The sequence below is a fragment of the Limanda limanda genome, chromosome 5, assembly GCF_963576545.1.
Source record: "Limanda limanda chromosome 5, fLimLim1.1, whole genome shotgun sequence".
NCBI lineage: Eukaryota > Metazoa > Chordata > Actinopteri > Pleuronectiformes > Pleuronectidae > Limanda > Limanda limanda.
In genome coordinates, this window is record NC_083640.1 from 5,109,982 (window position 1) to 5,398,339 (window position 288,358).

At 41.5% G+C, this 288,358-nt stretch overlaps 4 protein-coding genes across 4 annotated transcripts; 1 reads left to right on the forward strand and 3 right to left on the reverse strand.

The window, feature by feature from the left end:
- The first annotated feature begins 7,047 nt into the window (after nt 1-7,047).
- Nucleotides 7,048-15,756, forward strand: tbx1 (T-box transcription factor 1). Its single transcript, XM_061072184.1, has 8 exons — nt 7,048-7,234; nt 8,522-8,864; nt 10,958-11,059; nt 11,489-11,660; nt 12,569-12,724; nt 13,835-13,902; nt 14,518-14,618; nt 15,374-15,756. The coding sequence occupies exons 1-8, from the start codon at nt 7,048-7,050 to the stop codon at nt 15,754-15,756; spliced, it is 1,512 nt and encodes a 503-aa protein (XP_060928167.1).
- Nucleotides 15,757-22,274: 6,518 nt separating this feature from the next.
- gnb1l (guanine nucleotide binding protein (G protein), beta polypeptide 1-like) lies at nt 22,275-52,655 on the reverse strand. The gene is made up of 7 exons (XM_061071748.1): nt 52,600-52,655; nt 43,528-43,688; nt 42,080-42,205; nt 41,795-41,957; nt 38,991-39,083; nt 32,284-32,499; nt 22,275-23,765 (listed from the first exon to the last, which is right to left on the reverse strand). The coding sequence occupies exons 2-7, from the start codon at nt 43,635-43,637 to the stop codon at nt 23,487-23,489; spliced, it is 987 nt and encodes a 328-aa protein (XP_060927731.1). The 5' UTR covers nt 43,638-43,688; nt 52,600-52,655; the 3' UTR covers nt 22,275-23,486.
- Nucleotides 52,656-65,750: 13,095 nt separating this feature from the next.
- txnrd2.2 (thioredoxin reductase 2, tandem duplicate 2) lies at nt 65,751-89,037 on the reverse strand. Its single transcript, XM_061071247.1, has 17 exons — nt 88,962-89,037; nt 87,690-87,755; nt 87,523-87,579; nt 87,275-87,419; nt 86,208-86,282; nt 85,148-85,226; nt 84,729-84,791; nt 84,389-84,459; nt 80,201-80,220; nt 79,738-79,829; nt 79,470-79,644; nt 73,216-73,352; nt 70,826-70,921; nt 70,231-70,323; nt 68,655-68,726; nt 68,162-68,259; nt 65,751-67,527 (listed from the first exon to the last, which is right to left on the reverse strand). Exons 1-17 carry the CDS (start codon nt 89,035-89,037, stop codon nt 67,404-67,406), a joined length of 1,539 nt encoding a protein of 512 aa, XP_060927230.1. The 3' UTR covers nt 65,751-67,403.
- A 503-nt stretch (nt 89,038-89,540) lies between these two features.
- On the reverse strand, nt 89,541-199,637 carry arvcfb (ARVCF delta catenin family member b). Its single transcript, XM_061072229.1, has 16 exons — nt 199,498-199,637; nt 170,938-171,096; nt 163,163-163,803; nt 155,733-156,238; nt 144,412-144,595; nt 135,633-135,750; nt 135,295-135,466; nt 131,147-131,218; nt 108,453-108,580; nt 106,267-106,417; nt 105,772-105,964; nt 103,907-104,018; nt 102,613-102,700; nt 99,279-99,370; nt 97,675-97,787; nt 89,541-92,584 (listed from the first exon to the last, which is right to left on the reverse strand). The coding sequence occupies exons 1-15, from the start codon at nt 199,516-199,518 to the stop codon at nt 97,686-97,688; spliced, it is 2,739 nt and encodes a 912-aa protein (XP_060928212.1). The 5' UTR covers nt 199,519-199,637; the 3' UTR covers nt 89,541-92,584; nt 97,675-97,685.
- Between the last annotated feature and the right edge of the window lie 88,721 nt (nt 199,638-288,358).

Here is a 288,358-nt window from a genome sequence, read left to right on the forward strand (position 1 = left end):
TGGTATCGGCTCCACTCTGCACATTGTTTACCTTCTGTGCGACTTCCTGCTTCTTCATCTTGGAAGAGGAGCACAGGAAGGCCCAATATAAGATCTCCAAGTTTGCCCAAACAAAAAGCCGCATTGTAACTCATTTTCCTGTCTCCTCCGCTGTGTATTTCCAACCGGGGGGGGGTGTGGCGTTGGCATTCCTCAAGGTCAAATCTCTGCACGCCTCTGATCCCCTAATTTCACTGTCTAGAGTTAGTGTAATGTGGGTGGGGGGGGGTCTCTCCTAATGGACATGTTATCCACTTCCTGCTGCTGGTAAGAGGCCATCTTGATCCCGCTGTCACAGAACGAATTTCCACGTTAAAACGGTACTAAGCACCATCAGCGTTTCGAATCGGAGACGGACTAGGACTCATCGTCTTACCGACCCCTGGGGGTTCGGAGACTTCCAGCGTTCACTTACTGTCTGCAGTGACTCTAAAGGAAACACTCACTAAGCCGAGTTCTGGGGAAGGGAAAAGAAACCGAGTCTGATCACCCCACTGTGCCAAAACAGTTATGAATTTCACCCAGGGAGGGAGAGTAGTTAATGGGACGTGCACAGATGAACTCCAGCATGAACACTGGACCTGTTTGTAAGCTTTTAACTACAGGCCTGTGGTTGAAGAGGGACAGACAGGGGAGAACAAACTGGGGATAGAGGGATGGAAGAAGTTGGGGGTTTGAGGGGCTATGAGATGCTGCTGGTGGTGGTGGGACGGGGGTCTTGAGCCCCCTCTGCCAGAAACAACAAGCAGCCCCTCTCATATTCAAATAAATACCGAGCCAGTGGGGAGCAGGGAGGGGCGGCAGATAAGGAGGAGGCAAGGGGGCAAGAGCCAGACATGGAGCAGGATGGCTTCTCGGCTACACTGAGGCCTATTTAGGATCCCGGGCCGGGGCCGAGGGGAGCGGAGCAGGCAGTGACAGATTTATAACGAGCGTAGACTCTGCCCTTGCATTTAATACCGGGCTTAAGACGTATTAGAGAGACAAAGGCTGCGGATCCTGCCTGGTTAGAAGAAAGGCCTTAATTAATTTGGGGAGATCACGGAGGCCCCTGGCCCACATCATCGGTTCTTTGTGGCAGGAATGCCAGCTATTTAGCGGCGCTCCAATGGGGCGGCAGGGAGAGGCGAGGTGATGACGACTGGGGCGGCCGCGCAACAGATAGGAAAAGGATACTTTTCAAAAGCTAAAAGCTTCCCAGTTTTAAAACAAAGACGGGAGGGAAAGAGAAGAAGTGATTTTGAAAAGGGATCTGACTCCGAGTAACCCCCCCACACACACACTCACGCCCCCAAACGTCCTGTATGTCCTACACGAACATTCCAAACTGTTTTTTGCTCTCTTTCAGTCTCTCCGTGAGAAATCCAACTGATCACCACTCTGAGGATAAACGTGTATATTCAAACACATGAAAACAGGAGTGAAATGAACTTTTCTGCCACATGTTAGACTGGTTCTTACAGTATCTCCTGGTTGGACTCACTGACCGTTCGCCCTTTTCTCGCTCCCAGTGTTGCTTCAGGTGTGGGGGGGCTGCAGAGAGAGAGAGAGAGTCGAGGCCGGCCGACGTCCACCAGGCTGCTAAAGGGCACAGTGGGCAGCTGTCGGGCCTGTTGACTCCAGTGAGACATGCAGAGAAGAGGACCTTCCTATTCCCAAAATAAACAAACAGTGGTGGCACACATCTTCCCAGACAACTGCAAAGGAGGAGGGAGAAAGTGAAGATTGTGCTTTTTCTTCCTCTGTCTCGTTTTTACTCAGGCATGGCCACTCGACAAATCCAACGCCTCAGAATCCATAAAGACGCAGCAAGTGTCTCCACAAATCAGATGTTTTACTTTAACGGATAAGCCAACAAAAAGAGAAACAAAAATAAATAAATTTCCGATAAAACGTATCCGTCAAATCTTGATATAATGTGACTTAAAAACATGACATTACATTATAGGGATAAAGCAAGGTTGTTTCTGAAACATGAACCTGCATCCTGTTAGGGTTTTTATATGAATAATTATTTTAAGCCAAGCGTACGCGCTATTTTTTTCTGTGTTTTATGAATGTGGGAATATATGTTGGAATTTGCCTGAGACGGACACCAGGGAACCATGATTTTCACCTTTGCTCAGCCATTGTGTTCATGTCCATTGTGCTTTTATGCACATGTCCTTTTATGATGACCCCCAAAATACAAAGAGAACAGGGCTGAACAGGAAAAACAGCATTTATATGCCAACAAGGAAATGTGTTTGGACTCATTTCTGCCCTTTTTTTCTTTGAGAAAAGGAGGAATTCCCTGTAATAAAATAAAATTAGTTTAAACACCTTAAAGCTGCACACTGACACAGAAGTCAAATAATTTTACCTGTCATAAAAAAAATTATGTATAATCCTGTATTTGTTAACAGTGATATTTGTATTATTGGGCCACTGTATCTAGCGAAATTGACTGAGGGATTAGTGCACTGTGATCACCTTTACGCATGACTGGAGGCCTATTGAAGGACGACGTAGATCTGCAAACACCTGCAACACAATGTGAGCACAAACTCTCCTCGGTATTTACAACCTACGCTGCTTCAAACACGAACACACAGACTTAAACACACACTGTAATGAAATATTATACAAGTAATATTTGTATACATAATACAAAGTTTATACAACATCACCGCGGCATTTTAAATTGTTTTGATTCAAAGCAACCAATCAAGGCCACGGGCAATGACAGATGTTAGAAATGAAATGACAAATATCGAATAATAAATAATGAAAGACTTCGGATAAATATCCATCGCACGGTGGAAATGTTTTGAAGTTTTCAATGAAAAGGATCAATTCGTGTTTGCGCTGATGAGGACTTCTCATTCCGGGAAAATGTTTTTATTTTCTATTTTCTAGCTGGCTCAGTGCTACAGACGGAGTTTCAGTGTTCCTGAGAGACGGCACATTTTAGTTTTAACAGTCAGAAGATCTATAAACACAGTTGAATTCTCGTCTGACGATTAACTTGTTAAGAAATGGAATTCAGAACAATTTTAATACTATAGTATAATAATAATAATAATAATAATAATAATAATAATAATAATAATAATAATAATAATAATGATAATAATAATAATCTTATCTATTTATTTTTATTATTATTTATTATCTTTATTTCCATGTTCTATTGAATTCACAGCTGACCACAAGAGCTCCATGTTTGTTATAGACAAATTAGGCTCTAAGACTTTTTCATGTAGTCGTTAAAAACATAAATAAATAAATAATGTACAAATCATACCATTTAAATCGCTTAAAATGCGTTTTCTTTGTGTACAATCTGAATTAATTTGTAACTAAAGGACAGTGTTTTTTCCAGGCGCTTCAATTATCTAATAGTTATTTCTTTGGGGTTTTCTTTAATTTTCTCCTCCTGCATACCTTCATCTGTCCGTGCGTTTCCTATAAAGCCCCCCGGAGAGAGAGGGGACACCCCGGGGCAGGGCCCGTGCTGTCAGCGGTCAACTGCTCACTTCCTCTCCCTCATACACTCAGAGATTTAGACCAATATTTAGACAGGATAAGGTTTTATACTCGCTGTGCGCCTCCTCCTCCTCCTCCTCCTCCTCCTCTTCCTCCTCCTCTTCCTCCTCCTCCTCCTCCTCCTCACTGCAGCCTACGAGGTCCAACGCGGGATGTTAAAGATAATTGTTTTTTTTACTAGTTGCAATTTATTATCTGTTAAATGATGGTTATGTCATTCAGATATTTATGAAGCAGACAACCTCGTTAAATTAAAGACGCACCGCATGCGTAAAAACATCAAGGAAGGTCTATTTATTTTATTGTGTGTGGTTGTGTCTGTGTGTGATAAACCTATGATAATCACATCTCGATTTAATAAAAGCAAAATAACAGTTTAGTAGATCTGTGCGTGGATGCTGGTGTGTTATTTTTTTTTTGGAGGGGTAGGGGGTGTTCGGTGATTTGTCATCGTAACCACAACAAGACACCCGGGACCCGGCGGGTCTCTGCTGCGGTGCCCGAGGACCAGAGGCCTCCGATCCTCCTGTAAAAGACAACAGGAACACACAACCGACCACACCAGGGAGTGTTTGGTGTGCGTGTGTATGAGTGTATGCGTGTATTTGGGTTTGCGTGTGTCAAAAACATCAAAAAAATCCCTGTTACTGACACAGAACTATACATCCAGGCCGATGTGTCTGCTCTAGTCCTCAGCTTTCGTTGTCTTTTTATTATTGTCATCATTTTGTTCCTATTATTCCAGTGCGTAAAAGTGCGCGCCAAGGGGTGGCCAGGTTTGTGTTGACTCTTGTCACATGGGTGCAGCTACCTGTCACCACATGCACTGTCTCACTGTGCAGAGGCAAAAGATAAACAACAACACAACTGAAATTAAGCGATAAGAATTTCCTGCGCAAAATAAATAAAATGAAAAAGTTTTAAAATTATTAAAATCATTAATTAAGATATATGCACTTTATATCCTTCGGTAAATATGTTTCAATAAGCTGAGGGTGAAAGTTCCATCTTGTTTTTTTTAGATGTAATATTAAAAGTAAAGCATAGCCTGCTTTCAGCGCACTCCACAAAACACCGAAATATGATTTTGCGGATGCAGTTTTTGAACAAATAAATTAAATGAATCCACGTCCACAGGAAACGCAGTCATTGGTTCCTTAAAGATAATTCAAGTATCCTGTAAGTAACCTTTTTTTTTAAAAATTAAGGTTGTTCTCTTAACTTTTATCGATTTGCTGAATTTAACCAGAGTAACACTTGACAAACTAGCCCCGAATAGCTGTCTCATATGCACTTTTCCTCATTATTAAATAGCAGCGGCTGCAGATAGTCCACTCCTCTGTATCCCTCCGCTGCTTAGTGAGGCCTGCTCACACACTTCACTCACTTTGTCTGATTGTTGTCAGGCCCTGAACTCTTTAAGATAATGTTCTTTATTTCAAAGGAAGTCAACGTTGTGCGATGACAAATCCACAAAGAAAATGTTTTACCTCATTGAAAATTATCCTGTACCGCACATGGATGACACCGTGGTGTTAACTTCGCTATTCGGTTAAACTGTATACGTTCCAATGTCTTTTACACTTAAACAAGTGTACAATTATTCCATGTGAAGCTATATAATCAATACGCCTACACATTATTTTTATTTATTTCTAAGCTTTCGATTTAAATTAGGCTCTGAAATTGAAAAGTTGAGCAACACCCTTTTTTTTAATATAGTTTTATTTACCGTGAATCCTTTTCAAACGTCTTTTTCCTGCTGAAATTCCACCTGTACATGTCTCGTCTTTCTGTTCCTGAGAGCAGTGGTGAGAGCTCTGTCCGCTCCTGAGGCCTGTGAGTGAATTCCAACACACTCTCTTCCTATTTTCATCCTCTCCTGTATTTTGTCTGTTATCACCTGAGTATTTACAAAGGAGGCTTCCGACTTGGCAATGATGAAGTGATTCTGAATCGATGGCATCATATCAGATAAAAAAAAAGAGTGGAGGAACACATCATGAGGGCGACGGCTGGCTCTCACTGTGCCATGTATGATTAATTTACCTGTTTATCTACCTGCCTATCTATATCTAAATATTTGTCAGATACACAACACGTTGCAGAGGTTTATTTATGCGCCCTCCCTCCCCATGGAGGAACATCCAAAACAAACAGGACTAATCCTCTAAATGCTTTATCCCATTAGAACCCTGCTGCTGCCTTCACACGTACTTCCACGGACTCCGGTGTAAATTAAGTCTGGATCCGGCACAACAACACGCATCCATTCGGTTGTTGCACATTAAAAAGATGAACCTCGATAAGCTGCAGAGGCAACGAGGCGATGCTGGAGGCGAGAGGCGGGGAGGTCAAGTCCAGCTCCGGCCTCGGGTGCCACGTTTGTTTATTCGCCTTGGGGGACAGTGGACAGAGTAATTCCAGACAAGTCCACATCAGCAACTAGTCTGAGACAGTTTACAAAAGCAAAAACTACTAGTCCACAACAATTAGGTGCATTGCATGGTCGGTGCAGTGAATGCGTAAAACCACTCTTTCTCTTTTGGCACACATACATATGAGTCTAAAAACGAGACAGTGTCTTATAGATGAAGTGAAATATCTGCCACCCTTCAATTAAATCCATGTTTTTCTATCAAAATATTTTCACCTGGAACTGAGATACATATTCATATTTATGTGTGTACTTGGAAACCTGTTGCAACCTTGTGTAAGGAAACTATTTCCACACTGAGCTGGTGCGTAAAAGTCTCATTTTTGTCAATATATTTGCATTGCGTCCCCTTGATGTTCCAGACTGAGCTGCTCTATATGAGATTAATGGGCAGCTAAAATATGCACACGCATTTTGGCATATATGTATATATAGTTCCGCAATTTACTGGAAAAGTGAAGCACTCTTAAGTGACATTAAGACATTGCAGTGACGTTGGTGTTGAATTCAAATGCCTGACGAGGTCGTATAGAAATAAAACATCCAGTGCAGAGCGCAGACACGTTTTTCCTTGGTGGTGCATTGGGGGGGGGGGGGGGGGGGGGGAGGCGTGGATCTTGCTCACTTTGACATTCTCGTAGCAGCAGTAGCTTCTCCTCAAGGCAGGACTCAGATGACACCACCCCGCCAGCGACCGGCGGAGAAACAAGGGAAGGCTCATTCTCTCTCTCTCCCTCTCTCTCTCTCTCTCTGTGTCTTCTCGGCGGATGAACTCTGTTTTGACACCGGGACGTGTTCGGGGGCTTCATCAGAAGAGTTAGAGCACCGCGGGATCCTCCAGAGTGTTCACAGTAGCAGAGGGAATACTTTGAGAACCAGCCCGCCGCCTCAGACTCTGACACCCACCGAGCGCCGGTGGCGGAATGTGAAAAACCTCCTTTTTGGCGCATGTTCCTCTCCATAGTGCGCTGCCTTCTCCTGCTTTCTGGAAAGCGGAGGAGGAGGAGGAGGGACGTCTTTTCCCCCGACTCGATCCCTCGCCTATGGACGACGGCGGTCCCCTCTCTCCAAAGGCAAATGCTTTCAGTATTGCCTCTCTGATTTCGGCTGCAGAGCAAGCAGGAAATAACGCAGCGTTCGACAAACAGAGAACCGGCCTAGACAAGCCAGACCTGCATAACCACAGTTCCTTTAAAATGCACTACAGCACAGTGACCCGGGAAATGGAAGGTAAAAGCTGTTTGTTGATGCCCATAGAGCCGCTGTAGCATGTTTACATCACACCCGAAAAACGACACTGTACCTCCCTCCGTGCATGTGCTCGGTTAAGCGACATTTTCCCAAAAACGCGCTGCGGAGACCTAATGCGCAAAGCTGCATGTGGGTGCGTTGCTTTGAATGCATGAGTGAAATGAGCGTAAAACATCAATTCTGATATCATAGTTTGCATGATATCAAAAATAATGCAGATTCAGTGCATGGAATAACCATTTGGGAGAAGTGTGCATACAAAGACGCTATAGAGTGGGTGGTGGGGTGGGGGGGATCGCTATTCTGAAATCCCGAAGAGTTGCACGAAGAGTTAAGTTTAATTCGCGGACTGGATCACATACATTGACAAAGAAGCCAGGAGGAGCTGGCTGACACGGGCACCCTGCGCGTAATGGTACAAAACAGAACATTCACTCCTCAGGCCCCTGCAGCGTCCACTCGTCCAATAACGAGAAAGCAACAGTCACCTGCTGCCTGTTTGTTTGTTCATGCAAATCCGAGTGTGTTTACCTTTGTAAACCGTCGGTCACATCCCCTATTGTTTGTTAACGGGGCTGATGTGGGCGACACCCCTATCCACAGAGGTGAATGGGAGCCGGAGAGCCCATTAAAAAGGGGGCGCACGCACTCCTCTTGTCAATCAGTCGCGTCCCAAGGCGAGGAAAAGGCACATTACCTGCAGCTCCTTATCTAAATAGAAATAAGAACCAGTTTTATCGCAAAGGGGAGGCCCTCTGCGACAGATAAGAGCGGAGACGGGGTTGTGCTGTGTGACACACACACACACACACACAAGCGCGCACACGCACATGCACGCAAGCAGCAGCAGGAGCAGGAGCAACAGGAGCGCACAGCAGAGCGCATTCGATCCACGGGTAGAACTAGAATACTCGAGTTCTGCTGGTGCCATTAGTTGAGAGATTGTGTTCTGCGGGTTTTTGGAGACGTTTCGGACTCTTTGTGCGTCAGACCAGGCAGACTGTAGCATGCTGGCAGTGGATGCAACCTCAGGGATTAACGCGCAGCCGAGACGGAAACTTTTGAACCGAGCCGGGCTGCGTCTGCGCCTCGCATCCCCCCCACTCGGAGCTCGCTGACTCCTGCGTGTGTTTCTCTCTTCACTCTGTGTTCTACCCGAGGCACGTCCGTGAGGCATATTGAGTAAATCCAGTTCTTTTTTTGGGATGATTTCAGCCATATCCAGTCCGTGGCTGACGCAGCTGTCCCATTTTTGCGATGTTGCAGCCTTCACGACGAGCAGCCTGAGCAGCCTCAACACGCCGGGGGGCTACCACCTCTCCCCGTCCCCCGGGGACCCCTACATCCAGCATGAGGCCCACTTCGAGCCCTGCCCGGCCGCCCAGCACAACTACAACTACCCGGGCTCGAACCCGGGCCAGGCCCCGCCGAGCGACGGCGGCGGGACTCCCAACTGCTCGTCGTCCTCCTCCAGCTCCACACCGAACAGCAAGGCGATGGTGAAGAAGAACCCGAAGGTGGCCAACATTAACGTGCAGCTGGAGATGAAGGCTTTATGGGACGAGTTTAATTCGCTGGGCACGGAGATGATCGTCACCAAGGCCGGCAGGTGAGCTTTCATCCCATCGGATCATATACACACACACTCCACCTTTAGGGAAACACTGGCACAACAAAAACTGGAATTTTCACATTACTTTTACCAGTTTATTATATAAAGCTTTGCTGTTGAATCTAAAAAAAAATCTCACATGCGGTATAAAGGTGTGATCGTTTAAATGAATCAGTATTTTTAAGAATAAATATATGACTGTGAATATTATCAAATCAAATGAGGATAATTGAGTTTAATCAAGAAAATAACATATTTTGTTCCTCTCGGGTTTAGAATGACTCTGACTTTGTTTCACCAGTTAAGCGCATGTGGTTTTTGCTTTCTTCGTTTATGGCTCCAGACAGGATTTTAATAAGTTCGACATGATAGTAACATTTAATAGGAAAATCTTGTGCTTCCTGCACATAAAGGCCCAACATGTTTGTGTAGCTAAAAGCGAACTGATTAAATGTACCAACACTGGCATAAGCTTATTAAATATATTTTATGTAAAGTTGTGCAGGGGAGAAGTCGAGGCCTGCAAGCTGGAGGGGATTATAAAAACTCACGTAAAAGAGAAGGTCAAAGCATGGAGGCTTTTGTGTGTCTGTGTGCGTGTGTGTGCGTTTGTGTGTGTGTGTGTGTGTGCTTTTATAGATCCAATAAGGATGATGTTTATTCAGCCCTGTTACAATGCAACATTACAACATTACGGCCTCTAACCTGAGAGTCTTTACACGTGTGAGTGAAGATGAGCTTGTGTATAAGCTGTCGCACTATCTGCTTTAACTCGAGCCTCAGCACTTAATTCACTTTCCTTTATTTTCTATTTAAAGGAGTGAGACCCTCTCTCCTAAGTCAAACAAAAATACTTGTTTCAACACAGTCAAAACTGGATTTGATTTAGATATTTATAATTAAAACGAATACAGATTAGGGAAATAGAAAAATAGCTAATTGGACGATTTGTATTAATAATAATAATTTCTACTTTATCCTACATGCGTTCTGACCAAAGTTGACCTCTGACCCTTGTGAAGAGCCCACCAACCAACACTCAGCATATTTTTTTTTTCCCCACAAACTACACACTAAATATTGAAGTATATCTGAGTTTTCCCCTGTAATATAAAGAGACGTGAGATAATTGATTTAATTGCGAGGGTCCGGGCTGCGCCTCCTCCTCTGACAGGAGAAAGCAGATCTGCAGCAGAGCACTTTAAAAGCTCCTTCAGCCTCACCTAGCCACAACACTGACGTTAATTGAGCGTTGATTTTTAGGATCCCTTTCACTGACTCCGCGGATTACTCAACTTTCAGCTGATGTTGTTGGGGGGATATGGATCTGTAACCTAACCTAAACGAGCTGGAAGTGGAGGGTGGAGAGGGGAGAGAAACTAATGTTTGTGTGCGTGGGCCACTGGGTCCCAAGGATCTCTCAAAGCGACGAATACATGAAGGAAATATTATTAATTGTTTATACATTTCAAGAGGTCTAGACAATATCAGCACGCATGGGGAACAACCTCTTTATTTCATACTTAGAAGTTTCCCTCCTATCAAACCTGCTTTTAGTGCCTTTACGCATATACGCAAAATGTGCGCAAAAAGTCCATTCGTGCGTGTGTTCGGTCCACTTCATGTGTGTTGGCCTTCGTGGGTCTGGAATTCATCAGGGAAGCAGAGGAAGGAGAAGACGTTAAAGCGCTTTGCCAGAAGTTACAAGCCCGGAGTCACAAAAGACAACACTGCAAAAGCTCAATTCGGATCAGCGGGAGTTTTAGCCGGTTACGCACGGACTCAATCACGTCATTTCCAATAGTTTTTGAAGTGTGTGTCTTCTTGTAGCCGGAGCCCAATTGGTCTGGGAGCAGCTGTACAGTGCAAACACCCATGACCTAAAATAATAATAAAAATAACAATAGGAAATACTTTAGTAAAACCATTTGCTGGCTCCTCGGATGAATTCCAAATAATTGGAACACCAGCGTCCACGACTCCACGGTGCAGTGTTTTCTTTGTTAAATAGGACAAAATGTGCAGCAGCAGAAATCAAATTTTTTTAAAAACTGGAGTTAACAGTTGTGTTGTTTTTTTTACTTTGCCAGGAGAATGTTTCCAACTTTCCAAGTGAAAATATTTGGGATGGATCCGATGTCGGACTACATGCTCCTGATGGACTTCCTGCCTGTGGACGACAAACGTTACAGGTACTAGTTTGTGGACATCTCTCTGGACACATATGGGACACACACACGTGTCTCTACTGGACCGTAACACACTGCGCAAGTTCGTTGGTTTTTACTGTTGCGCGCAATCCACATTTTGAATGAGTATTCGCATTCAAGCAAAAAAGGGGATCACAAATGCACCAGTCGAATGAAAATATACAATTACACGTATACATGTTTGTCTGTACCTTAATTCAGACGAACATTTATAAATATTTCCGCAATGTACCATATTGTGCCAGAAGTGTGTTGGTGCCTCTGCTGAAATCTAACTTTTTTCTCTTATCAAGGAGATTATTGTCCTTTCTTTATATCCCCAGTCTCCCCACAAGTCTGAATTTTATTTTTTGTGACTATGTGTGGCACTTTTAAAACCTGAAGTCTTACTTACTTACTTCGCTCTTGCAGGTATGCTTTCCACAGCTCCTCCTGGTTAGTGGCGGGCAAAGCTGACCCCGCCACGCCGGGCAGGGTCCACTACCACCCGGACTCCCCGGCCAAAGGCGCACAGTGGATGAAGCAGATCGTCTCCTTCGACAAACTCAAGCTCACCAACAACCTGCTGGATGACAACGGACATGTGAGTAACCTGCTCCACCACAAAACGCGTATAGTTTGATGTGTATATCGACCCAAAGTTTATTTATACCGCATTGCAACAAGCATCGGCTTCAGGGATCACTATGTAAACTCATTAGTACAAATATGCTGCAGTGATTTAGCTGATAAGTCCCGATAAGAACATTATTCAGCGACAAAATTATTAAATATGATAAACTACTGGTAACAGTAAACTCACCAAGCACACGAAGGAAGATTATTATTAAGGAGAAGTCGTATTTTCTATTCGCCTCCTGCTGATTGATCCAAGTAATTAAACCTCAGTGTTTTTGATTTATAGGCAGATGGTGCCAAGAACAGATTTTCATAGAAATGACAGATACGCATCAGACTTTACTCCGCAAGGATGTGGCATATTTCACCGCTGGAATCCAGTTTCTCCCGCGTGTTTCCGTGCGTCATCTCATTAAATTGTGATTGAAATCAGCGAAAATAAGAGAGGCAGATATTTTAGAAAATAGTGACGGTAAAGGAGTGAGCTAGATACAGGACTACGGTATGGGATTGAGGACATATCATATTCATAAATGAGTTATCGAGCATGATTCCTGCTCCATGTTTAGACTTTTTAAATTAGAATTATTCTGATAAATATTCTCAGCCAGCCTTTATATAATCAAATGCGTGCACAGATTTAAATGGCTCAGTTAAATTAACAGGAGCGTCAGGTTATTTCTGCATTTAATGACTTTTATTAACATGAACGTTTATTTATTCCTGTTAAACGATATTTTTTTTGCTATATTCAACTTTATAAACCTGCCTCGATGCCACATCTAGAACCCTCTGACTTGCGGAGTTAACCTTTATTACTGTGTAATTGTGCATGAGTGCTGATCCCCCCCCCCCCCCCTTTGTCTTTCACAGATCATTCTGAACTCCATGCATCGCTACCAGCCCCGGTTCCATGTGGTCTACGTGGATCCCCGCAAGGACAGCGAGAAATACGCAGAGGAGAATTTCAAGACCTTTGTGTTCGAGGAAACGCGCTTCACGGCGGTCACAGCTTATCAGAACCACCGGGTAAGACGCTTCTCCCCCCCCTTAAACCTACATGAGACTGTGATGTGCAGGAATGTACATTTTTGTGACCAAATTCTCAAATGTAATTATTCAAGTAGGCATAAAGTGTATTGTTAAATTATTGAATATTATCGAAAAAAAAACAACCTAAAACGTTTCCATGGGTTAGTTTAGAGCCCAGTGCAAAGTCATTTTAACTAACTGTTGATAATCACACAGGGTTTGGAAAAAAATAAGCGGATATTTTTCATTATTATTTAATATTTGGTAGCATTAAAGCGTGTTTTCATGGCGCATTCTCTGTGCGTAAATTGTGCGTATATTTGCCCTTTACGCACAACAGTGGTCCCCCCTCTCTGCGTCCTCCCTGCTCTGGTTTCTATCAGTCTCCGCTGCGTCTGTTTAGATTCACACACCAGCGCATTCATGACTTCTTCATTGCGAAACGTGGCGAGTGAAACATAAGAATGAAGTTCAGCTCCTATCAGCAGTGTGCGAGTGATGGTGAAATGTGTGAGAGTCGGTGAACAGGCGATATATCGAATAAAAGAACTGGTCTGTTTCAGATTAAATGTCACAGAAAGGGTTCATTTTTTTTAACAATTACAGTTACAGTAATAGTAAATTATCGTTTTTATGATCTGAATGATACAGACGTTTCTCATCATCATTCTAACGTATTCAAGTTATAATTATAAGGGATATAAGTTAGGATGGGCCTGTGCTGTGTCTGATGTATGAATGAGAAGCTATTCAGCTGTTATCAGTTCCAACATCAACATAGTCAATAACAAGATACGTTCTGTAGTATTATTATTACCTCTGTATTGACAACTCTGCAGTCAGTTCCACAAATTAGCTTTGTTTTAAATAAAACTGAAGGGACATGATTCTGCAGCCCTGAACAACACGATGCTTATTTACATGTTTTATTAAAGACAGCAGTGCCATTCTTCTTCAATGACCAAGCTGATCTTTTACTGGAAATTCTAGGCCCTGTTCTTTCTTTCTAACAGAATTGCAATCAGTATTAGAAAATTAGAACAAATGTATTGTGTATAATACCATGTGTGCAGCACTGAGGTTTATTTGATGTGCTCTGGATTTCAGATCACACAGCTGAAGATAGCCAGCAACCCGTTTGCAAAGGGCTTCAGAGACTGTGACCCAGAGGACTGGTGAGTGTTTATAACAGAGAAGAACTAATCTATTTCCACATGAGGTAGAAATTTACATCAGAGCTGTCCAGGCTAGAGAGCATTTGTAAAACAGTTTTTCCTGTTTGCTTTATTCCACAAAGGTGACAGATGGGTGCAGTTTTCCACAAAAGGGAAGATAATGAGTGCCCTGATGTTTCATAATCACTGGATATTGTTTGAAAGTCAATCATCTGAGCTTTTCTGTCATTGACAAATGACCAAACGCTCTTTAATTGTCACAATGGAGTAAACTGCACCCACTAAAGGATAAACAGGAAGTTAAAGCAAACAAAAACACGTTTTTCAAATGCTCCTTGTCTAGCCCTTCAAATTTCTTTTTTATAGCATTAACTGATGCATTTTATAGGGATTGTTGATTGTTTTATATAAAACAGACTGATCTGATACTTGTAAAAATGTCTCTTCACATTTCAGTCACTGTAAAGTAGCTGCAAGTCAATGTGTAAATGCTCATTACATGCACCAGTGTAAACTCTTAAAATGTGCATTCATCATTTTAATATATAATTAAGAAAATGTGCCCTTGACATTCATTAAATGAGTATGAAACTGAATCCATTCTCCCCGCTGCAGGCCCAGGAATCACAGGCCAGGCTCTCTGCCAATAATGAGTGCCTTTGCCAGAACAAGAAACCCAATGTCATCTCCACCTCAGCAGAACGGCACAGAGAAAGGTCTGCAGCTCACTCCGTGTTTCATCAAAAATAAATATATAAAAACCTCATGTCTGCTATTGCACATTCAACACAGTTATATTTGCATATTAAGCTTTCAAAAGAACATTTTTTATTTCCGTTGCTGGCAAATTTAACTCATTCTCTAAGCACAGTGTATTCCCAGGATCAGGTCAATATTGGCTTTTTAATTAAACATCAAATATCCGCCAGTCAATGTCAGTCACTGCTGATAAAATACATGTCCCGTGATATTGTATAATTGGCCTCACTGTAAAGCATTGGAAACTGTCCTGACATTATGAGGATTTTATTTATCGGTTCAGTAAAAACAATTTGATCAGTTGATGTTAAACTGAGGGCTGTTAAAAGCTTCTAATCCTTCTGAAATAATTCTATAATGAGGATTTATATTTATTCCAATGGAACATTTTTCTGGTTCTAACAGATAGTAAGTATTTTAAGTTCAGCCTTCTACTGTATAGTGATCTAAACACAGCTTTTGAAATGTCAAAAATAATGAAATGAGGTTTTATTACATATCAGGACACAGTGTAAACTGTTCCTGGCTTCCACCCAAACACACGAGTGTCAGTACAAGTCTTCAAAACACTACATGTCAAAACACACTGCAGCTCAGGGTGTATCACTGAACACACTCACCCTGTAAGACAATATACACACCCTGCTGGTCCTGAGTATTCATATGTCACCTGTCTCCGGCTGTGTCTGACTGTCCTCACGTCTCTCCACAGAAGACAGTAGACGGGAATATGACCGAGACCCCAGCGGCACGCCCATACACGGTGACCCGGCTCACCAGCTGATGTCCCGGGTCCTGAGCCCAGCCCTGCCCGTCCCAGGAGGCCTCCACGCCGTCCCGCTCACCAGTGGCCGGCCCAGCCCTCCCCATGACCTTCGGTCAGACCCCCACTCCTTACCCCCGGACACCCTGCACCACCACCCTTACAAGTACCCCACCACCTATGAACACTACCTGGGCGCCAAGACCCGGCCGTCGCCCTACCCGTTACCCAGCATCAGAGGACACACATACCATCACCACATGAACCCAGCTACAGCTAATATGTACTCAGCCACAAGCGGCCCCTCTAACTACGACTACGGGCCCAGATAATGACTGCTGCCCACCGGGGCTGACAGCACGCAGCACTGCTGGGATGGAAAAGGCAGGAAACACAGTTCTGTCTATTAGTGGCTGACGCAACCTGTGGGTGCGTTTCCAGGCTGAAACTCCTCTCTGCTGGATAAAACCCTGCCGTATTTATTTAAAGGAAATGCATCTTTGGGGTAAACACGGGCACCTGCTCTGAGCCCTTCAAGGGGTCTGATTTGACCTTTGAACCCCAAAGACAACAGCTCCACACCAGGTGAGGTCTTACCCGAGCGGTGCGGACATGGAGCCAGCCGACCGAGGAGGCAGGAGGGACCTCTCCTTATCCCAGACAATACTTTTCATCACAGACTGGAACTGATTTTTTTCTTTGTGTTGGATGCACTTTTTTTGATTTGCCTTGTTTTTATTGCTTTCAAAAAAGCCATATGTTATATAGTCCATCAACCTTGTAGGTAGACGAGATGTTTGCATGTTGAGCTCATCAGAGACGGTGTCGAAACACATCAAATGTTTTTTGTTTGAGGAAAAAAAAAAATTGATTTAGAAACATCCTGAACCTTTTTGAGCCGCTCTGAGAAGCTTGCACCATGGCACTGACTTGCAGCAATACAAAGTAAATAAATGAAGCAGAATGACTGTTCTGTATCTGTAAAATAAACATTTAATTCTTGTAATTCATAAAGAGGTTTGTTCTTTGTGCCAGTCTTCCTGTCAAAGTCCCATCTGCTGCTGCAGCGCTACAGGGGAGAGAGATGCAAAGAAAAAGAAAGTTTACCTCACTGATCTTATTGTTCAGGTTTCTCCGTCCGGAACGGCCCTGTTGAATCAGGTTGAGGTGTCCGCTGCCCCTGCAGTCATTTGGAATCAGGAGCTGGAAGCTGTCAAAACATTACGCTGATCTGTAGTTCCAATGTGGAAATATGCATCTGAATTTATGATAGAAAAAGCACACACACACGCAAAGTGAGTCACTGACTACACTTCCTACTTCTACACACACCTCTTAGTTTTGATACACAATGTGGGCAGCTATACTGAGTCCTGTGGCATTACAGACTGTAGTTCAATGTTAAAGTCTAAACTGACTAAAGAAAATCATTTGTACTAAGGGGATGTTCAAAACTGTGTTATCGCAGTAAAGACTTCTGAGAGAATTGTCATGTAAAAACTTAAAAGTGATCATAATTTAAAATCATATAAAATAAAGTAAATATTCCTTATTTTGTACATTATAATATTCATCAAAAATCACACAGTTCCAATAATTTGTTTTAAAAAAAAGAATGTAAATTGAGAGATGTGGGGTTTTTTCCAGCACTGATTTCACAGACACATTTCATGACAGAGTGGAAAAGACACAGCACTTACATTTCCCCTCTCCCCCCCCCCCCCAAAAGGATATCATTGCTCATATTTAATGGGACAGTTGGCCGATATTTTAAGAATGCCACCCCCCTCCTATCTGTGCAGCCATTTCCATCTCCTATTTGAAGTCCTATATGAGGAATGCTTTGTTGTGAAGGTTAATCTAGTTTGGGGCTGGGGGTGTGTGTGTGGGGGGGGGGGGGGGGGGTCCTGCTTTGGGATTTGTGCCTGTCACGCTACAAAGGGAAACTTTACCTAATCATTCATTTCAATAATGTAGTATTTTTCTCCTTGAACCGGGTGAGCGGAGGGGGAAGAGGAAGCCTGAGGCCTCCTGACCTCTGACTGTTTAATGGCTTGTAAAGGTGTCAGAGGTTAAATAATGTTTCCACGCATTTAAACGCAGACTAATTGGTCGTGTAATTGTTTCTTTGTTTGTTTGCATGGTGACTAAAGCTCTGGTGGACACACTGTGTACCTGACAATGGGACTTTATCATGAAGCCAATGTCGTATGGACAATGTGATTTTATCCAAGGCTGAACGATCTTTCACCGCTCAGTTAGTTTGACAATCAAAATGTCTAATTCAATTAAGTTTGGCCAAATAATCAATAACCTTATGTCTAGATCAGATTAGATTAGATTCAACTTTATTGTCATTGCACAGAACAAGTACATATGCAACGAAATGCAGTTAAGCGTCTAACCAGAAGTGCAAAAAAAGGCAGTAAAGTGCAGAGTATTGTGCATATATTGAAGAGTATTGTGCATATTAATGCAGAGTATTGTGCATATTAAAGTGAAAATGTAATAAATAGGATCTGTACAGTAGAAATATATATGGAATATAACAGTATTAACAGGAATTGTAAGATATAGGACGATGAATACACTATGAGCAGGCTAAAAAATATAAATATATATAAATATGAATACACTATAGGCGGGATAATACAGTATAAAAAAACAAAGTAACAGTCAGTGCAATGTACGAATGTTCAAATGTTCAGTGGTTGGAGGAGGGGGGTGTGGCAGTCCAAGCCAGGGTGGAGGTGTCTAATAATAGGTTTAATAATTTATCCATAATTTAGATGGGGGCCTAGTTAAAAAAAAAATTATATCATTATCTCTATTAACTTTGATCAGTCATAATGAAGCCTAATATCAAAACTTACAGAAAGATATTCGCTCCCGTGTGTTGTGGACGGGAGGCGGAGGAGTGTGGACATTGCAGCCGCCCTGGAGTGAGCCGGCGGCGGCCTCAGGTGCTCGGGTCAGCCGCTGGGATCGGAGGAAGCACCGCTGTGCCTCATGCACGTAGAGGGAGTAACCAGGGGCAACCAGGTTCAAAAGGTGACTCGGACTAATTATAGGTTTCATTACGCACGAAACACGAACAGGTCGAATTTAATGGAGTCAGTCTGAATAAGGAGTGAGACGTTTATACGTGCACACAAGGGGACAGCAGTTATATCTCCAGGGGGGGTGGAGGTCATTTTATGACAAGGTTGTTTTTGTTAATAGTTTGACTTGTCATCGTTTCAACAAAGAGTCTCCCAGCCTGTTTTCAGGAGGTGAAAATGTGAACTAACCTGATGCTGAGGTCAAATAAGCCTCAATGAGTTCGAACACTTTATTAATGTGACTGCCAGGGTCCAGGAAGCTGAAAGTCCACTGTTGTTAAAGGTTTTTAATTGAGTGGTTCATCAACGGTTAGGATACAAAGCACAGGTGGAGAATGTAAAGGTTATAGAGTAGATGCAATGTCTTAAAAAAATAAAATAAAACACCCTTTAATTTAAAATAAATACAAAATTCTGATAAAAATCCTGCATTGAAAATATCCCTTAATATAACATTTTATATTTCCTTACTGTTTCTTACAATTTTGTTGGTGTTGCTGAAGGAAGAGCTTTTCACTCTTTCACAATAATTTATATTTTGTTATGACAATTCAATAATTTATTAGATTTTGAATGCTAAACTTTTACTTGTAAAGTATCAACTAATGTTGTCTCATGGAATCAGGTACAATATTTGCCTCCGAGTCATGTAAAGTAGCATTAAATGTAAATACTCAAGTTAAGTACAAGTATCTCAGAATGAATATTTCAGTAAATGATTTAGATAATACAAAGTTACTTTACATAAGTAAAGTGCTGGTCATACTCTGATAATCTATTAAGTTTGAGGAGACCTGACCTGCAGTCTGAAGGAGCCTGCAAAGTTTATAAAAAATTGGGAACACAGGAGATTATACTTTCCCTATTATTGGTCTGAAATACCATGGTGAGGTTTAATTGTACTTACCTGAGATCCTATTTGACAGACATTATAGATATCTTTGATCCTTGCAATACCAAATCAATTTGTTTTCATGCAGAGACAAATCAGAGAAATTGCGCCTACTGGAGGAATTATAATGCATTGCACCTCAATACCAATCAATCTCATCAGCATGGCGTCCTGTGCTGGAGAACATTCTCTGCATTAGATTTCTACACAAGCGCTTAAATGGGCTCTGAACTGCTTTCAACAGGTTCAGGCCAGTTTCAAGCCCAACACTCTGATGTATCGTTCAGTTTGCACGGAGGATAACAGCAACTTTCTCAGACCCGCTCACACTGCAGTGAGGTTTGTGTGCCCAGATCTCCGGCTCCAGGAGACTCTGTGCCAAGGACTCGCCACTGAGGCATGCAGAGGATGGATGATAATGGGACCTGAGGCATCATCTGACACTCGGCTGCATCTGGAACATCTCTTTATGACAGGCCGGTCTCGATGCGTCCCCTTCACCCTGTACGGTTCTGCTGAAAAGCCTGACTTGGACAGTTATTAAAAACAAGACAGGTAAAGCAACCAGACATCCACCTAAACAACAGAACACATGTTTCACATTTCCCCCACTCGGGCCCAGCAGCTAATACAAAAGGTGCTACGGTTTACGGTGCGCATGAGGCTGCTGACAGACATTTTATGCGGCCCATCAAAACACATCACCGTCACAAGGCAAGAGTCCTGATACGTTTGTATTAATTCACATTTGGGAAAATAAATAAAAGCAACTTGGTGATACTTTGACCGCGGCTTCAACGGAGGGGGAATTATTTTCGTATAATCACTCTTTTTCACCATTTTTTATTTCCTAAATAATCAGGCTCAGTGTGACGTCTTAGCAGGTAATTTTATCCGTGAATACACCCGAGAGGTCAGCCAGTGCCAATATTAAACACACACACACACACACACTGCCACACCAACACAAATCAACGGATTATGTCCCATCCCAAAGCCAGGCTGACCTCTGACCTTAAAGACCAAGGAAGACACCCATTTGCTGATAAGTGAAGCACAGGGCCCGTTGTGCTGACAGCTTCCCTGTCCATTTATTGACTTCCTTAATGATCCATTATGAAGTGATTTACGACGTCCACCAGCCACTTCTAAGGCCGGTGGGTGGCTGTCTGCTCCATTCAGCAGACATCTGCACCAATGGACGTAGCATTTGATTTATCAGAGAATGGACGGAAGCTGGCCCACACGCCACCTCTAGTGTTTGTTCAAAGCCAACAGGAGAGTTAGGAAGCTATTATGAAGGCGAGATGTCACCGTAGGGGTCAGACACAAAAGGTATAGACGAGGACACAAGGAAAACATGTCCTTAAAACCAGGCAGTTAAGGGAGGAAAAAAAGAGGTTTCAGTCCAAGTATTCTTTAAATGATAAAAGGTTTTCAACAAAATACAAAACATAAATGGTTTTAGAACTTTACACTGAACACAAGCAAGAAAACCCAGAGCTGCAGTTACACAGCGTTTCCCATGACAGTTGCTTGTGGAGCAGATGACCTTGTCTTTCCTCTGTCCGCTGATGATTCGTGGCCATTATGTCGGGCCCGGCTCTTTGATTTCTCAGGCCTTTCCTGTACAGCATGATGAGCTTATCAATTTTGGGGTTATCCCAGGAGAAAAAAAGCCTTTATGAAGCAGAACGCTGGACGTTTGAGGCCCCGGCCCCCCTCCCCCCTCGGCACCATGTTGTAACACATGAGCTCCCGTGCTGCTCATCCACTCACAGAGTTATTATCAGAGACAGTGGACAGAAGGACATCACTTCTATATTTCTCTGGGACTTTCACAACAGGACCCCTGGCCTCTTCCTTGACAAACGTCCATTTCTTAAAAAGACATCTGTTTTTGGCATAACATGTATATTAAATGCATCATTATCCAGCATGTTGATAGTCTGACCAGTCTACAATAAAATATGTTAAAATTCACATTCTTCTACATGTTACTTGTGTCAAGTTAGGAGTACATTGTTCTCTGTTTTTCAATTTTTTTAAAAAGATTTATAAAGTAAATAAAAAAAAAAAAATCAGCTCCTAAACAGATAACACCAACTGCAGATGAGCACCTTTCCTAAAACAACATCCCTCTATTCTCTACCCCTGCTGTGATTAACCTTGTTAAACAAATACAGCTCAGGTCAGGCTGCAGCGCCTGTGTGTTAAACTAAGACCTGCTAGAATAACAACACGGGATTACATAGCCGCTCAGGTGCGTTTGTACACCTCGAATCCAAGTCCACTGGAGCGAATCTCCCATCAGATAAGTCAACACAATCACTTTAGCTGCACAGGGCATCGCATCAGCCTTGAGAAAACAGTTGGCTGAACAACTTAGCAGGAGCCTAATTAACTATTTGAAACGATCGCAGCCGTTTCAACAGGATTAACAGCAAAATAATGGATGTGCAGCTCTAAAATGCAAAATTTTTATGTAAAATACTGGATTATGACATGATACAGCCTCGATATAAAATGCAGTCATTTTTACAACTTCATGTTTACTCTATCTTTCAAAGACAGTTACAAGTTTATATGATCTCTATAAACAGATTCTGCTTATATGAACAAACTATAAGTGGTTTATGGTCCAAAAGCTTTCTGGTTTCTGTGTTTAGTTTTAACAATCACATTTGAGCAGCATTCCGTTGCCCACAGGTAAAAGAGGCGAAGCACATCGACTGAAATGAATCAGCTTTTAAATTTATCAGCATTCATATGTAGGTAGCTGTTTTTTTGTTGTTTTTTTAATATATTTTTATTACACTTTTTTTTAGACAACACAAAACAAACAGAACTGCTCAGACACGACAAAAAAAAAGGGAAACAACAGAATGTGGGCATGTGGATACAGTAAAATAGAAAATAATTGAGATATTAATTAAGAAAATAAGAATTAATGACAGTGGGCACAATTTCCATCAAGACAAGGCAGAGTCAGATAGGAGTCAATACAGAGCATACCGACATAGCGAGGCCACAAAATGAACGTTACCCCTTAAGACAAAGTTACGAGGACAGGCTAGGCTGAGCTGGGAAATCCACGAGGCAAGGAAGATGACAGTGTGGACCCGATATGCTGCAAGTAAGGGTCCCAGACCTTATAGAAGGCGTCTGTTTTGGAGTGAAGCATGCACGTGATGTATTCACTAGGAATGAAGTCCATAACAATGTTGTGCCATGACTTTTTTGTGGTAACAAAATTCTTGTTCCAAAAGAGTCAAATGTTCTTTCTAGCAGCAAATGTTAGTATATTGAAAAGTCTCCTGTGTTTACTGTCAGTAATCCGACCCTCCGGGAGACCAAGTATCAGGCACATAGGGTCCATCCGTATTGGGACATCAAAGATAGCAGTCACTTCAATCACTATACTAGACCAGTAGCTTTGTAATTTCCCACATGACCAGAAGCAGTGGACATAATTACCAGTCTCAGAGTTGCATTTCCAGCAGAGCGGTGAGATATTAGCATCCATTTTGTTCTTGACAACAGGTGTTATGTGGTGATATGTGGGTAGCTGTTAATTGACATTTGCCAAAAGGTTGTCTGGATTTAAAACATCTACAAAAAGTTATTTGTTTTGGGTTTGGTGTGGAGAAACGTTCAACTCCTGTGGACTCATCAGACCAGATATAACATGTTGTCCGTTGCTCCCAGAGGTTGATACTCAGTTGATCAGATGCCCTTGAAAAAATCAAACCCAGTATAATATAGATCTGCTTTAAATCCTAACGTCATGAAGGGTTTAATGCTCAGATTGAATTTTAGAAAGCAGTATTGAAGAAACTTGGTGCTGTTGCATTGAACTGCACTCCTTTTACATCAATGAGGGTGAGTAACAGAAAAGACCTCTTTGTGGTGCAAGTTGGGAAACAGGTTTTTTACCATGAAGCAGAAAGAGCTTTGACTACAAGAATGTCAGAAATATGAAGCACCCGTTGCCTCACATTGCATCAGGGCAGATTCCAGATAAGAAAGTTTGAGAGAAAGTCTGTGTGTCCTCCAAGGAGTCAGAGGTTCAGCTGTTGTCAGCTCCTTCGTTGTATATCGACCACAGGCTGATCCTCTGGTCCTTGGATCCGGCAGCCAGCAGTCTCTGTCTGGGGTCCTGGTGGTTTGAGAAGGCCACGCTCAACACCACGTCCGTGTGGTATTGAAGCACTGCCAGCGGCCGCAGCTTCTTCCAGCCAAAGACCCGAACTCTGTGGTCCCAGCCCGCCGAGGCCAGAAGCTTGCTGTCGTCCCTGATGCACAGGTGGGAAACCCCGGGGTTGACCAGCGTCACGCAGTCCTGGAGCTGTAAATGGTTATGGAGAAGAAGATACATGCCAGTTTATCATTTTATTAAAAGGAAATAAGAAAAACTACTTTGTAAACCCAGTACACAGAACAGCCAAAAATATACAAACACACAAGTATTGGGATGTGCAAAATCTTCGTAGAAATTAAATAGTCATCCATAAATACAAATTTAAAAGCAGAAGTACACAAGTTAGCAATCTTCTTCAATAAAGCAAAGATTTAGAAGCAGAAAAACCTGCATGGGCATCATCTCGCAGTTTCTTTATCTTTCTTTTTTCTGCCCCTGACTCCTGTTTTCTTTTTGAAGCCATTTTCGAAAAGTTGACCTAGCCTACTGTCAAAGTTCGTCAGGCCACTGAGATAGGAAAGGGCACGCACCATCGTAACTTTTTTTGAGCGATTAAATATATCTCTTGTTCTGCCTGTTTTGTGATATACATGCCTAAAAGGTGCCTTATATTTCTATACTGAGATAATATCGGCATTATAATTGTAAGCTATTTTATTTAATGACGTTATTGTTGAGGGTTGATTTGTATTTCCTGTTCTAAGCGGGTTGTTGGTAGTGACTCTTATTTTGAAAGAGGGTTTTAAAGGAAGTGGATTCTGTGATGAGTGAAGTTGTAAAATGAACGGAGAATAAACGGGTGTGCTGTCCCGAGCGCAGGACCTGCTCTCGTGTTCTTTGTCGGCTGAGGTCGGACCTATGATACCACCAAACGCTCGGCTACATAATTATTATAACTATGATGATTTTTCAGCTTTTACTCTGCAAAGTCCAAGGATGGTGGGTAGTAGATCTTTATTGGTAATTGTTGGAGAAATTTAAAAAACGAAAGAGAAATGATCAGACATACTAAATAGGTCAGCAAGTCGATTAATCACTGCCACCTAAGAAACTGAGGCCAACAAAAACACGGACTGGGGGAGACTATCAGCTGATCTGATGACGGAGGTCCAAGTGTGGGGCTGGAAGTGTGTTGAACCTGGCCGGGGACTAGTGGGACTCAATCATCGGCCGTAAAACATTACGGCACGAGGGCCACAAGCAGATCTCTCTGCGTCCCTCTATTTGGATTGGAGTTAGGGAGGCCTGATGTGGAAGCACGACGGGCCTTTGAGTTCCCTTTGTCACAGTTTTGCGAGAAAAGAGAGATAGAGCATCTCGCCGAAACACTTGTTTGCAGAGGCCTTGTTGCTTTAAGCACCTCTGATGAATTACATTGGCACTGAAAGGTCCGGTCAGCGGGAGAAAAGACCCGATAAATACACCGTTGTAACATCTGCCTGCTAAAGATTAGCCACGGCCTGCTCTCTCCCGTGATCTACAGTGTCCCCAGGACTGTATCAATCTCTCTAAAGGGGCAACTTTTCAGACATGTTATAATGAATGGCGGCTCAGATCACCATCTGAAGGGCCTGCTGCGGTGGGCATTCCATGCCGAGCGAACGTGCTCTTCCCGCAGCGCAGGGATCCCTGCTGGACAGCTCGCTGGGACACAAACATCTGGATATGGGAGCCAAAATCAAACTGGACAGCGTAAAATTGACTTCATAAGTCGTGTCTAGAGAGACGAATGGCCTTGGATGGGAGGAGACGGAGGGGAATTTATCTGCGTGCTCCTGTTCCGGGCAGGAACCATCCACGGGCTGCATGTGGAAAATATAAGCCAGGTACCTCATAGCCCAAGTGGGAGAGAGGGAAAGAGAGAGAGAGAGAGAGAGAGAGAGAGAGCAGGGAGGAATGTCATTGATCAAAACAGAGCAACAAAGTCCACAAAAAGCAACGATGGGATTTCTTTCTCTCTTTCTTTTTTTTAAAACCAAGATCCCTACAGAACCACTGGTATGAAACAGTGACTGGTCATACCAAACAAACCAGATACACTGATACAAAGAAACCCGGGGGGTGGGGGGGGTGACAGATTGTTTGGAGCTTTGTTATTACCTCAAGAATCTGGTATGCCCCTACCTCGCCACATCTGGTTTGCATTAGAGGCCTGATAATGATGGGTTTAAGTGTCTGTTTTTGTTTGTTTTGCTTCCCATAGTTTGTGTCAGGAAAAGGCATTTGTTTCATTAAAGGGTCAAACGTAAGCAGTAACTGGCTAATGATGTAGTAATGCTCATTCAGCAGGACGACCCGGCACAATTGTTTTTACTTTCCACAGTCTGAGAAAGCAGAAGGGAAAAGTGGTGAGAAAAAAGGGGTCGTTCTGTCCTGTGATTTAAAATGAATGATGCCGGGGGTGAAGCTCCGCTGGGTCCTGAGCTGCCGACGATCTGTGGTGGACGTGAGACTTCATGTGGCTGTGGTGCTCCAGAAGAACAGTGCTTACACAAGTTCATTGTTTAATAACTTGATCATAGATAATCAGAAATTGGGAAATAAAATCATTGTTTTTGATGAAGCCTTTTGTAATGTCCCTTGAACAAAACCGCAGCAAAATATTACTATCGCACCATCAGAATATATACATATATATATATTAGTGCTGTCAAACGAGTAAAATATTTAATCGCGATTAATCGCATTTATGTCATAGTTAACTCGCGATTAATTGCAATTAATCGCAATTAATTTTTATCTATTCTAAATGTCCCTTCATTTATTTTTTTTCCATAATTTTACTTTCATTTTAATGCTCTTATCAACATGGAAAGTGGATTGGCTTGCTTTATGCAAATGTTTAATTTTATTGAAAAACAACATTGCCAAACAGGGTGGTACAAAATAAAATTATGAAGTGCACATTTCAGGTAAACAAGGACTCAGCCTATAGTGCAGTTAAACCATGGCTTAATATTTAATTTTTTTCAAGTTTGCTGTGAACATAGCAGTCAGGCCTCTTATTTCAGAAACAATGAACCATAACAGTTAGGTTACCAATAAAAGGTAAGCCTACTACTTCTTTGCTTTAAGCTAGCTACTCAAACAGACAAGCAACAAATAACAAACAAACAAAATACACAGGCAAGTGTCGGCCTACTTTGAAATAAATTAAACACAGAACTTTGTAGGGCTATTAGAGTCCTCCCCATATTTGTGGAAAATGTATGAAATAAGAGGTACCCTATTTTGAAATAAATAAAAACATAGCTGCTGCCTAATAGTGTAACGGACTGGGTTTATGTTTATGATTTAATGTTAAACTGACAGCCCTAATATATATATATTAGGGCTGTCAATTTAACGCGTTATTAACGGCGTTAATGCAAACCCATTTTAACGCAGTCAATTTTTTTATATATATATATCCTATCTTCATATTAATGTACAGAGCTGATCATTGACACTTGCGGAGTCAGGAGCGCCTCAATCCTATTCTCTTAGTTCAAGAAATCTGTAGGAGTCTTTAAGTTTTGGTCAGCTTTGGATATATTGCAATAACGGAGTTGGAATTATCAGACAAATCAATTAGTTGATTAAAAATGTTTTGGACAATTTGGACAAAGGTATTTTCTGTTTACCAGTCTTGATGCTAAGCTCCTTCATAGACCGATGAAAGAGGGGAGAGAAGGTCAACAGAGCAAAGCACAAGCAGACATGTACAAATATATTGGTTCCAGGTTTCCAAATGGGAATACTTGTTTTTTTAAGTGTTCTGTGTAGTAATAGTAATTCAGAAAAGAATCACAAGATGAATGGATAGTAATAAAAATTGGTTGTAGTGTATTATTAATTGTCTTCTTTAAAAGGGGACAATTCTTATATTAACCAGGTCTGGTTCTGAACAGAGAGAGTCTATATTTCTTGTTATTGCTTCTTTACTATCTCATCGGAGACAGGCTCCCTCTCAGGGCTTCATCATTCATGTTTTTGTTGTCTGAACACTCCTCTCTGGCCTGTGTTACCGCACGCTGTTTAAACGCTGGTTCTCTCAGCTGTCAGGAGGCTACCAGCTCTGCTCAGCAGCTGGGTCCACAAGACTCGCTGTGGGTCTGTGATGGATCCAACACAAACTCACACTTCAGGATCCTCTTTTGTAGCATGTCACCGACAGAGGAGACGTTCAAACGGAGCGGCCCCACTTGGCAGACCTCACTCAAGCCCCGCTCCACTTTTTCCTCCCTCGTCTTTCGCGCCAGTCTTGGCAGAGATCTCGGCCTTCACGCTGATCTACTGAAACGTCCCATCATCGCTCACTCACTGGAGCCGAGCGGCTGGGAGGCTTTTCGCAGGTATTTTCTGACACGCCCTGTCCCAGAATCACACTCGGCAGCAGGGAGATTACAGCCTTTTGTCACCTTGCCTGTCAGAGCCTGGTTCTGGCTGACAGGAGACGGACGTGTCAAACAGGTGAGCTGTCCCATTCAGAAAAGAGCGGCTTGGGATCACTCAGTAGAAAGAGACTTTTTGTAAAATTGAGAAGCTTTCTTCCTAACTACATATGTTAACTTCTCCAGAGCCAAACTCGACGTTAAGTTTTTTAACCAGTGGCCTAGAGAGGGGCAACGAACATTCAATCAATTTTACAGTATCTGGGAGATGTTTTTGGACTTTGTTAAGAATGGTGAAATTGAAGAGGCATTGGAATTGTGACTAATCTGGTGTGAGGAATGTGTGCTGTGCTCTGTTGCTTGTTAGTGACTGTATTCTAGTTTACATATTCAATTTTGTTTAAATTTTGTTTAAACTAAATTAGGGCTGGGCAAGTTAACTCGTTTAATCGAGTTAACTCAAGTGATAAGTTAACTCGATTAATTATTTTATCTCGCATTAACTCAGGTTTGATTATTTATTGTTTTATTGTGAAAGTCAGGCTTTTATTTTGTGAAAGTCTGTTGCTGACTGCTGCAGAACAGGAAAAAAGAAAATAATTGGCGGATAAACAATCGAGTTAACTCATCACTTGAGTTAACTCGATTAAAACGAGTTAACTTGCCCAGCCCTAAACTAAATTAGTAGTTTCATTGTAATTTTTTGTACTTTAATTTATGTTGTAATCATATCTTAGCAATTTCTGTGACTTTTGTACTATTTATTTCCATTCATGCTGCCATATGTTCAGGTTGGGGAAGGGTCTTGTATTTATGTAAATTGATGTAAATGTATAAAACTATATAAAACCAATACCAATTTTTACGACAGCCAGCTTGGACATACATCAGTCCAATAGCAGGACTGAGTCTGGGCCTGATGTGACCTGACGCATAAGTCGGGTCACATGGGATCTGGTCGACAGAAGACAGTGTGGATTTTTTTTACATTGTGGTGAACATGAAGATCAGGAGTTTCACCTGCAGTAAACTGTCATCAGTCTCAGAAATAGCTCGCTGTCAGCTATGCTTGATTTGCACTGCTCATCTTCCTGTGTCTTTACTTGTTTTCTCTTCTTCCAGCCCGTGACCTCTCGTCTTTTTTCTTTCTCCCGGAGCAGTCTGTCACTGCACATGTCAATACATTTGAGTGGCCGCCTAAATACATGTCCATCTGGCTTAACAGCTTGTAAACCCCAACACCCGCGCCCTCATAGTCGCACTCTGACACGTTTCCAAAGGCAAGTGGAAGAAAGAAAGGTCTGTGGAGGATGCCTTGCTTGCTCTGAAACGATATCAGGCCAGCCGGGTCAAACAGCAGATAAAAGGCCTCTGGGAGCCATGTGTATTACATTAACCTCCATTCCTGAGGCTATCTGTCTTTATCTGGCCTTGATAAGCTCACTTCACAGCCCTTCTGCTTCACTAAATCATAACTGCACTGTGTTGTGTCACATTCAGTTTCCCCTCCATTTCTCAAAGAGCATCTATCTGCCTTGCCAGCCAGTTGCACTGCACTGGACTGTATCGCGGTGGTAATTTGTGGGAAGTGGGATGCTGTGGCACTTATAGCCTCCTCAGCCTTTATTGCAGCCTCCCACTGTGAACTACTGTTCCCTTTACTGCAGATGTGTTTTTTGTTTGGTTAAGGGGCCTCCGAGGTTTTGATATTTTTATTACCTCTCACGGGTCATCCGTCAGGACCCAGGGCCTGGGTCTGCCACCCGGCTCTCTCCCCAGCCCCCCCCCCCCCCCTTACTGCTGCCACACAAAAATACTTTTGTGGGAAGAACTGAGGATAGCTGTCTGGACGTCACACTGAGCTGCACTTCGGGATAATTTAAAAGCCCCTGTTGGATCCTTTCCCTCTCCTTGTGCTTTTTTCCTGTCGTCCTCATCCTGGATTACATGCTGAATCAATATTTTGTTGCTCGAGCAAAATAAACCAAATAACCACCTTCCTTCTGCTTTTGGTATTTTGAATCAAATCCTTCGCCGTGTTTTTCTAGACGCTTTTTCAGGGTGGAAAAAAATGGCTTTGCAAATATTTCTAATTCAAGCATTCATTTGTAAAAAGCCCTGGAAAGAATAATACAGGTTTGTCCTATATCAGCTTTAGGTTCTCCTCGGCTCTGATTCATGAGGGTTGGCTGAAAAATAGGAGCATTCCCCTTTGCTCATGAAATCAAGAGAAAATATAGGCTGAAATGAGGCGTTGAGTCTCTGAAGCATTGGCTGTTATGTCAAATGAATTATGGTTCAAAGCTGATAGAAGACTGTTTAGACCACTTCGGAGAACTTTTGTGTGTGAGAGAACATGTTGTGCATTTCATCAGTGTCAAGAGGAAAGTTGCATAAGTTGCTTTTTTAAAACTGCTAAATGAGATACAAATCCTATTTATTACCATGCAATAATAAGCTTAATTTTTTTTAATCCAGAGCTACAGATATCACCCTGACCTAATGTGTGACTGAGTGTCTATTCGAACATGGGTGGCGAGACTCTGGAGTGACAGGCCCTGCCCAGCCCTTGGCCCCTGGCCCTGCCAACACTGTGTAACCAGCAGCTGATTTATGGCCCCTGGAGCCCCGCTGAGCCTCTTCCTCTTTGGCCCCTGATGTTTTCCAAAAGAGCCCAGAGAAAGGCAACACTCCTCTCCCTCCATCTCCTCCATTACCTTTTTTAAAAGTAAAATTTTATGGAATTTCGCAGAATTTGGGGTTTAGGCCTTTAACCAGAGACACTTCCGTCGGCCGTATTAACATCAACTTAGCCAGTAGCCCAACCAGAGCACTTGTTATCCCCCCAGGGTACTTTTGCAACCATCCAGCTGTACAAATATTAATCAAATTACCCTGTCATCATAGCTATTATGATTTGATCAAAACAATACAAATCAGTTAAAACAGATAGATTAGGAATAAAACATATTGCGGAAAGTAAATAGTAAGCCTGATCAAAGTAAAAAATAGAGATGTTCCAATACTGATATGAGTAACAGAAATGCCTCAGATTTTGCCGAAATGTAATGAAAGGCATCAAACAGTACACAATTCTATGTAACAATCCAATACAGCTTTTAGTTATATTAGTTTGACCCGGATAAATGTGTAATCTTCATTTCCCAGAAGTTTTTTTGTTTTTGGAGTACCAAAAAGCGGTTGTGCTATTCTGCCACTAGTAAGAACGTGAAAGTGTTTTCAGGTAGTGTAACATTAGCCATTGCCATTTATTAATTAAATGTCAGCAATTTGCTAATACTTCATGCTGTACTGTAGTCAAGACTTCAGTTTTGAGGGGTGGCACTAGTGTTACCAATTACAACACTAACAGTCTCGTAAAGCATTTGAAGAACCATCATAGGAAAGAGCTCATGGAGATCTTGGAGGTTAAGCGGAAAAAAGGAGGAACTGCAGCAGCAAAGTTTGAAAACCGCATCAAAAACGTCACAATACGTTTGCCAAAGGCAGCCCTACAGCAGGATATCTGATATCTAGTTCATTGTTGTGTCATCCTGGATTTATTTATTTTCTTTTTCAGTAATGACTGTGAAACTAGATATTAAAAGAAGTTCTATGATATTCTTTCTCTGTGTGCATTGTTTTTTTTCAAATTGGTAAACTGAGTCAGGGCCATACAACAATGTAAGCAATCATCACTTCTATGCAGGGCTTGTAGCATACATCTATAAGTACGTTATTTATGTTTTTTTAAAAGCACTGGTATCAGATCGGTACTCAGTATCAGCTGATACACAAAGTCCAGTTATCGGAATCAGTATCAGGGAGGGAAAAATGGTATCGGAACATCTCTAGAAATAACTAATTGAAATTCAGATAAAACTGTTCAAATCTTATCTTGGAGTAATACTTTAAATAAATTATAGTAATGGACAAATGGTGGAAAAAGAAACTCAAAGTAATCTATAAATGGTTATAATTTCCAACTCAGTCACTTTAAACAATCTAAACACTGACATTTCTATTATTTAATTATTATTGTAACATTATCTACTATTATTGTGCATCCATCTAAATTCTCACTCCTGTGTTTTAATGACTGTCATATTTATGTTTTGTTTGAGTTAAGCAACACCAAATTTAATGTGAATTAAAATAAAAGTGTTTGGAAGGTGATGGGTGGTGCAGATAAAGAGGTACTTCAGTTCTTCTGACAGTGGTGTAGGGGTTCATCAGACAAAAAGGTAGGGGACCACTACACACTACGTCCCTCTATAAGCTCGTCCTCTGACCTGCAGGTTGGTCTGGGTGTCCAGCATCCAGGAAGTGAGCTTCTTCTCAGAGGAGCCTGATATGCCTCTCAGACGCTTGGTGTCAAAGGTCAGGCACATGACGGGTTCAGGGTGGGCTTTGGCTTGGCTCAGCTTAGACCTCTGGGTTACGTCCCACAGCAACAGGGAGCCGTCCTCGTATCCAGCCAACAGGAGAGGTCCGGGACCCGAGTCTGGCTGCAGGGAAAAAGGAGAATGATAAGGGAGAGGAGGAGGAGGGACCACAGAAGGGGAAGCAAGGGCAAAAAGAGCAGAGTGAGTTAAGACGTGAGATGAGATCGGTGTAGTCAAAACCACAGAAACCGCTGTGTGATGCTGGAAGCTGAGCAGAGCAGAGGTTATCGTCCTGGAAGCTCCCGCTGACACTCGGAGAGACTCTGTGGGCTCCATTCGTCAGCCTGCTGCTCTGTCTTTCCAGCACTCCATTACACCACTCCTCACTTTACTCCTCATCTGTATTACTGAGCCACAGAGATCGCTGCCGGCAACGATAAATAAAGTGAATTGAAATACTGCAAAACACTGTTTCTACTCAACTTGAGTTTTGATTCAGATTTCTTTTCCATGCTTTATATATTCGTTGTTTTAACCCATTGTTCTTTAACATTTCAATGTTCTACCTCTATTATTTTACAGACCTTAATTTCTGAAAAGGCAAATTATCTTTTGATTTAATCTTAAAACAAAATAAAATCACAAAGAATGTTTTGAAATATATCCTCTCCCATTTACTGACATTATGAGGGCTACAGCAACATAACCAGTTTATCTTCATCAATGATTCTAGTATTTTGTATTTATATTATTTCTGATTATTACATAAGATTATTCAATTCTTAATAGAGTCATAATAGTGTCCATAATAATGAGTTATTCTTAGATTAATAATTTCTCCCCAACGAGAACAATTGATTGACAATCACATAAAACAGAGTAAAGCAGATGATCCTCACACTGTAGAAGGCTTGAAACACAACTGAAACAATTGATAAATAAACCAATTGTTTCAGCTCTACACACTTTAAAAATGCTCAGACACTCACAAACTATCATACAAAAACAGACTAAAGTCCTGATTCATCTACATTTAACCCCAGAACACTGAAGGTCAAATGTTTATTATAGGTGAGTCCATTCGAGTAAATAACCAGAAATTAAAGCAGGTGCACAGTAGGGCATCAGACACAAAATCTTTACCATATGACCTCTGTTACCTTGACAAAAAACTTGTACAACGGTATGTAGAAGCAGTGGTGTATAAAGTACTTGAAAGCCATACTTGAGTAAAAGTACAGATATCTTACCTGAAAGTGACTTCGGTAAAAGTAGAAGTCACCCGTCAGAAAATGACTTGAGTAAAAGTCTTAAAGTAGCTCATATTAAAAGTACTTAAGTATCAAAAGTATCTGGTGTTGAAATATACTTAAGTATCAAAAGTAAAAGTACAAGTACCAAAATTAAAAATGCAAAGTGCTTTTTATAGTAGGCCTATACAGACACAAAACAAAACAAAATGTTTCTCCTCAAGATTTAAGAAAAAATTTAACAACAATATGAATATAATGTATATAACCCTAGATGAGAGAGAGAGAGAGACAACCTCCGCTGCTCAAGTAACGAGCCAGTTTGAGAATGTAAGAAGTAGTAAGTACACATATTTTTGTTCAAATGTAACGAGTAAAAGTAAAAAGTCGTCAGGAAAAGGAATACTCAAGTAAAGTACAGATATGTGAAAAATCTACTTAAGTACAGAAACAAAGTATTTCTGCCTCGTTACTTCCCACCACTGTGTAGATGTAGATATATGAATATAGAAAAGAATGAACAAGCCGCACCTCACTGTTCAAAGATCACCTCTCAGTGTCTGTCAGCTTCCTCTACATGAGTGTGTGTAATCAGACTGTGTGGAGATCTCTTCAGCGAACAAGAACACAATTGAAGTGATAAAAAATGGAGGCCTCATATATCTTTACACAGCTGGAGGAAAGAAAGGAGAGAGATAAGTAGGTAAGGCAGAGGGAGAGAAGGACAACTCGTTGATGTACAATTCATCCATTCCTCTGCGTACCTGCCTTTTGCTTTGAAGGACCTATGAGTTCAGAGCAAAGCAACACGGTGCACTTTGTGCCGATCCGTGCTTTTGCTGTAAAGCACGGTGCCATGCAGACGCAAGGAGTCAGAGAAATGTTTTCCATATGTGCGCAGGGGCCACGTCTGACAGATTTTCATCCATCTTTAAGTCCTCTTCTCACTTAACGGTCCATACTTCTCTTCTCTCAGCTTTAAATAAATTATAGACAGAGTTGTGTATTCCTTCCAAACACATCAGTGAGGACGAACACTAAGGGATTATGAAAACAAATAAAAACAACTGAAAATCAGTGGCCCCTGCTTGCCGGCAGGGCCCGAGCAAAGCGTTCCAGGCTTGGGGCCCACCGTTTCACTTAAGTGAAGGACCTCCTTGATTGATGATGTCATGGGTCGGAGGTCAGGGAACCCTGGGTAGACACCTAATTCATTATATCCTCCACCGGCCTTTCTACAAGAGGGCTCTCTGCTGGAGCCCTGGGAGGAGATTCATCACCACACAACAGCTGGAAAGACAGATGGAGCTGGTTGTCGAGGCAGGAGCAGCCGAGAGAGCAGCCAAGCTAGGTCTTCTCTAGCATGGCTGTTAGCAGTCATGTGACCGCTGCCATTTTTCTTCAAAGTTGTGAAAAATTATAGGAAAAGTACTTTATCCTCTAAACATCAGTATCATAAACTGGAATGACACTCAGTAGAGCACATGCAGGCCAAGGAGCGACAGTCCTTCTAAATTCAAGATCCATGAATTCTTCTCTGAGAAATCATTGAAATAGTCAAAACAAATGTTACAATGTTAAAGAAATTGAAAAGCCCCTGATCCTGATCCGGATCCAGATCCAAAACCAAAATGTATTGGGTTCTTTCCTGATCCATACCAAATCCTTACTCCAAATTGAAAATATAACCTCTTTGGCAGAGGTAATAAATAAATCCTTTCAAGCTTGTGGTGTTTTTTTTTTTGAGGAGTCAAGACTCTTCTATATAGTCTATATTGTCTCTTGTTAAATCCTTTTCTTCTACAACAACCACATTGAGTTGGGATGCTCGGCATCTCCCGGCTTTTGCTGTGGTAAAAAACATGCAAAGAGATAGCCTACCTCACACCACGTTGTAAACACGTATCTAGAGCACAGCCACTGTCACTACAATTGTTACTAACAACTATTGTCAATTATTTTATTAATTGTTTGGTCTTTAAAATGTCAGATCAAGTTGTTTTCTTCTAATTGCTTTCTCTGCCTGTACAATAGTTTAAATCCTTAAGATGTTCAGTATCATACAAGACAAATAACATTCAGAAGATAGAACTAGCATTTTTTAAATTTCCCTTTAATTAATAAATCATATTATTACAAATTAATAATAATTTACTTACATTTTTAATCAAAGCTGGGGTTGTTATCCTGGAGAAGCAAGCAAGAGCAGGCTATACTTTGAAAAAAATGCAACTGATGTATCCTAGAAAACTTAATTCTTTGATGGATATCAGGACGTGAAGAAGATTTCAACAAATAAGATGTTTTAGAAACAACTTACCAGCCTTACCTTTAACACTAATCCATGTTTTTTTACTATTTCCAAACCCATGAACTTATCAGCCCCTAAGTATAATAATTTTCTAACTTTGAGACTGACTTGATACATATAAAGTGGGTATTTTCCAACTTAACCAACCCCAGTCTTATTACTGTCTTTCTGATGACATGCACCTTGACTCTGGGTTAGGGGGTTATTAAGAAATTAAATGTGTAACTATGATTTTATCATGAGCAACCTCTAAACAAGTTGAGGAAAGCAACTAAAAGTGAAGTCCGGTGAAAAGTTATTTGTCATGTTCTGTATGACAACGATTTTTTTTGTATGGCTCCAATCCTTTTATTATTATAAAGAGTTCCATTTTTGTTATAGCAGCCCTGTATTTATTTAAAGCAGTTAAATAAATAAATTAAATGCTCAAAAATGCCACAAAACTAGTCACAGTTAAGTCAAGTACTAGTCATCACAACTGACTGCTGTGACATTATATATAGGTGTATTGTTCTATTATATTGTAGATGTTAATCTAAAAAAATGTAATTTATTCTATTCTAGGATGCATTTTAAGATCAGCAGCTGAATACTTGGCTTCAGTGTGATTCTGACTGACTTACAGTTTTTTTTCCTCCATTTGATCGATAAGCACTGTGCAGGTCCAATAAACTATCACAAAGAAGAGTAAATACATAAATACAAATAATCGAAAGATAATTACAGAGAAATGTTCTCTGCCGATGTGGCCGCCAAAGGCCCCAGGCCGGCACTGCCTCAACATAAGGAACCAATCCTTCCTTTCGTTTTTTGTCCCGGCCCGCCATGATGTCATGGCCACGAGGCAGCAAGGTGATGAGCTGAGAGTGATGGATATCTGTATAGGAACATTTCCTTTTCCCCGCCAGCCTCTGTTCACATTAAAAGCCTTGCACATCATACATCACTACTGTCCCCCTCCATCCATACACGAGTCAAACCCACATGTGGAGCTACTCTCTGCCTCCACGTCTGCTGTGTTGTACCCTGCTTCCATCCAGAGAAATCAGACAGTCACCTTTTAGACAGAGCAAGAGCTCAGCATTAGAACTAAAGGCTGTGAAGGATTTTCCCTGAAGGGAAGTGGCACTGAGAAGAAAGTGAAGTTAAACACTGCGTTTAATCCTCTCCATAAAATCCATCAGAGAGGGCTTACAGGCCGACAATAAATCTGTTGGTGAGTCCGTCTTGGAAAATAATCTCCTCTCGTCTCAAAGGTGGGAAGAAAAGAGGGAGGGATGGTGAGAAGAAAGACAGCGAGAGGAGTTAACTGTCAAAAGCTTCTTCCTGGAGTGTGTGTCGGCTGTTGCCTCCTGCTGTGTTTGGTGAGGGAAACAGTAGGTAGCATGTGGGCATTTCATGAAAGACTGACATGAGGTGTTCCCGAACTGCACTAACAGTATATATAGCTACTTTCAGACATGCACTGAACTCTGGATACAGTTCTGTAATTATCCGAAGGGGCTGTGTGTGAGAACATAACGTCCGAATCAGAGGCTTCATAGTTTTTTTCTGCAGGAAAAAAAAATCGACATATTGTCCAAATGAGGGTAGAGCGGTGAAATGCCCAGAGGATTCACCTCAGTGAGACGGTGTTTGGAGGCAAAACTTAAAAATACAAAAACAATACAAATATCTCAGTACGAAAAAGAAGACGCAGACGTCAACTTAGAAACATGGATGTGCTCTAATCAAAAAGACGTGAGCTCCCCAGTTTGGTTGTGTCCTGCCTCGTGCAACCATCCCCAGCATTAATGCTCCGGAGATTTCTGCATTGTTGAGAATATGATTGACCAAGAAAACTCTCCTGCTGTGTTCTTCATACGCGAAAACTCTAGAGTAAGTCCAGCTTTTGTGTATTTACGTTTGTGTGCACGTGCATGTGTACGTGCATATGTACATGTGGGGGGGGGGTTTGAGTCTAACCCCTGCTCGGTTGTCTCTCAAGCAGCTCAGTGAGTGTAACAGATGAACAAGCCTCAGCCCTGAAAGGAATCAGCCTGAAATGATTTAGAATCACCTGGGCCCTTCGGCTTTGAAGTCAGACAGCTGCCTGTGCTGTATTACATTGATATTATATAATTTATAAGGATATAATTGATCATTATGTTTCCTGGCACTCAACACTGAAGTAGCATTGGTTCATAAATCAGATGATGAAAGGTGGTTGTAACAGTGAAATCAAAGGGAAAGGAAGAAAAACACAAACAGCGTGTCAGCAGGCAGGAGGGAGACTCTCGAGCTTGTCTACATGTCTCTATAGTAATATCACAAACACTATCATCTTTATGGCCCTTTGACTTATTAAAGTAACTCTAATTGGTAGAACAGGGATACAGGACTGAATGTGTCCAGGCCAGTAACTTGCCTCACTCTGGTTTTCAAATGAGAAGATGTGTTTTGATTTCCGTTGCCTGTAAACTGCACAGCCCATAAAATGTTGCTGAACCATCCACAGTCTTGCATAAGTCTAAAAACCCTCATCTGCCTCTCCCCTCCGAAACCCCAAAACCCAAAGAGTTAATAATTAGCCAGGCAAAATAATTACAGGCCCTCGTTAATGGCTGGAAAATAAAACTTTCGACAGCGTTTACAAACAGAACGCAAACTGGGAAATTTTACTGGGATCAGATTGGATGTACAGCTGCAGGCTGATATATGGCTGTGAACCCCCGGCCCTTCCAAATGCTCTAATTACAGTGTTGGGACTTGCTGCCAGCTAAGAAGAAACGTTTGGAAAGATGGATCTGGACAAGTTGTTGGGCTGTAAATCATGTGCCACGTCTCAAATGTGCATTGTTGTGGATTTTTTTCCTTTATTACGTCTTGTTATGGGCGGCTTGACAAACAGTCAAGAAAAGATTGGGAAGCTACTGGTTTTGACAATGACTGCCAGAGTAAAATCATTGAACTTGACATGTAGTTACATACAGATGCAAGGCTGCTGTTCAGGGTTCAAAATAACAGCGCAACAGTGTCTTTTAAAATGACAGGTGAGGGTGTCTGGTGCTTACCTGCCACAGTTTGATACACATGACCATCCCCAGCTTAGCGTCTGGGACCAGGGTGCAGACTGGAGTCTTACTGGGCAGCTCAATAATCTTGATCTGCAGAGAACACATGACAATTCAAACTCTGAAAACAGAGCCTGCTCTTTCTCTCTACAGCTAGCTGATCTGTGTAACAAGGCGCAGCAGTGCTTTGAACCAGCTGAACGCGAGTTTGCTAACATGCTCACAATGACGATGCTAACATGTTAATAATAAACAGGTACAATGTTCACCTTGATCAATAGTTTGGTGTTTCAGCATGTTAATATATTAGCAGGATCATGTGCTTTTTAAAAAAAAATACAAAATACTTTTCACTGATATCGCAGGAAACAACACACGGATCTTCATGAGAATTCAAAAGGACTGTTGGGTCAAGGCAAACGTATGTGCTCTCCTGAGAGTCAGTCTTACCCAAGCAGTTTTTATTTCTTCTTCTTTTTTATTTCACAAAATGAACAATGGCTTCACAAGCTACAGATTACTGTATTAAATTGCATGGCAGTCTATCTAGGTCATTGAGTTTGTGTAACTTATCATGGTTCCTTGTGTAAGACGTGTTTGATTGATCCTATGCCCACCCAACTCTCTCACCTTGAGTGGTCTACCTAGACATAAACTGGCACGCTGTTATTAAGAACATTTTTCCACTTTAACCCGTTATATATCAGATCATTTCTGTTCCAATAATGTATGTTTTCATTATTGAGACCAAGTTACAACCACACACGTATTGCAGTTGTCCGTATAAACAGTCTGTCTTCAAACTTATCCTTCACTTGTCCTCTGAATATTCAGGACCTCTGCAGATTGCAGCGCCTCCAACCCACAGCGCAGAACAATCCATTAGTGCCGTGCAGCCGCCACACTGTCTATAATAAATCCTGCTAAAGTCTGACCCAGCGACATGAATGGTGTTTTCCTGTACACACTGGCACTGATTCTGATAAAATACACAGCCTAATGAAGCCAGAGAAGAGTGTGTGTGTGTGTATGTCTGTGTGTACCCACATCACTACCAAAACTCATTCCTTTGACTTCCTCTGCGCTGATGAACCACATATTCATCCTCATTAGACTTCAGATTAAACAGGCCTTTAAGGGAGTGATCTGTATTTTAGCACGAGGCCACATCTGTCCTGCATGTTTACCTCTGCGTGCCTGACAAAGAGGGCCTTTGAGAACTTCCCCGTGCCTCAGGTGATCGCTGTTCTTGTGTGGCATCAAACTGCCCATAGATAAAACACCCACACTAATAATTAATGTTGCAGCCATGCCAGCAGTCTGCTGGCAGGAATCTGACTATGAGCAGTAAACAGCAAAACCACCTGAAATGGCTCAGAAGGAAACTGTTGTCTGTTTTCTTCATTACATGTCTAAATATTGACCCACCTGCTCACTGCTTGTACCGTTGTGGGGGTTTTGTGGCAAGTGCCTATGTATTGTATGGGGGAATTCAATTATGTGGGCGTTTGATTTGCAGACACATGATAAGCATCTGTCTTGGCCAGTTATGCCTGTGGAATGGGGTGGGGAGACAAAATGACAAAATCGGCTGTGGCCTGTTTTGGTCTACCTTTTATGGGTGTGTGTGTGTGTGTGTGTGTGTGTGTGTGTGTGTGTGTGTGTGTTTCTGTCTGCCTGTGTCTGTTGGGACAATGGCATTATTGAGGTGCTGGGAGTCACAGGCGCCCTGATGCCTGGCTTGCTGGTCTGGGGTTAGCAAAGGCACGTTTGGCTGGATCAGGTGACAGCTCTGTCCCTTTCAAGTGTGGCTCCTCCGCGGTGGAACAAGTAACATGAATCTTGAGGCAATAAAAGATGGCTGAATCGCTGGCTGCCCTCTCCCCATCCTGCTGCACCGTTCACACACTGGCTCCACACAAAGCTATAGAGACTTTGTGGGTGTTGAACATTAACCACGAGACGGACCGAACGTGATGTCATTCCAGGGCATAATCTGATCAAGCCTGGGAATTCTCTCTCTAGATCTACAGTTAAAGTGGTTACAAGTCACTCAAAGTATTTTATTAGTGAAGAGTTTTCAAAGCAGGAACATCCTCGTTAATGACTCTCTAAAATGCACTATTACGCTTGCTCTCTCAAGCTGTCCCAGCACTGATTTAGACAAAAGCATTCAGTGAATGGTATGTTACTAGCCACAGTCAAAATGAAGCAACACTTAAAATCCGATCCTTGCAATGAGCACGCTAGTTTGTTAATGATGCTGCTTAGATTGCTGTTTGACAGCTTCTGGCTGCAAGCTGAATACTCACGTCACATTGACTCATGACACATTCACTAATGATTGGCCAAAGATATCATCTTCAACCCATTCAAACTATATCACATTTATGGATCAAATTTCATGCAAAAGGTCACAGCATTGAGACAATGGGAAAAGATGACATGGCAATAGATAACAACTCTTTCTGTTGGACGAACTAATTAACTAAACTAAAATGGCACTCAGAGCATGTACCTCCATCAAGGATGAACAATACTGAACATGAAATATAAAAGATCCTGGATATGACCCTTGATTTGCATCCGCACCAAAATTGAATGTGTTCTTCTAGAGCCCAGGCATCTTCCTTCCACAGAGTTTGGTGGAAATTGACAGTAATTTTTGTGTAATCCTCCTGACAAATAAACCAACAAACTAAAGAACAAGCAAACTGGCAGACACAGGGAATGCATTTATCATTCCACAGACACTCACTCACATTCATACTCTATAGACAGATTTCAGTGCCCCCATGTCTAACCTCTTCTGTCTGTTTTCCAGCAAACGCCAGCAAGTAGCTTCCAGGGCTCGACTCCAGCAGGGAGCACTGACAGAATCCAACGCTCTCGGTCCACACCGAGTCCACCACCTCACTGCGACCTTCTCCAAGGTCCCACAAACACACCTGCATGTCCCGTCCCTGACTGGCAACAGAAACAAAGGAACAGGAACTTTATATAGCAAAAAAGTACATGTGCTTGCTGAGAATCTATATTAAGTTAGGAACTTGAACAGAATCTACAACCAAGGCATTGTTTATCCTGACCTGATGAGGGCATCTTTCGACTGCAGAGAGTTCACCCAAATGACCGAGCTACCAGAATGACCTTCTACAATCTTCTCAGCCCTCCTGCTGTTCAGGTTCCAGATATGGATGGCACCAGTCCCTGACCTGCAGAACCCAACAGGATGCTTTATGTAGACTCTTTATATCACTTACACACCATATGCAACACGTCATTATATTACTCACACACTATATACAACATATTATATTATTCACACAGTGTATACAAGATAGTAATATGTTATTCACACAGTATATACAGTATAGTATTATATTATTCACACAGTATAAATGATATATCTGATCTCACAGATACAAAGAGAATACCAAAGAGGTCAGATTCCCTCTTGTCCAAACCATAGATTGTAAATAAAGATGGACAACATGACAACTCCCTAAAAGTAAAGCCAAAAGTGTTTTGATCGCTACCTGGTGGCTAGCTGCAGGTCATAAACCCTGTCTCCTCCGTGTTAGTGGAGCAGACATGGAACAATTTTAAAAGTCCAAGTACAGATTAAATAAGTTTGCCTCAAAGATGGTTTCTGTCATCTAAGCTACTTTTTTTCACACTGATGTGACAAAGTGTTCATTTTCTGTAAAGTTTTGTTTTAGTTCGTTTTTTGGATGTTTTAAAAATTGAGCGAGACCTTCGCTCCATCTCCTGATCACTACTGTGCAGAATTTGGCCCCAAACGATGTCATCGATGTTAAATGGCCGCCTTTGTAGACATTATATTTACGCTACATTTCTGAATAGTGGGAGGAAGTGGATACATGTCATTCATCTTTATATACAGTATAAGATCCAAACAAATACCATTGCTTGGACTGCCACACGCCCTCCTCCAACCACTGAACATTTGAACATTCGTACATTGCACTGACTGTTACTTTGTTTTTTATTACTGTATTACCCCGCCTATAGTGTATTCATATTTATATATATTTATTTTTATCCTGCTCATAGTGTATTCATCGTCCGTATATCTTACAATTCCTGTTAATACTGTAATATTCCATATATATTTCTACTGTACAGATCTTATTTATTACATTTTTCACTTTAATATGCACGATACTCTGTTCTTTTATTGCCTTTTTTTTGCACTTCTGGTTAGACGCTAAACTGCATTTCGTTGCATATGTACTTGTACTGTGCAAATGACAATAAAGTTGAATCTAATCTAATAATAATAATATAATATAATTACATCAAGACCTTGGATGTGTGGATCTTTAAAACATGTCACTGGGCTTCATCCACACCCTGCATCTCCTCATCACTCGTAATTAAACAAGCCCCTCGACGTGTATATGTTTCTTATAATGGACTTTATGAAGCACAGAATTAGTAACATTTAAGTCATTCTTTAGTGTTTGAGGAAGATGAAGAGTCAAATGATCAGATATTTAGAAACATGACTCACCCAGAAAATAGAAGAGGAGTGTCCCCTCCAAGGCAGCTAAAGTGCAGGGTGTTGAGTGGCCCACCAGCCCCCCTCAGGGTGTAGATGGGGGACGGAGCGGGACGAGACATCCCTGGTTCATGTGATCAATGTGTGGACCGTGGGAGACTCCAACCTTACAACTACAGGAAAAAGACAAGGAAATTCAAGTTAATTTGGTGACTGATTCCAATAGTTGGAAATACGGGTAACAATGATTGAGGCCAACTCAGACTCATCCCAACAAAAACCTGCCTGCATTACAATTGGGTTAATTTGGCTTCTTCAGAAGAATAGAACAAAGTAGAATAAGTATAAATCTGACAATATCTGCAAAAAAAGTCTTGATTTGTTTTCACACAAACATTGAGGACATTCAGAGAGAGTCTTCATTTAGCCTTGAAGCCTTTCTCCAAACAGCAGACAGTTGTGTTTAATGCACTGTCTGTTTTCTCTATTGTTAGTAGCTGAAAACCCTCTGGCTCTCCGCCTCTCTCTCTCTCTCAGTCTGTCCGTCCTCCTCTTTCCAGTCTACATGATAACACCTCTCTTACTCAATACATCATAAATCACAAACGCTGACAGCCTAATTACAGTAAACAGACGGAGATTCAAACTTCTCACTCCTCTTGCGATCAACAGCCGTTGTCCCAAAGGCAGAGTTTAGAGCTCAGGCCTTTTATGTCCTTGGTAGGTCGGGGAGATGAGGAAACTCAAGCGACCGCAGGTGTGTTCCAAGGAAATAATACATCACTATTAAATTGCAGTTTAATTTAATTCAGGTGTATGGCTCGAGATAACTCATATCCATCTGTTGATCCACTTTCTAAACTTCTTATACTGCTCAACACCACAAGAGGTTTGATAAATACGAATAAAGCTTAAGTTGGAACATATAAATATGGAAAACGAGAAATGGAGTCATCAGGATAACGCAGCCCACCTACTAACAGCGTTATCAGAAACATCAATACTTTGAAAAAAACAACCCATTCACACAAAAGTGAGTAATTAAGATTAACATTCAAATAAAAAGGCTTGTGGATTTTACTGACGGTCTGACGCCCTTGAGGCTCGTGACTAAGTTCCTCTCTTGGCACACTGAAAACATTTCTTTACCCAGTTATCTGCAATGACATGTTCACCATACCAACACAGAAACAAATCCTACACAGCACGTCACCCCAGCCACAATTCTCAAGAACTTACGTGGAACACAAGACTGAGGTTACGAAGCCAGCTTTTCCTTAAATGTCTCTGACTATTCGTAGAAATATGGAGCAAAGTATTTAAAGACGTCATTGTCTGTTGATCTACCGCATTGGTCCCAACTGAAATATCTTACATCTTTTACTATAGTGATCCTCTGAGTATAGAGGCATGCAGAGGCAAGAATATAAACTATCAAAAACCTGCTTTTTAAATGTGATTTTCAGGCCTTCAAGATCAACAGTGAATTCTAGGGGAGAAAACTCTGACTTTAAACAAGAAAATTCAATCATAAACACTATCATAGGATCGATCTATTTGCAGCCGATACTCAGCACATCTTCACCCCTGACCCCCCACCCCACCCATTCAACTCTACTTTTACTTATCATAACCTCTGCTCCCTGCAATCAGCAGAAACTGAAACTGGAGCCTGAGGCATTCAGGGGCAGCGCATTTCAGGAGGTTAGTGGTTAAATTGTCCGTGTGAACCTGTGGAGCGGAGAGACCGACCACTGACCAGCCTGCCTCATTAAGGACACCTCATCGGAGTCTATGGGACTCAGCTAACCCATCAGCTTCACTATGGGGGGGGACACATTATGTGTTTGCAGGAGACAAATTAAGCTTTTTCATGCTCACCATAAAAAGATTGTATTAACAATCATATAAATATGACCAAAACCTCCAGACTCAAAAACAGTTTCTTCCCTCTCGCCGTCTCACTTCTGAACAGCCAACCCACTGTGACACTGTGCAATAACCCTGGATCTTTATAATAACCACTGTGCAGTTACTCCCGAAATTATATTATATATAATATATATTATAATTATATTTAATTATGTTTATTTTATTTCACCCTCACTGTATAACCGTAATACACATACCGTATTCTGTGTATGCACACTGAGAGCCACTTTACCGAGTCAAATTCCCTGTTTGTGCAAACTTACTTGGCCAATAAACCTGATTCTGATTCTGACATAATACATAAAATGACAAAAAAAAAATTTAAAATTGGTACAATGGAATAAGATGTTGACCAACACAGATCCCACAGATCTCTCAACCAAACCAACAGGAAGCCCTTCGGCCAACAACTGAGCAAACTTGTTTATCTGTGGTATGAAGAAAATGGCACCAAACCATCAACAGAGTTTTTGTGAGGGTCCATCAGTTAAGCTTGTCCTCCTGTGACTGGGAGGGTATGGCTGCATTCCTGAGCCACAGTCCTGCGCCTGTGTGAGTGTGTGACAGGAGGAAGCTCACCCTGATAACAGGTGGATTAAGCGTTCCTTATTGTCCTCGAGCAGCAGGCCCTGCGTGACGCTGTGAGTCACGGACACAACAGCCTGAGACTGGCTGCTTTCACTGCCTCAAGAACAGGGGCGGTGAAACTTTCCACTGCTAATCACAGCTCGCTGTCAATCAAAGACAACTCCTGGGGACAGTGACGGAGATGTCTCTTCACAAGACTCGGGGACTTCCAAAACCAAACCTGCATCTGAAAGATGAGAATAAGGGCCGCTCTCCCTTGGCCATCGCTTCCTCAGCAAACCGCTCCTTCTGTTTTCTCTGCGTCAGAATTTCCAGGCGCTGAACTGCCCCCGACAATGGCTCTGTTGTGGTGGCTACAAGTGAGTCACCCACAAACCCAAATACAAACACGCAGGCAGCTCAGGAAGGGAGAGACAGATACTGTAAACAAACAACACGGTGGCAGGATGTCACTCAAACCAGTTTGCAAAGGGCCCTCAAATTGTTCCCTGCTAACGGAGAGGCGGCCGAACAAACAATCAAGCCTGTCACATGTCAAGCTTGTATGTTTGACATAATAACACATCTCTAGCCAGATGGAGAAGCCACAGCAGGAAGCTGGATACATGGAAGCTGGTGATCCTCCGGTTAAACTTCCCCCTTTATTGATCTCAGCAACCTACGTTTCAATGAAGTATTCATAAGTAGGGTTGCAAAGGGGCGGAAAGTTTTCGTAAAAGTTTCAATGGGAAGTTTAGCTCGGGAATTTTGGGAATTTTGAAAAAAAGAAAAACTACGCAAATTAAATGCTGAGCATTCTTTCATCACATGCACAGATAACTCCCAGCATCCTGCACACTACAGAACTATTGAGGCCTGCTGTAGTGAGCAGGACTAGTCAGGTAAGTTTCCATGATATTACTGGGGAAAATATATTAGCATGCTGATTGAGGATTGTTCATCTGTTCATCTAGCCTATTTCCATTCATTTATCCATCAATTGTAAAATATCTTTACAGACGATTCCAATTGTTTGGCTAACTATTTATATCTCTGGCATTGCATTAGTGTTTTTTTACAAACTTTTTTCTCATCTTATTCTACAGAACAATGCCACGTGCACTCTCTCATGTGTGGAGACATTTCACCCCATCCAATGTAGAAGGAAAGGCTGTGTACATTTGCAAATACTGTGCAAAGACCTATGTTAAGAATGACACAACGATGCAGAAGCATATAGTCAAGTGCCCAAAGTTTCCTCAGGCCTCAAATCAGCCTATGACAAAACAAAATGTTTATATTTGTGTCTGTTTATGACCAGGTAAATACAGTTAGTATAAATTACCCAAAACATTTCCAGTTTATTCCCGTTAATTCCCGTATATTCCCGTTAATTCCCGTATATTCCCATTAATTCTCGTTAATTCCCATGGAAAGTTTCCAACTTTGAATATTCCCGGAATGTTGCAACCCTATTCATAAGCCATTTTCAGACATGAACTGTTGAGAACTCTTGAGGTGGTCCGCACAATTGGGTCTGGACTTTCTCCGGAGTTTGCCTTCCACACATGAACAACACAGCAGGAGATTCTCTGCTCAGACGTGTTCACAACAACCCAGAATCTGTGTGTCCTACAAACGTCATCAACACACCCACTCCCTCACTGTGAATCTAGCACGTGACAGAGCAATAGATAGCAAATAACCCTATAGGTCAGCCAACTTTCTCATTAATCACATTTACAGGAGAAATCTCAGATATGACACCATGATGGTAACAAGCTAGGCCCTAATTAAACCCGTGAGTCGCGGTCAGGGTATAATAAATCACTCTGACTGATTAATATACCTGAGCTGGACATGGGAGCCAGTGGGAAGAGGCAGGAGAGGAGGATGGAGGCTCCTGCTGGCCTTGCAACAGATAAGACAGCTCTGGGTAATCTGACTCTAAGTCCGTGGATAAAGGCAGTTTGTCTCTTCTTGGGCCGTCTGTCCACACCTACTGGGTAATTAGGCCTAATTATGAGAGAAAGGTCCGCTTCCCCTTCATGTTATTAAATAAGAGCCAGCCTCGTCCGCCAAGGATCTCTCAACACCAGCAAGGGGCTGGCGACCTTCAGATCAAACGCAGCCACTATCTGTGCCCCCCCCCCGCCCAGGCCTCTTCCACTGCAGCACCCGTTCCCCTCCTCGGCATCGCTGCACATATGAGGGCTCGAGGAGGGAGGGGGCAGATAGGGTATTCGTTATGATATGGGGCATCAAAGTTTTTTTTCCACCCGAGTTGTGAGTGTGTGAGAGGGAGTCCTGCCCACATTCCTCTCTCAGCTCTTTGGTATCATGTGATCGGCAGCTACCCACCTGAGCTGTCCCCTTGTCAAATTCTGCCATTCATAAATAAGAGCAGGCAGGGAGGGAGGGAGGGATATACAGATCACAGGGGTTTATTATAGAAGCTTTATAAAGCCCCAGCTTCACAGGAGCCATTATGGAGGCATGGGATCCCAAGATCCCCCTGCTGATACCAGCCTCGTCAAATATGAGATCGGAGCTGCATGATGAAAACTGAAAGTAGATTACACATAGCTCGAAAGCTGCATTCTAGATAGCTCCCAAACTGAAAAGCCAACTTTATTACCTTTTGGGCCAATAGAAGTTTTTTTTCTCTAACGTCTTTTACAGCAGACTTTTACTATGAGTGTTTCAGAGAAAGATGCTAAATCCGTCCATTTCTTTTCTGTCCACACGTAATACTTCAGCTGTTAGTCATTCTGCTGTTTATCTCAGGCTGTGGTCTTATCTGCTGTTTCCCTGCTTTTCACAGTCTCGCCAAGGAGGCAACTTCCAACGTGCTGGCTGGTCGGAGGGGTGGGTGGGTGGTGAGCTGGCCCTGCAACCATTACTCAGCCCTTCTGCCCAAACCTCCGATCCCTCCTGAGGAGGAAGCCAACGTGCCAAATAGAGAGCGCGCTCCATTATTAAAGTCCAGTTAGACAAACAACATAGGAAGTGGCTAGGAAGACACACACCCTTTATTGTGTCTTGGAAGGGGGGTATCTGGACTGCATAAACAGTTCAGTGTCAGATAGAGGCTGAAGTCAGACACAAGTGCACCAACACCCACTGTCAGTCACAGATCCAGTGAGCGGGAAGAGGTGGCATTGTTCGCGTGAATGGCGTGAATGCTAAGCAGGGGCCACTGCAGATAAGAGCTCAATGCCTTGTGGCTGTCATTGAGGCAGGCACTGATGGAGCACTGTGTCAGAGGGTCCTGATTTAGGAAGGTCCTGACTGTGGTCAACAGGTACCAGGAGCCTTATCTGTTTGCATTATCAGCCATTTCCTCTGTGAGGTCATTTGCCTGGACACTAGAGGATAAAGGAACACAAGAGGGTCGACAGCTCGAGTGTCATCATGCATCTCCACACATTTTGGCTGTGGTGGGTTTTTGGACCTGTCCATACAGCAAAATCATGAAAACAAGTTTCTGTGATCCTAAAAGGACATCATGCATAGGGGTGGGAATTGGCAAAAATCTACCAATTCAATAGTATTGCGATATTTGGGCCACGATTCAATAGTATTGCGATTCTGTGATATATTATATTGCGATACTGCAAGTATTGCGATTCGATTCTGCGATATATTGCGATTCGTGTCCCCCATATTATTCAAAGGCATTACAAAAAATGAGGAAAATAAGACTGCTCAAATTTTCTGAATAGGAGACCTCTCACATGAACGCTGAGCTCCCAGCACATAACTTACAATTATTTAAATACGATACAGTAACATCAAGCAGACATAATAGAGTAACATAAACCTGAGAATAATCATATAAATAAGAGTAACCTAGACCTTCAATCAAATTGAGAAAAATAAACAAATGTGTACTACTAGAGTCCAGTCCAGTTGGCTGCAAGGTCATGACCCAAAATGTTAAATTCATTTGGGAATATTGGCATTTTTGTTCAGAAAAAGGAGTTGGTGAACATGCTCGGATGTTAAAGTGCTCCTCTGGGCTGTTACATCTATAATTGTAAATAAAGTATTAAAAAAAACAACAACTACAGTATCGATATAATCGCGGGCGCAAAATATCACGATACTGAACAGAATCGATTTTTTCCCCCACCACTAATCATGCAACAGGGGATATAGAACAAGGAAAACAATAAGAGGTTACACTTTGTCAAAACAACACAGGCCCCAGTGTTAAAGCTGTCAGCCTTCTGCAGGGGTGTGATGAGCGACAGCACAAATACTGATCCATAAACAATACAAAAGTTGATAACTATTTCTACATGGTGAACAGCTTCCAGAGATGTCAAACTGAACAAAACCAAACCAAAATCCAAGTTGTGCATTTGTGCAATATTGGTTAAGGCGCAGTGAGCTGGATACAGGAAGTCAATGTAATTTTGGTGTGTGTGCAGAAAGTTAAGACATGTTTAAGATGAATCTTTCTTCATTTAATGTAGGTGAATTAATTCAATTGTTGTGTATATGCTGTCATTTCTTCCACACAACATTTTATGAGCTCATCCTTGAACAGTCACACCTGACTTCATTCAAAAACTGTGCAGTTTGTTTGTAAGGGGACTGTTGTTGTGCATAGGGTTGCAAAATTCCGGGAATATTCAAAGTTGGAAACTTTCCATGGGGAATTAACGGGAATTAACGGGAATAAACTGGAAATGTTGTGGGTAATTTATACTAACTGTATTTACCTTGTCATATACATACATAAATATAAACATTTTGTGTTGTCATAGGCTGATTTGAGCTCTCAGGAAACGTTTGGGCACTCTGAACTTCATTTTCTCATTGGGCTTTATTTTCCTGCATTAAGAATTGACATAAGATGCTAATGATGAATTATCTTAGTCCTCCTACCTTGTGGTAATCTTTTTTATTTATGTAAAGCACTTTAAATTGCCTTGTTGAAATGTTCTACACAAATAAACTATTACAATGGGATAATCTAAGGTAAAGATTGAGGATCTGAACATGTACACCAGTTTCCTGACTGACTGTGATGTCCTGCAGCAGAAAGCAAAACGGATGCATTCATCACATCCATCATAAACTGCTCCAAGAAACACTGAAGCCTAAATTCTGGTTACAGCACCTGCCAAAAGTGCTGTTTTATACAAAATATTATTAATCCCTAAAATAAAATGTTACAGTGAATTAACATTTGAAGGCTTCTTTATGTCTTTTGGCTGCAGGTACTACTTCCTTCTTTGCACTTCCAAAATCAACAATGTATTTGCACAAGGATGTCCACACCTCTGTGCCCAGCTGTACATCATGTACTGTATCTTCTATTACAAAGTACAGAAAACAACAGATGTATTATGAACTTTGGTGTGACACAGATATTTGTTCTCGATCTACAAAATAATAAAAATAGTTTAAGATGTAATTAGATATATTATTTTCAGACATTCTACGAACACTTTGTTTACTTGTCAGAAGTTTCTCTTGGTGGTGGAGTCACTGTAAGAATTCTAATACCTTCAAGAACTGTACTGCAACTACCTGTAGCACAAGTTTATTTTACAGGAAAAACTCAATCACGAAAAACTAATAATTAATTAATTTGATCCATTTGAAGTTTTAAGCTTTTGTGAATTACCTTCTTTCAAGAGTATGAGACGACAATTCATACAACTATTGTGACATCACTTCTTAATTTTGGTTGTAGTAATGGTTTAATTATGCAATTATTTTACTTTTTTCTTGTGAGTGGGTGGGGAAGGGTCAAGGGTTAATTGTGGTTCATAAGTGTTGTTATCATCATACATCGTGTAGGACACCCTACCGCTATTTTTTACCTCTAAGAATTTTTGTATACACTTTATGTGTGAATTATTGCTGTATGTGAACGAAAAAACTAATAAAAAGATGTGTTAAACAAACTGGACATGGAACAGGAGTCAGAAAGTACATGATCGCAGAAGCGTGACTGCGAAGGACCAGGACAGTGGAAAGTTAAATAACACTGAATTTGAATGGGGTTGGGTTTGCTCGCCCCTCCATGACACTGGATGCTATCAGGGAGAGATAGTGTTTAATTAAAACGTTGGGCTGAACAGTAACAATAACCCTTTATACCTGCTACTTGGTATACCTGACATGTCCATCACTGACAAATTTAAAAGAAGACTTTATCAGACACTTGCTTTTTGTGCTAGAAAGTGTATTCTTTTGAATTGGATCACAGATAAAGCTCCATCTAAGGCTCAGTGGCAAAGGGTTGTATTTGAATATGTTGTGTTGGACCATTTAATCGATTTACTTGTATTTCTGAATACTTTTATTTCACTTATCTGTTTTAAATTTTTTCTTACTTGTATAGGACGTGACCCCTGAATCTTCTGCCTGTATGGATTTGAATATGTGTGTGAGCCAAATGTTTGTCTTGTTTTTGTTTTGTTTTGTGTTGAATTACCTGTTGGAAAACTAATAAACATATATGAGAAAAGAAAAAAAAAGGAGAAAGGACATGAAGCTCAAACTGTCAGCTTCATGCTTGTTATTTACAAGAAGAGGGTTAGCAACCTGCTAGCAGCTACCTACAGTAGAACCACACCGAGCGGCCTCTGGAGCATTACACGGTCAGGCTGTTTCCCGCAGAGTCAAATAAAGTTACTAAAGACACGTTGGCTGGAACAAGACTTGACAAAATACCAGTTCAGTGAAACACGGAGAGATGACAGTGTCCGGAAGAGGAGCAGCTCAGCAGAGGAGGAGACCAGGCGTGCGCCGCCGGGCTGCAAGGACCTCTGTTTACCACTGATGAGCTGCCCGACAACGTGCCTGTACAGAAATCTCTCTCTCTCTCTCTCTCTCTCTCTCTCTCTCTCTCTCTCTCTCTCTCTCTCTCTCTCTCTCTCTCTCTCTCTCTCTCTCTCTCTCTCTCTCTCTCTCTCTCTCTCTCTCTCTCTCTGTCTCTCTCTCTCTCTCTCTCTCTCTCTCTGTGTGTGTGTGTGTGTGTGTGTGTGTGTGTGTGTGTGTGTGTGTGTCATATGCATCTGTATACTATATTGTAAAGTTGGTCCACGTTGATTGTAGAATTATGAATTTTGATAGTGGTACTGGTACAAAATAATTAACATAAAGTTTTATTTTATTTCATTTTAGCTTCATATTCAGTGCTCAACCAGAGAACTTACCTAACTTGTAAAATATTTAATTCTTACACAAAAAAATTCAGTAGTTTAAAAGGTTTTAGAATCAAGTTTTGATGTAATTCTTGATTGATGATTCGTTTTTTAGAATTGAAACTTTCACATATTCTTTAGACAGAGTGAGTAGAATTTGACATCTCTTAAAGTTCAAGAAGATTATTATAGGTCTGGCCGGTTACAGCAGTTTGTTATTATCGTCCGAAGACATCTTTTTTCCAGAGATCTCACAGGCTCAAGTTGTCCTTGTGTATCTGAGCAGGAGTGAATGGAGAGACTTCAGAAAGGACGAGGAGTGACAGGATTGCCCGTCACTACACATAAGACAGCATGATTCTGACATGTTTCCTTGTCCAACGAGTATTTTAAATGTTTAGATGTCACTGAAATTCAGAACAACAGAATTTTACTGGTTTACGTACAGGTTTCTTATTTTATTGAGTGATGTACATTTAGGAGGAAGGCCTTCTCTGTCTCACCCTCACCTGTCGAACACTAACCACATGTCCGGTCTTCCTTCAGTTGCCATGACCTTTTTGTTTCATTTTTCCTCACCTTCTCCATTTGTGTGACTACCAGCCTGTGTGTATGTATTTATTATTATATTTCTATGGTGTTTCTTTGCAAAGAAAAAAAGTGAAACAACAAAAACATTGAAATAGATAAATAAAGACTTGGTGTGGATGGGAGTGAACAGAATTGTACAGCCCTCTAATATACAATTGTAAAATAATTAACATGACTGTAGATTTTCACTTAAAATGTCTGTTTTCTATTTAATACAAAAGAAGAGAATTCCTATACGTCTACAAACCGTTCTAACTTCATAAAAAAACATCACCAGTCCAAAACCTGCAAAGCCTTGTGATATGGCATGAACAGAAGTGTCTTTATTTTTCCAGCCTTTTCAGTCTAATTGAGAAAAAGAGACAGAGAAAACACAGGGTCCTAATCCACAGAGCACACAGAGCCCTTTCATGCCAGTGCTGGGAGAAACCTTTATTTGTCCATTCCTATCATGGAGAAAGCGGGTTTCAAGCTCGGCTGGGTCTGAGCTGAGAGATTAGATGAAACCAGAGTGTTTTAAACCTCTTCTGTGACCGTGGATTAGATTCAGACAGTCCCCCTTGCACTGTGAAATGAAACAATAAGGCGTACAGGTGGATCAACGGGAGAGAGTGCAGAGCATGTAGAGCACAGTGGGTTTGAAACCTAAATTATGGATTTGTCCAAGCAAGAAAGCCCCAAAGTTAGAAAACAACATTCACATCACTTTAAAAAAATAGGGAGGAAAAACATCTGTATGCATTACTTGTTTTATTTTTGAGCAACTCCATAAAAATATTTTGGGGGACAGCCAGTCATTTATGTGAAACCTCTCAAAAACAGTCTCACCTTCCAGGCATATGGTACACAATTATAATAAATGACACACAATATTTTGGAATGAGTGGCAGAGGATTACCGGTGTATTTCTTCCACTAATGAGATATATCAAATATATAAGCACTTAATGACATGCATAAAAAGGGTAAGTCAGCAGTGGGTTCAAACCAATTAGTGCAAATGGAGATGGCACGACGCTACCCTCAGCGGGAGGTGGGTGAGAGTGTGTGCAGATATCATGGCCAGATACCATGGCCTACATTGTCATCAATTATTCCCGGCATCTCAGTTTACCCAGGGGCACAGTGGGTGTGGGGGACAAAGCCCGGGGTGCACTTGAGAGCTATAGTACCTTGGTCTCACCATGGGTCCCAGGAGGAACGGGTGGAGGTGTGTGACATGGCTGGGGTGTGTATACTGTAACGTCCGTCCAACCCGAGAGACCGCCGGGTAAGGAAATCCCTGGAATCCCACTCTCACTGCGGCCGGCCGGCTGCGGGGGCAGGCAGGTCACTTTACAGCTCATCACCAAATTAGAAAGGCTGCGGGTCAGTGCAGCAGCAGCCAGACCACAGAGAGATGGAAATAGACGGGAGCACTACGACTCAGTCTGCTGGCACTTATTCACCGAGCTGCTCTCCCATCTTGGAGAGGCAGAGGAATGTATTGAACACAGTGGAGGCAAAACTCCAGGGAGGAACTACAGACTGCTTTAAGTCCCCACCGACAAGTATTACATACATAATGTGGACACAGATAGTAGAGTTAGGGTTAGTACCAAGAGACTTATGAGCGGGAGGAGGAATCAAGTGCAAACACATAGCAAATTTGTTCTAGGTAATAAAAATGTTCTACTAATAACTTTAAATATATAAACTTTAATATAAACTTTAATACAGGCTCAGGGCCCACAGAGAAAAACAACAACAATACATACAATCAATACATTACATAAAAATATTCAGGGAAAGAAAGGCCAAAAAAGATCTTGGATGTGTATTTGACAGAGCTTGCCAGGGTCTGTCATAAGATCAATAATAAAATTTGTAGAGCGGTCCAGCCGACTCATAAACTTAAACGCTAGGTTCCTCAGCAAGGCCATGAAGGTGGTTAGACCCATATTACAAAACAACTCACTGGCTCTAGTACTCCTGGGTTTCTTCAGGAGTATCCTAAGACAGTCATTATAGGCTACTTTCAACCTACACAAGCTCTCCTTCTTGTAATTCACCCAGAGTGGAGCTGTATAGAGAGGGGTGCAGTAGGCTCTTAACAAATTAATCTTACTGAGTATTAATTAATTAGATATGTACATAAAAAAACATGTAAAAACGACAACACTGTGACGTTTCTAGGACACCGTCAGAGACAAAGTATCAGAAAATGTTATCTTGTGAGACTCCCTGTAGACGGAGCCATCTTGGCTGAAGTTCATGTTGACTGGACAGACATGAGAGAGGAAACAGTCGTAGCAGCTCACGCTCAACAACAAAGATAATTGTAGCAATACAGGCTAACTACAATAACATTTAAAGAAAGCAAACGGTCTAGACTAATGCTCATAAGTCCATGAAACAGTGAATCTTTTCTGCAGGTTCTGTGAGGGTGTCATTATTATGGAAAATTATAAAATCTTAAGGGGATGACTGCGCCATCAAAGGATTTGCTCCTTGTGTTTCTAAATCACCTCATGAGGATCTACAAAAATTGTTGAAGCACGTTCACAAGTGATATTACGTCTCTTTTACATCTGATGTTTCTGTAATTTTTTATTCAATCATTTTATGATTATAATTCAGGGAGATAGTGTTGTCATGGAAACTGCATGACCTCACAGCAAGTTTCTGTTAATGACAAACTGTTTTTAAGTTTTATTCATCGACTCACTACAGGCATCAAAAGTTCATATAATGAAATGTAGGATGGCTGAATTCAAATGATCTGCTTTGGTTTCAGGGGACTGTTGTTGTTCTTGATGGCTCACTATCACCAGCTAGCATCATTTAGACGGTATGCCCTGGCACCCAAGTTGGGAATACTGGTCATGCCAGGCTCCTCTTACTAATTCTGAGTCGAAGGTTTTAGAATTCTTACAGCGACTCCACCACCAAGAGGAACTTCTGACAAGTCAACAAAGTGTTCGTAGAATGTCTCAAAATAATATATCTAATTACATCTTTAATTATTTTGTAGATCGAGAACAAATATCTGAAAGTTACCGCTTCTAATACAGTGAAAACTTGTCTTAAACAAGTCACCTTAGAAACCTTTTAGATTAGAGGCAATCCTACATGTTTTTTTTTCAAGTTATCAGCAGGAATAAGAAAATACACCAGCAATAAGCGAAATTGGATTAACTACCCTTTGCGTGGGTGTGTGTGTGTGTGTGCTCCACATGTCAGGGTGTGATGAGTCTGCATTAAGTTATCAGAACAGAGGGAGAAGATACAGCACATGGGAGTGGGTGCTGGACGTGCAGGTATCATAATGCGCTGGCGAGGCCTCCCTGCCTCATGTTTTCGTTGGGCATCAGACCAGGTGTGAATGGAGAGATCTCAGGGAGGGCGAGGAGTGACTGGACTGCCTGTCACTTTGAGGAATAGAACAAAACACAGCTTTAATGAACCAGTATGTAGCAGGAAGGAGAGAGCTGATGCACGGGCACTATCTGCACCGCTGAGCCATCCTCCCTTGGAATGGTGGAGAAGAACGGGAGGAACCCGCTCTCTAAATTCAATATTCTTATCAGTTCTTTTTGAAACTCCTCTTTCATGATGGAGCTGTTTCTCAAGGTCACATCCAGAGCAGCATGTAAGGCAAAGTGTGATTTCTGACCCTAAATGTTGCAGGACAATGGATCCTAATGTTGGTCCTCCTTTAACACACTGTGCTTTATTCTAAAGCTTACAGCTGCTTATCCATTGGATAGAGCCATATGCACCTGTATACTCTATTGTAAAGTTGAATTTTGATAGTGGTACTGAGCTATGGTTAAAGGAAGTCTAAAGACGATTGAATGTCACAAAATAATGAACATAAAGTTTTATTTTATTTCATTTTAGCTTCATATTCAGTGCGCAACCAGAGAACTTACCTATTTTGCAAAATATTGAATTCTTACACAAAAAAATTCAGTAGTTTAAAAGGTTTTACAAACAAGTTTTGATGTAATTCTTGATTGATGATTCGTTTTTTAGATTTGAAACTTTCACATATTCTTTAGACGGAGTGAGTCGAATTTGACATCTCCTGAAGTTCTAGAAGATTATTATAGTTCTGGCCTGTTACAGCAGTTTGTTATTATCGTCCGAAGACATCTTTTTTCCATTGGGAAGCAAAAAGAACAAAGATAACGATGGTCTTAAAATGCCTCTGGGTGGACAGAACCCAGATCAGTGAGCCGAGCCGAGACGCATGCCATGTCTCCTCCTCCAGGAGACGCCTCAACACAGTAATGACCACTCTTCATGTTGCTGCTGCTGCTACTTCATTTGTCATACAGGATGACATTAAGGCTAAAGGTTACTCTGCGAGGGCTAATTACTGAGCAGGTTATATATACACCGGGCTCGTGGTGCGTGTGTGTGCGTACCATAGTTTGGCTGTGACAGTGACACTCCTGTTATAGAAGCGTCTGAAAATGTTGATCTTGTTTTGGGAACACAGAGCAGAGGTACACTGTAGCTCTCCACAGCTTTATATTTAGAGGACGTTCACGTGTACTGAATGCAGGCTCTTACAGTAGACCCACATCATGCCGTGCACGCAGTTAAGTGTGGACGCACAAATACAGGTCACACACAAGAGAGATCACGTTACTGACACACCCACACGTCCAAATTTCCCCCCTTACCCCCGACATCACAGACACACACACACACACACACAAAACATACCAAGCAAGCCTTCTCTCATCAGATCACTGACCAACAAATAAACACACACAGGCATAACCGTGAGCTCCAGAGGGGAAGCTAACAGATACCCACTACATGCAGAATGTGGGTGAATGTGTGAACTTGTGGCTATACGTTGGAAGGACCAGTTTGGTTTTCAGACCAGTGGACATTTTTGGAAAGTTGGAAAGTTAGAAAGTTGGACGTCAATTTCTGGCCCACCTTCAAAAGGCTTGTTAAGGTTGGGGTTAGATTTAGGTTGAGGTTACGTTGAGGTTCAGGTTAAATTTAGTTTCAGGAAAGTGTTAGGTTGAGGTTGGATTTAGGTTATATTTAGGTTTATGTTAGTGTTAGGTTTAGGTTAAATTTAGGGTTAGAGCTCTGGAAGAACAGGTTAGGTGCAGTGTCCTCCCCAGGACGTGTCCTTCTTCCTTCTCCCAGGCTCCACGCTGATGGGGACAGCCACGTCTCCAGGGTAAGGGACGGAGTTTATTCTATTTATTTGTGTGTTTTTAATACGTCTGGTTTTGCCTTTATTATTTATCAATGGCACTATAAAAATGAAAAACAGTCAAAGTTAAAGAAAAACAGATTAAAATACAATGAGTAAGTCAAACATACAGAAAAGACAAACTTTATATTCTGTTTGAAAAGGGAAGACCAACTGGGGTGGGGGGTGGGATAATGTTTTGTATGTTTTCTACTTGTTCGTTTGTTTGTTTGTATGTTTGTTTATTTGGCAAAAAAAAAAAAACAAAAAAAAAAAACATGCATCTATTTGTAAAGGTCATGTAAGATGATGTGATGTGTTTCAATAAAAAGATTTTTAAAAATAAAAAAAAAAGACAAACTTTCGCTGTGAGTCTAAACAGAGCTGGTTTTGCCTATTTGCTGGTCAGAGCAGATGTAAAACACTGAACCCCCTAAAGTAGGTTAAAGTAAGGTACTGATTGAGTGCTATGAGTGGCACAAGGGGACCATAAGTGTTAAAAACATTATTGTCTGGATAAAAAGGTTTAGGTTTGGGGCAGTTAGGGTTAGAGTAAGGGGCTAGGGAATGCATTGGGTTTAGTGTTCAATGAGTGTCCTCACAAAGGTAGAAGTACAATCATGTGTGTATGATTCATTCACAAGCAGCTCATCCCACCACACATAACTTTCATTGGCTAAACAGGAAAGACAGAATCAATCACAGAGGCACTGACAGCAGCCGGAGGGTGAAGCCTCTGCATCAGGGAACAAGCATCCCTGCAGCTCGGACTCTGTGTGTCACATGTTTGTGGACATCAGCAGCAGGAATAATGATCGGTGTCTGATTCGGTATATTCTCTGGCTCAAGAGCTTCCTCAGATCTCCAGCCAGACGTGCAGGCTGCAGAGCGGGAAAGCCGTCATGGCCCTGAAAGGAACTTAGAGTAATGTGATGTGACTCAGACTGATAGAGGCCCAGAGCAGATTCAGAGAGGAAGCTGTCAGGTTGGGTTTTGATACCGAGGCTCTGTCTGGTCCTGCAACTGTTTAAATAGAATGTCTCAGCTTCTTATATTCTGTGCAGAGGGAAGTTGATTTTGAGAGAAAGTTGATTATCGCCATGGATACCGGTGTTTGATCAAAGCAGGATTTGACAGTTTATTTTTTCACTTCTACTGAAGGTTTCATCATAAATGCTTTTATTCTGCAGGACCAAACAGAATCTGACTCGTCTCAATTTGACACACTGTTGTCTATGCACTCTATTTCTGTCATTAGCAAATGCAATCAACATTTAATGACAATTATATATTTCAAAATTAACCACTAAATACTGAAATTAATTCACAGTGAAGTGAAATTTGTATCTTCACTCAAGATTTTTCCTGCGTCCAATCAGCATGTGATCATCCATACTGAGCATGGGGAGTTTTGAAGTACTGCAGCTAGGGTTGCAAAATTCCGGGAATATTCAATGTTGGAAACTTTCCATGGGAATTAACAGGAATTAACAGGAATTAACGGGAATATACGGGAATTAACGGGAATAAACGGGAATATAGGGGAATTAACGGGAATAAACTGGAAATGTTGTGGGTAATTTATACTAACTGTATTTACCTTGTCATATACAGACATAAATATAAACATTTTGTTTTGTCATAGGCTGATTTGAGCCCTGAGGAAACTTTGGGCACTTGACTATATGCTTCTGCATCGTTGTGTCATTCTTAACATAGGTGCTTGCACAGTATTTGCAAATGTACACAGCCTTTCCTTCTACATTGGATGGGCTGAAATGTCTCCACACATGAGATAGTGCACGTGGCATTGTTCTGTAGAATAAGATGAGAAAAAAGTTTGTAAAAAAACGCTAATGCAATGCCAGAGATATAAATAGTTAGCCAAACAATTGGAATAGTCTGTAAACATATTTTACAATTGATGGATAAATGAATGGAAATAGTCTAGATGAACAGATGAACAATCCTCAATCAGCATGCTAATATATTTTCCCCAGTAATATCATCGAAACTTACCTGACTAGTCCTGTGTGCAGGATGCTGGGAATTATCTGTGCATGTGATGGAAGAATGCACAGTGGAGGGTTGAAATTCAATGTGCAGCGTGTGCTGCATTCCATACATCTTTAAAATAGCGTTTTGAATGATGTTTTTATTGCTCAGCGTTTACTTTGCATATTTATTTATTTTTTAAAAATTCCCAAAATTCCCGAGCTAAACTTCCCATGGAAATTTTCCGGAAATTTACCAGAAATTTCCGCCCCTTTGCAACCCTAACTGCAGCCAAGCAGCTCTGCCAGGTCGGACTCTTGAAGAGTGGGGCAACATAATAAGCTCTGACAGCATGTTCACAATGCTCAGATGCTGATGGTAGCATGTTTACTATCTGTGTGTCAGCATTTGCAAAGGTTTTACTAAACATAGAATAAAGACACAGCTCAGTATGATCAAGATGCCATTTAGTATTTAAATGAGTTGTCTAATATTGGACAAATTAAAATGTATTTAATGATAAAAATTGCTTTTCAGCAACATGAATGACATGTATGAACTTCATGATATTCCAACACATTTCACCAAGGACCACAGATCTCAACTTTCCGGTGGTGCCATAAAAAGAGAGAATGAACTGCTTCTGTGGATAATGGATACCTGTACAAATTTGACAATGTCCTCACTGCAGCCCTGCTGTTAGAATGGCTTAAACTGCATAGAGGAGTCTACAAGTTTATTACACGTCCACTCATACTCCGGTATGAGTCAAAAGGAATTTGTTCCAAGTGTGTAGCAACATATCTGTGAAGATTCCCAGTCATCCAGGTATCTTCGGTAGTTGTAACTAAAAGTTGTAACTGAAGCAGTTAGAACTGAAGAAGCCTCTTGGATGAGAAGTGAAATGTCGTCAAGAATCACGAGCAAGTCCAGGTGCCTCTGCACATTTGTACAACTCCTGAAGAGGACTCAGAGTCTTTACACATAGGTGGAGGATAAAAAAAAAACAATCTAAAGACATTAAACCGTTTTCACACCTTATAGAAGCTGTTACAGCTCTTTTACAAACCAAACAACAAAAATCATACAGAATTACAATTCCTCATTTTCATGCTATAAAATGTGATGACCCATCTCAGGCATAAGGCTTTATGAAACCCCTTGACACTGCTATTTCAAGACACGATTTTCACAAAGCTCTGCTGCAATCTTGCTCCATCTCACTGTGCCTATTTACAACTACAAAGCAGTGCAATAATTAACTATTTTGAAATTAATGGAGCAATTAAATCACTGTCATCGGTTTAGAATCTAGAAAGTGTCTGAGAACTTGTTGGAGCTGCAACAACATCCTCAGAATCCCTTCAAGTTGGACCAGAGTGCCAGACATGTCTTGTTTGCTTCCAAACACGAGTTGTGTTGCTCAATGCATGCAGACTGCTTTTGTCCTAAGCGACGTGGTTTTGGCGTGTACACACACACACAAACAATGTTCCTTTGTTGTGCTCCGTCATCAAACAGCAGCTCAGTAAATCTCAGCTCCCTGAGGTAATGAGACGACTTCCTTTGTGGCAACAGACCTGACTAAATGATTTAAGAGTTGAGGCTGCACACGGTAATTGCTCTCTTAGTGATGTCTAGTGATCCGAACCACAAACTGACACTGAAGCACCCGTTTTTCTTTCTTTTTTTTTTTTTTAACTGTTGCCCACAGGCACTAGTGTTCTGCGTGAGGCTGTGGTCTGCTGGATCGGCCTGAGATAGGACAAACCCGACCGCAGTGCAACATCTAGCTCCTTTTCAAACAGCCACATCCTGTCAGATAAAGGCGGCTGAGGCAGCCATGTGTATTGAGTTTAGAGCGTTCCTGGGGGTATCCTGCTCTTATCAGGGGGTCAGATAAGCTCATTTCACAGGCCCTCACCTCTGCTGGGCTACCAACAGGACCCCAGTCTGACAAGAGCTGACCCCATCTACTCTTTTTCTCAGTGTCTCCGGTTGAATGAGAAGTCAAGGACAGAGGCGACTCCACAGACTCTCTCTCCACAAGTTACAGTTGTTGCAAAATCAGACACGCAGCCTTTAGATGTGTGAAACAAACCCGACCTTGACATTGCTGATGGGGGAGTGCTCCGACTGAGCTCGCTCGCAATCCTGAGTGAACGTCTTTGTTCTGATGAGACCCTGCAGAGGGAAGCAGCGTCTGAGCTGCTGTAAGTCGGACAGCGGATGACGGTGAAAGCACACAGCCTTCGTCTCAACACCTTAGAGCTCCTGAGCCCGCTAAGAGGTTCGGTGCATGGCTTTCGGTGGGCGCTTTGACCTTATTGTCTTGAACTTGGGAGGCCAGATGAGGGAGAAAGCACCAAAATCTCCAAAACCAGTTTAGAGAACTCACCTTGGCTTATCAGTCTGAGGGCCCCTACTACATCCAGCCTCCAGAGGATCTCCTCCCCAGCCACCGCGCCCCAGCCAGACCCTGCAGGCATCTCAGGCTGACAGTTTTGAGCCAGATACTGGCAGTACAACAGAGCAGTCATAATTGGCCCCATTCATTTCTCAGGGATAATCCTCACCGAGGCTGAGCCTTTTCTATTCCTAGTGTCATTTTTTTTCACCAATGTTTACACAAGGTATGTATCGGTTTCTCCTCCTCCTAAAGCAGAGGGGCTGTGTACCCAGCATATGTGTTTTAACGTGTGTCTGGAGGTTCTGCTCTTCCTTTTCTCCACGGCTGCTAGAGCTCAAGACCTGAAGTGACAAAGGCCCCGTGAATGTCTGACTCACAGACAACTGTCAGCGTTCAATAGGGCTGGATTAAGACTGAACATAGAACCGAGCGCACCCTGACATGTTGACATGTTCTACTAAGTGCATTTCAAGGTGGATTATGCCTGTTTGCTCCATTGTGGAGGGACAGAAGAAACACAATTGCTAAATGGGGCTAGGTATTCTTGAGGCGGGCGGGTGAACTTTACTCCCACTGTCTGGGTTGGGACTGACACCAGCTTCACTCTCCTCTCAGGGTGAGTGAGGCTGCTGTGGATCCCGAGGAGGTTCAGGGGTTTCAGAGAGCTCTGTCCTTAACCAAACAAACACGGTGGAATTTTTGCCATTGTTGGTGCAGAGGGTTGAGTGACAGGGCTGCATAGCAGAGCTGCCTGTCAGCAGAGACGACTCAGGGTCAACATGTGACCACCCCGTGGGACACTGCTTGATATTAAGACAGAGCCTTATAGTTAACGTTTAGGATAGCGGCGTACAATTCCACACAGGAACATACATCAGGGTGAATACACATTTTGACCAATGGATTTCCATGACTTTTCAATAACTTTAAACCAAATTTCCATGACCGAACATTTCTTGAAATCTCGGTGTATACACGAAAAAGTGACAAAATGTAGTATTCAAACTAACAAGGAGAATTCCAAGGCATACAGTATACCTTAAATGACACAAACCCAAGTATGCCTGCTTATATTTTGAGCGTATTTCTTCAAAAGCATATGAATGATTTAAAACTCAGCGTAAATGAACTAGGGATGGGCATTCGATTAAATTGTCTTAATCGATCGTCTATTAATTATGCCCATCCCTAAAATGAACGACATGAAAATGTGAATATAACAAATTTCCATGACTTTTCCAAAACTTTTGGGAGATTATTTTTTTCCATGACTTTTCCAGGCCTGGAAAAACACATTTTAAAATTCCACGACTTTTCCAGGTTTTCCATGACCGTACGAACCCTGATACATACATGTTCTCCATCAGGGGTTCTCTGGATTTTTCTTTTGGACCACATGTATTGACTGAACCTTCTGCACATAACCAAAGTCTAGCCGTTTCCTTCTGTTCCTGGTCTTTGTGTTACACTAACTGGCTGTGGGCTGTAACTTCATATTTAGGGAATAGACATGAGCGTGATATCAATCTTCCCTTTCAAACTCAGCAAGAACGAAAAGATGCCGTATTTCCAAAATAATCTGTGAACAGCTTTTTCTTTACTCTGTTACAAAGCTCTTTGTTTCATCCCAGTGAAAAATAACTCATTATATACACACATGCACCCTATTACAATGTATACACAACACGTGCACATTCATGCACATTAATCCACAACACAGAGGAGTAATATAGAACACTGAACAGTCAATCAATGGGCATCATTACTTTAATGGTGACACTTTGCATTCCAATGACTTATTAATTTACAGATAAATTATGTATTACAAAGCTTTAATGGAAAATTACACTTCTCTATTTACATCTACTAAAGTTGTCAGCCAGGGGACATCAGGCCTGCACTCCCCAGCTCTGGGTTTTAGTGCAGGTCATCATTATCTGGCCGACCTGAAAGGTGACCCGGCTCAGCAGGACTCAGGTGAGGTGAACTGGTGTGGAGGTTTGGGCCCGGAGTAAAACCATCAGCAACAAATAAAGAATTCATTTGTGTTTTAAAGTAAAAAAAAATGAAAAAAATACAATTTTCTTTAAATGCTGGTGAGGAGTTGTACTGTGTATAAAGTAACAGAGCAGATGAGACAAAGCAGAGGGGAAGTGGAGGGTGAAAAGCAAACAGACATTACAGTTCCACCGACGGCCTCGATGACTTCCCTCACGCAGCCTCGGGCCCAACCGGGGGTCTCTGAAGTGGCTCGATAAGCTCAGGGAACATAGACTCAATTACCCTGGGCAAACACGCCGGCCACCGCTCGGTGTTGTGTGGGTTGGCCGGTGGGTTTGTTCCGTCCGTCCCCCCCCCCCCCAGGTCCCTGCTGCGTGGCACCGCAGTATGTGAGCCCTCTGTGCTCCGAGTGATAGAGTCAAGCTGTTCCTGCTGAGCGGAGGTCAGGGTCCTTCAGTCAGCACCTCGGCCCTGAATAGAGCACACAGGAATCCCCCTTCCCTCCCTTTACCCAGGGCTGGAACTCAGCTCTCTCTCCTCCAGCCCCGGTCCAAATAAACCTGGTAGCGCTCTCTCTCTTTTTTCCTCTCTCCATCTCCTGGCACGCTGTCGCTCCCCTCATCGAAATCATTAATCAGACGGGGCAGATTAGACTTCAAATAAAAATAAACTACAACCACCCAAACTACTCTTCGCTGCAGCAGACATCCTTATTGACAGTTCTCCTCCTCCTCCTCCTCGGCTTAATAGAGCCAAGATGTCCAGTGCAGGCAGCTGCAGGAACATTTAAACACTTTACTGGCAAACTCTGGGGGTCTATCACTGCTCTATTGACATAAACAGCTCCCCTTATCTTTGATAGTGAGGACTCTTGAGGCCTAACCTGTCACCCATGTAAATACACAACAGATAACCCTTATCAGTTTGGCACCAATAAAGCCAACCTGCTTCCCGGCTTCACCCAAAACACACATCTTTTTAAGGGATTAAGGGGATTAAATGTGCAACTTGAATGTATTCAGACTTATTTTTTATCCACCGACTACTTTATCCCTCCTTCCTCTTTTGGCTCAGAAATATAGGGGAGAACTGGAGGGCAATAGTGCCACCTTTGGGTGGGGCCGGGTAGTGCAGCTGTAATAGAGCTCTCACAGTTCTGTTATCGATAGATAGGGTTGCACTGGGCCCGGGCTGTGGCATCCACACGGCTTTCGACAGCACATGCTTGTGGTTCATCTACATTCCTGCATGACTCGGGAGGAAGGAGGGCATGGGAGGAAGAGAAAGAGTCCTGGGGTCTGCTGTTGGACTCTGCTGGGCCCTAAACAAGCCGGGGCTCCCTGGGCCAGGCGCTCTGCTGGCTGACGGACAGGCGGCCTGCCAACTGTTTGTGTGTGTCCATGGGAAATGGGGCGGTGTCGCTGCAGCGACGGCTCTGGGGCCATCCATCAGTGTCACGGGGGATGAGGAGGGGGCGGGGGGTGTGCGGTATGTGTCACCTCTAAGACTAATGGACAGGAAGTACAGCCAGAGAAACAACAATATTTGCAGAATATATATTCAGAAAAAGCGTTAGGGCTCTGTCCACGTTTTCTCGTGCGGTTTCGACACAACCCCGAGCACGGGCCGTAATCCTGATTGATGAGCCTGTTTATTTAAAAGAAGCTCACTCTGTGGCCTCGATAACCTGATCTATAGCCAATGCATTTCTACAGCATACATATAACATGCATGTATATGGGATAAGCATAGTCTTGGTTATGGCAGGACATGTCAATGACACTAACCTGTGCAGCCAGGGATTACATCCATGCCTGTACTAAGATGAGATCCCACTGCACAGGAGGGACGTCATAAATCTGACAAAGCACTGGGAACATTGGGGCCATTTTGGGGCCATATTAGAGCGAGAGAGGGACAAAGAGAGAGAGAGCGCGATAAACCCAGGCTAAGTTCTTTCTACTGTCACTGAGGGACCCTGTGTGCTCACCGGTGGTCAGAGACCGAGGGGCTTAACCTCAGCAGCCGGTGACCATGGGGTCCAGGCCGGAGCGCTTGGTGATGTTGACCTTGACCACCTCCTCAGCACAGGTCGGGTGGATCCCTACTGTCTGCAACAGGTGGGAATATGTTGCCCCGCACCTGAGACACACACAAACACACACACACACACACACAGAGTTAATTCAAGCTGCTGTTACTCACACTGTATCATGACTGACAACTGTGTAAGTGATCTACGCTTTAATGACTCCTGTAATTTGGTGCCATCAGTCATTTTGTAAGAGCGGGTTTGTCCTCCACATGGTGTGTAACTTAATTTGAAGCAAAGCTCGTGTCTGCTGAAGAGCTCGGAGAGGAGCCGGCTTTAAACTGGATCAGTGATGTGTTGTAGAGGTTTACTGAGGCAGTCTGTTTTTTGTACCTCTTTAAAGTAAATGATCCACCAAACACTTACTTTACCTTCCTTTTGTAGCAGTAGTAAAATGTACAATTTCAAATAAAAACCCTTTTCACTTCTGTATATTCAGAAAAATCTATAACATATATACAGTACATAAAAGTTGTAGTCTGACATGTATCACTACCTAGATTCAAGAGTTGTGACTGTGGAAAAATGTGCAGCCACATCAATTCATATTCCGTCCTGATCATCAACTTGACTCTAAATCTACAACACATAAACTCAACACCATAACTGATCTGATAGCTGATCCATCGGAAACAAAAAGCAGCAAAAAACACTGAATGTATCATAAATGTAATCCAGACTTACTGGAAGCCGAGAGCAAAGCCCTGAGTAACTTCTCCTGCATTGGGACCAGTAAAGTGCAGACCCAGGATCTTCTGGTCTCCACCTCGCTCACACACCACCTGAGGAGGTTTAAACACAAAGTTTAGGCAAGTGGGTGAAGCCACAAGGTGTTAGTGGTTGTTGTCCTCCTGTCTAACTAACCATATTTGCACGTTGCACATTATCTTCATATTTGTAGTAGGTGGACCAGGAAAAGTGGATCCTAAATCCGATTCACTAGGCCACAGATGTACTCAGAGGTTTGTATAGATCCTTCGTACAATGTGAGCAGTCTGAATCCCACTACCCTGCTGCAGGAGGCAACACTTTGTACTGCTCCTGTCCTCCAACAAATGCATTCACACTGGATATAGCAAATGAACTAAAAACATTGTATACAAAATAAAAAAATAAAAAAATCTACTTCAAAATATCGCACAGAACAACTTATGACATATCTGCAGGTCAACCTTACCTTGATGTAACACTGGCTGGCGTCACGCTCGGCGACAGTGAATTCCAGAGGCTTGTAGAAAGCATGGTAGACCTACACAGACAAACAGAGAGGACAAGTAATATAAACAGAAATTAAATGAGATAGCATGTATTATTGTTATACTTTGTGTTCTGCCTTCAGCTAATCAGTATTTACAGTGATTAAAATAACCTCTTGCAGACTTTTATTTAAACCGGCAAAGCTCCCTAGCTAAAACAAAAACACTGAGGGAGTCTTGTGTATTTTGTACAGTGACAGAGTAAAATAAGAGTAAATACATACGGTTACTTAGATAACTGAATTGTGAAAAAGGAGGCACTTGAGTTAATTATACTGTGATGCATTACAAGTCATTTAATATCTCACTACTATTTGAAAGTTCTATTTTACAATAGAATCAGAAAAAAGTATTCATTGAATTTAATATCAGGTCATGAATTCATTCCTTACATCCTGTATTTTATGTCTCATCACTACTGATTAAGACGACTGTGATAAAAATGCAGCTGATCCTTGTACACACTGATTCTTTCACCCTGAAACAATCTGTGCAAACGCTAAATCTGTGCAAAACGCTATATCAAAATCTCGATGCTCGCTCACGAGGCCGAGAGATTTCAAAAGTCCCGACTATGACGTACGTCGAGTGCGTTTTATTCTACCGGGCAAAACGTGCCGACACAGGTTGTGCGGTCCGTGCAGCTGTCGGGGGCCTGGTGCTGCAGCTCCTCCTCAGATCTCAGCGCGCCTGTCATCACCCCATACACACCTCAATCAGGCCTCCTGCTCGCCTGTCAGTCACAGCCGGGAGCCCCACCTCGCCCGCTAAACCGTTTATCTACAGCCTCCTGCAGGTGTTAGCTAGTATCTGGCACAGCATGTGCACACACAAGCAGGTAAAACACAGAGCTGCTTATTTTTGCATTGTATGTGTGTGTGTGTGTGTGTCTGGGTTTATGGCTGGCTTATGGTACAGCATGACCTGTTGAAGCATGACTTTGTACATTTTGTGTATGTGTAGCATGTGGCCGCTCATTTATTGGTAAAAATACAAATCTCATAATGCAACAAAGTTAAAGTTACAATGGTGTTGTAATAAAAAGCAATTTCTGCATCAGAACCACAAATTGAATTGTAAAAGTATTTTGAAATTCCATTTTCACATCTTCAGCAAAGCACTGCTGTTCACATTATTAACATACAAATATATGTATACAATAAATGATAAATGATAATATTTTATATTAATTGGCATTTCAATGCATTGTGGCCACTTGTACTGTTACATTAAATACTGCTAGTGAAGGATTCAGGTCACACCTCCTCTAATCCGCATGTGCAATTAAGTCATGCACATAAATATTTTAGTATATATAGTGGTAAAATGTTTTTTTCAAATTTGAATAAGTCATTATGAAAAACTGATTTTTTTTATTGTAATTTAAGTTGAAATGTGGACATATAGAGGGTTTTATTTAAAATGAAATACATTCTGGAATAATGTACAGTTGTAAATTCACTGCTCATAAAAGTATTATAAAAATATCTATGTTACCTCAATGCCGTCTTTCCCATGTCTGTTCTCTGCCTCCTCCTCAGACAGACCTACACAGCCGTACTCGAGGGGGGTGAACACTGTGGTGGGCACCTGTCCCACAAAACACACAGAAATATTAACTCCAGTTGTCCTCTCAGGAATACTTTCACTTTTATGAATACTAACATATCCAAAATACTGACATATTTTAACTTATTTATTTTAATCCGAAACTACATCAAACTGATCATCAGTATATCAGTCTTAGAAATTCCCATTAGTTGTAGGTAGGGAAACTCAACACTATATTCAAACATCCATTAAGACTTGGTGAATGATGAATTTCTGTGTATATAAGATGATGAAGAATGATGATATATTGAAAAATGTTGTATGTTTATTCTGAACTTATCCTGGAGAAAAGTTGGGGGTTTGGTCAGATGGGGGTTGGGGTGCATATGATACTCAAACTAAAAAGTTCCAGAACGTATTATATTGTTATTTACGTCTAATGCAACATAAAACAAGGAGCTCAAAAGGCCACAAAGACACAAACCTGGGAGAAATTGGAGGAAAAGTGTGTGCGGCGTGTGTGTGTGTGTGTGTGTCTTACATTGTCGTAGTTCATGAGCTCCGTGCTCTGACCAAACAGTCTGTGGGAAAGAAGTTTTCCTGCTTTAATTGCTGTCGGTGTCAATTCTGGACGACCCTAAAACAGGAGAAATGCTCATTTATTCATTTGTAAACATGTACACACAAATTATTTGAAATTAAATATTCCTTTTTATTTCGAAAAATATCTGACTTAGCTTTTTCCTATTAAGAGCATACAGTCCAGAAGTAGTGTAAATACAAACACTTGGTGAAGCGGGAGTCACTGACTGACACAAGTGGTGAGAGTTAAAACATTTAAACTATCTAACACAAATCTCTGCTTCTATGATTTTGACTTCATTGTCCTGGATGTCTGCCAAAACACACACACAGACACACACACACACACACACACACACACACACACACACACACACACACACACACACACTGAATGGTACAGGAAACAGTAGGGCTGCGGGGCAATTCTAAAGCCATGACTAAAACCTGTTAAATTACCATCGCACATCCTGTTGTCCAAAACACCTCCTGCACCTCTGCATGGATGTGGACGTGCGCTCTGGTATTCCAGTAACTGTTTACACACCAGACAGCATTCGTCATTATTATAATGCATTTGTTGGCACTCTTTCCCGAGATCAAGAATAACAGCGATGGACAAATCGAGAGATACATAAACCATCTCGGTTTTAAAAAAAAGAAGAAAATAAATCCTCCCCGCTGCCGCGAAAAGTTGACAGACAGATTGGGGTGAATCACGACTCCTCAAAGCCAGCTGTCAATCAGAAAGACGCTCAGCGATTCTGTGTGTGTGTGTGTGTGTGTGTGTGTGTGTGTCTGTGTGTGTGTGTGTGTGTGTGTGTGTGTGTGTGTGTGTGTGTGTCTCATGAGGCCTGGGAGGCAGGAAGGAAGCGCACAGCTGGTGGTGATGAAAACACAACACTGACGTTACATTGAGCAGGTAGAACTAGTATTAACATGGCTGGAGCCGCTCTGAACACACAGTGCCACTGGCTTCACTTTGTATTCAGTCTTCTGCCAAGTGCCCACTGCTGGAAAATATTTATTTTATATATGTGAACAAATTAATGTTCTACCTATGAGGCAATGATCATGAATTTTGAATTTTTTTCTCATCACAATGTTACTCTGATTTATTTTGTTATTGATTTGACCTCTTATCTAGAGGTTATCCATTTTTATATCAGACATCCTAGAAACCCTATTAATTTATAGTATGGACAAATACATGTGTATGTATGTAAATTCACACACACACATCTATATAAATGAAATAAAATAAAGTTAAAAAATAAAAGGTATTTTTACAGGTCTTGGTGGAAATGAGTAGTGGAAACCAAATGAGGGATTTTAACTTTGGGAAAATAAAATACAAGTCAGAGTTGCCCTGAACCATCCTGCACAATCTTTGTCAAATAGCTGGAGGTTGTGTGTGTAATAAGAGGAGGATCATATGCATGTTAAGTAAAGTTGGACTGAAACTGCCAAAAATATAAAATGAGAGAGCAATAGAATAAACACAGGCCCTAAAAGCTATATGATTTTTAATGAATAATTTAAAATGGATGGGCCTGCAACTGGCTAGAAAATAAAGTTGGTCTAAAGTGTTGATGAATACACTTGATAAAAATCGGACCCTGCCCAACTAATTCTGGTGAAGACTCAGTTATTACTGAGTTATTAAAGATGAGGCTTGATTAAAATTATCTACATCTGAGTTTGAGCTCATTTTAAAATAACATTCAAATTAATCTGCATCTTAAGACCTAATACTGCAGCAGTTCCTGTTCATGTTGTACAAACAACTTTGGACAAGAACAAAAATTCTAAAGTTTGAATCTGATAATTACAGGCCAAGATCTGATGTTTTAATTAATAAGATTTGTCTTGATTTATCAACACTCGTGGACATTGGAGATTGTGTCATAGTCTAACATGTAACATGTATTCTTTCATTTGACTCATGCCTGACTCAGTGTGAACAAGCAGTAGGATGTTTCAGGTAAAGCAACAAAAAATGTGGATGTGTTCAGAGTGGACTTTCCGTTCATATTTTAATAATGTAACAGTATTACTTTACAACCAGTATTAATTAGGTATTGATGTGAAAATGACTTAGAGTGATGATTCTGTATTTACTGACATTTTCCAGAGCTGTTATCTGGAGGTGATTGATTCCACATTTCGCTCCCAGTGATGACAGACTTTTGGAAGAGCCATAACTGACGTGGGTGTGGACTTCCAGTAACTTTGAACAGTCCAACACTCCAAATTAACACTGCAGACTTGCGTTTCTGTGTTTTACTATTGCAGAATGTTATTGCCGTGGTTTCTCCCGTCAGTGTGGCAAGTGCTGACAAAACCTACCTCACCAATGTCACCGAAAGCATAGATGTTTGGCACCGAGGTCGACTCGTCAGCGCCCAAAACTATTTTCCCCGTCTCCTTGTTGAGTCGCACCCCGAGCTTGTCGAGGCCCAGGGCCTTGGTTTCAGGGACTCTACCTGAGGAAACAACACAAGAACAGTATATTACATTAGAATTATAAAGGGAGGGGAAAAGAAAGAGGAGACAGGCGCTCTATAGTGATCATAACTTTCCATGTTCAGGTTTTCAGGAATGTCCTTAAGTTCCATCCTACACAGAAAATTGAGAATATTACTAATCAGAAACCTAAACATAGCTTATACAGAGGGAGGCTATCTGAAGCTAAAACGCTAATAAGAGAGGGCTTCTAAAACTATAAGGTTGTGTAAAACAAATAGGATTGGGGTTTTCCTCTGATTCACCTTCAGGGGGCAATGATGTGCAATGTTGTATATGAAGCTCTACCTTTAGAAATTAGTTATATGATGTCTTCTAATGAAATAATTTCTGAAATAAATAGTTAATCATAATCATTCACTATCAACTTTTTACTAATTCAAATAGTAGCTCATTTATAAACCAACAAGACTAAGAGTCTACAACCATGCTAGCATCTCTACAAACTCTATTTTGGCACAACGTTGCTTTGAGATAAAGGCTGAACTTCAGTACGTTAACATAGCCTCTATGAAAATGCAGATGCTGAACATTCATAACACACATATGTTTACCATCATCATTATCTTAGTTTGACCTGTTAGTATTCTACAATTTTCCTATTAGCACTCAGCACAAATCTGAGAGCAGACTGATAGAAGTACTGAGCAAGTTCAACAATAAATGATTTGATGAAAGGACTAAATGAAAAGTCGTGGGATCACCAAAGCTATTAGACAACATCATCTGAAAACCAGAACTATACATACAAAGTGCCTATCCATATAGGAAAGTTCAAGCTATTCAAACTTTGAACTGAACGTGCAGGAAATGACAGAAGATGAAACTCATTAGGGTTCATCCTACGAAAAGAGACATTTGTGGCCGACTGTCACAACCCTAGAGCCATTGCGGCTGACTGGTACAAAGTGTGATTTCCTGCATTTTCTCAGTTTTGTATCATTGCAAATTGAGTATCTCTGGGTTTTGGACAAGTAGTTGGACAAAACATGCAATTAACTAAAACATCTGGATAGCTAAAAGCTCAAGAGTAGGAGAAAAGATGAGCAGCTGGGAATCGCTTATCCCATCGATCCCATGGGACACAGAGGTGCGATTTCTGACACTTCCTGGGAGAAGGTTGACTGATGCTGTCGACACTGAGTCTCCATGGTGATGGAGCATGAACCACTGCCTCCTCGGCCTTCTCCATAGCTCCTCATAACCTGCCTGGGTAGCATAATAAACACCCGGCCCCGAGGTACCCATGTAGATTCTATCGGACGGCAAAAACAACAAACCTCCGAGACCCTTTTTCCTGACTGGAGCCGGAGAACAACGTGCTCCCCCTCTTCTCAGACCAGTGGGCTACAGGGACCTGTCTAGTGCTCCGCAGCATGGGTGGTGGAATGGAATAGAGAGCACAGACGAGGAGGACGGACAGGAAGTTAGCCAGTCATGACCATTTCCCAAAAGCAGCACTTGTAAATATTTTCTTGTCGTCTATTGCCACAACACTGGAATAGTCCATGTTATTCTCTAGTTGGTGTAAAGTTTAGTATCATACGTATAGCTTTATAAGGAAAGTATGTTCTCACAATCAAATCAGATTTTTCTTATTTCCATTTTTATGTTTCTGGCAAAAAGGCTCAATACTCATACCAAGCATTTTCATTTAGGAGGAGTATAAAAATATTGAAAAATGTATAATTTATTTACAACAGTTTCAGTTTTTTATAAACAAGCTCCATCATTCCAACCTTCCATCCATCAGTATTTGTCATCAATTGTAACTTAAAAACACATCTTTAACTGGTGTATAAACAATGTAAATCAGTGAATGATTGATGACATAACGTCTGTGGCCATATAGCATATTATTTGTTGACATATTAATACTTTCTTCACTTTCCTCATCAACTATTCAAACTATCTGTTGAAGGCTATGAGAAACAGCTGAAAACAGAAACTTAGTAAGTAGATCTTGAGTTTTTGGGAGTTTTAGATCGAAATTATAGATGCATGGTCAACAGTACTCCAGCAATTAATATTTATATAATTACTGTGGACAGCTACTTTACATTTATTTAAAAATCTGGAACCCTGATATAAGTCACAACATATAACTGCTGACAGACTGGTTAGGAAGTTCAGGTGTGGTACACTCAACAGCAGAGATGAGGAGCAGGCTACAGAGATCTGGTCAGCGCACTTCTATCAACTCACAACTCCAATGTTGACTGAAGTGACATAATTTGGTGCAGTTTATCGAACTACATGCAACTACCCTCTAGTGCCCCTAGTGTGACCGTCGGTGAGGTTTCCCTTCAAACTCTAGATTAACATGTCAACATAAACTATTTTAAACCTATTCGTAAATGATTTGTAAATGTATATAAACACACAAATTAATGCTTTATATGACACAAAAGATTTGGTAATCATATATCATTATATTTGGTTACTGTGTTTGATTACATTGAGTCACAAATCATTTGTTACCTGTTTCTACATCAGTTACAGTTCCTTCATAGAAGAATATATGATTGAATATTTGCTCTTCTGTCTGCCGTTACCAACATTAGAGTGTGATTAGATCTTAATGTATGTATTTTTTATATAACCTATAAATGCTCAAATGGTGTGGGGGGATTTGTGTCCATTATGGTTTACATCCTGTGGAGGGCTTACCTCCCTGACAGCTGCTGCAGCTGAAATACTTAAAACTTGAGAATTTTCTGCTTTGAAAATATTACATTCCAGCTTCAGTTACAGTGAGATTATCAGTATGGGCCTACAAAGATCTGTATCAGTAGAATCTCACTGTTGTGTTCAGACTTTCTCTGTCCATACGAGGCGTTCCCGTCTGTAATTCCACTCGGTGCTGAACTGTGGCACTGACCACGTCTCCATTGTACGGCGACAACACAACAACAACAGTGAGGTAGCTGATAAGGGACTTGGTATGAGCTGGGACACACACAGACTGTGGTCAGACACATGGGCTGATCTGAGCAAAGCCTGTTTGGACATAAAGAGGAAGCCTGCAGACCGCTACGCTAATTAGCCACAACAAAGCTGAAATGAGAGCTGGACGCTTATCTGATCAATCAAATGAACAAAGACAAAAGGGAGAGCAAAGAGAAGGGGAGGTGTTGTTCTTGGGAGAAGAGTTTGCCGGGGCCGCCCCAAAATCCATTTAAGACCAAAATAGTTTTATTTCATAATGCAAATAGATTTAGATCTAACTGGCAGAAGAAATGGTTGTTGTCTGTGGATAATAATAAAATCAAGAGAAAGGAAAATGAAACAAAAAAACCCGTTGGCTGAGTGTTAATTACCAGTGTCCAGAAACGAGATGTGTGATTCCATACTTTGTTCTGTGAATCACAGTGATCACACTCTTGCCCAAAAACCATCATGTATCATGTAATATGATTGAGTAATGAATAATATACACAGTTCCCTCTAGGTCTGATTCATTTGTATGATTATCTATATTTTTGATAATACAGAAAGATGTTGACAGAGGAGCAACATTAGATCAGGAACTTGATCTTCATGAGGCAAATGTGCTTTAAAAGCTGTGACATCCTCGAGTCCTGTAGAGCAAAGTGAGGAGGAAGACTAACGTGTCCACTATCTGCAACCAGACAGGAAGAATGGAAATGTTCTGTTTCCTGATGTGTTTCTGTGGGCACACCTGGACAGGGGAGCGGCCATGAGGCCAGGAAGGAGCAGGGGAAAGGTGGAGGCAGCCAGGGCCGTGGAGAAGGATGTAGCAGACGCTGGTGATACTGTCCCCCCTCTCCCCTCTGGCCTTTAATAACTCCACAGAGGCCTGGGACACTGCCCGGCCCCTAGTGTAAGGTCAGCGTAAAGGGAAGTGGCCTTGTACTCATAACTCCTGCTTGCACACATCAAAGAGCGGAGACCAGGCTGTTACTGGTTCTCACTGAACTGTATGGGAACTAAAGCCCTCATGGATATACAGTGAATGTAGTAAAGGTTTAAAACAGAGGAAACTGCTCCTGGTATTTTCACAATTTCTGGACATACTTTTTATGAGTAGAAAGGTTTGATTTAATATGATGGAAATTGAAGTTGTGGTGATTAAGACTTAGCAGCAGACGATAAAAAATACGATGGGGAATAGGCTACAAATAAAACTATAAGGCTTGAAGAGTTTTGAGCTCGGTGAATTAGGACAAAAATATATATTTTCGGGGGATTTCAAAATGTCAAGTTCTTGGCAGAGTTTTGGTATTTCACGCATGATATGACAAACACCGACTCAACAAGCAATCACTGCATATAGCATTCTCACCAGCAGCCTCATGGCGAGACCATGTGGGAATTCCGCCACGGGCGAGAAGAACGAACGTCATTTCAGCCTCGGGGTCACGCACATCCTTGTCACTGTCACACGCATGGAGCAAAAGGACGTTTCCCTCACACACACACACACACACACACGCTCAAAAAGCAAGAAACCTGGAAGTCAGATTTTCGGAAGCACGGCGTCGTCTTTGAAAGCGCTCAACACAAATAAACTGACGGCTGCGGCTCTGACGGAAGTCCCCTCCATTGTTACCCACACTGCTTGTGGAATGGCCCAAGTGAAATGATGGAACGGAGAATGTATGGACGAGAGAGGGGAGGCATGGAGCTGGTGGTAATGGCCGGCGGAGGGCCGTGGGCAGGGATGGCAGTGACAGATGCAGGGTTGGTTTCCGCAGGGCTGGCACGGGCAGGAAGGCGCAGAGAGGGAGAACAAAGAGGGGAATGTGGTGACCCTGTGCCTGGGTGCATCCTGCCCCGTCCTGCCCCTCTCCTACCCGAGAGCCAGCTTTGGGTGATTAACACTTCCCCTGGCCATTCCCATCGCTCAGGCTTTATTACTTTGTTTTCAGCCTTGATTCTTCTTCTATCTGCTGACACTGCACTCTATTGAGGATGACAATGAAATTGATGGTGGCGGGGGAACTCAGTCATAGCCTGGTTTTTATGTCAGGGATCTATTATTACATCGCAGGGAAACAATACAGGTGTAGATTAACATGCCGTCCCTAGAGAAGTTTTGAAAATAGGGGATAGGGGGTTAATCGCTGTACTATGAAATTATTTAACTCATTTCAAAGCAGCAGTGTTTTAATATCTGATCAGGTTGTTGAAAGTTGACTTCATAATCAAATCGAGTTTCGAGATCATCTAAATCATGTTTCTCAACCCCATATCAATTAGATTAGTCAATCCAAGTCTGATATAAGCACCAGTTAGCACCTCAAAGGAAAGGCTTTTGTTCACTTAGTCAAGTCCTGCACAAGTCGAAAGTCAAGGGCAAATCAAGTGGAGTCAATCATAACAAATTTCAAGTCAAGTCACAAGTCTTTATTATAGCAAGTGAGTTTTCCTTTAACACAGCATCAATGTATTATATTCAAGGTGTGAAGCTGTGCTAGACATGACCAACACTGTCAGGCAAAAACATGTTATTGAAACATTTTTTGCAATCAAGTCTTGTATCTATACACAAGCTGTCATGTCCTGTGTAGTCATTTTTGTGACATTAGTCTCAAGCCTACAGCTTTGATGTTTCTACAACCAACACAATGAGCAACAGACACTTCAGGGATGGTGTCTGTATTTGAACGACTCATCTGATCTTCATGTGGAGGAAGAGAGGGTTCATCAAGCATATTGCACTTATGTTACCTCCCTCATTAGGTACCTCTGGTGGTAATGTTTTCATCTGTGCTTGTTAGCAAGCAGGAAAATCGCGAAAATACTGGATGAATGCTACAAAACATGGTGGAGGGATGTGATATGGGCGATGATGGGGTGTATTTTGTAATTTTCGTTTCTCCAAAATCCATGGGTCTTGATGAAGAAAAAAAACAGGCACATCAATCCTGATATTTATGAGTGTGTGGAATTTGGTGTGGTTCCCATTATCTGTATTTAGTGAATCTATGGACTCTTTGGTTTCATAGGGGACTGTTAGGCCTCTACTGAGAGCCATTCTAGTTTTTGATTTTGATGAGCTGTCGTTAAGAAATGACACACACACGCACAATCAAGATGACACACAGACTCACCCACTGCCCACAACACGGAGTCGTAGGTGTCCTTGTGCTCACTGCCTGTCTGGGTGTCGGTCCAGGTTACCTGCAGGGCTCCTGAGGACAGTTTGTCCACTCTCTTTGGGACACACTTCCATGCAAACTTGGTCCCATACGTCTCCATATAGTCTGTCACTAGACCTGCTATTTGCTGCATAAGAAAGAGAGAACACACACATTCACACACGATGAAATCAACATCATTATAATCAGATAATGCACGCTGTAGGGCAGAGAGCAATACCTGATCAAACCCCCGGAGGGCGATGCTGCGAACCATCACTGTGGTGTCCAAGCCGATGCCTGTGAGGAACCCAGCGCACTCCAGGGCCACATCTGAGCAACACCAGGTTAAGGATTCAAGTGCTTGATTTACATTTACAGAGAGCACCATTATGAGTGAAGCTTTAAAAGTCACAGTCATACAGCATCTTAACAATGTTCAGTTAACTGTTTTTAAAGAAATTACGTGATGTTTATTTTAATCATGCTTTACTAAATGAAGTGTAAATACAGTAATGCAAAAACTTTTTTTGACCAGTCATAAGGTATTAATGGAAAATACTAAGAGTTAGTAATAGAATTTCAAACTGATCTGACACTGAAGTTACATTTTATCGAATCAATAACTTCACACTCTCTCAACTGATCACCAGGGGATTTCTCCGCTGGCTCCATTCACCAGCTCTCTGGCAGACAAAGGATACAACTGGCTCCAACCACAAGTCTGCAAAAAAAAAACAAATAAAGAGAAGCTCTCAGCTAAACTAATAATACAATAAAAATACATTTCATCAATTGTTCAGCACACTTTTGGCCAAATAAAACAAAGCAGGTCCGGAGTTGAAAAGGTTTACTTTAAATCCTGGAATTAGAGAGGCGATGAATTACAGAACCTTACCACCTGAGCGGGAAGTCAAGAGGTGTGAAGAAAATGTACGAGAAGGGGACAGAAAAGCAATGAGTGTGTGTGTGTCTGTGATGGGGTGCGTGTGTGTGGTCCGGGTGAATCACAAGTCTAATCCAGCACTGACATCTGTCGGCTGAGGAGGGCTAATTTCTAGCATTTAGGCTAATCCCTGCGGATGGGGTGTGCCATGTTCATGGCTCAAGTCCGCACATCAGTCCGCTGAGTGAAGCCAGTCACCCGCATGGATGAGGCCTCTCTCCCCCTTGTTTTAACCCACTTCGGCTCAGACCTGCTTCCCTTTAGGTCTGCTCCACCTGACAGCTCCTGGTGCCTGCAGCACTTCCTGCCCTCGTCCATGCTCACACTAACCACTAAAAGCCCCAGTGCCCATTTCCCCCACGTCTGTGAAACGCACCGCTGCGCTTAGCACGTATTGTGAGGTGGCTTAGAGAAGATTAGGCAAAGAGCTTTAGCTTGATTCTACACTTTCATCACTGAGAAACTGGGTCCTTTCCCCTCACCCTGCTTCTCACCTGCTGCGTCTGGTTGTATTTTAATATTGGTCTGTACAGATGTGATACAGATTAGAATCTTTACAACCATTTTCTACAATGGGGTCATTTGGGAAATGGACTCAGTGAATGCTCAATGTCCCAAATTTTATTTCTATAGCCCATATTCACAAATAACAATTTGCCTGATTAGGCTTAACAAAAGCCCTTTGAACATGGGAGAACCCCCCAGAAACCTCAAGGAGAGTTACAAGTGAGGTTTTATCTGAATACAAAGAAACTTAAACTCAGGGTTCATACACATTTTGACCAATGGATTTCCATGACTTTTCCATGACTTTTCAATAACTTTAAACCAAATTTCCATGACCGAACATTTTGGTAAATCTCGGTGTATACACAAAAAGTGACAAAATGTAGTATTCAAACTAACAATGAGAATTCCAAGGCATACAGTATACCTTAAATGACACAAACCCAAGTATGCCTGCTTATATTTTGAGCATATTTCTTTAAAAGCATATGAATTATTTAAAACTCAGCGTAAATGAACTAGGGATGGGCATTCGATTAAATTGTCTAAATCGATCGTCTATTAATTATGCCCATCCCTAAAATGAACGACATGAAAATATGAATATAACAAATTTCCATGACTTTTCCAAAACTTTTAGAAGATTATTTTTTCCATGACTTTTCCAGGCCTGGAAAAACACATTTTAAATTTCATGACTTTTCCAGGTTTTCCATGACCGTACGAACCCTGTAAACTGCTTTCAGACAATTTTCTTGATGGGCTGCATGTGAGAACGAAAAATGTCTGAGTCAGTTGTTCTGGACATTTTCCAGAACTTTTCCTGCAAGTCCCACTAGTAAAATGGCAAATAGATTATTAGTAGTTATTTGTTTCCTTCCAAAACTGGAAGGAAACAAACAACCCGGGATAAAAAAGAGGTGCCATTCACGTAGCGGACTCTGACAGAGATGTGTGTACTTGGAAAGACAAAGAGATTCAAGAGCAGGTAGAAACATAGTGTCTTTGTATTTTTTAATGAATTGACTAAATGAGTATTTAAAAAATATTTCCATCTAATGAACCACAAATGTATAGGGTATGAATGCATTGACTCTTGGCTGTGGATTATGGGAAATTTAATCTCTGACAGTCCCTAACAGTTTCATTTGAAAGTTTTACAGTGAAAGTGTGGCCAGCTGCACAAAAGTTTAGTAACATGAATCTGTTTCCTGCTTCCCCACTGAGATTGTTATCGATGTTTGAGACAAAACCGCCATGTTAGGTTACTGAAAACATCACAGTCAAAACATTTACTATGTTTAATATAAGGAAATGCTGCCAAAGTGAGAAAGGGCGAGGCCGTCTCGTCCACACATGGTTCATTTCTCCTTTTACACTGGACTTTCGCCTGAGGTAACAAACTGGACAAGGAGCCACCCAACAAACTATATAAAAATACTGAGGCTTGGCTCTGTTGCAGCACTGGTGTCAAACCAAGGCTTCAACTGAACCAATGAATCTTGAGAAAGGAGGTTTTCTCCTGCTCGTGTGTCTGTTTGTTAATCTTAGACAGTTCCTCGGCAGTGATAATGGAAACATAGATTTGGATAATCCTCTGAGTGTCTGTGTCTTGCTCCAAACGAAGACATTTTCATTCACTGTTACTTTCATATCCTGAAAGCATTTCTCATTTTGTCTGGATTGATAAACTGTGGAGAAAATCTGAACCTTTAAGAAAATTTGAATAGGTTCCATTTTTGTTGGAAACGTGAAATGAGGCAATTTTGCTGATTTTTAAAAGAACTTTTCATGGGCAAACATAACTTTTCATTGATAATCACTTAAACATTTTGCAATTTGCAAAATATAATATTAGCTATCTGATGCAAATAACTTAACTGTTCAGTTCATAGTTGTTGTCCTTTCTGATTCATTGTAAGTCTATGTAACATCCTGTGTGGTTTTAGCATAGGGATGGATATGATCAGGTGCACTGAAACACTGGTGTTATATTTTCCGGCTTTTATTCCCCTACTCTTCCTCAAGTCTAGACAAAGTATTTTTATGAGAATAAATATGTTGCATTGTAAAATGAAATAGCATCAACCCCAACACAACTCCACACACGACTCCCTCTCATTCATGTACTGGTCCATCTCGACTGGTCCAGTATCAGAGTCCTGTTGGCACGTGCTTAGCGCTGATGGCAGCCGGCTCTGGGATTCGGCCCTGGGGCCAAATCTGTCATTTAGCTGTGTGTGTGCTCCAAGGCCCATTAGACACCAATCACTCGCTTGGACCCCCCCACTCCTACACCAGCCCTACCAGCAGAAACAGCCACTTGGACCTCACCTGCACAGCTGACAGCTCTGCAGCACAACATCTCCAGCTCATGGAGCTAATGCTAACCCACATCTCCCCCCTTGAAGCCTGCAGGGACGTAGAGGACCGCACTAACTGTCACACACCTACATGAAAGGACTTCCTGAACTCAAGTGTTCTCACCGAGAGGATAATTCTGCTTCCTATACAAAGATGTTTTGTTGAATGGGTGAATGCTACAGTGGTAATTGTTAAAGGACAGTTCACACTGATTTGTTGACTGTAAATGATTTTGTGTTGCCACCAAGTGGTTAAAAAGCAGAATAGCACCCTTTTTTGGTACGTCTCACGTTTGAGAATAAAATCATACAGGAACTGATGAGCCTGAACAATAGAAAAAGGGAATAAAATGGAGCATTTCAACTACAAAAAATGTACGAGCCTTACTCATCAGACAAACCAAAGATAATCTAGTTGACATTTTTTTTAATAAAAAACAATTAAATCTCCAGGCCCCAGATGAACAGCCAGGCAGACATGAAGCTGGTACATCGGAAATTAGAATTTCTGCTTATCCGTCTCCACGAGACAAACAATGAACATAACCGTTGTAATACCACAACCACAACCGCAACCACCAATCACCGTCTGCATGTGGTGCCAAGAGGAAACGTCAGGGAAGGACCAATTAACCAGGTGATGACAGGAGCTAAATGGTTGGATTAAAGGGCTTGTTCTGTAAAGGTCAGGATGCACGCCGCTAATCTGAATCATGAGGCGAGGACAGGCTGACAGGAAGGGAGAAAAACAAACTGCATGTCACCGATGAGTGATTACAGTGCGTGACAGTAGGACATGGTGTGTCAGCGAGCAATGCTTCGCCTGGGTAGAGCGAGACATTAACACGACAGAGGTAAGAGGCTGTTTCCCTGGTTCGTCTATGTATCAATAAAGATGCCAACAGGCTTTATATTAAATATTATAATGCTGCTGGAATAATGAAAAAGGTCTGATACTGCAATTTGACCACCATCACACAGCACCGACTTGTTAATATCTCCTCAGTACAGCAGTTTTAATACAAGCGTGTTGCCAGGTGGGAGTGGGTGGGTGTTTTGAGACAAAGCTTCCTCACGTTTTTCCGGGCGATCTTTTCAGCCAGAATATGTCATCACTGGTGATGCCATGCTCCATCGCTCCAGGGATCTGTAAGAAGAGTTAAAGCAGTGAACATAACCATCAACCTATCAGTCACCTATCAACATATCTATCAATAATAGATGGCTCCCAAAAACCTCCGATCTGGGGTGTGTTGAGACTTGTGCACTCTATGTGCCATCATGGAATGCTACCAAACCTCACTCCGGTTGTTTTGTCTGCTTCTCTCTCCCTCTCTGTCTCACTCGTTTACCTGGTATCCAACCAACCAACCAACAACGTACTGGCAGAGAAACCATAACACAGATGATGCTTACACTTGTGGGGTACTTAGGCCGGCCACCTGTGGCGATCACGACGTTCTTGGCAGTGAGGATGGTCTGTATGACAGAGGAGGGAAATGACATGAAAAGGTCTCTGTTCATATCCTTTAGAAAACAAGGAAATGTCCGATGACGGAAAGTGGTCTCCACAGTATTGAACATTCAGGTGATGATGGAAACACTCTGAAATCACTGAAACAAGCAGCACCGTCAGTCAGTATGAAGTTGTACATATATATAGAAAGTTAGGATCACAAAGTTGGTTTGGATTTAGATTTTGCACTTTTATTAAGAAGCTAAAAGAGCATTAAATTCATCTAAATGCAAATTTATAAGAAAAGGATCAAAATAAAAGTGGTGGCTAAACTGAAACTGTGTAAGGACATTTAAATAAAAGTGATTTAATAGCTGACCTCTTTTCCTGCTTTAGTCAATCCTTTAACAGTGTGTTGATCCACCAGACTCCCTTTCATGTTCAGATACTTCACCTTCCTGCAAAACAGAAAACAAACAGGTTTCTCACAGTGGTGGATTTATCTACAGCAATAAAGACCAGTAACTAACTGTTGCCAATTTACTCATAACTATCCCATTATCACTCCTAACTTATTTCCTACGTATTTCCACTTCTTCTTCTCTACAATAATCATTTACCAAGAACATTTTTACTTACAAAAGATATTAAAAACAAGATTCAGTTGTACAGAAAAGAGGCTTCACGGTGAAAGATAATTCCTTATTTGTTACGTGTTGTGTTTTGTTTGTGTTGCAAGATTTAGCCTCAGTTTTGTTTTTAGGTGAAAACCAAAAACAATATCACAGCAAATTTTCTAGTTTGCAGGAGTTGACAGTGAGCGAAAAGAGCCAGAAGAATTTCTAAACTTAGATTCTAATATTTTTTTATCTGTTTTTTTATCATAAATCAAGCTGTGCTGCTGCTATATGGACAAAGTAATTTGAAAACACTGAACTGTAATGTATAGTTGGAAGTTAAAGTCATATTGAATTTCAGTCCCCTTCCACATTTACTTTAAAATGACACTTTTGATTGTATTATTCACTCATATTTATGCGCTAGCTGTTAAAAACAACTCATATGTATATTTACAATCTGTATTTCAGGGGAATATAATAAATAAAAATATATATATGTATTCATATATGCAACATATATATACACATTTTGGGAACATCCATGTAGAGGTTAACACCTGTTTGCCTTCCAGGCAGTAACTCAATCAACATGTAGCTGCTGACTCAGTCATTCAGCTGTGCACACGCAATACATCATATCTGTTGTACGGCTGTGAGAAAAAAATGTAAACTATGAAGGGACACAAAAACTGGGAATTATTATTTATTAACCCCTGTTCATCCATTATCACCACATTTGAATGAATGAATCAATTTGATAATACATCATCACTGAAAGAACCAAATAAGACTACAGTGAGCACATGTGATCTCACTTACTTGTCCTGTAGCTGAACTCTGTGACCCCAGTTCAGAGACCTGACATGGTTTTGGATAGCCTCTGCCATGGTGGCCCTGAAAAAACATCACAGGTGATAAATACACTAGAAACATGCATTCATAGACAAACTAACAGTGCACACAAGTGTACATGTTATTATTATTATATTTACTATTATTATTATATATACTGTTGCTACCATTATTACTATATACTGCTATTATATTGGTATTATTACTATCATATATAAATATATATTATGTTATATTATATACTTTATATACTGTCTAACAATAACATTACCATCATATCATCAGTACTACTACCATCATCTTGCCACTGCACCTTATCTACCTATTTATCTTGTGTTTCTGTTTTTATTCTTTCTACCTCAATATTTTTTTATTTTATTCTATTGTATTGTATTTTTTTGTATTCAAATATACCGGCTGCTATGACGACTTAATTTCCTTTGGGGATGAATAAAGTTATCTATCTATCTATCTATGTATCTATCTATGTATCTATCTATGTATCTATCTATCTATCTATCTATCTATCTATCTATCTATCTATCTATCTATCTATCTATCTATCTATCTATCTATCTATCTATCTATCTATCTATCTATCTATCTATCTATCTATCTATCTATCTAAGAAGCTCTTTATATGCCTGCGTTTGTGTGTGTGTCCTCAGAGGAACATTTAATCAAGTTATTTTTAATTATGAGATTAACTAAAGCACTAAATCTTTAACACACTTCAAATGTTATTCTCAACTTTGGCTTATGTTATTTTTTTCAATTGATTTAAGACTGTGCAAGTATTTTCTTCTTAGAAAACAACATCCAATCCAATGTATGTTGTTTTCCAACATAATTTAAAAGACTGTGTGTACCTGCAGCATAATGTAATCTCAAACATGTTCTGCCCTGGACGCTGTCTGTCTGTAATGTGATCACTAGATGGTGCTGTTCAGCTATGAATATCAGAATGAGGAAGACTTCTCCCTTGAGCTGGAGAAACATTAAGATACATCACATTGAACTTGAGTTGGACTCACCAGTCATGGCACACTGGCCCTGTGATCTGCCAGCCGAACTTCTTGGCATCTTTTACTGCGGAGCCAAGTAGAGCGGCCTGGTGCATCAGCTTCTTAGGAATGCAGCCAACGTTAACACACGTACCACCAAGACCCCATTTGGTACCTATTTAAAAAAAAGTATTTCCAGAGGACTTAACGACCTGTGTAAATCTTCAAACAACAAACTTTAAATTTGTAATTAACTACAATAACAAATTCAATTTTACCTTTTGCAGATGGTTCCACATAATCTAAAACGGCAACTCTCTGTCCCAACTGTGCCGCTGTAAAAAGTGTATATGTTAAAATAAATTAGATAGAAATGACTGTTCATAGTGCGTCAGGATGCACAGATACCTGAACAATAATTAATAATGGGAATGGGAGATATCACCTTCTTTGGAGCAGGCCAGCCCTCCAGAACCTCCACCAATAACCACCAGGTCATAGTCAGACCTCTCTGTGCAGGAATAATGGATGATTATAGCAAAGTAGCAATTATGTTAATTAAAATATGAATTAACCAATTACTGCTGCATTTACGTTTTTATTTGGCATACCATTTTAAGTGCCCGACCAATTTATCAGTAGGTGAATAGAAACGACTGATATGATCCTTTCATAGACATATTGGTATCTGCATTCATGTTTGCCAAAAAATGAAATAGAGACAATAAGCATAGCAGAATGTGAGCTCATGTATATATTTTAGATTTAAAAAAATCTGTTTATTTTCTGAATTCAAGTTCTATATATTTGTTTTCTCTTTCTTTACAAAACATTTTATAGTTAAAATGTAAAATATTCGTTGTCAATAGGGTTTGATAACAACACCTTGGGAATGATGAACCAATTTCTTTAAATATATACATATATATATATATATGGATATATCAGAGATTATGTTACAATTGAATATTGGTTCCAGTGACCAAAAATCCATATTGGTTGGGCTCTTCATATAACACCATGCAAACATGTGGCAATTTTATATGATCTAACTACAGAGGGATATTACACAATACCCTAGCAACCCAACTCACCTCACGGACACTAACACTTGTCATATACAATAGATTCTCACATTATTGATCAAATGTAAGTATGACCTCTACACACACAGCAATTTATTAGGAACACTTAGTACCTGCTGATTGGTGCAGTTATCCAATCAGCCAATCATATAATACTGATGCAAGGTATCAAATCATATCAAGCAAGCAGCAGCATCAGTGATCTGAGGGTCATGATGGCTGGAGACAGACAGGCTGGTTACTGGTCTGAAACTGATGATCTCTGGGACTTTAACACACAGCAGTGTCACTCAATGAGCAGCAGGTGTAGAGACAAACACCAGGAAGCAGCATCCACATGTTGTTTAGTTTGAATGACTTTAGCAGAGGTTCCTGTCAGCTGATACTGACTCTGACAGAGCAGAACAGGACAGTTACACCACACAGTGCAGATAGATGTGTTTTCTAATGTGGACATTTATCACATCAGTGGTGTTTACATAAACGGACATGAAATAACAGACAGTTAGCAGGAGCTGTTTTGTTTTGAGTTAGCTTCATGCTAACAGCAACGCCTCCGCTCATTTAACCTGAGCCCGGTGTGTCCTCTGTATCTACAGATAATATCAGAACTACTCAGCCAGTTGCTTTACCTGTCAGCGTCCTTGTTAGGACATGAAACCACTTGGTCCTTTTCCACCGGTGTCTTCCTCTGCACAAGGCAGCCATGTTGTTATTGTGAAAGGACCCCAGCAGGCTGAGGTGGTGGTTACATATTTGCCTGAACAAAAATGGCTCACAAAGTCACACAGGGTCATGGGTAATCGTCTAAAAACTGAAAAAAAGTATAAGGTTGTTTGATACAATTTAAATTAATACCTTTGGAAAAAACATCTTAAACTAATATTTAATAGACATCTATTTGAATATAATATATATAGTAAAATATATAGTAAAATGTTATTATAATCCATTTATTTTTCCATTTAGTGCCTGGAAGTAAAATAAATATCCAATATGGACAATTTACTGGGAACATCACAAATAAACACATTTTCGCTTTTGTAATTTGGCAGGACTGACCCTCCTGTAGCGGCTTGTTATTAAAATTGTAGACTCTAAGGGGCGCTATAATGACCTTACACCTTGAGTCTCTATAGAAACTTCATCAAAAAAGACACAGGGGCAGGCAACAGTTTCTTTCCAGGCATGATTTATTGAAAACACACCAAACTTATACTCTACAAACCAGTATTTTTCCGTTATGTTTAACAAGCGTAATATTTGCCTCTGGGTATTAGTAAAATGAACATAATACATTCTGTCACTGTGGCATAGCTTCTGCTCGCTACCAAAGCATTAACAACTTCACTCCTCTAGGAAATCAAAACCATTTTTTTCTTTAATGACTCTATCTCTTTTAAAAGTTTATAATACAATGTCATACAAGGCAGAAACCCACCAACAGTCTAAACTACTCAGGTCTTGGGGAAGGGGGGGTGGGGTTGCAGGACAAACCATGAATGAGTGAGATGAGTGGAGGAAATAAGGGGAGGCCGGGTTTGACACAGGTGGAGAAAGGGGGAGAGGTGATGGAGAGATGACAGCCGAAAGGGAGGAAAAAAGTTATATAAAACACACTTATCTTTATATACCATGGAAAAGGTTAAGGCACATGATAGGTACAAACACATCTGCTACTGAGTAGTACAGTTACTTTGTTTTGATCGGTCTTGAATCAGTTATCTACACAGTTAGATTTCTTTGATTCCATGTGTGTCCATGTCCTGCTTTTATTTTACAGCACAGTGGCCTAGATTTTTTAAATTTTTGCAAATGTACAATGTGCTGCACATCCACAAAACCAATTTTTTTAAATTCTATTTTGAATGCATGCAAATACACCTCCGGATCCTTTGGTTGTGGCACCGCTTAGTGCAGTCAGGAATAGACAGTCATGTGGGTCTATAATGTTGTGAGGGTTCAGCATCGTCCAATGAGAGCACACACTTCTGAGGACACACGAAAGGGACGCTGGGTATCATAACTATTTGTACCCCCTGAAAGTAAAATTTATACAGTAAGATTTTTTTGTAGTTTATTGATATTTACCACAACGTACATCTTTGTAAACACTGTGTAAAATATGCAAGCTTTATAAAGTCACATACGTCACAAAGAAAAATCAGACTTCAATGCAGGCACATGCCGTTCGACTCGATGACGCGTGAGTGATACCAACTTGGATTGGACTCTCGTTTTCCTGTCTCCTGTTGGAGCTGGAGAGGACAGCGTACACGTTACCACTGGAGTTTGAATGCTGCTCGTCAAGCGAGAGAAAGAAATGGCAATAAGTTTCTGTATCTCTCTGCTTTTCTGCATCTCAACTGCTCACCCTATAGCGTTGTAAAAATATATACTATATGACCAAACTCAATGTTTTAATTTATACAGTGTGATGCAACTTTTTATTTTTTTTATTTTGCCTAGAATATCCAGATCCACTCGTCCGTCTGTACTCTCTTCCTGCACGCGAATGAATTAGTTAATATCCAAATGACACCACAAAAAAACTGGCACTTGGAAAGAACATAATATAAACATCTGTACAGATTTTCTTCATGCTCACGACTGAATATTTCTCTTTAAGATGCACGTGTGAAGAAGGATTGAGGGCCGGTGGTTACTTGGTCTGAATGCATCGGAAAGAAAAATGAAGGGACTTTTATTAACACTGTCACCTCTTGTCTTATTCCCCTTGACCCCTCAATAGCACTGTCTGCTTTGATATATGTATTCATTGCCTTAAGAAAGAACACTGCAGATAAACTTATTTTCTCTGTTACCTTTTTTTTGACAAATACAAAATATAAATAGGTGATCGTCAGCATAACTCGACAATATTTGACACACATTTAAGTTACGTGGTTATTTCTTGCTTACAAACATGGTGAGCCTTTATCAAATGAGATGTGCTTTCCAAACAATGTGATATTAACATACAACTAAGAAGTCCACCATTTTTTGTTTGTTTTTTTCCTTCATTTTTCCATTTTTTTTGTTTTGACCCTAATATACATTTACATAAAACCAACAAAGAAAAAAAAAGAATCTTTTAAATCTATCCTTTCAACAAGAGAACAATCCTCTGTCTCTCTTTTCAGAAACACAAATCATTTATAAACAAAAAATGCCTTATATCCTCTTTAATACACATCATGGACAAAGAGCAAGCGAGCAGGAAACTCGACGTACCACGTTGCTTCAGGACGTGAGCGGTTACACGTGTAACCGCAGCTCTGTGAGTGAAGGTCAACATGTCACTTGGCTCATACATGTTGACCACAATGAAACAGAAGGTCTCTCCATTTTAGCTCATGTTTGCAGTGTTAACAAAAACTGTTTCTCCGCACACACATTGTCACTTTCCTTTCTCCGAACACACAACTTCTCTTCAGACTCTTCATTGTATAAAACCAATCCCCTGTTAACCATGTTTGATTTCAAAGCATCTCAGTGCACTTTCTTTTTTTTTTTTCTCTTTTTAGTTTTTTGAAAAAACACAGTGAACCAAATGGATTGTAAATCTATGAGAGCAGGCTGCTGGGAGCACATGTTTATCCACTATGCTACATCTCTTCTCAGGCTCGCTCTCTCTCTTTTCTTTGACTTTCTCGTGTCCATCCCGCCGTTCTGAAAACAAACATTCAGGGACCTTCAAACAAACCAATCCAAACTTGTCTCACATCAAAATACCAATTCCTCGACGACAAACTTTGAAAATTCTTCAAAACCCACAAAATTCAGGACACAATCTTCTCAGATGTGAAACCTGAAATTTAAAAACATCCTTTTTCCTTCTCTTCTCTTATAGATTTCCATCCATCGCACATTCGTTTCACAATTCATTCTTTTCATTTCACTTCATCGACCTGCTACATTTCCATTCCTTCAGCACCGGCCTCTGTCTGTTTCTTGTCGCCAGTAGAGCTCAACAAGAGTCAACTCTGTTAAAATCACACGATATCCAGTGGGAATGTAGATATGAGAAAGTAGTAGGAGTAGTCACTTTTTCTTCTTTTAAAAATGTTCTCTGAAAAGCATGAGAATGCTGGCTGCTGCTGGGTAGTCGCTGTTGTGATCATTATTATTTTTTGTTTTCTAATCCTCTTTTCTGTACAAAGTCCAACTTCAAAGGTAAGCTCCATGTGAAATGGCAGTGGTGATATGAGAGATCCTCCTCGAGCTGGGGCGTCGCTCCCTTCTCATTTTAAGCCTGAAGCACACGGACAAGATAGAAACATATTAGAAGAAGCATCTCTTGAATTTACAATAACAATAACGGGAGAGTTTCAGCCCAAAATGTTAAATTCACTTAAAATGACATCCCATATTACAAATAATAACACAAACACTGTGTAGCAAGTTAGATGATTAAGAAAGACATTTGTTTTACAAATTCCATGAAAAGACCAACATCAGAAAAATAAACAACCGTCAAAATGTCCCTACCCTTACTGTGGCATTCATCCTTAGCCCAACTTATTTCCTCTCAATACATAAAGCCTTAAAGCCTAAACATTTTCACGTGAATAGTGGAGAAATAAAAGTGAATTTATTGTGAAAGCAGCGCCTGCATGAACAAACCCACAGATAATTAACAACCAACTGCTGCTCAGCTCGGCTCTAAGGAGCATTTAAGCACCTTTCAGCTTTTTGTTTTGGGTTTCTGTCAATCTTGTTTCCATGCACTGCTCAAAGCATTGTATGCTACTTAGAGCAGAGCACTTAGCAGCTAAAGAACGAGCTATTCTCCCATAACAGACCAAAGAGAAGAGTGAATGGTTTGGACATGTACCAGTTGGTCAGAAGAAGGACTTAAAATGACTGTCACTCTGTATATGGTGGATCTATTAATAGAAAACACTTTCTTTACAGGTTCTTTGTCATGTCAACTAAGTTCGTGTGTGTCTAAATGCTTCAGTGTTGCTGTAACAGCTTGTTGTGCTGCCCCCACGTGGCCTCAGGAGGTACAACACAGGCAGACAATATTATATTTCTTTCTCTTACATGCAAAACTTTACCTGTCTCCTGCAACATACACGTATTAATAAGAAATATTTTACTCCAGCAGTGGTCAGTAATGTATTTTTTGGACTCTATTTGAACTGCTCATCAACACAGAACTTTAGGTTAAGTTGTTTGTTGGTTACACAGAAAATACTTGTAAGTTTTGGTCTTTTCATGGGATTTGCTGACAAGAAGAAAAATGAGGTTTATCCCTTGAAATGTCATAAAAACTGTTGCTTTTCAGGCTTGGCATCACATTTTCCCTTCAGTGGATTCGGAATGAAACTCTCCAGTTTAATTCTGCTTATGTAACACAGCTAGACAATCACTCGACATTATCACAGCACTTGACAAATCTCGTCAGTGTCAACAAACACTTCAATCTTGACAGTACAGATGGCAAATGGAGGCAAGAGACGGTGAAACAGATGCAGCTGAGTGTGCTAGATGAAATCCTGCATGGGCTGAGTGAGAATTACTTACCTGATGCTTCATTCTCACTGTTTCCTGTACCTGGCTTTTTACTGAAGTGACAAAATCACAATGAATACCAAAAAGTCATCTAATCTCTCAAGAGTCATCCTATGATGAATTTCCTACGACACTGTAATAGATGGAGATGAAAGAATGGAACAGATGGCCCCTGACAAAGATGACTGAGAGAGGAAGATGACAGGAGGCCTCTGGCACAGGAGGAGAGGACAAGAGTGGTGAGGAGGAGGCAGAAGGAGAGAGAGAAATGCTGCTGATACAACAATGACAAATACTGAAGCTCACCCAGATCATTTGGCAACCCTGCACAAGTCATTTAGTTGGACAGTAAATAGTGGGTCAGGCTTGGGAATTCATTCAAGCACCAACAACAGTCAGTAATGCACTCTACATAAAATATGTGCAGGTATGAGGACATTATAATTTTAGATTATTTTAGATGAGTTTTAATTTCTTGTGACAGAATATGATAAATTGAAGAAAAGTATAGTTTTCAGACATGTACTCTGGAGAATGTTCACACAATTAGTTCCAGCCTTTCTCTGGAGTTTGCTTTTCACATGTGAACGTGGCAGGAGGTTCTCGGCTCAGTCGCAAAGACAAAAACACAGAAATGTCCGGAGGGTTCAGGTGAGGGGGGGTGCAGCAGGCACAATGTAACGTATTCATTCTACTGCAGTATTCAAATGTTTTGGATTACAGAGCAAATTGACAGAGGTGTCGACTCTTATCAACGAAAGTTCTCTTGACATCTATGCCCCTGTCTTCTACATGTACGGCACCGCTTTCTAATCCTGAGATATTTGAGCTTATTACATTTTTGCCTCTATCGAGTGATGGAGACGTCATCAACACTCCCACTCGCTCTCTGTGAATTCTCTGGAGGATCTCGTGCTGTGTTCTCACATGAACCTATTCTGACTTTATCCATAGTTTTCACTAGGGGGGCTGGAGACTCAGTAGAATGTCCATGAGTTTCTCCTGACGATATGTGTGTTCTCACATACAGCCCTTTCGGTGAATGTCAGGAGGTTATCTGGAGTTCAGTCTGAAAGCAGCTTATGAAATATTCATCTGGTCCTGGTGGTGGAGAGATTCTCTAACACTATGTTATCTTTACTGAAGAAAAACTCATTCGACAGAAAGTTTTTCATTATAGATTTGAGTCTTTTAATTTGAGCTCTATTCGCTGAAACTGATTCAAATCTTTCTGCAGAAATGCGCTTGATTCTCTCCAAAACTAAAAAAAGACACAGAGAAGATAGATTTCTCTCTTTCCATGACATAACTGGAGCATCTAAGTTACATAAGAATCCACTTGGTGATTTTACAGCATGAATTTAAATAGAACACATTTAAATTGACTGCTTCAGAAAAGCTAAATGTATGTAAATTGAATTCATGTCAGCTCAACCTCACATGAATTCACATAACAGTGTGTGAGTGGATAATGTGTGTGTGTGTGTGTGCTTCTGTTATAGAGTATACAGCAGCTACCACCATTTTATATGAATTATTAATCTGGATCATCTTGGTTTGACCTAGGAAATGAAGGACTGGTGTCTACTACAATGTAGAGCAGAATGTGTACATGCACCTACAGTGTGTGTGTGCATCATTTTCTGTCTCACTCCTGCTTTTCATTAGGGGAACAGAGTCTCTGCAGCATTAAGAGCAGAGGATTGATTCTCCTTCATCATTTGCCACCAGTTTCAGTAAAGGCTGTCAGGTTTGGCAGCGGGTGAATCTACGTGCACATTTTAATCAGACAGGTGGAGCTGAATTGTAAACACAGACCAAGGCCTGTCTGCTGGTTTCATGTATTACAGAGGAGAGAAGTCTCTTTGGGGTTTCGTTCTCCTACAACGGCTTGTTGATGAGTTTGGATGGTGCAGTGACAAAAGCTCGGAGCATAAACTCACTCTTCGCTAACCCCAGCCTCCCTTAGTTACTGTTGCTATGCCTTCATAGCTCACTGACTATAATAATAATAATTTGATTTAAGGCTTCACATTTTTAAGACAGCTACCACCCCTAAAATTAAATTGAGTTCTGCTTGTTTTGTTTGTTCAGCTGTAGCTAGCTAATTAAGCTACTGTTTGATTCCAGGTGTCATTTACAAATTATGGGGAGAACTTTTATTGTATTTGCAGCCGACTCGTTTTAATCATAAAAAGGGGTCAAAACGATAAAAAACTGGTTAAAGATGCATGTGCCAGGATATATTGCCAGGAAATAGTCAGAACCCTTGGGGATGATCCATGGCTAGACATAAATAAATAAAAATATCTCCTTGCAGTCTAGAGCTAGTAGGTTTTAGTATTATGAGGAAAAAAACAACAATCCTGATTAACTGCTATGGCTTGCTTACAAATCAAAAGTTTTCATGTGTAATGGAAATTTTTAGATCTAACTGTTTGACCTGAATATGCTTAGTGAGTTCAGTTAAAATGGCCTGAATCAGCATTAAGCTCTGCTAGGAATTTGTTTGCTTGGGTGCTATAACGGGGAAACGTCCCTATTTGGCCCGATAGTAACTTTGTTTGTGCTCAATATACTCTTTGTAATTTTGCTTCGATTAGTATTAAATACCTTGATTTCAATTATTTAGTGTTTATGTTTATTTCCTCAGCAGGGAACTAAATGCAAGTTCCCACCAAAACAAGCTTTTGGAGTGTGAGTGTTTGTGAAGAGATTAGATGATGTTGTGTTTGTCGTGATTTGGAAGAAGGGTTCATATGAGTGCCCCTCTCTTGTGGTATTCACAGAATTTTCCCAAAACTCATAGTTCATCAATATAAACTTCTCAATATAAATACGACTACTGTATATACATACCATAAGTTTATCTATCCAACATATGGATATTTATCCAGTTTTTACTATTTATTTGTTTAACTTATTTGTTCAGTTATTGTTGTCCACGTTCCTAGCTGTATATCAATATGTGTGAGTAGACGGAGAGCATCACTAGACCAGGGTCTAATTCCTCGTATTTGGAAAAAGGTTCGGCCAATGTAGTTGATACTGATTTTGAGTCTGAAATTGTAATTTTAGTCCCATAGAGAGTTTGTCTTTGTAATTTAAATGACATCTGATGAAGATATTGATATTCCCAACCGCCTGACATCTTGCCTTTGTGTTTCCTACATTACGTTATCTGCCTGCTAGCTTACTAAACTGTAAGCCTCTGCAGCCTCCATGCTGCCACTTGTTCATGACTTTGAATGTTGTAACCACAAGCTCACAAGTTGCAGATGAAGCTGCAACAATGGATGTGCACGTCATTTATCGCAGCTTAAGCTTGAGCAGGTACTCACGCTGTGAACACACGCTGTGAACGCCTGGTTACTGTTGCTAAGCTACGCCTGAAAGCCCTGTTTGAGGGAAAAGTTACGTAAACTGGCAATTAGATCTGAACAAATGTTTTAATTAAAAACCACCCTGGCATTCTGTTACACTGAGACAACATCAGGTTGTATGTACTCGTGCATTTCAGACCTTTTCTTTTCTGTGAACAATCCTGTTATTTAATTTGTTTGGAACATAACATTTCGTTCAATCTAGACATGCAAGTGTGTGAATATGAAATTCTACATGAGATCCCAATTGATTTTCTATTGCACTGTGTGCAAACTGACTGCTCTGGGTGCCGGGTGACAGCAGGTCTACGTGACACAGTGTGAGGATGAGAGGAGAACAGGAGGAAACCATGAACAAACAGGGATGATAAAGGGTGCTACGATCCAACTCAAAGGGTGAAGGGTGTTATTCTTTGGATGCGTTTTTATTTTTCAGACCTACCATGCATGCATTTAGACCCAGGAGTCAACAGGCTGGGGCTTAACATCACAAGCGTCCACCAGACTGACCGCAGGCCTGTTACTCCTGATATAGTGTTTCCTATTTGTGTCATTCTGGGGCCACAGGAGGACGGGTTACAAAAAACACAAAGCAAAACAAAAAGAGGTCAATACATTTCAGAAATACATTCACACACCCACGCACACACACACACATGCGTCCAGGATCAGAGAAGCCAGTGTTAGTTCCCTGCCTTGAGGTGAGCTGGGAAAGAAGTCAGAGTGATAACATACAGCATACCAACACATGCGAGTGAAAGAGAAGGAGAGCAGATTCACAGGCTGGTTGCATTCAAAGTGGGCAGAACACCTCTGGGAAGTACAGACGGCAGATTTAGAGGACAGCTCTGGAGACTGATAAAACAGATTGTTAAGGTCGAAGGTCGCCGGTAAATACTGACTCTGCTACTTTTCTAATGGTAACTGCTTTATTTTATCTTTAGTTTGTCTAAACTCTGGTGTAAAAACCTTTGGAACAGCTATATGTCATCATGTGAAACTGAAACTTTTAACAAAAACTTCACAAATCAAAATGTTTAAGTTGTGTCAATGAGGAGGTAACAGTGCAGTTTTTTTTGTTTTTTTTTTACAAATGAACCCCTATAGTAGAATCCTCTTGATTTCTCTAAGTTAGTCAATAAAATGTCTCCAATCCAGTTCCTTAAACCCCTACATTCTGTATAAATGTTATCATTAATGGATAAAAGGAGCAAATGGATTGATAATTCCATTGAACTTTCTTGCTAAACACACACAGCTATTATGTCAAAATGTCAAAATAGTAACAATGAAATAATTAATTGCAAAGTTATTTCCTCTATACATTTAAATCAACACTGTGAAACTACTTCTTTAATAAACCTAATCTATCAAATCAAACTAGATCAGAGTTTTAATAAAACAGGAATATCTGCCTACCAATGGCAAATTATTTTTACTGGTGTAAATTTGAACACTGCAGATCATTATATTATTCCCCAAATTTTGCCTTGGAAAATTTTTAAGTCAGTTTTAACCTGCAAGGAGAAATAGATACTGTTTATGAACATATACCTTGACATTCTAACTTCAGTGACTCTTTTTGTGGTTATTTTAAAATCCCATCATGTCCTCCTGTTGAGGGTGGATTTCCAATCAGCTCCACAATAAACAATCTTTGGCTGCCGTGTACTCGGAAGACAACCACCTGATAATGCAGCAGCCTGTCCATTGCCAAGGCAAAGGTCATCTCCACGAGGAGCCCTTGTTGGCGTTTCTATAATCAGTCTCAGATTAATTACTTTAGAGATGCCAAACGCTCACGCTCAATTAACTGGTGACCCGCGATCTGAGGCTGGTCACAGTGCTGAGCTGTGGCAGGCGACATTAGAGAATGTGAACTTCCTGCCTATTTAAATAACCTCAGGATTAGCAACCCTCTAATAAGGACCATCACAGGAACAGAGAGATAAAGTACATCAGTGTAGGATGTGATAATATTTCAAATAAGAAATCATTATTTCAGCCCCGGCTCCTCCCAGGAGACCAGGAGAGGTGTGAGTGTACCTTTAATGGCTCCTGTTCTGTCAGGTCCACTGAGCCATCAACTGCCTTGTACTTGCAGTCCTTGTCCCTCTGGTCAATGGTGGAGTAGCCATCTAATGAGGTTAGAGAACAATGGTCAGTTCATTCTTCTGCACCCTTGATAATTCATAGACTGCTCGGACCTGGTATTAACATCCTTCCTGAGTGATTCGGTCACAAGTGGTCAAGTTCGTCTATTCACATATCATTTCCGTTTGTAAAGACCAAATAATATATGGTTAGCTCAGTAGGTGGTGCTTCATATGTGGCCCAGGATGCTTTTGCGTTGATACAGCTAAAACAATATTGCCACATGCGTCCCAGACCGAGACTAGTCCCAGACCAGTTCTGAATGTGGCTTTTGTGATGGGATCTCTAAAGACGACGTTAATATCCGGGCTAAACAGAGTCTCAGAGGTGATGGGATGCATGTGGCCAGATTCTTTTAGCAGCGTGAACACAGTCCACAATGAAATACCACATCCTCAACTGACATCCACCAGCCACAACAATTCCATATTAACTGTTTCCCACCTGTATTGAATGGCAGAATGGTTTCCTGCACCTGATTAGTCACCACAGAGCCAGATAAGTTGTTGGGCACAGCAAAATAGACTAAAGATGCCCCCACATTCTTACTTATGCTCATTTTCTCTTTCTGGCACTCATATGTTATTTACCACTTCTCTGCAAGTGGAATTTGACCCTGCCCTCATAACTGTCTGAAAAAATGAGCTCTGCCATATCCTGGCTCAGGGCCACTATTCATCAAGCATTTCAGAGACGGAAATCTGTGGAAATCGAGGGATGTATAATGTATTTATGCGAGTTCAGCCGAGAACATTTCCTCTATCGCAGCCAATATTTACCAACGATCATGACTGGTGATTATCATAAATCACTTCTGCACCACTCAGCATAAAGTACATTCATACAAATCACAAGGTTATCTATTCATTCATTCATTCATTTATTCATTAAAACTGCTCATAGCGGAGCAATGCATATAAGCTGAAGTCAACAGTGCACTTAAACAATGTGATTGGATAGGAATGTCAAGTATACTGAGCGTCTTATCTTTATATAACTTTATATACATTTATTAAGCTGCACAATTGGCTTCCAGTATCTACTCTGCATCCATAGTTATATCATTTAAGAATTTTATTATATTATTTGTTCATACAAAACCTAGAAGAAGGCTTTTTCTGCATTTTTTAAATTTGATCACTAGCTGTCAGGAAACTGCCCTTCATCATCATAGTCTTTACTTTGTGTCACAATATCCTCGGAGTTATGCTTGTCCTTGTTAAAAGTAGATGTAAAAAACTTTCTAAAGTAGAATGGCAAAAACTTCCGTCAAGGACCAACATTCCCCTTAAACTCAATCACACTGCAACACATGTAACACTCATAGAAATCTGTTCTCTCAATATCAGTGTTGACTTCATGATCCTTGAATTGTTCTCTGGGAAAAACAGAGACAATGTTGACAAAAACTACAAATGTTAAATCCTGTAAATCGGCAGCAACATTTCAATATTCTTCACCAACCACATCTGTACTGTGTAAAACAGTTTGGTCTTGTTTGTGTTATCTTTCAAACAAACCAACCAACAAACAAGGAGAGGAATTAAAACAGGACCTTCTTGGCGGAGGTAAAATGTCTACATGTTTTTAGTTTTAGATAAATTCAGAGAGTGTTGGATGCTCTATTAATATCATAATGGATAAATAAAACATACCTCTAAATGGTTATTTCTGCATGGCAAAAATTCTTCTACAGTCTTATTCTATCTTTCCAAATTAGTCAAAAGAGGATTGAGTTTGTTCACATAAGAAAAGGCAGACCTTCAGAGTTGCGGAATAATTGAGGCTGAAGTGGGTACAGCAGAGGAAATCTGTCCGCTGACTAATTGAGAATGTATTCATTATGTATTAAGCGGATAACCACCCACATCTTTTGGTGTCAAGCTTCTAATGAAGGCCCAGATTTGTACAAACATCTTGTCGAGAGAGAGGTCGTGCACGCAGCATAAAAAAGCGACTTGTCTGAAGCTCAGTCCAAAACCATCATACCAAGATAAGAGAGTTCAGAGGTTTGAATTTTCACTTTTAGCGAAAGAAAAACATATTGGCCACGGTTGAAGGTCTAGTGGAAGAGATGTGGAATTTATGGGACACTGGAGACAGATTAGAGGAGAGCGAGCTCGTCGTTGGCTGAGGACAATCTTGCAGTCTGGCTCTTACTTGGACCCAGCTCATCCATAGGTATCATATCACCACTGCCACATTTCCTGGTGCCTGAAAAGCATTCATCTGCCATTTGTTTCAAAAGCGGCACACTCAAACACTGAGTCACTGAGCCAAAACTGCTGCTACTTTTCAGACTAATGGTTCTCAGCCAGTGATTGAATAATGCAAACTGAGAGCGGGCAGGCACGAGCGCAGCATGTGAGTGGATGCAAAAAAAAGAAAATACAAAAAAAGTCAGGACAGAAATGTGCTGCTATGCTACAGACTCCTCTGTCGAAGAGATGTTTGTTGTCGGGCCAATGTTCTGCACACGTCTCCCTCCCTCCCTCCCTCCCTCCCCCCTTCTCTCCCCCACACATACTGCTGCTATTCTAGAAACCTCTCTTTTCTTACCTTCTGTTTTTGATTGGATATGGCTATAGAGTCTTTCAGTGCATGCGGGAGGAGAAATTCTCATCATCCCTGACCTTATTACATCAATTTAAAACCCAAGATTAAAAAAAAAAAACATTTCTTTGTGCTTGTTAACTTTTCTGAGAGTGACAGGTTTTCAGTTTAACAGCAGCAATAATGACGCTCAAAACTCTATCTCCCATATAATGAGCTTTGTTTTTAACTCCTTTATTGTTAATAAATAAAAACAAAGAACAGATAATATTGATGTGAACATGAGGACTGTTCTTCAGTTTTAATTAGTTCCACGTAAACCACACTGCTTTTGAAAATACACCAATGTGTATTCATCCACTACTGAAAAAATTGTCCTGCCAAAACATTCAGTTTGAGTTACATTTGCAAAAATGTCTTTGAATGTTCATGATTCAGAAATGTGTTTGGTAGGAAACGCGTTGTTTTGGACTAATTGGTTCAAGTAGTAAAGTTTTCATGGGATTTGTTGACAATAACATAAATTACCAGCCTTATATTTTAAATCATTTCATTTTCAAATAGTCCATTTGTGCATTTAATTGTTTCTCATTCTGTTGAGGGTCTCAGTGGTTTTTGCTACCTCATCTAACCGATATGTCCTCGAGACAAACCCCAACACATTTAAACTGACCTTGGTTCTTCTCCATCAGGGGTAGAGTGGTGTCATCATATCCTGGTTTGCCGTTCTTGATTGCTTTAGGAGTGGTGGTAGCTGTGGGCTGAGAGAAGCAACAGAGCAAACTGCATGTAAACATCATGGAGCTGTATGTGTTTATCACCGTGTTCCATATTCATGCTGTATTAACAAATGTGTGTCAATGGAGACTGATCTAAAATGATCTTACCAAGTGACACAATTAGGGTTGCAAAACTCCGGGAATATTCAAAGTTGGAAACTTTCCATGGGAATTAATGGGAATTAACAGGAATTAACAGGAATATACGGGAATTAACGGTAATTAACGGGAATAAACTGGAAATGTTGTGGGTAATTTATACTAACTGTATTTCCCTTGTCATATACAGACATAAATATAAACATTTTGTTTTGTCATAGGCTGATTTGAGCCCTGAGGAAACTTTGGGCACTTGACTATACGCTTCTGCATCATTGTGTCATTCTTAACATAGGTCTTTGCACAGTATTTGCAAATGTACACAGCCTTTCCTTCTACATTGGATGGGGTGAAATGTCTCCAGCCATGAGATAGTGCACGTGGCATTGTTCTGTAGAATAAGATGAGAAAAAAGTTTGTAAAAAAACACTAATGCAATGCCAGAGATGGTTAGCCAAACAATTGGAATTGTCTGTAAAAATATTTGATAATTGATGGATAAATGAATAGAAATAGGCTAGATGAACAGATGAACAATCCTCAATCAGCATGCTAATATATTTTCCCAGTAATATCATCGAAACTTACATCGAGACTAGTCCTGCACACTACAGCAGGCCTCAATAGCCCTGCTGTAGAGTGAAGGATGCTGGGAATTATCTGTGCATGTGATGGCAGAATGCACAGTGGAGGGTTGAAACTCAACGTGCAGCGTGTGCGGCATTCCATACATCTTTAAAATAGAGTTTTGAATGATGTTTTTATTGCTCAGCGTTTAATTTGCGTAGTTTTGTTTTTTTTCAAAATTCCCAAAATTCCCGAGCTCAACTTCCCATGGAATGTTTCCGGAAAGTTTTCGGAAATTCACCCGAAACTTTCTGCCCCTTTGCAACCCTAGACACAATTAATCATTTTTGTCATATTATCTTATTGGGAACCTCCTCTACTGTAATAGAGAAGTGTCTCTTCTATTACAGAAAAAACACAAAAATACCAAAATAATATTTCAGGGGCCTGAAATCACAATAAGAATTCTCTAGATCAACATATATGTCAACAACATTCGTCCACGAGAGCACAGCTCTCTACCTGGAAGTGGCTCTTGTTCCAGCCGTCCTTAGTCAAAGCGTTTCTTAGCTCCTTGTAGCTCCACACCGTCTGCAGCACATGGGACGCCGCCTTTGTTTCACGAGCTGATTGGCTTCAAAAAAACACAAGACGTTAGAAATGAATGGAGGAATAACTAGAGCAATTCAAATCAGATGCCCCATCTAACCCCTGAACTCCGAGGGCTGAGTGAGCGATAGTAGCACGCCGCAGCTCCTGCTATCAATCTCTTTATTCAAAGCCTTTAAGTCCCCTGAGTGGCTCCAGGGTCTAGTTTTTAATTCATCGCTAGATGAGCGTGTATTTCCCTTCATTAGCTACCTCTGAGCCACCAGTATTAATTACATGGGGGGTGGGGGCTCACTTCAAAGTACGTTGATCTCATAGGGCTGAGAGAAATCACAGCTATTTGGACCGTGGATGAACTATGTATATTCATGCTAGTTAGACCCGACTCTGTGCGATTAATACTCCACCACAAAGTGACGAGCCTTTGAAAAGGGCTCTTAATCTTAAACGAATAGCTTGTTGTTGTTGTGCAACCTCACTTCATTTTGGGATGGCTAACATTATGATAATATAAGACACCTCACGAAACAGTGTCTGTTCGTTTTTCATTATCGAGTTGTTGAGGAGAACTTCGAGGAATGACTAGTCACTTACTTGCATAAGCAGCCGCTTCAGAGGCGCCCTGTATAACAATGCCCTCCAGTTCTGAAAGCCTGTTAATTAATGTGTGGTGGGTGGCGGTGTGTGTGGGCTCGGGCTTGTTAGAGTGTAGTATTGTGGTCGTCGAGCTCGGCCCATTAGAAGCACACTTCATTATCCTTCATGAATACTAATATGAAGGCTCATAATGCAAATTACTTTCAAGGTCACACTGTAATTATCTGTACTGTATGTGTATAATGTCTCCATCCTACACTTCTGCCACAGTGTACATGAATATGAACTCATTGTTTCTGTTTGGTTCACTGACATTAACACAGACTGTCTGACCTCCGCTAGGTGATATGAGCGACTACTGTGAAGACACACAAGGGAAGTGGCCTGGCTGGAAACCTGACCAATCAATAAGCTCAGGTTCATTCATCTTCACCCCACCAGACTGAGGGCACGGTCTCACATCTGCCAATGTGGAGCAAATATTTGTCAAATTTCCCCAAAGTAGAACTGCATGCGAAACCACGCTGAGGATTTGCTGCGCCACAAGAAGCAAATGTTTTATTCGCCCCCTCGCTCACACAGATTGGAAGTGAAATGAGGAAACGGTTTGTCACGGCTACATTCACGCATGTGTGGCCGGGGCCTGATTCTGAACCAGCCTGAAACTGCTGGATCCAATCACAACACTCCATCTAAAGTGGGGCAGGTTGGATATGATGACCAACATAGAAGCAGTTTCGTTAACAATATAACCAATATGTTTGCCGCTGATGTGGAGAGGTGTGTTGAATCTGCTATTTTGACAGTATTAAATGAACAGATAGCTGTATACTGCACTTACAGTGTTTGTAGATTTGATTTCATTGATCTGATCATCTATCCGATTGTCTATCTAGAGGAATTTTGGCATTGAAAATCTACATGAAATGACAGTGTCGAGATTCATGGGTGAAAAAGGGCAATCGACTACAGTTCACTTCACACAGTGAGTTTTGGGTAAAGCAGGCACTGCCAGTGTTGAGTTTAAATGTGTTAACTCATGTGTAAAAACCTGCAATTTAATCCCCCAAAAAATCAATTTACAACCTTATGTTAATTCAAAGACAATGTACCACTCTACAGAAATGGTTGTAAGCGACATTGATTGTACAATATGTAATCTACTGAAAACACAGTCCTACCTGGTCCTGTTGATGGCCACCAGCTTCTCTATGGCCTGGGCCTGGATGAGGGAGCGGGCGTTTTCCGAGCTGTCGGTGACGATCTCGTGGATGGTGTTGAGGATGGCCACCACGGTGTCCTCCTCCAGGTTCTTAGCTGGCCGCTGCTGACCGCTGGGCAGGTTGCTCACCAAGTCTCGCATGGCATAGCTTCCTGTAAGGTGAAGTTTTGTAAAGTAGGTGAGAGGGCTGAGAAAATATGGTTTTATAGGCTTAATTATTCAATCTGTGTAAATCTGTATATTGTACCATGCGAGTTTTGTTTAAGTCAGACTTGAAGAAGACTGAACCTTTGTGATTTAAGAAGCCATACCCTGGTTTACTCTTTACCTTCACTCTTGTTGGTAGTACAATGGCCAAATAAAAAAACAATAGTGATATTCACTCTATTTGTATTAGTTTGATTCAAAAACGATCTCTGATGTTTGTGTTGTATTAATGGCTGATGGTTCGTACCGATCAGGTCCTTGTTGCGGCGGTCGATGGACAGGTTGCGCAGGGCGATGGCCACAGCTCGGACCACCTTGTCCGAGTCCGAGCGCAGCAGCTCCACCAGGATGGGAAGACCCTTCTCCTTACGCACTGTGGCCCGGATGTAGTTGGACCACTGGAGGGCAGAAGGACTGTTATGTTGTGACTCTTTTTTTATAACGTCAACCTTAGTGAGCGCACGGCATCCTGTTTGACATTCATGTAGACGTACAGACTCCCACCTGGGAGCTGCCAGGTGGGAGGAGACAGGTCACCTCTGCAACAGTGCGGGCAATACATTACATTTTTTATTCCTTCACTTGGCAACTACACGATAGCTCAGCTCTGCTCCTTGGTCTTGACTAATTCACAACATTACACAGTGGGGCTCTGAATGGACATGTGACATCATTTGTCCTAATTTAAACATCAGTAGATTTTTACTACTCATTTTTTTGTAACATGAAACATTAAGTTTTACATAAAAGGCTCCCTCCTCGAAGTTCTGATGCCCCAGAGATGTAATTAAGCAGAGGACGGGCACAGCTGAACCACCAGGTGGCAGTGGTAAGCCTTGGAAAACAGTGAAATTCTATGATAAGAGCAAAAGCAAAGAATGAGGAGGATTAAAACAGGAAGCTCCACTATCCTCCCAAGCAGCAGGGACATGCTTTGTCCAGCCAGCACATGTGACAGAGTGATGATGGGTTTGTGGCTGTTCAGGTTCCTGAGCTGGGCCAAGAATTCTGATCAGCTTCAACATGGAAAAAAAAAAAAAATCCAGAAAAGAGGAAGAGAAGGATTTTTCCTCAAAATGCTCACCTTAGCTGGAAATCACTACTCTTGAATTATTCACAAGAGTAAATGTGAGACACGGGGCTGGATGGTAACTCATGAAACTTAAAAAAAAAATCTAAAGAGTTGGAGCTAGCGAGGCCTGGTGCTGCAGACGGATTCACACGGCTCAGGGATGTGTTTACAGTCTGACACATGGGTGTTAAGAGAAGCGTTACCGCGATAATGCTGCCGTGGGCTGAATATAGCCGGCCCACTGAAAAACATAAGTAACCGCTCTTGCCTGAGGTGCAGCGCGTCTGACAACTAACTTTCCCTGTTGATAATTCACAGTTGCCTGCGAGCCAGACAGCCTCTCAGCAGCTCCACAGCCTCTCTAATTGGAATAAATGTCTGTACCTGGCTGGAGAGGTTATCACATCATCTATCATCGGAGGCAAGAGAGGAGTTTGGTGTATATTAGTTATCAAGCTCTTATCTAGTTATGGAATCCCACACAGATGGAAGGTCCTAACCGAGAAATGTATTATAGATAAACAGACTGTATCTACTACACATCCATCTAGATATTCCTAATTCTCTTTCAAAGTACTCAATCTTTACATGGACATCAATATTCCAATACCAATGTTAACCCATTTAAGTCAATAGTCTGAATAAGACACCTCGGTGTAAACAGTATCATCAAATTAAAGCTTGGGTTGGTAATACTGGTAAAGCTAGCAAGAGCAGGTTACAGAATGCAGACGATACATCTCACCCCCTCCCAACTTGTCAAAGCTATGCCGACATTGAACTTTTACTGCTTGACAAATACTAGAAGCTGAGTTTTCCTTGACTACCTCAGGAACCTCTGGCTATCATCTCTGTATCAGCGGTGTATGTCTCTCCGGCTGAAGACTCCAGTCACACCTAAATCTAAATAATTTCTTTTTCAGAATAAGGTCAATAGTCAGAATATTGCTTTCCTTTGCTGGTATCTGGGTTATAATCTTTTAGTATTGGCAGAGCATATTTAATTTATCAGTCCCCAACCAGTAGATTTGTGATGGATTTTACTATGTGAGCCAGCTGCTGTCTGGTTCATCTGTGCCTCTGTCTTGAATTTACTTCTGCTTAAACAGTTGCTACATGGTTTGTGAGAACACAGTGGATTTACAGCTTGTGGCAATGACTCTAACAACCTCCGCAGGTAGTTCTTGTTGTTTTAATCCTACTTGAGTCCAGGTACGTTTGTTTAGAATTAATCCAAATTTCGGAATAATGAGGACAGAAGCAAACACAATGCAATATATTAATACAAAATTTAAAAAATCAAGTCTCGACAGTCCGACAGTGTCTACATGTTGCACCATCCCCAGCCCTGTAAGACTCACAGTCCACTGGCCAGCGCTGAGATTCTGCAGAGCCCCGGCAGCGGCCTCCAAGGTGTTGTAGTTCTGGCTCTCCGTCAGCAGAGACAGGTACAGCCTCACCACTTCCGGCTGATACAGCAGCTCAAAGCCTGCAGGGAAATACACAGAGACACACACACACACACACACGAAGCTACTGGTTAGACTCCCTGGCAAGACAGACAGGCCAATTAGGCTGTGTGAAGATTCGGACAGTACAGGGCTGAGGTTTCTCAGGCCGTGGGGGGAGTTCTTCTTGGGTCTGATAACCGCGGACGACCTTGACTCGTGCCACAAAATTTCTACCAGTTTCGGTGGAATTGCACACAATTTCCCTCTAGCTGGTTGTGTCCACTGGTTCCACAGTAGTCTGCAACACCTTTTAATAACAAACACTGACGCATTGATTAGTATGTTTCTGCATAATAATACTGACGCATTATGAACGAGGTGAACACAAGAGGGAGACGTGTTGGATCCAACAGATCTGACCAGACCCCAGAGTGTTTTATGAGGAGGTTTATCTCACGAGCACCAAGAACATTCCCCCACAGTCAATCAGTAGGCCTCCCTCTAATGGAAATGTAATTACATTATCAGCCATTAGACAGTGCAGACGCAGGGAGAGACGGAGGCGTCACATCTCATCAGATCATATTCATTCATTTGTATTTTGTACAGACAGGTGTGTCTCTAAGTGCTTTTTTTAAGGGACCAACAGGACTCACAAGCATTAAATTAAAAAGGTCAGAACATGGATATTTATCCTGTTAAGGTCATTTTCTGCTGGTCACATCTCTGGAGGGACTTGTAAATTCTTTATGGAGGGATGCATCACCCCACAGGAAGCAAGGACATGTCAGATTTCAGTGGCTACCTCACGACTGTGATGATCTACAAAAGGCACATTTTGATGGTGTTTTAATGTTCAGGTTCTCTTTTACATCAATGTTGAGAGGCACTGACTGAGTGAACATGCGTACTATGTTAAACTTATCCACCACTTTGGCTAATCTCTAGCTGTCAAAGCCACGAGTAAGAACCAAGACACAGTGGATGAAGATGCACGGGTCAGTGACACCGAATGGAGAGAAAATTACCGTAAGAATAGTGCATCCTATTTAGGGACGGGAATCGGCAGGGACCTCCCGATACGATACTATCACGATACTTAGGTGGCGATACGATATGTATTGCGATTTCTGTGGGTATTGCGATTCTGTAAGTATTGCGATTCGATATTACGATTTCCTGGGATTTCTTTTGGTTATTTTTTTTTAAATACAGGACCATGGAAAAATGTTGAATCATTCCTTCAAATACAACACAGTCAAATTCACTTAGAGCTTTACCAGTTTTATTTCAAATATTAACATTAACTTAATGACTGCCGGGCAGCCAATAGAGAAAATAAATAAAAATGTGCCCTATTATTGTATAGCCCCTGTCAACTGCACACAAACTGACAGATTAAGAAATGTATGCCACTTAGGCTACTTTTAAACAATAAATAAAAGGTAAATTAAACAGAATGAATAAAAGTTTACTTAAAATATTAACTTTGAAAATAAACAAAAAGTAGGCTATTGTTGTTTGCATGTAGCCGATGCAAAGCTAGTGCTTGGGTATGTTTAGATTCTTGTGCAAAAACAAGAGCTGGTCAACATGCTCTGGGGTGATGTTGCTCCCCCCATATATCCCCCCAGGTGTAAACCAATAAATATGTTTAAAAAAAAAAAGAAAATCGATTTGGGAGGCATTCACAAGAATCGCGATTTGTAACTGAATCGATTTTTTCCCCCATCCCTAATCCTATGACTGGCTGTGTATCACAGTTGAACCGTTCATGAGACTGGAGGAACCAACATTGTTTGTGTTAATGCTTCATCACATGGCTGAAGACACTCATGGGCAGGAAGTCGGCAGAGGTCAGAAACCAGGATAAAATGTGTACATGCATAAGTATTCTTGTTTAAAAAATCGTATTTCTCAAAATGATAAGAATAATATGAATAAGAGCTTATCCGTTTAATGTCATTAAAGAAACGTGATACTTCAAAAAGCTCATTGTAACTACTAGTGCACACGTAAATGTCGACAGCACAATGTAGAGTATGTCTTTAGAGTAAGGCTTACATTACCCTTCTAGTTATACTTCTTTTGAGACTTCTTGGAGGAGTGCCTGCATAGTTGGTGGCCTTCTTGTATAGCTGTATGAACAAATTGAAGGTTTCTTGTACCCTCGCGTACTTGGAAATGTGATAAGTATAACACTTGCTTCAGTCATGGAAACAAAGCCAGAGCAACGGATTCAATAGTGGCACAGTTCTCTATTACTCACTTAGGCTTTAAAATTTGTCTGCTGCCTGGATCACAACCTGGCTGATGCCTTGAAACTAGTGGCTAAAACGGTCTTTTACAGAAATACCATTTTATCAACAGCTTCCTTCCTATCCTCTACAAGATCCTTTTTCTATCCTTCTAGGCTCAAATTAAAGAAAATATATCCCACTGTTTCTTCCCGTATCTTCTGAGGCCAGTATTTCAAAGGTTCTATTTGAAAACCCCTGTATTATGTGGGGAAGGAAACATAGTACCACTGTTTGATTGTTGCACAAGGGCTGACGAGGCCCTCACGGCATTTTTGAGATGTTGAAACAGAGAATCTTTTTTAATATAAGTGTGACTTGGGCCTGATATATAAAAGTGTAAATAAAACCCCCTGAGAGGCAATCCTAAGGTAAGAGCTTCTTCTTTATCGACTTACTTTTTCCATAAAAGAAAACAGTGGAGGAGGGAAAAGGGCCATTTTTGAGGTTCAGAAATACAACTGAAACACACAAACCGACAGTTGTGTCTCCAACTCCACTTCTCAAGCCCATAATTTACAGAGAGTTCGAAGCCTGGGTGCACTCTGCCATTGCCAGATTCAGACACAGCAACATAGTTGGTAACACTCCAAAGGGCCCGTTTACATCCCCGTGGCGTTTACCCTCCAGATCACGCCAAGCCTGCTTTAGAATGCGTGTGGGAGGAACCGCCAGGCCGGCAGGATGTGACTGTTCTGCTTGAGAGATCTTCTGTTTACAAAGAAGCAGCAGTGGCAGGAGTCGTCATGCACAAGCTCCTGGTTGTAAACATATGTAAAAACATGACTCACATCAATAGGTTTTCACGGGGATGACGCAAGAGGGGAGAGTCTGCAAACCAGACACTCAGCAACATTCTGCACGCTGCTCAGATTTCTGGGCCTACTGGGTGCACACTCAGCAGACTGCAGACCATCCTGCACACAGTCCTGTTGATACACAATCTATCTCCAGGGCAGATTCTGTCTGCACCTTTGTTGCAAAGTTTGCCTGCATGCGCTCCAAGACTGTGTCTATTTCATGTCTATCAGCAAAGCCCAATTTTTCATCTTGTAATTCCTGGGCTTTTGGTTTGACTAACAAAACAAACTAAAGCAACTAATGAACATTGGCCTTTTACAAATGAGCAACCTAAGACAAAAAAAAGATGTATTCACTGGGCCTTTAACCTTATTCCCGTATCCTTACTGATATTTCTCCTTGGCGCCAGAGAATATCTCTACCACAGCTTTCACTCAGCGTCCTTATGACTGAGGCTCTGAATGCCTCAAATCCCCCCTAATAGCACTGGCCAGGTAAGGCAACCACATACCCTTGTGTTGTTGATGTCGTTATCTGCTAGAATTTTTGGTCCACTGGTTTCCTGTTTGTTAGGTAGATTTACAATTCAGAGGAGGAGATGAGCTGTCAGTGTGACATGACCTTTGCTTTGCTCAGGGCAGCCCTAGATTCTGTGACAGACTGCAAACAAGCTGAGATTACGTAAATACGGATGTATCAGGCAGTGTGGTATGGAGGGTTTGTTAGTGAGCTTCGGTGAGAATAGAGCACAACAGCTGCCGACTTTTGAACTATCATTGCTAGAGTGCTATATGGTGATGGGATAGTATTTATCTACCAAAGTTGACATATAAACATGCAAAAATGCATAATTATGAGTAAAACTCCTGTATTTGGAGTTGGAGCTGGTTCACTCTCACTACTCTCATCATCACCTTTACTGGTTATCCATTGACTTTTTACAGCTGGGATTGGGCGAGAGGTGGGCTACACCCGGAGCAGGTTAACAGCATAACACAGGTCCAACATACAAACAACCATTTACACTAAGATTCACACCTACAGTCAAGTAAGAGTCTTCACTTGACCTAACACGTCTTTGGACTGTGTACCAAAAGAAAACCCATGTGAAAGTGCAAAATGAATGTTACCTTCACACTAGTTCCCCAATAACGTAAATATTCAAAACACAGTAATTAGAAAAATAGTAATGTATTACTCAATTCAGATACATCGATGTCATTAACTTCTGCATGAATGAGCAGATGGCCTTCAACCACGTCGAAAAGATACACAAACACGATGATAAAGAAAATCTACGAGTCAATACATTAAAGTGTAAGTAAACTCCCACTGAGCTCAGCCCGGCTCACACTGAATGTTGGTGTGGCAAACATCATACAGCACTGTGGCCTCCTTTCAGGACTCCTGCTGGGCCCTGCTTCATAGCTAGTATGGATACACACACACACACACACCTTTGCCTCTACACACACATACACATACACACACACACACATATACAAATAGGCACATTCGCTAACATATGCACAAAATGATCTAAGCTCATCCCTAAATGAGGTGAGAGGGGAGGGGCAGCGGGTTATTCTTCAAAGCAGAAGACGACGGTGACGAGTCACGCAATTAGCGCCGCACGCTGAAGCGCCGAGACTTTGAGGCGCTGCAGAAAATGAAAACTGGGTTAAAAACAAAGTTAAGTTGAAGTGATCGAGTGATGCTCAGCAGAGAGCGAAAGAATGAATACGCCTCAAGCAGCTTCATTATTGACTGCAATTAAAGCCAATGTGTAGTAATGTAAAAGGCTGATAAATGATACAGATTAACTGATGGGTGAGGAAGGGACACACACACACACACACACACACACACACACACACACACACACACTGACTCAGTCCTCTCAATCTTACTCCAGAGTAGTTGGCTCCATTCATGCGGAACTGGATACATTTACACACACACACACTCCACCCTGGCCCAGGCATGTCAAAAAGTGATGTTCATCGATCCAGTATGAGGCCTACATCACGTCCAGGGTCTCTTCCTGCCTCGAAACAAGTGTTGCATTTGCTCCATTTATGCACTGTTCCCTTTCCAGGACACTTACATCATACAGCACTTCCATGGAATCAAGGGTACATGATGACGTATCATGTTTCTACAACTCATAGGGGACTTGTACAGAAACATAAGAGAACTGGCGAGAGATATGTTGGAAGATAAAGAGAATGGCAAATGTAAGATTAAAAAAACAGCTGAAATAATTACGTTATTTAGAGATTGATGCTGTCATGATGTCAATTTGGATAGTCTTAATTTGAATTTATTCGGAATTTTACATTTTCTCACCCAATGTGTAGGATATACTCATTCTCTGGACATGTTTACAGCACAAACGTCTCAGTTTGTACTTTTAAGGAAGACGCTGCCTCTTGTTTCATCTGTGTGCGTCCGGCATAAACCATCTACACACCAGAGTTGCATGGTCTTTCTCCACAGGGCAATACAATTAAAAAAGGTGTAGTTGCAGTACATGAGGAGGCCATTTTCTGTTCCTCAGAGTACTGTATACATGGCTGCATGTAAAGAGGAACATTAGTGGAATGTACATTGTCATTTTAGACATGTACTATCAGCTTATGCGGGCAACTGTATTTCTTGGAATGAGGGCAAAAAGCCTTTGTGCATGATTGTTGAACTTTCCGGGGTAAGTGTCAGAGATAGACAGAGTCATGGAAAACTCAGTTCAAAAAAGAGAATAGAAATACTTTCAAAGCAGTGCTCACCACAGGGTCACATTCTCTTCCAAAAAGAGGCTGCATAAATAAAACAAATGAGTCCATTCCGCTGGGAAGGCCTGGTGTCGTCGAGTCTCCGGTCTCATTCCACATCTGAAACTCATGCACATTTAACCCTGCCAGCCCCCTTTTCATGTAAGAGTGTTTTTATATAAGTACACACAGACACATGGGAAGAGTGCTACCGTGCTAATGAAGTCTTTTCGCAGGGCACAGACACAGCAGGGAGATGGCTAAAAAAGCACATCATTAAAAGTAGTGTGCCGCTGTTGTAATAATGGTCATGGCTCTTTCAGCTTCGTTAAAAACCAAAAGGTGAGCGATAGAGCCACAAAAACAAAACAAGTAAATTGGCAGGGGTGAGCGGGGGCCCTCTGCCTGTGTGGTATGAGTTTGTGTGTGTGCGCTAATGCTGCTTGGAAGAGGACCAGATGGATGGAGTTCAAAAACAGGGCCAGTGCATTCAATTCACTCTGGAGTAGCTCACTGGGTCACATTATGTTTCTAATCAGAAGAGCGACGAGTAAATGCTCAAATGAAAAGCTTAATTTGTCCACGTTTATAAAATCGCTGCAAATTGATCGAGAAATGAGACGTCTTTATTACCACTGCTGTGTTATTAGTATTCGTCTCTTCTGGGGGAAACACATTTACATACATTTTGCTGAAGGGTCATTGGATGCATGCAAATATCTGAACGGGGTTGGATACAATTGATGTTTGCTGTCCATTCCACAGTCTGAGTACAGCTGGGAGAGGATCAACCAGCGGATGAGACGTTTGAATTCCATTTCTATGCCAGAGATGCATTTTAAATCAGGTGGGAATCAGGGTCAGTTATGAGTTGCATGTTAATGCCGAGTATAAATCATAGAAAAGTACATTTAATTGAAATTCTCTTTCCGACGCTCCACCTGGAGTAATTTCTGCTCCTCCTTAAAGATCACACAGAAAACTAACATGCTTTCCAAATAGAATTTGACCCACGTTTGGTTGATTTAAAACATGCAAGTGTCCTGCTTCTCAGTGGGAGAACATGTGATGGAGGCTCACTCCCCTTGCTCGGCACAGCCCTCTTGATATATTTCGACCAGAGCCAAAACAGAGAGCACTGCCAGGCTGCAAAGGCTCTTCACCCTCCATTCACCCCGTCACACTGACAGGGTTCAGGAGTCAGAGCTTCTTTCTCTCTTCTCATACTGAGTTGGCCCATGCCACACATTGGCATCTCTATGAGTAGCCCGGGGCAGCACACATTAGCATACCCTCACGGTGGATTGGCCTTAGTTTGTTGGATATTGAAAAAGGGAGGCAGAAGGTGGCAACTGGCTGGCGCTTCTCTTGGACAGCATACCATGTGCTGGGGTGGATGGAGAGCGGCGAGAGGGCGATGGTGAAAGAAACATGGCCCAGATGGCACAAAGGGAATATGGAGCACAGGAGCTTCAGTCCTTCCATCTTTGCCATTTCACGACAGGGGTCCTGCTCCGGCACAGCCGAATGTCTGGCCAATGAAAGCTTGTTTCCTACCGTTTAGCACAAAAGGAGCCTTTTCAGCGAGCTGCCTCTGCAGTGACAGGGGAGTGCTTCCTCTTTCCTGTGCGGACAAGCCAGCAAAGTCCTGCTGTGGGCTTTTAGTCCAGACAGGACGAATCAACACCGGTAGCGAAATAGCATGCAGTCAAAGTGACACTGAATTGTCTGTCCAAGCTCTTCTTTAACAAAGTCCCCTGAACAACCCCTGAACTTTGGATGGAAAACCAGAGCCAGTGGGTCTCTCCGTGTTGAGCCACAGTTGTATTAGGTTTTTCTGTGGCTGGCTCAAGAATGTGCCTTGCAGCTATCCAGCCTCTCAGTGGATCAACAGAGATAATGCTCCGGTTGTTTGTTTCCAATGTTCCTACTGCTAATGTGATAGTGTTCCAGGGACTGAGGTGGAGGTGTTGGTTCATATGAGAATCTCAGGTGTCAGCTGAAGATATTATTTCCCTTTGGGTGAGAAAACATATTGACAACATATGTCACTTTTCACATTGTGTGGTGTGTGAAAAAGTGTAATCTTTGCTGCTGTTCAACAAATGGCTTTTAAACTTAATGTCGCCTAATGTTTGGACACAGTTGTCAGATGGAACAGAGCTCCTGTCTGTGCATGCTGCCACACGGGGGACTCGTGATGTACAAGCTCCGTCTCACAGATTAAACTGTGACCATGTGCTGCTATACTTCCAGGTTGGACACAGGTAAAAGCTGTAGAGCATAAATCCAGATGCTCTTAGCTGACAATAAAAATAACATGAACCCGTGGAGCGGGAGTACATCCTATTCACCGTTTTTTTATTTACCACTTTGTTGGACTTTTCATGCGCACTCAAATCTGAATCACTTTGGTATCTGCTATCAGCAACAGCTCCGGATAAATCAGTGAAAATGGTCTCATATAAAAGGGCACTAGACAGGCAGGTGTCATCTTCAGCTGCGGTCGTGATGTGAAATAACTCAAGTTATAAACATGAAAATGTTTCCCATCCCACAAGATGTGAATCCAGCTTCAGAATCTACATTGGACTGGTCAACAGTTCACAAACTCAGGCATGAAGCTGCAGGAGAGTCAGAGAGGAGGAGGTCAGGCTAAACCACACAGACCGATTGCAGATACATGTCTGGACCATTACTTTGGCTGCAGATGGAACCTGCTCCTCTACTGATAACATTAATTACCTTGTTCCTGTTCCTGTCTCCCCTTTCTTGCTTTTCTCGAGCTATACTTTATTCCTGTGTCCCTCTCATGACCTCCTATATATCCACCAAACCCGATCTATCTGCCTACTGATGTAGATAATATGAAGAGATGAAAGAGCACATGATGCTAGCACTAGGGGTTGCTATGGAAACCAACTCTCCATCACCTCTTCATCATTCGATGTTCTTATGATACAGTTGAACCCGTCAACAGCCAAACAAGGAAAGGGACCATAATCATTTTCCATCTGCACAATGTAGAAAACTATAACTTGTTAATTCAGATGACAATGTGCCTAAATAGAGACCTTTTACATCCTTAAGTACAATTCCCATAATTCCACAGCAGCCGGCTGAAAAGCTGGCCTGGAGGCTGCAATTAGTGGCCAAGCCCTGCTTATGCTCCGTGTAGGTTTGTGTTTAGCAGCAGCTTCATGAGACACTGTGTGAGTGTGTGTGTGTGTGAGAGAGAGAGAGAGAGAGAGAGAGAGAGAGAGAGAGAGAGAGAGGAGGGTTTCGGCATCACCTTGAGTACCTGCTCTCTTTACTCAGGCAAGTCACGTCCTCATCCAGACACAAACGAAACTAGAAGCTCAGGCAGCAGCATGATGCTGCCAGAGAAAGAGATAGACGGGCAGAAGTAGAGAGAGATAGAGAGAAGGATAAAGAGCGATAAAGAAACAAAGAGAAAGAGAGAGGGGGGAGCTCAGAGGGAAAAGCTGTGGTGGGCGGCAGTATAGTTGTTCACCTGAGCCTGAGAGGCTGGAAAACAAACTTAAGTTGTCAGGATGGTGTCGAACTCCACAAATTCCAACTTACAGTTGATTTCCAAACTGACAGAGAGGAGAGGAGAGGAGAGGAGAGGAGAGGAGAGGAGAGGAGAGGAGAGGAGAGGAGAGGAGAGGAGAGGAGAGGAGAGGAGAGGAGAGGGATGGTAGGAGGGTGAGGAGAATTAAGAGGAAGACAAGAGGACAAAAACAAAGTGACAGAGATAGAAAAGCAGGTGACCAGGGGGCAGGGAAGTAACGAATAATACAGTTGGTGAGAGAGAGGAAAGGATGAAGTGGAAGGAGTCAAGGGGACAGAAGGAGGAAATCGTGACTGAGTGGATTTGAGCTATGAGGGTTGTATACGGTGTATGGGACAGCTGTCTGGTAAATAGTCCACAGAGAGGACTGGATCATGTCAGGGAAACTAGACAGTGAACACGAGGAAAGAAAGAAAGAAGAGAAAAAGAAACAAAGACATCTACAGTCTCACCCTGAGAAAAACTGATGCAATGCAGCACAAGCTGAATGATACGCTCAGTGGTTTGGGGAGGGAGTAGAATGGTTGTCCTCAGGTGTGAAGTCATTGGGAATAAGCTCAGATAATCTTGTGGCCTGATGGCGAGCCTGTGTGTGTGTGTGTGTGTGTGTGTGTGTGTGTGTGTGTGTGTGTGTGTGTGTGTGTGTGTGTGTGTGTGTGTGTGCATTAGGGTGTAATATGGCAATGACTGGAATGAAGACTAGAGATAAAGGTCTTAGACTGAAGACTCTTAGGCAGAGGTGCATGGTGACCTAGCATTAGACAGCATTACCTGATTCTCTTAATCCTAAAAGCCTTTTGTCTCCAAGGTGATAATGGACATTGTGCAAATGACATAACATTCTCTTCTTGAGGTTCAACAGCTCGCCTATTTACTCCATGTGTGCCACACACGGTTCACAGTAAAATAGATCTTTCACCATAGTTTCAATGTCAATATCTGTCAAATATGTCAAAAACAATGATCTGAAACCATTTCTGTACCTGCCTCAAAGTAAAAACAACTCAGTGTTCTGTTGCCTGACTTTTATCTCACAGGACTGGAAGATGGAACACGGCGCATCCCGTAGAGTCCTGGTTTTTAAGTTGAGAACATATTTTTATTCAAAGAAATACATGAATCCTTCCAGAAACTTTGTGCAAAAGCCCTGAAAACCGCTGAGTGGCTCTGGCCCGGGTTCCGTCTTTGATCCAGTAACATCAGGAGAATGTGAGTCTGTTTTTAGAGCCATCACTTCTGTGAACCAGCAGCAATGGTAAAATACATCTATGCGTTTATGTGACAAATTGAGAAAGAGGTGTGGAGCTGCTGATTTAAATGCTGTGAAGCCCAATAAAACAACACACTATATGAGGCAACAAATATGAGTCCTGGTTTTGCTGCTGGTTGTATTTCACCTGAAATTCAGACAAATTAAAAAGGAGGGGGAGCAGTCGTCCCTACAGGAAGTGCACACTGTCTCGGGCTGGACTCTTCATCAGGGCTGCAGGATGTGGGCTGTGATGGTGTTGGACAGCGGAGGGATTTCCTGTGTCTGTGTCGGTGTCAGCATCCATCTCTCATTTAGTGCTTCCTCAGGACTCGCCGGCCCTCCCCTCTGGGAAATGGCACGCTGAAGTGTGATGGATACTCTGGATTAACTCTCGCCTTGGAGGAGGGCAGTCTATATGCTTTTCTCCCCCATACACACACACACACACACACACACACACACACACACACACACACAAACACACACTCGACACGCACATGCACACGCACACACACACACAAACACCACCTCTAATAGCCATAGCTCTTAGTCAAGGGCACAGTGCACTGTCCCGTTCACGTGTGTGTGTGTATGTGTGTGTGTGTATGTGTGTGTGTGTGTTTGTGAGAGAGAGAGGGAGAGAAAGTGCTCATGGACAGTTTGAATTAGGATTTTTTTAGTTTAGGGTTTAGTATGAATTGTTTTTGCATGTGTGTGTGTGTTTGTGCGTGACAGACAGAGAGAGAGAGAGAGAGAGAGAGAGAGAGAGAGAGAGAGAGAGAGAGAGAGAGAGAGAGAGAGACAGCTGTATGAATTATAATTTGTGTATGTGCATGTGCATGTGGGCTTATTAGAGACAAATGAAAGGCAGTGAGGATGTGATGAGCTGTTCCCGCCGGTTTAAATGAACCCATCGTCAAATCAAATGCACATTAAAATCCCAAATACTTCTCATTATGGGCCGATCAAAACAATTGTTTGTGGACACTGAAAAACTCACCACTAAAAAGTGTTTTCATGTCAGCCTCTTACCATTCACATACATCTTTGTCTTTGGACTGTTTATGCTTCCTCTTCATCTATTCATCTCTTTCTCGCCTGTTGTGTAGTCACAGGAATATTGTGTGGTACTGCACTGGGACCTTGGTTTTTCATAGCCTCTGCTAACTCGTCAACCCATCTGACCCTCTCCTTCGATTGTATGCAAGGACAGCAAGCAGTCCTCACGGTGCACTTAGGTCCTCCTGTTTACAACAGTCTAGACTGTTTACGACCAATATTTCATTTAGTGTTGAGCAGTAACAGCAGAGTGGAGAATTCTGGAGGAGGTAGATGGGGGGGTCTGTTTGTAGCTCCAGTGATGACAGTCTGCACATCATTAATCTGCTTTTAATTCGATTAAAGCAGGGGTTTTCAACTGGTTTTGTCCCAGGGACCACCATTCTGACTAGAAAGTAATCCGCGGCCCACTGATGTGCCCATGTGCGCGCGTACCTACATGTGTGTGTGTGTGTGTGCATGTGGATAGAAGGAAGTTTTAACATTTGGTTTTCCATGTTGGTTTTATTTAAAAACCTCAAACAAATCTAGAAAAATGTGTGTAAAAACAACAAAAACGGTTGATTTTCAGTGCTTAAGAATTGGAAACAAAATTAAATTGCAGTTTGTAGTTGTACTGCATCTCAGAACCATATGAACATCAATATATAACGTTCATGACTTAATGTTGAGAGAATGTTAAAGTAACGGTGATCAATAACAATCAACATAAACTGGGGCTACAACTGAAGAGGGAAGATGAGGAAGTAATGCAGAATATGTCACAAATGATAATCATACAATATCACACAAACAATTGAGGCCTACTTAAGTTTAACCTCATGATCACCAGCACCTTTATATTATTTTAGACATATTTTTCTTATTATTTATATTTTTCACGATATTCAAGAGTAATCTGGAAATGTGTTGAAATATCAAAGCGAATTTCGCGGACCACCAGGGGGCCGTGGACCCCCGGTTGAAAACCCCTGGATTAAAGCATCTCTCGCAAAAACAGGAAGCAGCGCTCTTGTGCCACGAACAGAGTCTCCATTCGGCAACTAAATCTCCCTGCACTTCGTCATTCTTGTCTCATAATTATCACTTTGCTCCAACTGCTCAGGTTTGGGGGAGACGGGGGGAGGCGAATGACATGGTTAATCATCTGAAGAGCCCGACTCTGCTGGCGGCTAGCACGGATTCCCAAGCACTTCTGTAGAATCCCACAGATCCCAGCAGGACGAGAAACACTGAACAAGGGCAGTGCGTTTTCCTCGAGGGGGTAAAGAAAGTTTAAAGAAGTTTAGAAACAGTTGATCACTGCTGTGTTTGTGTGTGTAAAGTACTGTAGAGTTTATGCACCGCCACAGAGGAAGTGCTGGGAATTAGAGACGCCCCACTATCCTTTGCCAAACACAGGTGGGTAAACGCTGCCATGCATCAAAGCACGCATACACACAATCCAATCTGCAAGGACTTCATTCTGCTAATGATGTGTAGAACAGTCACTCTCTACACGACCTCCTAGGAATAGCATCATTATGCAAACCTCCAACAAAACACAAGGTGGTCCCTCTTCAATAAACCTTGCTCCCCTCATATTTCCTTCACTGATCCTCGCTCTGTTATCGCTCCTTTTCATCACTGCCTGTTTGAAATTGCTTGAGAGGAGAGGAGTTAAAGGGGCGGTGGGGGGATTGCAGTCACTAAAATGTCAACTGCAAGCCACTGGCTATTCCCATAATTAGTCCTTTTCCCCCTCTTTGTTGTGTTTGTTTCAATATCAACAGAGGAGGAGGTATGTGAGCAGTCTCAGGTTTGCCTTGGCCAGCTGAGCAGGCTAAACGGATGGTGGCGGGCGCTCCCAGCAGCTGGCGGAGCAGAGTGGGATTCAGTTTTACTCCCAGGTGAGGCGGGGAGGGGCGAGTGAAACATTTCACATCTGGACTGAGCTTTTAACTTGTTGGCAGTACGTACAGCACTAACACAAGACGTCATACTTTTCAGACAAATACATATCTACAGAGTGTTGTTGCCCTGCCGTGTCCCTGTGTTATCTTAGTTTCATAAATTTGTCTGTTGTTCTCCATCTGGTCAAAGTAAAGGATGATCTTCTACCATCAACTCATCCAACATGGAGCTAAGAAGGAAAGTTAGGTCCAGTTACTTCATGCAATCGTAAAAGACCCATATTACACCTGACTTTTCAACTATCCAGGCGATAATTATATATGAATTTATACAGTTCACACTTATTTACATGTGTCTCTGTTAACCAGATTTCATGTCTCAAACTTGGTCCTGGCACCACTGTGTCGGCTCAGACGGTGGTGGCAGCTGCCAAAGACATGTCTGATACAGAATTACACAGTTCAGTGTATAATGCATGGATGGCACTGGTTCAATGGTTGCATCACAGCAGGAAGGATGATACATTTCTGAATATTTTTTTTTAGCAATCATTATTAATGCAGCCAGGACCTTAGAAAACAGACTTACTGCCACAGCTAAGAGTTGGACAGAGTTGGACATTTTTAAATACATATATTTATTTATTTATAACAAAAGGGGAACTGGTCCACATCAGTTAACATCATACCACCGCCTGCAACGAGAGCCAAATGCACCTGCAGCAGCATCAATCACAATTTGACTCATAAGGCTTAACAAGGTGTGACATACTTTTTTTCTTACTTTCGACAAGGATGAGGAGAAAACTACCAGAAAAACATTTATTCCAGGGGAAAAATAACGTGTGGACCTCAGGGAAAGTCACCCAGGATGGACAGAAGTGCAATAGATGAGAGAAGCTGTACTAATCTTGTATCAAACAGTCTCAGTTAAAGATGCGATTAATTTTGCATTGAGCAAAAGGCTACACTCGGATGAGAAGTTCATGTATTACTTTTTTATAAATTGAGTAAAATTTTGTCTATTTATTTTTACTTTTACTTCAGTCAAACTTATACTACCAAAGATTAATTTAGAGCTGAATGTATAAATGTGATGATACAGCATCAATTATCTCCTGCAGCCACTTTGCATAGTTAAGAGCCACAAACTGTTAATGAGAAGAATATTAAATCAAATTTGGATGGAAAACCCAGTAAAGCGAGATTGTAGCGGATGTTTTTGGTTCAAGGTTGTTGTTAATATCTATTTATCCTTTATTTTACTAGGAACCCTCCTGATATACATGACTTTGGTTTTGTTTGTACCCAATTTAGCTTAATCTCCCCAATAGACGGCTTTAGCTGAAAGAGAACAAAACTATAAAACTATTAAGTCACTCATCACACCTCCTGATACACTGGCCTCCTTTTCTTAGAGGAGCATCCACTTCCTCTGGACGTGACATAATCCTGTATAAAAAAGCTTCAGAGGCAAAGCAACCCTCTGAATATTTGGCATACGATAGGTGTACTGCTGAGGGAAATGTAATGAGGCCACAAAGAGTGAGAGAGTGATATAAGGAGCCAGACGGTCAGGATCCAACCCTGTGTGGAGTGGACCCTATGTGTCAAGACAGCAGAGAAGCTGAGGGTGAGAAAGTATGTGTGAATTTGTCTGAGCAGGTGTTATGTGTTTATTTTTGTTGCTTTGTAAATGTTACAGGGACTTGCACATTTTACGGGCCTGAAAAAAGGTGTTATATTTATGTATAGCAATATAACAAAGGCCCAATACATCAATATATTGCTCATGTATTATGTAAGATCTGTGAGGCTGTATAAGCCATAATTCATTAACTTAAGATTTGTAAAATGTTATGCTGTTTATCAGATGTCATTTTCTGTCCATAAAGAAGAGTTTAAAACCACAACCTTCACTCAGAAGCAAAACTCAGTCTTTAACTTTAGAAAATATAAACAAATAATAATGTGACATTTATTGTGATAATTATTAATATCATTTGAATTTTTGGTCATATTGCTAAGTTCAAGGTCTTCACAGCTGCTCTCCCCTTATCTACCTCCCTCAGCTCTTTCTCTATATTGAGGTGTCGTACTTTTGGAACAGAGCTAAAAATCTTTCATACATCTACCTATCTTAGCCGGCTAGCTATCTAGCAATGAGTGTTTCATGATAATAGAAGACAATACTACAAAATGTGATACAAACAAATCATAACGTCATTAATAATGTGTCGTTATTACAGCAACTTCAAAAGACTCCCCCACAGTCCTCACACAACATCACCAATACAAAGTTTAGTATTTTTAGAATATTCTGTTACGGGCGACTTGTATATACAGCCTGAGCAAAAACATAAAACATTTTCTCCAGTGCAGGGAGCTACTTCAAACCTGGCAACTTCAGCCCCAGCCTTGTGCACGCACTTGATATGTGATATTCAGTCTGTGTGCGTCTTTCGGTTCATGAGGTCGTTATTTGTCATCATTTGAGGTCTCACTCTGCTGTGAAATATGACAGCAGGAAGTCAGGAGGAGGAGGTGGAGGAGACAGAAACTGAGCGGTGTGTTTATCCTGAACAAAAAGGACTGACTCACCCCAGTGGTTGCCTGACTGCGAGCTAGCAAGAGGTCAGCAAGGCGAGGACTCAGCGTTCGCTACCCGGGTGTTAAATTTCTCAGCAATAAAGACGGAGAGCACCCACATGAGACCGCAGCTCGGAATTTGCAATATAGAACAAATTATTCATGATCTTTCCACTTTAACTTTGGGTGTAAAGTAGACACAGAACAGGCCAAAACTTTACCTCCCATCAGAGTCGTGCTCCTCTGAAGCATCAGTTCATGACACAAAAGAAGCTTTATCTGGAAAAATGTATCTACGTGAACTTATTTGCTCAGTGTGGCAGGACGTTTATCGTGCCTTTGGGAAAAACGTAATGTTTTTCTTGCCGCAGCTTCTAAGGCATGAAGATATTACAGTGAGGATAAAAAGAATGTGATATGTGCCACAGACCCATTAAGTGAAATATGTCTCCTGCATGTGTAGCAACGACAGCAGAGACAAACACCAAAAGTGTAGAACAGACGCATCAGAGAGAGAGATGACTCCGATAGCGAAACAGTCAGTGTTCGTTATAGTACAAATCGAGATCTCCAGTGGGAAGATATCAAAGAGGGTAATACAATGCAATACAAAACGGCTTGCACCATTGTAGTTTGTCAACACTAAGTCCCTTCCGCAAATTAAACGCTCGGCTTGCAAGACAAAGCGGCGGGACATGTGACACAGTTGTCGTTCTTGGTAAACGCTGCTGTTTTCTCTATATCTCAATGTGTGTTTGTGCAGCGAGGGAAAGCACAATAAATCTCCCAGGGCTGGAGAGAGCACTGAAGTGGCAGAGAGCGAGAGAAAAAGAGAGTCAGCAAGTGAGGCAAAATGAGAAATAAAGAGGCCGAGCTAGTGGAAAGCACTGAGGCTTCTCAAGGTCTTAACTGCTTAGTCAGATTGCTCTCTGTGCCAGATGTGACTAATTGGCACTACCTGATGAAGCTGTGATCAATCAGCTTCCCTGTAAACTACAAGCAGTTTGACACAAAGATTCATGGGCTGCGAATAAGCTCTGCCAACAGAAACAGGGGTTTCCAGTTATTTCCGATCATAAAAATATACTACTGCACACTGTAGCCGAGAGGGAAAATGCAATCAGGGTTAGCTGATATGGATTTTTCGAATAAACACAGTATAAATACTTTAGATTCACCAAAATGCCACCAAAAAGATCCTTTAGTCAGAACGAAATATTTGTTACAACTCACATTTGATACTGCATTATAATGTCTTATAGCTTATAATCTCAACAAAGTATACGTTAATATCTCAATGACAGATGCATGCTCCCCAGAGGATATATCCTACTGAGTTAAGGGATCTTATGACATCACATTGATGCCAATACTGCAGCTGCAACTTTGAGGTTTTCACCATCTGCATGGACTGTAAAAACATTCTGGGCCATGGCGCCAGCGCGCGGTAGATTGACAGCGTGACCGAGAAAGAGATGTCTTTTATTATCATTAATTATTATTAAGTATTCATATTTTTGGGGGGGTTTATTCTGAAACTGTGGAAGGGCAAATTGGAATAGTCTAGATAATTAATGGGAGATACAGCTTGACAAAATGTATGTTTCCTTCAGTATGAATTGTAATCTGACTTTTCATCTTCATCATTTTTTACAAAATAATATTTTTCTTTCAGCTTTAGCGATACTTTGTCTCTATTGATATGGAGTTTATGTTTGGTAACACGACAAACTGAGATTGTAGACATGACAAACAATGAACACGATTGGTTGACTCTTCTGGTTTATTCATGGTTTCTGCATCCATGTAGCATGTCCGTGTGACATTAATATTTATCTGCTCAAGTCCACAAAGGCCGAACTATACACACTAGAAGAGAAATAATTTACATGTACTGTATTATGTTCCATCTTTTTTATTTCTTCGTGTTGCTATGGAAGCAACGAAAGAAGGGTTGCCATCTTATTTTCTTCACGTGGAATATGTCCCAGATTGTAGCATGAAGCATGGCTGCAGCTTTGTGCATCAGTACTGAAGTATGTCCAAAGCTTCAGTCAACAAATAAATAATCTGAAACAGCTTTTATAAGCCAAGCTGCCACATGTACCACAGCCAGAGCAGAGCCCATCTTCCTCATCTGTCAAGTTCAAATCACTGGCGTCTTAGTTCTGCTGGGAAGTGAGCACTTGTACTCATTAGCTTTGGTGCTCAGAAAGTCTCTTTTCAGCATTGTGACACTTCATCGTGACAGCACAGCAGAAAGAGTGTAAGACAAAGCAGATGAATGGTGATAGAGGCTGCATAAAAGGAAGGAATAATTAATCTGGGGTTCAATTGTATTCTCGGGGCAGCCAACACACTCGCCTCTTCCAACTCAGGTTAGAGGAAACCTCAGCAAAAACAAAACCGTCCTAACTGTCAGTTTTTAATAAAAGGTGTCTTTTCATACATCGAAATTACTTTTCATCCAGCCACCCCTTTAATCTCTCTGCTTCTGCTCTGAATATGAATAAGGTACCATCACTAACTCTGGACTTCTCATTGTCATTGACATTGATATTTGGCTATTAATGATATATGGTCTATATGAACGATATTGGAGCTGTATTTTGAAATGAAATTTGACTGGTGTATCAATTGTAAAACCAACTTAACTACACCAACAATTTCTCACACTGTGTAATAAAGATGTTTTCACAAATTTCGGGACATTGTCCATTGTCTTTCACACATGCGACACAAAACTGGAGATTCAAAGCCGCTGGGAGTGGAGTGTGCAGGAGGCACCATAAAAAACATTCACTAGCTGGGAATTCTATTAGACAAAGAGCTACATGGGTTATTGGGTGATGATATATAAACTGTAGATTTTACTTTATATTATATTTTTGTGTAAATTAATTAAACAACATATGACATTATTATTTGTTGTTGTTATTTAGTCAGCTTTAGAGTTGCTGGTTAAGTAGCATATTTAACTAGACACAGGACTGGTGAGGATTATTTTTGCTAACTATGGAAAAAGTGAATCGCTGTATTTCCAGAACTGTTGAAAATATATGTTTGCTGTAAACATCATGAAAATGTCATTGATATCAGTTTTAAATAAAGTTTGAGTGTTTTATCAAGAAAATTAATTCTTTTTGAGAAAATGCTAACCCAAAGATACTAGAATAACAACTTATATGACCATGTGTGGAGTGAAATCTTTTCCACAAACATACGGGAATTGATCATCCCACCCTGCAGTGTCCTGAGCTCTACAGACAAAGTTAAGGACTATAGCTGTGGAACATTCTGGAGCATTTAGCAGCTGAACAGGTGCATATTCCTGTAGGGGGATGTTGGAGACTAAGAATATATTTAATTGGCCAGAAACAAGAAGTTCTCTCAATGTTGTGTTCACAGCTCGTTCTTATTTTTTTACCCATGTGACACAAACCAGATAAAGACTGAGCAATTCAAAATTGTAAAAATAATAAATTTCAAGCGACAAAAGCATCAATGTACACAAAACTGTTAGGAAACTGAAAATAGCCAAGCCTGATTCTCTCTCTCTTTCTGCAAACACACATACACACACACACACAAACAATTACACAAACAGGATTAATCACTGCCCACTGTGAGGCCCAGCCTGGTCCTAGTGTTCACCTCTCTCTGTCTGACATCAGATCAGGACCAGGATACACATGTAATCTCCCATATCTCCCTGAGCCATCCCCACCCAATAAACTGCTCTCTCTCTCTCTCTCTCTCTCTCTCTCTCTCTCTGCAAACTGTGCACAGATGACTGAGGGGGCACAGTGGTGGGGAGTGGAGTACGTGCAGGTACCCATACAAACATACATTTTCATAGACAAACAAACAGCACCCAGATGACTCTGATGTGTCCTGTAGAGGAAACAGTGATAAATGTGCTTTAAAAGTCAATGTGCTTTGATGATTAGGCTTATTATCCATTTAATCTCACTGTTGTGATTCACCTGCGTGTCGAGCTAATGTCGAATATGATTTGTCAGTCTGCGAGCAGGAAAACGCAGATTTCTCTCTAAACCGTGAACCCACACACATATTTCCACTGTGCATGACATTTAGGCCTATAACAATAATTGTTTGCTCTGGATTCTAAACTCCGAAGGGTACTGTTTGCACATTGTGTAACGTAATCGTACCACAGTTGTAACTGCTATAGATCTGCATGCCAGCTTGGCTTTTGTCCATGAAAACCCAGTGAGTGGAAAATATTAATTATCATCCTTGGAGCTTGTCTGCTTCCCTTCACTTTAGGAATGAAAGGAAAAAAGCTAAATCGGCTTAACTTGGAAAAGCACAGCAATTAATTGTGATCTAGTTTAATGACAGCCCACTTTGCCATGTTAATGTGGCTAATTAACAGGCAAAGAGGAAGTGATATTGACTTTGAGTGGCTGCCACTAGACACTGATGAAGGTGCTGATGTGTAAATACCACGTAAGAGTTTGTAACAAGTGCAGGCAAATTCCAGGGACACCAAGAGAGATGGACACACACACACTGCGCACAAACACACACACACACCCTAGAGAAAGGTACAAGCAAAGCAAATACACGTTCTATTACCATACGGATGCACTTCAGTATGTGCTGCATACTAACTTGCTCTCATTACTGCTACAACTCGGTCGGTGCCAAAAAGCAGAAGCAAAGAGAATATGAGTGAGCACACACTGTGGCTGGAAGCGGCTGCTGAGTCTGGTGACATGTTAATGTTTTTTAAGGAGAGAGGAGAGGAGAAGATGTAGGATGGGACAGAAGAATAGAAGAGGGGAGAGGGGAGTAGACGATGTAGGAGACGATGTAGAAGAGGACAGGAGAAGAGAGGAGAGGAGACAATGTAGGAGATGACAGGAGAGGAGAGGAGACGATGTAGGAAAGGACAGGAGAGCAGAGGGGACGATTTAGGAGATGACAGGAGAGAAGAGGAGACGATGTAGGAAAGGACAGGAGAATATGAGAGAGGAGAATAGAAGAGGGGAGAGGGGAGGAGACGATGTAGGAGACGATGTAGGAGAGGACAGGAGAAGAGAGTAGAGGAGACAATGTAGGAAAGGACAGAAGAATAGAAGAGGGGAGAGGGGAGTAGACGATGTAGGAGACGATGTAGGAGAGGACAGGAGAAGAGAGTAGAGGAGATGATGTAGGAAAGGACAGAAGAATAGAAGAGGGGAGAGGGGATTAGACGATGTAGGAGACGATATAGGGGAGGACAGGAGAAGAGAGTAGAGGAGACAATGTAGGAGATGACAGGAGAGGAGAGGAGACGATGTAGGAAAGGACAGGAGAATAGGAGAGAGGAGAATAGAAGAGGGGAGAGGGGAGTAGACGATGTAGGAGACGATGTAGGAGAGGACAGGAGAAGAGAGTAGAGGAGACAATGTAGGAGATGACAGGAGAGGAGAGGAGACGATGAGGGAAAGGAAAGGAGAATAGGAGAGAGGAGAATAGAAGAGGGGAGAGGTTTCAGTGTCTCTGCTACATCATAATGTAACATAATAAAATCAGTGCTGCAGATACAGTTCTATGGATGTTTCGCAATATGACACTAAACCAAATGCAGTGAGATGATGTGCGTTTTCTATGTGATTTATTTCTATTCCTTCACACCCAGCTATCTATGTCTAATCTTTGCAATGTAAAGAACTAAAATCAATAAACAGTCATTGAGGGATAATTGTATTTGTATGATTTTTAAATCATTCATTTGTAACAAACTAAGCCAAATACAAACAGCCCTTTCTAGTTAATCCATACTGAATAAACACTGTCTGAAGATTTTGTCTTCTCCATTTACAGAAACTTCACTCCATCAAGATGTCTATCAATATCCCACCTGGGGCAGGAACTAACAACTGATTTCATTATCTATTAAAGCAACTGTATAACATGATGGGAAATCCCATTCTCGCGGAGATTTAGAGGAGAGAATTGAAGTCTGGTTTGCTGTCTTCTCTTTTTCACACAGCATCTGCTATGACAGGCTAGCCACTTTAAGACTTTTCCTTTAATGTTTAGTTTCCAAAATATCAAAACATCATGAAAATCTTCAAAACATCACCCAAGCACCCTGAAATATTTAGTTTTGTGCAACCCACAGTCCAAATGAGGAGTAATCATCTCACGATGTCTTAAACAGAAGCACTATCATCAAACAAAGCTAAATGAAGAAACCCGTTCTTCTGTCAAAATACTCCCACACCAACACAGCTGAGTCTCAATGAAACACATCACCCTCATGTCTCCACCTCCTCTACAGCATGACATCTACATCCTCACCCAGCAGGGAGAGCGTTAACAGAGGGACGTGTTGCCTGCCAGACGAGCGCCTACCTTTTGACGGCTCTGTGCGCTTGGGCAGATCCAACGTGTCGTAGTTTTTGTCGTTCTCACCATTCTTTTTGCCTGGGTAAGAGAGAGAGAGAGAGAGAGAGAGAGAGCAGGAAAGAGGAGGTCAGTGTTGTTTTGTGAGACAACTGGATTATAAGGGAGAATGTGTAGTAGACACCGGGGTTAGACCGACATGGATTCAGAAGGCTGATTTCATTTTCTTTGAATCGTAACTGTATTCTCTTATAAACAAAACATTAGTATCTCAAATAGCATCAATATCGCAAATAAAACGATATTTAGATTGAGTCCAGCTGATCAAGGTGAGGCAGATTTCAAATGTGGTTGTGCAAAATTATGATTTTTACATATCGGTCTAATCGGGGACTGTGCTACACATTAAGCAACAGCAAAACGTAAACGTCTGTATGTATACACAACATAGCTGTCTGTGTTGTGTACATATACAAACGTTTATGCTGGAACATGGCATGTACAAACACACATAGAAAACACACCATCTTCTGCCCTGGTGATAAAAAAAGACAATACACATTCAGTATAAAAACACACACTTTCTCTCCACAATCACACATACACTTTTATAATGTCTACGACGGATGAAATACCTTGAATAATGCAGTGACTGTCTGAGGCTAAATGGAACAGGGGAAGGTGGGTTGAGGTACAGGTGCAGGACCAAAAGAAGCAAAGAAATGAAGAGGAGGTTTCTGTACAACCTGAACAAGAAGAAAGTCTGGAAGCGTTGAGGCAAGAGGGAACAGCTACTCTGGCTCTGTCCACAAGGAACATGTACAAGTCCACAGCTGCCCATTGGGCATCAGGACAGCTGCTCCTACCCCCTCCATTCATGGTACTACATCCATACCACTACATTTGATTTAAAAACAATCTCTGTCACCGGTTCCTCAAATATGAGCTCATGTACATAGTTTTAATATTGTAAAATGCATAATTTAACTGCACAACAGCTGTCATCAAAGACAACAATGTCAGCAACACTGACACTGAATTGAACATTTAAAATGTAAATGTGGTATGGATGTAGGCTAAGAGAGGCTAAGCTAATTAGCTTCAGACATAGATTTATTGGCACAAACTAACATGAGTGAAAAAAGTGTTCATCAAACTTTCACGAAGAACGAGGACTTCAGAGGATTCCCTAATTCACTAAAGGACATTTACAACTAGGGAATAACTTTATTTTGAGTATAAAACTTAGAAACTTTGCAGTGAAAACCATACATTTTGAGGATACTGAGGTGTGACACACACACACACACACACACACACACACACACACACACACACACACAGAGAGGGAGGGCCTGCAGCAGAGCTTGACATTTATGCTTTAATACAACACAAAGGGATCAGAGATGAAGGGCTCTGGCTGGAAACAGTCAGCAGCAGTTTTTCATCACTGTTTGGATTAGTTTTATCTTCAGTCTAAAAGTCTCAGTTCAATCACACAGAGTCAGACAAAAATAGCTCTGGTGTTCAGGTTTTAATTTCAATTCTATTGATTGGTTTGATTAGTCAAGCTCTACTTACATCCTGACAAATGGACTTACCTCTTTTACCAAGCACTCTTTACCCTTCACCTACTTACAAAGACTGAGGAACAACTAGCACTAATGAAATGTGAAGATTGGAGATGTGGGAGTCTATACTCTCTCAGTGCTACGGTACAGTAGGTGGGGATGTTGAGGGAATGCATGTGGAATGAGTGAAAAACCCAAATTTTCTGAAGTCCTTGCAAGTTTTTCTGGTTTTTGGAGGACACCCAAACCTACTTCTAACTATATTCTACAGCAGGGGCAGAGGAGGAGGAGGCGGAGAGAGGGGAGGGAGGATGAAGAGGAGGAGAACTGAAGTGAGAAGGGTTGAAGGAGGTCCACTCACCTTGATTAAACCATTCCTCTATAGTAAGCCAAGGAAGCAGCAGCATTGCCAAAAAAACACAAAGCAGGGAGAAGAGAGAAGAGGCATGGTGAAAAAAGATGTGTGTGCTAAAGAAGAAGCTGTGCAATATATGTGAAGAGATATCCACAAAGAGTCATATTGTACTGAATAGGGAGGGTTGGAAAGGGTGAAGGGAAAGGAGAACAAGGCCCGACAGAGAGAGAATGAGAGAGCAAAGAAAGGAAAAGAGAACTTTTGAGATGGAGAAGAGACGAGATAGGAATCCATTAGCAGTCCATAGGTGTTTTCTGAGAGGCAAGTTCAAAGAGTTGGCATCAATTGAATGGATTTTTAAGAAGGGAACGGAAGAACAGTCAGAAATATGAAGAGAGATAGAAGCGAGAGACTGGAAAAGAGTGGTAGAGGCGAAGAACAGGGAGGAGCAGTAAAACATTCAAGTAGAAATGGCTTGTGTTTGTGTAAGTGCTTCGTCAAGATGACTGTGTGGGAAGAGATGTGCTCAAAGAGAAAAACAAGCCAAGAGTCAGACTGTTTATTAGGTAAAACAAAGCATGAGCTGCTAAGCGTGTGTTGATCATAATGTTGTACTTTATCCTCAAAGTGACATTAAACTTAGGAGCAGGCCAAACATAGCCTACTTAAGGTAACAAATTACCCCGGCTACTGCCGACAGTGTTGCTTAACTACCCGGCTCCACGCTCCTTTATAGCTGCGTTTAATGTTTCCATACCTGAGCGTCTTTCCTCAGAATACCTTCAGGGTGTGCAGCAGCTAAACACAGCTCCGAGTGTGTATGGGTTATGTCTGTACTTATGTGTGACTATTCAAGCGGTTAATTGGGTTCTTTATAGTAAATCTGTACACATGTAAGCTACTGTGTTGTCCCTGACCCCCTGAACCCAAGTATTCTCCAGTGAGACGTTAGAAGTCAAGGGTCAATGGCGGGTAGTCCCACCTCATTGGCTGACTGATTAATAGCAGCCATTATTGTTTTACAGCGGGGCGATAACAGTGTCGTTTAGCTAACAGCCTGGGAGGATGCCGATTAAGACGCAGCTAACGGCACATACGTTCACGGCACATCTGTTAAGTAGAAAGGACCACGACAAAATCCTCCCCACGCGGCAGACGGCGCCTTAATAGACATCAATTATGTAAGTAATTTAACAACATATTGAAGGTTAGAGGTCACAGTTACACGGTGGACTGCCTCATCTTTATTGTCTGCACACGCAAAACAATCAGAGATGAAGCTTCACTGTGCTCTGAAAGAAAGGGAGCTTGTAGATCATAAAGATTATATATCATAAAAATCACATATTTAAATTCCAGTGTCTTGATGGCTTTGATTTTGAGTTGGTGTCTCAGTGTGAAGCCTTTGCTCACGATTTTGTGTGTTTTACATCATGTTCACAAACCAAGTGTCACCTGGGGCAATATAAAGTTGCTGTTATTATATAAATAAGATATTGTGATGAATAAATAATAAATTTAGTCAAAGGTTTTGTCTCGATCACTAGAACAGTAATGTCTACACTACTGCAGATTTTTTTTTTAACAGAGATTTTCACTCCTGTAAAAAGAACATTTCTGTCCACTCAACCTTGGCTTTACAAAATATCTCCATCTAGACAAGAACACAAAAATGACTGCAATTGCTCAAACAAGCATGCCGGAACACTAGGTTGCGATACATCAATGATCTGTTAAATACCAGAGAGGAACATTAAGAGCGTGCTCAGTGAGCTTGAGTTAGGTTGTTGGTATTTCTGGCGCTTTCTAATTACACAATGCGATAAAAAAATTGTTAATTAATCGAAATCGAAGGTAAACGTTGTGGTAATAATCGTGATATTGATTTGAAGTCATATGGCCCTGCCTGTAGTTTCGCTGTTTCAATATCGCTCTGCTTTCAATCAATTATTTATACATCTTACCGTCATCAAAATTTTCAACAACGAAAATGAGAACAATGGAAAAAAAAATGCAGCTGCTACCATCAACTTATATTGTGATATTTTTTCCGAATTGGTCCAGAGTTGCCTGTTGTACATTTGAAATTCACCATTTAAACATTTCTACTACTTTAAAAGAGTATGTGTTTTATTGGAGAGACAGACATCTCACTTTGGAGTTTTTATAAACCTATGATTCTGAATAATGGTGATTCTGTTTCTTGTGTCTGCCTCCTCACTCATTCCCACCTTTGGCCTTCTTGCCTCCGAAGCAGCCGGCATCATCCTTCTTCTTCCTCTGTGGTCCCGCTGAGCCGGGGGCCTGCGGTGCTGATGGGTCCTGGAAGTTTTCAGCGCCTGGCACCTCTTTGTGGACGTGGTAGGACAAGTTCCTCATAATACAAACACAGTTCTCCACGGACTAGGAGAAAAAAGACGCAAGGAAGTTTAAAGTAAAACTGCATGTGTGTAACATGAGGTCAGTCATTTCTATGTCAAAGACTCAGAACAGAGGTCATGTACTGTACAGCTGTAAGCAGCATTAATATTAACTTCTGTTTTAGTGGATGAATCATATGTTGTCTTACCTTATTGTCCATGTCTTTCTTCCCTACAGCTGATTGGAGAGCGTGCAGCAGGGCGTCCACCAATCCGTCACATTCCCTCAGTCTGCGCCGAGCCTCTGCTCCGTCTGAGCTGACATTTCTAGAGAAAACACACACACACAGTGAGTTAGTGAGCATGGGGGTCATCAGCAGGCCTAAAGCGTCAATCAGACATTCAGGAGCTAATGTGAAGCAAAACATTCAAATTTTAGGACGACTTTGAGGGAAGTTTTGTGGTATTTACCATTCTGACTTGTGCCGAATATACAATAACATTAATTATAATAACAACAAATGTAATTATATAGCAGCTTTTATATGAGGGTTTAGTTCAATGTGCTTCATGACAAAGTAGACTAACAAAAGAAAATTAACATCAGGAGCAAATATAACACGATAATACCAAGCAATCAAATTGATAAAAAACAAGTGTTAGTTTATATTGATGTTAACTGCAGTTGTCAAAAGTCAGTATTCAAGACGTTATCTTACATTTAAACACTCAAACTTTTTATATCTTACAAACTGCAGATAATCACTGTAATTCTCCATTTGCCACTCATATTACCATAACTCCGAGTAGTATTATTGTTCCTACAACAACCACTGTTACTATTCATTTATGCATAGTGGCAATTTATTTTAAGTTCAAGGTTATTCAGTCATTACAATCATAAAAGTAGTGTGATTAAATGTCAGGAACAAGGTATAAATTCAATGAATTATGATAATGTGTATGTTACATTAGTATCATCTCAGGTTTAGTAATTCTCAAGGAAATCAAGAGTAATATGGCAAGTGTGTAGAACAGATGGCAGGTAAAAAGAAAGTCAGATATCAGTTTAAACCCAACATGTGACTATGTGGGTTTGCATGTGACCCATGTCCTGTATCCTCCTGTTTGTCCCTTTTAAGTAAGAAATCCTGACTACTTTAGAAATAATCTTAAGAGGAAAATGAGAAACATAAATTTCATCTTCGGTATGAAGGGAAATGCCATGTGTGTTACATCAGCCAGCGCCCTGAGCAGAGCAGAGCCGGTGCAGTCTTAGTGCGGCTGGCTGACTGACTGTGAAAGGCAAGGCTTTAAAGAGGGTTAAGGGAAAGCTGGGGCGCCCCGCTCCTCACCAGGGACTTCATTTATGAGGGCTTCCAACCCACATAATCCCATTAGCCGACCCCCAGTCAGTCCTGTGGAAGAGCGGCAGCCTTGCAGAGGTAAGCAGAGCCCTGTGTGGCTCTTTGGACTGCAACACATATCACATCCAACACTGTCACACACGTGGATGACTCGCTTCAACAACAAAGCGCACAACCGCACGACCATACTGCACTAAACGAAAACAACATTAGGCTAATCCTCCTGTGCGCTCTAATTATTATTTAACAAATACGAAGGGATATTCAAGGCCGCCTATTGACAAATAAAACTCTAACTACAAACAGAAATACAGTATCTCTCTTACTTAACATCTTGTCATCTTCTTGGTAGAAGTATTTCTGTCTTTTCTCTATAAAGACACTAGAGCCAGATCAATATCTTGGTTGGCTGATAAAAATCTGCTAAACAATATATCAGTAACAACAGTTATATTTGTAGATATGCACAGACAGGAATATATATATCTTACAAAAGCAACGATGCAGTAAAAATGAGTATCTATGTCAGGGTTCCTACAGGTTTTAACAAGTTAAATTTAAGACTTTTTAAGGCTTTTTAAGGCCTGAAATTCTGATTATTAAATTTAAGACTCTTTAAGACTTTTTAAGACCCCGCGGGAACCCTGCTATGTTTACATTTTACATATGAAATATTGATCTTCTTAAGTCGAGTTCAATATATTTTGTTGCATTTTTCCTCTTTTCATTTATAGTTATTTAAGAGAAAGTTCACGGTTAAGCTTACATTAATTTTTCATGACGGCCTGAAATTGACATCTTGAGAATCATTGCCAATCTATATATGAGCTTATCTGTCTGTATCCAAAATGTTATCAGCATCAGCCCCAAAATATCAGTTTGACTAGTGGAATATAACAAACCTACAACTCCAGCTAATTAAAACTCATATGCGGTGGAGACCTGGCAGACGCCACAGGCCATCTGCACACACTCATAAAACCAAACCCATCCGTCTTCAGCTGTTGGAAAAACGGTCACCACCTTCCCTTTAAAGTGATCCAGAGGAGCGCCGCCTTGGATTTATTTGACAGGAAGTGTTACGGGGGCAGACTGACAGAAGAATTTTATTGTCAGCTGTTTCATTTCGAGGGGAGCAGTTGTCTCTGCGGAGGGTTTATCGACAGTGTGTCTGTCAGTGCCCACACTTAGGGAAGCAGCGGTTGTGTTATCTGATGGTGAAATATTCAGTTTCTAGTGTTGGCTGAGGTCTATAGATACTGATGATTACTGTTCCACCAGCAGTGTACCATCTGTTGTTGTAATACTGCACTTCCTCTCCAGGAGAGTTAACTGCTAATGTTATCAAACATGGAGCTGATTGCATTCTTATCTTATTACATCAAGGCAAATGATGTGTCTTAAAGCATGTGAGAAAAGAAGCCTGCAGTATTAGGTTTCGTGGATGTGCAGGTGAGCAAGGATAATTGTGCAAATTGGATAAATCGGATTATTTCTTTGTCTATTGAAACAAATGTCGCTTTTGTAATGATGGTCCAAAGACACACTCACAGCACATCAGGCATTGATTGTGTTACCCACCTAGTGTTGCTCTAAGTATTGTGTTACCAAGTGACTCCTCTGTCATTTATCTGATTCGACCATTCAGGCTAAAGGCTCTTATATACTTCAACGTTCTCCGTTTCTCGGAGAGGGCTCCACGGAGGGCAATGGTCTTTTTGATTTTTACTAATCCGACCACTGTACGTCGGGAAGAAGGAAGTCCACGTGTGTCTGTTTATATCTATCGGCTCGTCCCCACACACTGAACCATGGCAACTAACAGAACTAAATAAAGTGACACCCAGCGGGTCAAGATGCTGATGTTATCGTTTCTTAGCGCGGCGGTTCCCCGGTCTTGTTTCCGAACTGTGTTGCTGATTCCACAGCTTGAATCTGCTTGAGGCTACATGTAGCTAGCTAGCTCCCCTCCCAGCTAGCTTCAACCCCAGCTTCCACACACAGTCAGCAGGGACTCCCGGCACTAACTACTACTATCCAGTGTTTGCTTCTAACCTGACGGTATTATAGAAACAGTGTCATGATAGAAGTGGAATTAAAGTCGTGACGGCGGGTTCTTGCACTGTTACCACCGCAGTTAGCATGGTGGCTAGCCTAGCCCGCTAGCGCCGTTTTGAAAGCTCGTTATAACCGTCTGTGACCGTGCACACATGCCGTCAGTGCTCGAACGAGCCACCGTCAGCCGGACAACTCCGCTGGATTAACACAAACGTCACATTAATCGTAGAATCATAGTTGTGTTTGGGTTAGCTGTCAAGCAGGACGTTTGAGGCCGGAAATGTCGTCGAACAGAAATGACGTCGTACGGAAATGACGTCATACGGAAATGATGTCGTTCGCGGACTAATCACAGCCAAGAGCTGTCCGTCGGGTCTCCAACATGAAGACGGAGAGTCAGAAAAATCAGACGTGTACGTAAAGCTCTCCGACACGCTCGGAGAGGGCGTTCCACGACGGATAGGGCGGTCTTATCTATCCGTTTTACAAAATACGCAAAAGCATAAATTGGCCTTAACATCTCCAGTACTTGTGGACTTCACTGTCTCCAACTGTTCCATATATTGAGCCATTTCAAAAACAGCAGATAACTTTGCTACCCATGAAATTACTGACAACACTAGAAGTCGACTTAGTAGAGCGCACACCTCTGCCAAGGTGGAACAATCCCTTTATGAGACCAGATGTGAATTCACTAATAAGTAAATATGTGTACTACTATTTTGATTGGGGAAATAATACAACGACAAAATACCGCCAAAAAAGGTACTGAAGTTTTAAGAGAAACCAGGGCATTCTCTTTTCTGTGGTAATCAATTGCAGAAACAGAACAGGGACACATTTCCTTGAAAGCACATGTACTTTTATCATTAACCAGCAAATAGTGAAATCTTTGTAAAAGGAAAAGTTTTTAGACAATTTCCACTGTGCTGTGCTTGTGTTCTTCTCTCTAATGACAGAAAGAGAAACTAACTAAACCATTTTTTTGTTGGGCTTTACAACATTTCTTGCCTCATTATTTTCGGACCAGCGACGGTTGAGAAGTGCATTTTATTATATGAAGAGAATAAGCGCAGTTGCACATTCAGAGGTCGGCCTGTATCTGCACAAACACTAACAGCCTGTCACTGTGATCCGGATGTGTCTATAGTGTGTCTGCTTTATCAGATGAGGTGTGGGTGTGAAGGTCACTCTGAGTCATGTGGCCATCAGAGGACAATAGAGCAGCTGGGCGGAATAGACTGGAGCTGGACTGATGGAGACTGATGGAGATGGATGGAGACGTGGCTGACCTCTGCTATCGCACAGCAAGGTCAACGGCAACACTGAGAGACCATATGCTTACCCAACGAGTTGGTATTGATTCTGCCTTCGTTTCTTATTCTTGTTCAGATCCTTCTCATACTATCTTGTTAACAAGTGAGTGAAAAAAAAAAATTCTCACAAACACAAATAGCTGAATAAAAAAGTGTCCCGCTGGCTCTCAGAAAAGTCAGGGGACCACACAGTAAACTGGGTATTTGTACCAAATGTCATCGACAGAAAGATCATCATTGCCTTCCCCTGAGTCACAATTATAATCTATTGTGAACCAACATAAGACTACATGAACTTTGGAAAATGTCCACATATTTGTCTCTGAACATTTTCGCCATGACCTTTACATACTACCACCAAAATCGAATGAGTTCATCCTTGAGTTCAAGTGAATATTTGTCTCAATTTTGAAGAAATTTCCACTGTCCAGACTTCAGTGCATGTCTGAATGCAGCTGCTGTGTTCCCATCCCCATGTGTTTGCTGTTGGACATCTTAACAGGTGATAATAGGTGATTCTGCAATATTGAGACTATGAAGGAGGACTGTCCTGTCATGTTGCGTTAGATTCCCTCTCCTATTGTGTTATATCATCTTTTTGCAGTGACTTAATGTACCTAGATTATTAATGATGCACATGGAAACTCAGCAGTTAATTATTGAGTCACAGCACATTTATCAAAAATGTAAGCTCCTGATACCCAACCTGGGTGTTCACCTCCATCCCAAAGCACGCACACACAAACACACACACACACACACACACAGCTTACCTTCCACTAAGCCCACAGGGTAAACACTGTAAATAGTGGAGACTTTTATAATGAAACGATCCATGCCTTTATTGAGGTGTAAGCTGGGTCTCTGTTGGCACAAGTAAACAGATTCTCTCTGGCATCAGCGCTTTCTCCCCAGCGCACAAACCGAATTCTGCGTCTAGGCAACAGCAGGCTTGGTTGCAGTTACCATGGAGACGCACTCTCGTCAGCAGTGTCTGCATCAAGGGTTGAGGGGATGAGAGCATTGGGGAGATTTTGTGATATGCGACAGCACTGAGATGAGGCTCCAGAGGTGATGAGGTTTGGATTCAGTATTTGGGGACATAGGTGAAAAACATCCCGCTGAAGTTACAACAGGGAAGAGGAGAATATGACCGATAATGAAAGACAACATGAGAGAAACATGGAGAAGGAGGCAGAGACAGCAGGTTTCCCACTGTGGCCCTGATGTATAATTCCATGACTTCCCTTTGACTTTCCTATGTTATATCAGAGCGTTATCAAATATTCCCTCTTGGTTCGTTAATGCTGATCTTCAACTCAGCAGAAAATGTTCTGAAATTACAAGTACATTTCTCCACTTGTGTGGCTGTGGGGACTGTGGTTGTGAATTTGAGTGTGCATGGTTGTTTGTCTCTGTATGTTGGGCCTGTGATACGCTGGCCAAAATGTCTAATAGAATTGGCTCCTAAAATTGACCCTAAAAGAATAAGCAGCATATAAACATATGGACGGATGAAGTTCTGCACATTGCATTCATATGCAAAAGTATTTGTTTTTTGGAGATTGACAAAATGAAGTGACCACACAAAGTCGAAATGAAGCCTCATTAGCATAGTCACAGATGCTTTGAGAGCTCAGTGGTCCTCACTGGTAAACTCAAAGCACGAATAGAGGAACATTGAAATGTCCTGATGGTATTGGAAGAAAAGAAACGTTGTAATTTACAGATAAAAAGAGGAAAGGACGTTTGATCCTATGCAGCTTCCTTTCACCCAGGCCACACAGCCTGCGAGAGTGGTGCATGACAACTGCACCCCAGATCTGCTGCAAGTTGTGGTCGTCTGTTGTTCACACAGGGAGCACGTCTGCTGCTGCAGCAGAGCCACAATGTGAGGATACTGGTAGGATTATTAAATCTTTAATAGAAGAATTGCTATACACGCAGCGTAGTGCCAGGAATCTATGGTATGACACCATGAATCTTTCGGAACTGCAATAACCTTGTTTAAATGGATGTAGTCGACAGAAATGCAAGACTGCTTTTACTTTGAAAGGGTACAGGAAGTGTTTTGCAAATATTTTGTGACATATTTGCTGGATGGGCATTTCAAACTGTTGTGATAGATGGTATATTGAGTATATTAAAGAATTCTAATTCCAAAAAACACTTGCTGGTATATGTCGTAATTCAAAACTGGTAACTCAGGGTGACCAGGCTTTTGCAATCAGGGCATCCTTCCCTAAGCAGAATAGACTTGTCACTACTTTCTTATTTTTATTAAAACATTGCATCAACATCTCATAAATGTTCTATCTTTTTGTTTTGTTTTGCTCTGTTATTGCCATGTATTTCGCAAAGCACTTTGTCACCTTGTATAGATGAGTGCTATAAAAATAAAGTGTATTATTAAGTCAGCCACTCTTCCTTATTTGAAGCTGTTTGTTCTGATACGGATGGACCTTATAATATATGCTGATGTACCTCTATAGGGCAGGATACTGCAGCAGGGCAGGTTCAGGCCGAACAATCATCATGCACGGTTCCTCTCTTATTTCAGCCAAGTGCAGTGTGACTGGTTTGCAAAGAGCATCAGGGCCTGAACAATTGCTGCCTTCTTCAACAGTAAGCGTACGTAAGGGGTTTAGGCGAAGGTCCATTCCAGCTTTTATCTCAGACTACAGCCCTTCAGCAGACCTTCAGTTTTTAAAATAAATGGACCGGAAAGGGTCGGCTGAAGGACCACGCGAGTCACACCACTTTAACAGGGAGGTGTGTCGATGGGGAAATGGAGAGGTTAACACCATGGTGGATGTCTGACCTAAGCACTACTGAAAGTTTTAGATACTGTCGTTGAGAACAGAAGAGTGTGACACAGTCATTTGAGGTTCAGTGATGGGGTGACTCTAGCTCACACAGAGGTTAATGATTCTCATCCCAGTTAGAGTTTGGATGTTGTCATAGCAACCAGAAGAAGAAGAGTACATTCCTAAAATACTAAACAAATATACTGACTAGTCATGAGGCAATAATTTGCTCTGTGGACTCAAATTATCTTCACTTGCCCTCAACCAGCGTGAGACTGAATTCATTTGCGTGATTATTTAATTGTAACTCAATTAGTTTGCAGCTAATGTTGCTCATTGGCCCCATGATGGAGTGGTCACAAAGTAACGCAGGGAGACATTTACGATATCCCAAACTACAGCAGTAGTATGTCATAAACAGTTTTACGAGTCTTCCAGAAAACCCACCACACATACAGACCATGACAGGAAGAACTCAGCATCTGCCAGAAATCGGACACTGGCTCAGGGTTCACAGATACAGTCTCATATATGTCACACCTGTCCCCAGCTACAACCCCTATCATAGTGAAAACAATCTTTAAAGACCATGTGTGTGGTTAAGGTCTCAACTTTAAACTCCAGGATGATCTCTGTAAACTAGAATACCCTTTAACCGAAATAAATCTGCCACCTGTCTCCACAATTTAGCCTGATATCTTTCCTGTTTTAAAAGTTGCTTTGTCCAACAGCCTGAGGTCCAGCAGACAGGCTTCCATCAAGGTAATAAAGGCAGCCAATAATTCCTCCTACCCAATATTTAAAGATATATGTTGAACTTCTTGTGTAAATTGATCATATGTTTGCTTTTTTGTTGAAATTCCTACTGTAGACTTTCATAATCAGGGTACAGTCTGTGCAGGGCGGAGACTAATGATTACTTTCATTATCATTTATTCTGTCAGCTTTACAATCATATATCGCACCAAATTGTAATATTCTTTTCCTCAAGGTACTTTACAGAGTCAGGACAGGACCTTAGAACATTAAAGACAGAAACCCAAGAGTTTCAATCAATCAATCAGATAATCAATTTGGCTGTAAAATATAAGATAATTATAAAAATGTGAAATCATCAAATAGTTTTATCCTACAATCAATCCAGAGATGTAGACCTATTTGTTAATTATGCCAAAAAGTAATAAAATCCATTTACTTAATGTAAGACTTGAACCAAAATACAGTTCTAAAGACTGATTGCTTGGAGAGAGTATACCTCAGCCAAGGCTTACGCCATATCTCACAATGTTAAAAAAGTGAAAAATATTTCCTGAATCTGCCTCCTTAACCAAATCCACTCCAAAAGGGAATTGGTTCTTCCATGGCACAACCCTAACCCACCTTTCCACCATGTTAGGACTCTATTAACAGATTTATGAAATATCTATAAACTAAACCGACCTGAGGCAGCCAGAGGTGTTCTTGAAGACGGTGGTCCACTCTGCATCGCGCGGCTTGGAGTCCTCGTTCGGCTCGTGCTCCCACCCCGAGTGGGGAATGATGACCTCGTTGGTCACGGTCTGCAGGCCGTGGTTGATGATCACCATCTTCAAGGGCTCATAGGACGACAGATTCCACAGGGTTCCTGTCGGGAAACAGAGGTGGAACAAGAATTATAGTTCAATGCAGAAGAAAGAAACAGGCAGTAAACACGAGGAATGGGAAGAGAATGAAAGTGATATTGATAAAATGTAATGACAGCTGTACAGCAGACAGGCATATTGTAGCACAGACTGTAATAAAACCATTTTAGACTGGCACTAAACCAAATTTGAAAAAGAAAATGGAGCAAAATTGGTTGTTGATTTGCCAGACACGATATGAACTAGACATGCAGAACATCATTGTAATACTTTTATTATCCTCCCAAGAGAGCGGAACTGAGCAGCACTGTGTTCTAATCAATATTGACTTTACATCAGCCTTATGACTGTGAGCATAATAATGCCAGAGGGACGGTGAGGTTACATTACTCTTATGATGCTTTGTCTTTTATCAACTGATGCAGTAACATAACATTTCAATTCTGTAGATACACTTTGTGCGCGCGTAGGATTAATACAACTGTAACTATAACAGCTTTTCTGTTAACATAAACAACACAACTCAATTCTCTCCCAAACAATCCAAGCAGAAGAAAGAACATTTTCTATTTACCTGCACCTCTCTACAACAGGAAGCCTATTCTATATTTCTGCAAAAACAACAACAGGTAATCCAAAGTGAGCTGCGTGTGTGCAACCTGAGGATTCACAAAAAGAGAGGCAGGAGACAGAGTAGGCAGAGAGGAGGCCAATGCTGCGTTAAAGCATCAGATGATCTGGGACTCAGAGGCTGTGGCCTGAGACTTCAAGTCAGAGGAGAAAGCAAACTGTCACAGCAATAATCACAAAAAAAGTTTCTGCCTTTATTAACATATCCCGTGGGTGTCTGAGACCCAAATGTGTCCTGAATGCATCCAGAGATCTGCTCCAGAGATCTGCTCACAAAAACCACATCCAGAGGTCGTCTGGAAAGTATGTGGCCACATTCTTTTCGCTGTGTCGGCGCAAATGCATCCTGGGGGACATATACGAAGGACTGCCTCCTCAGCTGACGTCTCCGACCTGCTACAGTTTCACAATCAAATCAATCTCCAATCCTCTGTGTCCATGTGTTTATTTGTTTGTGGTCAGTGCCACAATAGAAACACAGGACACCACAGAATGACTTGCATTCATTCATTCAATACCGCCTGGCTCTGCTCGCTGTCTTTCTCTCTCTATCGCTCTTGCTCGACCCGAAACACACACACACACGTTTGTACAGGTTCTTAGTGAGGACATTCATCGGCATAATACATTCCCTTGCCTGCCTAACCTAACCATCCAAACTAAATTCCATTGCCAACCCTAACCCTTGGCCTGACCTAAACCTAATTCTAACCCTAACATTTAAACCGAGTCTTAACCCCCAAACAGTCCATTACAGGGGGGTCACAAAGTGAGGACTGGCCAAAACGTCCTCACTTTAACAAAATGCCCCAAAGCGGTCCTCACAAAGATAGCTGTACAAGAGCACGCACACACAGACACACACACACACACACACACACACACACACGCAAACATTTTGGATATTGAAACACACTGTTAAGGTCATGGTTTGGTTCGGTTTACAAAAAGATCCTGTTTGGGTTAAAACATACTTCCTAAAGGTTATGGGACCTTCGTTGTCATGGTTACAATAATAAACACATGGTTAAGAAAACAACATGGACTATCAGTTTCACAACCAATAACCCCAAACCTCCCGCTAACATGGACTATCGGTTTCACACAGGAAATGAACAGCAGTCACTCGTGCCAAAGTCCTGTGTTTTGTCTCAACCGATAATCCCAAAACCCACTGACATGGACTGTGTTCTACTGTGGGTCATAATCAGCTGGCAGGTTTATAGGGTAAATCAGGATGATACTCTCAGAGTTTATGTTGAAAGACTTGGGAATTAAATTGTCTCTCTTAGTTATTTTGAGTTAGAAATTACAGCAGAAGTTCTGGGGGATGCATCCAGGAAGTATAATGCTGCTGTGGATTCTTCAATGAGTTATGCTGAGGGCTACAACTTATGTTTTGGTCAAATGGATAGTAACTCTGGTTGTGAAGAACACATTCACTGGATTACTTTGATGGTGAAAGAATATTAAAGACATGATGATTCTCATACTGTTTCTGGATTTACAAGAAACATTATGTTTCTAATGCTTTCCCAGGCCCTTTCCAGAGGTGTACCCGTCATGAACATCAGAGTTAATTTCATCGGGAGAAAGTGTCTCACGGAATTAAAAAAGATGTGCATCATATCTATGTGCTCTGATTTGATTAGGTTATATACTCAAGGAGTATTTTAGGCAAATTGTGGTAATTGGGTGTTTAAATTTGATATTTCTTATTAAAACTAAACATAATTGCCTCCATGAGCTGTGTGTCTGATACACTACCGCTGTGGACTGTGTTTGAGTCAGTGGGCCAAACTTCTATAACTCTCCAGGGTTTTTAGACCACCAGGATACTTCCTCACCCCCCAACGAATCCTTTCAACTCTCGCATGCTCCCCTCAACAAGGAGCTGGAGCAGATTTTCCACGCACACATTCACATCGGCATGACCACACTTAAGTACTGAGAGACACATGCACTGTGCATATTTTAGAAATGTGCCGGTGCGCACAAATGTACAGACACCCACGGTCTGTGATTCCCACTTGCCAGACAATAACAGACCATTAACTGTCATTCTTTCTCACTCAAAAACGGTTTCTGTACATTTTCCAGACGGTCAATATTTCCTCTGTAAAATCATACTCTCTGCACACACACAAAAAAAAGTCTCAGCAGACAGGCCCGCTCTAAAAATAACTCCAGTCCTTCTGGTGTGTTTGTGCCTGGAGAAAACGGGTTGCCTACGCCAAGCATTGACAAAAAGAAAAAAAAAACTCATTAGACTAATCCCCAAACTGTGTAATATTCTGTCTGGATGCGGTTTATGCCGTCTCTTCATCACATCTCTGCAGTGAGTGAAATATCAAACTAATCACCTCCATTCCCTCTGTGCTGGCGACTCGAGCAGCGTCCTGAGAAAACCAGGCGACCAGCATCTCGCTGGAAGGCTGTTCCATGTGGGAGCTGAGCTGCGCGGCCACATGCACACACAAATCCCAGGTGTGATGCCGGATATTGAAGAGACTCTGAAGCCTTAGGCCAAACACATCACATTTATTGGACTTTAAAAGCGCTTCTGCAGGGAGTGATGAAATATTTTAGACAGTGTGGATGTTCTGCTGTAATGTTACTAAATTGTTGTATTTATTACAGATGTCTAGCGCTCACTGCACCTGATTCTCAGAGCTTGTTTTTTTTGGTCCTGAGAGAAAATGCTGCCTCACAAACTACTTTCCCAGCAAAATGTCCCCAAAGCACAAAGCAACCAATATTCAGGTAATTACATTTTTGAATGAAGGCGGCTTTGATTTTGTGCTTCAGGCGTTTGCTGTAAATTTCTAAATTTAAAATTGATTTCTTTATTTAGAAGCATAAATTGGACAAAAACATGCTCAGTTGTTATTTAAACCTTGATGTTCTTCCATCAGCATAACTGAAGCTCTGACTAAAGAACTAAGCAGAACATGTTTGCTTTCTGCCTATATTGCATATTGTCCTGTACTTATGGTTTAACCCACGTGTCTCTGTGTATAGATTTTATTTCTGTTTGCGATATAGCTTGTGTTAATATGTAGAACTTACAATATCCTGTCTACTTTTTGCACATGTAGGTGCTTCTGGTTGAAAATAATAGGCAGCTCAAAAGAGTGTTCCACTGAATAAGACAAAAAGAATAGTCCAATTCTGAAGTTGTGTTGAGCTGTATTGCTCTAACAGTTTTCATACAAGTCGTTTAATGCACTATGAAATAAGAAAAAATTGCACGAATCATTAATATTGGATTCAAAAATAAGTTCTAGTGGCAATTAAAGACATAATTTAACTTGATGTATGAAAATGTGGCAGTAGCACATTCAATGTATATTCATTTCAGCAGAAGAGAGACACAGTGTGACACTTTTTAATTTAATGCTTAAGAATTACTCAGCACAATTATTCTCGGGTAGAAAGTTAATAATATGATATGATATGTGATGGTTTTGTTCGAATGAGCAGGGGGTGGCACAGTGGTAGAGTGGTTAGCACTGTGGACTCATTGCAAGAAGGCTCTAGGTTCAAACGGCTGGGGTCTCACTACGTGGAGTTGCATTTTCTCCCCACGTCTGTTTAGTATTTTTTTTTGCAGATTGTGATTTGTCAATACAGGCTTTACAAACAAATGTTGATTGATTGATTGATATGTCTTCCCTGTGACATGCTGGCGTCCCTTCCAGGGTTTGCCCCGCCTCTCATCCAATGTCAGCTGGGATTGACTCCTGTGTCCCCAAAGTATAAGTGGTATAGATAATGGATGTGTTCATAAGAGCAAAATATCTATTTTAGGAGGAAATACACATCTTGGGTACTTATCGCTCCCCATCTGAATTTAATTTACCACAGTGGTTTTTCTGAAATCTTTTACGATATCCAGCTCTCACAAATTGTATCTCTGAGTAAATCATCCGCCTCATCTATGGCGCATATTTCTTCCACCCTCTTTTACTTCACAAGGTCAATTTTGTCATTCATTCCAGCCAAATGCACGAGAGCGGGCGAGAGTAAGTATCATGAATCTCATTAACGACAAATGTGCTCTTGTGGTGTGTGTGTGTGTGTGTGCCCTCTGGTACGATGACAGCCAGCTAACATCCACGCCTGCCCGCCAGGCTGACAGCTTGATTACCCCCACTGACGCCGTCATTGGCATCACTTTCATATGTGACAAGCGACATTCAGACACGCAGTAAACACACACGGAGGAAGTTAGCAGTGTGAGATTAAGGGAAGATAAGCAATGCATAAAGTAGAAACTGAAATGTTGTTCCGTCGTACACTTAGTTGGAAATATTTAGCACAAGGGAAATAATTTATGAGCTTTTGAGTGCAACATATTTTCTGCAGAGGACAGAAAAATAAACAGCGCATTAATAAAACACAAAATAACTCCTCGTTCAGTTGTGTGAGATAAAGTTTAAGCATGGCTGGAAATGGATTTCTGAATATAACACATAAAAGGCATCCATCTATGACTTGTCTTGTCAAGGCCAGCACATACAAGACAAATCTGTTTACAGTGTAACCCTCAGTACTCCGCTGTAACAGAAGACACCTGAGCACTGACTCACAGCCCCCCCCCTCTTCCGTCCCTCTGGGATGTCCACCATTACCTCCAGTACTCCGGCTGAAACACTGCTCAGGCTGGGGGAAGCACTCAGCTCTCCACTGATCACTGAGGTGATAAGCTACTTAGCTGCAATCCATCAAGGACAAAATAAATCTGTCTTTACACAAAATAATAATGTGACATTTATCATAGTTATTATTAAATTAACGAATGATGTAAACATTTCTATCTCTGTATAATTTTTTCCATATTGTTCAGCCCTATTTTAAGGGTCCACTACTACACAGCTCTGTTAGCAATTAAAATCAGTCAACAAATAGATGAGTGGCAGCAATTTGCTGTGGAGCAACACCTCTAAATATAGACTGATAAAGAGGGATATGGATATATACAAATCTTACATGAATAACTGAGATACATGGTTATTTTACGCCAAATGTGGGTCTATAATGTATCGTAAGGTTATGTAGGAAATTTAAAAAATTTAAAAAGACCATGGTTTGACCACTTCAACAGAAATGGATGTAAAGGAAAAAGATCAGAAACTTGGAAAACTTGAGAACCAGGTACAGGTTTGTGTTAACAAGCTTTACATATTTATGTGTCTATAAAAACACCAAAGCGTTAAGTAGTACCAGTGCAAGAGTTGTCCCTGTTAACAGCTGCTCACTGGTGAATCTGCTTTCTTATTCCAAATCAAAACCATTTCCCTTGTTTACTTATTTCATAATTAAATAAAAGTGTCCTGCCTGTGTCAGAGTGTGCATTCAACGGGGAAAATGTGTTGCTCTGTGTTATGGTTTCATATTTTTATCCCCAGGTTTGCTAACTTCCAAGTTTGTTATCTAATAAAGTCGAGATTCTCACCAGGGCCATAAATACCGAATTCCAAGACCATCCATATCTAAGCCTAGCTGCCCCCAGTATCTGAAAAAGTTTCTTCCTCTCTGGTTTATTGATGTTGTTTATCGGCTGAGAAAAGTTCTGAAGGGGTAAACAGTCTGCCTGAGCTGATCGTAAAGGAAACAGTCTAAAAAGCCGCGTGTAATGAAATAAATCTGCGAAACAAATGGTGAAATATATTGTGATATATTCCTGTAAACAGAACCCACTCAGCTATGAAAATATATCCCTCTAAGCCCGAATTTACATAAAAAGGAGAATTTGTAGAGAGGGAAACATTTTTGATCTGATATGTGTGTAGCAACACTCTTTTTACTGTGATTTGCTTTTTGATTATTTGTCTTAAATCCAATTCAGCAGGTTGAACATGTCAATTATTACCTTCCACTTCAATCATTCACTGCCAAAACGATTTGATTCATAAGATTGTTGTCAGAGCTGCTGTCAGACTTAACATAACCATGCTCAGATCAAAACCTTGTGTGTGTACTTTTCAAAGTAAAAGACACAAGATGTGAGTGTAAACCACATCTTACATTCTGTTTTTCTATTTACTCCTTTTCCCTGACATCCTCCTCTCTCTGATACCTGATGTGAGCGCTGGAGGGACTGGGCCAGGGACTGGGAACAGCTCCGGAGCTGTGCCTACGGCTAATTAAATTTTCCAGGCAACACTGGAGAGCATGTTGCTCTTCAAGCAGGGCTATTCACTTAGTTCTGCCCATTACCGTTCTCCTCCTCCCTTCTCTCCTTCTCCTCCTCATCCTAATGCCATCCATCACACTCCCAGTGGTAAAGAAAAAGGGTGAGATTGGTTTGTGAATAAAAATGTTGCATTCGAGAGACACAAAGGGAGGAAGAGAGGGGCGAGATCTCAGTAAGTGGACTGACGCTGGACAGCAAATGTCCACTAGCAAGATTTAATTAATGTGTGTGTGTGTGTGTGTGTGTGTGTGTGTGTGTGTGTGTGTGTGTGTGTGTGTGTGTGTGTGTGTGTGTGTGTTTGTGTGTGTACATGTATATATGTGTATTTGCAGGGAAGGAATAAACACTGTTTGCTGAAATTGAGTTGAGACCTGAACACTGAGCCCAAACGATCCAGTCGCTCTAAATGAAATCAGGTCCTGTTGAACTTGATGGATGTAATGCAGTTTGTATGATTACATACTTACAGACAATTCATTGATCACTGCTGAGTTTGTTTTTATTTAAGCAATTTCTAATGTAAAACTGGCTGCATATGTTAGTATTAATAGACAAATAGGAATATAATAGAGAAGGCTAATTTTAATTGAATTAAGGTTTGTTTTGCCCGGATCCAAGAGTTCTGAGAATTAGATGTAAATACAGTAGAGTACAGTAATCACTGTTCTTCCTTGTCCTTACAATGCCCTGGAAGAAAACACTGCCAACAGCTAAGTGGTGATTTACAAGTGAAGGTTGTGTCTGCTGCTCCACATCCACAAATTTAGAAACTTCCAACAAGCATCCTGTCAAGTGGGCAAGAGAAGCCTTCTCGCTTTTTAGAGCATTTCTGGGTCAAATGAAAAATATGACCAAATCTGTATCTTTTATTGTTTTTTTTCTATCCACTTAGATTTGAACTCAAAAAAACATTACCACAATCTGCCTTGAGATTCACAAATGTGTTAGATAAAACCCTTTTCTCGCCTGATATTTTGACTTGTCATAGACGTCATTAATAATGTTAACAATAAGACTCAGTAAGTGTTTCAGTGAGACATTCAAGAGAGCCTACAGGGAAAACATCAGAGGGCATTAGTAATTAGTGAATACATTTATTAATGAAACCTTTGCTTTTCCTGCTGTGACTGTGTGAAAAAGATCTATTGTCTTGATTGAGAGGGTTTGGTCTGCGATGATTACACCAGTAGAGTTATAATGACAAACAAGCTATACCTCTACTGCTGCAAAAACATACATGCAAAACCTATGCACAACTCTATGTTTCAATGTAGATATTATAAATGTCAGTAATATTTACGGATAAAGTGATCAATATATTTTTATTTCAACAATGCAATACTTATGTGTGAAAGGGATCACAAATGATTAGCATAAAGCTCTGCAGTGTTTTAATGTTGCTTATATTGTTCTAGTTTTGCACAACTGAACTGCTGGACTTGCTTCTCTCATTAGTCTTGATTCTAGCCGAGCAGAAAAAGCACCAACAGTCCAACTTGACACTTGCTCACAAACCTCAAACAGAAAAAGCTGCAGACTCACTTGTGAACACTGTGGAACATTAAGCTATTTTCGTACAAAATGAAAATAGACCTAAGATGAGTTAAAAGCAGAGAAGACTGGATTTAAGTTCAGTGTGAGACCACAATCAAGTCTGCAGATTCATTCTAACATAGCATCTGCTCCTTGTGTAAGGACACTGTTTACGAACAACTGGCAATAAAATGATAATGTTGTGTTTCCGTCCTGTTGTGCTTCCCCAAAGGGGTGAAACACATTGAATGATGCAGATTTCAAAAAAGTAATTTTAAAATGATCTGAACCGGGTACATAATACCATTTGCTTGTTGCTCAGCAACTGAGAAAAAAAACATTAAACCGAGAGACAGCCATAGACATGTGTCTAGACACCATCACTCTGCCAACTTGCACTATGTGCATTTTTCATCCAAACGATGAAGGTGTGCAGCAGGCACCTGTCTTGACTGGCAGTCCACCAGACTAAGACATCTCCTGCAGGAACAACAGGAAACAAATCCCCTTAATAATCTACATTTCCACAGAGGGAATTGCTTGAGGGCACAAACAGCCCAAAGCCTACCGAGAGAGAAAATAGAATTACTCTGAACGGTACAAAGCTCTAAAAATATGAACCATTGGTCTGTCTGTCTTGTGTGTTGGAAAATAAAAGCATTTGGTTCTTTCCACGTCACCCGCTTCCCCCTGCAGAAAACAGAACTCTCTGTGGTTTTACAGGGACGGCACATACTTCAACAGCAAACTCTTTAAACACATGGGCTAAGAAAAGGGCCCTCTATTTAAAAACCTCCAATTATATTTAATTGTAGAAAAGCATGGCCAATTCTAGCCACATGGGCCGAGGCTGTAAGCTGAGCTTGCATTGTGACTGGCCTGTTTTCACTGGGGCCAGAGGACCGGCAAATGGAAACCTGAAGCTGGAGACAGAGAGAGGCAGAGAGAGACAGAGAGAGACAGAGAGAGACAGAGAGAGGCAGAGAAACTGTGAGAGTGACGATAGGAGAGAAAAAAAACTCTGACTGAGCGAAAGAGGGTAGATAATGACTGAGAGAGGAAAAGAAGAGGAAAAGAATTAAGAAGCTCCCTCTGTTCTGTCCTCCTTGTCTTGCGGTGCAGGGTTTATTTTTAGCCATGATGTGGAGCAACACGATGCTGTAAAGGCAATCATTTCTGCTGTGGCAGAGTCATCGCTCACCATGACATCTCTGTCACAGCAAAGGAAACACACACACACACACACACACTTGCATTTGCACTTGCATGCACAATACTGATCAACAACAGCAGGAATTTTAGAACCGATATCACTGTCAATATCTTTGAATTGGAGTTGTCAATAGCCAGTATCTTGTACTGATTCCCAGTCTTTGGGGACGCAGCCTCACAACACTACATCCATTGATAAACCATTGACAGCTGCCACAGCACAACTGGAGAACAGTTACTACAGCTATTCTGTGAAATGACCTAACATGTAACCTTGTTTCAGTCTCAGGTAGTGTGTGAACTGTAATTTATACTTCACGGAAACTTCACAAAGGTCAAGTGTATCACTTTTCAGGTATTCTCATTTTTACACATGTGTTGCTGTGACAACAAAAGCCCCTTCTCAGATGGCAAAGCCTGCTGATCAGGCAAAGTGTATCAGGTCAGTCGGGGAGGGGATTAGCAGAGAGAAATGCCCTGGATAAAAACAAATCATATATAATAATAGATAAGGAAATAGCATCTGATCATTTTCTTTCATATAGCTAACAAAGTGACAGCTGCAATTCAATCGTCTTCGTACAGTATTGCTTAAAGCCTTGCATTTCTATGCAGAGTATAGGATTATGACAACAAAGCCAGTATATTCTTGGATAGAATATATAAGTGGAGCATGGAGCCGCTGATTGGAAATGACTGGCATATCAAGGAGCTATCATATCAGCTTAGGAGCAGCACTTTCATACTTACTATGCAAGGAAGGGTTTTGAGACTAATTAGGCGGACACATTTAGTGGAGGAGACTGCCAACAGGCTTGGCTGCAACACTGAACCCTTTACCTGTGGATGGGGTATTTGTTAAAGATGTATTAAGTGAGCGATAATTTTAGAGCTGCGGGAGGAGGTAAGATTGTTAAAAAAAACTTGACTGTTCAACAATAAAGTCCTGACTTTACAAAAAAGAAAGTAAAAGATTCTGAGATAGATGCCACTAATTCACAAGAAAAAACTTTTTGTCATGGAACCACCCACACACTCTGATTCAACCAGAATCAGTTTTGTTTGAATGGGTGAGCCTAAATGCAGGACACAGCTACAAGAAAAAAGGTGAAGATTTATTGAGGAGGAGAAGAATCCGGCAGCCGTTCACTGGGGGCAAAGAGGGAACGACGATTTGAGTGATGGAGCCAGAGAATGTTGAGCTGCGAGCACGGGAGTTGAGTAAAGTAGAGAACGAAACCTGGGTTGCGACAGGGCAGGAGATCAGGTGAAGCTGGACACCTGGAGATTCTGATATTGTATGTATGCATGTATGTCTATAAACTATAGACATCATATGTATATATATGTATGTAGTATGCCAGCCAGTCTTTCTCCTGAAACATCTAACCAATATACAATCAAAACCTGCCTCACGGTGTGAATGTTAAGGGTTGTCTGTCTCTAGCCTCGACCCTCCATCCAAACCTGTGTTTCCTGCTGACTAGGTTTTTAATTTGTTGTATTTTCAGTATGTTGTCCTGCATCAGCCTCATCACATGATTTTGTGTGTCTCTTGTCCTTACCGGTGATGAGCTCTCGAACCTCCATGTCATTGGTCTTCCTCAGCAGGCGGACGAGAGCCGGGATGCCGTCGCAGTTCTTGATGGCCACCTTGTTGTCATTGTCCTTGCCGTAGGAGATGTTGCGCAGGGCACCACACGCTTTGCGGTGGACTTCAGATTTGGGGTGGTCCAGAAGCCCCGAAAGAACCGGAATCCCCTTCAGCTGACGCACGTCTTTTTTAATCTTGTCGTTTTCGTAACACAGGTGCTGCAGGTAGGCAGCGGCATTGGATTTGACTGGGTCGATGGGGTGGCCAAGCATGGCAATGACCTCGGTGAGGTCTGGGTCACGCCAGCGTGGGTCCTTGCGGATGCTGTCGATGGAGGGTGAACGCCGGCCAACCATGCGGTCCAGACTGGCCATGCTCCCCCTCTCCGGCTGGGCCAGCGGTGCTGAATACATGCCATGGATATACGGGTGGCGCTCATCGATCAGCTCTGTCTCGTTGGGGTCATCTGGGTACCCTCTGGAAGACAAGAGAAGAGAGGACGGTGAGGACAGGGGAGATGGATAAGGCAAATGGAGGGTGACTCAGAAAGATTTGTCTGAGAGAAGAATTAGTTAGCCGCGGGAAAGACTATGAGAGAAGCCAACTGAGGTGAGAGCCACTGACTAATGACGGGGAAAGGGAAAGCAGAGGAGAGGAGAGGGTGAGTGAGAGGTGATACGATATGGGTGATGAAGGGAGAAAAGGATGGAGTGCAGGAGAAAGAGTGAAGGGAGAAATGGTATGTGTAGTTTGTTTATAACAGGTATAGTTAAAGGTCTGTGGTGCCACAGTAAGCAGCATCCTCCTGATTATTCTTCCCTGTGAGGTGGTAGCAAGAAACATGACAGACGTCAATAAAAATAAAGTCTTATTGCACAAAGATAAACTAGGTAGTTCACAGTGAAAAAGAGAAAAAAATGCAAAACCAAAGGGAAAAACACTTAAGAAAAGTCCTGTGAAGTTTTTCTTTTAAAAGCAACCAACATGTACTGTAGAGACGGGATTCCATGACTTTTCCTTCAGGGTACATGGTGCAGTGCTGTGCTGTCCCTGCAGGGAGGACTATGATCCCCAATGATCCCCTCCAAGTATCCCTTTACTCAGTACCAAGTGCCGAACACTAGCATGTAGTTGCTTAAATGTTCCTCACGATCCCTCCCAGACATCACTGCTAGCATTAGTATCATTGTCAATCTGTCTGTTTGGACAGTTTTGAGCTTGACTCAATTTCAATGATGAAAATAACTGTTGTCCACTGGGTACAGGAAAAAGAAAGGAGCTGTTTGGGGTGCATGGTTCCCCCCCAACAAATCTCTGCTTCCCAGGCATCTCAGACTCTATGATCTACACTCTCTAGTGTTCTGTACTCCACATTCACCCTCATCAATTCTCTATCGGAACATGGGCGAAAATATAGGCATTCAATTCCAATGACAGATCATTTGTTGCTGGAGTGCAGGGTACTTATATTACTTAAGGCTCTTTATTCCCAGGAACGATTTTTCACTTGGACGGCCAACTCCTAATATGGAGTCAGGGGACTCACATTTTACAATGTCAGAAAGTGCTCAGAATATTTTTCCGAAACTTCCTTTTGAACACATAACCACTGAGTCGTCTGAAGTGATGGGAGAATGTTTGTTAAGGAAAGTTACGACATGGGGAGAGGAATTTAATTAGGGTTGTATCCTTGTGCGCAGCCATTCCTCACACCCACCCCTCAGCTTGAGACTTGTTTACCCTCGTTACAGATTCCAGCTGGTCTCCTCTCGCCATATTTGATGTATGGTGGTTGGTGGTGCAACAGAATGGTGGCCAAAGATGGTGGTTGGCAGGGTTTTCCAAATACTGCTCTAATTGCAATGAGTTTTCTGTTAATTATGTCTTTTAACAGTTCTTCCCATGCATGCTGGGGTAATTTAACTGGGAGGTGAGCTCCTTCTCAAGCAATGTATCTAAATCTCCCGGTCAGATGTATGGAAATAGGATTAATGGAGACCAAGTGAGGCACCTTAGCAGTCGAGTACTGTCCTGAAAGCAGCATGTACCAAGATAAAAGAACCACTGTGGCATATGGCTGTGGCTAACTTTGCGGGCCAACCACTGGGTGTCATCGGCACAACTAAACTAAGCCAAAGAGGATCAGCACTGTATCAGCTTTGTGGAACATGTCGGACGGCCACAAACCTCTACGGGCTGCAAGTTACCACAGTAAGGAAGAAGGGGCCAATCATGAGCCTGATCACAGCACGTCATTTGGAGAAGGAGTGCTTCTCTGAGGTCTGGCAAAAAACACTGAAGTGCATGACAGACTCTACGGAAAAGAGGGAAATTTGCGAGTACGTGTGCATGTGTTCACGCGCTGGTGGTTACTAAATGCTTCCTTGTGCACGAGATCTAAAAACAAACTTTTACTCAGACGTCATCATCCAGTTTTCAAATGCTGTGGCACATTGGACATGACAAGGCAATGGGAGGCAGGAATAACCCTCCTAAAGAAAGGACAGTACACAACCTCAGCATCATCACTGTCTGTGTTACATACAATCCTATACAATATATAACCCCTTACAATATATAATATATAATCTCTTCCAAACACAATGTCGCTGTCTCTTCAGCTTTCCCATTCATTATCTTTCACACTGTGTCTATCGCACACTGTCTCTCTCACACACACACACTTCAACACACAGATGAGATGTACAGTTGTGCAGATCGTGGCTTATTTAGATCCGGGCCGATGGGACGGGGGCTTTTGGTAAAGCAGGCGTTGCGAGGCTGAGTGAAGGGAATGTCAGGATTTGCATTTAAATTGGCGCCATTGTGTGTACAGGGGAGGGGTGTATTCATAGGATGTGAAAGGGCTCTCCACCGCCAGACACGATGCTCCGAGCATGATTACAGCAGATCACTCTCCTCATTTTAATTGAGCTGCTGCATGTCCAGGGCTATCTCTGTGTTCCTGCGTATCGCTCGTCTGCGGATGCGTGGGTGCGCTTGTTTTGTTCCAAGACACAAAAGAACCGAATAAAGGATAAACAGATACAATTGATATGAGATGTGTGCATGTCCACAAACTTCAGCATTAATTTGCTCATCTGGGCTTTGTCACACTCTCACTATTCTTCAACTCCCTCTCCTTCTGTCAGTTACTTTCATCATCCTACAATCGCGGCAGCGCCTGACCCTCTTCTTCAGTAGGCCCATGAATGAAGATAAACTGAAAAGGATTAGAGACTAAGAGGAAGATGTTTGCATCTCATATGTACACTTTACATCCCTGCAGAGTTTATGAGCACTTCACTGACAGCCCCTGCCAAGCAGACTGCTCAATTTGAATTATCGGCAATAATTGTTTTATGTTATGACAGTAAATAGTCTTTGTGGGAGAGAGAAGAAAGATGAGGAAAAAAACGGTGTTTACGTCTTGCCACTTTCTAATATCTCAGGCTGTTTTGACGGCATTATTTATTGCTTGTTTTCATTCAATTAAAAGGATAGTGACATCGCTTAGAAGTTCCTTTCTGTAATTTAGGGGGCACTTCTGAGAAACCTCAAACATGACATAAGGGAAGTATAATATTAAACGGAGTATTTGGCTCCAGTGAAAGACTCTTGGCAGGATGGAGGAGGGCTGAGCTGGCTAGAGTCAAATTCCCTTTCAAAGCCTGCTCTCTACAGACACCACTGGATTAGAAATAGACCCCTCTCTCTCAATTAAGCAAAGGAGGAATGTGACTTTGTATGTGTGTATTTACACGTCTATAAGTGTGTGTGTGTGTGTGTGTGTATGTGTGGGTGTGTGTGTATGGTGACCCCCTCATAAACGTGGGCAGGTGAAGCGGAGCTGGGTCGCCCAAAGAGAGATGAGCCATTAGAGCTTTAAAGCTTTAAGACACCCCTGTAGTCCAGCAGAGTTCAAAAGCAGCTATTAATCATAATGGCTCGTGGACACACACACTGACACACTAGGGGGGGAAAGCGAGAGAGACAGAGAGAGAGAGAGAGAAAGAGAGAGAGACAGACTTGCTTTATCTGCAAAAGCAGGGACGGATGGAAGAACGATGCCTGTTCCTTCCTCTGTTACAACAGTAACCTCAGAACTTTGGCAACAAATACATCATCATTCCAATGCATATGTGAACACGCAATGGAATCCACAGCGGCGGTGACAAAATGATTGCCTGGCGCCGATGCAGGAAGCCGATTTTACACTGAACATCTTCATTTTTGTCGGCTGATAATTGAGGGGCTTGCGATACAATTACAAATGATAATTAAACCGCTTTAATTCCCAAATTCATTACAGCACTTTGGACTCGTTTCCTTCTCGGAGGAATACTAATCAGAGCTCCGGACTCACTTTTTAAATCGGTTGCACCGGTGCACCAGTACATCATTTAGGTGCACCCAAGATTTTTCACTGCACATTTTGGTAAAGCAGTCACACACCTGTCACACACCCATTTTACCTTTTCTTGACAGTTCCATTATAAATTGGTAATTTCTTAACTAGGGCTGGGGTATTGGAACTGATTTCCCAAATCAATTCAATTATGATTCACAAGCTCAACATTTGATTTCCGATTCAATCTGGATATGTCATTGTATTTTTTGCTTGGATATGAAATAATTTCTCAGAGAACTAAAGCTGCAAAAAGTGCAAGGAAACCTCTAACTCTGTGAATTACTGAAGGTAGGCCTGTCATGATTACAAATTTTTGGATGATGGTAATAATAATAACAAATCATGCAATTACACCAACCACACCAACCACACCAAGGCAATTTCCTGTATGTGCAAATATACTTGGCAATTAAAAGAATTCTGATTCTGATTCAAAGAGTAATTAACTTAATTCTAAAGAATATTCAGTCTGAATTTTGAATTATACAAAAATCGTAAAATAAATAAAACATAAAACACAAATAAACAGAACAATAACTGAAATGGAATCTCTTGCTCTGTTAACAAAGAAACGGTCTTGTATAAATATTAAACAGTTGATCAGGATATATGTTACCAGCTCAGTAAACAGGATGGGACGGTTTAGATGAGCTTTTAGTTCTGTATTGTATTAAGACATTATTCTAGTGTTTCCTCTAGGACCGGTGAGTTTATGTTTGTGTTTGTGTCTACTCGAGTCTGTTGCTCTTCACAAAGACAACCACATTTATTTTGTCATTCTGTCGATGCTGTCAGAATCATGAACTCAGATCGTTTAACGCTGATGTACTGGCTGTGTGCTGTTGCGTAACAGGTAGTGTGCGCAAATTCTGAGAATATTCCTCCTGCAGAGCAAGAGAGCCCCCACCGTTCCAGGTGTACACATGAACGAGTCATGGAACCACAGCATACATGGAAAACCAGGAGAACCAAACTCTATCAAGGCAGCCAGCATTATTAAAATATATATAAAATGTTTTTGTTTTTTTTCTTGTCTTCTATTCAAAGTTTGTGGATCTGAAACGGTGGGGAGCAGGGGCTCTCCGGCTCTGCAAACACATGTTTATTAATTTGTTTAAATTCGTGTCTAGTGAACTCTTCAGCGAATCAAACCAACACAAAGTAAACGTCGGTACTGTTCAGGACTTAATAACTTGTGATTAGAGTTATTGTTTATTGATAAAGTGTGAGGGTAAACTCTGAAGAGGAGATGAGATGAGGAAGAGAAACCACTTGATCAAATAGAGAGACACACCAGTTCAATGTTTGGTGCACCGGTACGATCAAGGAACATTTGTTGCTGCACTTCCCAAATGGTTGCACTCTGGAGCCCTGCTAATCGCGGTATGAGCGTGAAGTGGAGGACTCTGGGAGGGCTGACTATCACCTTACACATGCTTATAGTATAGTGATGTTTTGGTGTTTTGATGTCGGCTGATACAGGAGAAACATTTGTGATTTATTTTCTGCTGCAATTAGTCAGGCAGCAGTCGGGCGGGATTGTGGATGGGCATTCACGTGAGCAGCTGTGAGCCTGTGCATGTGTGTGTGTGTTTCTGAAGAGGTATATGTGGCTGTGTTGTTGTGACACATGTAAGGCAGGCTACAAATTGCCTGTCACAGCAAGTGCCTCTTACTTGGCGGATGGGGGAGTGACTCATTTTCTAAAGATGCAGCTTCTTATTGACTGTGTGTGTGTGTGTGTGTGTGTGTGTGTGTGTGTGTGTGTGTCAAAGCGAAGTCAAAAGTGTGTAAATACACAGTCTGATTAGGCATCTGATTTTCCGTGCCTTTTACACATCAGTAGAAGGGCCTTTAAATCCAGCTGGTTGCGAATATAACCTTAATTCTGAAAAGAAACAAAGCACATGTACACATTCTTCCCAGACTGCCTGCCTCTCGACCTCCTTAGCTCTATTCCTTTAGATCTATCTATGGGCCCAAACATTTTGACCCCTCAGATTTGAAGAAAAGTGCAGAGAAAATGAAAATATCAATCTGCCCAAGATCACTGGTCAAAAATAAGTCTTTAAAAACACACCTCCCAACAACTCCACTTCAAACCCCTGGTGTAATTTACTTGGGGTGGACATTTTGGGCAGCAACAAAATGATTGGAAGCTATTAGGAGTCAAGAGTCCATTTTGGGAAGTAACTGTTGGAGGCTCACAGGCTTCCTGCGTGCTGGAGCCAGGGCTGACACTATCCTCAACAAAGGCTGCATGAAGAAATGGTTATAGGCTCTGAGATTATTGATAAAATCATCTCTCCTCCCGTTCCTTCTATCGCTCCTTCCCCCAGTATTCAGATCATCAAGCATTCTCCGATAATTTTTTACAGATGACACAAACGCATGGTCACTTTCTATTTGCAGGAAAACAGCCTCCAAAAAACAATTATTTTATTGTTGCTTAGATCCTTTGTCAAGCAAGAAAAATGAGAGGAGACATCTGTTTACTTGTGCACAGTGTTGTCATGTAGACTGTTTTCATGGAAAGAACAAGGCAAGTAGTTTGAACGAGCCTGATCTCCTCTCGTGTCAAGGTAAAGTCTGCACTCATGCATATGAACAAGAACTCTCTGTCCAACATGAAAAGATAAAATCTCTGCTACATGCACTTACACAACTTTCGAAAATGAATTATCTCTTACAAGCTCCAGTTGGCCGAAACCATCAGCCTTAACACAATCTGTCGGGTTTATAAGAAATAACCCCCGATACTGATGAAAAAAAAAAGAAACTATACGGCACATATATCTGTGTAATACCTTTGCTTTGAGGTAAGTCAGCAGACCATATATTCCTGTGTTTCCTCTCTTAAAGGGAGAGTTCATTCAAAAGTGAACATTCACTCATTATCTACTAACCCCTATGCCGATGGAGGGGTGGGTGAAGTGTTTGAGTCCACAAAACGCTGGAGTTTCATGGGTAAATTTGGTATTTTTCCTCACCTGACTCTGGGCCCGTCACGCAGAGGTTCCCGATGGGTGCGACCCCGGTTGGCCCCCTGCAGGGTGCGTCGGTTGGCAGTGGAGTAGTCGGGTTCCAGCTCATATGGCTCCTCCTCTTCAGGGCCCAAGCTGCGACGATCGTCCTCCAGGCCGTACGGCTCGGCCTGGAAGCGCTCGGGCTGCGAGCGGTTCAGATCCACAGTGCTGCTGCCCATAGGGACCTGGGGCTGGGCAACATGGCCATAGTCATCCTTGCGAATAGGGAGAGTGTAGCTGTTCTCGGGCCGGTAGCTGTTTGGCATGTAGGGGTAGCGCGGCGGCCGGAAGTTGACGCCACGTGAGAGGCTGCCGTAGTTGTCTGTCAGGTCGGTGTAGCCGTCGTGCAGCCCGTAATGGCGAACGTACTGGCTCTCAGGTGCCTCGCCATATGAATCGTTGTAGGAGTTGTTGTAGGAGCGCGTCAGGGTGGAGGATGCTTGAGGCGTGATGAAGCGGTCGCCTCCGTTCTTCATGTAGCGCCTGTCGATGGAGTCGGTGTAGCTGCCCAGTGGAGACGAGCCCTCAGGGAGGGGCAGGCCATCCGGGCCGAGGGGCACCTGACGCACTGTCCGTGTGGTCACCGTCTTCACCATCTTAGTCACCTGGAGAGGGGAACAGAAACACCCGTTAGTTTGGATCCAACTGGCACGTGGACATGTCATATTCACGCAGCACACACATAGAAAACCATAAACACTACACAAAGATATCTGCTTAATAATCATGACATTGTGTCAGAATTGCACAAACTAAAAGGCTCAATTATATTGAAGTAGTAAAGTAAAATGATGATTTATCAAACCCCGGGCTCTTGATGACTCAAGCATATACAGTGTTTTTAATAATGAAGTTGATAGGGATTAATTACAATCCATTATCAAAGTTTAAATTATATTCTGTTAGGGAGCAGCTGAGCCTAATCAAAGCATGGATTCACCCGAAGAGCAAGCTGAAGCGAGGAAAATCGCCCATGATCACCTAAAGCATAAGTTATTTTACTTTAAACGAGAAAATAACATTTATTTCGTTTTTATTTCTTTAACTTGACCTCTTTAAATGTTTTTTAATACCCCTGAGCTACTGGTGGGAGTTTTTAGTCAGAGACCGAACAGCATGGTGCTCTGTAAGCTCTGCAGATCAGAACTGCTATGCACGGGCAAATACTGAAGGAGGGAGAGAGAGGATGAGAGGAGGAGTGAAGGAGAAAGGACGAGGGGAGAAGTTGTAGAAGGGAGGGAGGAGGGGAGAAGAGTTAAGGGGATGGATGCTTGTTACTGAGAGATGAATTATTACTGAAAAAGTTCAGTGTAAAAACAGTTCAAAGTTTCAGTGTTACTGAATTTGCACAAATTCTACCATAAGATGATTTTTGGTTAGACTGCTAAATTGGAACTTTTAGTGTTTTGATTTCCCTCCTGAAAGTTCCTTGAATTTTACTTTGGTTTTTGGAACAAGCTCTTGCACTAATTGTATTTTGAAGAGACCTTGTATGACTGTAAAAGGCTGATTGGCAGTTCAGACTGGGCTATTTGCTATGAAAATAAATCTTTTGATTTATCAATTAACCGAAATAATTATTTTTCTAATAATCGATACAAAAGTACTCGAAAGGTGCAGCTGTGCTCTACTGAATCTGAAAGTGTGAAATATTAGAACACATGGTATAATCTGTTTGATTATAAAACACATGGTTGTAAGGCAACTCTAAACTCAGGATATACAGAAACTGTTGTGCTGTAACGGAGACATCTTGAAGCACTGATGCTCCACTGGACCTTGACTCCTTTGTGGGAGCACAGCAGGGAAGGCATCACACTCTGGAGCTGGAGAAACTGTGATGACCAGACCTGCATGTTTTTATCCTTCACGCTCACTTCAACCCGAAAACCAAGCAACTCTTCCTCTGCTGACTTGGACTTGAGAATTGCAGACAGCAGCTCCCCTCCCTCCCTAAGCTCTCCGCCCACACAGAAACCAATTTGCTGCGCAGTGAATTCTGCTGTGGCCGATGATTGACTATTTTGTCCGCTGCTATAAATTCATCTTGAAAATTAATGAGGTTGATGAAAATTAATCGTCCTCGGCAGGGGTGCAGGTCTGATGGGGTGCGTGTTGCGCCTGACAAGGTGCTGCAGAGGGGTTCGATCCCACTTGACCGACAGCCGGAATGTCTCGTAGAACCAAAATAAAAATAAACAGTAAAAAACCTAAAAAATCAATCTGCTCTTTCCTTGTTTCTGATGGGGTTAACACCAGCCATCTGCATTGTAATTTGCCTTCTTAATTTTCACTGCATGTAATAATATCAAGAAACCACATTTTTACCCCTCAGATTTGAAGAAAAGTGCAGAGAAAATGAAAATATCAATCTGCCCCAGATCACTGGTCAGAAATAAGTCTTTAAAAACACACCTCCCACCAACTCCACTTCAGACCCCTGGTTTAATTTACTTGGGGTGGACATTTGTTGTGACATTTGGGCAGCAACAAAATGATTGGAAGCTATTAGGAGTCAAGAGTCCATTTTGGGATGTAACTGTTGGAGGCTCACAGGCTTCCTCCGTGCTGGAGCCAGGGCTGATACTATCCTCAACAAAGGCTGCATGAAGAAATGAATATAGGCTTTGAGATTATTGATAAAATCATCTCTCCTCCCGTTCATTCTATCGCTCCTTCCCCCAGTATTCAGATCATCAAGCATTCTCCGATAATTTTTTACAGATGACACAAACGCATGGTCACTTTCTATTTGCAGGAAAAAAACTAAAAAATCAATCTGCTCTTTCCTTGTTTCTGATGGGTTTAACACCAGCCATCTGCATTGTAATGTCCCTTCTTAATTTTCACTGCATGTAATAATATCAAGAAACCACAACAAAGCTTTTACCGTCGCGGGAGACAAGGGTGTCGAGAGCAAAAGCACAAACCACATGTTTCTCAACGGCATCCTCATTAACTCGGATAAAACAAAGAGAAATCATCACTGTCCTTGTTTCTTGATTACGCCCCGACTGTGTGCTACATAACAAAGGCTATTTCAGGAACGCCAAGGTTCATTTCCATGTTCAGAGTAATTACTGGCTAATTTACATTTGTGTCTGATGCCATTCTGCCTTGGCTTTGCACAGATAAAAATAAAGAGCTAATTTGCTTGATTCACATTAGCTAAAGCCTACGTGTGACCTCAGAATAACACACTCACTTCCATCCCTTGGATTCATAGTGATGAGCTGCAGCAGAACCCGAACTAGGCTGTTCTGTTGTTTCTTCAACATAACTACTGTCAGTTAAGAAATAACATTTGAACTTTGTTTTTTCGATTGGATTTTTCTGGGAAATGTAGTCTGGTATCCGGCATTTAACCTGCAAAAAAGTTGTGTAACAGGTAAAAAAAAGAAAAAATAGAAATGTATGGGTATGGCCATAGAGATGTAATAAACCCTTACGGGACTCTGACTCCCCGATTCCCGAGAGAGAGGTTGATGTGAGAATAGTAAAGTATCATCATACTTATATTGTCACATATCCTATTCAGTTCTGGCTGCAGGAGCTGAGAGCAGCCTTCCCAGTCCTGATATACCCAGCTGCCTTGTACGCACATAGCTTTTGCAAGGGCTGCAGAGAGAACCAGCACACAAGTTTCAAACACTCTTTGATGTACTCTCAAGTTCACAAGGCAATAAACCATCAAGTAAGGGAAAGCGGGGGGTTTGGGTGTGTCAGCGGACCCTCTCAAATGTGCTGAAGCTGGGTAAACAGGGCTAAAAGAGAATTGGTAAAATGGTGGAGAGTGTGATCATGTGACTGTCTGGTCACGACTGCACTGGAGAGTGTGCAGGCAGAAAAGGAACAACCACAGGCAGTTATACACAGGATTTAATTGTTTACCAAGCTGATAAAAATGGAGGCAGCAGGCGTCAAAGGGACCACTTTACAGCACCGTAAGAGGTTTCACAGCCTCTGTGGCATTCACTTTATTGAGAGCTGAAATGGGCAGGGTGGCCAGAGGCTACTGGCAAAAGGATGAGGGAGTAATTCCTATTTTTTAGGCAACCTGTGATTCTGAAGCCTGTGGAATTAGCGATGAAGACGCAAGTAGAAATTTGTCCTTTCTCCATAATGATAGCAAAGTAGAAGTGGGGTGGGGGCTGAGATGAAGGTGGGGGCGGGTGGCAGGCCTGTCAGTCACCATCAGTGGGTGCTAGATTCAGCGGGTGATTGGTTTTTGTAACCTGGAGCTGAGGGGATGGGTGGATAGAGCTTTCAGCACTGCTTTAGATGACATATTGCATGGATGTAACATCCGCCCTGTTGCATTTCCTCTATAATGGCTTGGGAGTAATGACACAGCCTTGCACACATTGACACTGCATATAGCTGTTCGCTGTTCGAGGTGAAAGAGCTCTTGCTGTGCTCCAGAAGCTATTATCTTAAATCCTTTTTTTTTTTTTCTTTAAAAGGTCCTTGTGAGAATAAGTTTATATTCCTTCTTCTTATCTGGTTAACAGTGACTCTTCATTTCTCAGGACAGTTGGACCTGATGAAACTACCATTTGGCTGTTTGGAAAAGTTAATAACGAACTCCTGCCTGAACAAGGTCGGCTTCCCAGTGGGAGCCGAGAAGCTAAAGAGCTTATATTTGTCGGTGTGGTCTGTGCTTGGACTCTCATTAGCTCATATCCAGACGAAAGCCGGGGAATGCCGCTTTTATTGGCCGAGCTGAGCTCTTCCTCCGACATGACTGACGTTACATTCAGTGTGTCTGCCAGCAGGAAACGAGGGCTGGAAGCTCGCCAAGGGACAGCATGGCATGCTGGGACAGGAAGATGGACGTGAATCTAATTGAGTGCGTACATGAGCTGGGACTCGCACACAAACACACCCGTACGAGCACACAGTGAAGTGGCCTGGGTAATTCCCTTTGAGAGAAATTGATTGGAAACTTAAATAGAACCAGCGCTCAATATGCAATTGAAACGCCATTCATAATGAAACTTACCTCGACCCTCTACAAAAACACACACCTCTCTCTTTACCAAAAGTCCAACTAGTAATATTGCTCATACTAAATCAGCTAGAAACATGTGGACAACTGAAAATCGGGGAAGCTACTGTGTTTCATCTTCCAGCAGTCAGGTCGGGGATAACCATCAAGGGTTAGGAGTGTGTTAGCATTAGACAGTGTGCCAAGAGTTTGGTTCTGAAGAACAGATAAGCACATAAATAAAACTGTGAGCTGCTGCAAAATGATGAGAGAGATAGAAAAGGAAAAGGACGTGGGGGGTGTGGCACGTGAGAATGAGTCAGAGAGACGAGACGCAGAGAGGAAAAGAAGAGAAAAGGAAACGAAGGAAGACACGTGGAGGGGTTTTCTCTGTATTAATTCTCAGCTGGGTCCGGATCCATTTGCCGACACAGAGACTTTGGCTTCCAAAAGTTCACGCTGAACATTAATCTGCTTTTCTCCTCAAAGCGGCTTCAGGAAAACAGCCGATCCCTCCTCCCAGCAGGACGCTGGCTCCTTAAAATGAGCGTCCTTCCTCTTTCCTTCCTTGGCAGCAAAGTCCTTGATCAGTGTGATATTTGAGTGTTTTCCTCAATGTGTGTTACTCCTAACAACTTCTAAAATCATATGAATGTGTGTGTGTTTGTGTGTGTGTGGCCAATCCCCTTGCAGTAAACAGGCTGGAGGGCAATGGGCCCTTCCTGATGAGGGATTAGACCAGGCTTTTTAATTACAGACTTTCAGTCTCTAGTGTAGAAACTCCACACAGCGCTCCTCCGTCCTCTGGAAGCCTTCAAACAGCAGCAGCAGCGATTGACAGTAGCTGCATTCGAATCCCGAGCAAAATATTGGAATATCAGATTATCTTTTAGGATACGTCTCAGAGTGCAGTGGCAAAACGTTGGGCGTAAAAACCCCATCCTCATTTCCAAGTTGTAGTCGATTTCCAGGAGTTTTGTAGAGTTTTTCAAATGTAGATCCGCCATCTAGCCATACTCTGGAGGGAGTTCTTCTCAGTGCACAAAGAGCGAGGCATTCAAAAATAGAAGTGAAATACAGAGTGTTTTCAAAAAGCAATGTACAAGCACACGCTGCTTCGATGAGGGCGCAGATTAGTGATATCAGATGGGATCATTTCTCAGTATTGGAGTTGTATCACATAGCCAGACTTATCTCTACAGCGCTCTGTCAGTGCTGTAGAATCATTCAGCTATAGGGGAAGAAACAGATATAGTTTGTATACCTCAAACCAATCACAATTCTCTTGGGTGGCGCTAAGCCCAAGAAGCAGTGAAGGTGCTCCTGCACCAAAGAGTCGGAGGGGAATTTGGTTTTGTGGCAAACTTACACGTTAAGTTGTGATCACAGTCATTAAAATGGGATATACCCATCCCCCAAAAAAACAAAAGAGAGAATGTCACCACCAATATGGACCCAACAGCAGGCTTATATTCACAGTTTACATTTAAAGACGTTTTACCCAGTAGTCAAAATGCTAGCAAGTCATTCAGTGGAGTAAATGTTGCTTCTTCTATTTGTATGTTTTAAAATGAGCATCAATTTATGGCCATAAAACGGCAATACCTGGAAATACAAAAACAAACCTGAATAAAAAAATGTTAAGTCACTGGCATTGTATTTCCTTTCACAGGGATTTTTCGTGTGTCCTCGTGCTTTAATTGTAAAGCTATACCATAAATGTAAACCCTTTTTAATCTCATATCATGACACCACAGTGAGGATGTATACTGTGTTATTGGTGCTAAGCAGTGGTCTTGTGTGGTTATTTTTTGTACTTCCGACAATGTCATTGAGGGATGATGAAAGAAAGAATTCAAAGGATGGAAAATAGAGAGACAGAGAGAGAGAGAAAAGACCATGCAAAAGACAGAGGAACAGTGGGAATGAGCCTCACCCCAGGAGGTGGAAGCAGCAAGCAGTGACTTGCACTTTAAAGTATAAGACTGTAGCATTATTTGGCTTGTGATGAAGCAGACTGTGTTGTGCACTGCTGCTGCAGCCTGTATGGGCAAACACAAGATGGTGGCGCGGAGGGCGAAGCCATACTGGTATAAAAATCCACTCACCTTCACGTTAGCTGACATATCCTTACAGAAAAACAACAGAACATAGTAGAGGACAAAAATCAACAAAGGAGAATCAAAGAAGCAGAAAACTAAGGAGCTGGCTCATAATAACAGAATAATCAAATAAAAAAAGCGATGAGAGGAGATGAAACCACTTTGGGCTGTGGGAATATGGGATTTAGCGTTCTTTACGATGGAAGTCTGGAAGTAGAGGTACAGGAACTGTGCGTCTAGAAATAAGATATCTATAGCCATATTTTGGAGCAATATTAAAATAGATCCAAGGGGATTTCTGGGTTTTGAAGCTAAGCTCGCTTTGGAAATCGTGTGCCACAACAATACAACTGCTCTGCAGTGTCCTGCTAATGTGTGATAGTAGGAACCAGGTGGAATTGACTTCATAAAGTGCAATAAAGAAGACACCGTCAGTTTCACCTGCACATCAGATATACAATAACTTCCTGTGTATTTCTCAGACCTGCTGGCAAACCGCAAGCATTGTCCTACATCAAAACCATAAGCAGATAGACGTTTAATACCTTTTGTCTTGAAGCCAGGAAATGAATGTCCTTTTTTCTAGTACTTAACACATTGATCTGTCTGTCAATGCACTGAAACTAAGCTGAGAGCCCCTTTGCGGTTACCTTGGTTTCTGTGCGTCGTGTGGTGCCATCGTCAGAGGTGACCACCGAGACGTGGGAGGTGGGGGTGCCAGGGTCCTCCTCTATGGTGACCGTCTCCTCCACCACCTCCTGCGGCTCCTGCATCATAGCCAGGGATGTGGCGCTGCTGGGGCTCTGCTCCTGCACAGATGAAGGAAGAAAAGTAGTTACACAACACTGCAAGACGTTCAGTTCTTACACAACACGGAAAAATATCAGCAAAACATCCAGGTAATCCTCCATCAGATACACAGCGAGATGAAACGTGAAAAGGGCCACTGCAGCAACAAATGATATTTGAATACAGCGGAGAAAAATAGAGCAGGAATAAGAACAGTGCAAATTAAGGGAATTAAACATGATGCCATCTATAATTTCCACTGAGACACTTGAGCTTCAGCTAGTGGATTGAAAATTTGAAACTCAGAACACGACTAATGTGTTGGAAATAAAGTACACTGAGACAAGGAGAGGACTGAGAAGTGCTTATAAAATAAAAAACGGGCATAAACATATGTCCAAAAATATTTAATCAAATATAATTCAATATAAAATTGCTGTATACAATTGCTGTATTGGCTAACAATTGACGATTAATTCGTTTTTGGGGGCAATGGCCAATATTATGAGACTTCAGGTGTAGACAGTGGAAACTCAATCTTCTGTTCACTGTTTATAGTCTGACTAGTTTCTTAGTTAAAGTTAACAAACACATCCCATACCCCATCACCTTGACTAGGTTCCACATAGCAAAGCATATAAAAGCCCCTAAAATAAAGCAGTTGTAAGCTCACACACTCTTAACGCCTGTGTCATACACAGGAAGGAAACTATAAAGCTATACTTTTCTTAGTTTGTTTCTAGTGCTGACAGTCCATGATTTATTTGGCTCTAATATTATATCCAAACACTGCAATGCAGGGTAGCTCCAATTCCTCAGCTCTTGAGACTTCAAATTGAGTTAAAGCTTCTTTCAAGGCAAGTAAAAGGCTGGAGGACTGTTTTTGATTCATGTTTCATTGCGAGACCAGGAATTCGAAGAAAAAGTGTCCATGGGCTAAGGATGAAAGTGAGGGTGCAGCCCCAAACCCACTCCACCTGACCATGTGTGAATTTGTGAGAAAAATGTGCTTCTCTCTGCATTTCCTGCTGATGTAAAATGATATGAAGTCCATGGTTGGAGGTGCAATGCCATGGCGTGGCACGCCTCTCTGCGTGAGTGTGACAAAATTACAGCTCTCGTAACTGAGAGGGGAAGGAAAGCACATGAGGCAATCTTTGATAACCAGAACAGCATGGAGCCAGGAGAGGGAGAGGAATTAGAAAGTAATGGAGAGGGCAGAGAGGGAAACAGCTGGAGTAGGATGGTGTAGTGGACAGAGGGAAAGAAGGACAAACAGGGGGCTGTATATTTATCATCCAGATTGCTGTGATTGACCGTAGAGATTTTTTTGTTTGGAATTTTCATTGTGTTAACATCCTGCTACTTCAACTGTCTGGAGAAAGTATCAATGAATTCATAAACGTGACAAAACAACAAGACATAGATCTTCATAATGCCTTTTAAAACGTGCTATGATTCTGCAGTGCTCGCTCCAATTATCATAACAAACTTCCCTCACGTAGAAAAACGGTAAAAGCAATCACATCTTTCCGTCCGACCAATTAGACCAGATGTCGGACTCAGGGAGACAGAGTCAAGGCCAATGAGAGAGCAAAATGAAAAGTATCAGTGTTGTACTCTGCTGTGTTTTCTTAAAATACTACAAGAGATGCCTCATGGAGGAAAGCCTGCCTCTTTACTTCATGTCTTTGAAGACGCTAACAAGTGAACAGCTCTCCATTGATTGGCCAGCTCATCTCCAGTTTCAAAGCCCCGCAAAATCCTCATTGATCTTGAGCTCCTTCTTGCTGATCAGTCAGAAGTTTGCACTTCTTATGTTGAGGATCTTTTTTCCCCCCTAATCCGTCAACTCTTCGGCCTCTCACGGAAAAAAGACCTGGTCTCTTGTGTTAAGCGTTCATGCCTCAGCTTCTTCAGCAGCACAAAGAGCATGACAACTTTCTCTATTTACCTGCTCCACTCTATCTTCTGACTGAAAGTCAATTAGCACTCTGAACTGAGCTGAGTTAGGTCATTACACTTGGAAAGAGGGCTCATTATTGGGGTTAATGACGAGAGAGGCTATGTCCTGCATAGAAAGAGGTAGATGTATCTATGCCTAACCACTGGTGAGCTGTGGAAAACACAAGCTAAACAGCCTGACTCTGCTGGGAAGGGCTATTCGAATGGTATACAGAAAATGTCAGTGGTGATTAGTCACCTTGTTCTACCAAAATGTAAATGTGAATTCACTTTGTGACTCAGTGCTGAAAACAACAATGCTTCATACCTCATACAAAAGCTCAATATGTGACCATGCTATTCAAACAACAATATGTAATAGTACCGGCAACATCCTACCCTAACACTGCTCAATTAATCGGACATTAATATTGATCACATTTCTTGCATTCCCTCAGTCAAATGAACACAATCATCCGTTGTATTGATGTTTAAGATGCGTGCTCTGCTCGTAGAACACTCTGCTGCATATCAAATGCAAAGCGTTTCCTGGACTAACAGCCTGTCACCAGGTATATTGAGCTGTTTTGGTTTCACATTTGGGAAAGTGTCGCCCCACTGCAGCAGCAGCTCGGAGTAACAAGAGAGCAGATTAACATATTTATTTTTAGTGGGCCAATATTTTGGGCAGAATTTTACTATAATTTCTTGCTGCCAGGAGATGCACTGGGATGAAGGACCAGTCCTATTTCGATGTAAAGATTTGAACATTGGCAGGAATGAAGCACAACATGGAAGGGAAAGCAGTGCTCTGTTCATTTTTAATGAGAAAGTGTGATCAAAACATATTTTGTGGATAATGATGAAAATAATTGTGAGGGTAATTTCTGCCATAATTGTGCAGCCCTCTCCTACACTTGTTTAAAATACACAGTACTTGGTAAAGCACTTGACAGAGAGGAAGTGGGGATCCTCAGAGGCTTGCTGACAAACCAGCTTCTTGATCCAAGCTTAATGTGGTGTCGCTCCTTCACTTCCTTCCTCTCCGCTCCCCCCCCCCCGTGCCTCTGTGTGCACTAAGTGAGAGAGTGGAGTTGAACTCGCATTTCAGCCCCTAAATAAATGATTAAAAGCCGTCTGGCCGTAAGCTTGAGCGCCTGCCTGCTGGTCCCAGGGGGGATAGGCGGCTTATTCAGTGTCCAGGACACTCGGTCAAGAATACCCTTTAGTCAAGGGCAGGAGAAGTGACGCACAGTGAGTTAATGGCTAATTTCAGAGAGATGAATGATAAAGTGGAAAAGGGGTTCAAGAGAGAGTGTGATGGAGGGGGAGGCAGTATCTTTTGGAAATAGTTTGAATTAGCCAGATGAATAGAGGTTAGTCAAGGTTAGATTGGTGAGTTCATGATCTTATGGCTCATAAAGAAATTGTCTGATCAGCTGGATCAGGGTAACAAGGGAAAGGTCCTTCTCAATCAATGATACGTAAAGCTGATAATTTCAAGAAGGCAGGAAACTAAAACTAGCGCTCAGAAGAGTGCATACCTTCGCCGAGGCCCAACAGTCCCCTTAAATTCCACCAAGCCACAAATTGTATATGCTAAAAGATTTTAAAAAATGCTGATGAAAATAAGCATCATTGGCGGAGGTAAGCGTTAATTATGAACCAAGGCAAGACTATCTCTTGTAAAGATCGAAAAAAACATACACCTTGAGGTTACTGAACCCTGAGGACAGTTGTGTTGCCAAACCAGAAAGCTGGACAACCCAACTTGTGATGAGGAGAAAACTGCTCTAAAGCTTTTCCTGTCATGTCACTTCTGTTGGTCCAGTCGTATCGGAGAGGCTGAGGTGCCAGACAGGGATTTGCCTCTGACATTGACCTACGGATTTGTACAAGCTGCACTTTATTCTGTCCGATGTGGTTGGCACAGACTGTAAAGAAGAGAGTTTGGAGGATAATGAAACCTCACCTTTTACATCTGTGACAAGACAATCATTGTCTCAATGGATCAGACTAGAAATGTGATTGTACGTGTACATGAATTTTAAAAAAGTTTACCGTTGCTACTCTTGCTACATTACATTAACCTACAGTAAAGCATGATCTATATATCCACAAAAGAATGAGAGTAGACTTAAGCACTCAAGCTTGTCCATAACTCAACGATGAGATCAATGCCTCTAACAAACAATACCCTTGACAAAAGCCCTTAAACAATCTTCTCTGGATTATATTTCATTACGATAGATCACGCAGGGACACACAGCTCCTTAATAGCGACTTATCTCAACTGTAATGGATATTTGTACAGAGAAGAGAAAAGAAGGAGGAGTAAGTGGAATACAGGAGATGAAGTGATAGAGCAGTGTCAATTAGCAGTGGCCTGCTATCTCCCATCAATCCACACCCATTCATCATCAGTGTTCAATAAGATGCTCAGTGCAGTCTGAGGATAGAGAGATAGCGTAAAACGATGGAAATGTAAAGTCTGCTCAGATAAGGGACGTCCCTTTCCTCCGAGGACAGAGAAAACTTCAGTTTGAGTTAAGGAGAATGAGTCATCACTGCAGTAGGTTTACAAGGTGTAGAGTACAAAAGGTACACATGTTATTGATGTTCTAGTGTAGTTACATGAAGCTAATTATTAGGGTACAGACTGGAGGCTGAGTGCTGTTAATATTCATATTTTACCAATATTATCTGATCTACTGTGCATCAACTTTTCAAACTTAACACATACTTTTAATTTTGGGAAAACATTCAAGTCATGGAGCAGCCCCAGAAATGTGATGCACCCTGGTGGCCTAGTGGTTAAGATGCAGATGATATAACTGTAACATTAATACTTTTCGAATACTATTAATACTTTGGAATATGAAAGTGTTTTCTGAAAGTTCCTTCCTATTTGACAAGAGATGTGAAAGTTGTCAAAGGTCTAATGCTGTCACTGTAAGTTCTGAGCACAAGTTCCCCTTGGGAAGTTATCATCGTCACTCCCTGCTCTCTGATGTGCAGAGTCTGTATCAGAACTGATGAAGGCAGAGCTTACACCTGTGTGACTGATATCCAAATCCAGTCAACAAATGGTAAAATCATTACATATATCTGGAATATTTTGTCAAAATACAGCAGGAATCGGTTCAATCGTTTGCATGGTGCTCTAAAGTTTAGAGTCTAAAACACACCTTTCAGTCGGCAGCAAAAACAAAGCTGAGCTTCAATAATCCAGTGTCATATGCAGGATAGTAATAATTACGACCAGTCTCTGGGTAGAAAATGTCAACTTAGATATTTTTAATTGAGCTTAACTTTTGACAAGGCACTCACATGTGACAGTAAAAAGCAAAAGAGCATATTATCTACAAGAAGTGATTCCTATGAACATTTTTCCTTGTGTCAATCATTGCAGGTGTACATGAGGACATGCCTCCCACTCACTCCTACACAGCCTCAGTGAGCAGAAATGAGATCGGTAAGTCTCAGTCTGAACACAGTGGGTGGGAGACTTTAGTTTCTTTCAGGCTGAGACAACAGAAGCTGTCAGATCGCCACCTGGTCATGCAATCCAGCATGATCAGAGTCACCTTCCTTCCTGATACACACAAACACGACATGCTCCGTCTTAGTCTGACCCGTGCAGGGACTAACAGGATTTCACTGCAGAGACATGCCAGCAATCATTACATGGCTCTTGCACAATTAATCCTCCGGCAAAGATCGTCTGGCTAACCTTGGGTCGTCCAATTTCCCATCAGCCCCTTCTGCCTCTACTACCTGCTCTCTCGGCAGCTCTACACACTGAAGAATCATATGATGAATTTTGTTTTTAAACAGCAAACTGTGACCATGTGATCGACACGTCCATCCGAAACAAGGCTTGTTGGTGGGATAAAGCAGAGGCAAAGGGAAGTCAAGTAGAGGAAGGGGAACTGGAGAGGCTGACAATGCATGGCAAAGTCCCAACACAGCATGCTCTCCCAGGGTAAACAAGAAGGAGGGGTTATTCAGTCACATCCAAGGCCAAGCAGGCAGATCTCATCTCAGTTACAGCCGGGGCAGAAGTCCCCACACTGGAATGATTGGAAATACAACTGATCTGGCGCTGCGGTGCATGGGGATGATCTTTGTGTATGTGCATGCTTCAATTCTAAATATTCCTCCAGGCAACAGTACGAAGGGAGGAACGCACACACAAACACACAAACACACACACAAATAACTGAAGGGGGAGAGGGCCAAAGCCTTCATGATGCAGATGGGAATGATGGGACCTTAATCTCTCCGTCTCTGGCGACTGATCCCGGGCCAAATCTGGGCTTCTCTCCCTCTCTCATCTCTTTCACGCTTGGCCTCCTGGTTTCAGATGCCTTCATCATTTCCCACCCTGCTCCTGCCTTTTCTACCCCTTCCCAGAAGCCCTCCCCCCAGACCCAGACACACACACACACACCCACACAAACACTCTGCCTATGTGCCCTTTTGTTCCTTTGCACCAGCGCCTAGAGACGGGACAACATTCGGGTTAGTCAGCGCACTTGACAGGCTCCAACCGTCAAAGACTGAGGCCAACTCGGGGAAATCTCACAACCAAATGCTCAGCCAAGGAAACCCTGCAGCTAAAGCTTGATTGCTTCCCAACAGGGCATCGGGACCACATCACTGCAAACCCCACTATCTAGCGACAGATGGAAACCCCCAGTCGACCCTCTGCAGCACTCAACACCACCTTGATCTCAGGAAAGACTGATATTCCCATTCAAGTTGGCCGGGAGATGTTTGGAAATGTTGTGTAATTTCTTACATATGCTGTCAATTATAAACCCAAACACGGTTGCGCACATGGAGTCACATGCCACAAATGTTTTCCTCGCAACTCAAGGCATGGAGTCAGTTAAGGGGCGCAAACATGCAGAAAGGCACTCGACATTAAGATTTTCAGTACATAGAGAGGTAGAAGAGGATAATAAATTTAAAAAAAACGAACGGTGGCGAAACAACGTTGGAGCCGGTGAAGTAGAACTAAATAGCTCTGGACAGGGGGCAGTCTAATGGCTGGGGTTTGATTATTTAGACAGTGGGTGCGGCCATGAGAGTGAAAAAGAGGAATTCACGAGGAAGATTAGCGGTAGCAGGCCATGGTCGACGGGTGGAGTGGGGGGGGGTAGCAGGGCGGGTGGTTTTACCATGGTGGCGTAAGTCAGTGTTTGCGAAGGGTGGGTTCTTTGCAGTGCCCCTCCCCTCGACCACTGGATCACTGTCAGCATGACTCTGTCAGGGGACTGGTGATTGGACTGGTGGATTGCAGAGCATGGAGGAGGCTGTGAGACAGACTTTGCCAGAAGCTCAGTTCATGTGAGGTCTACTGGAGATTTAGGGAGGTGGAAAGGGAGCATATGTTCCACTTCCTGTCGGGCTACCAGCGCAACACTTATTGTTCCCCCTGACACCCTTTCTCCCAAAACTGTCGGCATGTGCAGCCGCAGGGTCTCCCATTTAAAAGAAGTGTACCCCCTCCTCACGCTCTCCGTCTTGCTTCCCGTCTCTCTTGTTTAGGAATTGGTAAAGCCTGGGGCAGTTGTAATGGAGGATACTGACGGGCTTGGCAGGGAGCTCTCACTGTTTTAGGAATGATACGAATGACCTCCTTTGGGACTGGGAAGGAGGGGTGTACTGTGCAGAGGAGTCTCTACAATAGGAGGGCAGGATGTCATAAAAACATAGCATGGCATATTTCTTAGCAGAGGCTCAGAGTTCTCAGACTGAGTTATGTCAGGAAATACAGACAGAGCCTATGAACTTGTTTGCCATAATCTGTGCTCTTACTGATCTATGTCCATACTCCATAGATGTCTATGCTCCCCCTCAGGAGTTAATAGAAGTGAAGAAAAAAATATGAGTGCATTGAAGAATGGTATTCTATGGCTAAGACATTTGGAATAAATTAAACTACTCCTCATCTTGACATGAAGCCCCCATAAGCTACTGAAAGAGCCCCAGCTTCCCAAGGCACCTTGGCCAGCAGCAGAAGTCTGCTCTGAAAATAGTCCTTGCACTCATAGATAACACCTTGCAGAGCTAATGCAGTTCATCACAATAACTGCGACTGCTTTTCAAATATGTACTCAGTCAAACATGATTAACCCCCACTCCGGGGACGTTTTTACGGCCATGTGCCAACCGCCTGGTAAAGGATTGGGCTCATTTTGTGGGCAATGGCAATGGCATGGCGTCAGAGCCGGAGGCAGAGGACAGGTCGCAAGAACCGGCCGACGGAAAAATCCCAAGCCAATTTACTGCTAACCTTCAACGGGATGTGAGATAAGGTGAAGCCGGATGTATATGTGTCTCATAAAGGAGGGATTGTGCAGTTGAATAAATCTATCAAGGGGCATAAGCTAAGGCCCAGTGACTTTATTTATTACTCTCCGTTCTGTCAGATGAAAATAATTGTGATATAACATCTAGTCCTCCCTATTTTGCTCAGAAGACGTTTAGTGGAGCATGTGTGTGGAAGTCTTTATGTGTAAATAAGAGCATACATAAGGTCAGTGCAGTGTCCTCTCAGTCTGAATGCTTCCATGTGGACAAGACACATTTTCAAGAACATATTTTTTAGAACGGTCTGATAGATACAGTCACCTGTATGCACCTCTTTAAACAACGTGCTGTTAAATTTCTGTAATGCACTTAATCACTCATCTTTCAAACATTATAGTTAAGAATGTACTCTGAAGTAATTTGAAGTACACCATGCTGACAAGCCAAATAATACTTTAACTCCAAAACAACGACAGAGCTCCTTCTCACCCCCACAATGTTGACAGAGAAAAACATTTGAGTCTGATTCCGCACAAAGAGCCTTTTTATGATACGGCTCATAATAGCAATGAACACGATAAGGGAAAGGCAAGGCCACCATTTCTGCACATAATGTATTCCACTGCCTCTACTAGGAGGTATACAGGGCTAAATTGGATCTGAACAGAATCTGTATTGGTTTGATACAGATGACATTGTGTTGCAGTTAAAATTTTTAATAAGATATTAATCGCGCCACAAAAAAACAACAGCTCCTTAACAAGTTAATGGCAACAAGTCTACCTGATTTCCTGTGAATATTTAGTAGGGGATAAAAATGCAGGAAGACAATAGACGCGGCCCACATTCTGGTGCTGTGTGCCTGTGTGTGCATGCACAGATCTGTGAGTGAGGCTGAGCGAGCGAAAGAGTCTTTTAACCTCACTTTCAAAGCTGCAAGCTGATCATGAATGTTTAAAACTAGGCAGATATCTGAAATATAGTTTGCGTACCGTGACTTTTTTTTCTCTCCGTTTTTTGCATGCTCAATTACCAGAGAGTAAATCTTTTAGCAAGATCCAGGGTATATAAATAAATAGCGTATTTTAAGCTGTGGCTCATTTACTCTGAAGTGTGGTTTTCATTCCATGCATTTGTCATGTGAATTAAAAAATATCAAAAGAACTGCATTTTGAATGATTAGAAGCGTACTCCAGAGAGTATAGGTGTATGCAAAGTAAAGCCTTTAGGCTGGATGCAAAATGAAAAGTTGCTGCTGCACTGCTGCATTAGGATGGGCGGGTGGGTGGAGGCAATTTCTTTGGCGGGTGGGGCAACTTTGAGTCTCACTGTAAATATATATGTATCTGTAAAGATATATATTTAGATGTATATATTTTATTTTCTATTTTAAATTTTTGATATTCTATTTCATTGTTATTCTATTTTATTATTTTTTATTCTATTTTATACTATTTCTATTTTTATTTTATTTTGGGTTGAAATTACTGAGCATTGCTTAAAGAGAGTGTGTGACCCAAGCATTTCATTGACAGTGACTACTTCATGTTATCTCTGTTCATTTGACAAAAAAAATCTTGAATCTTGAATCTGTCTACTCGTTGTCTAATAGAGTCATTCCCAAGTTCCCCAAGGTGTTGGTAATGAAAGGGCATCTCTCCTTCTTCTTGTCAAGTGTTAGCGCTTACTTCTCTTTTACTTCTCTGTCATGCACTATTCATGCACTCGGGTCTGTGTTGTGTTGCTCTGCAGGTGGTTAGGAGGAGGATGCAGATGAAATATGGATTATCTCCTCTCAGTGTCTGGCTAAGCCCCACTTTGCTGGCACCGCTGCTTTTCAATGTAGCTCCCCTCCCACTCAGCCAGCCAGCTGCAGGCCCAGCATCTGTCTGCTAACCCCCCGCCCAGCCTTTAATCAAGCAAACACACGCACACACACACACACATACATCTCAATCCATCTCCCCCCCCCACTCCTGTATCAGCTGCGACTGTTCTGTGCAACAGGAAATGCTGGCTTCTGAAGATTTACTGTTGGTATCTAGTAAACAGGATCTGGACCCAAAAGAGCTGTTGGCTGAAAGAGGAGTAATGACAACCCACAGAAGTGCCCTATTAAGAGATAGGTCAGGGTAGTTTGGATGACAGATATGATCCAAACCCCCGGTGAAGACATGACTCCTTTCAGGAAGGAAATCTCAGCCCAACCCTTCAGAGTCTTCTGGGACACGGGCCAGTGCTGCTTCTAATCCTACACCCACACAGATCCACAGTCAGTCAGACTCTAGATACGACCTTCCCCTACTCACTATGGATTTATATTTAACAACTCAGACATTATTTTAATTCATGTTGGTAATAATAGCATTACCCTTATCAAGTCGGCTGAGTGAGTTGTGTGGAATGCATAATTATTGATGAACAGATGCTTGAAAGTCAGGACAGGAGACACAAATAGTCAGACAAAAACAAGGCTGAGGTTATTAACACACACACAGACACACACACACACACACACACACACACACACACACACACACAGTGTTTTCATGTGGAAAATCTTGATGTTCTCCCAGATATAACCAAATATTGTTATTATTCTGATGAGAACCATAAAAAAAAACTCAATATCCAAAAACTTTGAAAAAACATTGAAGTTGTAATAAACTAGAATTATACTGAAAAGGATGAGAACATTTTCTCCTCTCAAATAACATTCAGTTGTCAAAATGAAAACATTTTTGGGTTTATTTATATGCTAATTATTTTTTGCATTACTGTCTTTATTAAGATTCATTGTATATAATTAATTGATTATGATCATTAAACATTATAAAACACAGAAACAATCAATTGTCGAAACATATTCCATTTACTAAGACAAGCAGCTAACTTGAGAAGCTGAAACCATGCAAAGATTTGGCCTTTTTTACTTTAATAACTGAAATGAACAATCAATAAATAGCTGCCATTTAATTCGCTTTTTGACTTACTAATTAATCAATTAATGATTAAAGCTCTGATTGAGATGTGTGACATATTGTAGATTGAACTAAAGATGGTTGAAGTTCACAATAGAACCACAGCTCTGTATTCTGCTAAGAGCTCAACAAACATTATAAATAAGGAGCCGACATTTGCACACTGTTTGTTCAGAGATGTTGTAAAAGGTGAAACACGTCTCACTTACACACACTCTACGGTGGAATGTCTACAAACTACTGTTCATCTTCCTAAAGGACCTCAGGGGATCCTCACACTCCACTTTGTGATACACTCACACCACTTTAACCCCGGGGACCATGTACGATATAATATTAATTATGCAAAGAAAAACAATCATTATGGCACACTTCACCGAGTGGTGCTTCGGGCAAGTCCGTGACCTGTAAAAGCAACAGCACCAGGCAGCAGATAGAGGTCCTGCGCCTGCCTGTCTACAACTGTCATTATCAGGAACACTAAGGAGCTTGTGTGTTTGTGTCTCAGTCAGACAGAGGATGTCCGCTGCGAGACAGCCATCTGATTACCCACAATTCCAAAACCATGCTGCCACCCTAAATCAGTTTAGCCTCATTTCCCTCAAATAAATGACAAAAACACGGGTATTTTCAAGAGATGATGAACACGTATGTTTAGCAAATCTGATGAAGCCTGAAACCAGGAAATAGACTGTTAATCTCCGGTGTATTTCAGGTTATTTATGAAGTTGTTTTATGGGTACTTTCAAATTCATATCATATACCAAAGTTCCCCTAATGCACTTTTGTTCTGACACGCTTAACCTAACATTTGTATCAGATAAACATCATCCAAAAGGGACAGTGAACCAATGTGGAACACCGCTGTGAATGTGAAACGCTTTATTATACCAAGTCAGAAAGATATGACTAATGTCCACAGTGTGGGGATAGACAAAGTCCTTAACCTCAGGTATGTCTGTATCTTATTCCAATGGTTAGTGGCGTATTGCTGGCACAGCTTTATAAATAGTGGAGGAGCTGGGCAAACTAAACACAGACAGGAAGGAAGCCTGGGTGGTTGTCACTTTCCTGCTGTCTGACCACTCTGGAATCCAACCCCGCCCTGGCAGCCTGAATCCATAAGGAAAGCTAACTAGTGCAGTTCAGCAAATATTATACAAGACTTGCATTCTCATCATTATTACATTCATTGTTTTTAATGTCTAGAAAAGACATTTGAATCTTCATAAATAGGAGAAGATGGTGAATATCCTGTTTAATCGCACACATTTGGTTTTAAACATAGCTTTATGCCTTTCCATTTGGAGTATATTCAGTTTTATTATGTACATTTTGCTAAAAGTTCAGCTATCCTGGCTTTAGGTTTATCTTTATCTTAATTTTAGGACACATCGTCAGAAGTAAACAGTGAAAGATTAAAGGATGTTTCATCCATTATAACTAATGTAGTTTCTATTTACTAGAAATTATAATCGGTACCAAGAGTTGTACTGCATTTGTGCTTTTACGTGTTTAAAGGTTTTTCAAATTTGGTATATTTGGTATGAAATACAGTTCTCCTGTCAGAGATTTGAAATTGCTTAGTCCCAGAAAACGAGTGTTGGTCTGGAAACACATCACTGTGGTACAGTTCCAATTTTGCCAATGCTTCATTACGACTGTGAGAAGTCAGTAAACTCCTGAGAGTAAAGCAGGGTTGTGTGCTGACCCAGTTGGACAAACCTGACAAACACATCAGCTCTCCTGTAAGAAAGCAAACTTTAATGAGCACCCTCCTCTGACTTTCTGTGAAGAGCCGGGCAGAGGTTTAGCAAGGCTGCAACATCCTGGAGGTTACCTCTGCTATTACCTCTGCACCAGCTGGCAGGAGCGGATTTGGGTGTGTGTGTGTGTGTGTAAAAGTCTTGGGTTAGCAGAGGCCCATGCTCTGGCCCACACAGAGAGAGTGGGGTCCACTCAAGGGGGAGCGGGCCTCTGTCTGAAGGCTTAAAATAGAGTGGAGGGTGTGAGATGACTGCAGCCAGACTGAGTTTGTGGAGAGCTTTTGTCAGGAGGTGGGTTTGGGAGGAGGAGGGTGTTGAACTCAACAACTTTCAGCATATTAGCGGAGCCTGAAAATAACTCACTACAATGTACCGTGTCGATGCAAATACACACAAGTTCTTAATAGTTAGAGGAGTGGCATTTCCGAAATAGAATTTATATCCAGTCACTAACACAGCAGGACTCAAGAAACCGTTTCAGGTGTTAGCAGCTCCTTAAAGCAGAATGAGGCGGCTCTCACTGCAGGTTTTACAGACTCCTTAAGCTGCTGTGTAAAATTAAACCATACTGGAATAATTACTCCAGTAAGACAACGCTGTTTATGACTAAGATTATAATCAAGAACATTCACTGTAGTTACAGGGGAATGTCCCTCTCATCAGAGTTGTACAAGGCTGAATGGCCAATACCTAACTTTTAATAAAAGTCTTAATCTATTTGCTAACACCGATGTTCCTGGGCACAGCGGGTATTTCCTGTTTCTCTCAAACACATCACAATGCAAGTTGAGTCGCAACAAGTAAACACTGGATGGTGAAAGCCTTTACCGATAATCCTAAAGGAGAAAGAGCTGTATGAAGCCATCTTTGGCAACAGAAAGCAGGCACACAATCGAAAGCAAATCTTTCTCTGGGAAAACAGAGTTTCACCACAGGGCTTTTTGTCAGCCTTACACTGCCAGAATGGAGCTAGATATGCAAGTTTCTACAAAAGGTCCTTGTCAGCTTTTCATACAGGATTGCAAAGGTTACAAAAGCACTGCGTAGGAACTGACTTGCAGGGCTGGACTGACACCAGCATCATGAACTACATCACGCACTAACATCCTGTGCTTTTGTGTCTGTAGCATTTTGTTCTTTTCCTTCATGCTTCAGCAGGAATGTGAACTTCATTCACAAAGATGGTCTCTGTTAAACATTGTATTTAAACAGCTTACATACAGAAAATGTCAGTGTTTCAAAATAAAGCAACTAGCTGTAAACCATATGATGAGAGTGGCTCAGAGGGTTTCTATACAGAGCCCAAAACTAAACCTTGAATTCTTGCCTTGGATTTTGGACTGTTTACATCTTGAAATATTTATCTGGACAAGCCATTGTGCTGATTTCTTTAAAAGTCAATTCACGTCCGAACCCTTCACAGCCACATGAGCAAGAGGTTTTGCCAAAAAAGCCGGCAGTCAAGCTATTGGCTCAACACCTGACGTCTCTTTCTCGTATCAGCTTGGCCATCCAGGCGCTTCGATAATCAGAACATGTTCATGTTTGACAGCTGAGTTTGGAAAATAGAGAGAGAACGAGAGAGACAAGCCTGATGCCACAGGGACACACACCACCTCCCTGACCGCAGACATCATCAGATTTTACTGCAATTGCTATGAGTGCCTGTGCACTATCCATGCTGGGAACACCTGAGCACTGTGGAGCATGGTCCTCTCAGTACGACTGGCAGAGCTGTGAGTCCAGGTCCCACTGCGAGAGCAAATTCAGTAAATAAATAAGATGTGTAACAATTGTTTCACTCCTAATGCACTGCGGATGCTCACTCATTTCATTAGGGCTGAAATTCTGACATAGACAAAGAGAGACAAGACAGGGCCTTGAGCACTGCGTGCCAGTGAATGGTTATGTAGACAGCAGACAGGCACCATCCAATAACAAAATGATCACTCTATTTTATTTTGGATCCCTGGAAGCACTGGGGTTGTGTTTGTCTCTTCAATCCGAGCTGATTTTTATCGAATCGCCAAACTGCTGCGTGCAGATCAACTGCTCGCCGGAATGCCCCAGTCATGGCGAATATTTCATATGAAGCCTATTGTTGCCTACCCCACTGGGGCCTCAGCAAATGGCCCAATGAGGGAGAAAACAGTGAAGTGGATTCCACAGACCAAAGCCCATTAGTCCATTCGCCTCAGGAAGGCACTAGGCAATATTTCAAAAATGATGAACAAAAATATTTCAGGCCAGTGATGTAGTGAAACCAAGACTGAAGCAGGATGATATCTGAAGACCTCTGCTAAATCTGTGGAATGTTTCAAACAGGAAACAGTCTGTTCAGCATTATGATCCAAGGATGCAACGAGGAACTCTACCCAACACCCCCACAAATGATTCTCAACACACTGGGAAAGAAACAACGATGACTCTCGCTGTCTACTCATTACTCACTGTGTTGAGCCAACTACCACCTTACACACACACACACACACACACATACACACGCACAAGAAAAAGCCACAAAAGCACCAGCCCAAGAAATATTCTTTCCAGATTTGATGCCCGCACGAGCAGCTCAGGACAAGAGTGACACTGTATCAAACTGCTGTCATCTGTGCTAATGCAAACAGAGGCCATACTGTTCCATATGAAAGCAATACCGTATTATAAACAGCTTCAGCACATTCTTACATATTTGCATCCCAACACAATTATCTTAACATATGTTCACTCTCAAAACTCCAATTTTAATGTATATGCAAATTCGAAAAACAATGTGATCCATAAAAATATGAAACAACACATATAAACTTAGACAGTGCAAAGGGAACCCATTTTACAGGAAAACTAAAAAACTGCAGGATTTATTTCAACTTGAAAATGATGAGTAACTCTAATGGTTTTTTTCGGACCCATTCCACACCACTTAACATTTCAGTCACAGTCTCCAGCTGACAAAAGAGAAGCCAAACTAGCAACGAGGGCCTCAGTTCGTCTGGGAGACACTCCTGAATCATCAGCAGCTATTTAGCGAGTCAGTGAAGGGCTGCTCAGAACAACAGCAAAGCTGCTTCAACTGCTTTGCTGCCTGGCAATCCATCACAGCACAGGAGCGGAGCAATGATATCTGGCACATGACTGCTTTACTTCATCACTGCCGACACCTTGGGTGTAGTCCAGGAATCAGCTGAGAACTCCTGAGTTTGTAATCCTGAGACGAGAGAAACTCTTGAGTGACCTGTTCCAGATGTTATTACTCACATTACCTGAACTGAACCTGGAGCAACTTTGTCTTTGTCTGCACCTGGAGAAGCTTTAAATCCAGAGAACATCAAAATCCCAAGACCTATCTTTACTTATGTGACCACTGTTATAATTCATCAGTAATTAGTGTGAGGACAGAAAGGACTTGGATTCATCAGATCATTTACATCATTTATGTTACTATGTTTAAATCATCTATAGAGTCAATCAAAAAAACAGTATAATAATAATGTTAAATAGACATAAATAAAAATCTAACTCACATTTAACCATAACACTTTTCCATTTGCAAATGTAACTGGGTCAGACTCTAGGTAACACCCATGAGTCAATAATTCAACTTGTGTCTTTTTATCTTCTGCTGCAGCCAGCACTTTGTACCCATCAGGCTTAACTAAATAAAAATGTTTAAATATAGTTAAATATTTAATCAAAAAAACAAGATTCAAGCTGTATCATCCATTAAAGTCTGCTCAACAATGAGTGAGTGGAAAACACTGAACAAAATGAAATAATATTTAGTTATTGATTCTCTTCTGCTTGTCTGGCTCTTTCGCAGCTGCTGCTGTTTTAAAAAAAGAGTGTCCATTGTTACATATATTGTTAAATATTACATATTTCTCAACTGGATTAAAATGGAGGCTCTTGATTTACTCTGGTGAATACAGCTTAATTGACGGTGAGTTTTATTACTTGACAATAAACACAATTAATTCAAACTGAACAAAATTGACTGGACTTAACTCTTCTGAATGTTTATTGATATGGCCCAAAGAGACGAAACTGAGGGGTACCCCTGGAAATTGTGGGGGGGCAGCTAATAGCCCAAGAGCGAGAATCAAAGGACACAATTTCAACAGTTGTGGAACTTATTGAAGGGAGAATACGTAAGGTGGTAAGTTGTACTTTACTACAATCTCTACCGACGTCAACATGTTTGTTGTCAGACACTAGATTTAGTGGATGTATTATCCAACAACATCGTTTGAAAACGGCAAAATAAATGAGCATTAACTCCACCCTGTCCACATCTACCCTTCCACACATCTTGAGAGGACTGTCCCTTGACCAACAATACATGATGTTTTCCTATATGTTTGTAACAGTGTGTTTCAAAGGTCAAACAGCTACAGGGGTGCTTTTACACTGCATGCCAAAAAAGAGAAGCCACGTGGGGAGCAGACTGCTATTTTCAGCTGAAAAACAAGGGCTTCAAATTCCTAACATGTTGCGGAGATTAGAGAGCAATTCGGTGGAACTCTAAGCTCCATATGGTGACAAGGTGCTCACATCTCCCTCTATTGGAGGTTTGTTTTTTCTTGCCAGGAGTTGCAGCCCTTGTTTGAAAGCCAAATAAAGATTAAGCATCAGCGGGGAGTGAAGAGATGGCCAAGTAGTGTGCAGTGAAATGATGCTCATTTTGGCCTGAGTGGTTAAACCTCATCTCATCAGCTGCTGCAGGAGTAGGCCTCGGGCTGTGTGAGGAAGTAATGGAGGATAGAGAGGTGTGTGGGGGGAGTTTAAGGGGGGAATCACATGGATCATGAGTCATTTGAGGTATTAGACCACATGGATCATGAGTCATTTGAGGTATTAGCCCACTGTTGTCCAAGTCCCTCCAACTACTTCTATAGACTCTAGGGACAACACACAGTGAGTCAAGCTTTGACCACTCTCAATGAATGGTGGAATTATTAACAATAACAATATTACCATCATATCGTCAGTACTATTACCATCATCTTGCCACTGCACCTTATCTACCTATTTATCTTGTGTTTCTGTTTTTATTCTTTCTACCTCAATATTTTTATTTTATTCTATTGCATTGTATTTTATTGTATTCAATTATACCGGCTGCTAAGTAATCTATCTATCTATTGTCTCAATCCGCGACTAATCCAGAGAAAAAGCAGTAAACTCCAATATTATGCAAATCTCTGGAGTTTTACAGGAAAAGCCAATCTTTACAGGACCTCTTACCTGCGTGAGGGTTAACCAAGCTGTTATAGCTTGTACTGAGCTTGAATATGAGTGAGTAGCAGCATCAGTAATGGTGTTAACAAAGCAAATGCCATTAAGGTTGTGTTGAACAACATCAAAACAGATTCTCTGCACATCCATCCTTGAAAAAGGGTGTCGCAGTCTGAGAAATGTGTGTGTCGGACTGCATGACTGTTTAATTGCATCACGCCCGTTATTTCACAGGACCAGCCTGATGAGTAACACACACACACACACAGATACACACACTCACACACACACACACACCCAGCAGACATTAACATGAAACATCATCTCTGCCGGATCCCTGTTTGACATCAGACGGCCTGAGAGAGGCAAGAAAGATATCAGTCCTTCGGGCCACAGCCTTGCGAGTGCTGTCACCAAACCAAAGCAGTTTGTTGCATCATCAAGGCTAACCCTGCTCATTCAAGCAGCGATATAGAAAGAAAAACAGAGTGACAGATTGGGGCTTCAACAGCCCCATTAGTGAGACACGTTCCAGAGGCATGCAACAATTAAGGAGACTCTGCCTGCCAGGGAAGACTGAAAGAATGGGCAGGACATGTGCTCATCATTCAAAGCAGCCAAGCAGAAAGATTTAACTTCGGGAGGAGAAATTATCCATATCAAAATAAATATAAATATAATATTGACAACAGGGACTCCGCTGCACATTTATAATAACTTCCTCCTTGTCTACCAGTGAGGGGGGAGTGGGGAACTAGGATGGGTCACATCCAGCTTTTGAATGTGCATGGCAAAGTCACATGGATAAGTTCCTAAAAAATCTCAGACAGATGAAGGTATCCTAAATATATTTTTTAGCTTTTCCACATCGACAGGGGACATAAATGTGTCCAGCCACAGAGATGTAAAGTCCGCCTTTGGCAGATTTCTCCTGAAGCCATGAGCTCCTCTGAGAGCGAACAGCAGCTTTAACACTACAGAGACACTAACACACTTCAAATCCTTACTGCACAATGCTGCAGAGCTGCCGCCAGCAAAGTTCACAAACTCTTCCAGATACACATAGAATGCACACACAAAGGCATCTGTGACATTCACTCGGCGTCCACGCTGTGCATGAACACAGGCACACACAGACTCTGCATTGTGAACATATCAAAGAAATGAGGCTTTAAACTCTATCCTGCAGACCTCCTCTCCCCTCTGGAGAGGATATCTGCAGTGAAAAGGTAGAGAAAGTTTACCTCTGCAGCACCTGCTCTCGACACTGCAGACCCTTACACTGCTTGAACCCCAAAACATGAAAGCTAAGCCTCAGCTTTATGCCTAATTTTGACTTTGAAACAAATCTCAGACACCAAGTGGCACCTTATTACCAAGGTTTGGGAATCCATGCACTCAGGAAGAAAGCGTATTCAAAGTAGTGAGGACACAGCTGTGGCAGAGCACAGGCAGGAGCGCTCGGCCGAGAGGGAAAGTTAATTAGATTTGTTGGTGTGTGTTGGAGAGACAAGACAGGGGACTTGTTTCCCACAGAGACTGGGGTACCGCAAAACAGCAGCAGCCGTGTGTGGCTTCAGGGATCCAGGGTCGGAGGACGTTGTGCCAGTCCTGGTGCCTGCAAGCCTCAGATTGCAATTGCACAGCATGGACGGAGGCCTGTAATTTCAGATGGGCCTCTGTGCACGTGCCCACTGTGATTTCCACACCACAATGTGGCAGGGGACACAATAGCTTTCCTTTTGAAGACGGTCCCAAATATTTTGTATCCAACTCTAAGCCCATGCTGCGCTGACCATATTTCAGAGAGATTGGTTAGAATAATTTTTGACTCTTCGGAGAATAGAGGCAATTTGTCATCGCTAATATAGCAAAACATGAACATATTTACATATTCCTCATTTCTGGCACAACAGAAAATACAGCAGTTATGAATTACTTATAGGGCAGAACTCCACTGAGTTATATATCAGAATTGATTAATTGGTGAAACTCTGATTGATTTATTTGTTTTGGAGAATCACACATTGCTGATACTATCTAACTTTTGTAAAAAATAAAGCATTTACAATCCCATAGGTACAAGGGCTATTTTTTTCCAAATAAGAGTTAGTTATCCCTTTAGAGTGTGTGTTAAGACACTGAAGTCTTTGTGACAACCAGTGGTAATGTTACAGGATTCTGCGTCAAACTTCCATTTGTTTTCTCAAGTATTTGTTCAAGCAAATTCATCAACTTCTTCTTGTATCTATGACCAATTTCCTGAGAATTTGCAACATCACTGGATCAAACCCATTTCTGAAAGGTGACCAACCAACTGAGTACCTAGTGAGCAGAAACCCATGAGGCCTGGTTGGCTTCCAGAGCCATCTAAGTTCATTTCTGCAGGGAATTGCAGAAGGAAGTAAAGCACTCAGCTTACTTCACTTGTATCACTATTAGCAGTACAAGCCCATCACGTTGCCTTGCTAAAGTCAAAACATGAGCGGCATGAGAACATGGCAGATCAAGTAAAGGGTGCACTCAATCTGTTCGCCCATGACTTCCAGTTTAAACGGTAAGTGATGCTTCTGCATTGCACAGGGACGGCACTGATACATGTCCTGCTGGCCAGTAACAGACACTAGCAGCCTAATATGCACCAGTGTTTCAGGGACACTGTGCTTAAAGGACCGTGGATAAGTGACAGGGGGAAAACAGAGGAGGTGGGTTATGGCTTTGGAGCAGAGTGAGGAATGAGCGCTCCCATCTGAGAATTCGACTTTGGAATGTAGCTGCTCTGTGACCCCAAAAAACACTCCCTTTGCTCCCTTGTGGCCAGAACAACAGAGGCCGCAGCTGGCCACTCCTTCAGAGGAACTTACCCCCCCATCCCACCCTCAAAACACACACAGAGGCAGATTCAAGAGGGAAAGAGCACAAAACAGACGAAGAGAGGGTTTTATTGGATTAAGCCTCTCTTAACTGTACTAGAATATGATGGAAAGAATTTGGGAATTCAAGGAGGTCTGTGTCAACAGGCCTTGTTTGCTTAACTCTGAAAACTTTGCAGGGTTTAGTGCCCTCTTCTCCACACATTCTAAATCTGACGAGGTAAGAAAGAAAGGAACACAGGCCTTAGTATAGTTCCTGATCAACCAGGGTATTCAATTTAGGCCCCCGCTGAATCTCTAAAGATACAGGAAAATAGTTTGGTAACCAATGGCAATTTAGAAGAACAGCCACGGGGAAAAAAAACATGCAGACAGGGTCATGGTTATGGTGGCCAAAGGCTGTGATTCTTTAGAGTTGAGTATTATAGAAGCATTATACTTGCTGTATAAATCTCCAGAACGTAGGTTTTCTTTCCTGATGTGTACAAGCACAGATGAAACCACTGCAGCAGCAAATTGGAGCTATTTATTTCACCATCCGCCTTTTCTAAAACACGTAAAAGCTCAAATAATGTTAGAAAATTTCTAGTGACTCAGTGGCTAATGCACCTGCAACTTCAGGTCATGAACTGTCCTAGCTCTCTCACACAGAAACACTCTCCCACTGCATTATTACCAAATAAAGCAAAATTGTCATTTAGGCTGCTACATGTTAAATATTTAATCAAAATATAATGTACAAATTAATACTGAAAGCAGAATATAATATCTGTGACAAATTGGACCAATATTGAGAAAATTGGTTTATTTTGTATTGCTTTCTATGAGCTCAGTCTGAGGATTTCATTATGATTCCCGTCTGATTCTGCAGGATTGAGTCACACCATAAAGACAGTAATTTGTACCCTGTTTCATGTAGAGGCAACTCTATGACACAACCTTTTCTCTCCAGCTGTCTGCTGCCCACACTCCAGAAAAAGAACACAGGGCTACGATGTCCTATTAGCAAACTAAAAGCTTGCTTGGCCGGAGCAACAGGAGACTGGCAGCTCTAAAAGCCCTCACAAGAGTGCCAGGATTGTACACTCTCCAACTCAGCCCACAGTGTTAAGTACAGCACCTTCCACTGATGGCTGGCACCTGTCCCTCCATATCCGCAGACCTGGCTGGCACAGATCAACACTGCACCACGCTCCGCTTCACAGCCTATTACACATTCCAAACAAATTAAATATGAGGGGGTGTGATGGGCCGAGATAGTATTTGGTGGAGCCCCAGCAGCCAGCGCAGGCCACGCATGCAGTAGAGGTTCATTAGACAACTCAATAGAGCCATGAGGAATGTGCGAGGAGGCGCATCACTCCATTGTTCCCCAGTGGCTCCTCTGGGAATAGGCTAAGCACGAATTAAAAGAAGTTGAGGAGATGAGTAACCATACTGTGCTATCAAATGTAACGGCACATGACAACCAGCCCAGTGTCTGGATGCCTCTGTTGTAGAAACCACTGAACTGTAGACACTGTTGTCCGTGAGGAGAATTGGCAGCAGTTCTCAGAATGTTAGGAACTTGTTTAACTTTCCAATTTTAAGAAGTCCTGTTCCTGGTTTGGCCGAACTCTTGCTACTGGTTACGATAATGTTTGTGTGCAAGCCCGGCCGGGGCCAGAACATGGCCAACCGTGGCTGCACGTAACAAAGGCCGTTGTGGCTCGAAGGTCGGTCAGCTTACAGTGGTTTGGACTTTCCCTCTCAGTCTTTCCTCCTCTCTTTTATCTTTCTCGCTGGACCACAGCCATCAGCAGTTATACAGCGACTATTATTCGTTGCAGGGTTCAGACCGACATTCCAATAAATGGTTGGACCTCATCAGCGTACTTCAACCGTCAGTGGGTCAGTAACGGCCAGTCCTCACTTACAATTCCCTACAAGCTTTGTTACTGAGCTTTGAGTGAGCAAAACGTGGATTGACACCGTTCTTTCAGATATAATGTGCCCAAAACTATCTTTTTGCAAAAAGAAGAGAGAGAAGCCTGACAAAAGATTCATAGCTTATGTTTGTGACAAAATTACAGTACTGAACAAACTGAACGTATCAGAAAACTCAAAGTTAGTGAATACGCAGCTGGTCATCTGGTGAGAGCTTCATCCAACCATTCACATATTCTGAGCCAGACATATGGCAGAATTTACAATGGAGTTTGAGAAAACATGTTGATTTAAGTTGCAATTTTTCTCCACTCTACATTTGCAAAGTTGGTAGCTTCAATCAAAAAACCGTTTTGTTTGGCTTCGGCTGGCTTTCCAAAGCCCCAGTGACTGTGAAGACTCCTCACAGCAGAACTAAATAAACCGAGGATGTGTCAAGCAAACACGTCAGATGAACACATGTCAGTGTAATCTGAATGTTCAGTGGACGCTGATGGAGCCGTAGTAAAGAGCTGGCTGAGGGAATCATTAATCCCAAAAGGCAGCATGAGACAGATGGTACGATGATGGAGGATCGATGCTCTCTGCCATCCCAACTGCTTCCAGCGGCCGGCCCAGAGGCAGGAAGTGGGCTAATCCCTCAAAAGAAAGTTCCAGACTAAACACGCAAGAGGAGCCGCACCCCCAGCCCCCACGGCCGCACTGCTGCCTGGTACAATGTGGATGGTCCTGGAGGGGGTTAAAGAGAGAAAGGGAGAAGTAGGGAGGCATTTGTTCCTGGGTTTCTGGTTGAGGGAAGCTTTATGAGGACTTTGACCTTCCCCCTGCGGGCCCCTCTAAGAGGTCCTCAGCTGCAGGACAGAGCAGGAGGAGCCTATGTGAACTATACATAACTGTCAAAGAAGTACCGGTGCTTTGATAAAGGCCCCAGAACTAGATCCCTCTTGGATTGAGGGTCTGTCTGGATGACAGCAATGTCCCCTGCATGGAGCTCTTGAAGAGTGGGAAAAACAAAGTCTACAACAGAGTCTTCCTTGTCAGTCTTATGTTATGTTCAATAGAAATGTGAAGAATATCCCTCTTCTTTCTCTGAGGCAAATGGCTTTTTGTTATCATAAACATGGCTCGTGTTGCTGGCTTCCAGCCGCACAGATATGAAGGTGTTTATTGGACAGAGGGAAACGAAATCCCACTCCCTTATAAACACGGATGCCCTGTCTGTGCCCTGCAGACGAACAGTGAGTAAATAAATCCGTGATCCAACTGATGTTCCTCTGGAGCCCCGTGTGTGTATTTGTGTGCTGAGAGGGGAATGGGCCGACACTGTGCCTACACCTCACCTCGGGAGGATTTACTGTATTTAGTGGCAGGAAAAACACAAAACATTTACCCTTAGCCAAGACATCCTTCACAAGTTATTGGAAGTTAACAGAACAAAATGCAACCGAGGGAAACCCAATGCTTTTGAAAGACGTGTATAAAATCCGTAAATGTAAAGAGGCTTCATACTGTATGCAGCCTGCACATATTGTTGACAGCAGGTACGTTGTAAAGCTGAATAAAACTGCTCCACCAAGATGATAAGCTGCCATCTCATTAATGCACAGCTTCGTCTTCCCCGGCGCTGATTCCAAACATAGCAGTATGAGAGCATCCATCTCCAGCACCCCCCTCCAGCCTTCCAATTTGCTGCCACTCACCTTTTTTTTTTTAATTCTATCAGCGTGATGATGAAAGCTGAGAGAGCATTATGGTCCTCGCCAGTGGTCAGACAGTGAGTGAACGAGTAAACACCAAAAACTTGAGGGTATGTTCATATGGTCCACAGCAGAAAAAACATGCTGTACTATGTATAGTGCAGTGTCATATTTCTGGGGTCAAATAGCATTTGCACATATTTCTCAGTGTTTGTTTAAACCCACTTGGCTGACCAGATGTCTGGTTTTGTGTTGCATTGGGCGGTTTCAGAATAAAAGTTACTATCTTTGATAAAATCACCACAGCAATTGAACAACATGATATCATAGAGGGATAATATATTAAAAAAACTATAAAATCACTTCACTATAGGCAGCAAAAAGTAGAGGTGCAATTTTTGCTATTAATTATAACTTAATCAGTTTACATCTTTTATTTATATACAATAGTTGACAAATCAATGAGTCAATTGTGTAGCTAATGGGCTCAACCGCACAAGATGTATAAAAAACTGAAGGTAGCAAACAACTAGTCAACTAACAGAGAATGCAAACACAAAAAAAGATCATGAATAATTTAATAATCTCAGTTGAGGACTGTTGACTAAACAAGCAGTGTGAATTTATACACTGTAGCCCCAAACACTTTAAATGGTCTTAAAAATGTTCAAAATAGAAAAGTTTCCAGAGCCCAATGTTATAATTGAAATTGCTTGTTTTGTTGGATGATTAGTCCAAACATATTTCATTCATAATTATAAAAACAAGAGGAGAACAGAAAATCTGCATTTGAAAAGCCGGAACAAACAAATGTTTGGTATGTTTGTTTGTTTGACTAGCTGAGGATAGAGGTTATTGTTTTCAAATGAAAACCACCATCAGCCTACGGAGGTGATAAAACACTCGATATCGAATATGACAAATGATGATTATTTATAGTTAGTTATTGTGTCATGCCCTGGGTCACGAGCAGCCATGAGAGCGGTATGGGAGACATGGGGAGAATGGCCAGTATGGACAGGCTGTGTGACTGGAAGACCATCTGGTATCACCAGTCACCAGGCACGTATCACCATCTGATCCCACCTCTTCCAAGACCATCTCTCCCTCAAGTCACAGCAGCACTCATAACTGCCCTACACCCATCCTGCGCCCAACCCCCCATAGTAAATGGCCCTTACACTGATGCACTCTCCACAGCTATTGACTGGCTCATATGTTTCCGGTCATTGGCATTATTCTTGTACGACCTCCACTCCCCAAAACAATGCTCCTCCTCATGCTCTACATGTCTCCAAATATTGATCTGCACACTTTCTTCTGCTGTCACACAAGGGGAGAGCCTGAGGAAAGGAATGGGAAAGAATACACAAGGAGGGTTCAGTTTTCATATACTAAAACACTCCCGAAGAAGAAAAATTTTTAGTTTGAAGGCTTTTTAATTTTCGATAAGACATCAGACAGCATCGGAGAGGAGTGACATGCTGGGTTGCAGTGGCTGAAAGCCTTTCTAGCCGTCAAGCAGTTGGCTGTAACCCGCAGTCTGAAGATGAGACCTTCTTTAGTCTTTGGCTGAATCACTGAATTATTCTGTTATCCAGACAGGTCCTTCTGGCTTGCGGAGCAAAAGCAAAGTCGGGGGTTTCTGATAGACCTTGGCAAGATGATGACTACTGGATTATTCATAATGTTTTCCTTTCTCCTTCACGACAAATCTGTTCTTCTATTTTTCATGAGCCCAAGACGCTACAACGTCTGCAACTAAATTCATAAGATAAGGGCACAACCCTGCCGGAGCAAAGTTCTAAAATAAAGACAGATTTATATTTAACTCAGACGTGGTCTGGTTCGGGCTCCCCCACTAATTGAGGGATGCAGTAATCTGCATTTACTTACTGTAAGCTGTGCTGCAGCATTAAGATGGGGTCAAGGCAGAGCAGCCTCTCTCTCATTTCCCCTTGCTTTCTACGTTCTTAGCATTTAAAAAGAGTATTAAAAAAGAAGCAGGACAGACAGACGACAGTATAAAGCATCACTGCTAAGAGAGGCAGCTGTAAAGGGTTAAAATGACAACTCAATTCCTAATGTTGTAGAATGCCTGACAGCCATATCTGAGCGAAAGCAAGGAGACTGAAAACCAATACAAGAACATGGACGCTGAAATTGATCCATCTGTGGCTCAAGTGTGACTTGGACACATGTTGACCTCTCGTCTCCTTCAACGCTGCCCGAGCAGGTGCTTCCTTGCTGTGGAATGTTGAATGCAGGGTTGAAAAGGTCACGCCATGATGCCGGCCTGCTCTGAAGTATGCCAACTATCTCAGTCATACAGGGGGTCATGGTCTTTGACCCACTTCGGGGATGCATTTGGAGATGACACGCTCTCAAGTTGTGGACATGCATTTCTTCGCATTCCCGTAATCCAGGCCAACGGATTCCAGCCAGGCAACATTGGCCCTGCTTTTGATCCGTTAACGTGCACTCGGAGTACAGCTCTCGAACTTATCAAAACCAAGAGATGGAAAAAGAGTGAGCGTGCGAGGGAGAAATACAGGTATCTCTTTCTGGCTCCTTGAGTTATCGAGTGGCACCATCCCAGGGGAGCAGTTGTTAGCGTATTGTTATCGGAGCAAGGTGGAGAGCTGACAGAATGTTTTTGTCTGCCAGACAGGGGTTGGGTAACTCCACCCTTCTCAGCCCAGCGGAGGAGAACAACACTGATGAGTAGTTGACCTTATTCAATCCGATTTTTCCCCTCTTTTTTTTCAGATATCTCTCTTCCTTTTTTTTGAATGTGAGGGCTGCCAAGCTCGGCGGTGATGGTGTGGGCTTCCTGCGGATGCACTTCAAACACAGGGAATACTTCCAATAACGTATGCATTATCATGCACTGGTACATACGCACCCACACAAACACAGCAACACAATCGCAGGAGCTAACAAAAGCACATTCCTGCGGTATCTGTGCAAGTTCAAGACAAAAGGGTTTAGAGCCATATCTCTCGCAACACAACTGGCAACGCAGCCCGGGCTGTAAATCCTGTCACAGGCTCATTCAGAGGCGATGATCAGGGACAAAGTTTCAATACTTCACTGCTTGTCCCGTGATCACACCTCATCATTCCATAGGATGGAACGGACAGGTCGGAGCCCATGAATGTGTCAGGGAGGTCATAAGTCACAATACTGCACGCACACACACACACACACACACACACATACACACACACACATGACCACCACTATGCATAACTCATGGTCATGACTATTTACAGCATGAAATGGTCACTAAGAGGTGTAAGTGCATAGTCCTCAGTGTATCTGATGTCATGCAGCAGCCTGCATACCACACATATGCACCCAGACTACACATCCACACACACACACACACACACACACACACACACACACACACACACACACACACACACACACACACACACATTCCTGCTGAAGGATGGATGAAGCCAAAGCTCCACACAGGACACAAAGAGTGTTGGTCTGGAGTAAAATAGACAATATTCAACACAATCCAACAATGAGGAACCAGGTCGGAGGAGGACGAGAAGAGAGAGACAGGCTGGATAAGATATGGTGAGAGGAGAGAGAGAGAGAGAGGGAGAGAGAGAGGGAGAGAGAGAGAGAGACACCGGGATATCCAGCAGCAGCACTAACCTGCTTCACTTCAGCAGGCATGATGTTTCCAAATCTCCCCACCGTTCGTTCCCGCAAAATTAATAAACGCTCCCGGGGAAAACGTGTGACAACCACCTCCTCCTCTGGGGGAAAGTTCTCCTGCACCTCCTCTTCTCCTCCTCTCCTGAGTTGCCTGTGTGCGCGCAGAGCTGCGGCTCAGACGCAGGCAGCCATCCTCTGCTCAGCTGCGTCCACAGACACACGCACTGAGCCGGAGCAGCACAGGAAGCCAGCCGGCGGCCCTTTCACAATAAAGCACTCGCAAAAAAAAACCATGCTGCAGCTTTATTCGTGGCTCCATTCGAAACTACGAAAGAATGAGTAAGTTTGAAATCAACACCACGGAAAATTGCTGGCCATTAAAGATGTAGGTCTGACTCTACACCATCCGGTCACAAGAGAAAAAAGATATTGAGAATAATGATGATTCCATGTGTTTGTAACAGGAGGATGCAAGTAAACATGCCGAAGAAGCTTATAACTAGGGTTGCAAAATATTCAAATATTCAAAGTTGGAAACTTTCCATGGGAATTAACGGGAATTAACGGGAATATATGGGAATTAACGGGAAATGTCGGTAATTTATACTAACTGTATTTACCTTGTCATATACAGACATACATATACACATTTTGTTTTGTCATAGGCTGATTTGAGCCCTGAGGAAACTTTGGGCACTTGACTATATGCTTCTGCATCGTTGTGTCATTCTTAACATAGGTCTTTGCACAGTATTTGCAAATGTACACAGCCTTTCCTTCTACATTGGATGGGGTGAAATGTCTCCACACATGAGATAGTGCACGTGGCATTGTTCTGTAGAATAAGATGAGAAAAGGTTTGTAAAAAAACACTAATGCAGTGCCAGAGATTTAAATAGTTAGCCAAACAATTGGAATCGTCTGGAAACATATTTTACAATTGATGGATAAATCAATAGAAATAGTCTAGATGAACAGATGAACAATCTTCAATCAGCATGCTAATATATTTCCCCCAGTAATATCATCGAAACTTACCTGACTAGTCCTGCACACTACAGCAGGCCTCAATAGCCCTGCTGTAGTGTGAAGGATGCTGGGAGTTATCTGTGCATGTGATGGAAGAATGCACAGTGGAGGGTTGAAATTCAACGTGCAGCGTGTGCTGCATTCCATACATCTTTAAAATAGAGTTTTGAATGATGTTTTTATTGCTCAGCGTTTAATTTGCGTAGTTTTTTGTTTTTTTTCAAAATTCCCAAATTCCAGAGCTTAACTTCCCAATGGAAAGTTTCCGGAAAGTTTCCAGAAATTTACCGGACACTTTCCGCCCCTTTGCAACCCTACTTATAACACATAAAATACAAACTCAACCCCTTTGTTCTCGATACCATTTCTCTTGAATTGAAGTAAAATATTTAAGATTTCCTTGGTGCAAAGTGAGGTCCTAATCTTCTCAGAGATAATCCATCCACCTGACACGTGTCACATACCAACAGATGATGATTATAAATCATTACTGGACTGGTCACAATAAAAGGCTGACTCTAAAATATGCAGTTCATACCGAAGATTGATCTTTACCACTCACTGAGGTACAGTTTCACATCATGGAATATTGATTATCTGGTATGACCACCACTTCCTCCACGCACTGCAACACATCCACAGACAGTTTCCAAAAAATCATGCATTTCTGCCATACAAGTCATACAGTATGCCTAGTAATGCAGTCCCCTGAGCGTAATTCATTGGTAATACCTTATATTGTACGTTTGCTGTATTTGACGACAGGAAAATATGAGAATATTGCATATTCTAGGTAAATATTATGGATTCATGACAACACAGTGGCACCAGGGCCGATCATTATTTCCAGCAGAGAGCCTGAATGATTGATAATTATGAGTTGCAATGGTCATCTTTGATGGAAACACACGAGTGCTTTTATTTTGAAAGCAAAAATCACTTCACATCCAGTGAAATGCTGGCTATGTCAAGCATGTTTGACACATGGGAATAAAGGACTCTGCTTTCTTCTTTGCAGAGATGCTGTATGGATGTATGGGATGGAGAGAGATGGGGGGATGGCGTTGCTTTTTACAACCCCCCCCCCCCCCTCTGTATCGAAAGCAGGAATTCAAGAAAAGGAATGGAGCTGAACTTACATGCACACACACACACACACACACACACACTCACACACACACACACACACACACACACACAAGTTCGCATTATAGAGAACAAAAAACCTCTTATAGGCTGAGAAAAAATTGGGGAAAGAGGAGGTGTGTTAATAGAAAGGAGGATTCCCAGACAGGCAGCCGGAGCTGTGCAGGAGCTCGCTCTCCTCCTCCTCCTCCTCCTCCTCCTCCTCCTCTCTCTCCTCCTCTCTCTCTCTCTCTCTCTCTCTCCTCCATTTCCTCTCATTAGGTCAGTGTCTCTCGCTCTATCTCTGGCATCTTACTGGGGTGGGACCAGCTCCCTCCATACGCTCCAGCTGCATCTGTCTGTCAGCCTGTCTACCCCTCCTCCTCGTTGGCATAGACAGAGAGGCGAGGAGTAGGAGCAGGACGGGGGGGGGAACAGGGGCTCACACGCAAAACAAAAGTTACCCCTACTGAAGCAAAGGCACCCCATACTCTGCACATTTTTACACCCTATACACAGACACACACACACACCCCTTCTTTTCTCTAACTCTTTGTCCCATTCCCCTCAGTGCACTTGATATAAGGGAGGGGTGGGACGTACGTGAAAGAATTCACATTCAAACGTCCATGACTGTGACCAAGACTGAATAGGAATGTTAATCTAATAACGCCGAGAGAAGCTTAACTAAGGACGACTTTGAGTGAAGTCTGAACAGGAGAAGAGCAAAAAAGGATGACTGGACTGAAAAACTGAAAACAGAAAAAAAGAAGAAATCCCAAACGGAGCGGAAATGGCTGAGGTTTTGCATTCCACAAGCTTGGCAGTGTTATTTCATCCCCCTGAATGTTACTGCTCCATTTGTTCTTAATGAAAGACCTGGCCCACCATGCGCTATTACAGCGAGACCTTAATATGCTCAACAATATGATTAAGTATTCATCCAAGCAACATTACATTCAAAAAGCAGCCATAAAAATATCTCTATCTTCAACATTTGCTGCTCTTATGTGATTTGCAACATCATCCATCCATTAAAGCCATTTAAATGTTGAGTGATTTCATAACCTTGTTTGAATCCATTTAATGCTCTGGAAGGCTCATGGGGGCAGATGAGTAAAGAAGCATTGTATGTGTGAGTCAAAGTTAGGGATACTACATTTACATTTAGAGGCGGGGATTGGTGGTATATATCAAATCAGAATAAATCCCTCAGAGCAGAGCAGCCCTACACCTCTAGTAGCATTAGGGCCCTGTGAATTGCAAATGGGCACTGCTTCCCCCTTTGAGTCAAAGGTGGTGTCAACTTTCACAACTTTGATGAGAGGATGAAGCAACACCATCTTTCTGGTCACGAAATAGGAAAATAATGAACACAGCAGGGACGTGACATGAGGAAACAGCAATCGGCTTAACCAGTTTGATGTCACCGCACAATGACACATTCCTTCACAATGATCTCTCTGTGCCTTTTCTAATCAGCTGGCTGGAGGTGTTTCTGGTAATCCAATCAGATTTTGTGACAGTCCCAATCAGCCAATCATGTCATCGCTGTCACACTCTTGCTGTCAGCTGTCATTTCAGTGATTCGCTGCAACCCTTCTCCTCTCCGATATATCCTGCAGTCTCCAGGGCCCTGGTCGAGTCCACTCATCATCTCGTTCAGATCATCACAATCTCTCCATCCCATCAGGATTTTTACAAATAATATCACTAGCTGTCAATAATGATGACATCACATGGAGACTTTCCTCTTTTTGTAAACTACATTTTGTTCACTTGTCAATTGAAAGCTTTCCTTATTGAAATACCAAAAAATGTCAATCTTATGTTTGTTCAAATTTTAAGGTAAAGGGGTCATTAATGACAAATGGGGACAATGCTATAGAACCATGTTGCTAGTGTGGCTTGAAAATGCTGCTGCTCTTTACGCAAATCGAAAGGTACAACGCATTGCTGGACTGGGATATCAATAAGAATTCTGGTCAAGGATATACAGAAAATTGACAAGACAGGAAGAGATAAACTACAAAAAGTAAATGAAATGCTTCACTTTAAATTGACTCATAATGTTTTCAGGTAGGTGATACAGCACATACGATCCCAGGATGCCTGCTACTGTCAGACAAAAGCTCTCTTCTCTTGACTGGAGTCAACCCGTGCCTGGGCCTTTTAAAATACATGTACAAGGTGTATGAATAATCCAGAAGCTGTAATCAAACCTCCTGAAGTCAGCTATACTCTGTCAGGACGTACTTGTGTAACAGATGGTAGAAAGGTTCATGTGCAGCAAGGCTTTGACAGGCAGACACCTCCAGTGAGGTTCTGTTAAAATCAGGGATTTAGTTTCAATTCAAGAAGACTCAGAAGTGAAACCAGATGCGGAACGAAGACGGAACAACAAGTAACTTGAGAACATATAGGGTGTTTTATTGCAGAGAATTGTGATATATATTCCTGATATCCAATTGTGACAAGGACTTTAAAAGTTTTTTAAGTTTACCTTCCAACCCAACAAAAAAGGTAAGTTCAGCTAAATATCTCCTTTCACAAAGCAGGTCTGAAAAAACAAATGCATTCAAAATGAGAGTCAAGATAATACTGACTTTGCTGCTCTCAGTACTTTATAACAATCACTGGACAATGCAGGGCCCTGATAAGAAAATAATATATGAGTGTGTGAGTGTACAGGGCCAAGATGATCTGCTGCTACAGGCTGCCTGCTGTTTATTCCAACAATGGCACAGCTTGCAAAAAAGCCTTTATCTAATGACTTGTACTATCATGTTTTATTCTCCCCTTGAAAAATGGCTACTCAGCGATGCAGAGGATTAGAGTCCAATCTATTTGGAACTTTTGTCTCGCAAAAAAAGGCAATTTTCCTTTCACTTAGGGAAATAAAGTTCTGTCTAAATGACATCACTTCAGATGAAAAGGTTCTACTTTCTGCAACAGTACAGCGAGACTGAAATACAACTATAACAGGATTAGGCTTTTCCTAGTTTCCAATCCTGCAATGTGTAATTGGGACACGGAATGCAGCACAAACAATAGAATATGAAGCAGTTTGAGGCTGAAATGCAGCAAAATCAGCAACTCATACCCACAAAAGTGTTTTCCCATCACCTTCATTTAAGATCAGAGAGTCTCAACCTGTGGGGGGCACGGGATGGTTGAGTGGGGGGAAGAAATATATAGATATCGATATATTTTCAAAATAAAAATTAATATTTTAGACTGGAAATAGTTTTTACATCAAATCTGTATCTGTATCAGTGACAACATATGGTTTAGAATGTATGTTTTTCAGTGTGTTTTGTGAGAGTCAAAATCTGTCGGCACATGAGATACTGCTTGGCCCAACCGAAATACTTTTTATTTTGTGAAGCTTTTTCCTCTTTCCACCCCTTCAGAAGCTATGAGCGCATATTTGTTCTAAAAGTGAGAAAACGCTCATAAAACAGTCACAGTTGAGCACAATCTAATAAAAATGTTAAGAATTATGGTTTGGCAGTCTGCAGTGCAGAAAAACACATCTTAGCCTCCCCGTCTGATCAGACTTGTTCACCAGCCCGATTATACAAGTGGGACGCAACTTGAAAAGGTCATGAACTATTGTTTTAGATGAAAATGCCGTAGTAATAATTCAAATTCTCATATGCCTTGTTATAAGTTAACATGTAAGATAATGAGCAGCAGCTTCTTGGCAGGTTTCAACCGGCTCCTTCAGTGATCAAGGTCAGCTGCCTTTAGAACTGAAGCTGTTTTCAGACCGGCACTGAACTGCAGACATTCTCCTGAACTTTCCTGCAGGGGCAGTATGTACGAATGCAAATGTGGACATTTTTCTTAACTTTCCTGCCAGCCCCCTAGTAAAATGTCTGTAAGAGTCAGAGTGAGCTCATGATAGAAAACAAAGGAAACATTAATGGATCTAATAAATCTGAGGATGAAAAAGAGGAGCCATACACGTAGTAGACACAGACAAAGATGTCAACTTGGAAAGACAAAGAGATTTGAGACCTTTTGCCGATAAGGACAGTTTACAGCAGCTGAATTTATGCGTCATTTCCTACCTCCTGCATGCTCTAACCAGGCGCCACTCCTCGCCCTGAATGTTCCAGACACTTTCCTGTTGTTGTGAACGCATCTGATCTCCTGCTACGTTTTTCATGTGTGAAAGCCAAACTCCAGAAAATGAGGAGTCATGTGAGTCAACTGTCAATTCTCCAGACATTTTCCTGAGCTCATGTCTGGAAGCAGCTTGTGAGAAAAAGGAAAATGAAAGCACAATGGTGACTTTCCTCTCTATAAATAGAATTTGTGCTTGCTACATGCACTTATTCAGCACAGAATGATCGGTTTGAATGAGGCTTGTGGAGAACAGTGGTGCCCATCTTTTCACACATTCCTGCCTAACTAGACAGTTCACATACCAAGCCCACCCTCCTTCAACTTCACCCTTTTCAATTACACCATCATATAAAGAGGGCCCCCACAACCTGGCTTCAACTTGAGACAAATACCATGATTTTTAAACCAAGTGTGTGTCTGAGTGTGAGCAGCTCTGTGAAACAAAACAGCAGCAGTCTAAGAATGTCCAGACTCTGTGATGTCCAGTCTTTTTATAGTCTGCCCAGCTAGGTAGAGTGTCTACCCCTGAGGCAATGCCAGGACTCATATAATCAGTTTGCACTGGCAAAGTCAATAGATGTATGTGTGGCTCTGACTTTATCGCTATAATCTGATGGAATACTAACTATAGATTACGGTTACTGCACATGCACCCCCCTGCCGTTGCTATGGATTCACATGCTGATAATCGCCAGGCAGGTGGGAGAAGGATGATTTACTGGCAAACACCAAGAGGTTTGCTTTTGTTAATATTAAACAGAATGAGATTCTGGACTAATTCCAGGTAAAGCACCACCTGAGAGTACCACTTTCCTTCCGGAGTTCATTCATCTGCTCTGGAGATTCTTTTCCGGACTCAATTTGTCAGTTCTGCTGAGATTTTTTGTGCCTCTTTCCAGGAACCGTGAAAGCTTTTACAGGGAACACTTTTAACAAAAGTTAATTTGAATCTTCTACTTCCCAAGGACAGTTTACACAAGTGTATTTGCCGAGGAGCAATAAAGCAGAAGACACTGTTTACTTGGCAATAGAACTAAATATCCACATTAGCCTTTATTAAAGAACACATTAGGGTGAAATTGAAAGAAAAAGTTACCTCAAGTCCCTTTTCGCTATTAAAGCATCTGTAGTCTTAAGGAATGCTCTGTGCAATAAAGTGCACATTTACTCCTGCAAACCTTCCAAAACAAGGCTGCAGCTTCTGGTCCTCATTTGGTGGCTATTTACATGCTTGTAAGTCATGTTGTAAAAATGTCGCACCAGTACGTTAAACTCATGATGATAATTAAATCAAGACTTTGGGGAACACCGACAAAACCCGGCTACCAAGTTCTCAAACTGTTTTCAATTTAGGGGTTAGCATCCGGCCTTGTTTGGATACCCAGCTGGACACTGAGGTCACATTCCTCAGGTGGCATTGGTGTACCGTGAAGGAGAGGGGATTTATTTCAAACACATGGGCAGAACGGTTAAGTCTCTGAACTCAACGGTCAAGCCCATGGTCATCTTCAAGTACACAAGAGGACCTCCAAGCTCTCCGGATCTCTCAGGCCGAGGCATCGCCCTCAAAAGATATTAAACTTGCCTGTTCACCTTTGCAAGTAAGTGAGGATGTGTGGTAGAGGAAGTGGGCGTAGTTTCAGATACCACTCTAAGAGCTTTTAGTGAGCATAATGGTTTAATGGATTGTGATCAAATGACAGGGAGGTGCACCAGGACAGGCATTAAGTCCACCGATGTTGGGGCCGGTTTGAAGGATGGAGGTCTGAGCCGCCTCGGGGGAACATAAATAGCCCACAGCACAAAAGGTTTTTCCGCTTCTCTACCTTTGAAACCTCTCTCTCGCCCTGTTCATCTGAACAAGAGGAATATGCACAACCCCAGTCTCTCTAAAAGTTCTTGTCTTTGCACGTCAGCCCCGGTGCCGAGCTGAGACACAAAGAGGACTTGCCCCCCCCCCCCCCCCCTCCACGAGTGGTTAGCAGCGTGATTCACGGGTCATCACCTCGAACGTGACAAATAATTTTGAAGAGGGAATGAATAAAACATGATCTTGAATGTAAAAGCACAATCGCTCTGCATTTTTACTGAAGGCTGAGCTGTTTAGTGGGAAAGTCTTTGTGACCCAAATGTAAAATACATTTATTAGATGTGCAAATGGTTCACATTGCCTTTAGAACCCCTTAGATTTTGTGTTACTATATTTATTATATATATTATATAATGCCAAGCCACACTGCTCTACTGTTGAATATGTAATTAAAGATTATATTTAATATTATTGTACACGTCATATTTGATTCATTGCTACTACTTTGAACATTAATGTTAATTTGAAATAGTTTTACACAGCTAATTCAGGCAAATCACCAGTGGATGGACTGAACTTGTGTCTAATTGTGTTTCTATAGATGTATATAATTCATTATTGTTTTTATAACAATACCTTTTTAACTTGCTTTGCTGTAATACCCACATTTATTCCATGGCGATGAATAAAGTATTATCCATCCATCCTTCCATCACTCAATCCTACCATCCTTCCATCTGTCCATCTATACATCTATCCATCTATAAATCTATCCATCCTTCCTATCTTACCCCTGGTTCGTAAACTCAGCTATTCATAGCGATTAAAATGTCAGGGTAATGCATCTCAGAGATGAGGATTGAGAACCATCAGGAACCTTTGGGAACCACAGCTTTAGATGTCACCATGCTATAATGAGTAATTGTATCCTCATCATTGAGATTACTGAACAATCCTTCCACGTTGTATAGTACTGCTGCTCTATTTGTCTCTATTTGCATTTTTCTCTGAAGATTATTTAGAAATATTAGTGATTAGGTCACAACCAGTCGACCGGGTAACCTTTACACTGTATGAGATATGATGTTTCATATGGAAAAATGGAAAACACACAGGAATGTTATTAAAGGATTAACATGTGACTTTTCTGCAGGCTGCAACACGAACCTATACATTGAAAGGGAATAAGTGTAGGAGAGCCAGGGGAACAGTGTGGTATACAAAAAATAAACAAAGGAGGCACTTTCACACCGAGGTAATTAGGGTGTTTATGGGAGGCGAGAAAGTTCTTGATGGCACGGCGAGGAATGAAGACAAGGGAAGACAGAGGAAGGGAGGGGGCACACTAAGGCTCATTGTTAGGCAGGTGATTTATGAGGGTACAGGAGCTCCCGAGCCCTGCCAGTGGAAGGATAGATCTTCTGTCGCTATAGCACCCTTAGCCCTTTGTATCCATTGTGCCTAGACAGGGCTCTAGGGAGGGGGGGGGGGGCTGTGTGGATGAAAGTGGGTGGAGGGCAGCTGAAGCGACTGTGGGTTGAGTGCTGTGGTGCCATCGCAGGGCCGGAGCCTGTACATCTTCACCACAGATCAAAGGCTGCACTGTTCCCTCTCTTTAAAGCTCACAAGCCTTTGAAAACTTCCCACAACATTTGCACAAGGGAGGGTCTACCTCTGCAATGCTAGACGCCCGCAGAATGTAGTATCGGAATACCAAATGGCAGAATTTTCTAATATATCCACAGTGAGAGAAATTATGTAGTTCTCTTTCAGGCCTCAACAATTATTTAAATTAACCTTTCACTCGTCCAGGAACAAAAATTAACTACGGGTGAAATTGAAATAATTGGGGCGACCACATAGCCGAGTGATCAGGATGCATATACCACATGGACATTCATGCTCTGAACAGCAGGTCCTCAGTTCACCTCCCAGCCCGCCAGACCACTCACTGCATGTCCATACCCCCTCTCTCACCCACATTTCCTCTCTCTCCACTTTCACTATCCAATAAAGACACATGAAAAACAAAATACTTATAATAAGTATAAGTAATAATTACAGTAATTAACTTGTATCAATTGTTTGAAAATGCCGAGTTCAGATGAACAAACAGTTGAAAGCATCCAAACTACGTCAACAGTTTATTATTTCATTCATGAATTTATTAATGTGGCTACAATAAAACGCTGTTTGTCATTTCATATTTGCATTAGTATGTGCCATTCTTCTTGGCCTTATATAAAATGTCACTGAGGCATATTTATAAGCTTTTAAATTATTTATTAGTCATTATTTTACATTCAAGCCCACTACCTCCTTGCTAATGACCTTTATATGTCATGCTGAATTGCAAAGCAAGTCTTTCTAAATATGAGCTTCAAATGATTATCAATGTTTATCCATCTGACATTTAATAATGATTGAGATATTATCATGATGATAGTTTACAGGTATGGATGATGAATTAGTGGTAAATAATTAGTTCTGCGTAATGCTCCCATGTGACAGAGATTTCACATTCATATGTGGTTAATTGTTGAAGTGAAACTGAAGCTCAAGGCTTTATAAAGCTGGAGAAAAGATGTTTCTGTTGACTTGTATGGTTCAGTTGTAAAGTTTCTTCTTCTCTGTGCTTTTCCTGACCGTTGGCCAGTCTGCGGAGCCTGAAGGAACATCGCAGCCACTGTTCCACTGAATGTTCGAACTGTAAGTGATTCCTAAGCTGCGGGGATATTTGGAGTGACTGCTGATTGGTCAATTATGGCTTTCTGAAATGGATATATAACAGGGAAAAAGTGCATTCGCCTCAGAACAGTTATTTATTTATTTTTAAAAGTAATGTAGTGAGTCAGTGGCACATAATACGATTAAACTGTATTTGTTGTTTATGAAATTTCTCTTCCACTTGCCCTACAAACACTCCACTTGTCCCAGACATGCTGACAAGCTTTCATTTGGAGCCCTGCCTTTTCAAAGCTGGGTGATTGTATGCAGTACGAGATCGGAACTATGCATGCGTCAGGCAGCGGCCGTGGGTAGATCAGGCGTCTGGTGTATATGAAATGAGGTCACCTTCTCCCTTAGCTCCAGACAGACATGGTTGTCTGAGTGCTGTCTGCCTTTCTCCACACATTGAACAGTCGCCATGCACCACTTGACCTTTCAGAGCCTTGGTGATAACGCTCCTTCAGGCAAAAATCAATTACCAAAGGAAAAAGTGATTTCAAATGAAGACAGCGTATGATCTTAGCATGTAAGTGCTCACATCTTGGGGCTGTTGATGAATGTGGATTGTAAAGCCACTCACTCCGCATCGGTGAATCTTCTGATAATTTCATCAGGAAAGCTAATGGAGTGGCCACCATCATTGTTATGATGTTTCCTCATAGGACCATGCAGCATTAACACTAATTATCCTCCTTGGCAACAATTCACAAAGTGTTATATTGAAGTGAGTGAGGATCCAAATTCAATTAGAAAGGCCTGAGAAAGTAGGCCAGTGCTGTTCAGAAGAACCTTTTTCCCACAGTCATTGTTCCAATCAAAGCATCTTTCTAAAGTAGGGCCAAAAAACAACATTCTAATAATATTTAAAGATGTCGAATCACAAGATCCTTTAATCCTATTCAGTCTTACACCCAGGGTGTTAATATCAGAGAGTGATTCTCTACAGGACAGATCTAAGAAGAACAACAATGTGTGGTATGTAGCGTTTTTAGCCAACAAAAACAACATGAAATGCTTGAAGGTTTCGACTTCACTCACAATTTTTCTTTTTGGTTAAACAAGGCCAAGACTCTATCATAGATGCTAGTGATTCAGTAAAGATATACCCAGTCATACCTTTAGCCAAACGCTAATATCTGCATACTTAAATCACTACTTATATCGCCAATGCTTCCGTGATGATATTTAGCAGATGAAATAGATCGGAAACATTCTCTATAGATTTTCTGTTAACAATTGTTTCAAGTAGGATTCATTATGTTGTGGGTGAGGCAAAGTAAATCTTGTTTTTTTAATTAAATCATTATTGGCCAATATAGGCTGCTGGAGCATTTGTCAGATTTTAAGAACACGTTCATATAAGTATTGGCTCAACAACATCTTGTATCCTTTGGGCTATAGGCATCATGGGGCTGCTAGAGAAACAGCCATAGGATCATTAAAGTATGAAATGTGTGAATACAACTTCACATGCAGTCCATTCAAACAGAAAAAAAGTCAACCTTGTGTTGGATAAGTCAAGGCACCATCAAATTCAGAAGATCTCATAGGACCATCCATATGTGTGTAATAACAACACACAATAATTGTTGAACTATATCACCCTGAACTGTTTGGTGGACACACTTACAAACCAACGCTATTCCAGCCTTAGAACCACACTGATGGAGTTGCTGAAGCCTTTTCCCTATCATGCAAATATTTTTACGTTCACATGAGCATTATCCAAAAGATTTGTCACGAAAGTAGAACAGTAATAAATCTTCCCCACTTTAAATCTGAGGAGGAAATGACTGCTATATTTCCTCATAATGCTGTCAAACCAGTGTTGTATTATTTATTTGAGCCATTTGGCTGCTGTCCAGAGGCCATGCCTCACTCCACATCCAGGCTGGACTGGACAGAGGAGGCTGCTGTGTTAAAACTAACAAAGTGGGGTTGGGCAGTATTGACATTCTCAGTGCACATTTTGAAGTGACTAATCATACAGGACTCTGCTGATGAGCATGTGAAGAAGCCTGCAACCAGGCTCAAATGATGAAGACAGATTATTAGGACCAATCTGTTCCAAGGTGAGCAATGTGTATCCAAGTCCCTCTTGATCAGGTGGTTTCCACTGTTTGTTTGTTTTGTTGATCTAGCGTTGAACAATGGCAGGCTCACCGAGTCTGACCTTGAGGTTTTGAGTCTGAACCCTGAGATACTGATCCATGCTCCATTTTCATTCATCAATCAGCCTGGGGATTGTATATGAGTGTGTGTGGGTGGAGAAACAAAGCAAAGATGAGATAAAGTGAAAGAGAACAATCTGATGCATTCCTCATCACTCATACCACCTCATTGGGTGAATGGAGTGGATCAGAGGTGAAGCTCACATACACACACACACACAATTCTCTGTCAGTCTAATCTGTGAGTGACAGTGTAAAAAAGCATATTAATTCAGCGCCTGTCATGTCAAACACTGTCCAGTAAATCATTGACAAGTTTATGAAGAGGGTATTTGTCTCTCTTTCAAACACAAACACATACACACACACAAACACACACGTACATACACACACACACACACACACACATTCAAACACTTAACCGTACCATACTTTCTCTGCATCATCTTCATTTCACTTCACAAAGCCAAATTGGCAGCCAGCCCTTTAAAGATGAAGAACACAGACACCAGACAAACACAACCACAGGCAAATGTATGCAAACCTGTTCCAGCGCTTTAGGTTTTGCTGTATCAATAAAACATGAGACAGCCTCCTTCACTGTGATTAAAGGTGATACATCTAAGTGCTACAGATGCAGTATCACCGAATCGTGCTTTCAAATTTCCGTTTGTACAACGTGTACAGTTTCTTCACAGAAATGACATATGCAAGAGTAGAACAAGGGTAAAGTGCTGTGAGGATATTAGCACGACAGAAACACCTGCATCAGACAGCCCTTGACAAGCTGAAAAGAACCTGAATATTAAGACGTTACATTTCCTGACCCTGGGAGTTGCTAAGACAAGAAGCGCTAACTGTAACATTTTACCTCAGTTTGATGTGCGTGAATCAATGGTTTGTTGTGCCTGCTGACACTGTCTCATTTCTACATCTCACATTTCCTGCTCCTGCAGAGTCAGCCAGCATTGACAGGATCCCTGGCCAGGACTCTAATATCCCCCACACACTGGCCAGAGTTGAGCAAAAGGCCAAATCCAATCAGCAGCACCACCAGACAATATCAAAGACCAGTGGGCGAAAGAAGATGGGATTTCTATGGCAGGCAGTGGCGTAGAGGGAGGGATGTGAAGGAAGACATAATGAGAGTTTGAATCTCATCAGCTCGCCTTTAGAGATGAGTCACCGCAGAGCAGATTATTGTACAACATCCAGGACAGTGGGTCCAGAAAAATAGGAACAAGTGTCCCAAATCACAGGGAAATTGAACAGAGAGATTACGGAGTTCAACCAGTGATTAAAAGCAATGGCCGTGAGCAGACGTGATGATGGAATGAACTTGCTGATGGAAGGAGGGAGCATGAGAGGCGAATGCGACTTCACCGAGGTAAGCACGGAAGCAGACACATGGTAGGTCAAGCTGGTGGTTGAAAACGACAAGGGGTGGTTGGCCAGCATGCTGGCGTCATTTACCTGCATCCCCACCTGCTGCCATGCTAGCGGTTGGCTGGCGGTGGCGTTGGGAGGCAGGTTGGCGCGGTCTAGCTGCAGGGTGACGTTTCGACGCTCCTCCTCAAGGGCTCGGGTCAGCTGCTCAAAACGAGCCTCCTGTTCCTTCACTGAGGCCAGGATGCTGGCGGCTGAGCGAACGTCATAGTCCTCCATGTTCAGTGTTGGTCGCAGTTGTACCGATCTTCCGAGTTGGTAAGGGAGGGGAGAGAAGGGGGAGGAGGGGGCACCAGGTCATTAAAGACACCCAGACCCAACAAGCTGGGTGAGAGGCATCAACAGGTGGTCTCACGGCTCAAATTCAGAGTCAAATACATGACTTTTTTACTGGCCAATATATGACATTGATGATTTGGTATTCAGCAAAAGCCACAAATGGTCAACAAGACACATTGAAATGGAACAATTCAAGTAGCTGGGTGATTGCTTTACTTTAGACTGGCTACTTGACTCAAAACCCTGAAGGAACAACCTTACATTCGACCCAAAAAGAAAGACCGCATTACATGTGAAAGTCTTATCTTTTCAGAAAATACTTTTCCTTCAGAAGTTTGATCCTTTCTTAAAATTGTAATCATGGCACCAAAAATATAACTCAAAACAGTTTGCTGGAGCATCAGCACTGTAAGATGAAAACATGATCCACCAATTTCAAGAGAATGAAACAGCACAGGGCACAAAAACAAAGATTCTTGTTTCTGTGCAGCCCAACGATGGAGAAGTATGATCACATCCCGGCAAATGAACAACAGCCAGCATGGAGAAATGGCGCTGTCATCACAAACATTCATGCACCAAGCCATAATGCATAATGACACACAAGCAGTGATGCAGGCACAAATCCAACACATGCAAGCCTTACCACAGCCACCCAAACAGACAACCCCGGCCTGGTATCACACACACACAAACACACACACACACACACACAAACACACACACACACTTGATATCATAAACAATCATGACTTCCAGATAACAGAAGCAAGCGATAGCGATATCACTGTCACACACACACACACACACACACACACACAGACATACACACACAGACACACACACACACACACACACACACTGATATCCATAAATGATGGTGTGATATCAAGGGGGTTTGACAACACAAAAACGAATGGGCTAGGAATACCATTCCACTGCAATACAGACCGAATAGATAAGCAGGACGAGAGGCGTTAGAAAAAAGACATCCCCCACTCAGAAACAGAGGGATGAGACAGCAAGAAGAACAGAGAACTGAGGGAAAAAGGGGAGACAAACAAAGGGAAGACAAAAGAGAAGAAGCCAGAGGTTAAAAGAGGAATGAAAAGCAATAAACAGCATATGTTCTTCAGTCTGAGTTGGATTTGACGTACATTTTCTGAAACAGGTAAAATATCATCCACAGTTTGTTCATATATTCTTCAAGAGCAGTGGACATTTGATTGATGAGGCCCTTTCGCTGGGTCCAGCATTACTTCCTCATTTTGCAAACTTGATGCAAGACAAAATTGTGATTTCGGAGAATTCTGAAGAACTCTGCAAGAGGGCCAATCCAACAATGTCCATTTTACAGAACAGTTCATCTTCATAACATTTTACAAATAATTATTTTCACAGCTACACTACAAGCACTATATGTTTGGTATGTGGCTGTGACATAATCTTCTGGAGTTTTTACTAGAAAGAGAGAGAGGGTGAAAGATGTTTTGGTATTTTGAAGCTGATTCTGCCACTGACACAGACAGAGATCGAGGAGGCGTGTTTTGGCTCAGCAGGGGACCATGAATGCAGATGCAACCAAAATTGTGTCTTTGAATATGTGCGCACATAAACAAGATTCATTCGTTACTATAGGACCTTGTGAGTGTCAGGCCCTTATTTCCTTTGAAGACCACAATCCCTCTTTTGATGTTTGTTGTGTGCTGATTATTTATTTATCTGGAGCGGAGTCTCGTCTGACACATCTCTTCCTTCACTCTTCCTCACAAAGTAATATGCATTGAGGAGCTTGTGTTGTCAAGGTTTCACTCCACATCCATGTGAAATAAGTCTTTAAAACACATATTCATCCCTCATCCCTTACACTCATCAGCTGGTAAGTTAGTTCCGTTATGGAAACATTGCTGGGCAATGACTCCTCGCAAAAAAATAGCGTCCTTATCACTTTTCAAAGCTGTCTACTCCTTAAGATAACAGACAGCAATAGGGTGACATAAGCCATGTTGATTGGTCATACTTGATGACGGACTCTAATGATTCACAACCCTAAAGGGCTGAATGGGAGTAGGGCCAATATAGCCACTGCTTCCTGACTCATAAAGGGAGTAATATGGCAGGCATGTCAGCTACACCCCACAGCTTATCATTAAACACCGACTTCTGGGCCTACTTAAAATAGCCCAGAATGCAAGGGGAGGGGCATTTGAAGATGCCCACATGACAGCCCTGTTTTTTTTTAATCTTTGGTTCAGCAGATGTGTGCTAATGGCCTGGGTCAGAGGGGAAAAAACACAGCCAAGGTCTGCACGTTTAACCCCAGCCTCAATTACACACGCCCTACTTAGTCCCAGCTTTATGTAATGGAAACATATCAAAGAACAAATCCAAGGGCAGGAATGTCATTTGTGGACGTCACTACTGGAAGTTTATGAGTGGAGGAGAGAATTACTAATCAAAGAGATGGGATTTTAAAAAATGAAAACTGTTTAATTAATTCCACAAAGGGAAGTGTGTTGGATTTGACTATTCTTAAGGCGTAAACATCTTTAATCGAAAGGAAAAAATAGACTTGTATTCCATGTGTGGAGTTGATGCGGCGTCTCGCTTCAAGCTTCACTTGTGCTGTTGCAAGTCTTTTCCTCAAGGATAATGCACTTCAGCACAAACCCTCTGTTCTAAAAATAGCCACCCAATAAATATATCCACACGCGTGCAGCTACAATTTTGAGCATGGATCTGCAGATGAGCTCCAGCGGTCACTCACGTCAAAGGTCTGCTGGAATAAATCCTTGGCACCTTATTCATTAGGTCTTTTGGACTCCCCCACAACAAATCATCTAATGACAAGGCCCTTTGCCATCAAATCCCTCTCTGTAGTCAACTAGAAAGCATTTAGATGATGTTATTCTCAAGAACAACTTTAAATGCTGCTATAGCTCTGGTTATCTGCCTATATGACACTTCAACTAAATCATAAAAATAGGGCTTTGAGGGAGAACAACATAGAATCTGGCTGCACTGGAACATTGTTGATTTTCTCACTACCAAGATGAAATTCTTGCTCTTGCACGAGCTCTGGTCAGATCAAGCTGGAATCGAGACATTTGATCCTATGTCTCTGGTTTCCTGTGATTGAAAATAATCCCAAACTGGGGCAGTTGGTACGGGTGTGCATTGACTGACATTATACAACAGGATTTATGGCTGGTGATATTGTATTCTAGCTGTTTCCTCTCGATGCCATTTGAAACCGCCAATGTGGAAAGTTGCCAAGTGCAGCTTTCTCCACAAGGCCACCCTGCATCTGTAAAAAGAAGCCGTCATTCCACTGAGGACTTGGTGTTAAACCTTTCATGTGCTCGTCCTCCTATTTAGGGGGGCTGTATCAGGCTTCTTCTTCTTCTCATCTGGGTCTCAGCAAGAAAGCCAATTACCATATTTCCCAAACTGTCTAACAGTTGCTTTAAATTTTGTCTTCTCCACGAATCAAAGCAGAGACACATAAGATGTGGAGCTACCGAGGACGCGGCACAGAGAGGCAGCGTGCAGTGCGCATGTCCTGAGGGGTTTGGATAGGGGGTTATTAAGTGGATAGGGGAACAGATTGGGAGGTAAAAGATGAGGATAATTGAGTGTGACCATCAGTGCCTGATATTAAGTTAGAAACATTCACTTGATTAGGGACCGGGTGGGTGGTGGGTTCCTTCCTCCCCCCTCATGACCAATTTGCCCCTTTCTAGAGACTGTAATTGCAGCTCAGATTAATTCCTTGTCTAAACCCATCTGATGCCCATCTGAGGATGCAGCTCTCAGTGGCACAACTGGGTATTCAAAAACACCTGCTCCTCCTATTTCATTTCCGTGTGTGTGTTTGTGTGTGTGTGTGTGTGTGTATCTGCCATTAGGGGGTCTAGTTCCAGTTTGAACTGGGCTAACCCTTAACCCTAACTTCAGCCTGTTCAGAGTTTTTTTCTCCTTAGCTAATCTTTTCCAATACGTCCAAGCTTTTATGCTGAGTGAGTTTTGAACAGTGTTATTTCTCAATATGAAAGTCAGTTTAAATGTATCCTTGTTGTGATGAACAACAAAGCTTTTATTTATCACTGAATGCCAGACACTGCAACTGAATGTAGTGACCTCAGCTGTCCCCAGAAGAATGCCAGTTAGTTGGTTTCAATATATCAACACAATGCACAACTGATGGAAGTGGCAGCTTTACCACAGAGTTTGCTGTTTAATGAATGGTTACTTAGAGATGATTGTAATTCCAAGTAAATGTGTCACATTTGATTAGGAAACACTGGAAGGATGCAGTAAGTAACGTTAGTGACAGTAAGAAGATTTAAACAGAAATGCAGTGTCACCAGAAACGATCCTCCCTTCAGTTTAGGATTCCAGTCAGTGTTGCTTTGACAAACATTAAAGTAAGTGGTTTGCCCAGAGGGATATTGCCGAGCCATGCCAGAATAAGCAAAGCTTTAGCGAGGTGCGTGGAGTCCATAGCTGATCACGTTCACAGCGAGACGGAAAGAAATCCATCTGTTGTTTACCCTCCATATTTCATTTCATCCTGTTTCTTTGAACCACCTCGCTACGTGGAGGATTTCAGACCAGAAAAAATACTGACAAACACACACATGCAAGTCTACACATAAAACACTTTTTAATGCAAATGCTGTTCTTTGTCAGTGTCTTAGAAGGGACGAACAGTTTATAAAGACTTATAGATTCATACTTTATCACTACAGAAACATGCTACAGAATACTATACGCTGTGCAATAAGCTTATAAACTGAATTAAATGTTTTCTCTTTCATTCCAACTTTTAAAACTGCATTGCATTGTGAAACTCTTCTCTCGTTCTTGAATTGATTTCATTAAAATAATCTGCAGGTCCTACATTATAAGCATCTAACAGTAATTAAGAAGGTCAAGGTCTAGAGTCAGGATGCATCTCCACATTTGTGAGATAAAAATCAGTTCTTAATTTTGAGAGGAAAAAAAGATTAAAAGAGGCGACCAAAAGTCACTTTGAGCACAAAGCCTTGATTGAGTATTTCAATCAGACCAAATATAATCTGTCTTAAACCTCAAGATAGAAAAGGCAAAAAAAAGACTGTCTACTAGATTTTAAAGCAAACACATGCAAAGAAGAGCTTTTGCAGCACATTTGACATCAAAATTGCAATTAAGTGTTTCAGGATGTATCTAACTCCAGGTGATAGACTTCAAACACTCAATTACACTGTTGAGTCTGCACTGGACTGAACAAAAGTCTTCTCTAAGACATGCTCAAATCTTTGAAGAGAACTAAAACCGTTTTTCAACTGCCATTTACTTCAGCTGATTCTACTGTGTGAATTATTGAAACGAGAGCACATTTCCTGGAGGAACAAGCTCTTGAAAGCATTGAAAGGAAAATCGTTCAAGGTACCTCAACGGAAATGAAGTGAAGCTCCCTCAAGAGATAACAGAGAAAGTAAGGTCTTGGATTTTCAAGCCCCTCGAAAAAAAAAAAATAATGAGGAATGTAGAAATGTAATTACTGCAATGACGAGCTGAACAAAGTGATTAAAGGAGGCTGGAGGTGTAAAGCGAAAGGGAGGGTTACCTTTGAAGTCAGTGAGTGCAGTCAGACCACGAGTAGACCGAGGATGGGAGAAGCTCTGCTAGAGTCGACTCATTTATTCAGTACGCCAGGGGAGATCTGTGGATAAAGAAATACAATGCTGTTAAAAATAATAATTCAGCAAACCCCCTTACAGTTCTAAGTTATCATGGAGCAAAAAAACAACCACGGTACAGTACAGTGTTGACAATATGATCGCGCCAGGTTCACATCTGTATTCTGAGCTGTGCTCTACTCTTGACCAGGGAACATCATCAAGACCCACATGCTGCTTATGGTGTCACAAGGCCCATTTTCAGGTCCACTACTGTTTGTGTTAATTCAAATTTGTATGCAGACAAGACCAAGATACAGGATATGTACCTATACCACCTGCGGTAATAGCAGTTTGTTGCTCTCATTAACTGTTTTAAAAGTTATGGATTTGTATCCCAACTCTCTATACATTATCAACTTTCCTCAAATTGTGAACTTGGCCTTTATTAACCTCCAATGTAGAAGATAACACATCTTTATTTGAGATTGTATTTGAGGCAATACAATTGATATCAAATGCTTCTTTTTCGAGCACTTGCCACTTTTTGGGATGTGAAGCTTTTACATCATCGTCTTACAAACGTTCATTCCTCCCAGTCCCCTCCTTCCATTCAATGTCCATCATGATTTTTTCAAGTGTTCATCCCCACTAAATGTTACATAAAACAAGCACTTAAATGCAGGCAGCTCCTAAGGCAACATGTGAACTAAAAACAAACAAACAAAATTTCCCGATACTGTTAAAATATATATATATATTTTAAGTCTAATTTTAACCACATTTTTGATCAAGTTTGGCTCAGAAATGTAAGCGTTTTTGTCCAAAGATGGTAAAAACATAGGTATCCAAATTTGTTCATGCTGAGAAAATGTTAGCTAGCTCAGTTATTGGTAAGGATTTTATAACCAGTACAGATGGCCTGAGGCGTTTATAGCATGTGTATGTTTAGAAAGTGACAGGTGAATTAATCCCATTTTAATTTATCGAGTGGGAAGAAAAAATCCCAGTCTTTCCTGGCTAAAGTCCAGAGTTATCTCAGCGGTTCACCATAATTCTGTCCAGAGGTTAAGTTGCCTGCCACAGCAGTGACTTCAGACAGCACAGAGTATCTGTAATAATATTGGCAGTCTGACATTAATGTTGAACGTATGGCTAGAAATCTGGAAATCATATTTTACTCAAACTTTTCAGTTTTCATCATCACAAATTGGCTGGATGGTCCTGCTCATGTCTCCTGGAGAAAGTTGTCTACTTATTTATTTAGAACCTCCTTGAACTAATGTAACTCCTGTTTATCAACGAGTTCATGTTCTTGATAACGATCATATCCACCCCTCCCTTTACCATTTATCGGCCAACTGTTCATTTTGGAATTGATCTAAAAAATTTCCCGATACTGTTCAAGGCTAAATTGGGCCCCATTATAAATTATACATTTGCTGTGGATGCTCCAATGGTAATTACTTGCCAGAGAAAGTTTTGCTTTTTCAACCTTCTTAAGATATGGTTCTTCAGAGAATCATTTTCTATGATATTTGGTACAAGTCGTTCCCTCTTTTATTCGAAAAAATGTTATCAATATTTCTTCACACACTCTGATATTATTCAAGGAAACCCAGGGTACTAATTATACAAGTATGCAATTACATGCACCAAGTTGTACTGCTGCTACTGGAATGAGAATAAAGAAGAAAGATCTAGTCCACTAATCAATCCTTGACTAAAGCTGTGAGGCAGAAGGTTGTCTGGCCAATATCTGATTCTTAATAATGAGGCAACACTTACTTGATACTTTCAACAAACCAATATGCCAGCTTGATTTTAGTATTCTCACCGCACCACATCCGAAATACAGACAGGCACACAGAAAGAAAAAGACCAAGGGTTGACTGCTCAAATTGGTTTTGATGCTTGATACCATGGGATGAATCACTCGGCCATACAGCCCAACCTGTCCTGAGGCTCCACTGCCTTTGATGACTGAGGAAACAAAAGCCTGGCAGCAGAACTGCTGGATCGACTGCACCCTTGAACATGTCAGTGATGATGAAATCAAACCTGCTCTTCTGCACGCTTCCTCACAGGCCAAATTTAATTTCATGACTATGGGTTTAATAGGATGTAATGTTTGCTAAAAAAAAAAATCATCATACTTGTAGCAACCCTTTCCTCTGATGAAACATAAAAACAAACATCCCAAAATTCCATTTCCCAAACTGAGTTCATCAACAGTTCACCTAAAATTTTTGCTGGTTTTAATGCAACATTTAGAAATCGGCAAAGTTATTCGTCTATGAAGTATCAGTTTTTTTAATTTGAAGGTTATTATTGTCATTTTTTGCATAGTTTATCTTTAATTGCACTATTGGTTTTTTTCTTTAGGCGTATATATATATACTTAGATATATATATTTTATTTTCTATCTTAAATAAATAGCTTAATGTTATTGTTGTGCATTTGACAATAAACTATTTAATCTTGAATCTTACTGAATATGAGACAAGATCCCTGGACCATTAAGACCTCTTATGAGTTTGAACTGCATAAATTCATGCTTAGAATCAGAAATATGAACTAGTAGTTGCACCTTTTATGTAAAGGCACCTCGCCACAAATTAATGTGTCAGTGAGCAGTGGAGCCACACAATGCTTTATTAACTAAAATCAGAAGACACACAGGGAGTTAGAAAGAAAAAGATTGATTCAAAGTCGACTTTCCTCGTCAGGTTTTTAGCAGCCTCTGGGATTAGAATATCTCTCCCTCTCCAGGGATTCCTGGGTCTGTTCATTTCAAGGACAGAGAGATTCGGTGCATGGATTTCTGCTACAAACATCAAAGGTAAAGCTAAGCCCAGTCGCCTTAGTTATCGCCTTGTCTCTCTCCGTCTTTCTCTCCCCGGATTGGGGACTGGACCTTACATCACTCCTGAATGGAGATTATCTAGACACACACAGTCGCACCTCACAGCAGCACTTTGATTAACATGCACTTCATCTGACTTAACACGATGTTCTTGTAATGACTCTTTCCTCTTGTTGGCAGCAGCACAACAAGCCGGTTTGGCAACGAGGGAATTTATGGCATGATAAATGGATGAAGGATGCTCTTGCTTGACTCAAATAATGGTACTTAACCTCCCAGCTGACTCTGTGGAGCCGATCCGAGGTCAATAGTAGGAGACTGATTATTCTGGGCGGCTGTCATGGATTCATATGGTGAAAGAGGTTTTTGGTAAATTGGCAGTTCTGACCCAATGCGGACAGAGAGGAGGTCACAAATTAAGAAATCAAAAGATTGTGTTGTTCACGTTCAGCACAGTCCCATGATTCGACAGCAATAACTGCAGAATCACCATCTGATACTCCTGCTTCACATCAGCGCCTGATGCGTCACCTGCTGTGCATTATGCAGACAATTGCATATTCTATCACGACTCCTCCCCCTCCAACCCAACCCGTTTGCAGAGCGCCCCGGTGTAATTCTGTGATTAATAATGAATGCAGAGTGAGGGTTAGCTATAGCTGACTGGCTGACTGAAGTGCTGGCTGTCTGGGGAACGCTGCACTGATCAAGGCCTTTCCTCAGCTGTCAGTGCATCTGCAAGCTTACAATGCAGTCGTGTATAAATGACAGAGGGAATAAGCAGCAGACACTGTCTGTGTGTGTGTCTGTGCTTTTTGTGTGCACTTGGGAAAGCAGCAAACAACCTGACAAACTGGGCAGCTATGTAAATGAAAGGCAAAATGTGAATGTGAAAAATTAAAATGTAAGCGGGAACATCAATTATGTAAGAGTGCTGTGCATGTGGGTTAATCTCCAACAAGTCCACCAAACAAAGTGACAAAACAGACAAAACAGCCAGTGCAAGTGTGTTTGATATAGTGCTGCTGTCATTGGGATGCCGACATGTGTTATCGCCTTCCAAAACCAGCATAACAAATTTAAATATGGACTCTGCAACCTTTATGAATTTAGTTTGGGAAACAAAAGCTGTTTATTTTAAGTACAGGGAGATTGAGGACATTGCTAAAATCCCATATAGGGCTGGGAGCTGATTTGATGAGAAGATCAATAGTAATAAGGAGAAGAAGAAGAAGAATACGATATAGCATAAATTATCATGAATAATTAAAGTAAAACCAAGTGTTAACATCAAATTAAGAGATGCAAGGCACAACTCATGTAAGACAAGAATAGTTCAAAGCATAACTTAAGATACCTAAGATTAAAATCAGGTTAGAGGCAAAATCACCTCAGAGTGCATCAAATGTTGACACAAGAGAGAATAAAAGCAAAATCAAAGGTTAGAATCTGATCAGTGAGGGGTAGATAGTAAAAATAGATGTGTTTTTAATTGCTGGTTGTACCTCTGTCCTTTTTTTGAGTTATGTACTGAGATTTATCGAGGTGATGATTAGCTTTGCTTAGCACAAACAATGAAAGCAGAATGATATGGTTATCTTGCTTCTCTCCCAAATTCAAAAAATCTATTTAAATAATCAGCAATATTACATTACATGTTTTTTGTAATCTGAGTCCAAAATGTACAATGCTACTAATAAGCTGAGTATATTTGCCAAATTTGCGATTTTACCTAAATATTGCTTTAAACAGAGAAACAACAGCATTGGTCGTTAGTCCGGAAACAAACATTGTAGTGAAAAGAGAAGGAAATGTTGTTGCTGTCACCTCCTGGCTTTACAGAGCACGCAGACAAAGAGAGAGTTATATTGATTTTCTTGTCTAATCCTCTGCTAGAAAGTGAATCAGTGTATTTCCCAAAAATGTCGAACTGTGGCAGGACAAGGAAAGGCAGAGACGCAGGTACTGCTTACTGTTGTTTATTCAGTAGTCAGGAAGAACAGGCACATGTTTCCCATACGGGAAGTATATATAGCTACAGACTTTACATTTCCCATCGACCCACTGGGTGAGAGGACACACCCATGAGTGCACGCCACAGAACTCTTCTTTTTGAAAGAAATCAGCATTGACTGCTGCTGAAAGAGTGCATACGGTAGAAGGGTCTTACGTTTGGTATGCCAAACAATCCACCCTGCCTGCCTTCAAAGTGGGTTTGAAGTGCTACAATGTCACACTATGCTTCTGCCATTTTTCCCCATTTCTTCTCAGAACATGCTGATGTTTCTTTGTGGAAAACAGACTCAAGTTCATATCGTGGTGATAATGCAAATATACTCCTAATAAACTGTAGAAGCTAATACCCAATAACCACACTATTTGCCCAAGGTGGCAACAGTTCACATTCTTTACTCAAGTTGAAGTAGAGATATTTGTGTTATAAATAATCCAACCACTTTTACGGGGTCTAAAATGTAGGTGTAAGTATAAAAGTACGATAAAACTCAATCAAGGCCAAGGATGGGGAATGTTTTGTTGATCTGCTTGGTCCACATTCTTTTTCATTGTTACTAGTTGTCATGGAGATATGTGAGTCTCCCTCTCTCTTCTATTTTGTCTTGATGCGTCTTCAAAGCCATGTGACGTATTTGTCATGTGTGCACTGATAGATAACAACACGGGTTCATCTTTTCTGTGTTATTGTCTATTTAGGCTCAAATCTGTCTGGATGTGGAAAAGGAGTTCGCTTTGTGATACCAAATTTAAAAGAAACAAGATAATTTCCTCGAAATGTATGAAAACAAAACTAACAAGCCTGTTTTGAAAATGTGAAGCGAAGAAAAGCACATAAACTTGTGTTAGAATGTAGAAAGTAAAAGTAAAAAGTCATCAGAAAAATAAATACTCAAGTAGATCAGGAATGATACCTGAAAATCTACTTAGGCACGGCAACAAATGCAACAATGACTCTCGCTATGAAGGACAACAGTATAAAATAAAATTGACCTGGGAGGTTATTTTATTTTTCTTGGATATGAAAGAATACAAAAAACAAGAGCTGGTGGGGATTCAGAGGTTGTGTGCAAAAGCAACTTGGCATCTTCCTGTGCACGATATGAGACCCCACTGTCCACACACATCCTCAAACTTTGATATGTGGACACATCTCAGTAGCAAACGCCAGGGGAAGAAGTATTGCTGTGCTTTATGTTTACCTATGATTCCCACTCCATGTTATCCATTCTCTCTCTTCTGCATGCTTTGGTCCTCTCTTCTATTTCTCTGCAGAACTGTTGTCGGAACTGTTCGGTTTCTCTTTAATGTATATATATTATATCTTCTATATTATGTATTGTCTTGACCTTAATAGTTTTAGTTATGATTTGGTGCTTAAAATTAAACTGAATTGAATACCTTTTATTTTTACTCATTTTGCCATTGCCACGGAAGCACTTTGTAGGATAAGTCCTATACAAATAAAGTTGTTATTATTATTATTATGATAACACTGCATTTCCAGTTAATTGTTCAGCTGAAGACACTTTCTACTGCAAATGCTCATCTGGTGTGTGCATGGACGTGTTTGCAAAGAGCTGTGACTTGTTAAGTTTTCCAAAAGTAAATTATACACATTTTTCATTTAGTTAAACATGGCAGGCTTGCATCACATGAAAAAGAAGAGGGGAGTTTTGGTTTTTAGAACTGTGCACATCCTGGAGAGCTGACCTTGGCTAACACTCGTTTTTAGTTTAAGACAGAAAGAAATGATTCTGCCTCATCGGAGCTTAGCGCCTCTCAAGATGTAAATAAAGAGCGATGGAGAAAAAACTGGCAGAGAGAGAACGATGTCCTGCCAAAGTAAAGTAGCAGAGCTCACAAAGAAGCTTGAAGGGTAGAGGGAGGAGACATTGATTGGTTTGTTTGTTCTTTGGACTGAGCAAGTTTTTCGGTTTTCATACAAATTTCACCACATTACTTTAAACGTTTTATTTTCATGTCTGCAATCAGTTATACAACCCACAAGCAGCCATCGCATCATCGCCAGAGGATTACTCAGGTATCATAAAAACCATCCGGCTGTAATGTTAGTGAGCTGAATGCCTTTGACCTTGGGACTGTAGTTGATAACAGATTCTCCAAAGTAAAAACATGCATTGATATTATTCACGTCAATTTAATAGTGATGTTATTAATGAGAGCAGCACCAGCATATTTAATATAAAGTAATAATAATATACTTATGTGGCCTGGTGCAAGAAAAGTCAGTCTGATGGGATTTTACACATTCCCTTTCATCCATCCACTATCTGCAATCTAACAATCCAAAGTAAATTAAGAATTTATACATTACAGCAAGTGACGGCACATGCAGCTTTGCAGGGATTCAAACAACAAGCATCACAGCATTAATGCATGCGAGCAGCTCTGTCAGTGTGGTGCACGTTGCTTCAGTTCTGAGTTGAGGTGATGAAGTAGCAGACGAGCGGCCCAGTGTGACCAACAGATCCATCATTTGACAGATTATAAGCAGAACGGCTGGTTACAATACGATGAGGAGGCATTTCACAACTTCTGTGTTTCACTGCAGCAGCTGTCTCACCTTCCATTGGATTTGACAAGGAATGTGTATGAGTTTTAAGAAGGTGATCTTAACTAAGTTAATTTTCTCCTTGCATTGGAAGCATTATCTTATCATACTGTGATCTCAGTGAAATAAGTCATGCAGAAATAATTATACAATATTTACAGCATATCGTCCAACCATAAAGTGTAATATTCCACAGTTCTGATCATCTGAAATGGTTAAATTTGTTGATTTCTAAATTAAGTATAAAAAATATACTGCTTAGTGCGAAGTAAGCAGTACATTCAATTTTATTTTTGTGTTTATGAAAGATAACAATGTTTGAGTCATTTGTATGTTTTTTTTATAATATGCCCATATGTTCTATCAGTCCTGACTGAATAACTTTTGCGATAATATTAGCTACCGCATGTTTAAAATGTCTGTTTACTACATTTAGGTTTTTTATAACTGTGCTGGTGACAATATTGATACTTGACAAGACGACACTGAACAAAATGTTCAGTTTAGTGTAGGTCATTTGTTCTGGTAAAACAAAGCATAAAAAGGAATAACCTACTATATATATATATAATATAACTGCCTGGCTCTCAGGCTCGTCTCAGCAGGTGATGATGGCCTGGATGGTGCAGAGGAGATAATAAGACCTCTGGCACACTGAGAAATCTGTTAGAAACTGAGAAAACTGCTACAGCCCACTCATCTTGTTTGACTGAAGGATAAAAAGTCTTAGATCTACCAGCTGAGTTTGGTAGTAAGGCTTAATCTACTGTACATGAGCATTCATTTGTTATTGTGAGAGGTAGCTGAGGTAATAGTGCTGACAGTAGTAACATCTGTCATCTGTGAAGTGAGTGATTGACCCTTAAACATATCGGATAATCGTGGTTTCAGAAGGATTGACTGATACGTTTCAGGCAATGATTAATGTAAAGGAAATAGATTTATTTTTCAAATTCTTTTTGGCGTGAGTGAGTTGTGAATATATGTCTCTGTGTATGTGTGTGTGTGAGTGTGTGTGTGTGTGATTATATGTCTCTGTGTATATGTGTGTGTGTGTGTGTACAACCCAGGGACTTTGATTTTGAATTCAACACCATCACCCTCAGCATTGCATGAAACATATGGAGGATCAGTCTCCCTGATGGAACAACAGAACCTGGCCAGGAGGAGTTTTTTCTTGATTTACACCTCACTCCTTTGAATAAAAGATCTGCGCATAATGAGAGACACCCCCACTCCGCAACCCAGTACTCGTCAATTATGTAACGCGTATACCTCCGCAGCCCTGATGAAATAATCGCCTCTCATCACTATATCCGCAAAGACAGGAGGAGACTTTATCTGACGGGGGATCAGAGAATAAGAAGTGGGAGAAAGGGAGGGAGGGAAGTAGGGGGAGATGAGTGAGGGGGGAGCCAGGTGTGAGTGTAGGGTGGGGGGAGTGGCGTCGAACACGTCACAAGATCAAACGTTGCTCTGGGACATTATCAGCTGCCTCTGCTTGCTGCACTGGTGAGGAGAAGTACCGTCACCAGCTACATCCACATTATTATGCTTTTGTTTAAATGTTGCTGATACGAATGGCGTCCATGAGTAACAAACTATACTGGGTTCTCTCTCTCAGACTGTAAACACATGCTTGTTTTGAAGGCGTGAATAGCGCTTGTTACAGCAATTAAATTACATTTGGATTTACAACTGGATAAAGATGAGATATTCCTCTCATTTAGAACATTTATTTTGAAAGAATTCACACCTACATTTATCAGCATTTTATTGGCAGCGGACGCCATGTTAATTGGCTTTGTGAGTTTTTCAAGCATTCGTGAATTAACCATTAGCTTTGAGGGGGGGTCCTGAAAACACAACAGTTGAAGGGGTGTGTGAGGGGCTGGATGGCCACTACCCCTACATCACATAGAGAAATGGGATGAAGCTCCACCTTCACATCCACGTTTAAAACAACCGGGTAGGGCCAAGTGATAGTGCGAAGGGCTGAATTGGGACAGGGCATTAAAACTGATATACTGAGCAGGAACACTCATGTGGAGAGAGATTGTTTTCAGACTTAAACATAGAAGAGTGGATATGGCCATAGTCTCATAATCTGCACATTCAAAAAAGTGGGGAAACAATGGACTGTCATCATAAAACAAACACTGATCTGGACATAAATCTGAAAAGAATTTCATTTGCAGGAGCTTTCCTCATCTCACCCTGACTAATAGAAAGTAAATGAATACTGTTTACACAGTATAAACGTTTATTAAAACATTTATCTCGGCCCGAAAATATTCAGTGAATAAAAAATACCAAATATTGACTGAAGGTTTATCCAGTGCATGTACATGTTTTAAAAAAGTGGCAGAGGTGCTTCCTTGTCTGTCTCCTTTTCCTGATTTAGTTCCTCCCCGCTATGAGCCACAGTTCATTACACAACCATAAACACTTTGTTTATGCTGATTACTGTGTAATTAAAAAGGACATATTGTAGCAAGCGGAAAAAAACTCCAGGGTAGAACAACTGATTAATTGTTGACAATCCTAAGTCTAATTGCAGTTAACTGGTGAGAAAGCACAACAACAACAACACAGCCATTCATGAGGAGTGAGGCCTGAAACTGCCTGTGTGTGTGTGTGTGTGTGTGTGTGTGTGTGTGCATGTGTGTGCTTGTGTCTAGAGCGTGTGTGTGTGTGTGTGTGTGTGTGTGTGTGTGTGTGTGTGTGTGTGTGTGCATGTGTCTCGAGCGTGTGTGTGTGTGTGTGTGTGTGGCAGCACGAAGGTCGCCACTGGTGCACAGACACTGACAGTGACATCTTCTGTCAGCCTTGATAATTAACTTCTTTTCCTCCCCAAAAGGGAAGTGGTAATTGCATCTCAAAGTACAAAATCTACATCTGACAAACTTCACAAAGCTCTGCACCCAGAATGCAATTACTAATCAGTCCTCTGAGTGATGGTTTGGCCCTTCATACGACTGCACTTTCCCCCCACGGCAGAAAGGGAATTCAGCCAGATGTAATTGGCCACCACCACATTTCTGGTACAATAAAGCTTCTATTTTTAGAAACACAAGTATAATTCCCAATTTCCTGACCTGGGCACGAAAAGGCAGCTCAACTGGACTGAGACCAGCCAATTGAGACTCGGAGAACATACCAATGTATCGGCTGAAGCCTCTCACAAGGGGCCCTTGTCTGTTTTTGAGTCACATTTGATTACACACGGCAAGTGAAAAAAGCCTTTTACTACCGAGGATAGAAAAAGCTCTACCTCTACCTCCTGAGTCACTCCAATCTTATAAGCATAGGACAAAAGGATTGATAGGACTGACACCACTTCTCTCTTAGAATAACTAGAAGGTTGTTTACAGTCTTTGTGCTTGAGCTCAGTTCAGCAGCTACTGACTGTGGCCTCACATTTACTATACGGACACAAGGGTTTTTACCAATCTTCACTTATATCACTCTTAGCAATTAGGGGCTTTCCACACATACGCAAAATATCCGCGGCAGTCTGCAGCAATTCAACTTTGTTGAAATTTAACTGACAATATTGACACATTCATGTGTGACCGGGCCTTGGGACAATGTTGATGCTGAACTTCTCCTAGAAGTCAAATCATAAGCAGCAGACTTTATATAAAGTAACAAATGTAAAACTTACTGAACAGAAAAACTTCCCCTGTAAGTATCATTATTATTACTATTATTAGATATGACACTATGATTGTTATCACAGATTTATCCCAGTTCTCATTTTACTGTAGCTGATCAACGTGGAGTTAGATTTAACTCCACATAAACAGTCAGTGTTGTGGATTCGTACCAGTACAAAAGAAAGAAATCCATAAAGCACCTCTAACATTCACTAACACATTTGTTTCATCTGTACAAAACCCAAAGTGAACAAAAACACAGTGGGACCTCAAATACAGTTTTGTTCTACAATATTTGTACGGAGAACGACTCGCTGTTTCTCTCCCTCTCCAGTCTTGAGGCTAAGCTAAGCTAACAGGCTGCTGTCTGTAGCTTTATATTCTATAGATAGAGGTGAGTGCTGTAGACATGAATAGGTTTTTCCCCAAACTTTCTCTTAAAATGTAAATTAAAGACGAACAACTACAATATATCTACTAAATTAATCTGGACTAATGCTTTGGAGCCTTCCTCTTATCTTTGTCTTTCCTCTTATCTTAGCTCGAGTGAATCATCTGAGATCTCTTTGTTGGAACTGTCATCTGAAATGTGACAAGGGGTCCCACCTCAACTGTGCAGTTTTATAAAGGGGTCACAAATCAAAAAGAAAGGTTTGGAAACCACTGACTTATGCATTGTGCCACACGTTTTACGAGTGTAGGAGTAAAAGGTAGGATGACGAAGAAATACAATATAAAGCATCTCTGGCTGAACACTGAGCTGCCCCATCTGAAGGCTTGATGAGAAATGTTTCATTAAATATTCACGTTGATCACCCTCACATCCGCCTGTAATCTGGCAGTTTAACAAGCCTATACCTAGTGGCTTCTGCGAGACAGCGGAGGAGTTGGCTGCATCTTGAGGTGAGACAAAAAAACTCTCGTTAATATTGTATCGATATTCTTTCACAATGTGCCGGCTGATGCAGTGGCAGGAAGCAGAAGGGCCGAGGAGAGAGCAGAGGGGTAACGCACACCGTCTCTGCAGCCGTCACTCCGAGGAGCCTCAATCTATCACTCCTCACTCTTCAGCTCTGCTCCTTCATTATAGATGAAAAACTCTCAGACCCAAACCCTGCACCTATCTCCTCTCCTACCTTCGGCTGTGTTTGCAGAGTCATAACTCAAATCAATCCAACCCAGATTCAGCTGGATCTAAATGTCAGCGCTGTCAAACAAAGGTGATGTTGGTTTTTCTCGAATGAAAATGATCGATTCTGTCTTTGCACTGAGTATAGTGCTGCAGGTTTTTCATGTTTCTCAGGTTAAACCATAAACCTTGAGTTAAGAAAATCAAAACCAATGCAAGTGACGCGCTCTTCTCCTCTGAGACGTCTGAGAGCAATGTGACTATTTGTGCCTTACCTCCGTCCAGTCCAGATTTGAATAAAACAGGTCCCACAGTCTATGCCAGCTTGGCACAGACGTGCGCTCCAGCGTTGCCCAGAGTTTTATCGCTATGATTTAACATCAAATGTCAGCGCTTCGCACACTGCGACACAATCATATCCCTGTTTACCCACCTGAATTATTAACTCTTCTGGAAACAAAAGCCACGTGGTTGTTCTGGTAAAGCTCGACTACCGGACATTTTGTCAAGAAAGAAATCCGCCGTTGATCGTGTTTACCAGAGACAGAGTGACCAATCTGAAACTGCCCTTTGTAAAGATTTGCATCCTTCCTTTGTTGTGCTCTCTCTCTCTCTGGTGTTTGCAGCTTTACTCGTGGCCGGATGGAAAACTGGCTGCTGCTGTGCGATAGGCATCATGTGACAAACATGCATCAGCAGTGACAAACAACTGACCATAAAAGAGGAGAGAGATCGAGAGGCAATGAGAAGTCAGTAACAGAGGGTGAGAGTAAGTGGAGGGGGGGGGGCGGCAGTAATTCCTGCTGCCAACACCCACTGACATTGATGAGAAAGACCTGGAGTTACCTCCAGTGTTCTGACAAAAAACTTTGAGCGTGAGAGCATGACAGAAGTACATAACAGATTTAACAGTTGTCAAAAAAAAACTAATCGACATGACAGAATAAAATGTCAGAGGAGGTGTATCAGGAGGTTTGTCAGAATACGAGATCAAAAACAACTTACTTTGTTATGAGAACAGCTCTTTTCAACTCGCTGTGAAGGAGGCTGCACATTTTTTACTGCAACGCTCCTGTCTTGACTACGGCTGGCAGAGGATCCCTTGAGCAAGGCACCTCATCTAATAAATCATAGACTGTATATAAAGATCGACGCCTTGACTGTCTCCCAAAAGTGAAGCCAAAGCATCTTGATCGGAACGTGGTTTCTGGCCTTGATCGGAACGTGGTTTCTGGCTGTAGCATAAGTTATAAATTCCACCTCCTCCATTGAATATGAGCCAGTGCAGTTTCTGTGTACATATTTCCACATACTTTTTCCCCCAGATTCATACAAGGTCTGTGAACTTTGACCTTCAACCACTGAAACACAATCAATTTATCTTTGAGTCCAAGTTACAACTGATAAAAGGTTGAAGAAATTCCCTCAAGCACTCTTGAGTTATCACATGCAAAAAGGCCCAAAACATGTTATTTGAGGTCACCGTGACCTTGACCTTTGGCCACCGAAGGCAAATCAGTTAGTTCAGGTGAATTGTAACAGATGTAATGAAATTCCTTACGGGCAGCCCTTATATATCACAGGAATGTGAGGTCACTGTGACCTTGACCTTTGACCTTCATGCACCAAAATCTAGGCAGGTCATCTTTGAATCCAAGAGAACATTTGTACTAAATTTGAAGACAGGCTTTAAATGTGAAAAATGTATGCATTCATGTCTGAAACACCATCGGCTTCATGGTTGGATAGTAGGAGTTGGTTGAAACGCATCGTCTATTGATGCCATTTTAAGTCAAAATTCAAACATTTATCAGAACATTAACAGAGGGAAATATTTGTATCCTACCTGTAATGACAAATTCAAAATATAAAGTCTAGAAGCGCATCATACCATCTGAAGTAGTTTGTGATCCAACAAACGATGATAAGCTTGATCTTGTAAAAATGTTATGTTGTTTTGCTATGAAAGCTGGAGGATGCTAAAAGGCCAAGCCATGCAGAGCACAAAGGCAAAGTAATAAACATTGGTGAGGCTGTTTGTCGTCTTTGTACCAAGAAACTGCCTAATAACAAATCTGAAGGCTCACCTGTTAGCACAGCTGAGGAGAAACCACAGAGGAAAGGAGCAACGCTAAGTCTTCAACCTCACCTGACTTTGTGTGCCTGAGGTGGGTGTCGCATATTTCTGAACAACGTGCGTCGTGTCAAATTCGTTCAAACTTGATTTTTGGCAAAACTAGCACTGCTTTGTTCATATTTTTAAACTCTGTGTCTATGTAAAGAAAGCATTTTGCAAAGCTTTTCTCTGGATAAATATAGGTAATGGTGAAATCACCAAAATAAAAGAGCATAAGAACTGGGATCTCCAGTGAGTATTTAAAAACCCATTGACCATTTTCACTTCCTCATTTAATGTCCTCTTAATCTTTTAAAAGCCTGGAAGAATCTCGCAGCTGCACCTGGGTGATTAAACAGAGCTTCCTCGGCAACAATGGGGTGGAGCAGGAGGCCAGTGAGCTGAATTATATATCTCACAGATAAGCAGGATGTTGAGAAGGTGGACCTCGCAGGAAGAAGAAATCGAATACCTCAAATGTAGTCATCAATCATACAGACATGCTGCAGATCACACACTGTCTTGATAGGTGAGCAAGAGATGATCGGCTTGTTTGCAAATTCAATATTCTGTTGATTTTTGAAGTGAAAAGAAGTCATTTAAACATTGACAGAAAACATTTTGAAATAAGACCTTCTTCAAATATTGATATAAACTTATTCTTTGTTCCACAATCTTAAAAAATTGACTGTGCAAAGAAAGCATTGCACAGTCAGCGGAAAGAGTGGATTTCTCTAAATATCTGCGAAGTCTGGAAACAAATGTGCTGCAGTCTGTCAAGAAACTGAGACTGAAAAGAGTTTGGTTTCTACAACACCACAATGATCGAAAGCAGACCTGAAAAGATAAAATTAAATACTTAGAGAAACATTAGCTGTAGCTTTTGGAAGCACCCCCAGGATCCTGTCACTCGAACATTGCAGGACAGGGTAAAAATATGTGACAACGGATATAAGACTAAGCTGCTAAAAAAGAGAAAAAGCGAAGAAGAGGTATCTGCCAGGGAGGGAAATAGTCCTTGATACTAAGCACTACTAACTTTTGTACATACCACAATTGCTATTTGATTTTTTAATATATATTTGTACAAGAAAATAAATGAATTCTCATTTTTGAAAGACCCGTTTAGGTCTTGACTACGCTACTGTGGAATACATTTAGCAAAGCATTAGAGGTTATGTCTAAAGTGAGCTGTGACGTCATCGTTTCCAATGCTTGTTCAACACGTACACACGGATACACAGACACAGGAGGTTTGGAAAATCTGCACTTTGTCAGAATCTCTATTTTATTGACTTAAAATGTTGTTTGCGTGTGGACTAGAAGCTCAAACCCCGAGAGACAAGTCTGTTCTGTAAAATATCCACAGTAGTATGGACGGGATGTAAGTCTATGTTTGCTGCAGGGGTTTTGTTTACCTGTTTACACATTTTATCCAAAACCTTGCTCACAACTGAAAGTTAATGTGAATCAATAGTTCTTGAGCAACTTTCATACATAAGTGATGTTCTACGAATCCTTCAGCATAAGAGAGCAAATCATCTTTTAGGGCTGATCTATTTGATTCAACACTGGTAATGGCAACAGGTCTGTATAACCAGTGCAATATTTTCATTATTAATATATTTATAAGAACAATTCATGAAATTATTACGTTTAATGTGTTGCAGTCGCCCATACAATACCTGCACAACTTTACAGCTTTGCTTCAGCCACACTGTTTTCAGAGGTTGTTTTGAGAGAGAAAGCTCTGATAAATCCACTGTATGCTCTTCCCGCTCCAAAGGGCAGACGGACACAGTTAGCTGGGGACCACAGTAAAGCATTTAATAGCTAACGGCTCAGGTATTTCCCCCGGGAGCAGGCAGGGTACAAAACAAGCCAGACAGAAGAGTAAGTGTTGAACTTGCATCCAGGAGGTTGCCAGAGAAATGACACTAAATGAATGTTAATGTTGTTCCGAGGCGGCTGGGTGTGTAAATAGGTGTCTGCTGCACGTCAGCATTATAAGATATGTAAGTGTTTGCCGATTGAGCCGTGGTCCTCATGTGCCAAAGAAAGCATCATCAACTGGTCAATATTAAGTGCTACATGAGTTTACTGTTGACGTTGAGGTCAGTTAATTGTTTCTTGATGCCAGAAATTGTAAGAAAAACAAATAAATAGCAAATAATACTTTAACAAACTTTGTCAGGGTGTTTACTTTCAATTTGCTGCCATGTACCTTCTCGATGAATGCGAATCCTTTTCATGAGTCTTTGCTCCTCATAATCCTATCAGAGAAAAACTAAAAGCTTTAAATTGCAGCACTTGCTTTCTATTGTTTGAAATAACTAATATTTTATGCCGCAAAACTATTAAAGTAATCTCACGGTATCTTTTGTTCTTTCTTAAAAAATGTCCTTGTATCATAAACTAAGGCAAAATTATGATTATCATGAAGAAAACACTCTTCTTTAAAGTAAGCTCAGTTAGAGTTTGATATACTGATGATTATTGGGCTTCATTCAAAACGGTGTATTTATGTTTTAATGTAACAGAAGTAACAAAAATACATGTGGCCATTATGATCTATTGTTTATTATTATCCATTTGGGGTTGCATCAAATGATCTTAGCGTCACAGCCACAGTGACACCATGCAGACACCGGGAGAGTGATGTTGTGATGTGCTGGCCTCAGCCCCAGTGGCCGAGCTGAGGGGAGAGAGAGAGAGAGAGTCCCATTACAAATAGCTGCATTAGGTCTGTCAGATTGTGCAGCTGAGGCGGTACATCTCCATTGACCCTGCACTGCCTCCACTCCCCTCTGGGGTCAGCGCACTGCCCCCACCTGGGATCAAATGTACCACTGCCCTTTTCAACAGCACTGTGTAGAGGCCCTGGCAACATACTCAAATATACAGACACACACACACACACACACACACACACACACACACACACACAGACAGCAGAAAGAGGTGGCATTTTAGGACGCATAACTGTTGAAGTGAACGAATTTACACATATCCAAACTGCAGTCTTCAGGATTCTGCAAGTGACCAGGAGGCTTTAACATCATGATTACATTACATTTCATTTAGCTGATGCTTTTATCCAAAGTGACTTACAATAAGTGCATTCAACCATCAGGGTACAAACCCAGAACAACAAGAATCAAGAAAGTACAATTTCTTCAAAAAAAACCTACAAAGTGCTATAAGTAAGTGCCATTTAAGTGCTACTAAATTGTTAGTTTCAAAATGTTATTCAAGGTATAGTCAGAAGAGGTATGTTTATAGTTTGCGGCGGAAGATGTGTAAGCTTTCTGATGTCCAGATGTGGATGGTGAGCTCATTCCACCATTTAGGAGCCAGGACAGAAACAGTCGTGATTTTGATGAGTGTTTAGCTCCCAGTGAAGGAGCAGCGAGCCGATTGGCCGAAGCAGAGCGGAGAGGACGGACTGGGGCCGAACGTTTGACCATGTCCTGGATGTAGACTGCACCTGATCCGTTCACAGCACGGTACACAAGTACTAATGTTTTGAAACGGAATACGGAATGATGATAAAACATTATGGCTCTAACTCCACCTAAAAGCAGACAGGAGCATTGTTTGGTCTTTACTTTCCCTACCTGATGTCTGTGCCATGATAAGATTCTGCTTCCACTTTCTATGCAAATTGTGTTAGAATTATATTTCTTGTCAAAAATCTTGCAAAAATCATAAAAAATTTAAACAAATTGAATATATGTCTATTGTGAAGTTAAAGTTTCTTGTGAATGAATCATTACACAATATTTGAACCGCTTTCGTCTGGAAATTACATATGTTTACATATGTCAAACACAATATTAAAGATATCAAAAGACCCAGCCCTGTGTGTAGGGTTGGCACTGAAGCTGAGAAAATAATCAAGGTTTTTTGGAGACCAACATTGCAATCTTTCCCTACTCTTTACCAAGGTCTGTGAGTGGCTGAACATAACAATAACAATGGTCATTTGTCAGTTTCTACTAATGCTAAAAGAACATTTATGGAAAAACAAGTGACAAATGAGCTGTGAGTGAATGTTGTAATCTGGGGGGCATTAGATATTAATCGTAAATAAACATAATTGCTTAGCGACAGGTTTGCTAATTACAGCATGTCGCCGTTGTAGCGCTGTAGCATGTGTATCCTTCAAAATGACCTTAATCAGAGCTTTACTTTCTGTTGACTGAGTCTCACACATTACACACACACACTTATAGAGTCGATCTTAACCTTGTGCCTCTACTCAGAGTGTTGCTGTGTTCAGACAGGTTCCGAGGCAGGCTGCTAAAGATACACACACAAAACACCTGGGACCGGATTTCCAAATGAAGCCAAGAAGGAGAACTGCTTGAACGCTCGTGGCTTGCAGTGCACGTCTCAGGGAGGATAAACATGATTACTTATTCTCCGTGTATTACAGGTAAACCACGGCACAGTCCGAGCAGGAGGAGTGGTCGGCAACACTCCAGTAATTGGTTTATTCATGGCAGCGGTGAGACTCAATCACACAGTATCAAAGATATGTGTAAACAGCTTAATCCAAATAAGACCCTCACTGAAGTATGGCCAGTAGCTGGATTATGCTGTGTGTGTGTGTGTGTGTGTGTGTGTGCGTGTGCGTGTGCGTGTGCGTGTGCGTGTGTCTGTGTGTGTTTGTGAGAGCATAGCTACTGTTATTCATCACATGCAGGAGGAGGTAGAGGTGAAAAACCCTCAGGAGGATGAGGAAGAAATGATCCGAGACGTAAGTGGCATTGATTGAGCAGGTGTCCGCACTCATTCATAAAAAAGAAAAAACCTGTCACACGTTTGTGGACAGCAATGTATCCATAGCAACACCTGCGGAAAAAAATAGACCAACACAGACAACAAACCAGCAGAACAAAAAATAAAGATAAAGTTAAAGATTTACACTGAACGGCCCCATTACAGTTTGGACAGAATCCATTCGCCACATTTGGAATGGGAAACTTCTTTTCCTCAGTTTAACGAGAAATGTGATTTCCCACGCATAGTAGAGTATTGATTAGCAAACAGGGATTTCTATGTGGTGCAAATGGACGTGAGATTGGTCCAACAGAGCGGAGATAACACAACATCAATACAAATCCATTCACAGGAGCTCCATCGCACTTTTGATAACAAAGATAAAGTTCAATGACAGGTTTTTGAATGGATATCAGCTTTCATCCCTGCAGCGTATTTGCACAATGAATAAAGACAGATGTGCTTCTTGCTTTCAAAAACACCAGATGGACAATACACTCGGGATCATGGAGATGTATTGTTTTGCAGAGTAAATGAGCCAAATTATTCCTGACATGGAGTCAATAGCACATAGCTGCCCAGGAATCAGAGACTATGTTGGTAATTGCAAATATGTGTAGGAATAACCATAAAGGAAAACTAATGACCTGGTCATCCAGCTGGAAAATGATGCCTCCTTATTAATGCCAAAGTGGTCTGTTACTGCAGGGCTCTTCAGCTGGTTCACAGCCAGCAGCTGCAGGGTTTCACCAAAGAAACAAAACATAAATTAGGCTTGTGTTGTAGCTGGGAGAGAGTGCCAGCGTGTTTATTTAGACGTGAGGCCTCATTCTAATCACTTTGATCAAAGCGCTGACATTTAAATCTGCAACAGGCTTCTCAGTCGGCCTAAATCCCAAACAAAGAAATCCAAATTAGCGCTAAGATCACAGAGCGTGTGTGAAGTGCCGGAGGTTGCGGTTTGCGTCAGCTTCTAAATGAGCTTCAATATGTCACTCATGAGTCGCAGTTATGTCGACACCATCGCTTGTTTTTGTTTTCCAAAAAATCTGGCAACTTATTATGGGGCATCCACCGGGAGAAACGAGGTCAATGACTCCAGATCAGACTGATTCTGCATTCTGCTTCACACAGATTCATCCCTCAGGTGGCTGCAGGGTGAGCTCATGCTCCATGTGGTCCCCCAGGATGTCCCACTGGGAGTCATGCAGCTCTTAGGCCACCTCCACACTACTAAGACCATACTACATTACAAGATTGCTTGAATATAAGCTCATCTACTATGCATGTAAGCATATTCACGCTAAGGCATGACCGAAAAAAACACCAGCAAGCGTTTGTGAGCGTCAACGTTTCCAACTATATTTCCAACTTAAAACAAGGAGACTTGCTTGTCCACAATGCATTAAATCAAATACAATAACTTGACATTTTAACACCAAGTAATCATAAAGGATATGTGGTTAAAATGTTTAGAATTTGCGTCCATAGCAATATAACAAAAATGCAATAGGAAGCTCAGTAACACTTTACCCCCATTCAATCAATCCCAAATTTTGCACTCTCTCTTCGCTTATTGATCAGCTGATTGTGGGCATTTCTAGATGGCCAATCAGATTCTGCCCCTGTCTCTTCCAGCCAATCATGCGGCTGCTGTCAAACTTGAAATCCCTTCTCCTCTCTTTCGCAGTCTGCTGTCATTCAGTGACATGCATAACCCTCCTCTAACCCTAACCACAATCTCCTCCAGTCTTCAGCAGAATTATCTTCCTATCATCTGGATGCTCAACCACCACCAGTGTTTAGACCCCGGGGGGATTCCTTTACTACTTTCTGCTCCACCCCCATCTAATTCATCATCACATAGGGGTCTAAAACGCTAGAAGACTATAACATTCACATCACAATGAATTTGAAGCTGTTATTAAGTAAAATTGTAGTTTTAATTACTCTGCATAAGGTTGAGGATTAAACTTCATTCTAATTTACTAATTAGGGTTTGTTTCTTTCAAAGTCACTCCTGATAAAAACAATCATGGAGAATATTGAACTTTTTCCTCCATTAAATTGAATTTCATGTAGAGTTTGAGAAATATGGTACTTGGGGTACTTGTGGAGAGTTAGATAGATGGATGTGATTTATTGATCCAATCATGAATGATGAGAAAATGTGTCCCACCACTGACCTTAGGACAGGGTCAAAAATGAAGAGGTTCTTACATTGTCAAACAGCCATTGGTTTGCTTTGTTCTATGATGAAACAATTGAAAGGATCAGATTGGCATTAAACTGTAACAGTAGTATGATAAACACGATTAAAGCAAGGGATGTTTTCGTCACGGCTCATCTTTCAAGTAACACATTGAGTATTAAAGTGAGTTAAGAAGCCAGTGCTTTTGAATTTAACAGCTCCTCATCTTCTTTTGTGCTTTAGAATTTAAACTTTGAACACATCTGACACTCGCCCCCAAACTAGGCAACATGCAACTAAATGCATGTTAAAAACTTTTCTATCCTTTAGTGTGTTTCACTAAAACTGCAGCCAACACTTAGTTGCACTTTGGCCTGTATTTCTCATGTGCTATTTAATCTTTCTACTTCAGGCTTTATTTCATCTTAAATGCCCTTTTATGTGTTATGTGAGACCCCTTGAAAAGCCTTTTCCATGAGAAGTGCTGTAAAAATAAATCTGCTCTGCCTTGATCGTTCAGAAAGTGCTTGAGAAATGACAAACAACACATGAATAATTGGAAAGTCTTTTCTGCATTGCACAGAGTTCAGAAATTACTTAAAGTTTTAAAATTCTTACAGATTTAACTTTTTTTTATTACTAAAGTTATCAAATATACATGTGGAGATTTGAATAGTGGCCCCTATACGTCAATGTTAATCACTGATGGTCTAGGACTATGTGGAATTCTCTGAAGTGTTGTGGGTGAGCAAAAATGTAGTTTATGATCTGGAATCACAGGAAATCTTGGAACTAGCAGTAGAGAAAAAGGCCAGCCAAACCAAATCATTGTGCCAACATGAAATATATAAAAACAAATATGATCGGGGATTAGAGATGGACTGTAAATGTGGTAAGAAACTGGCTACTACTCTATTCCCAGATTTCAGCAGGGAGAAATTATGTGATGACTGAAGTACAAGTACCAGAAGTACAAATTAGATTTTAGTCAATATGATCCGACCAATACGCAGAAGTACTAGGGCTGTTAGGAAGACAATTATTCAGAAAAAAGACAAAATGTTAGAAGGGAAATGTTGTAATTCTATGAAAATTTGTAATAATTTGAGATGGAAAAATAACATATAGGATCTTGCATAGAGAACCAGAGTTTTACTCCCTCTGGATCCAATGTCTTGAACCAATTTTATTGTGAGAAGCTAAGAAAGGACCCGCCAAGGACAACCTGTTTGTTTCTTTCCTCAGATTAGACTCAGTTTCTTCCACAATCTTTTCAAAGTCCCGATATTTTCTTCAACATGACCCTAATATTGCATCGCAGTCCAAGGTGTCATTTTATTGTTCAGTAAAATCTCCCAAAGTCTCCATATAAGTCATATAAAGGACACACAATGTTTCTCTGATTTAAAGTTAATTTCTTCACAAGCAGAAGACGACAGCAGACAAAGTTTGCAATACTGCCTCTAACCATTCAACAGTGACTTCCTATTGTCCCACAGGCAGTAGTGCACAGACTGAATTGAATAGCTAAACTTTGGCAAAGCAACATATAGTTGCCTCTGTTTGTACTTGAGCCGTTGAGTGCCTTATGGAACATAGGCGGCTGATAAAGTGCTCGCATCCATCCCCTTCTGTCTTGAGCCATCTGGATCCAGGCGACACCATGGCAGTCATTCTGCCTCCATCTCCCCCTTCAGGGCAGCAAACTACCACCAGCCAAAAGCTGATAAATTCTGGAAGCGGGCAGTAAATCTGTCTGCTCTAGCAAAGCACTTTGGCAGGTCATCAACCTGATTCAGAGGTCCTCTACTCTGAAATGTGGTCTGTTTACACACTGAGGGTTTTTGGGTAGGTATTGACAAGTTAATGTGGCCTCTTTGCTTCACCGGCCTGTGGGCTTCATGTCATAGCAGGTTTCCTGATGTCTAGTTGTTGTGATTGCCATTTGCAATTATGGTCTGAGACAAACGCTTTGCATGAGCAGCACACCTCCCTGTATCACACACACACACACACACACACGTTCACACCCAATTTCAGCCTTCATCGGTTGTGATAATCACCTCCTCCGAATCAGTTCTCCATTGTGTATAATTTGAACTCATTGTTTCACCAGTTGTTCGCAGTCAGAAATTATTGAGCTTCCGTGTTTAGCTTCTCATTGCAGTGAAATGTCATGTTTTAAAAATTAATGTATCAGACAAGGGAATCATCTTCCTTCCTATTCAGCTGCAGGGTGTATGGCATCAATGAAGACATGCTTACAATGGCGTGCATTCCCTGTTAAAAACCAATTCTTCAGCAACTCACTCACCACAGCACTTGTTGATGGTGCCAGCTGCAACAACTGTGGCAGGTGTTGGTGGACAAAACACACCACTCCCCCCCCCCCAAGTACTCAGGTATGACAGATGCTGTTCTCCAGCACGTGTCACTACCTCCAGTCCCCAGAGAGTGAAACAAACAACATAAACAGTAAATATAAAGCTGCAGAGTTCCACCTTGTGTTTTTGCCACTCATGGGACACAATGTGCAAGTCCACACAGGAAAGACAGATTAATTTACTACAGAAGGGAGGCTGGCACTGTACAAGGTCATTCCCCAACACTGGCTCCATTGTGTTTGGTGACAGAGTTGTGAGATAGTGTTGATCCGTCAGGGAGAGAAAGAAGGAAACACACAGAAGTCCAGTGTCGGTTTAATGGTTTGAGTTATTATGTATTTTTTATTATCTGTGCAGACTTTGGGAGTAGAATTCTTCATGGGACCAAAAAGAGACCCAGAAATGTTCTTCACAAAATCGACTCAGACGCGAAAGACAGACCCGATTGGCATTGATTTCATTTCTGATTGCTTTAACAAGTTATAACGTTGTGTATCAAAATAAAAGTAAGTGTCTGACTCAATGAAACATAAGCAGCCTTGTGCCTGGCCATGATGCATGTGATCCACACTGCAAAAAATACATCTAGGTTTTACATTTTCCCTTTCTTGCTGATTGAGATACCAACATGGCTAACTTACTTGCGATCTCAGATCAAAAATCTATTTATTATCAGATGATAAAAATGACTAATTTACAATCAGCTGGTTTAGTTGCAGTCAAATAACATGCATCTTGCCCACAGTTGCTAATTATTCATCATCTGCACTTTACTGGTGGTATTTTTTTATTTATACATTATTTGCCTGCCTGTATCAATTTATCTCACAATGTTACACTCACGCACACACAAACACACACTGGACAAATAAACAGGGTTGATCCACCTCAGAACTCACAATTGGAAAGTCAGTTTCTCCATTTCTATTTGTAACCATCAACCTGGCAAATGAGCTGGAGTAAGAGGAATATAACAATAAATGTTTATGATACATTGTAAAATAAAGCCTGTTGAGTTTGTTTTTATGTATTAATACATATGATTCTGGAGCCATATGCAGTTTTGTGGCGAGAGAAGGATGGTAAATTAGAATGAAGAGAATCAGATTTCGGTTGCAGTTCATAAATATCATAGCACCACTACACATTATTTCAGAACGTAAATGAAGTTGAGTGTTTGATCAAATGCTGTAGTTTGACAGATTGCTGTTTTTACCACTCTAGGCATGCTAGCTTACAGTTCATGTTAACAACCTTGCCCAAGCTATTTCCAGTCCTCTCCTCGTTTAGTGCACGCTACGTGAGTAAATTACCCCACAGGGAATTTAGTGCGACTGTGCCATTACCTTACCGGAACCTTCCATCTGCTCAGGTTTCAGTAGGTTGAGCTACATGGAGCTCTCAAATAATACACACTTACACACAAAGCATAGCCAGTAGATTTGTTACATGTTGTAAAACATTGAACACACGTGCACAAGCCATGCACACATACACACACACACACACACACACATCATCATCTTATACTGGTCTCTTATCATGTTGTATGTTATGTCAAAGCCCAGTTACTCACCGCTTAGTTTACAGTTTGCAAACCTCACTAGGACTTAGGAGGCATCGTCTTCCATTCATTGTGGACAGCTTCACTAAAACCTTATAATCTGTTCTGGGTTTTACCACATATCTTCATAAACCAACAACTCAGGAGAGTCCACAGAAAGAGAAGTGTCCAGGTTGCTCCAATGACAAGAAGGTTCCTATATAGTACGTTTAGACAGCAATTTCTCTTTAGGTTTGAGAATCGTTACAGCGCTAATGTCCTGACTGAGACATTACTCTAAAACGAATTATTTAAGATATGAAAGTATTAATGGAGAAAAATAGATTCTAGAGTATAAAGGCAAGGATGCAGAAGATTTCATGTCAAACATGTGTTTATTCTTTTCTATTTCATTAAAGTAAAGTACTGGTATTGTCCACATTTAGGTCAAAGAGGAGGTTTTATTGATCATCCTGTAAGCAGACACCTGTCTTGTTGACAGGTAGTAGCCCAACCCCAGAGTCCCTTCCATTTCTGAAATCAAACCTTCTCGATCTTGATGATTAATGCAAACATATTTATTCATACATGCATGACCTAAATTAGGTATGTAAGGATTGTATAAATGCCAGTTGCTAAGACTGAAAGTGTACATTTTGCTTTGATGCTTTGGTTTGGTTGCACAAGTGAGTATTAAAGAGAGAGAGAGGGATCCTCCAACACTCACTGCTGGAGCATCTACGGGCACCAGAGGCTAGTAGACCTAGTCGTTTACAGGGAGGAGGACAGGTTAATGAAAAACTATTGATTCTCAGTCTGTATCCCAGGAGATGAGGGGAAGTAACACCAACACTTCCGAACTTTGTTTTCCTCTCCTTTTGATGCCAAGGCCATTCAGCGGCCCCCATTGACTCTTTTGGAGCAGGAGAGAACACAGGGTGTTAAGCAGGAGAATAAAGGGAAGACAATGAAGGTAAGGGAGAACAGAGGGAGTGGCCATTCCTGGTCCGACTCCGCTGCTCTCATTCAGAAGAAGAGTGCCGGAGGGCGAATCATGGAGGGGCGTTTTCACACTGTTTTACTTAGATCAGAAAGTTCACACATCCATCCATTGTGAATCTGGATTCAGGTCACAGAGGTAGTTGGCCAAGTAGGGTATTCCAGACGTCCCTCTCCCTAGCCAGGCATTCCTTGGCAAGATGATATATGTAGTCCCTCAAGCAAGTCCTGGGTCAACGCCGGGGTCTATTCCTGGTTGGGCGTGCCTGGTATAACTACGACGGATGGTGCCCAGGAGGCATCCCAACTAGATGCCTGAACCACCTCAACTGTCCCCTTTCAACATCAGGGAGCAGGGTTCTACTCTGAGCTTCCTCCAGATGTCTGAACTCCTCAACCTTTCTCTAAGGACGAGCCCAGCCACCCAACAGATAAAAACAATGTCGGCAAGTTAATCGCGACCTTGTCCTTTCGGTCACTACCTAGAGCTTGTGACTATTGGTCAGGGTTGGAACGTAGACCAGTAAATCGAAAGCTTTGCCTTGCAACTGAGCTCCTTCTCACCACAAGGGACTGGTCCAACGCCCACAATACTGCTGATGCTGCATCTACCTACCCGTATCCTACGTCCTTCCTTATTCCCCTCACTTTTGAACAAGACCCAAAGAGATTAAAATGTCTTCATGTGGGGCAGCAACTTCCCATAAACCTGTTTTACTGCAGAAAGTCATGCTACCCTATTAGCCAGCTAAGTGGAGACTGAACTCATGTATATCAGATGACCTGTTTACATACAGTACATCACTATGGATATAATACAAAATCACAATGCATGTCTTTGGGGATTCAGTCTGTGTTTGTAATGGTTGGGGAAAACAGTTGGTGTAGTGTCCTCAGAAAACGTCTGAGAAAATAACCCGCATGGCATTTTTATAAGAAAATGTATAGAAAACCTATGACAAAAACAAAGTATGAGTGTGACTCATACAAAGAGACTGTGCCAAAAACAATTGCAACCAACTTTTTTCTCAAAACTAATTCCCCAGAGCTTGGACTACCCCTTCAAAATGTTACAAGGTGAAATGCAATAAAGTTCACTGACGTAGAAACTGTGGATAAAAGAGAAGCCAAACAATACCACTCAAATCGAGTTGGATGAACTACAATTCACTGCTCGGTCACTAGACAATCTGACCATGTGCTGCCTTCATCATTAAAGGCTTAACCCAAGTTTATAGACACTCGCTCTCAGATTGGCTCCTATGGACTGTGCGATAACACCAATCTTGCAGGTTCACTGCGTGTCACACTGTGTGAGAAAGGTCTAATAAAATCTTTGCGGCATCTCAGTAAGACAATCCGATAGTGTGATGAATACCTTGTGGATTTTTGTGTGTCCGGTCAACAGGGAAAAAGAAAAAGTAATGTCAACTTCTGCCATCCTTCTGTACCACATTCAAGTACTTCTGTTTTTTTGTTCTAAAAAATGTATTCTATGTTGCATCAGACAGTTGTGGAACATTTCATTGCCTATTAATGCTTTTTTGTTTTGCTTTGTTTTGTCTGATCATGAAAATAATATTCCTACATTTCTGTAGCTCCAAACTGATATGTTTACACCCCTAGATCACTATTGAGATTTGATTTGATCAGCGGCCACACAGAACTATAGAAGATATCAGGGCCTCACGTCTTTAGCAGGTGGTCTACAAAGAGTGCCTTGGGGATGAAATGTACACACACCCGAGAGAGATCACCGGCTGAGAGGCAGAGACTCTGTCGACCTCCACCTCCCTGCTCCGTGTGTGGTCTCTCTGGGGCCCGGAGGTCTCGCTGTGGGCCTCTACCATGAGTCAGTGGAGGGATAAATCGTCACCCGTCAGCAATCCAACAAAATCGCCTCCCGCCTGGAAAATCTGAAAGTGCCGTGTTTTGATCCTCACTTGTCTGTTACTCGCTAGAGTTTGGCATCTGTTGACATCTACGCATACTCAACGTGCTGCAAGTCACATGATGCATCATCGCAACAGTACGAGTCCTGCTTGACCCAAGTGAGCCCCCTTCATATCCAAAGTGCTCTTCATTTGCAGGTCACTTCAGCGTGGAGCTTGTGGAAATTAGAGCTCATTGAGTGGTGCTCCTTGCCTGTTCTGTCCCATTCCAGCTGTGAGAGGGTGGCAATGTACCGCATATCGGACTTTTCACAAATACACACACTCACACACCGGTTTATTTACGTGCAGATTCTTGTTGCCTGATGTATCTTCCCTTTCCGGAAGTTCAAACTGTTGCAGTCCTAACAATTTTTGTTTAAAATTGTTGTGCATTTGAAGACTCTCTCAATATTCAATTTTTAAAATCAGATTTGTGGGAGAAACACTGCTACATGAACACAAAACACAACAAATCTCAGTGTCCGTGAACAAACTCCGGCGATTTTTGTTATTACTTGCAATCAAGAAGTGCCTCATCCACCATCTTGTCTTTACACTGCCTCTACAACACAATAATCCCTGGCCCTATTTCACATAAGTCAATAGCAGCAGTCAGAGTGCAGCTGCTCCAAAATTATTGTGGATTCCACCAAATCAAATATGGGAGGGTATATTGACACTGCAAGCTCTGGAAGGTTGCAGAGTCCAAACACTGCTTTATTGGTTGTTATTTCAACTCATTGCACTCTGCCTCAGGGTGTAGAGAGAGTTACACAGTTTGAAGCGTAATGATAGATTAACCGCCATAACCACAGGCTAAATACTGAAGCTCGGGCTAGTTGTGCGTGTTTGTGTGTGTTTGTGTGTATACGCACATGTCTATCTAAAGTTAGGTCGATTTTTGGTTCAATGCCATCAATATGAGGCCATGTAACGTTGTGAGGACATTTTGGCTGGTCCTCACAAAGTCAAAGGGTGGTTTAAAGGTTAAGACCTGGGTTTAGGGTTAGTATTAGGTTTAGGTTAGGGTTAGGTATTTAGTTGTGATGGTTAAAGTTGGGTAGGGGGCTAGGGAATGCATTAGGCCAATAAGTGTCCTCACAACTATAGAGACAAGTGTGTGTGTTTGTGTAAAAGATAGATTTGCTTTTACATAGACTTCATTATCTGCAAAAACTGATATTTAAAAATAAACAGTTAAAAGTTATCAAGTTATGAAAGGCCTGATCAATGACATGACCCAGTATATGACTTACTGGTTCTTGCAAGTAGAAACAAACACATTTATCTGAAGTGTTATATCACTTCAAAAATGTCTCTCACCATTCAACATCTAAAACATTTCCTCCAGTTAAATTGTATTAAACCAAAACCTGAATAATAAGCGCAGATATCCATTTGTTAACAAAACCGGTTAACCTTTGAGGGTTGCAGGGGAAAGGATCCCAGCTGACTTTGCGCAGTCTCAATAGTATTTTATTTTAATTTTATTTGTATGGTGTGTTTCATGGAACTAAAAAACACTTGAAGTAGAATTTGAAAGAACATTAAGTTAAGGCCAAACCATGTCCCAGCTGCTAGTCAAAGTTGAAAAAAACCCAAACCCAAAATTGATTCCACAAGTGTCATAAACAGGTGTTAATCCACGGAATGGTCTTCGCTATATAAAACACTAAAACTAAGACAGGACATGTTATGAAAACCTTGTGACTCCATACCTGGTCAAGCTTCCACTGATGCCGCTGCTCAATTTAAACATGTCGCAGTGCATGCTCTGTTAAAGCCACACTCAGATTTTCAAAATCAATAAAGGACCATAACACAATCGCTTGACATGTGTATAACAACATGTTAAAATTAAAGTCCAATAAGGTAAAAAAAAAATATATACATACTTATCTAATGTGATTAGTTACCTGTAAATATTTAAAATATCCAAAAGCTACAACTTAAAGTGAATATCTTCTTAGAATAATATTAGAAATGAGAAAATATAAATTCATTCTTGCCTCATACACTTAACACAATTATAGATAGAAAGCAGCTCTGAAGAGATTTGATGTTTGCTCCAAAGCTTGGTCATGTGTGGAATGGAGAGGAGCTGGGCATCAGAGGAGCAAAGGCTGCGTAAGTGGTGTGGTGGTGGTGGAGCATGTCTTTGAGGCAATATGTACCATAAAGAATGCTATTGCAATAGTTGATTGTGGATGCAATGAAGGCAAAGATTGGGGTTTCAGCAGCAGAGAAGGTGAGAGGTGGATGAGAACGTGTTTAAGGTGTAAAAAGGCAGAATTGCTTTGCTCCAATCCATCTGCAACTAATTCAAAACTCGGTCCCCAGGGTTCTCACCAGGGAACAAAGACAAGGACATGGTTCACTGATCCTGAAATACCTGTATTTCTACCTATTGGCTTTAGAACCAACTACTGCCTGACTCCTAAAGTTCCAACCAGTCAGTATTGACTTAAAATGTAGTTATTTCATCTGATCACTACTTTACTGACTGACTGTAAGGATGTCACATAATAATAAAGATTATCAAAGCTCATCATTCGGTGATATTCATAGTTTGTGTTTTTATGATCGTGAGATTCTCTTCTATTGAAGCACTGAGGGATGATTGTGTGGGGTTATGTGTGCACTGCATATGGATGCATACATAAATATATTGTACATGTGGTTTATTTAAATTTATTACATGTGTTCTGTAGCGACCTGTATATGGAGTATGTAAGGAAGCAGGAGATTAACAATAAATGAGCTCTTTATTATAGGTTGCACGTGGGGGTAGAAGCCTGCCGTCAGAAGTCTGTGCTGAGTTTTCTGTAGCTGCTATCTAATCTACCATCGCCTCCCTTAAACAGCATGAACACAGCGTCATGCCAACTCCGTGTCCTTGAATGTTAGACTGCAGCGGAATGAAAAGGAGATGGAAGAGCGAAGGTACGGGTGAGAAAGGGGGGAGAAGAGGCGGGACCGGCAGAGAAATTATTCAAATAACGGTTAGATTTGTAGCACCAAAGGGTTCCTCATTAGCATAACTTCAAAACCTTGCTACTCCAGTCTTAATAATACATGCGCTCTGAGTCTCTCCATGATTCACCTCACACTCTGTGATATTTCTGTTGTTCTATTTGTTATGAGGCAACGAAATGTGGAGCTGAGTGGGAGAGGGGCAGGGCAGCAAACTCTTTGTGCACACACACACACACACACACACACAGAAACACACCCTCTTCCTCTCCCTTGTCTCAGAGGGGCGAGGCAGTGGGACATCCTGATCTTTGGTTTATTAAAAGCGACCTTGTGTCTTATCTGAGAGGCAGACCACTCATACCAATTAACATTCCAGTGCAGTGTTTTTGCAGAACTAGAGGCTGAACTTCCTTCCTCACGCACACACCCACACCCACACGTTTGTATAGTCTCTTAGTGAGGACACTCATGCAGGTACAGATACCGGCACAATGCATTCCCTAGCCCCCTACCCTAACCCTAACCATCCAAACTAAATGCCTAACCCTAACCTAGGCCGGCGCATGCTTCTGAGTTTTCAGGGGCCCGCAAGCGTAAGAGCCCTTCCGGGCCCCTTACTATCCCTTCTTACGTGCTTATGTGCGTCGCCCAATTTTTATAACTAGACAGCAAAGCCCCGCAAGGCTGTGATCGGTCTGCTAACTACATCCATTCAGGAGTCGCATTTCCGGTTTCATGCCCCATAATACCGGCGGAAACCATAGAAGATGTAGAAGAACGAATATGGACCAAGTAGAAGAGTGTTTGGCAGAAGAGATCCGTAACTATGACCACTAGTATAACCCGTCACTGACTGGCAGATTTGTCCGCCAGAAAAAGGCCATGAGGAGCCGCCGTGGCGATGTAAATAAACAGTCGACAACGACTGCCACACACGAAGAAGAGCCGAGTTCGACAAAAAACATTACTCCCCCTAGTGGTCTGGCGGTGAATTGCTTTGCATCAAGCGCAACCCTTGGGGAACCATAAATTAAAACGAGTCCGTCGACACAGCTGCGTGAAAAGCCGCAGACGCCGTTGCAGAAGCATGCGCTGGCATTAACCCTTAACCTAATTCAAATCCTAAGTCTTAATCCCCAAAAAGTCCATTGAAGGGGGGGGTCACAAAGTGAGGACTGGCCAAAAGGTCCTCACTTTCCCAAAATGTCCTCACTCCATAGGTTGTAGACTCAAGCTGGTCCTCACAACGCTGTACAAGAGCACACACACACACACACACACATACACACACACACACACACACACACACGCACGCACACACAGGCTGTTGTGAGAGATGAAAGCTCAGTGTGTTTTGCTGACAGAATAAAGCAATACTCGGGTTTCAAATAAAAGACGAATGAAGGTAGCAGGCTGTATCTTGAGTCAGCACTGAGAGGTTTACTCTGGCCTGGCTTCACTGCGTTGATCCGTCCACGAACAACATGTGAAAAAGAGAAACAGATGGACTCTGGTCTTATTGTTATGACTTAGGCAGGAGCCTTGCTTCCAAGAAGAAGCAACAACCTCAATCAGTTACAGAAAGTTTTAACAAAACCTATTTGGAGAATTGGTACATTGTATTCCTCAAGCATTACAGTAGGTGGCTGACTTACATATAGGACAGTATTGGCATTTCATCAAATAATTCAGTAGTCAGTATAATCTACAACTGGTATGATGGACACAATGTTTTTGTTATCTATAGACGGTTTAAGCCTATACAACTTATATTCTAATATTAAACATGAAGGAAATGAGCGTGTGTAATTTGAAAGGTGGCACGCAAAGGTAAAAACCCACTAAGAATAATCACTCTAGTTCCTCTTTAATATATGAGTATTTTAGGATCTTTTTTGGTCGCAGTTTCTTGCATTTGCATTTTTTTGTTCACCTAATTTAATCTATTTTCAGTCTGAAACTGTTTCAAGCTGAAAAAAACTCTGATAAAAAAACTCGTGCAGCACCAGACAGCAGATAAACAAACAAATGGCTGATGAACAAATTGATGCATTTAGCAGCTGAGGAGGCAGCTGGTGGAGATCAAATCAGAGCTAAATGAAGAGTTGGTTAGACACACAACTCCAAATATTTTTTATGTCTGGTAGCCAAAAGAAAAAACACTCAATGTAGATTAGATAAATAACCATTTGTACTGGTTGTCCATGTGATTTCTGATTAAAATAAAAATTGGATCATGTATCTGTGTCTTTTTGAGGAGAAGTGTTTTAATTTATTCAGAAGGCAGATAAATAGGTTTTAAAGGTTTATGGTTATAATGCGACCAGTATATTAACAAAATAATGTGACTAAAGTGATTCAGACACAAAAGATTTCAGGAACATAAGTGACATGATGGATATTAAGTCTTGGTTCATTGTTACTTGTCTTTTGTGTGAAGGAATCTGATACATTCGGATTAAAACACCCAGTGAATACTGAGTATTTGTAATAATACACTGGGATAAAATATGGAGGAGCTGAAATCAGTTGGGAGGCAATCAGAAGCAGGGAGCTTCCCCTCATTGTAGCTGAAAAAGAACACAGCAATCCCATTAATACAAAGGAACTGTTCATCCCCCAATTTCCCTCCTTTGGCAGTTAAGAGGACGAGGCTTAGTTCAGTGTCCTCATGTATCATTTTGTAAGTTTTGTAATGGCAGGCGAAATGAAGCTGCAATATTAAAACCGAATTAGCAGGTCTCTGAAGGGCTGTAGCTCTTACAAGGACTTCATATAAAGTGAAGTGGAAAGTTACAGACTCTATAAAATGACACTTAAAAAAAATCAGTATTGTAACTGAAGCCTTTGGGATTATCTCCAATATTCTTATAAGAACATTATATTTTTGTTGAAATCAGAACAGCAAAAATTTCCCCTCTCTAAGTCCAACGCATTCCCATGAGTGGAAGTAGCAATGGTTCTGTCTTTTATTTCTTTTGTAGTGGCTATTATAGATAACAATGACCACAAAATATAGAATTCAAAGAAAATGATATTATACAAACAACCTCAGACTTCATATGTTACTTGCTGGGCCCCTTAAGGAAAGTCTAAACTACACAATATGTGGCGATAATGGATTGAGATCTGTATCCGAGGCTCTAACCCGCCCCATTTACGCGTGAGGCAGTGGGTGTGCGGTCCCCATCGGTGAGGTGTGAGGCGTGAAGGACAGCCAGCCGTACACACCACACAGGAGATCTCTGGATTAGTTCTCCTCGCTGGTCCTCAGCCGCCGCCACTCTCTGCTGCATCTTCAACACGCATCTAAATACAATCTCAAAACACCACAACACCAGGACAACGCTGAACTACCCAACATCATACAGAATGCGCCCACTGGAAATAAACCAGCATGTGGTCAAAGCTAATTACTGTTACCAATAACATAGCAACCAATGTGTGTGAAGAACAGGTAACAGTGTGTGGCAGATGCCGTATTGGGGCATGTAAATGCATTTTAATTTTGATGGGCACGGTTATGGAGATTTTTTGAAATCCCTATCATTAATGATATGGTATGAAAAGGACCATATGAGTTTAGGATGAATCACTTTGAAACACTATTTAATACCCTGCACTCCAGGGGCCTGAAAGGTCACAGTGAATTTTTTTTTTCCAAGGCATTACTTTACAATATGAATAGTTATTGGTCCAATCTTCAGGAGAATTATCATACACTGCCAGCTAAGTGCTACGCGTTGCAGACACCACAGAACGGAGAGATGATCTGACACTTTACATTGCTACTTTACAAAACTCCTGCTCTGACAGTATACACTACAGCCACTGGTTCTGACCACAGTGAAAATGTATATGGTTTTGGTACATCTGCCTGCAAATGTGTTGGGTGTAGGGCAACGGAAGGCCAGAAAGTCAGGATTAAGACCTGCTACTCCAATTAGTTTCAATATATCTCAGGAATTCAAAAGTAACTATTCTCTGCTGCTAATTAGCTGCAGGAATACCGAGTCACAGTGAGGGGGTGCACCTACTCCCAATGTGACACAGTGACTGTAACTCATATATAAATCATAATATCATAGCATAATAAAGCTCAGTTTCCCTCTGTGAATAAAAAAGGAATGCAAATGTATTACAAGATAATGCAAATGTAGCCATGGTAAAATTCCCATCATAAACCTTTCATCATTCCAGAGAATGTCAGCTCACTGGGGTCCGGACTTTCTGCGGAGTTTGCCTTTCACATATGAGGAACTCAGCAGGAGATTTTCTGCTCAGACGTGTTCACAACAACACAGAAATCTCCGGAGTGTTCAGGTGAGGGGAGGCACAGGACATGTTTTTTGTTTTCAGCATATCTACACCGGCGTCTGCCTTGAGATATTCATACTCTTTTTAGTTTTGGGCCTGTCACGTGTTAGAAAACATTATCAACTCACCCACTCACTGCAGTGAATAATCTCCTGTTGTATCTGAGCTCAGAAACTCCAGAGCCTCTGAAGCGGATATTTTCATTCGTACTTCATTCGTCTCTCCGGATAATTATCTGGACTTACAGGATATTCCCCTCACCATGACAACGGTCCAGTAAGCCTGTCCCTTGTACACTACTATGGGTCGATACCAAGGTTGTAGGGACATGGTCCCAAGAGCAGTGGCTTTAAACTCTAAAAGTCCAGTCTACCTTTTAACAGGCTGTAATGAAACATCTTTACTCTGAGAACCAGACACACTATATATTTCACCTCACTGCTTGCAGGAGGGTTTGTGGAAATGCAACAAACATGCCCTAAAGAGACAAGAAACTGGAAACAATGGCTGGTGGTGGACGGTGACCTTTTCTGCCACCAGAGTAAGAGCCCAAACTTTTCATACCGATTTGACAGAGGCACAGCTCAGGGGAAACACTGCCACTCTTCACTGCAACACAAATAAAAAAGGAAGTGTGGCGAAGTCACAAAGTGTAGACGGCAATCCCCCTGGGGTAGGGACCGTAATTTGTGACCATTTAATAAAACACCCACAATCACCCCCCCCCCCCCCCCGCAGTGCAAGGCCTGCTGGAGCTAAGTGCATGTTCTCTTTGCATCGCTGAAGGGGATGTAATTATTACTGAGAGAAGCTGTAAACATACACTTTGCTTCAATGCTATTCGAACAGTTCCACTGGGAAGAGCAGCTGGTCTCGAAGCATTTCTATAGTCTTATTAAAGTGTGACAGAACAGGAGTATATTTAGTTGCGGCGGTGGCAGGTTGACTGTGCAGCATTTACACACGAACCTTGGTTCAGGTTTACAACTGAATCCGACCACATTCACGTCTGGAGCCTCTGGAAACATCAGCTTCACACCAGCCACATCTCCTGATCCACACTTTCTGAAGCCAAACATGCAATCTTTTAAGGATTATTTTTTCCCTACTCTATAGCTGCTTTGCCTCAATTGAGGTGTTGGAAATGGCATGTGCTAAACACGGTTACACTCATTACTGTATTAAACACAGACAGGAATAACTTGAGGGCTTCATCATTACAACCTGCAATTTCCTCAAAAAGATTGCATATTGGACTGTGGGCGGAAGTTCACTGCCTGGCTACATACCCATTTCATCCTGTCTCAGCCGATTCATGGAGCTGGATCCAGTCGTAAAACAGCTCCTCTCGCTCGGTGTACATTTACTTATTAAAGTCGTTTTTCCCTGGCCTATTAACATGCCCTCAGTGCATGAAATGATAAACAGCATCCTCAGGCTCATTCTGACATTGAATGAATCAAAATGAGTAATAACCAGTGTTTGAACACTTCCTGAAGCTGAGGGACCGGCTGACAAGAAATCATTCTGAAGGCGACATGGCCTAAATGTCACTTGGAGTAGAAATTCTCCTCTGGAATTGTTCTTATTAATCATGTGAGAATGTGGCTTGAAAGAGGCAGGGAAGGCACCAAAAATAAAATTGAATGAGTGTGTATCTGCACCATAAAAAATAAGATTAACTTTAATAAATCCTCTTCTATCTAAATTATGTGGAAAACAGGCCATGCTGCTGGTGTTCAGTGGGCCGAGGGCCAGCGGTGCCTCTTCCTTCAAATGAAAACAAAACACTGGCTTCTCAGAGGTGTCAGCGAGAGACAAACATTAAGTAGTCCTGGCTGGAGCTGCCTTATTAAAACTCCTTCTCTGCACAATCAACACTAAGAGGGGAACGTCAACACTTTTTGGAACAATTAAAATTTCCTTTCAGCTGAAGAGATGGAGCTGAGCTTTGGTGAACACTTTTAGCAAAAACATGTGTGACATGTGTGTGAACTGAAAGTCCAATCAGCTGGATACTGGCTACCTGCTGTTAATGTCACAATTTCCGTGTGTACAGACACTTGATGTAACTGAGCTCAGTCGGAAAACTGAAACACTCAAACTATCTTGTGAAGGAATGATGGACGAGAGGCTTGATGCTATTAATGTGCTGCTATTTATTGACTCTCCTGAAGTGACCAAGTTACACAGTAAAATGATACAACAGGACATGGAACATATGTACATGTATGTACACATAGAGGAACAGAATATACTCTACTGTATGTACTGGTTAGTCATGCAGTTGGATTGTCACCCAGCTCACACCCAGCACAGCGTCAGATCTACACAGTCTTTCTAGCTACAAAATAAGATAGCTTATTTAACAAAATAAGATAGCTTATTTTGTTGTTATGTGGAATGCATCAAGTCACAACACTAACATGCATGCAAGATATATTCTTATATAAGACTAAAATCAATCAACCAATCAAATTGTATTTGAAAAGTCCATATCAACAAATCATAATTTGTCTCATAGGGCTTAACAAGGTGCGACGTCCTCTGTCCTTAACCCTCAACAAGAGTAAGTTATTGTCAGTAATGGTAGAATATGTGAGAAGGCATATTGTATATCAAGCAATCTTGTTGTAATCATAGTCCGAGATCAGCTGTCACCACAATTACGATCCACCACCTCGATCGACAAACCACCATCATCATCCAAAACCACTGTCCATGATCAGGATCCACCATCACCATCCATAATTGGTTCATCGATTATTGAATAAAGGATTCACAATTTTGTCTATTAAAGCTAGGGTTGATAATCTTAGAAAAGCAAGCAAGAGCAGGCTACACTTTGAAAAAACAGTCCATTTATTTATATAGGTGTGGAGAACTGAGGTCAACAATGTAACTCAGCATAGGTACACATGACCTGCAGAGAATACATACTTTATACCTCCTTGGACATGAAACTATGTGAGTCACTTCCCCAACATGTATATTAATGGTGGGTGGTATCACACACTTTAGAGACTCTGTTACAAATGAACCCACAGTTCAGTTCAACATTTACAAGTTATAAATCCATATTAGGTACATTTCACATTGTTAACCCACAGTTGGAATTTTGCCTCCCTTCTGGGTTACAAACAATAGAATATGTTGGAGGAATAAATTATTTTTCGTGACATCATTAAAAGGCCTCTGTGCTGCCATGTAACACATATTAAAACTATATAACATAAAATAACTGAGATGACTGAAGTATCTTCATAAATTATATTTAACAAGTTGCTTTGCTTGAAGTCCTCTTCCATAAAACATTTGAGAACAAGAGTTAAAAGTCATATTGGTTCACACGACACATGCAGTCAGTAACAGTCATAATTGGCGTCTTGCCACTTGAATACTATGTATTTCCACATTATTAAAATTGCCTTTTCTCAGTGAGGCTTCAGAGACTTAATTAAACCAATGACATTTTTAAAGGGCGTGGAATTCAAGGATAATATGACCTTGGTTTGAGAACTGCTGCGTCCTTATATCAGTGCACTTAACCTCCCCTGACCAGCATTTACTTACAAACTGAACCTGTGTACCCCAGAAGATTTCTGCAGCTACCCCAAAGGGTCGTTTGATATTTGTACATGCTGAAGCAGCTTCTGTAGTTTTACAAAGAAAGGTCACAATGAACAATTTTTTAAAAAGAAAATGTTTGAAATGGTTCCATTCAGCTGTGATCACGCATACAGCAGCTATCTGTCTGCATCCTGTAGTAAATCAAGAAGGTAAAAGATCATGAAGAGTGGCGCTTTTGTTTGAGGTTGCTATGCAACTATAAAATAAAGTGATTAGCCTGGATAACCTGAAGTAACTGTGAGGGAAAATTCAACTGACCAGGTGTCTCACTGCTGTGACCTTGACAAACAGGGAGTTTGCTACAGCGGACGGACACAGCAGATAGACACAGATGATGATTTCATGTCTTTTTTTCGTATAACGTTTTATGAAGCCCCCTTTATATTAGTTTTGGCTTTTGTGAACTTGCGGCCAGTTCCATTTTGAGCACCTGTGCTTGTTGGGTAACCTCCACAGAGCTTACTTTTAAAAAGACTCAAAGGCAACTCCAATCTGAGAATTTTCATTATTTCAAATCTCAAGATGAATTTCCATGGTGAATATGCTACTAAAATTAAATAAAAAACAACAAAATGTCTTTGCTCTGCGTGTTCATAAAAAAAGTCAAAGAGGATAATGCTTACATTTAAACATCAATTGTATAAGGTTTACTCATCTTAAAATAAAGCTAAACTATTTCAGATATTTTTTGGAACAGATATTTCGCCCTCGTTTTTAAAATAATACCCATCTTAGAGCTCAACCAAGGATGCTGTGTGAGTTAGCGGCGATACAGTGTACATCAACGAACCGTCAAATCAAGTGAAATGTTTTTTTACTGTCTTTAAATCTTTAATGTCAATTCTCTGAACAGATAATCTCATCTGAGGCCAGGCTGCAGCTCCTGCTTCAGTTGCACAGACACAACTCTGGTGATGTACTGGTTGCTCAAAATCTGCCAGAGCAGTAGCTCAGTCCCTTTAAAGAAAAAGTACAAGACCATGACAGAAACAAAACATGACCTGGAGTCTGGATCAGCTTTTTGTCTCTAGCCACGTCACCAGATGACTGCTTTGAGCTGCCAGGAACAAGATTAACATTTTCTCAGCTGAAAAAAGAAACAGCATACTGTAGCGACTTCTTCTAAATCAACGACTAAAGAGAGTCCTTTTGTCAGAGTGACGAAAGAAAAGCCTGACCACTTTGCTGAACTTTCTTTTTCTTCTATTCTTCCACAGGGAGGTTCAACCTCAGTTTACAGCTCCCAGGCAACCAACCAACATCAAGGCCTGAATTGTTTGTCAGGTGGCAACAAAACGTGATTCTGCCTCTTTGAAATGAGAACATCAGCCCTTTGGAAAACAGTGAAAGCAAGGGCAGCCCGAGAAAGTCACTAAAAAGAAGTTGGGAACATACAGTACAGCAGTTATTTGGGGTCTGTGACAAAAATCCAGAACAGGATAAAACAGTGAAGGTTGTTTCTATACTTATGAATATATATGGGGACTTTATTCCGAATGGTAGACTGGGATCCATTGCGCCAAAGATGGTATCATCTACTTAAATAATCCCAGAAATCCGCAACATCTCAAGTGGTTTGAAATTCACTCTTTAATAAAACATCACATCAGCGTTATCTAATCCTCAACATGAAGGTTTACGAGCCCTCCACCAAACAACGTCACACCAGCAGTCCATCATTCTGACTGTGTGTTGTCTATTATTTCTTTTGGAGGACCTTCAGTGTATTTAAATGATTTTGGTAGCAGTTATATAAATTCAGTGCAGTAAACCACAGTACAACAGTTTGAAAGGAGGTTGAACTCACCTTTGTTTGAGGAGAATGACCCATACAAAAATCAGGCAAGGTTAACATTTATCACTCCAGAGTCACGACACTTGAAACACCTGAAAAACAGAGAAAAAAATCTATGATATTTCTGTGTTAAGTTTTAAATAACACTTTTTGCATTTTGGTAAACATTTGAACATATTTATAAAGACCAATAAAATGTATTTAAGAAACACAAAAAAGTGTTTAACTAACTAAGTGCAAGAAAGCTTATGAGCGTATACCAATGTTTAACAAAGAGGCCTGTATTCAGCCCATGAGAAAATCATTTCAATCAGTGCTACCTATGGCCCCAACATTTTATTAAGTCAAACCAAATCCGGATATAAAATATTGACTTAAACATGGCCCATTAGGACAACAGCTTTATGACTAGTGACTTCAAAACCATTTCAAAGCGATCGGCCAAATCTTGATTTTAAAACCACAACATCCTCTGATAAAATCAAAGTTCTTTGTACTTGTTATGATGATCACTCAGAGAGGAAGTTAGAAGCTCATTAACGAGTATGTCAGCTGCTGCCTGGTCATTAAAGAGTTGTTCAGAAAGTAGACAAAAGCACGTACGTCCACACTGTCCAGCTGCTAGACAGAATCGATGAAAACCGGAAGACGAGAAATGTCCACACACATAAAGAGAAGTGCGGAGGGAGAGCCAAACCTTGTTGGTCTGTGCTGGTGAATCTTTTCTACAGTAAGTTATTAAGCTTTGCCCCCCCAAAAAATATAACAAGATTTGTTATAGGGGACTTGAAATAAGCTGCAGTGTAATGGAAGGAGTCTGTTGTATGATTAGAAAACGTGTGAAAAAGTAAAGCCTGAAGTGAAGAGGTCTGAAAAGTCGGTATATCTAGCAGCAGACACTAAGTTGGCAACACCGCCTGTAAACGCCCCCTGTTGACATAATAGAAACTGTTGGTGCCAATTAATTTTGAAAGAGCAACAGCCTATGAGGATACTAATACTGTAAAGTCAGTCAGTCAGTAAGTGACCTCTTGTTGTGGTCCAGCCAAGAACAATGCAGAGTGAGGCAGGTTTCCCTCATATCCTCATACACAGACTCATATCCTGACACTATCTGAGTCTGCAATAGTCCTTAATCATTTACTTAATCCCATTAACATTAATAAGAGAAGATTGACTTCCTGTGGTGAAGGAAGCACATCAGCAGCTGGCAGTAATGACTGTCAGCTATTACATTTATAATTTAAGATCATCACTGACGGTTTCAGTCTAACACTGGTCTGAATGAGATGCTGGATAACCTTTGTGAACAAGTGGTGAAGGGGTGAACTATGTGAATAAAAGGCTGGGAGTGTTACTTGAGGGCAGCAGCATGAGGTGGAGAGGCTGCTGTCCTGTTTGGTCGGAGGGCGAGAGAATACAGGACCTCCAGCTGAGCACTTGACCTCCGTCTCCATCATCCCTCCCTCTTCCCTCTTCTCACTCTGAGCTCTTTAACTGACTCTGTTCTCTCTCTGTCTCCTCCAGTTAGCTGAGCGCTGCTGATACCAGTGGAGGAAACATTTCCAACATAAATGTACTGAAATTAAAGTACCACAATTACTTTTCTATTTGAGTAAAAGTATTTGCTTTTAAATATATTATATGTATCAAAAGTAACAACTTGTGAGTGTAGCCTATTCCCTCACGTTGATTACATCATTATCTCTGTTTACTGTATATTTGGTTTAATACTAGAAAAGTTCAGACTCTGGTATTTTAATTAAGAATGCTGCAGATGATGCTGCTGAAAATATTTGCAACGCTATATTGATTTAGTCTCTTCTGATCCATTTAAGATGCAATAATATGAAATCCATTGAAAAAATTTAGAAGTTAAGAAAGCAAAGATATATGTAGGTTCTAGGTTAGCTTCATATTTTGGACATGTTCTTAATAAATAAATAAAACAAATATATTTATCAGATTTACAACAAAGAGTCAAAATAAATAAATCATGTCCAAAAAGGTGTAGGAAGAAGTAAATACTCATCTTTCATCAAGACATTGGTGAAATTACTCACTATTCAAACATTAATCATAAACAGATTAATCACATTCAGCAAACAGAAACGTTCATGACTCAACGAGAGAGCAGATAAAAGAGCAAAAAAAAGCATTTTCACATCCTATTCTCTTTTATTCATTGTTAAACAAAGACTTTTTGTTCCAGTCTTCACTAATTGCTTCTTGAACATAAACATGTCTCTCAGACTGTGCTGACTGCTCATTTGAAACAGCAGCTAAATACCGCTGGGAAATAACAGATTTCTTGCTTTATACATTATTTGACCCATTTTGCAGTCGACCAAATCTTTTAACTTTAGTGCTTTTAGTTTTATAAAAAGTGACTTTAGGGTCAAAGTGAAAACTAACTGAAAACAAATCTTCTTAGGGAAAGTAAAGATGCATGAAAAATGTACTTAAATATAGTGTAGTGGAAAATCCCACTGACCAGGTGTCTCACTGCTGTGATAGTGTCTACCTGACAGGATGGAACAATTATTTGGCGGTGTCTCACTGCTACGACCTTGATAAACAGGATGTATGCCCATATTCGGTGGTGATTTCTTCCAACTGCTACAGCAGATCGACACAGATGATTATCTCATGTATAAGTTCTGGCTTTTGTGAACTTGTGGCCAGTTCCATTTTGAGCTTGTCAGGTAACCAGTGCAGAGCATACTATTAAAAAGACTCAAAGGCAACTCCAGTCTGAGAATTTCATTATTTCAAATCTCAAGATGAATTTCCATCACAACAGTAACAAAGAAAATGTACTTAGGGACATCCTGGCCGCTACATGTGAAAATGTCACACGTTGCATATATCCACAGTGTCTAAGTATGGCTGCAACTAAAATGAAGCACAAGCAGATAAATAAAACACATTTAAATGAGGTCCTCCCCAATCATCAACATTTTTGTTCGGCTGCAAATACAGAAAACACAACCAACTGCAGAAACAATGATTCCTCTGCATTTCTCATTTACTTGCACTGATTCAGTTTTATCTCTGAAATCTTTGTCCCTTCGGTGAAGATGTTTTCTGGGGTTGTGTTGTGTCTGCGCTAAGCTCCCTAGAGCTGCCGCGGTGGAAACAGATGAAGTTCCAAATAATCGTGACAATAGATTCTCTAAACTAATTTAGGTTCTTGCTTTGCACCTTCTACAACCACAGAGTCATATCAAACAGGCGTACATTCTCAAAAAACAGTTTTTCAGTAAAAGGCATAAAAAACCCTGCATTGCTGAGAATGGGACGACATTTACAATTCCCGGGAGGCTTGCGAGAGAAAAGTGACAGAAGTGCCTGCAAGCGGCCGCCTCATTCACTGGCATTGCTCATTTTGCAGGATCTTTTATGCGACACCATTACAGCTGAAGGGTTGTTTTTTTGTGGTGTTGTTTTTACAAAGGGGTGATTCAATGCTTTATGAAAAGAACAAAAAAAGACGTGTTCTACAGAGCAAGCAAACGCAGACTTAAACTTTCTTTTCAACAGCCCCCAGGGGCAGATTAGTTTGAAACAAAGGCATCTTAGAAAATACATCCAACAATCAGTGGCAGCTTTGGGCTGAGTCATAATTTATTACGGGTGCACACTGCACAGTAGCGCCTGTTGGTGTCAGACTCAACACTGGGCATCAGACTCAGAATAGTTGCAAGAAACTGGAGCTAGGAAAACGATCACATTACAGCATTGTTGGGCTTCTATTAAAGCAGATGACATGTTTTGAGTGGAGCTCTGTGGTGGTTATTAGTGGGGAGGGTTTTCCCTTTTGTTGTCAATGCTCACGTTTCATCGCCCTAGAATCATTGCATGCTGCAGATACAAGGGAACAGCTTGATAACAAACAACTTGTTATCGGCCTTCATGTCATCTCTAGACACACGACTATTACAAGGTCCTTATAGCTCTCTGATTTGTTTGAGAAAAACACATAGGCTTCGACTTAAGACGAGTGGAAAAAACATAATTCTGTTTTTACTGACTTGAAGTGGGCAATGAAGCTCACTGCCATCGTTTTCTTTTTCTCCTCTTTCCCTCACTCACACACACACACATGCAAGCATACACAAACACACACACACACACGCACAGTGGTCCGAGGAGGGCAGCGTCCATAAATAGAAGGGAAAGTAGGCAAGTGGCTTCTGGGAGTGGCTTTTACTGGGAATATGATCGATTAAAAAGCAATTTGCTCCTCTGCTCGGGTCCTGCATTCCTAAATGACAACCCCCCAACACCCCAACCCCCCATCCCCACAGTCCAGATGGGGCTATGAGGGGTCGGAGGAGCCGGCCCGCCCCACCTGCTCCTCCATCTATGGCTGCCAGACCCAGTGGCCCTCCCTCACACACACCAGGCCTCCACTCCCAAGCCCCGAGCCTGGGTCACAGTCTGCTGGGCACTGGCAGAGCGACCAGGCAGAAACGTCCAGGCAGCCCTCGCTGGTCTGACAGAAAATCTAGACTTTGTTCCAACATACAGAGGAATCCAGGAAGCTTAAATAAAGGCGAGACGGCAGGTTAAGACAAACAGGAACAGAACACCGCCCAGAGGAAACTCAGACAAGGCAAGAATTCGATTTAAGTATATTCTGTCAAGGTTCACTGGAGCAACACCAGACTGTACAACAGCCACTGCACATACCAATGTGGGGTCTAAATTGTGGAACATGTCCTTGTGTTAGACTTGTATACACAAATAAAGCCTCTTGAACACACAGTTCCCAAACTGCAATGGTTAAAAAGAAACTGGATACTTGGCGTCTAAATGTTTCTTGGGCAGCTGTGTGTGGTTTCAGTGTTCAGGAGCTAACACTCAGGGGAAATCTGAGTGTTTCCATTTTAACTGAAGTGAAGTTGTTTTTCAGAATGACGATCAATGAAGTGAAGAGGATAATAATGACGTGAAAAAAATCGATCAGAGTGACATCCAAATAAGTTGATGTGATGTTTTCTAGTTTCACTTCACACCTGCATTTTTAAAGAGTGTACCCAACAGTTGATGTTGGCAAAAGAACTGTCAGATAGACAAGCAGTGTTGTGGATGCATGAAGAATCATAAGCATGGAGAAGGAATATCCTTTTTAACTACAGAGAAGTCAAGAGCACAATCCAGAATGTAGGTACATGTATTCATACTAAATTCATAGAAGGTCAACATAACATTTACCTTTGACGACTGAAATTAAGATTTAAAATGATTCTCTCAAGGCAAGATAACGTGTTCACAAGAAAAAAAAATTGCTTCATTAACCTTAATCTTTGAACTCGAAATTCCAATCAAGTCATTCTTGAGTCTAATTGAACGCTCATACCAGATTTTAAGAAATTCCCTCACGGTGTTTATGAGATGTTGCATTCATAATACCAAAAACATATTTTATAATTCATAGTGACCTTGACCTTTGACCATCAAAATCGAATCAATTCATTATAGCATCCAACCGAACATTTCTACCAAATTTGAAAAAAACGCCTTCAGCCGCTGGTTGTTGTCAGCACGGAGGCATAAAAATACACAGGCCAGAATCACTAAATCAATTCAAAGTTAAATTATAAAAAAATATTAACCGAGGATGAAAGTGAGGAGAAACAAGGAACAGCTCATGACCCAAAGCCACCACCACCTCATCAGTCAATCATGGCAGTCAGTCTGTCACTGCTCAGGCATGTACGACTCCAGTGGAACGGACACACTGGCTTTTATTGATGGATGATTTCACTGCTCACAGAAGCAACAAGATGAATGCAGAGGGATACAGGAGCAGGATCTGTGATCAGATTCAGCCACATGCATCAAAACTCAATGGACCACATTTCATCACTCAGCAGGACAAGGACAAGGATCTACAACGTACTGCCGAAACAGCCAAAGAGCTGTTCAAGGTGAGGATGTGGGATTTCCTCGACTGGTCGAGTCAATGACCTGATCTCAGTCTGACTGAGTAGCTTTACACTTAGAGGAAGACCCCATGACATGCAAGAGCTGAAATCCTGGGGGGTTGGGTGTGGGGGGGTCTACCTGGTAAGACAAGTGTCAGCTGATCTGTTTGGGCCAAGATTTCAGGCAGTCAATAAGTGTAACACAAATCTCAAGACAATCTCAAGGTTATCAGAAAAGGAAATGTGGATGACTGAGCTTCTCTATCCACTGTCATTATGCAAATATTAGAAGTTAGCTCATTGAGATAAACAGCTGGAGGAGCCTCTTCTGTTGGGTTCCACTGAACCATCGCAGAAGAAGATGTCACAGAACACTTCATGTAATAATATGAGAAGAGTAATTTTTCATTGTCGCTGCACATAGATGATTTCCTCTGCTGCCATTTTTCTCATCAGCAGATGTTTAAGTCATATACTTCATGTAGATCATGATTGATTTGATTAGAACTTTTCCACTTCAGCCAAGCAAATCATATTTAGCTTTTGTTTTGGCAAAACTTGCCTTTACACTAATATTTAAAGGAGCTAACAGTTACAGTTCTAACTCAGTTAAATTACATTGTTCTAAATTGTAATGTAACCTATTAAATCGACTAATTCCACCACTAATTTAAAGAAAAGGTTTCAAAGTAACTTTTCTTCCGGCATATGCCACATAGTTTCAAAGCACCAGGAATGAGAGCTGAAATAATCAATACGTCACTTATTTGATCCGTCCAGAGAAAATGTACTTGGCAAAGAAAATACTATACACTCTGGCTCCAACTCTCCAAACATAAGGATACTCTGAGTCTTTTCTTGTAGCCAGTAGATAAAGAAAATGTTCAAAAGCCACAGTCATACTGCAAATTCCTGCACATACACTGTGTGAGGTACAGAGACAGTACAGAGAGTTAATAGCTGCAGTGTAACCTCTGGCCCTGAACATGCTGCGAGTGTGTCTGATCACCTGCTGGGGAAAGAGGCTGTGGTGAAGATACAGTGGTAGGAGAGGGGGGCGGGGACAGGCAGGACCATATGGTTCCAGGCCTCACAGTTTGGCTACGTGTGTGGAAGTGCACTTTGGGAAATTAGTGATCCTACTGTCACTGATAATGAACCATTAAAAAAAGACAAGCAAGATTGTGAACAGTTGAGTAAACATTGTTTCATAGCTATGGATGTAAAACACACATTGGATTGGTTTAGTTTCAGATCCACGTGCCTCAGCAGAGGTTCCAAAAAAATACAATAGACAGAGCAGAAAGATAAACACTATTTTTAAATGTTAGGGAGCAAACTCTCTGTTAACACACAGGAACACAAGGAACGGTGGAGAAAACCTACTGAGCTCTGGATACTGTAAATTCATTGTTTTTTCACCTGAACCTCGCTCAATCACACAAAGTGCAGTCATTTAAAAACTCTTTGAACTTATTAAGCTACTACACAGAGCTGCTTGTGTCTTTCCTCAGATTCACTGCATTGACTTTCCTACAAGACACGAGACTGAAACCTGCGGTGTGTCTCCTGTTTCATCCCTTCTGCAACACATCCTCCGGTTATCTTCACTGTCTGTGGCTCTTGGCTTCAGCAGAGCTTGGCTGCAGACCTCTGCAGACTCGGTGGCTGGAGGTTAATCGATGCTGACACATGACGCAGTGTGGAAGTCATTTGCGGGGTGATCCTGCTTCTTTATCAATGACACTAACCAACATACACACAGACAGGAGGGAGGCAGTGAACAGATGTGAGTCTGTCCAGAAGGTTTATTCCCACATTCAATGTAAGTCGGATTATACCTAAATGAAAGCTGAGGCTGTAAATAATTGGCAATTACCTTTTGAAAGTATTTGTAATACAAATTTAATACTTATCATATATTTCATTTCAATGTTTTAGAAAGCCTGCTTTAATCACTTATCATCATATGATCATAAGACAGAATTAAAGCTATAGTTAGGCACTTTTAACTCCAATCTTGATTTGTTTCCAAAACTTAGACAAGAAAACTATTATCACTACAACCAGAAGCTAATTTTCTTATTAAGAGTTATATTAAGAGTTGGTCATTTGTTTCTGAAACACTTTTTATATATTATATATATATAATCACCCTGATAGCCTTCAATAAATAAGGTAAAAAATAAAAAAGCAGTTATTTGTGGCCCTCAAAGAACTGTAATAAACATTTGGCCTGAATGAAATGATTGGTTGGCGTAAGTGTCCATCCCTAACCGACCTGTCTGCCTGCATGCACCCTGCCTGGGCTCTTCCTGTGAAGGACCAGAGTCTTCAGCTGGAGAGACATACACCTCTGAAGCACAGACAACAGACAGAGGTGGGCGATAGTCACAGAAAAGATGGCTACTAGCTAGTTGTCAGTGGATTTCCATGTGTTTTGGGGGCGTAGCTTTGACAGAATGGCTGATGGGAGGGGGAGGGATGTATCGGTTTCAAAGTGTAGCCTGCTTTTGCTAGCTTTGCCAGGATTACCAACCCTAGATTAATACATCATAGCTTGTTTGTTTCATATGTAGGGTAAGTATAATCTCTTACAAATGCATCATATTTAGCACACATACAAATCTGAGCAATAAATTCTCTTCTCCACCATCTTTATTTGGCTGCCAATGAGGCCACAGATTGAACTTCATTCATACTATCATTTATTTAAAGGCTGCTGGACCTTTAAGGCCATAATCGAATAGTCTAACCGGTGTCTTTTGTCAATGGCTGAGTGACCTTGCATGGTTGATCAGAGGTCCCAGGAGTGTGCTGCTAATGGGATCAGGGGATAGTGGGGGTGGGGGAGTGGAGGCGGTGGAGGGTCTTACTGGGTTTCGGTGAGAGGAAAGGACCAAAATTAAAGCCCCACAGCAGAAAGAGAAAAAACCATCAGGACTTTTGCTGCCTCGTGTCTTTACTCACTCAGAGTGGCTGGCTGATTGATTCATTCTTATGAATGTTAAAACTAGAGCAACTCTTCCAAAGCTCACCTTGACAGAATGGATTTTCCTCAAAAGTAATTCTGCAGAGGAATAATGGGAACTAGTAGAAAGTGCCTCAAAGGCTGGATTCAATGGCTGTGAAGTTCCGGACGTGTTTCCCTTTGGTGTAAAAACGACTCTCTGCAGACAGCGGATCTAATCTTAAAACTATGGAACAGATTTAATACAGGTGTGTTTGACTTTATGACCTATTGTCTCTTTGCTCCATCTTCGGTCATAAAATATTCAGCTATCTTGGGCATGTGGATTCAGAAGAAGGTTAGTGCTGCGGTTGCAGAAAATCCTCAAAGCACAAATTTAAAAATTTTTGTTCTCATTGTAACATAGATTTATATTGATAATTTCCTACTCTAGGGCCTCACAAAGCCAGACACATAATAAAAAAAACCCAAATGCATGACTGTCAATCTGATAAAAGCTTTTTCCCTTTTGAAACAATCAAACAGCAGCTAAAGAAGCAGCAACTTCCACTCTCACCCCAGAGAGTTTGTAAATTAGATGCTCCCAGACAGAAATGTGCAAAGACACTTCCACTTGATATGGCACTAAAAGCTATAGTCCCCTATTATGGTTTATGAATAAGCCAGTAAACACACAAACGTTTTACATCTATCCTTGTGAGGACTTTCATTGGCATAATGCATTCCCTAGTCCCTTAACCTAACCCTAAGCATCACAGCTCAATGCTTAACCCTAACCGTAACCCTAACCAAATTCTAACCCTAACCCTAAAACCAAGTCTTAACCATCAAACAGCCCATTAAAAGTGGATCAGAAAGTGAGGAACGGCCAAAATGTCCTCAAGTTCCCAAAATGTCCTCACTCTGTAGGTTGTAGACATCGAAATGGTCCTCACAAAGATATCTACAAAGGTACAAACACATACACACACACACACACACACACACACACGCACACACACACACGCACACACAGCTTTTTTTGGCACAAGCAATGTGTCAAACAGTAGTTGCCAAGTCTGCTGCCTCCAACATAAGATGGAAAGAATTAGAGAAATGGAAATGGTGATTCAGTGCTGTTATGAAAACTGGAGCAATGCATGCAATGGCAGAGTGAAAAGCCATTCAGACAGACTTAGTGCACTGCAGAATGTCTTCACTCTCCCTCACACACTCTCTATAGCACTGGTAAATGCCCAAAAAAAACGTGTCCCCGAGTTTTTAACACACAGACAGGTTTGTGCAGCTATCCTTATTAAGACATTGAATTCCGCCCTATCCCCGAACTTGACCATAACCAAATCATGCCCAACCCTAAACTTAACCTGACCACATTTGACATCTTACCCCTAACCTTAAACAAGCCCTAAAAAGCCTTGCAATAATAGGACCAAGTTTAGGTCCCCATAAGGTAAATTGGTCTTTTTGCTCTGTCTGCCTGGCGTTCTATATTAAGATTCAATATTTAATTGCCCTGTGACCCCCATGAATGAAAATTTTCCAAATCTGACTCAGATATAAATATGTGCATAATAGTAGTAGAAAGATGAGGTGAATCCAGGTAAAAGACATTATTCCCTCCTGAATTTCCTTGCAAAAGAGAAGCACACAAGTTAGATTTTTGGAATTCCACAAAGAGGGGCAGCAACTCAATATCATGCCCCAAATATTTTGCACATTCAGTGCATTTCAGTCCATTTATACCCTCGGACCTAACTCAGCTCTCCTTTCACGCCCAAAAAAGTTACACTATATTGAATTCTCCCAATAGAAAGTGCAAGTGCAGACCTTTCTGACATCTATTTAAAGCCTTCAGCCATATATCTTAGTCTGGCACTCATCCAGGAGCGGTAAATACCCGTGCAGACGCAGCAGCGGCATTGCAACACAACAGAGCAGATTGGTATTCAGAGTGGCAGCTTCCAAAGTTGAAGCTGCATAAATAGTCCAAACTATTACATAAAGGTAAACAAACAACATTGTGCCGAATCCTAGCAGGTCTGAGCTGCAGCAGGCGGATGAATGAAAGGCTGCTCAGCTCATCAAATGGTGTAATAATGTGTCTCAAATCATTAATCTTTGTGTTGGAGGACAGAACAAAAGGTGTTGAGATGAAGGCATGAAGTGAGAGCAGGAAGATAAGACAGCGCAGGTAGACAGAAAGTGGGCCAGGCAGCTCAAAGCGAACTGTAAAGTTTTCATCTTTCAGCACGTGAACCTTCACCGTGGTAGCAAGAGACCAAACCGTAGCGTAATGTGTGGTAGATGATGTCTTGCACTAGCTGCCAGACCTTTTTTCCCCCAGAAATCATAGCACACCACTAATGAGCTTCACAAGTTTGGAAAAAATACCACACTAGCACGTAGACACACACACACACACACACACACTAGTCCTATTTATTACATTCACGCAGCTCAGTAACAGCCAGACATCTCCCTATACCACAGCCCCAATGTGACACTCTTGTCTGTTTGCAGGCAGAGAAATAAATATTCCGTCTTTGACATTTTTTGTTGGTGTCACATCAGCCAACACGAGCTACGTCTAATTTGAATGGCGTCTGCAGCCAGCCAGGGGAAGGAATCCAAGACGAGAGACGGGAGAAAGACAGAAAGAGATTCAGTGGGGAGAGAGAGAGAGCAAAAGGACAACAAGGATATGAAATAGGGATGATGGAGGATGAAGAGCAGAGGTGGACTTCCATATCTCGGGGTTCTCCCTCATGAGGGAGTTTCGTGGCAGTCTGTCTGTGCTGCTGTCAAACAGCATCAGCGTTCTCCTTCTGCACAAGAGCTGGAGTCGTAAATCCATAAAATCCTGCGGATCTGCTCTCTCTCTGTCGAGCCACATGAAGAGCAGTCAAAAGAAACCTGTTGGATTGTTAATCAGTCTATAACTATGATGACGGAGAATATTAGATCAATCGGCACATCAGTTAAAATGCAGTGTGTGTGGAGAATCAGTCCTTTGAGAAACGTTTAATATATAATAATAAATCAAATGAGCTCATTCCATTATTTATAGGAACGGGCCAGTATGTGACATACTAGTGCGGAATGTGGAAACATTACTTTGATATTTATTACCTATACTTATGTGCTGACATATTTGCATTTAATATGGAAAATATTTCAGTCCTAATGTTTTAGTTGGTCATGTGAACAGCCCAGATCGCCTGTGTCTGTCTCAATGGACCTGCTCAGACCTGGCATTAGCATCTGTCCTGATCACAGGCGGACAGCTTTTACTTTGTCTGTTCACACCTGGCATCAGAATGAATGTGTCTCCTGTGACCACTTGTGATTGGATCTGCCGCTCAATATGCAAATCACACACATCATTTGTGTTCACAAAGACTCAGTTTACAGATGTGTCCCTTGTCAATGTGTTTGTGTGAGTCTGTGTGTTGGCAAGAGCGGGAGAGGTGTTACTGAAGGTCTCTGCCCTGTATGGGACTGGTCACCTGCCCAAGTTGAACAACAAATGTGAGCATTGACAGTGCAGGTTAGATGATGATCGGATATATAAGTTAACTTTGAATGAGAAACCTTTAGAATCAGACTCTATCTGCCTCGCCTGGTTGGGGTGAGAGGATTTTGACACACAATAGCTGTTTCTTCTGTGTATCCAGCATCCACATCCTTCGGAGGCTGCTTTAAAGACAGATTGAGTCACACCAGCACAACTAGATTGTCCCATTTCAAAGGCTTAACCCCGTCCTTCCACCTCCTCTCCAACAGGTGGATCCTTCTCAGGCCAACCGATACAAGGATTCATTACACTTTGGTGACATTAATTGCACCAGCAAGTGACGAGATGTCTGATGATTGAGTCTCTTGTTTCAACTCAACTGAAGAGCAACGTTAAAAAGGGCCAGTAAGGGCGAGACAAGCTTGAATCAAGTAAATTCTACCTCATTTCTGTTCTGCCTTCACGGTCTACACGGCCCACAAAGGAGTCAGCCCCTGAATTCAGACACACCATCGCTGGCAGAGTCAGGAGTAGTGTAAATGTGGACGAGCAGAATAATAAGGAAACGGGCAATCTCTTGGTGCACCAGCATACAGTGTGTGTTAGGTTTGTAGTAAAGCCCAACTTATCTCAACTGATAAAAAATGAATGTGTCCATGACATGTACTAAGCAAGATGTCTTACAGCTGAAAATATATTTGAATTTCCTTTTTTCCAAAAGAAGAAATAGCATTGGTATTCATTTTTTCTGTATTGTGAGTCTCTTTTCACAGAATATAGTTCAACATACAAACCGATACAAGAATACCTGCAACAAGCCACTGGTCAACATACACAATATATTTTTTATAAAAGACAATCTGAGAGATAGGACAGTATTAAGATGTCATCTCTCCACATAATACATCTAAAAGCATCTAACTTGTTCACACGTCTTTGAGCAGGTCCCAGCATTACTAAAAGTTCCATGTGTATGTTTTAACGACTGAGCCCTGACCTCCATGTTGCAGGTGAAGGGAAACATGAAGCTGCCGTTCATTATCTGAAATATTGTGGAATTAACAACCTCCCTGAAATGTGTCTTGTCCTCCTGTGTGAAAACATGATACACTCAGCACACACGGAACCATACGCACCATTCACAAGGTTGAGAAAGGCCACTATTGTCGTGCCCTCCCCATCTGAGACATTGTGCCTTTACAGGAAGCGAGCATTATCATTTTGATTGACAACCACTCCAGGAGACGGATGTGGACGCACAATGCAGCGCCTGAGGACACAATACACAATGAGGGAGCCAAAGTCATGTTTTTCTACCCTGCTGGTGGCCACATGGTCCTGCTGCTGTTCACTGGCGGATCAGAGGCACATCATTGTTTTGAAGCTTGTGTACCAATCCTGTTGTGGCAACAGGCGGGACATATGGCGACGGCAGTTTGTAATTGGTCGCTGATGAACGCCGCCTGTAGCTCCGATTTGGACAACAGCATTTCTGCTCCTTCACTCGGTTAAAAGGGTTTGAAATAGTTCACATAAACGGACATTTTCCAGGACCTAGATGGTAAAGCAGCCTTCGGGCTATGGGTCTCTGGAGTTACATGTGAATGATTACAAAGTGAATTGTTCATTTGCATGTACACCCACAGCTCAGGCCTGGATGACACGTCCTCATTCCAGTGGAAGTGCACACACTCGACTGTGGCTAATTTATCTCCGACTCATTTTCTCCAGGCTTTTAAACAAGCGGGGAGCAGAACAAAAGTCTGTCATGTGTGACGTCGAGTACAGTGAAGCAGACTTAGCCTCTGGAAAAAAAACGGCCTCCATTTACTCCAGAAAGAGGATAAAAGGCAGCCAGCACCACTTAATTTATGGTACAGAGCAAATTAATGGGCACTGACAAGCTCAATAATTTTTCAGAGGCAACAGATAACAATTATAATCATCAGCCACAGAATTAAATAGTCAGTAGAGAGACAGTGGGAGCGTGCACTTGTGTGTGTGTGTGTGTGTTTGTGTGTGCACATGTTTGTGTATTTTCAATATTTGCCTGCCGCACGGTCAAAGCCCCATTAAAGGCGGAGCATCAGTGTTAATGTGATATTGTTTGGTTTATTACAGTCCAGTGTCTGCCAGGATCCCTGACTACAGAGAGCTGACTTCATGCCAGCACTCGCTCCCTCTCTCTCTCTCTATTTCTCACTTCACAGCTCAACGGTTACACATGTACCTTTTTTCCTTTTTGTCAGCCCCTGTGTGATGAGGCGACAATGCACCGTGCTATAATTCATCCCCCCCCAGTCATTTAAGGCGGCGACAATCAATGGCTTCTCTTCTGTGTTTGCGATCTCAGTCGCGATAGAGGCTTTTTAACAAGCTTTTAAGTTGGAGAGAATCAGATGAAGAGATACGGAGGGGAGATATAAAGTAAGTATAAGAAAGCTCAGCATCAAAACAAGCGCTCGTATTGTCTCTGGCAGATGTCTGACTTCATTAGGGACTCGCATGCTGCTTCACACAAACACTTCAACGGGCTGCAGCCATAAACAACGCAGGAGAAAGTGACTTTTTTAAAAGCACTGTGTGAGCGGGCCAGGGCAGTCACACAGGAAGGCCCAAGACCTCTTGAGATAAGTTGTGTCAGATCTCTCTCGCTCAGTGTGTGTGTTTGTGTGTGTGTGTGTGTGTGTGTGTGTGTGTGTGTGTGTGTGTGTGTGTGTGTGTGTGTGTGTGTGAGACCCTATTAGTCAGGGAGGAACTTGTGGAGAGCACAGCTGCCCCCTATGGGTGTGAAAACAATGCAGCACCCTGGCAGAGAGGCGGCTCTGATTCCTGCTGCTGCTTCATTAAGGCTGGAAGACACAGAGAGGTGCTATTGTTGGAGCACAGGTGTTTAACACTAATTAGTCGGCTTATCCTGCTAATGTTGCAGAGACATCAGACGCCGCTCCGGCAGCGGGGAAGAAAAATGAAAGAGGATTTCTCGCTGCAGTACAACATATTTTCCCCGGCTTAGAACGTGCGAACACTTCATCTTTTGTGCTAATGGACACTACAGAGAGCCAAGTTCGTCTTTGTGTTTGTCTTTGTCCTCACTGTGCCAAGTGTAGATGACACAAACCATCAAAAACAAGGTGCAAACACTCAGGACTGTTGTGGTGATTTTAGAGAGCGGACTTAAGACAAAAAGTGAGTATACTGACTGAGCTTTAAAGAGTCATTGGAGGCCAACGTTCATATTTCAGCTCCCGAGACCCAGGTGACATGTTGCTCTGGAGGGAGGATGTGTATGTCATGTATCATCAGTTAACATTAGTCCTGTGGATTGTTCTATGTGGATTAACAGGAGGAGAGTGGCCACAGTCTAGGGCTTCTTTCATCTGGAACCGACAAGATTCATCTTTGCACTTTGACATTTCATCTCAAACAGAGCGAAGATTAAGCTGATTGCCTTTGCCAGTGTGAGGAAGTCTGCATATACTCCCTTATTAGAGTTGTAGGAGTCAGGTAATGGAACAAGGCCCTTCGCTGGCTGGCTGCTGCTGCTGCTCCGGCCCTGTCATCCATGGCCAACATCTACCAGAGGCCAGAGAGGAGCCGAGCGCCTCTGAAGTGAGCGGAGGAAAAGTGAGCAGAGATCACTGCAGCGTGGAGCCAGGCTAAGAGCTGTGGGCAGAGCAGCCACTCCGACTGTTCCAACCCTTGCTGCACCAACATGCTCTGTTATTATACTGGACTGTGGATCTTTGGCTGCCAGACAACATTAAACACAATAAACGCATAAAAGCAACACAGAGAAAACACACTGTGACAATAATGACAATGAATCATTCACTCACACACTCATTCAAACACTCTTCTTCTCGTTTGGCTCAGTCACTCACCCACTCACTTGTGTAAGTCCCTCGCTCGCTCATTTGCTCATTCACAAGCTCGCTCAGTCGTGCACTCGTTCAACATTTCTGTCATTCACTCACCCACAAACACAACACACATTCAAGCACATAGTCTATACCAGAGGTGGGACCAAGTCATTTTTTTGCAAGTCCCAAGTAAGTCTCAAGTCTTTGCCCTCAAGTCCCGAGTCAAGTCCCAAGTCAAGACAGGCAAGTCCCGAGTCAAGTCCAAAGTCAAGACTGACAAGTCTCAAGTCAAGTCCAAGTCCTGCAGTTTGAGTTTCGAGTCCTTTCAAGTCCTTTTGATCACAGAGTAATAATATATTTACACAGATCATGTATGCTTTTAAAATCTTTATTTATTTATTAAAACTTGCGGGAGCCGCTCCTATACAGTGCAAAAAAGGACAACGGCTCATAAATCCAATCCAAAAACAGTTATTTTTAATTAAAGGAGATCTTTACAAATTTAAATGCAATGACATTAAACATGTCAAACATTAAACATTAAACATTTAACATGTCAACACAACATTTAAGATCTTTTGGGAGGACATGTCAAGACATGAACCACATGACAGCTAAAAAAAAAAGTTAAAAAGCCGCTGTCCCACTGTATATTTAAACTTTTGGTTAAACTTTGGTCCATCTTTCGAGCACTAGTCTACAAACATCTTGTTGAGTTTGAGCAGCAGCTGATTTTCAAGGTGAGTAGAGCTCATCCTGGTTCACTTTGCAGTGAACAGCAATCCAGCACAGCTGAAGAGTCACCCGCAGGCGGCCGAGGCAGGTAGGCCAGTAGGCTATTGAGTTTCAGGCAGTGTTGTCCATGAACGCGTTCATTTTTATGAGAACGTTGAATTAAACGCAACTTAATGACAAATAATGAATTTGAACGGTAAACACGTTCATATTATCTGAGGTCAAGCTGAAACGTTACGTAATGTTTTCCTTCTCCTGAGGAGAGACGCTGTCTAAAACGAATGCTTGCACCATGTCGTTGTGATCGTTGTTGTGTTTATTTGAAATGAAATGCAGTCTTACAGGGCAAAATACCGTCTGAAAGTTGCAATTCCGTTTTTTTCAACTTTTTTTTGTTGAGGGGGGGGGGCTCTTGCATAGAGCCCCAAATATGCTAGGGCCGCCCCTTTGTAGCGCAGTGATTCTCTGTATGGTGCGCCCCACCGGTGCTGCGCGGAGGCATAACAGGCTGGCGACCGGGAGGAGAAAATGCGAGGCGGATCTAATATTATAGCCGAACTAATGTTTTGACGTCCGCATCTCTTTAACGGCGGAGCAGTAAACAAATCGCTCTTTCGCCGTAGCCAGGGGTCGGCAACCCGCGAACAGTGAACTTTACGATCAGTTTTCATATGTTGAATGTGCACGTTAGGGAACGTCATCCACTCTATGCAGCATCTACCACTTGCCTTGCCTTTCATTACTTTACACCCCTGACGCACACATACACAATGAACGATACAGAGCGTTCCTTAATAACATACTTTTTAATCTTTGGGTTTTGGGGAAAGGAGCAAGTCTTATCAAGTCAAAAGGCTCAAGTCCAAGTGAAGTCACGAGTCATTGATGTCCAAGTCCAAGTCGAGTTGCAAGTCTCTTTACATTTTGTCAAGTCGAGTCTAAAGTCATCAAATTCATGACTTGAGTCTGACTCGAGTCCAAGTCATGTGACTCGAGTCCACACCTCTGGTCTATACCCCCTTTTCATAAATAGGCATGCTGTGTTGTTTTTCACCCAGAAAAACAACACAGCATGTGTAAATGCATATGTGTGACAATATTTGACAACATAGGAGTAAAACTCAATGTTGTTCGGAGCCTTTAATAAATGTGACACAACATATAAGCTGTTAAACCACCACCAGACACCATTGGCATTTACGTTTATTAACAGTAACGAGTATTAACATTCAATGTGGACTGAGTACTGTAGAATAGTACTTTTTGCAGTGTTTATACACCTGAGCTGGTTGTTGTGAGTTTTAAAGGGCAAGACTAGAGATTTGTTTTTGCTTTTGTCAAAAATGTCAACAACTAATATCAACAACAAATCATCATGGACATTATGAATAAACTGTCATAATAAAGACCAAAAAAAAGGAGGAAAAAGGACAAAGTACTTAAAATACACATTTGGTGCAGAGGTTCATTTTTCATTTTTCTAATAATAAGGGGATCCCCTAATGTAAGTCCCTTGGAATCATTTGACATTGCCCATTTTTTACACTTCTACTTAGTTATGTGAAATAACAACGTCAAACTATTTTCACCATGTCAACAAAGAATATCCATGGATAAGGGATGAATGTGGAAACTTTCCAGAGACCACCTGGCACCGTGCCATGGTCCCCTGAGAGTCCACAGACCCCCATTTGAGAAGCAATGCTCCAGTGAGTCCAGCGAACAGCAGTGGAACAATACTGTTGAGTAGCATAAACTTAAATCACAGTGCAGTGCTTTAGTTCATTTTAATGACGGGACAACAGTGCAGCAGTGTGGCTCATCGGTGTGTGTGTGTGTGTGTCTGTGTGTATGTGTGTGTGCTTGTGTGTGTGTTTTCTGGCAGCAGTGGAGTTCCTTGGCACAGGTAAATAAGATATATATCAGAAATATGATCCAAAATCAATATTTAGTTTTTGGTCTTCATAGTAACGAAAAAAATATAGAATATTCACTTATTCTTTAAGGTGAAGTTAATGCCCACTGCACAGGCATTGATGAATGTGAAGAAAGAAGAATCTACTCTATTTGAAAATACAAGGAGCATTGATTTATTTGTTTTTAGTGCAGTTTCAGTGCTGGCTTCAGTGCCTGTTATTTATACAGGTTACATCAGCCCTTGGCGACGCGCTGTTGCAATATACAACTCATCACGATGAGTGACAAGTATGTGGATGGGAACATGGCCCACAGAGGCTGGGGGGGGTTCACTTTGAACAGGCCAGTTGGATGAAAACATAATAATTGTAAAACTTTCCACAGCTTCACGTTTACCCCATTAAATATATTTATAGTCCTTCTCTTACTGTTAGGATTACTGTGTCGTGTTACCACTGATGCTGGAATGTACCATTTTCCATGCAAGGATCATTTGTGTTACATGTTTTATTCTCATCATATACTATCAGACTGTTCCAGTCTTTGTATTGAAACAGACATCCAGGCAAAGAAAGAATAAAGCAGTATTTTCCCTCTTGTGAGTTAACGTCTCTTTAACATCCAGGATATATGGGTAGTCCATCCCTTCTGTCACGTCTGACTACATTGTGATACAACCAGATACTTGAGGCTTTTCCCCAAAAAATACTAAATGGGTTTGAAGTGGCATTATATTTATTAGTAATTCAACACAGACAGTTTCAGTGATATTTCATTTGTCTGAACAATATCACTGCCTTCACCACATGAGTCCCACTTGAGTTCCTTGAAAAACAGCCCAGCGTGTGAATGCATCACTTGTGGTCGATGACATGTTTATTGCTGCCTTGTCTCCATTACCATCATCCAGTATTAAATACGACAGGGGAAAAAGCTTTCTTTTTGAAATATGTAGAAACCCTAAACACAACATTGCTTTTTAAATTACCGACATATCAAAATGTAAACAAACATAATATAGCGCATATATAAAATCCACATAAACCAGGGTTTTAAGTCAGAGCACAGTGGCCTACGCTGCATTACCTCTAAGAAAACATCTACATCTAATTTACTGTATTTTTCCTACAAAGGTATGCAGAGGCCTGCTCCAAGTTCAACAGTGAGAGAATATCCTCAGAGGAAACCAGTGGCCAGAACAACAGCTAGAATATCTGGTTTGAAGGGGTCAGAGCAGTCATCCTGCAAATATTTTGCCTCTTCTTCGCCACTAAGACCACATGTTTGGATCCCACGCATATGAAAGCTATTTGACATTATAATGGATCCCAGAAATGTCTAAATGTTAAGAAGGATTAACCTAAAACAGACTGCAGTGTCCAACAGAGCAACGCTGTGGATCATAATCTAACATTTTAATATTATCTGTAAATATTTGAGTCTTTCCCATTGATTATCTGTGGGTGGACACCAATCTTTCTAAGGAGTAAATTATAAATTATAATTTATGTCAACTACTTATTAACCAAGCTTTAATTATTCCTAATAATTCCAATAGAAAGCCAAAAATATCAGGTTTAACGCATTTAATAATAACTTCACACACTACTTGTTTTGTTTTTTTGTGGCCAATGGTCATCTCCTTATTTACTGTCTACCATATCTTTATCTGTGGATATCGGATCCGTCTTTATAATAAAACCCGGTGATCACCTGCTACGTGCCTGAACAAGAATTTTGCAAATATATTTTTGCAAATGATGATCCTTGGTATTGACTAATTTCCTCCAGATGGCAGAGATCATGAGTGATTTCCCAACACTAAAGCTGAAAATGTGAATGATTTGCAACCTTTTTGCAAATCCTGCCCCAACATGCAAAGACAATTTGGCACGAAAAAAAAAAGATATTAGTGCTAATGCATGAAAGAATCACTTATGATAAGGCAATTCAGCGTAACATAGTGCACAGTGGATATGGGTTAAAATGTGTTTAACTGCCAGATGTCGTGGGCATGTAAAGCAGGATTTCAGTGCCCCGCTGTTTGTCAGAGTACACAGGAGCAGGGGGGCCAAGCACATCAGAGGAGAAGAATAAATACTAACTACCAAATACTGACTTCTATTCATATTCAATGAAAAATGAGTCAGCATCATATGAATCACTCTGTTTGGGCTTCACATATAATTGCTTGTAAACCATGTGACCATTTCAATCAAGCATTTATTGGGACAGGCAGCTTTGGCGTAGATGTTGAATCTAATTGGAAAAGCACCTCTGGTACACTTTATTTAATGCTGACTGTAAAATGTTATAAATCACTGCCAAATAAAGCCTGTAATCTGAAAAGTGCATTAATCAATAATTTGAGAGAACAAGGAATGAATTGTCTACGACGTGGATCATGGTGGTTTTTTATATTCTTAAACCCATTCGGAGCCAGAGGAATTGAAGTTACAATTGGTGGCGTTGAATATGCTGAGATTTGGAAACTTTGAACAAACAGGTGACCAGCGCTCATCAATACAAATTACATTGTCAATCGTTACAGTTACACAGAACGTTCTCGATGGGAACCTTCACTACAACGGCAACTACAACTGATTCTCCGGTTCAAGGTTCTGTGGACTGAGACAAGCTTCATGGAACTTCAGATAAACTGGTGAACAGCTCTTTGTGCACCACCGGTGACGCAGCGTCAGGATTCTGTCCTTAGTTGTTGCTGCTCAATGACTTCACTTTTACAGTTTTAGTAGGGAAAGCTGCAACAAGCATTACCGCAGACCAAACAAACGGGCGCTGCACTAGTACACTTACCATGCAATCCTGGTTGAAGATTCAATTTATGTCTGATCTTACCTAAAGAACAATGAAGAAGGCTTCCTGTCAAATGGTCCAAATGGCAAACAAACCAAGCTAGTGACTGTGGTGGTGATGGTTAGTGTTGAACATAGTGAAGCATTCGACAGATTAACATCCGGATATATCTGTCAGGAGATCATCCAGACCAAAATACAGAGGGGAAGGCTTTGTTATTAGTACATCCCTTGCATTGCAAGACACACAGCTCCAAACGAATGCTAATGTGGCTCCGTGGCTCCTGGATGTGTAAATAGGCAGCGCATCCACCATGACAAGTTTGTATGGTAATAGATTCATCTTGTTCCATTTCTCCCTAGAGGCTAGAGATCATGCAAATGAATGCAGGTTTAACTGATTGTAAAGTAGCATTTTAAACTGCATGAAGCTGAAGTTCCACACTGATCCAGAAAGATGAATTCAGGGAGGCACCTCCTAAAATAGCGGCCCATAAACAAACTCCATGCATCACCATATTCCAACAGGCACGCTGCCAGCAGGAATGCAGGTGGAAGTAACTCCGGGCATTTCATGGGAGTGGATACAAGTGAAGTGAGTCAGACGCTGCTGCGACTGCAAGCCTCGTTCACTCTACCTCATTAGCTATGGATGGGTGGAGGTTCAGGGCCGAGGTGCTGCTGGGACTTTACCTGGTCCAATGCAAGTGGAGAAAAAAAAAGAAACCTTCACTTATTTTGCACGAATGTGGGGTTTTGTTGATTTCTTGGCATGTAGGTTAATTTGTCCATATAGGGTATGAGAACATGCTAGATAAATGATGTTGTGCAATGTAAGATATCAATATACACCTTATGAATACTCCATAAAGGTGAGTTCTTCGTGTTTGCCTGTCAATCACAAAGCCCATGGATATGTATGGCTGCTTCCCATCAGTGACCTTGTTACTGTCATAGCTTCACAACATACAACCTCATCTAATGTCAGTCCAGGGCAGAGGTGCAAGAAGCAAAGGAGAGAGGAGGTGCCCACGTCTGACGTTTCTCCAGATACACGAGGGAAGCCTGAATCCTGCGTGAATGTCTCGGCTGAAGATAAAGTCCGCCGTGAAAACGCCTCCTGTTCAGTGCCAAGGCAGTTAATCCAAATTAACTCCACAAAGGCCCTGCTAACAGTCCTACACCTGTCCGTTTGGCCTGGGCTCTGAGCCGAGCAGCGATGCAGTAATCGTCAGACTTCCCCAGGAAAGGCAATTGCTCCAGAAAATGTTAAAGATTAAAAAAAACTGGAAAAGTATTTACCAAAATAAATTATCTCGAAATTAAGCCAAGTACCTTTTATAGGAACGTTTATTCCTTTTGTTTGAGATATCTGATCCTACTTTTTGCAACCAGCTCGGCTCAGTATTTATCCTTAAATAAAAACATATCACAACAGAGCCTAAAAAATATCTACTGAGCGGAGGAAGTGACACTGTCCAGGAAATCTCTATCTTCTCTGAATAAGAAATTTTGTGTGCTACAGTGAAACTGAAATACTATCAATTCTAAAGGCCACCAAAGCTTTGCACTGTGTTGAGAGGAAAATCCTTGTGCGCGATCACCTTCCCTGTTTCATGAAAGCTCATCCCCACTTAATAGTGTGGCTATGGTAACACAAGGTTGAGAGGGAGAGAGGGGTCGAGGTACAGCAAAATGAAGGTGAGATGACTGACATGGGAAAAGTAAAAGGCTCAGGAGTGAAATTGTTGCTCTTTGCGCAGTTACAGAGCAATTTCAGCACAAAAGCACACAAAAAAACCACAGTGCAATACAATAAGAGACATGATAAAACAGAAGAAACTATTAAAATGAGAATGACTGAAAAACACAGCTTCAAATCTCAGTACAGTGCAACGATAAATAACAAGACATTTGATATGATTCCCTGTGATATACACTGTATTAAAATACTATAGAATATTATGACCATACGATGAAAAAGATTTCCAGAATATTGTCAAAATTTTGGGAGAATTAAATCATAATTTAACTAGTTGTGATTTAACTTAAAGGGGGACAAAGTCATAAAATTACAAGAATTAAGGAGGGGAAAAAATCTCCGAAATAAGCAGGAACCAAAACCCATAACTTCTGTTCCACTGCTCTTGGATCCAAAATCGTGATGATCAAACTAATTGTCTCTTGAGTCTCACATCCAACAGACTAGGGTACAATTGAAAATGTGAGAACAGGCTGTGGTGCAAACAACAACAAAATCAGAAACTGACTTGTGCTGCCCTTGTGCTCAGACAACAAGAGCCTATTAATCATGATAATAGTACTTTGTGCTTTTGCATTTTCTGAATCTTTCTCTTTGAAATATTGAAGTCTATAAATAGTTGGGGCTATCTATCGTACTTAAAAGGGGGATTTACTTCCTCCATGGAATTTAAGCTTTTAACCTTTTGTTTTGTTGTGTGTGATCGCATTTGTGTGTCTGACACAAGAGGCATGAGAGTAAACATATCGCTCTGATCAAATTTTTGCTGGAACCGTCGAGTGACAGTTCCCCCTCATTACAGGTGACCTTGTTATGTTCCGTCATCTGATCTACTACTAAAAATAAATAGAACACCTTCTGCTTTGAACATACGTAAATATGTTGCTCTATAATGTCATTACATGTAAGCCATTGTAATTGCACAGCACGAGCTACATCCAAAATTGATCTTAAAGAGTTTGAAATTGCCTGTTGTACCGTGTATTATGTGACACCAAATTAAATATATTTGGCTTTTTGACAGTTGGTCACACAAAATAAGAAATTTGATCTTGGGCTTTAGTGATGGACATTTTTCAACATTATATGACAATTTACAGATAAACTATTAAATATAGAGCCCAGCTCCAGATCTGAGGGGAATGAAGCTTTTCATAGCAAAGAAAACCTTCAGAGAAATATCAACTTCAGAACTCTGACTGTCTTTCCTAATTAAAATCTATGAAACATATTTATTAAATGATCACTGTCTAAATTGTATCCAGAGCTGAATTTCAATGCAGCTGTTGCAATCTTCTGAATACTGTTGGATAAAGGATTCACTGATAACTAGACAGATCCTGCTTATGTTGTACCCAGACTATACTTATATCACAAATCCCTGATGAAAATCCACATACTGTATCAAAAAAGACAGAAAAAACACCCGAACCTCTGTCAGAGGATTGTGTTATTATTATAAGCTGTGATGGAAGAGGAGGAGAGGAGGAGAGGAGGAAGAGATTAACGATTTTTATTTTACAGCAGAGCTGTGCTTAAAAAAGGGGACTTTATAATGACAAGTATTGATTTGTAACCTTTCACATGGTGATAACAGCCTGTGAGATGATGTCCCTTAAGGCCTGTCAGAAAGAGGAGGTGGGAAAAAACCACAATGTGTGTTCTCCATTTGCACCTGTGGCTCAGAGGAACATTTCATTTTCTCATAGATGTAGATGGAAGAAGACCATTTTTCTTGTAGTCAAGTTTCTTACATAACACTTTTTGTAGCGATAAAAAAGCTGACAAGAGTAAGAACTTTGAAAAATAAGCAGATTTTGTGTTATTTAAAAACCAAAGTCTAAGTGTAGGATAAAAATGTGGGCCGGGGCATAAGGGGCTTTAATCGGAGAACAATCTGAGTGGCTAATGCTCAGAGATACGCTACAATTTGTCCATTTGCGGATCAGTAGAGGGTTCAGACCGGCTGCTCGCTTTTATTTCCATGCACTCATAGGTACTGTCAAAAAACACAGTGAAAGCTTCAGTCCCACCAAAGTACTGCTTCGTCCACTATCGACGTAAACTGCATACAGGCTCCTGCAGGTCAAAATGACAGGTACATTTGAAGAAACGACCCCACCAGGGTGATCCCTGTTCATTTCATACTTGGGGAGCTGAGCTGATGTCACATACCTCCCCTGCCTCCCCCAGCTGCTGTTTGAGCCAGATTTCAACTCCACCACAGTTTTGATATGTGTTGTGCCCTAGAAACCGCTGCAGACTGGCTTAGTCTGACCTCAATATTTCCAGACAGGCCACATCGACGGCTGCTGGGCAAACAGGGGACTGTGGTCGGAGTCAGAGTTGTTGAACGACTTGGCACCAGGGGCCCGGGAGAAGAAGAGGGTTTTATGCCTTGTTGGAGATTGATCAACAGCTTTAGGATTGCAGAGGTCAGAAAGATGGAGTCCAGTAGTGATAAAAAGAAAGGAGTATTTGCACACACTGAGCCTGGCTCCCAAAGCTTCCTTTTAAATAAAATGTCTACTCTAACATACATATTTCAGACATGTATTCCCTATTGGGAGTGATTTCTAATGTAACCCACATTTTTAAAGACTACCTCAATAACACCCCAGTAACACTCCATTGATGTATTTTATCAAGGAGCTTAATAAATCTTTTTTTGTGTTTTACTGGGCCAATACAAGGTGAGTGTTGATCTGTGGAGGCTTGAGTTAAGAACACAAATGGCAACACGGATTCAGGGAGTAGACAGGCCATCACAACAGGCTAAATAAGCACATGGAGCAAACAATAAGCAAATTATTGCTTTTCTTCCAGTTAACAATTTGGGATACTGTTTTGTGGAATTGTTGGTTTTGCAGTGTGTCACACAGCAATACATTAGAGCAACCTTGCACATCCCTATTATTTATTTTATTTAATTTATATTTACATGTAGCCTACACTATGTATGCGCCTGTGTGTGTGTGTGTGTGTGTGTGTGTGTGTGTGTGTGTGTGTGTGTGTGTGTGTGTGTGTGTGTGTGTGTGTGTGTGTGTGTGTGTGTGTGTGTGTGTGTGAGAGAGCTGCTGTCCAAGTGCTACAGATTAATCGGTTTAATGAAAAGAGAGCTAATTATAGCAGACTGGGACCTGCACTCAATGCCCAGATCACAGTCTCTCTCTCACACACACAACCAACCACCCACACACGCACACACACACACACACACACACACACACACACACACACACACACACACACAATGATGCCGTGCACAAGCATTTAATTTACTTTAAGTATAACAGGATTTCATACTCCTCCTCAAAGTCAATATTGCAATGTCCATACAAACTTTAGATGCCTCTCCAGCAGCACACCCAGCTTCTCTAAAATCAATCTCTCAAACTGATACAATCAGCATTTCAGATAAATACGTTTTCCTTGTACCACTACACCTCCCATTGGCAGGGAATGTTTTACATCTGACATATTGTAAGAAGATGGATTACTTTCTAATGTGTGCAATTCCTACGACACTGAGCTGCCTTCATTAGAAGAAAAACTATAAAGAAAATGCACTCAAAATTAATCCATTTAACCAAGGTACATGAAATAAAATAAATCAATGAATCTACCAGTCCATAATTTAATTAGTTTCCTTGAAAGGCGAATGGATCTTCTGAGGACTACAGGAGCAGAAAGCATCCTATGGCTAAATGGCAGCTCAGTAGCATGGTCACTGGGGAGAAGTGGGACTTCCAAACGAATGCAAATCGAATTAACTCCAAATTAGAATTGCACGCTTGCATTCTGATTCAGTGGATCTAAATACTGAGCTCCATCACTGTAAAATTGTGCTCTGCACTCCTCAAAGCACTTCCCCCCAGAAGAGCACTGCTTTCCCCTTGGTCTGACCATTTAAATGTAAAAGAAATGATGTGCTCAAAAATAAAACCATTATGTTCTAAAGGACTGGTGCCAATCCGCTTTTCAATCCTTGCACTTCAAGAACACCCACAAATCAATCACAGAGAGTGCAGCAAATATAATACG

Bases quoted from the DNA above. Each gene is read 5' to 3' on its own strand.
- tbx1 (XM_061072184.1), top strand. From the start codon at position 7,048: ATGGACGACGGCGGTCCCCTCTCTCCAAAGGCAAATGCTTTCAGTATT. The intron at 11,661-12,568 runs GTGAGTAACCTG...TGTCTTTCACAG, and splicing joins TGCTGGATGACAACGGACAT to ATCATTCTGAACTCCATGCA. The intron at 14,619-15,373 runs GTCTGCAGCTCA...GTCTCTCCACAG, and splicing joins GCAGAACGGCACAGAGAAAG to AAGACAGTAGACGGGAATAT.
- gnb1l (XM_061071748.1), bottom strand. From the start codon at position 43,637: ATGTCTCGTCCCGCTCCGTCCCCCATCTACACCCTGAGGGGGGCTGGT. The intron at 42,206-43,527 runs GTGAGTCATGTT...TGGGTTCTGCAG, and splicing joins ACTCCTCTTCTATTTTCTGG to GTCAGGGACTGGTGCCATCC. The intron at 23,766-32,283 runs GTCAGAGGACGA...AACCATTTACAG, and splicing joins ACACCCAGACCAACCTGCAG to CTCCAGGACTGCGTGACGCT.
- txnrd2.2 (XM_061071247.1), bottom strand. From the start codon at position 89,037: ATGGCTGCCTTGTGCAGAGGAAGACACCGGTGGAAAAGGACCAAGTGG. The intron at 79,645-79,737 runs GTATTGCTCTCT...TTTCTTATGCAG, and splicing joins CCCTCCGGGGGTTTGATCAG to CAAATAGCAGGTCTAGTGAC. The intron at 70,922-73,215 runs GTAGGTTTTGTC...CTCCTGTTTTAG, and splicing joins CTTTCGGTGACATTGGTGAG to GGTCGTCCAGAATTGACACC.
- arvcfb (XM_061072229.1), bottom strand. From the start codon at position 199,518: ATGCCTGCTGAAGTGAAGCAG. The intron at 144,596-155,732 runs GTAAGGACAAGA...GTTTCCCGACAG, and splicing joins GGTTCGAGAGCTCATCACCG to GAACCCTGTGGAATCTGTCG. The intron at 135,467-135,632 runs GTAAGACAACAT...TTTTTCTCCTAG, and splicing joins AGAAAGACATGGACAATAAG to TCCGTGGAGAACTGTGTTTG.